General features: G+C 37.2%; 31 protein-coding genes, 1 long non-coding RNA gene, 1 other non-coding gene and 3 pseudogenes across 47 annotated transcripts in view; 18 read left to right on the forward strand and 18 right to left on the reverse strand.

Annotated features, from left to right (window-relative positions):
- Nucleotides 1–3,246, reverse strand: part of LOC147550367 (putative pre-mRNA-splicing factor ATP-dependent RNA helicase DEAH5) — a 7,077-nt gene extending 3,831 nt beyond the window's left edge. The window contains exon 1 of the mRNA XM_086666002.1: nt 1–3,246. This exon is cut by the window's left edge and continues 1,392 nt beyond it. Coding sequence (XP_086522128.1) covers nt 1–1,925 — 1,925 coding nt within the window. The 5' untranslated portion in view covers nt 1,926–3,246.
- Nucleotides 3,247–5,727: 2,481 nt separating this feature from the next.
- On the reverse strand, nt 5,728–9,599 carry LOC147550368 (uncharacterized). Its single transcript, XM_086666003.1, has 7 exons — nt 9,200–9,599; nt 8,348–8,524; nt 8,089–8,238; nt 7,189–7,290; nt 7,040–7,110; nt 6,866–6,933; nt 5,728–6,246 (listed from the first exon to the last, which is right to left on the reverse strand). Exons 1-7 carry the CDS (start codon nt 9,416–9,418, stop codon nt 6,002–6,004), a joined length of 1,032 nt encoding a protein of 343 aa, XP_086522129.1. The 5' UTR covers nt 9,419–9,599; the 3' UTR covers nt 5,728–6,001.
- A 19,890-nt stretch (nt 9,600–29,489) lies between these two features.
- On the forward strand, nt 29,490–30,731 carry LOC147550369 (uncharacterized). Its single transcript, XM_086668452.1, has one exon. The coding sequence runs from the start codon at nt 29,490–29,492 to the stop codon at nt 30,729–30,731; it is 1,242 nt and encodes a 413-aa protein (XP_086524578.1).
- A 6,098-nt stretch (nt 30,732–36,829) lies between these two features.
- On the forward strand, nt 36,830–37,744 carry LOC147550370 (pentatricopeptide repeat-containing protein At5g27110-like). Its single transcript, XM_086668453.1, has one exon. It carries the CDS (start codon nt 36,830–36,832, stop codon nt 37,742–37,744), a length of 915 nt encoding a protein of 304 aa, XP_086524579.1.
- Nucleotides 37,745–38,033: 289 nt separating this feature from the next.
- LOC147550371 (zinc finger BED domain-containing protein RICESLEEPER 2-like) lies at nt 38,034–39,289 on the forward strand. The gene has a single exon (XM_086664779.1). The coding sequence runs from the start codon at nt 38,108–38,110 to the stop codon at nt 39,101–39,103; it is 996 nt and encodes a 331-aa protein (XP_086520905.1). The 5' UTR covers nt 38,034–38,107; the 3' UTR covers nt 39,104–39,289.
- A 2,109-nt stretch (nt 39,290–41,398) lies between these two features.
- Nucleotides 41,399–43,059, forward strand: LOC147550372 (uncharacterized). Its single transcript, XR_015238205.1, has 3 exons — nt 41,399–41,438; nt 41,861–42,550; nt 42,704–43,059. It is a non-coding gene; the product is annotated as an uncharacterized LOC147550372 (long non-coding RNA).
- Nucleotides 43,060–45,044: 1,985 nt separating this feature from the next.
- Nucleotides 45,045–48,922, forward strand: LOC147550373 (monocopper oxidase-like protein SKU5). Its single transcript, XM_086667768.1, has 9 exons — nt 45,045–45,645; nt 46,203–46,312; nt 46,407–46,677; nt 46,791–46,929; nt 47,126–47,492; nt 47,601–47,963; nt 48,079–48,157; nt 48,314–48,513; nt 48,617–48,922. Exons 1-9 carry the CDS (start codon nt 45,505–45,507, stop codon nt 48,717–48,719), a joined length of 1,773 nt encoding a protein of 590 aa, XP_086523894.1. The 5' UTR covers nt 45,045–45,504; the 3' UTR covers nt 48,720–48,922.
- Nucleotides 48,923–55,979: 7,057 nt separating this feature from the next.
- On the reverse strand, nt 55,980–59,740 carry LOC147550374 (NAC domain-containing protein 7-like). 2 transcript variants are annotated; one of them, XM_086666005.1, is made up of 4 exons: nt 58,810–59,740; nt 57,626–57,837; nt 57,258–57,529; nt 55,980–56,933 (listed from the first exon to the last, which is right to left on the reverse strand). In XM_086666005.1, exons 2-4 carry the CDS (start codon nt 57,783–57,785, stop codon nt 56,307–56,309), a joined length of 1,059 nt encoding a protein of 352 aa, XP_086522131.1. In that variant the 5' UTR covers nt 57,786–57,837; nt 58,810–59,740; the 3' UTR covers nt 55,980–56,306. The 2 variants fall into 2 exon arrangements, with proteins under 2 accessions (XP_086522131.1, XP_086522130.1); XM_086666004.1 differs by having other exon boundaries at nt 55,980–56,936; nt 58,810–59,726.
- A 9,235-nt stretch (nt 59,741–68,975) lies between these two features.
- On the reverse strand, nt 68,976–73,694 carry LOC147550375 (RNA-binding KH domain-containing protein). The gene is made up of 7 exons (XM_086669670.1): nt 73,357–73,694; nt 72,053–72,147; nt 70,742–70,872; nt 70,433–70,567; nt 70,228–70,344; nt 69,546–69,689; nt 68,976–69,344 (listed from the first exon to the last, which is right to left on the reverse strand). Exons 1-7 carry the CDS (start codon nt 73,473–73,475, stop codon nt 69,195–69,197), a joined length of 891 nt encoding a protein of 296 aa, XP_086525796.1. The 5' UTR covers nt 73,476–73,694; the 3' UTR covers nt 68,976–69,194.
- A 4,734-nt stretch (nt 73,695–78,428) lies between these two features.
- On the forward strand, nt 78,429–82,646 carry LOC147550376 (P-loop containing nucleoside triphosphate hydrolases superfamily protein). 4 transcript variants are annotated; one of them, XM_086669388.1, is made up of 7 exons: nt 78,429–78,602; nt 79,136–79,214; nt 79,301–79,549; nt 80,443–80,720; nt 81,028–81,192; nt 81,685–81,828; nt 82,160–82,646. In XM_086669388.1, the coding sequence occupies exons 2-7, from the start codon at nt 79,190–79,192 to the stop codon at nt 82,370–82,372; spliced, it is 1,074 nt and encodes a 357-aa protein (XP_086525514.1). In that variant the 5' UTR covers nt 78,429–78,602; nt 79,136–79,189; the 3' UTR covers nt 82,373–82,646. The 4 variants fall into 4 exon arrangements, with proteins under 4 accessions (XP_086525514.1, XP_086525517.1, XP_086525515.1 ...); XM_086669391.1 differs by having other exon boundaries at nt 78,472–78,602; nt 79,143–79,214; XM_086669389.1 differs by having other exon boundaries at nt 78,540–78,746.
- Nucleotides 82,647–87,364: 4,718 nt separating this feature from the next.
- Nucleotides 87,365–87,907, forward strand: LOC147550377 (ethylene-responsive transcription factor ERF021 pseudogene; annotated as a pseudogene).
- Nucleotides 87,908–88,414: 507 nt separating this feature from the next.
- LOC147550378 (small ribosomal subunit protein uS2-like) lies at nt 88,415–91,568 on the forward strand. Of its 2 annotated transcripts, none has more exons than XM_086665474.1 (5): nt 88,415–88,922; nt 90,115–90,377; nt 90,543–90,737; nt 90,899–91,100; nt 91,249–91,568. In XM_086665474.1, the coding sequence occupies exons 1-5, from the start codon at nt 88,793–88,795 to the stop codon at nt 91,350–91,352; spliced, it is 894 nt and encodes a 297-aa protein (XP_086521600.1). In that variant the 5' UTR covers nt 88,415–88,792; the 3' UTR covers nt 91,353–91,568. The 2 variants fall into 2 exon arrangements, with proteins under 2 accessions (XP_086521600.1, XP_086521601.1); XM_086665475.1 differs by having other exon boundaries at nt 88,593–88,922; nt 91,255–91,568.
- A 757-nt stretch (nt 91,569–92,325) lies between these two features.
- On the reverse strand, nt 92,326–94,365 carry CYTC-2 (cytochrome c-2). The gene is made up of 3 exons (XM_086665476.1): nt 94,024–94,365; nt 93,218–93,351; nt 92,326–92,697 (listed from the first exon to the last, which is right to left on the reverse strand). Exons 1-3 carry the CDS (start codon nt 94,133–94,135, stop codon nt 92,605–92,607), a joined length of 339 nt encoding a protein of 112 aa, XP_086521602.1. The 5' UTR covers nt 94,136–94,365; the 3' UTR covers nt 92,326–92,604.
- A 794-nt stretch (nt 94,366–95,159) lies between these two features.
- Nucleotides 95,160–97,044, forward strand: LOC147550380 (NADH dehydrogenase [ubiquinone] 1 alpha subcomplex subunit 2-like). The gene is made up of 4 exons (XM_086671317.1): nt 95,160–95,307; nt 95,768–95,856; nt 95,966–96,072; nt 96,784–97,044. Exons 2-4 carry the CDS (start codon nt 95,771–95,773, stop codon nt 96,885–96,887), a joined length of 297 nt encoding a protein of 98 aa, XP_086527443.1. The 5' UTR covers nt 95,160–95,307; nt 95,768–95,770; the 3' UTR covers nt 96,888–97,044.
- Nucleotides 97,045–97,989: 945 nt separating this feature from the next.
- LOC147550381 (smr (Small MutS Related) domain-containing protein) lies at nt 97,990–101,763 on the reverse strand. Its single transcript, XM_086671324.1, has 5 exons — nt 101,354–101,763; nt 99,877–100,713; nt 99,158–99,555; nt 98,623–98,695; nt 97,990–98,314 (listed from the first exon to the last, which is right to left on the reverse strand). Exons 2-5 carry the CDS (start codon nt 100,650–100,652, stop codon nt 98,245–98,247), a joined length of 1,317 nt encoding a protein of 438 aa, XP_086527450.1. The 5' UTR covers nt 100,653–100,713; nt 101,354–101,763; the 3' UTR covers nt 97,990–98,244.
- Nucleotides 101,764–103,862: 2,099 nt separating this feature from the next.
- On the forward strand, nt 103,863–113,276 carry LOC147550382 (Zinc finger C-x8-C-x5-C-x3-H type family protein). The gene is made up of 11 exons (XM_086670546.1): nt 103,863–104,049; nt 104,714–105,079; nt 106,252–106,407; nt 106,522–106,659; nt 106,868–107,026; nt 109,029–109,121; nt 109,730–109,846; nt 110,739–110,813; nt 110,931–111,153; nt 112,012–112,893; nt 113,013–113,276. The coding sequence occupies exons 2-10, from the start codon at nt 104,717–104,719 to the stop codon at nt 112,779–112,781; spliced, it is 2,094 nt and encodes a 697-aa protein (XP_086526672.1). The 5' UTR covers nt 103,863–104,049; nt 104,714–104,716; the 3' UTR covers nt 112,782–112,893; nt 113,013–113,276.
- A 3,217-nt stretch (nt 113,277–116,493) lies between these two features.
- Nucleotides 116,494–124,598, forward strand: ATSPS4F (Sucrose-phosphate synthase family protein). Of its 2 annotated transcripts, none has more exons than XM_086665477.1 (14): nt 116,494–117,298; nt 119,090–119,179; nt 119,379–119,611; nt 119,692–119,755; nt 119,880–120,094; nt 120,181–120,661; nt 121,151–121,285; nt 121,646–121,777; nt 121,868–122,044; nt 122,159–122,212; nt 122,497–122,559; nt 122,667–123,515; nt 123,893–124,020; nt 124,103–124,598. In XM_086665477.1, the coding sequence occupies exons 1-14, from the start codon at nt 117,014–117,016 to the stop codon at nt 124,380–124,382; spliced, it is 3,186 nt and encodes a 1,061-aa protein (XP_086521603.1). In that variant the 5' UTR covers nt 116,494–117,013; the 3' UTR covers nt 124,383–124,598. The 2 variants fall into 2 exon arrangements, 1 of the variants encoding a protein (XP_086521603.1); XR_015236772.1 differs by having other exon boundaries at nt 116,644–117,298; nt 122,667–123,548; nt 123,616–124,020.
- Nucleotides 121,029–121,110, reverse strand: TRNAS-AGA (transfer RNA serine (anticodon AGA)). Its single transcript has one exon. It is a non-coding gene; the product is annotated as a tRNA-Ser (tRNA).
- Nucleotides 124,599–124,730: 132 nt separating the features above from the next.
- On the reverse strand, nt 124,731–128,790 carry LOC147550385 (tropomyosin). Of its 3 annotated transcripts, none has more exons than XM_086665480.1 (13): nt 128,666–128,790; nt 128,453–128,528; nt 128,279–128,365; nt 127,788–127,921; nt 127,452–127,510; nt 127,318–127,372; nt 127,194–127,226; nt 126,744–126,783; nt 126,386–126,423; nt 126,205–126,318; nt 126,078–126,125; nt 125,467–125,586; nt 124,731–125,018 (listed from the first exon to the last, which is right to left on the reverse strand). In XM_086665480.1, exons 2-13 carry the CDS (start codon nt 128,499–128,501, stop codon nt 124,938–124,940), a joined length of 858 nt encoding a protein of 285 aa, XP_086521606.1. In that variant the 5' UTR covers nt 128,502–128,528; nt 128,666–128,790; the 3' UTR covers nt 124,731–124,937. The 3 variants fall into 3 exon arrangements, with proteins under 3 accessions (XP_086521606.1, XP_086521604.1, XP_086521605.1); XM_086665478.1 differs by having other exon boundaries at nt 126,205–126,324; XM_086665479.1 differs by lacking the exon at nt 128,666–128,790 and having other exon boundaries at nt 128,453–128,637.
- A 5,366-nt stretch (nt 128,791–134,156) lies between these two features.
- LOC147550386 (uncharacterized) lies at nt 134,157–136,753 on the forward strand. The gene is made up of 5 exons (XM_086665482.1): nt 134,157–134,660; nt 134,782–134,852; nt 135,633–135,738; nt 136,175–136,307; nt 136,390–136,753. The coding sequence occupies exons 1-5, from the start codon at nt 134,581–134,583 to the stop codon at nt 136,552–136,554; spliced, it is 555 nt and encodes a 184-aa protein (XP_086521608.1). The 5' UTR covers nt 134,157–134,580; the 3' UTR covers nt 136,555–136,753.
- Nucleotides 136,754–136,859: 106 nt separating this feature from the next.
- Nucleotides 136,860–141,698, reverse strand: ATWHY2 (WHIRLY 2). The gene is made up of 8 exons (XM_086665481.1): nt 141,420–141,698; nt 139,564–139,682; nt 139,396–139,493; nt 139,169–139,261; nt 138,595–138,689; nt 138,064–138,137; nt 137,765–137,853; nt 136,860–137,237 (listed from the first exon to the last, which is right to left on the reverse strand). The coding sequence occupies exons 1-8, from the start codon at nt 141,452–141,454 to the stop codon at nt 137,118–137,120; spliced, it is 723 nt and encodes a 240-aa protein (XP_086521607.1). The 5' UTR covers nt 141,455–141,698; the 3' UTR covers nt 136,860–137,117.
- A 1,203-nt stretch (nt 141,699–142,901) lies between these two features.
- On the reverse strand, nt 142,902–145,761 carry LOC147550388 (putative beta-1,3-galactosyltransferase 8). The gene is made up of 8 exons (XM_086665483.1): nt 145,332–145,761; nt 145,027–145,091; nt 144,705–144,898; nt 144,101–144,358; nt 143,865–143,952; nt 143,641–143,766; nt 143,387–143,496; nt 142,902–143,203 (listed from the first exon to the last, which is right to left on the reverse strand). Exons 1-8 carry the CDS (start codon nt 145,623–145,625, stop codon nt 143,055–143,057), a joined length of 1,284 nt encoding a protein of 427 aa, XP_086521609.1. The 5' UTR covers nt 145,626–145,761; the 3' UTR covers nt 142,902–143,054.
- A 1,130-nt stretch (nt 145,762–146,891) lies between these two features.
- LOC147550389 (uncharacterized) lies at nt 146,892–149,133 on the forward strand. The gene is made up of 2 exons (XM_086665484.1): nt 146,892–147,305; nt 148,750–149,133. Exons 1-2 carry the CDS (start codon nt 147,076–147,078, stop codon nt 148,958–148,960), a joined length of 441 nt encoding a protein of 146 aa, XP_086521610.1. The 5' UTR covers nt 146,892–147,075; the 3' UTR covers nt 148,961–149,133.
- Nucleotides 149,134–157,410: 8,277 nt separating this feature from the next.
- On the reverse strand, nt 157,411–158,709 carry LOC147550390 (uncharacterized). The gene has a single exon (XM_086668454.1). The coding sequence runs from the start codon at nt 158,707–158,709 to the stop codon at nt 157,411–157,413; it is 1,299 nt and encodes a 432-aa protein (XP_086524580.1).
- Nucleotides 158,710–165,312: 6,603 nt separating this feature from the next.
- Nucleotides 165,313–166,526, reverse strand: LOC147550391 (zinc-finger homeodomain protein 2 pseudogene; annotated as a pseudogene). Its single transcript, XR_015236773.1, has one exon. The product of XR_015236773.1 is annotated as a zinc-finger homeodomain protein 2 pseudogene (transcript).
- A 3,000-nt stretch (nt 166,527–169,526) lies between these two features.
- On the reverse strand, nt 169,527–171,539 carry ATHSP22.0 (HSP20-like chaperones superfamily protein). The gene is made up of 2 exons (XM_086665488.1): nt 170,948–171,539; nt 169,527–170,071 (listed from the first exon to the last, which is right to left on the reverse strand). The coding sequence occupies exons 1-2, from the start codon at nt 171,216–171,218 to the stop codon at nt 169,758–169,760; spliced, it is 585 nt and encodes a 194-aa protein (XP_086521614.1). The 5' UTR covers nt 171,219–171,539; the 3' UTR covers nt 169,527–169,757.
- Nucleotides 171,540–172,127: 588 nt separating this feature from the next.
- On the reverse strand, nt 172,128–179,461 carry LOC147550393 (methionine S-methyltransferase-like). The gene is made up of 10 exons (XM_086665486.1): nt 178,413–179,461; nt 178,233–178,328; nt 177,005–177,193; nt 176,607–176,795; nt 176,293–176,529; nt 175,863–175,997; nt 175,346–175,666; nt 174,916–175,095; nt 173,457–174,425; nt 172,128–172,941 (listed from the first exon to the last, which is right to left on the reverse strand). Exons 1-10 carry the CDS (start codon nt 179,031–179,033, stop codon nt 172,627–172,629), a joined length of 3,252 nt encoding a protein of 1,083 aa, XP_086521612.1. The 5' UTR covers nt 179,034–179,461; the 3' UTR covers nt 172,128–172,626.
- A 3,144-nt stretch (nt 179,462–182,605) lies between these two features.
- Nucleotides 182,606–185,161, reverse strand: LOC147550394 (protein FEZ-like). Its single transcript, XM_086665487.1, has 3 exons — nt 184,451–185,161; nt 183,985–184,253; nt 182,606–183,698 (listed from the first exon to the last, which is right to left on the reverse strand). Exons 1-3 carry the CDS (start codon nt 184,650–184,652, stop codon nt 182,925–182,927), a joined length of 1,245 nt encoding a protein of 414 aa, XP_086521613.1. The 5' UTR covers nt 184,653–185,161; the 3' UTR covers nt 182,606–182,924.
- Nucleotides 185,162–193,182: 8,021 nt separating this feature from the next.
- Nucleotides 193,183–194,511, reverse strand: LOC147550395 (uncharacterized; annotated as a pseudogene).
- Nucleotides 194,512–194,744: 233 nt separating this feature from the next.
- LIP2 (lipoyltransferase 2) lies at nt 194,745–196,610 on the reverse strand. Its single transcript, XM_086665492.1, has 2 exons — nt 196,489–196,610; nt 194,745–195,625 (listed from the first exon to the last, which is right to left on the reverse strand). Exons 1-2 carry the CDS (start codon nt 196,489–196,491, stop codon nt 194,900–194,902), a joined length of 729 nt encoding a protein of 242 aa, XP_086521618.1. The 5' UTR covers nt 196,492–196,610; the 3' UTR covers nt 194,745–194,899.
- A 736-nt stretch (nt 196,611–197,346) lies between these two features.
- CLC-E (chloride channel E) lies at nt 197,347–202,467 on the forward strand. Of its 2 annotated transcripts, XM_086665490.1 has the most exons (8): nt 197,369–197,931; nt 198,336–198,741; nt 199,445–199,648; nt 199,771–200,237; nt 200,411–200,554; nt 200,864–200,971; nt 201,211–201,422; nt 201,910–202,467. In XM_086665490.1, the coding sequence occupies exons 1-8, from the start codon at nt 197,476–197,478 to the stop codon at nt 201,962–201,964; spliced, it is 2,052 nt and encodes a 683-aa protein (XP_086521616.1). In that variant the 5' UTR covers nt 197,369–197,475; the 3' UTR covers nt 201,965–202,467. The 2 variants fall into 2 exon arrangements, with proteins under 2 accessions (XP_086521615.1, XP_086521616.1); XM_086665489.1 differs by having other exon boundaries at nt 197,347–197,931; nt 200,411–200,971.
- A 3,314-nt stretch (nt 202,468–205,781) lies between these two features.
- LOC147550398 (uncharacterized) lies at nt 205,782–206,828 on the forward strand. Its single transcript, XM_086668455.1, has one exon. The coding sequence runs from the start codon at nt 205,782–205,784 to the stop codon at nt 206,826–206,828; it is 1,047 nt and encodes a 348-aa protein (XP_086524581.1).
- Nucleotides 206,829–213,960: 7,132 nt separating this feature from the next.
- LOC147550399 (uncharacterized) lies at nt 213,961–227,888 on the forward strand. Its single transcript, XM_086665493.1, has 5 exons — nt 213,961–214,147; nt 224,523–224,771; nt 225,106–225,238; nt 225,956–226,123; nt 226,721–227,888. The coding sequence occupies exons 2-5, from the start codon at nt 224,584–224,586 to the stop codon at nt 227,663–227,665; spliced, it is 1,434 nt and encodes a 477-aa protein (XP_086521619.1). The 5' UTR covers nt 213,961–214,147; nt 224,523–224,583; the 3' UTR covers nt 227,666–227,888.
- A 1,366-nt stretch (nt 227,889–229,254) lies between these two features.
- Nucleotides 229,255–235,074, forward strand: LOC147550400 (uncharacterized). Of its 5 annotated transcripts, none has more exons than XM_086665494.1 (12): nt 229,255–229,410; nt 230,204–230,450; nt 230,705–230,787; nt 230,859–230,994; nt 231,680–232,173; nt 232,263–232,310; nt 232,710–232,884; nt 232,973–233,085; nt 233,173–233,269; nt 233,437–233,656; nt 233,876–234,020; nt 234,287–235,074. In XM_086665494.1, exons 2-12 carry the CDS (start codon nt 230,243–230,245, stop codon nt 234,701–234,703), a joined length of 2,136 nt encoding a protein of 711 aa, XP_086521620.1. In that variant the 5' UTR covers nt 229,255–229,410; nt 230,204–230,242; the 3' UTR covers nt 234,704–235,074. The 5 variants fall into 5 exon arrangements, with proteins under 5 accessions (XP_086521620.1, XP_086521624.1, XP_086521621.1 ...); XM_086665495.1 differs by having other exon boundaries at nt 229,274–229,828; nt 229,954–230,450; XM_086665497.1 differs by having other exon boundaries at nt 229,274–229,410; nt 230,257–230,450.
- A 54-nt stretch (nt 235,075–235,128) lies between these two features.
- Nucleotides 235,129–238,506, reverse strand: LOC147550401 (uncharacterized). The gene is made up of 7 exons (XM_086665499.1): nt 238,387–238,506; nt 237,757–238,054; nt 237,071–237,130; nt 236,865–236,934; nt 236,038–236,107; nt 235,625–235,651; nt 235,129–235,467 (listed from the first exon to the last, which is right to left on the reverse strand). The coding sequence occupies exons 2-7, from the start codon at nt 238,041–238,043 to the stop codon at nt 235,418–235,420; spliced, it is 564 nt and encodes a 187-aa protein (XP_086521625.1). The 5' UTR covers nt 238,044–238,054; nt 238,387–238,506; the 3' UTR covers nt 235,129–235,417.
- A 2,688-nt stretch (nt 238,507–241,194) lies between these two features.
- Nucleotides 241,195–248,502, forward strand: LOC147550402 (Cation efflux family protein). The gene is made up of 13 exons (XM_086666674.1): nt 241,195–241,865; nt 241,959–242,010; nt 242,476–242,608; nt 242,762–242,817; nt 243,535–243,649; nt 243,766–243,823; nt 243,898–244,016; nt 244,590–244,709; nt 245,895–245,996; nt 246,084–246,156; nt 247,280–247,347; nt 247,873–247,933; nt 248,042–248,502. Exons 1-13 carry the CDS (start codon nt 241,502–241,504, stop codon nt 248,164–248,166), a joined length of 1,446 nt encoding a protein of 481 aa, XP_086522800.1. The 5' UTR covers nt 241,195–241,501; the 3' UTR covers nt 248,167–248,502.
- Nucleotides 248,503–252,331: the final 3,829 nt, after the last annotated feature.

Genomic DNA, 252,331 nt, shown 5'->3' on the forward strand with positions numbered 1-252,331 from the left:
ATAGCAGCAACCCTACGAGGCTGAGTGCACCCAATTTTACCTTGGGTTGTGTAACCAGCTTCAGCCAAATACTGAGTAACTTGAGTTGTCTTCCCTGAACCTGTCTCTCCAATGACAACCAGTACCTGGTTATCGTGCACAGCCTGAACTAATTCTTTCTTCAATTTGTATATTGGGAGGCTCTGCCTTTGCTCCTGGATGGAGAGTTTTGACCTTTGCCCAAAAGTTAGTGCTTTCCCATAAGCATCTTTCTTCCATTCAGGCATATCATAAGCTGATAATCCAACTCCCCTAAGCTCCTGTGCAAGATGCCTCTCACCAGTCTCTGGCATTGGGTCCTCCCAAGGACGATTGAGATCCTTTGGAATTGAATCGAGCATTGTTCTCTGCTGCTGCTCTCTCACTTCTCTACGCTCCTTGATCAGAGCAGATTGAAGTGCTGCTGCCCGACTTAAAGATCCTTCAGGGTTCTTAAATATCTTAACTGGTGACATATCTATAGAATATCGGGTCTGCCCTTGCAAGAATGCAGGTTCATCTTCATTGAGCTCAATCTCGAGTTCTTCTTCTGCACCTTCTTCCTGATAAATCATTCCATCCCCATCTTCATCATACATAGGGAAGTCCTTAGCATCCAGAACTCCTGATGCAATCAGTTGCTTCGCTTCCCATTTTTCTGGTGAACTCATTCGCTTCAACGGCCGGCGTGAAGGAACCGTTTCATCCTCTTCCACAATTCTAATCCCCGAAAGCCCCAATCTACTAGTAGAACCATGAGTAGAGCTCTGAGGATTTGTTCGAAAAGATTCATCCTCGGAAGTCTTCTTTATAGGAAGAAGATCTTTGCCAGTGTCCTGATCCACATCCCTCATTGACAAACTCATCTTCTGACCCAACACAGAGATCACCTTGACAAACACATTTTGATCCCTTTTCACAATGTCCTTCGCATTTGTAATCCTCCGAGTTGCAATCTGTGAGACATGAACTAAACCTTCTTTACCTTTGAAGTCACTCAGCTGCACAAAGCATCCTGTATCCATCACTCTTGAAACCCTACCAGCATAAACCTTGTAGAGCTCAGGTTCATCTGAATGATGCATATCTTTCTTCCTATCTCTAAGATCTCTTCGTTCCTCCCTGTCTTCTCCACCATCCCTGTACTCATCATTATCGTCCCTCCTTTCTCTACCATGACCGTCTCTATGTTTCCTCCTACTTCTAGTATCACTTCTACCGCCTTCTTCGACATCTCCTCTCCGTCTTTCATCGACGTCCCTATCTCTATCGTCTTCGTAATCCTCTCTGAACTGTTTTCTTCTATCACCCCTTTCATCTTCATACTTATCCCTACGTTTATCTCTTCTAACATCACCATCCCCATCTATATCTCTATTCCTGTCTCTGTTTCTATCTCCCTTCCTGTAGTCTTCATTATCCTCTCTATACCCTTTCCTTCTATCAACCCTTTCATCCACATACCTCTCCCTATCACGATCTCTATCTCTATCCCTAACTCTCTCTTTTTGCTGCTTAGCTTCTTCCTCTCTTCGGCGATCCATCGCCTCTCTCTCAATCTCCCTCTCTAATTCCTTTACTCTCTGCTTACCATCAGCAATGGCAAGAGATCGAAAAACAGGTTTATTTCCATCGGATTCAGGATCGGAATTTGATTTCAAAGGAAGAATTGCATGAATAATAGTAAAAAGCGTACGAACAAAGTAATCAGGCATTTCAGCACCATTTTCTTTCAATTTAGTATCGAATTCATCGACACTTCGTGAATCACGACCCATCTCCGTAATAAACTCAGCTAAAACTTTATCTCCAACCCCTAAATGAGATTCTAGTTCAGTACATACCTTGGAAACTAAGGAGAGGTACTCGAGTTTCTTTAGGCCGTCGTCTATGGAGTCTGTCGCCATTGATGGAGCGAAAAGCTTCAAAGAAAGGGGTTTTAGGGTTTGACGAATTAGTAGATGATTGTCGCAATAGAAACAAAACCCTAATTTCTCAATCCAAAAAAATCAAATCTCAAACCATATATCACCCTTACACCAGAACTTTTGATTCAAACCATCGTCTTCACTCTAAACCCTCAATCCAGAACTTGATTTTGAGAATCGGAGAAGGGAAAGAACTACGAAGGGGGAAGCAGACAATATCACGAAATTCTAAAAGCACCTCCTTCAAAGTAATTTATTTATTACATTACAAAAGCACCCCTTTAATGTAAAGCCAGCCCATCTTTTCTTACTCTGTATCGAACTCCAATTAACAACTTTTTTTTTTTTATGAAGGTAATTAACAACTTCTTGAAAAATAATAACTACCTAAAAATAGAAGGTGTTATAATATGGTGGGTGTCCACAACATATCTTATGGGTGCTTATGGGCCATTAAGTGGCTACCCATAGTAAAGATTATCAACAACATGAGGTGCCTACAAATAGCATACTCACCCATGCAAGTAGGAGGTGTTTTCTCAATTCTCTACATGAGTTGCCTCCAACATGGATAGTCTACCTTCCACCTCATCCGTGCAAGCTAGAGGTGTTGGTTATCATCTCAATTCTCTACACCTAATACCCATACGTGGTTAACTTGGATTACATGGAAATGCCTATATATACTACTCACTTCTCTTTAGTTTGGTACAAGAAATATATAGTTTTGATATAAGTTGAGAAAAGATAATACATATATTTTGGTATCCTAACTTTGTCATTCTTTATCTCATATATTCTATATATATATTTCACTAGAAAGGTTATTTTCAACAGGAAACTGGGCCGAAGGCCCAATTTTTTGTTTAAAAAGACAACCTATCTTTTTAACAAGCTAAGGCCCAAATAACTTTTTAAAATGTTCTTGAAGGACATTTTTACAAGCACTCACTTTTTAAGGGTCAAAATTACCCTTTAATTAATTGAAAATACCTAGAAACCCAATTTAAAAAACAGGAAGTTTTCTTAACGAATGAAATGGATGAGCTAGGGAACTTGGAGAAAACTGAGCTGAATCTCGAGGGTTTGAAATCGATTTTTTCTATAAGATAGGTTGATCTATTTTAGGTTTTGGTGATTTAATCTATTTGGTTGTTGTTTGAAGATGATTTGAAGGGTTTTGAGTTAGTTTTGGGTGAAGAATTCTAGAGAGAGAAAGTTACAATTTCATTCATAATTTGTTAGGGTTTCAAAAGTTTTATATACTTTCAATGGAAGGTGAATCTGGTAGAGTTTCAAGGTATAATCTAACTTCTTTATTGCTTTAGTTTGATTGAACAATATATTATCAGTTATGAAAGGTAATCATGAGTTTTGAATGACAAGTTGTGGAAGTATAGTTGATGCAAGGAATGTGTTTGATAAAATACTTGAAGGAGATGCTGTTTGGAATGCAATGTTAGTTGGTTATACAAGATTTGGGTTGGTTGAATAGCTATAAAGTTGTTTGATAAATGTTAGTTCTCATTATGTCTTCTCTTGCTATTGTCTTCCTTTTTTTTGATGAGTTATGTTTATGTAATTGATTGTGACAATAGATGAACTTGAGACCATTGTGGCATCAGCTGCAATTTAAGTGCAAGGCTCTGCAAGATGTTCGCAAGGTGTTTGCAAGGTGGTTGCAAAAGTCATGCAAGGTGTTCGCAAGGTGTTTGCAAGGCTATGCAAGGTGGTTGCAAAAGTCATGCAAGGTGTTCGCAAGGCTCTGCAAGGTGTTTGCAAGGCAGTGCAAAGTGTTTGCAAGGTTATGCAAAAACCATGCAAGGTGTTTGCAAGGCTCTGCAAGGTGTTCGCAAGGCTCTGCAAAGTGTTTGCAAGGCAGTGCAAGGTGTTTGCAAGGTATTTTCTTAGACAAGGGTTGGTTGGTCTTTCCACTGAAATAGAAAATTACATAATTGCCACCAGGGAGGTGGAGCCTAAAAAACTTTGATGAATCTTTTTTAACCAAAGTCATAATTTCTTAGGGAGTTTTGGCCAAATCCCCTAGTTTATGACCAGTTTCATGTCTATCCCTTTAGTTTATTAAAAATATTTATATGAGTTCCTTTTCGTCTTTTCCGTTACAGTATCGTTAAGGTAATTAACAACTTCTTTTGTGCGTGCGTCCTCCCATAGCTCATTTAATGAGGTAAATGAAAGACTCTTTCATGTTCTTCCTTGTCACTTTCTCTCTCTTAAAGTTATATGGTTCACAATAAACCCTTTCATTCTCTCTATCAATCTTTGGATTAGGTAAAAATTAGAATTAAAATTTTCATTGAAATTACTAAATCAAGGGGGATAAATTAAGGCCGATTTTGTCATGAGAATTACTAAATTAATAGCGATTTGGTTCTTCAAAATTTCACCTCAAATTCTGTTTTTTAGATTGAAAGAAATCAATCCACCATAATAGATCAATGAATTTAAAAACTATAGGGTTAGCATTCAAGATACTGCAAATTTCAAATCAAAGAATGATCCTTCGTCATCTTCATCTTACTCCTGGTTGGTACAAAATCTATTAACATTTCTCCAAAACTTACTATGATCCCTTGATATTCATTGTTATTTGATGCCATGAGTACTGCTCTAATAATGGTTTAATTGGTTTCACGGAGAGAAAGTGATTTGAGAGATGGGAATGTGAGAGAGCTTCAATTTTAAAATAGGAAATTGGTTTGAAGATCTAATTTTTTTAGAAAAAGTTAGTTAAAAAGACTATTATATTTTTTAAACCCAATATTTTTTACTAAGTTGTTGCAAAACACCAAAACAGTTGTAAAGTTGTCGCAAGACATTGCAAAGCTGTCGCAAGGCGTTGCAAAGCTGTCGCAAGACACTACAATGTTGTCGCAAAGTTTTGGAAATTAAAAAGTACTCGGGGAGTTGAAGACTAAAATACATTGATTGATCGTTTTTAACCAAAGTCCAAATATTTTAGGGAGTTTTGACGAAATTTTCCAATTCTCTACTGACAAATCTACCTGCATCAAACGAGGATGCTCTTATATGAAAGCACTATCAAGTTGCAGAGAAGATCGATTTGGTTGCGAAGTTTTTGGAACATACCTAAACTTACAAAGTTTTTAAGTTCAATATTTCGGGGATAGAGAATTATCATTCTTACTAGTAGTGTCCAAACCTGAACGAGACCGTTTTTTTTTAGAATTCGACTACAATCTACGTTAGTCGTTACAAGGCACTGCCTAATTTGAACCAAGAGTGAAAGAGGCCTAAAGCCGACAAATTATTACATTATTTATAGCCTATTTTTTTTTAGATAAACCAAAATTTCATCCATAGAAAGAATAAATTCCAAAATTACATGGTTATGATGATTTTGGCTTACATGGTTATGATGATTTTGACTTCACTCGTCACCGAAGACGTTCTTATGGTCTCCCATCTCTTATGGCTTTCAAAGACAATATCATCTTCAAGTCTATTTTAAGAAGTTGTATATTTCTATAATCTTATGTGGATACGAAGACTTTAAGAGGATTGATTTTCCACTTCAATTTGGGAATAAATTTCATAATATGTGTGAACAGACCCGCCTATCTTCATCTTCAAAAATCAGTCAATTTATTTTTAGGTCTTCAAAGGAAGTTTCTCCTGACAAAAATAAAATTCAAATGGGTCAAATTGGAGTGACCAGTTTTTCAAGAAATTCACCAACCCCCACCAGGCCACCACCAATTGAAGGTTAAAGACAACAGAACTAATAAAAGAACAGATATACAGAATGCCACTAGACACAGTGATCTTCAATCGAAAATATATTTTAGTCTCTTCTGATGTTGATTCTTTTGACCCTCTATCTATCTATCTATACATGGGTAACAATGGCCTCATGGCAGCAACAACAAAATTTACTACCATGACTAAGGGCGAATACGAAAACAAAATTGTTCTACTAAACTAATACATCTTTATCAAACTATATCAGTTCTGTTTCAGGCATGATGGGTAGAAAGGATTGAGAGGGAAGAACGACGTTGCTGAGTAACTAGTCAGTCATCAGAAGGAGAAGACTCCGATAGAAGCATCTTCATTTTTTCGTAAGTCATGAAGGCTATGCCTACGCCTGGAACAACTTTGCAGTATTCTGGCAAAATCCCTCTATATAGCCCACGGGCACCTTCAGCCTTAATTATGTGCGTGAATGTCCCCAAAAGGCCCGTATTATAAACACGGGCTCTACCACCTACTCCTTCTAACTGCATCCGTCTTCTCACCAGATCCAGAGGAAATGTTGCTGCAGATTTTGCTTAACCATCAGTGAAGGAAAACATACCCAAATTACATATCGAATTCATGGTTGCAGAAACTTAGCAAGTTTTAAATGAAGCTTTCAGTGCTCGTCTTGTTTAATTAATTGTAGTCTCGCCAATGAACAGAAAATACGACACAAAACATAGAAAAGCAGTATTGTTTGTTTCCGTTTCTGCAGTTAAACCCTATGAATGACCCAATAAAAAATATTGTTGAATCACAGTAGAAAGGTTATGTGATGCAAGTAAGGCATTACTTTTAAAAAAGAGCAAGCATGAAAGATGCAAGACCCTTATAGTGATTGCTCACTCAAAACGAGGGTGGAGAAGAAATCCAACCACAGACTTGGAGAAACTCAAACTTAGGTTATCAAGCAGAAATGAAGCATGTTAAAGGTGACAAATATCTGGTTCTTGTTTATTGGCAATTAACATAGAAGATGAGCAAAAAGTCTATCTTCAACCTCATGGAAACGTGTAAACACTGTAAAACATGTAAAAGTTAATTCAATCTCTACTCTCTAGACACTCGGACTATTCAGTGTCCTTAGACCGTCATGATGATTTTGTGCTGAAAGCTTATAGAGTTGTTAGACAACATACCTGTTGATGATGCGATGCCTGAAAGACTGCCACAAGCCAGGCTGACCAAGTCAGCAGAATCTGTTTGCCTGATGCCAAAAGAGATAAATTTTAAAGCTGAAAAAAACCATAACTGAGATGCTAATCATTTGGGCAAAACCCACAAGTAGTTAATTAGACTTTCAAAATCCATACCTTTTTGATTGCCAGAAAGCTCTGAGCGTCTCATAAACTGAAAAGCTTATTGCTAGACTAGGTCCAACACCCTAAGATAAAGTTACAAATTTTACAATCTAATCATATAAAAATGAAAGGAATTTCTTTAGGGTTGAAAACAAAATTACCAAAAGTGTCGCTCCCAGACCTTTGTACAATCCAAAAATACCCTCATCTCTGCAAATGGTACGAAGTGCGTGTCCAATACCTTTGTAGTAAACTACATTTTTCTGCAAGTTTTTTGGACAAGGTATAAGTCTAACTGTAACACATACCATGCCAAATTCAGTTAACAACACGTGAAATTACGATATCTCTTATTCTATCATCTCCGAGGTTTACCAGTCAGTCAGCAAGTTATCACTCACATGAACACAAAATCAGAGGGTAAATAGAGAAACCAATCTCAAAAATGTATTAGGAAGTAAACAATAACAAGTGAAAATATAGCATTTAGGAGCAATCCACCAGATGCACCAAGAGCGATGGATAAGAAGATGGTAACCGATTCCTCTTTGTAAAAGCTATTTTTTCGGGAATGTTCTTCCTTCCATGAAAATCGTCCTCCCAAAGATCTAATTTCATTCTAGACCTTATAAGTCCACACATCACTTAGTTGCAAATAATTAGTAAGGCATTTATTCATCATAGATTGCAAAACGTGGATGGTAAAATGAAGAAAACTAAATGATATTATTTTTTATGGGAATGATCGTCATAGTAAGAAGCGCATTGTGGAATCAGTCATTAACTCATTTATCTGTGAGCTCCACAAGGCAGTTTAGTAGCTTGTAACAACGAAACAGAGTAAACGGATCCCAACTCAAAGTATTATACATATAAACAACAAGTAAAATTAATTTGCAAAAAGGGAAAGCTGATAGCCTAATAATTTTTTTGAATCATAGATGTAAATGTTACTGAGGTAGGTCTATATTATACTGAAGATGCCAAGATTACATTTCTTCATGATGATGAAGAGACAATGGGACGTAAATAACACAGTTTGGAGGAAATTTTCTATTCACCTGTGCCGCAAGCCGCGTCCTCACAAGATCCAAGGGGTATGTAATGGATGCTGCCGTGATTCCCGCCAACCCACCACCAACAACTCGTACGAAAAGATCTGCACTTACATTTTCTCGTTGACTTTCAAGCCCAGGAATCGACTGTAATGCCTGCAACAAAATGAAATACAAATAGAACAATGATTAAAAGGTGGAGCAAGCTTCAAGATAACTATTGGTGTCAATGAATAGGACTCATAGAAAGGACTTCTATACCAACATTTTTGTAGCGTTCGTAGGCATAGAAGTTGATCGAAGAATAAGGAAGACGATGAACAATTGTAACCAAATTCCCTTTCCAGAATGCTCTAAAACCTTCTTCACATACAATACGTGAGGCCTCTCGCCATATGCTAACCTTGCTTAAAGTTGCTACATCTGCGTGCATACCTTGCACCTGAATAGAAATATATTTGACTATTTGTGACTATTCAAGAGAGATAAAATGACACAAAACCATATAGAGCGATGCTACACATACAGTCCTACATGGCCACATGAGATTCGTTAGATTAGATCATTTTTTTAAATCTCGACTCTCGAGGCAATGAAAATAAAATCCTAACAAACCCCCGACCGACCCACAAAATACCATTTAATGCTGAAATATGATGTAAAGACCTCTAGTTGTGTAAAATTAAGCTTTGTAACACATAACAAAGCAATAAACATAGAGGGTTTCTAATTTTAAAATGTTCTGGGTTGATTAGACACGACTGTTGGATGTCGGGTAACGTGTGAATGTACCAATCAATACTTAATACTTCCTTGTCTGTGCAAATGGGCATTTCGTCCATTGGTCCGCATTCCCCTGTTAAGTCCCTAAGGTCGTGCTTTCCAGTCCTGATAATATTAGTATTCACTAAACATAAGAGCCCATTTGCCAATTCAAAAATATTTTTTTTTTTCTTCTGTTGCTGAATCTTGATCAATTTTACTGAATTCTGATTGAACTATTCCTAATTACACAAACCCAGTGACGAAATGCCATCAAAATGATTCTAAGAAGATGATTAATTTCTAAAGTACTCAAATTTGGACTAAATATAAAATGAAATGATAGATAAGGAACCTGAAATAGAATGGTTAAGCGGCCAAGAGGGGCGGTGCAAGTTTTACTAACGGCGCCAGCGATGCCTCCGGCGAGTAACTGAGAGACCGTGCCGATTTGTGATTGTTTATGGTGCCTGTACTTTTTCCCACCGTCATTGAAATCATCTCCTCGACCAGAATTAAGAGTTCTTTGTCCTCCTCCGTCAACGACGACTCCTACTCGAGTATCAGTTTGCATTAATCGTATTCGCCCTTCACCTTTTCACAACAACAAAATAGTTCGACAACCCCTATGGAGAAGTATTTTCTTCTTCTCTCTCTCTCTAAGCAGAAGCAGAGTTTCTTCGTCTCTTTCTCTCTCTAGGTTTTAGACTCGTTTTTCACAGTTTTGGAGTTCAACCCTTTTTCATCCTTTCAACAAAAAAAAAAGGGTTAATTCCGTTTTGGCCCCCGATTTGTGACCAACTGGCCGTTTTAGCCCCCATAAGTGTCCGGCAGTTCGTTTTGGCCCCAAAAATTTCCTATTTGGCCCCAAATTTTATCCAACCTCCCAATTCTACCCCGGTGGCATTTCTGTAATTTTTATTTTTTCTTTTTGTTTTGTCCACCTCATCTAATCTCTCTCCTCCACCACACCACCTCCTCTCCACCTCACCCTTCTTCTCCGGCAGGATGTTGCCGGCCGGAATAAAAAATTCCGGCCGGCCACTTTTTTAAAAAAAAAAAAAAATTCTCTCTCTTCTTCTTCCTTTCTCTCTCTTCTTCCTCTCTCTTCTGCCTCTCTCTTCTTCCTCCTTTCTCTCTCTTCTTCCTCCTTTCTCTCTCTTCTTCCTCCTTTCTCTCTCTCCTCTCTTTATCTCTCTCTATTCCGGCGAAGGTAATCCTTCGCCGGAAAATTCTGGATCTGGGATTTCCCCAGATCCAGATCCCCTTCGTCTGGGAAATCCCAGACGAAGAGACTCCTCTTCGTCTGGGATTCCAGACGAAGAGAACCTTCTCTTCGTCTGGGATTCCAGACGAAGAGAACCTTCTCTTCGTCTGGAATCCCAGACGAAGAGAACCCTCTCTTCGTCTGGGAGATTCCAGACGAAGAGATCTGGATCTGGGGTTTGAAACCCCAGATCCAGAAATTTCCGGCGAAGGTTTACCTTCGCCGGAAATTGGGAGAGATAAAGAGAGGAGGGAGAGAGAAGAGGAGGGAGAGAGAAGAGGAGAGAGAGAAAGGAGGAAGAAGAGAGAGAGAGAGAGAAAGGAGGAAGAAGAGAGAGAAAGGAAGAAAAAGAGAGAGAAATTTTTTTTTTTTTTACTAAAGTGGCCGGCCGGAATTTTTTATTCCGGCCGGCAACACTCCGCCGGAGAAGAAGGGTGAGGTGGAGAGGAGGTGGTGTGGTGGAGGAGTGATAAGATGAGGTGGATGATAAAGAAAGGTGTGATGTGGTTTTTTTTTGTTTTTAACCTTTTTCACAAATAATTCTGTTTTGGCCCCCGAGGATAATTTCGTCAAAAATTTAGCCCTTGGGGCCAAAACGAACTGCCGGACACTTATGGGGGCTAAAACGGCCAGTTGGTCACAAATCGGGGGCCAAAACGGAATTAACCCAAAAAAAAAACCTTTTTCATCCGCGTGGTTCTAACGGAACACCAAATTTCATTATTAACATCTTTCATTAATCAACTTTAGGTCCCAAATCTACCATTTCTAACAAGTGGGAATGAAATTGATCACCAAGACTCATTTAGTCACATTTGAAAGATTTTTTTTTTTTTTAAAGCGGTATCATTGTATTATTTATCAAACGTGAAATGATACAACACTGAAACAGTGGGATACAGATATGAAGAAACAAAATTACATTTATAATTTAACTCATTTTCTTCATCCTGTGCCTTCGACAGTTGACATCCTTCTCCACAGTAGTAAGTGAAAAAGATAAGCACTCCAAAGACGATCATAAAGAACCATAACCAACAATACTGAACCACCTCCCAACAAAATGGCCAGATTGAGACCCGATCGGAAGAACGTAACTCCCATGTATGCAAGCAACCACTATCTAACAGTCCAACCCATGACCACCACTTCAAAATCAGATATAGTTCAAGCTTCACCGAAAGAACCAAATGGAAAAAGAAATTCATAGCTTCAAGAAAACCACGTAATTTCTTAAAGGTGGAATCAAAAGATTCCAGAGTTGCCCCCCAGTATTCTCTCGATAGAGAAATCATGTCCCGCCCCAATCCGAAAAGATCGCGGTCAAACACCTGGTAAATAGGGCCGCTTACTAAGTATGAATCGAAAGACTCAACGAAGCAAGCAAAATCATACAGACAAGCTGCAAAGGGTGATAAGTGAAGTAGAGTGCCATAACTGATAAGAACTATGGTCGAAAGAGAGGTCATCATTGTAGTGCTAACCAAGATAGGAGTAGTCCTGATCCATAACAAAAACGAAGATATGCATATATAGATTGAGGCGTCAAAGAAAAATGGAAGTCCAAATGGAGTTTTCGAACTAAACCTTGACCATTTACTTGGGTCAAAAGGCTTACCAAGCAGTTCAAGAACCCACCCCTTTCGTATAATTCTTGGATCAAAAGACTGGCCCAAATAATGATATATATAAGTCCAACTATATAAGATGATCTTGGGCCACCTAATAATCGCAAGGCCCACTAAACAGTGCAACCCATCAGCTAAACTAGAAATGACACCTGTGTCACACGTGTATTTCCCAAGGTGATCAATAGTATGGGGAGTGACACGTACACCATCTTCATCCACCAAGTTGTTGTTGATTCCGGCAACGGAGGAAAGCTCGGACATCATCAGGTCATGGTAGTGAAATTCAAACAGATAAAAGTAGTATGGTTATTCCATAGGTGTGAACTAAGCTTCCAACAAAAGAAAACAAAATAAAATAAACCTAAAAGACTACTCCCAGATCTCCCTTAAGGATACAAAATACCATAACAAGCAAACTAATCTAAAAGAAATAAAGAGTTTGGAGCAAAGACAGACTATTAAACAACAAAGAACCAGTCAAACTCAAACCCTAGTACATGAAAACTAAATTAAACTAAACCTAATTCATATGGTAATAGATTACTCCCTGCAAATTGGGTTCAGGGTACCCTTATCTCCGACTGTTTCCGCCCGAGATCCATTACTGAAGCTTGCAAGGATTTAGATGATGAAGATTTGAAGTTAAGAGAAGTAGTGAGAGAAGTTAAGGACCCTGGTACTGTCTCAACAAAACAACATGGAAATCCTTCCCTGTTTACTCAACTAGCTGTTAAATGGCAAAGCTTTGTTGAAGATGATGGTTACTCAACTAGATCTAGATGAGAGTGGAGAGAATGAAAAAACGCCCAAATTTTGGTGACGTCATCTCACAGCTTCTCTCTCTGAGAAGAAGGACCTTTAAAAAAAGCCCACACCAAAAAGCCTCTTTGAAAGAAAAATCTAGATGGACACAAAATTTTGCCCCGCCCTAATGAGGTTGTACTAGCTCATCGGGCCGTAGGAGCCTTTTGGACCCACGCCGGTTGGAACTCAAAGCTAGAGAGTATATGTGGAAGTAGGACACAACAATGAAAGTCAATTTCAAATTTATAGTGTAATTAGTATTACCATAGACTTCAGAAAAATCATAATCTTCTATCATTTCCAACTACACTTAGATCTTACACGATAATTAAAAGAACTAGTTAAATAGTTAGAGATATATAAAACTCGTGCAGAAAATTGAAAGTTTACTACAATATAATAGTGAGAAATTCAACATACACAAAGCTTACTAGGGAACCAAAAGAATCTGTATATGGAAATTCCCAAAGAAAATAAGGGTTAGATATTCAGAACATTATGTGCGAAAAAAATTGCAAAAACGTACAACGTTATACAATGCTCATATCCTATTTTCCATTTACTTTGGCCCATGAATAGGCTGAAATATTTATGATAATATTTTCATTGAATTCTCGTACAAAGGTGATGGGCCTAAAAATAGGTCTATTCCCGCAAGTATACGGGGTCAAGTTATAGTATTGAAAATAAGATCGAGTATCGTCCCAAGAGATAGGTAGGTAACTTCCGATATTGAATGCGGGTTTAACCCAATAATCAAAATGTCAATAGTTAACTTAGACTAACACACACACACACACCCCACTTCATAGATTTGATGATTGATATGTAAGAAATAAGAAAACGAATAAAACTAAATAAACTAACTAAGAGAGAGGTAAGAAGATATCTAAGTTTATAAAATCCACCACATAATTTCACTTTAGAAAACAAGCACTTAATTACTTAAATCTCTTTTGTATTTACTCGGGATCCAATATTATGAACTATTTGGATTCCGGATGATATTCTAGATAAAACAATTTTATAATTACTAATTCTAATTGTCTACCTTATAGAGATTCGGATTGCTAAACTATTATTCATCATCTAAAAAGCATACTCCATCTAACAACTTAACGAAAGTATGAAATATCTAATTATGAGGCATGAGTAATGGAAAGAAAATCCAATCCATATAGATAAACAATCAATAGACATTAAAGCACATCAAAGGATTTAATTAATCAAGAACAAGTATTATAAAGATCCAAAATGGGTTTCATTCACAACCTTAGATTGCTAAATTAACTATACATGGAATCTAGAGTGACATTCATTGACATTGTAAAATAAATGAAAATACTAAGAAATTAATGGAAAGAAATCACCAAGAATGTTCAAAATCCATATTCCCATGTATCTCCATTTTATCTAAGATTTGCTCCATTTGTGTTCAAGAATTGTACTCCAAGAAATCCAAGTAATAGCTATTTTATTGCCACCCAAATAAGAAAAAGAAAGAAAAAGAAGAAATTAGATCTAGAAAGAAGTTGGAAAGAAGAGATGAAGAGGGTAAAGATGATAGAAGAATATGGAAGAAAGAAGGAGAAGACTATTAATGGAAGAAAGAATAGTAGTAGAGAAGAAGATGGAAAAAGAATGGAAAAGAAATGGATTTAGTAGTAGAAAAGAAAGATTAGGTAAGAGGAAGTAAAGTAGAGAAGAGAAGGTAAGGGAATAGAGAAGAAGGATATTGAGAAGAGGGATTAAGAGGGTTTGCAAGTCTAGGTTCTAATGGAGGAGAAAGGGATTTATTTATAAGGTTAAGGGTTTTGGTTGGGTTAAATGGTAAAAAGATTTAAAAGATAGGGTCATTTTGGGAATTAATGGGTTAAATATGAAGAAAGGACAAGTCTGGGCGGCTAGGTTAGGGTTTGGAAATTCGTTTGATAAGGTGCTTCTCGGCCGAGCAATTAACGTGCGGCAGCAAACAGTAGCCGTCGGATCAAAGGACACGCGGATCTGGAGGGACGGTATATGGCCACGTGTCCGGGAGTACTTTAATTAGGCAGCTTCGGGTAACACGGGATTAGAACAACGAGCAGACCATCCGAAGCCGTCAGATCTTGAAAATGCTGAAGCGAGAGGCTGAGATTAAAACGTGGGATTGGGTGCACTGAGTTAAGTTGCAACGGGCTACACAGAAGCATTAGATTGAGAAGAACGCTCAGCAACCATCGATCTGGGACACGCGGATAAGAACGGTCAAGATTAAAACGTTGAAGTGGGACTACCGAAGAAAGTTACTGCGCGCTCCACCGGATCAGGCCTATAGGGTCTACTTCGATGCTTAGCGGAAACACGGGATTTAGATGCACCAGCCTCCATAGCGCGCCATGTTTCTTCCTCCATACCGCGTGCCCGAATGTCCACCGAAAGTCTCCCACCTAGTCAACAACATTTGACTAAACTTTGACTTTGATTTATTCCTTCGTCCGGACTCCGATTTGACTTCCGTTTTCTCCTACGAGCTCGTCTCGACCTCTACTTTTCAACCACGCACTGACCTTGACCAAATTACCAGAATGTCCTTGACTCAAAATGACCAAAATACCCTTCATGCATCTTTTCCTCGTTTTTAACCGTTTTTCACACCTAACTCTGCAAAAGACACCTAATCAAGAAAACCAACCATTTTATTATAATAAAGACTCGAAACCGACTAACTTGGCTAAATTAAACGACTCAGATGGGGCATTTTCATGACCCATCAAAAGGCACATGAAGGCCACCTAACATACTTAGAAAAAAAATCAAAACAAATAAATGTAGAAGAATGAACACCCACAAGTAAAAGGCACCAAGGTAACTTTTTTTTTTGTTATATCAAGATGAGAACTCCCCCGTTCATTAAAACCCAAACATTGCTTCAAACTTAGGGTAACTTTCATACTTGCATGTTATCAAAAACGGAATTGCCATAAGAGATCAATTTGTCCATCTTAATAACCTAGGTTCTAATGATCAACTCTGCTGATTGGATTAGGCTCATCGACACTTGCATCTCCACCTCGACCATGGTTGTTCTTATCAATGGTCGGTCTGGCCCCACTTTCAATGTTAGCATTATTTTTGGTCAAAACTCCCTGGTCAATATCTCCACCCTTCAGCACATTCTGGATATGTTCTGTGCGGCTTCTGGTCAAATGATAAATTTTGAGAAATCTACGATTTTCTTCTCCAAGAATACTCACCCAAAATTCAACGTATGATCATCAGGAACTTAAAAGTTCACCAATCCTCCGCTCTGGATAAATATTTGGGTACTCATCTCTTCATTTGAGCCAACAAGAAAAAAGTTTTTTCTTCCTTCACGGATCAAATTCAGAATATGTTATCTAAGTGGCGTGCCTCTCTGTTGTCTCAAGTTGGCCGCTCGATTGTGATCTCCACAATCGCAGCGGTCGTTCCCCGATACCAAATGCAATGTTTTGCCATTCCTAAAGGTATATGCACTCGCATTGAAGTTCTTCAAAGAGCTTTCTGGTGGGGAAAATCCAAATCCATCCACACCATTAACTGGTCTTCCATCTGCCTAACTAAGAAGTTGGGAGGTCTGGGATTCCGGTACCCCGATCTTGACAACCAGGCTTTTCTAAGTAAGTTTGTGATGGGTCATGAAAATGTCCCATCTGAGTCGTTTAATTTAGTCGAGTTAGTTCGTTTCGAGTCTTTTTTATAATAAAATGGTTGGTTTTCTTGATTAGGTGTCTTTTGGAGAGTTAGGTGTGAAAAACGGTTAAAAACGAGGAAAAGATGCACGAAGAGTATTTTGGTCATTTGGAGTCAAAGACATTCTGGTAATTTGGCCAAGGTCAATGTGTGGTTGAAAAGTAGAGGTCGAGACGAGTCCGTAGGAGAAAACGGAAGTCAAATCGGAGTCCGGATGGAGGAATAAATCAAGGTCAAAGTTGGGTCAAATACTGTTGACCAGGTGGGATATATTCGGTAGAAATTCGGGCACGCGGGATACAAGAAGACACGTGGCGCGCTCTAGGGACCGGTGTATCCAATTCCCGTATTCACGCTAAGCAGCGAAATGGCCCTTATAAGCCTGATCCGGTGGAACACGCCGCAACTTAACCCGGTAGCCCCACTTCAACGTCTTAATCTTGATCGTTCTTCTCCGCGTGTCCCAGATCGACGGTTGATGCTTCTGTGTAGCCCGTTGCAACTTAACTCCGTGCATCCCGAGCCCACGTTTTAATCTTGGTCGTCCGCTACCGCGTTCTTCAGATCGTGCGGCTGCTGAGCATCTCGTCCTTTGTTCTTGTTTTGTGTTGCCGGAAGTTGCTTAACTTCTATGATCCCGGACGCGTGTCACTCTCCTGTCCCTTTGGATCCGCGGACACCTTCCATCCGACGGCTGCTGAACCAAGCGCAAGTTATTAAGTTATACCCGACCACACCCTAGCATCCGAAACCCCAACCAAACCCTAGCCACCGACCAGATTGTCCTTTAAACCCCCATTTTTCCCAAAGTAACCCTTCCTTTTATCTTTTTTACCACTTTAACCCAACCACAACCCTAACCCTATAAATAAATCCCTTTCTCCTCCATTAGAACCTAGACTTGCAAACCCTCTCAATACCTCTTCTTACCTAATCCCTTCTTCTCTATTCCCATACTACCTCTTCTTACCTATCTCCCTCTCCTCTTTCAATCCCTCTTCTCACCTATTTCTTTCTCTCTTTTCTACTACTAAATCTATCTTCTCTATTATTTTTCCATCTTTCTCTACTACTACTTCTTCTCTACCACTATTATTCTTCCATTAATAGTCATCTCCTTCTTTCTTCCATATTGTTCTATCATCTTTATCCCCTTTCATCTCTTCTTTCTAACTTCTTTCTACATCTAATTTCTTCCTTCTCTTTCTTTTTCTTATTTGGGTGGCAATAAAATAGCTATTACTTGGATTTCTTGGAGTAAAATTCTTGAGCATAAATGGAGCAAATCTTGGATAAAATGGAGTTACATGGGGATATGGAATTGGACATTCTTGGTGATTTCTTTCCATTAATTTCTTAGTATTTTCATTTATTTTACAATGTCAATGAATGTTATTTCTAGATTCCATGTATAGTTAATTTAGCAATCTAAGGTTGTGAATGAAACCCATTTTGGATCTTTATAATACTTGTCTTGATTAATTAAATCCTTTGATGTGCTTTAATGTCTATTGATTGTTTACCTATATGGATTGGATTTTCTTTCCATTACTCATGCCTCATAATTAGATATTTCATACTTTCGTTAAGTTGTTAGATGGAGTATGCTTTTTAGATGATGAATAATAGTTTAGCAATCCGAATCTCTATAAGGTAGACAATTAGAATTAGTAATTATAAAATTGTTTTATCTAGAACATCATCCAGAATCCAAATAGTTCATTATATTTGATCCCGAGTAAATATAAAAGAGATTTAAGTAATTAAGTGCTTGTTTATAAAGTGAAATTATGCGGTGGATTTTATAACCTTAGGTATCCTCTTACCTCTCACTTAGATAGTTTAGTTAGTTCTTTTTGTTTTCTTATTTCTTGCAAATCAAATCAAATTTATGAGTGGGGTGTGTGTGTGTTTTAGTCTAAGTTAGATATTGACATTTTGATTATTGGGCTAAACTCGCCGTCAATATCCGAAATTGCCTACTTATCCCTTGGGACGATTTCCCGATTTCTAAAATACTATAACTTGACCCCGTATACTTGCGGGAATAGACCTATTTTTAGGCCTATCAGTTGGCTTGGCGAATCATAAAAAACCCTAACTCCTTGTGGGCCTCTATTCTCAAAGCTAAATACTACCCGAAAGAGCACCAACCTAAGGAGGTTAAAAGTCACCATTCCTGGTTCTGGAAATCCATATCCAAACATTTTGGTAAAGTGTCCAATCTTGTCTTTTGGGATATTAACAAAGGCACAAATATTAATATTTGGCATGATTATTGGATACCTAATCATCCTCCACCGCTGAGCAATATTAACAATAGTCAACTTTCCACAGTGGCTCAACTTATCAATAATAACCATTGGAATACGAATATTTTGACTCAATGCTTTAACGAAGATATATGCAATGCTAATTTAAGTATTAATTTACAGGAACACCAGGAGGACAGGGCACGATGGTCTTTAACCAAATCAGGTAAATTCACAATTAAATCTATGTACTATCATCTACGAACATCTAGATCTTCGTATGAAACTATGGAATGAAAATTTATTTGGGACGTGCCAACCATACCTAGAATCAAACTATTTTTATGGAAATGTTGTACGAACAGCTTAGAGCATCTCCAATGCAACACTCAATCTTAGAAACTCTGAGTGCCACTTAGGATTTTTAGAGTTTTTTCTTAAAAACCATCTCCAATGCAACACTCTATTTGGATCTCTAAGATGACGTGTCGAGGGTGGAATAGAGATATCTCAAGAGGACACTCTATTTCTAGAGTGTCCTCTTGAGATATCTCTAATTGTCCACCTCATCAATATTTGATTTTTAACCAATAGAAATCGAGTCTTTTATATTTTCTAAAATAACTAATTATTTATTTACAAAAATAACTATGACACATAAGTAAATAAGATAAGCTTCGAGTTTTGCATTGGAGACACAAAAAATTTGAGGATCTCTATTGACGCCACCTAGGAGTGAGAATCTCAATTGGAACTTGACACATAGGATGAATAGAGATTTTTTTGAGTTTTGCATTGGAGATGCTCTTACCGGTCAAAGACAAAATTGGAAAGTACGTTGGTAATAATTTTGTTTGTTCATTTTGTTGTGAAACCGAAACTATGAATCATGTATTGCTACATTGTAATTTTGCTAGAGCTATTTGGTTTCATTGTAATATTTTATCTGAGAAGATTATGAGTATACAGGAATGCATTACTAGCTGGAAAGAAATAGATGATTAAATTCAAAGCCTTTTTGCAACCACTCTATGGTTCATATGGAAAGCTAGATGTGAGAATTGTTTTTTTACCAATTTGCTTAATCCTATTCAAGTTATAGACAAAATACGTAATTCTATTACCAGTCCTACTAGAAAGCGGAACAAACAAGTAGTGGCTAAAAACACTTTGTGGACTCCGCCTATGGCACCTTTTGTGAAAGTTAATGTCGACGCTTCCTTCATCAATTTTACCGAGGTAACAGGATTAGGGTGTATTATGCATGATGATCAAGCTAAATTTAAAGCGGCAACGTCATTCAAGATCAGATGTCAGAACGCAGAAGAAGGTGAATGTTGGGCAGTTTTTAAAGCTTTCCAGTGGGCTAATCAAAATAACATCCGGCATCTTCAAATTGAAAGTGATAATCAAAATATTATTAGGTGGCTATGTCATGAAGCTTCATCAATCCAACGGCAATCCGAAAAACTAATGTTCCTTATCAACCGAATGGCGGGAAACTTTGACGAGGTTACTTACTCATACATCTGATGCACCCGAAAAGGTTGCACACCCAAGCGGAGGTATCAAGTAGTAATCCGGCAAAGCCGGGATCGATCCAAGGATAGGAATGTAGTTTGGATATCGAATGGTCTTATTCGTCGGTTCAGATATCAAAGTCTTACTTAGACAAAAGCGAAAGTAAATGAAGATAATGAAAGGTTTTTAAACGAATAAGCACTAAGAGAATAAAGGAAGTAAAACAAACTAAATTATCAATGTAAACGGGCGAGAGAGATTCGAGAGAAGAGTCGGAGGAACAAGAGTCGGGAGACGGTAAGACTCGATTCGGGCAACAAATAGGGGAGAGAGGTGTCGAAGTCCGGGAATCCATAATAATAAACCTACGACTACGTATGATCCAATCTAATGTGTCGAAGTATAATCGATGTTCGACTCCTAAAGTAGATGTTTCTAAGTACTACGTATATCCGGAGATCATACTTAGTCAAACAAACGTCTAATTCGGTTAATCCCGAGTCAACAAAAGTGTCATCTAGTCGCCTAACTATGTGAAGTGCTTGACAAGACACATGAAAGTACGATCAAACGATAATCGAATCAAATGAACATCAATTCATAATCAAAACATCAATTCATATCAAACATAATCACAAATTCATCACATTTCATCTCATATAATTGACACACTTGATTTAGCTAACATGGTGAATAAGTAATAAATGAAAAGAAGATGATGAGAAATCCCCCTTTTTCGATGTGGCTCGAGGCTAGGTTCGTCGAAAAGAATGAGTCTCTAAGTGTAGTCGATCTCCCCGTAGCAATTTTCTGGATTTCCCTTTAAGAGTGCACTTTGGGTGTCCCCGAGCAAAAATCAGATCTCCCCATAGCGACCACCATCATCTTCTCCATTTAGAACACAACCTCCATTAAAGCTTCATCAAGCTTTCTCTCTCTAAAGATTTTTCACCCAAAATCAAATCAAACTACATGGGAAGATAGATCAAGACATGGGGAGTAAAAGCCCTAAGGTTTCGGATCAAGAAAGTTGCCGGAACACCATGAAAAATCCGACAAAAGAAAGCTAGGGTTCCGGCCAAAAATCAAGAAATCCGGCCAAATAACTCAAATCCGAGCATATGCAGCCATCCCGTGTACTGTCCGAGCATCCCGTGCACATGCGCCAAGCTGCTGCCGTCCATGAAAGTGGCATCCCGAGCTGGTGAGCAACCGGAGCAGCTGCTGTGTGTTTGCTCCCGTTCCGGCCTGCTGCTCTAGCCCGAGCATGCTGCTGCCGGCTTCCCGAGCAGCGCTGCTCTTGCTGTTTCCCGAGCAGCCCCAGCTGCTCCATGCAGCCCGAGCTGCTGCCGGCCAAGCTTGGCCGGCACTCCTCCTTCTCCTTCCTCTCTTTTTCTCTCTCTCAAACTCCTCTTAACTCTCTAAACCCTTGAACTTCCCAAACTTGAAACCCTAGCCTCTCCTCTTTCTTCCTTTCTTCCTTAAGGGTGGAAGATGATTGAAGAAGAAGATGAATAGTAGATTTTTGACCCCCCTTTCTCTAACTTGAGTCAAACCCTAGACTTAGTCAAACTTGACTAAGTCTTTAGACCACAAATGGGTGCCCATAAAATATCCACACAATTCTTCTTCTCTTAATATTTCTTGGGCTTGGACTTGGTTTTGGGCTTTGATTTAGAAACCAAGAGAGTGCCTCTATCCTTGTCTCTACATCTTCAAATTCTCACAAAGGACTAGAATACCCTCGGACTTCTTTCTTTCAAATCTTCCCCGTCCGAACTCCGATTCGACTTCCGTTTTCACCGTCGAACTCGTCATTGACTCCTCTTGTCATTTGATTTGCTTGAAATCTTTTTCTCTCGTTTTGCGCACATGAAATGATAGTGACAATTCGCTCCCTTTATTCCGATTTACATGTTTATCTCCAAATATGATACCTAACACTAAAAACACACAAATAATTAGAAATAAAACTCGAAAAGAACTAACTCATCAAAGTTAAGTGACCTAAATGTGGCATTTTCATGCCACATCAACATCTCCACAGAAGGAAACAACAAAGCGGACAAGATAGCAAAATGGGGGCGTCGAAATGCTTGCAACCGGTTTTGGTCATCCAAAAAAGATTTGCAGGAGAATCTCAGTATTATTTTCGGCTAGTCTTGCTGTTTCTTGTATCTCAACAAAAAAAAACTCTGTTTAGTTTTAAAATTCATTGAGCACAGGTAAAGAAACAATCACATATTTCCCTCATCAGTCGCACAACCACAACCCACCATTTTGTCCTAAAGAACACAAGTAATAGAAAACTCAAGCAATAGATCTTTCCATATAAGGGACCTAATCATTGTGTTTTATCCTTAGACTTTTTATTGACCTGATTCAACTATCTCACAATTTATTTATAATCATTTTATAAAAAGATTGTGCTTTCATCCAAAAAAAAAAAATTGTGCTTCAATCTCTCTCCACGGTTTCTTCAATATTTCAAATGGATGTCAATAAGGGATTTGATCTACGTTTGTTGCTTTTGCAATATGTATTTGTCTTATGAAAGAGAGAAATTAAGGCACCAAAAAGTCTATTGTATAAAAATTTAAACAAATAACTGAAAGGGAAATACAAAGTTGTACATTATTCGCGAATTCGATCCACTGATTTGAAAAAGAAATACATAACTGATGTTCATTTATGTTACTGTATATTTAATGAGATTTGAACCCACGGGAAAAAAAAAATGAGGACAGAAAGAAGTGACTATTTGTGCGATGTAAACCACTATAAATTTGGAAAAGTAAACCATATTTAGGGTATTTATTTTTTTCCCACTCAGCAAAACATAGATTGAGAGAAGTGAACCGTTCATGCAAGAGAAATTTAATGACACAAAGTAAAAATCGAGGGAAAGTGAACCATTTATATATATAGAAATTTAATGAGAGAAGAAGATGAGATGGAAGACGTTTATTTTGTCCTAGCCAACATGCATTTATTTTGTCCTAGTCAAGAAAAAAAAAACTAGACTTGGCATACTCCATGCCTCCGGCGCGAACAATTTTGTAAAACACTTTATGCGTCACAAAGTTATGGTGGAAGAGAATAGCTCGCGATTTCGTAAAGTCATTAGGGCTATGTTAGATATTTTATTCTAAGGAGTTCCAAAAAATTGTTGTTCCTCGTGTTGCACGGTTAATGTTGAATCACCCCAGTACCTAGGGTGGTGCTAACATATGCACATCTTCGTTTTTCACTAAATAGAAAGGATTAAACAAAAATCAAAAACACATTCGGCCATATTTAAGCAACAAACGAATTTGAATCTTTTCTAAACTATGTCTTTTCCTTCACCCTCTTTATTATAAGCTCGAGTTCATAAAGAATATTTGTAACATTTCAAAATCCTCCAAATTAGAATCCCTAGTCCAAACGCGACATATATGTACAATGTACTCAAGGTTTTATTAATAACTTACCCAGCGACAAAATTTCAAATGCATAAAAAAAACTCTAGAAAAAATGAAGAATAAAACGAATTTAACCATCCAATGAACCTTTTCGATCCTTACAACATAACCTCTTGCCATATAATAAGAAATCCATCAACCGAAGAAGAAAATGGATATGCTTCAATCTTCTTCACTATTGACATTAATATTGACCAACAGAGTCATATAGACAAAGAAACAGAGACCACAAGAAGTTCGAAGGAAGAAATATTGATATTAATCAGGAGAAGATTGAAAATAGGATGATCAAACTAAACAACAATATAACATAGCAAGACCCAACCCAAGCAAGTTTTGATATAGATAAAATTTTAATGAGAGGGGAAGATGAGATAGGCGTTTATTTTGTCCTAGTCAGCATGCATTTATTTTGCCTCGATCAATAAAACAAGTTTTGTCTTATAAATATAGACTAGGCATGGATCGGCCTCTGACACGGACTATTTGTAAAACACTTTATGTATCACAAAGTCGTGAAGGAAGAGAATAGCTCACGATTTCGTAAAATCAATGGGGATATGTTAGATATATTTTTTCACTCTAAGGAGTTTTTTTAAGTAAACCTTGCATTCAAACATAGAAATACATAAACATCCCACTTAGTTTATATAGGGACTGAAAAGTAAAAGAAGTTAACAGAAGGCTATAAGTAGCAATACGTTAATTATAAGGACTAGATGAGGATGCCAAGACATGTGCCAACTCGTTGCATGATCTGTGACAATATTTGACCGACACGTGCCGCTGGGATATCTTATCACGTACGTCCAGGATTTCATCTAGAGTTCTCCAAGGGATGTGATCCAGTCCGTCCGTTAAGTATCGAACGATCATGATTGAATCCCCTTCCACTATATACCCGTCCAACCCCAAATCTTCGCTTAATTCAACGCCCAACCTACACGCCTCCAGTTCACTGTTGAGAGGAGAGAGAGGAGTGATAGTTTTGATTCTTTGAGCTACAATCTCTACTGTTATTAATCTTGTTACTGCACTTGCTGAAGCTTTATTTGTTGCGAATGCTTCATCGACATTAATTTTCGTCGTTCCTGTTGGAGGTGGTTCCCAGTTTCTTACCTGCACTAAATCGTTAGTGTAATGGGGGTTAGAAGTTTCAGAGAGGCAATACCTTAGAGAGATGGATGTTTGATGAAGAATTGTGGAGATCTCTATCCGTTTAGAATTAAAATGTCTCTCATTCCTTGCCTTCCGCTAGAACCAGAGGAGATATGTATATTCTGACCAAATTTCTTTAATATTATCTCCTAGATCTAGTAAAAGGTGAAGAGTAGCAATATGATCTGTAGTTACATGGGTTCTGATTTCATTGCTTACCTGTTGAATTAATAGTCTGAATTTATTGCATTCCCCAAATAGATGAATAATAGTGTCATCTTCATTCTGGCATAAAATACACGTCTGATTTATAGAATGGATTTGTATAGCTATATTATGAAGTACTGCCAATCCATCTTGTATGAGACGCCAAATGAAGAGTTGTATTTTCGGTTCCATATCCTTTTTGTTCCAAATTTTTTTCCATAGAAAATTGATATTGTTGTGATTGATAGTATGGTTGGAAAGCATAGTAGTGTAAAAGGATTTAGTCAAAAACTTACCTGTAGGAGTATTTTTCCAGACTAACTTGTCACTATTTCGATCAGAAGGTATATTTATCTCTGAAATTGCCTGTGAGGTTGGTTGATCAAAGTACTGATTGATTAATTCAGATTTCCAAGTCTTTGTGTCTTGGTTGATCAAGTCTGGAACCCTTTGAATATGTGAAGGAAGATTCATTATTAAATTTGGCATTTGATTGGTAATATTGGGGACCCATGGGTCTGATTTGATATTGATGCTTGTACCATCTCCTACCAACCATAAACTGTTATTATGAATAACATCCTTGACCTGTAATATAGAGTTCCAGAAAGGTGTATGAGGTTTAGTATTGTTGCTTGACCAAAAATCTTCTTTATTGTAGTACTTGCCCTTGATGATTTGGACCCATATAGCATTTGGGTTATTAATGAGTCTCCACACTGTTTTGGCTAGAAGAGAGTCGTTAACATATTCTAATTTCCTGATACCTATTCCACCTTGGTCTTTAGGACAACTGATTAAATCCCAATGTAAGAAATGGATTTTATGATCTTCTGAATAATGACCCCACCAGAAATCACGTTCTAATTTTTCGAGTTGATTTATGACATGTTTTGGAATCTTCTGAATGTGAAATGGATAAGAACAATAAGAATTAAGAATTGATTTGATAAGCACTGTTCGACCTGATTGTGATACCAATTTTTGCTTCCAGCCAGATAAAGTTTTATTAAGGCCAGCGCTTTGGGGAAAGCTAAATAGTTTCCGGGGTGTGAAGACTTGGTCAAAAATTGGTCAATTTTGTTTGACAATTTTATTTAGGGGGAAAGCAAAATAGCTTCTCCACCTCAGCTCTCTCTCTCCACCTCACTTCTCTCCCTCCACCTCATCTTCTCTCTCCACCTCTTCTTCTCTCTCCACCTCTTCTTCTCTCTCTCTTCTCCGATAGGTCGCCGGCCGGAAAATTTTCCGGCCGGCGACCATGAAAAAAAAAAAATTTCTCTCACATCTCTCTCTCTCTCTCTAAACTCCGGCGAAGGGAAACCCCCTTCGCCGGAGTTTAGAGAGAGAGAGATGTGAGAGAAAAAAAAAATTCCATGGTCGCCGGCCGGAAATTTTTTTCCGGCCGGCGACCTATCGGAGAAGAGAGAGAGAAGATGAGGCAGAGGGAGGTGAGGTGAGGTGAGGTGGAGGGAGGTGAGGGGGAGAGTTTTTTATTTTGAACCATATTCCCCATAAAATATGTTTCCCCGGAAACTTTTCAAAATTTTGCATATTCCCTTTATAATTTCACACCCCGGAAACTATTTAGCTTTCCCCAAAGCGCTGGCCTTTATTAAATTTGTCTATGATCCAATTATATGAATTGATTATGTTCCCTGATTTAAAGATTAATGCCCCTAAATAATTTGTCTGATCTTCCATTATAGGTGTTTGAAGTGTAGAAGTGAATAAGTTGATCATATCTTGAGGCACATGCTAACCAAAGTAAATAGATGACTTGTTGAAGTTGATCGCCTGACCCGAGAAGGAAGTATAAGTACCAAGGAGATCTTTGATAGAGTCAATAGAGGAGACCGTCGAATAGCCGAATAAGACCAGATCATCCGCAAATAACAGATGAGAAATCGAAGGACAATTTTTGTTAGCTTTGTAACCTTTATATTTTCCTTGTATCTCGTAACTATTGATCAAGAAGGAAAGAGACTGAGCCATAAGAATAAACAGATAGGGTGACAGAGAGCACCCTTGCCTGAGACCACAAGAAGACGTAAAGTCCCCAAAAAGACTCTCATTGACAGAGATGTTGAATCTTGGTTTGGTCACACATTGCATAATAAGGTGCAATATCAGACCATTAAAACCCGTGGCTTTGAGAACCTTCTCAAGAAAAGACCAGCTAACTCGGTCATATGCCTTGGCCATATCCATTTTCAGAACAAATCCTCCTTTTTTTGCATGCGAATTATTCATCGAATGGAGTAATTCTTGGGTAATAATAATATTATTCAAAATTTGCCTTTCTGGAACAGAAGCATTCTGGTTCCAAGAGATACACTCTTCTAGAAAAGGTCTAATTCTATTGGCTATGATCTTCGTGATGAATTTGTAATCGAAATTACACAGAGCGATCGGTTGAAAATCTGAGGTTGTACTCGGAGATCTGACTTTGGGAATGAGGGCTATGGTTGTGTGATTCAAACTAGTATCAAAAGAGCCAGTAGTAAAAATCTGTTGAATATAGCTTACCAATTTTGTCCCAATTGTGTTGGAAAAAATTGTAGTTCCCTGTTTGCACGGCTAATTTTGTACCACCCTCGTAGTTGGTGCCAAATATATGCATGTTCTTATTTTTCCATAAATAAAAAGGATTAAACAAAAAATAAAAAAAAGTATATTGGACCATATTTAAGCAACAAAGGGAAGTTGAATCCTTTTTAAACTGCGTCTTCACTTTTCACACTCCTTATAATAAGCTCAAGTTCATAAAAAGCCAAATACTTGAAAAATAATGATTTTTGAAATTATGGGCCCAAGTCCTCTACAACTGCAACATAGAGAAGCATGTTGGAAATGCGTAAAGTCGTTCTTGAAAAAGAAGTTTGTTGTACGATCGGTTGGCAATGTGAAAGGTATAAAGATCTGGGAGGACCCATCGATTCCTACTTTAAGAGGATTTAAACCGGGTAAAAAAGATGAAGATCAATCAGATCTAAATGTTCGACTAGTTAGTGATTTGATTGGAGAAACAGGTGACAGGAAAAAGGAAATCATATTGACGGTGTTCGATGAATTATCGGCTAGACGAAATCTCCAAATTCCTTTAAGTACAAAATGTAGCAAGGATAAACTCTTGTGGATCCACACAGAAAAGGGAAACTTCACCACTAAATCTCTATACAAGACGTTGGAAAATGATCTGCCTTCTACATCATTCTATTTGACGCTACCACATGGACTAACGTGGCATCAATTCTGGAAAAAAACTGAAGTTGCACATAGAGTAAAAAAATTCTTATGGCGTCTACTCCAAAATGCGCTTCCCACTAAAAAGAGAGCATTAAGGTTTAACCCGCATGTGTTGAAGGTTTGTTCGGTCTGTAACATGGAGGAAGAGGAAGATATTGACCATACATTTCGAAGATGTAAAGTGGCAAAAAAACATGGATTTTACGACCAATAGGAGTAAGATTCCAGGATGAGGAACCGTTTTCTAGTATATTGTGTCGATGGGTCTGTAGTGATGAAGATGAAAGTGTTAGACTTTTGCGGTTATATACCGCTTGATTCATATGGAAGGCGAGAAATAAAATGAGTTTTGAGAACATACCTCCAAATAATCGTAAGATTGTACAGGAAGCAATGAATATAATGCAGGACTTTGAGGGGATTAAAGCTACCATGACCGAGCAAGAGATAGTTGAGAACATTCTACACCCACCTGTATGGCTAGCCCCAAAGCGTGGAGGGATCAAAATTAATTTTGATGCGGCTTATAAAGACGGGAAAGCAGCTCTTGGGGTGATTTGTCGTAATAGTAATGGTGATTTCATATCTGCATATACGTGTTACTACACAACTGGGAATGTCTTAGAAGCTGAGGCTAAAGCGACGCTTCTTGTTGTTCGAATGGCAATGACATTAACCCAATCTCCTTGTGTTATTGAGGGTGATGCAATGACAATAGTAAATGCTTGTTATGGTTCTGAGGAGAATACCCCATGGAAAATTCGAACAATTACACGACATTACAGAGAGTGGAGATAATAATCGACAAATTGTGTTCATGTATTGTTCTCGTGCAGCTAATAAAGTGGCGCACTTACTAGCTAGGAATGCTTTTACTTCAGAATTTTCTTCATCAAAGGAGATGTTTCAACCTCCTAATTATATTGTAAGTCAGCTAGCGACAGATAAAGCTAATCTTTTTTATATTGAATAAATATTAGGCGGATGCTTACTTTCACAAAAAAAAATTCATAAAAAATATCCATAACGTTCCAAAATCCTCCAAATTAAAATCTTTAAACCAAACCCAACATATATGTACATTGTACTCAAGTTTTTATCTACAACTTACCCAATAACCAAACTTTAAATACATAGAAAAAAAAAAAGACTTTTGGAAAATGTTTTAATCTACAACTTACCCAATAACCAAACTTCAGATACATAAAAAAAGACTTTTGGAAAACTGAAGTGAATTTACCCATCCAATGAACCTCTTCGGTCACTACAACATAACCTCTTGCAATCTATATTATACAAAACAGATCCTTGTGACTAGGACATAATTAATGTAAATGAATGTGACTTGGCTCCGAGAGAAACAGATGAAGAGATCCCTATGGTATTCTGGGTAAAAGACCTCATAGACCCAATTACAAAGACTTGGAATAGGAGTGTGGTTTCACAAATTTTTGATCCGATTTCTACTACTGAAATCTTGAAATTGTCATATTCACCTAATGCGAAAGACTCTCTGATTTGGTGCTTGACGGAAAAGGGTGTTTTCTCGTCCAAGTCTTTATATAAAACCATTGAAGAGGAAAATCCTTCCTCTTCAAACAACAATGATGAGAGTATGGTTGAGTTCCCATGGTCTCTACTATGGAGGATGAATGATATAGCACCCAGAATTCAATGTTTTATATGGAGGTTATTGCATAATGCTCTGCCGGTTCGCGTCAATTCATTGAAATACAATCCTACTGAAATTAAGTTATGTCCCATTTGCCATGAAGAAGAAGAGGATATCGACCACTTATTCAAAGAATGCAAATTTGCTAAAGAGCTATGGTTTCGTTCTCCGCTTGGAATAAGAATGGAGGGAAACATGACTCTTCGAGAAACTGTTAAACATTGGTTTGAACAACAACACAACAATGAAGGGGTAAAAATCGGACTACATTTGATGTGGTTTCTATGGAAAGCAAGGAACAAGAAAGTCTTTGAAGGGGTCGAAGTGAGTTCTGCAAGAATCATTGAGGAATCTTTAACTATGATACATGAATTCGGCACCTATGGTACTCCTCAGGGTTATGAAAGTAATGAACAACAAACCCAACAGCATAGTGGTTTTTGGGAACCCCCTACTGAAGGTGTAGCAAAGATTAATGTGGACGGAGCTTGGTCAAATTCAAGAGGCGGGGCAGCAGCAGTGATTAGAAACCATGAGGGACAGTTTATTGCCGCTGCAACCAACATCTTTCCAGCAAATAGTCCAATTGAAGCTGAAGCTAAATCGATGCTTTTGGGCATTGAACTAGCGAGACGTTTGAACGCAAGAAAGTGTATCTTCGAGGGAGACGCACAAAATTTTATCAAGGCTTGCACCTCACCAATTGAAGAATCACCATGGAGAATTAGAAGTATCGTCGCAGAAATCTTTGACAGTCTACACAATTTCGAAGAATTCAGATTCAAATTTACGCAAAGAGAAACCAATTTTGTGGCTCATAATCTCGTTACATATGCAGTGGATAATCGAGTTGTAAACACTTGGATAGGCCAAGTACTACCTACATGTATCAGTGAATCTATCTTGTTTGATAGTCTTCACATTACTTCTTTGATTCTTAATGAATGATAGGTTGAAGCCTCTTTTCATCAAAAAAAAAAAAGAGAATGTGACTTGGCAATGTGACTAGGATAAAATCTACATACATGGACATGACACTAGGACATAATTAATATACGTTGATCCTACCCTCTAATCTAACGTGGATCCAACCCGTTGATGTAACGCCTCACATACTACTTCTGCCCGTCTCTCTCTGTGAAACTGAAACGCCAAAACCTCTCATCTCTCTGTAAATTCGTTCAACCCTTCCTGTCCGATGGTGTTCCTGACTGTTCTTCCGTGAATATGTTGCTTCATTATTCATTCCCTCTTTTATGTCTAAAGAGGGTGAAGATTTCAGTTACAAGTTCCTAAGTAAATTCCTCATTTACTCTTCTTCACCTAATAGTCTCCTATGAAACATCTTTTCACTCCATAGATGTTGCACGGGTGAGAGAAAATATGTCGATATCTTCATGACGAATTAAAAAAAAATCTGCATTTTAATCTTTATGAGGAACTCAGTGAACTAGAATCAACAAAGAAGATAGCGGTAAAAACCTCATCACAGAAGATATAAATTTTTGTCTTCTGATTTTCCATTTTAATATTATTTTTCTATTTGCATTTCGCCCATTTAATTGGATCTGAGCTTCACTAGATATTTTTAGATATTATATCTCGTAAATTAGAAATTGTGGTCAAGATGTTTGATAAAATGCCTCAACTAGAATGTTGGAAAGAAGAAGATGTTTGAAGGGAATAGAATTAATGGTACAGTAGTTGTTTGCTTCACTAGCAACTTGCTTATTTTGTTTTGTGATTCGTCCAATACTTTTTCCTACTTCCAAAAATTTATATTTTTTTATACGAACTTTTAATTGAAGAGATTTTAGTAAGATTTTGTTTTGTTCCAGAGTTACCTTCCCTGTAGTAACAACTCGATACAATTATAATACAACCACTTCATATAATCTTCATATTAGTTCAGATTTCAGGAGAGATACCATATTATTGTTCAAAATTGCTTGTGATAAATCTATTGGGTTCCTACTGTTTGCTCATTTATCAAATTTCTGTTTTAGTCGATAATATCTGATCTTGAAACAAACAAATGGTATTCCTCTTCTATTGTCATATTAGTACTCCATTGAAACCCTAATCATTTTCAAGTTCTCGTATTGGTTATCAGTCTGGCATTAGATAACATCATAAAGAAGAACTTTCCAAAGGAATATGGTGAAAGGAAATCGGAGCACGAAAGTTGGAAACACTCAAACAGCCATGTCTTGCCGCTTCTTATCATGGACGTTGTATACCCGTACAAAAAGATGTTAATCGATACAGATGAGCCCCATCACAAACTTAAGCTGTCTTTTTTTCATTATCTCTGTTTCCTTGTGGACGACCTTGTAGTAGTTTGATTCCGTTATTGTCATTAACCAGGTGAGGAGAATCAAGGAAGAGAATATAAATCATCTCAATTGTTACTAAGAGCAGTTTCTTTTCACTAATTTGCAGGGTTCTCGTTTTGGATCTATCTAAAATTTGTTAACTTCTTTTAGCTTCCACTTTTCTTTACTTGAGTGAGTAAATTGACTTTTCTAATGTTGTCGTGCATATCTTTTGGATTTTTAGTTGTTCAAGTAACCATAGTTTCAATACATTGTTTATTTTCTGTTTGTTTGTTTCATCCTAGCTTACATCTCTGCCATTTTTCCCTAATCTCTTCCCACTACCAGATAAAATATTATTTCTTAAGATGACACAATGACTGAGATTTTAGCAAAACTAAAACCATTTGATCCGAAGATCAACCATCTCTTTCAGGTACAATTTCTTTATAAGTTACACTGACTAATATATTTTTCAATTTGAATTTTATGATCTGGTGAAATTTAACTTATCCATCTTGATATTGTAGGAATTTTTTAGGTTTTTTTTGTCGTGATAGTTTTTTTATTCATCGATTAACTTCAAAGCTCATGTTTAATGTATCATTTTAGTTTATTATTATTTTTATTCATTGTCTAATTTGAAGTTCTTCACCTCTTTGACAGCAAGTACAAAGCTTTCTTATACAACTCCCATTCAAGTTTTCACATTGCTGAATGACTTGTGTTTCTTTTGATAGCACACAACTTCAACCTCTTTTCTTAGTTCCCAAAATGAATCACTTAATGTCACGTTCTCTATTATTTTCTATCAAAATTATGGGGTTATCATCCCATAATTATGGGGTTTTTTCTATCTATCTGTCTTTGACTGTCTGTCTAAGACTCCAACTGAAAACCAAACTACAATGAGTTCTGGACTTCTGGTAACATTGGTTTGTCCCAAGCATGACTTTAATTTTATCTGTAAGCAGAAGAGATTTGTACTTGGATAAACCTACACCATCTGATTTTTATTCGAGTTAAATCCAAGTGTTCACAAATAAGGAGTTAGAAACCAACTTTAATGCTTATCTGTCAAATCCTTAATAATTACGTTGGCCTTTTGAATTGTTCACCGATGTTCCTCCTCTTGATCAAGTAGTTACTTTGTTCTTCTTCGGTAATTATTTCCCTCTTTTGCTCCAAATTGTTTCCTCTTTTCCTATTATCAAAAATAGTAATTTCCAACTCCTTGCTTTGATACTCGTTATGAATTGTCGCTTTGTTTGGTGATGATAATTTTGCAAATTCTTAGTTTAGTCTTTAATTCTTATTTCTATTTCGCAATTCTTTTTGTGTTTCACTTTCTGGTTTGCTTCATATGTAAGTTTCATATTTTTCTTAATATGGAGTTCTAATTCTTTTCACCATTGTCTCTTTGTTGCAGAGTAGGTACTGGAATTATAAAAACTGCTAGACACTGCTAAAAAAATGTCAGACAAATGAACTTGGAGTGGCACTAAACAATTGTATTTGCTCATCAGGTAATTGTGTCCAACAAATACCATGTGTCGCAAGCACATGTTATATATCTAGGAAACTACTTGGACTTATAACAAGGAGTAGCCAAACACGAAGAAGATGTTGAGGTGTTCACAAGTCAGACCAAGTGAAAGGGCAGCTGAAGTAGAAGAACCGGAGAGTGCAATGGATGAGATAATAAGGTGGATAAAAAGAAGTTTGGTCGTACCTTAAAGAATAAGTCTTTTTCTGACATTAAAATTCTTGAGAGTTTCTTTATCGATATAGTAAATCACACTCTGCTCATGACTCTTTTAAATTTAAGCAAAAAACCATCAATATAAGTGTTTTATCAGAGTAAATTTATCTAGATTATATGTCCAATAAGTTTAATGCATATCACGTCGCGTTGCGCAAAGGGCATTCCCCCGCCCGTAGGACGGGGGTTATGCCTAGTATCATAATAAATCAGGATATGTTTTAATCCATCTCTTCACTATTGTCATTAATACTGATCAAAAAAACCATCTTCCAAATAAACAAAGAAAGAGAGATCACACTAAGTTTTTTTTTTTATGAGAGAAGATATCACACTAAGTTGGGAAAGAAAAATAGTGAAATTAATTAGAAGAGACAAGAGAGGACTCATTTCACTACTACCTCCTTTAATGATGATCAAATTGAACAACAATATAACACAACAAAACCAAAACCCAAACAAGTTTTAGCTTCACACTAATATTGAATTTAAGGTCATGCTATGAACGAAAATTAGTAGATGCTAATATTAAACGTGTTTCAGCCAAAGATTACTCTTCCTCAGACTTCAACCCACGTCAACGAGAAAACTATAAATGGCTTCATGTCCGTTAATCTTCACAACTTTAAGTTTGTGAGATGATTCACCACAGTGGATTATAATTTAAAGAATTAAATCTAAACCCAAACTCATATTTATAGATTGATTTTGTAATTTCGTGATATTTATAACTAAAGGTCTGCTTGAAACACGTGAAAATAGGATAGGAAAATCGATTTTCGTACGAAAATCGATTTTCCATTGTTTGATTCACCTAAAAGCGTTGGAAAATCGAATTTCCTAAGAAAATAAAGTTAGAAAATGAAGTCAAAATTTTTCCCATCTAAAACATGAGAAAGCCACTTTCTCACCCCCTAAATGTCGCGCTCTCTCTCTCCTCCCGTCTCAGACTCTCTCTATCTAACTCTAGTGGTGCTCAAAAGGCCGGGCCGGCCCGGGTTGGGCCCGGACCGTTCATAAAATGGGCCAGGCAGAACCGGGTTAGGATCCGGTCCTGGGCTGGGCCTGATATTTCAACCCGCCGGGCCAGGACCGGGTTTAAGCCCGGCCTGGCCCGTCAACGGTCAAATTTATTTGAATGCTTGACCATTCTGTTGGGGAAGTACCTCCTTTAGCTTATTGGTTGTTGCCAAACGGTACTTAGTACCACATTTAGGTCATTGGCTATTGCCAAAAGGTACTATGTACCTATTTTACTTTTTACCTTCTTTTATCTTTTTACCAAGAATACCCTCCAACTAGTTGTTGGGGGGGGGGGGAGGTATATTAGGTCATTTAATCAATCCTCTACTCCCCTCTTTTGAGTGTTATCTATAAATGATTCATCATATCTCTTCATTTTTACATTCCTCAAGCTTTTTACTCATTTGTCATTTCTACCACAACTAAGTCATTTCATCAATCTCCTATTCCTCTCTTTATCTATAAATAATCCATCATATCAATTCCATTTTCACATTCTTCAAGCTCTCTACTCATTTCTACTACAATTAATTCCTCTCTAAATTTCATATTCAAGCTCTCTAGTCTTTATCATTTAACTCTTATTCTTCACAATTATTCAAGAGCCAAGACTACTATTACAACTCTACAAGTGAACTATCTATTATTAGTATCAAGTGAAGCTCAATTATTAATATCAAGTAAGTAATTTATTTTCTTATCTAGCTATTTATATTTTCGAAATAATTCTCTTCTCTTACCCCCTCATTAGTTATGAGTATCTTTGATGATGTTAATATTAGTGTAAATGATTATGATTTTGGTAGTCCTTTGAGAGATGATAATATCCCTACGCCGGGTGAAAATCCAAGTGTAGCACAAACATCTAAGAACAAAAGGTTGAAATCGGATGTATGGAACTATTTTACGATAGAAGAAAGAACGATCAAAGGGAAAAAAGAAAAGAGGGTCGTTTGTAAATATTGCAAACGAGATTATGTCGGAGACCCTTCGAAAGGGTCATCTACTTTAAAACGACATTTAGAAACTTGTAGACCTAAGCACGAAGGAGGTGTTCCTACACAAACAACCATAAATCCAAGTACTACTACTACCCAACAACTATTTACATGTAATAGTCGTACAATGAAGGAAGAATTAGCTTTATATATAGCATGTCGTGAACAACCCTTACGATTTGCCGAAGATGAAAAGTTAGAACGTTGGATTAAAAAATCCATACAACCCCTATATCGTAAAACTAGTAGACACACAACTAGGAGAGACATCATGGAACTTTTTAAAAATCAAAAAATTCTTGTGACAAATGAACTACAAAATGTAAAAGGTGGAATTTCTTTTACTTCGGATATATGGAGTGCTATCAACAAATTCGGTTATCTAGTTGTAACCGCACATTATATTAATCCCGAGACTTGGATTTTATGTAAACGTATTATTGGTCTTCGATTACGTACTTACCCCCATGATGGTAGTCAAATATATCAAAGCATATATAACATATTTAGAGAATATGATATTATGAGCAAGTGTATTAGTATTACTTTTGATAATGCTAGTGCTAATACAAGTGCAATGTCTTTATTTCAAGCTCGACATGTTAATGACTTGGGTGCTTCTAAAGGCACCTGACCAAACAGCTGTTAGCATCCAAAAATATTGTTGACTCAAGTCAATGATTTTTGACTCGAGGTCTCTATAAGCACCAGTTTTCTCTCTCTAGTAATGACTTAAATAGCCTCTTTGATTTGGTTGTACCGAATCATCCTGAAATTGCTGAGTTTCTTATTAGTGAAGTGTTGGAAAAGAAAGAATTTGATGAGAGTTGTTTCAATCATGTTATTTCAGTTTACGCCAAACATGAGATGTGTAAAGAAGCGCTTTTGATATCAAACAAATCCAAAATGAGGCAGAAAAACCCTAGTTTAGGGTTTTATTCATCTCTTATGGATGTTTATAGAGTGAATGGAGATTCAAAACCGGCAATGAAGTTGTTTTTAGAGATGGAAGAGAAAGGGGTTCTTGCAGATGAAGAAATCTACAGGGTTTTATTGAGTATTTTGTATAAGGCTAGGCGGGTAAAGCTTTGCTGGGTGATTATGGAAGAGATGATTCGAGTTGGGTATAAGCCTAATGTATGTTTATGCAGGAATTTGATTACTCTATTCATGAAAGAAGACATGGTCTCAGAAGTGGAATCTCTGTTCAGAAAAGGATATGTAGATGATGAAGAGAGTTTGGGGATTTTCGTGGAGACATTGATCGAAAAGGGGAAGCTTTTGGTAGCTCTTGAACTTATAAAGAACATGCAGGTATCTGGTTTTAATGTTGATGGTTATGTTTTTGCATCTTTAATTCGTGGTTGTGGAAAAATTGATTTGATTGATGATGCTGAGAATATATTTGCTAAGATTAAAACTTCTGAGATTGTTAAAAAGAAAGAAATGGTTTACTCATCTATGCTTTATATATATTCAAAAGCAGAAATGAAAGAAATGGCTGAATTGATTTTTAATGAAATGCAAACCAGAGAAGATTTCAAGGTAAGTGGTAATGAGTTCTTGTACATGATGTCAATGTATGGAAACTTGGGTTTAGTCAATGATGTAGTTAAGATGTTTGATAGTTGGAAAACAAGTGGTTCGTTAAGTATTGATGCTTATGCTATTCTGGTAGATGCTTTAAGTAAGTCCGGCAAGCTAAACCAAGCTAGAGGGTTTCTTTTAGAGATGAGAAGTTTTGGAATCAATCCTTCCAACTCGATTTACTCTTCCATGATCGAAGGTTACATGCGAGTTGGTCTTCTTAATCATGCTATTGCATTGTTCGATGAAATCCCCAATTTTGGATGGAATATCTGAGAGATGGATGGAGGGGTTAGGGTCAACAGATAATGGACCGGTGCCTACATACTTGAGTGGTGCCAACAGAGAATAGAGCGGTTGGGCGTGGTGCCAACAGAGATGGATGCTAACAGCTGTTTGGTCAGGTGCCTTTAGAAGCACCCTAATGACTTTTTTGGTTCTAAAATTACTCATGTTAGATGCGTATGTCATATCATTAATTTAGTTGTTCAAGATGGTATTAAAACAATTGCACGTGATCCGGATCTTAATTTTATTGAAAAAATTTCCGATGCTATTGTGTACATTTCTACTTCAAATTCTAGATTGCAACAATACTCGAAATTGTGTGTAGAGAGGGGCCTAAAAGCCAAAAAATTTATGATGGACGAACCTACTCGTTGGAATGCAACATATTTAATGCTAAAATCATATAAAGGTTATGAAGAAGTAATTATTGACTCTATTGGATTTGAAAATCAATTTAATTTGAGTATGCGTGATTTTCAAAAATGTGATTCATTTTTGGATTTTCTAACGGTATTTTATAAAGCTACCAATTTATTATCCGGTATTTATTATCCTACTACAAATGAAGTTTTGAGTTCACTTTATGATATGACTCAAGCTTTTGTTAAGGGTAAAGATTATCAAATACATGATAATATAATTAGTATAATGGAGTCTAAGTTTAAAAAATATTGGCATGAAGTTCCTTCATTATTCATTTTAACTTCATGCTTGGATCCTAGATTAAAGCTAAAAAACACCACTTTCCTATTGCATAAAATTTATGATGACCTTCAAACTATGCCTAATTATGATATTGATCAACATGTATTCAATTTATTTAAAGATTTATATGATTCTTATCAACAAAAGTATGGTACTCAAAGTGTTGAAGATGATGAAAATGTTGCTTCATCTAGTACCTCTACTAGTGCATGGAGACACTTAGTAGTTGGTCGTAGCCAAAGAGAAACTCAATGTAATACAAGTAATGTTGGATATTATGAGTTGAACAGTTATTTACATGGTGGAGCTTTAGACAATAGCAAAACTATATTTGATGAAAACTTCAATGTTCTACAATGGTGGAGAACCAACGGGATTTGTTTCCCAATTTTACAAATAATGGCTCGTGATATACTTTCTTCCCCCGCATCAACCGTTGCATCGGAGTCGGCTTTTAGTGCATGTTCACGGGTTTTAAGTGATAGAAGAAGTCGGTTAAATTCCGATATTTTTGAAGCACTTATACGTGAGGAGGATTGGGATGATTTTGAGACTAGACAGACCACTTACATGGAGGAGCTTCAAAAAGAATTTGATGATTTAGAACAAGAAGAAGATCAAGTAATTGTTGAAGATGATTAGTTACTTATTTTACCAATATTGAATTTTTAAGTTTTTTTCTAATGTAAGGTAATTGGAAATGATTGATAGTTTAAGTGGGTGCCAACCTAGTTGGGATGTGCTTAATCTATAGTGATCCAATTATCAACCTTTTTTCATGTAATTTTCTATTTTATTTCAATCTAATTTCTACAATTTTGTTGTTCATTCTTAATTTCAATAAGTTAGGATAACTTGAAAAAAATTGACTAAAGAGCAAAGAAACTAAATTACACTTCTTATTTTTTTTTAAATAATTATCGATAAAACAAATTTAGACTAAATTTGGGAATCAATAAAATATTTTTTTCATAAAAACATGCTAAGACCTAGTTCAACAACAAAAAAAAACATGCAAGACCAAAGTTGCTAAAAGAGTAACAGTAAGTGATGTTGGGAGTAGTGGAACAAAAGAATGGTTAATGAAAATTGAAATTTGCATGTCACATTCTCCAACGGTTAGGTCACATGTTACATCTCATTTTTTGAAAAACCCAGCCTGCGGGCCGGACCGGCCCGGCCCGGGTTTGTCCCCAGTCCCGGGCTGGGCCTTGGTTAGCCAACCCGGGTTGGAGGCCCGACCCGGGACCATTTCAACCCGGCTGCCTAGACCCGACCTGGCCTTTTCCTAGACGGTCCGGCCCGGCCTTTTGAACACCACTATCTAACTCCATCAAATTCATCTCTTCCCAGCAAGATGGATCCCTACACTCGTATCCATTTCCATCTTCACCAGAAATTTATTCATCTTTTCATTCAATGTGTATGAGTTGCTCCTTGGTACTACTCATTGATAGATGATATCACGATGATGGTGGTTGTTTTTATTGGATGAGAACTTCCATGGAGGAACAGATGCAGCATCAGGAACCAAAGAAAGGATATGATTAAAACCAGAAAAATAAAAGTGGAAGGAGGAAGATGGGTTTCTGTATAATTATCTGGGAAGTAATCATCAAAGTAATAACTCCAACCACTCTCTTCATCTTCTTCTTGAATATTATGATGATTTTGTTGGTTCATCCGGGAATTAATGAAATAATCACCATCCATGAATTAAAAACAGAGCCCAAATTTTGACGAAGAAGAAAATGGGATGAAGAAGAAAATATGAGATTTTACCATTTTTGCTATATGATTAGGGATTTGTTTTGTCAGGATTTGTCATTTTCCAAACTCTTCAATATTAGAAAATCTTCATTGCTGCCCCCAAATACGAATTTCCCTCACTTGGTGGTCTTCTTCATCTTGACATTGATTTCCTTTTCTTCAGATTCAATAAAAAGTAAATACCTTTAACAAAAAAGTTCACCTCTTTCTCCTTCATATTCATCTCCTCAACCTTCCTAACATGAATTCACTCTCTATCTTGAAAAACCCTAATTTCTCTTTCTCAATTGTGGAGTGTGCTTCTCAATTGTGGATAAGATTTAGGAAGGGAAGAAGACAATTGGACGAAATTCTGAAGGCACCTCTTAAAAAATCCAACTTAAAGTCTAATCTACTTTGCTTTCTAAAAGCACCTCCACACTTTCTTACTACCCAACCAAACACCCAAAAGCTTGATTTCACATGGGAAAGAAAAAGATAAAAAATGACTTTCTTTCTTATCAATTTTCACATACCAAACGGACCCTAAGTTAGAAAAGTAAATCTATATAACAAAACAGAGTGGGGTTGTGCTGACTGGGACAAAATAAATGCTCCTTGATGGTGAGTTGGATTCTGATTTGGACAATCACTTGAACAAAATAAATACATGGTGATTGGGACAAAATTAGTGCACCCAATGCAAATTACAATATTTGAGTCCCAAGAGAATCTGAACCCTTGGATCCCTCTTGAATTGGCATCGAAACCCTTCCTCTGCCCTCTCTCTTCACGTGCACCGTTACACACCTCTCCCTCATTTACCTTCAATTGATTCTCAATCTCATCATCTTCTTCCATTATATGTTTCTCAACAACAAAATCTACTCCAACTTTACCGTCTCTCTCTTCTTAAAGAAGAAAAGAACTTGACAGGCTTTAGGTAATGAAATCATCTATCCTATTATCTGTTTCTCTCTCTCTAATGAGTTTTATTTTTTCAAGCACACATTGCACCAATATGTTCGATTTCATGACGTTGAGGATGTCATTGCAAATTCTCACTTTTATCCCTATCTTTCTCTCTAGGTTTTACGATAGTAAATTTGTTTTGGTGTACATATTTGTAATGATTCTATTATCTACATAGGTTTCGAGAGCAAAATATGAATCGTCTAAGGGTTTACTATCTAATTTATGCCCTAAGGAAAAAGACTTCGGAAATCAGGTATAGTTTTTCTAAACTTTCTATAATCATTCGTCTTAAACATTGATTTCTCTTCAAGAGCTATGAATCTAAGCAGACATGGTACTCTCTATTATCTTAATTTATGCCTTCTTCAATCTCTATTAACTAGCTTTTGATTGGAATCTGTAATTTAGTTTGTTTATACTATCGATACACAAAATGGAAATTGGGAAAAATATGAAGATGTTGATAAGCAAGAGAAATGAAAAATCATTGATATTGTCTCGAAGAATATAGTAACCTTTTGTTATCTCCCCTTTGATTTGCGTTGATGTCAATATTAGGCATTTTGAGAATTGAAGAACCTTTAGATTACCGTTCTAATATATATGGTTATTTCAGGTGTAACTTAATTTATAATTTTACCTTCAAATGGAATTTTATTTGCAATTTTATTTCAGCTTTAAGATATAATTCGAGGGAGTGAAACGAAACCAATCGATACTACTGAAAGCTCGGAAACCATGAGAATGTTACTCAACTCTGTGGTTACATTGTCATTAATTAAGAAGCACAAATAGTTCAACTGCCAATAGGTGTCATTGGCCAATACGACTTCAACTGCCAATATTTGTTTGCTTCAATCCATTTTCGACATTAAAGATGAGACATCGGTTCTTCATGAAGTCGATGAACTTCTTTAGCTCAGTGAGAAGACATGGTCTACTGTATGAATTTACAAGTTCATACATAATGTGTGTTTTATGTGGGTCCTCTTTCAACAATATGTTTTGGACAACACAAACCAAACAAGAAATTTTATGTGCTTCTCTAACTAGGTTAACTGAAGTTGCAAATCTTGTGAAGAAAGCAGATCTTTTAGATATTGAATATATTCAGATTTTGTCATCCATTGTTACTTCAATGCTTGGTTGGTTTAAAAAGAGATTGCTTGATTATCATGATAGCTTTCAAAAAGGGACTGCTGGTTTGATGGAAACTTATTCCCTTTTTCATTATGGGCTTCAAGGATTTTAAATAAAGATGTACCGAACCTTGGAATGGTATAAGAGAGAGGGGACTCAATGGTGGAAATGGGTAATAAGGTGAATAACTACATACGGTCATCGGTGAGGAACGGATTTGCTAAGGTTTGTACACTATTTCATTTTTCCCTTTATTTGACTCGAGACAGATTATTTGGCCGTAAGGTTTTTATCGAACACATACTTCTGACTCTGGCTAATTTTGAATCAATTTCAATCAGACATAACACTTGACTCAAACTCTGTCTTCTATGAAAGTCTTTATGCAGGTGATGTTGCAAATGCTTGTATCCGCCCTGCAGCCTTACGAATTCTCAAACAAAAATCTCGCTCTCCTCATTGCAATGCTAATGGATAAAGCTTAACCTTTAGTCTTAAAATAAGTCATCAAAGCCACATTTGATTCATTCCTTATGGTTCTACTTGCGGGAGGAGTATCAAAAACCTTCACTCTATCAGATCATGAGATGATCGAAGAAGATTTGAAAAGCCTTAAACTTGCCTTTTCCTCGTGTATGGACGGAATGATACTCCAAGAAGTTGCAGAGAGAGGCTGAAACGGTGGAGGTTTTTTTTTGGGACTAATGGGTCAGCTTCACCAGACACCCATGATCATTATCGTGTCATAGTTTCTTCTTCTTTCAATTTTTTGTATTTTTGAACGCGGGTTCTAAGAAAGGGGTTTCCTTAACTTCGGTTTGACGCCGGGAGGTAAGTTGTAAGGACTTTCATATGTATCTATATAATAAAACGCATAGATTTGTGACAAACATCATTTTTTAATTATAGATAAATTTATCATTTTTCACATTCAAATTTTCTTCTTTTTTACCGTTTTAAAATTTGAATTATAATGAAGTCGTCAGTGCCGAAGGCACGGGTTATGCCTAGTAATACATATGAAACAATATCAGAGATAATAACAAAATATCATAAATACAAAATAATATTTTTTAGATGTCCAATTATTATACTCTTTTTTTGTTGAAAATTATAGACTCTTTATTATTATCGGATCTTGTCTTCTCAATCTCGCCTTACTCACATATCTTGTCAAATAAAATAGATAGAGATTGATTATGCTAATAGATTATTTCATTTATTATTTTAAGAATTGGATAATATCTCCCTTAATAAATTTTAGTTAATCCAAAATGTGATTCCTTAATACCTACTCTAGCAAGTAGGACGAATCATTGTGATTATATTATAGTTGGTGTGAAGAATCAACGGTAATATTGTCATTGTTTATCTATCATAACAAAATGTAGTCATATTGTTTTACAGGTAAGCAAATACTGTAATCAACATGCCTCAACCTGTATAGTATTCAACCCAACGGCTAACTGGCTTTACGTGGGTCCCACAAAAAGAACCATTATACTAGCAGATAGGCCCCACCAATGTGATGAATACTCACATCTGGCATCTAAATGGTACACGTGTTAAGAGTGTAAATCTGACGGTTTTAAATTGACATTAAAAGTTTCAAACCTAGAGGTAGACAAAAGAGGGGGTAAGTTGCAAATATAGTAACAAAAATTGGAAAATAGGAAGTTTAATTCTTTATTTGTTAAAATCCAAAATAGAAAAAGGAAATTGGAACGTTAGGGAAGTGTGACGATTGGCTGTCCATTTCTTGGGACATTTTGGTCACCGACAAATTAAAGATGGAGAGTGATAGAGAGAGGCATGGTTGATTATTATTACATTAATTTTGTCAAAGACATAATGGTGTGTGTGTGTTGGGAATGTGAAAAATGAGTAATTATCTTGTTGGAATTGTTAACTAGGGTTAATTTGTGTTTAGTTCCTGAAATGTTACCCATGAGTTAGTTTGGCCCTTTAAGTTCCGCCACCTTGAACTTTACCCTTAATTTAACAAAATCGTTGGAAAAGTTTTACTACAGTCTCTTTTCTTGTTTACCAATCCTGGCCTTTATGTTATTTCTTCTCCATAGTTTTCAAACATTCTTTCTTTTCTCTATCTACAAGCATTTGTGTCACAATAGAGGGGTTTGCGTCACCAACAATTGTTTTGCAATTGAAAATCATATCTGAATTAATTCACATATGGTTTTCCCATATGTATCTCTCCCTCCGCATAGTGAGAAAGAAAAAAAATGTATCCCTCTTCTCTCCACCTATCCTTTATCGTCTTCTTTTTTTCTTCTTCTCTTTATGAAACTCGCGGAATCCAAATAAAGTAGACCCCTACTCGAGTTTGGTGCAACAAGTAAATGAATATTTAAACTTCATCACGAAGAAATTAGTTGAACCTCACCGAAATCTACGATATTTCGTATATAATAGAAAATAAAAGTAGGAAAAACCCGTAACAAGCATAATAAAAAGAAGATGAAGGATAAGGAAACAAATGCGAGAGGATATGAGTAAGAGAAATATATAAAATATAAACCAATTAGTCGACACATGGAAAATCATAGGTTGTTAGCAAAAACTGACCCCATTTATACCATCGCAGGTATTCATATGGGAAAACGATAGGGGGAAAAGGATAAAATAAACTTTTATGCAGAAAAATAATACAGAGTGGGATTGGAATAGAAATGGTAAGTTATCACTTCTTCAACACTTAAGCAGATCATTAATTTAAGGACCAAATGAGCAAATTAGTCACATTTGAGAGGGTAAACAGGAATAAGTCATATTAAGTAGACGCGGTTTTGGGTTTATTACTTTATCACATTGTAATAATTTAATTTTAGTATTTTTGTAACACCGAATCATTTTATATTTTGTTTAGGATAACGTGTGATCTTCTAAATCATATCTCTAAGAAGTTTCTCATCCAACGGTTGATATTGAAAGAGGATCTATTTTGTGAAGACTTTTAGGGCGACCAAATACAACCCTAGTGGACTAAAAGCAGCGTTAAACGGGCATTCAAACTTCTCTCTCTCTCTACCTTCTTTGTCTGAACTTTTCCTTGTTTCTTCATCTCTCTCTCTCTACCTTCAACAGATAATGTAAAACCCTCAAAAAACCTTCACTAATCAACTAAAACTCAGTGAATAACCTCATCCTTAACAAGATTCATGGCTTCATTTTCTCATTTTCTACTGTTTTTAATCAACATTTCGTTTCTTCTAAGTCTCTGTTTTGCTGGAGATCCTTTTATCTATGAGAACTGGGAAATGTCTTATATCACTGCTTCTCCTTTGGGTGTTGAACAACAGGTTTGATTTTGATTTTGTTTCACACAGATCTTAAGTTATGCATGTTAAGTGTTTGATTAACGATTTTTGGGGTGTTCTTTTTTTTTTTCCTCTTCTATGTGTGAATCCCATTAAATTTACTGGTTTTAGGGTTTTGTTTGTATGGGTTTCAATGGGGTTTGGGTTTATTGCTTATTTTGTAATCTGGGTTTTAAAGATCTTTGTTATACTTAGAATCATTTTTACCATCTCAGGAAAGTTTTAGTGAGTGTGTGTATGAGTGTTTTGCCCTAGTTTTACTTGAATCACTAACCTACTAGATTAGTAGTTCATAGGAACTCTATTCTTTTTTCAACTCTTTGGGTTTTCTTTGCTGTTTTTTCATTTCTTTTTGGGTCTTATTTGAATCATTTGTCCACTTGGTGTGGTAGTTTTTAGAAGGGTTTCTCGTCGACTTATTGGTTTTACTCTGATGTTTGATCCGGCTATTGGTATTTAATAGAGTTGAAACTGGTTCTGAGTTTATCTTCTCAGAAAATGATCAAGAGAAATTTGTTGCATGTTGCTTGATTTTACAGGTTATTGGTATCAACAAAAAATTTCCGGGTCCTGTACTTAATGTGACTACAAATAACCATGTGGTTGTTAACGTCGTAAACCACTTGGATGAAAAACTACTTATGACCTGGTAAGATTCAATTTCTTCCCAATAGTCTAAATGTTTTGTTTGTATTATTGATATTGGTGGATTGTGTTTGAAGATTCTGTGGTGTTTTAATCAGGAATGGTATCCAACACCGTCGTAATTCTTGGGAAGATGGTGTTCTTGGTACCAATTGTCCCATCCCTATAGATTGGAACTATACTTACCAGTTCCAGGTTAAGGATCAGATTGGAAGTTTTTTTTACTTCCCTTCGGTCAATTTTCAAAGAGCATCTGGTGGTTATGGTGGGATTATTATAAATAATCGGGCTGTTATTCCTATTCCATTTGGAGAACCAGATGGGGACCTCACCATTCTTATTGGCGACTGGTACATTAGAAACCATACAGTGAGTGTTTTCATTTGACAATCTAGTTTCTTTCCCTCAAAATAGAAAATATAACGTAAAATTCATTTTGGCTTCAGTTATAATGTCTAAAATATGTGCACTGTGCATTATAGGATCTGAGAAAGACCCTTGATGGTGGAAAAGACCTTGGCATGCCGGACGGTGTTCTAATTAATGGAAAAGGACCCTATCGATACAACGACACTCTTGTCCCTGACGGCATTAATTATGAAACTTTTGCAGTCAAGCCAGGTAACTTTGTGAGAAAAATTAGTTGTTTGACAGAAATATGTAGAGGCAAGGTTTCATTACCGAACCATAAAAGACTCTTCAAGTATTAGGATAAATCGCTAATTTTGTTCTGTTCTCAATATTTTTCATGTTATTCCGTCTTAATAAAAATTTCTTGTTACTGTGAATTTTGATGTTTACATTGTTGGTCAAACAGGCAAAACATATCGCCTGCGTGTGCACAATGTCGGAATCTCAACTAGTTTGAACTTCAGGATACAGAACCATAACCTTCTTCTCGTAGAAACTGAGGGAGGGTACACAGTACAGCAGAATTATACTAACCTAGATATTCATGTTGGGCAATCTTATTCTTTCTTGGTTACCATGGATCAGAATGCAAGCTCAGATTACTATGTTGTAGCAAGTGCTCGGTTTGTGAACGAGACAATTTGGAACAGAGTTACGGGTGTTGCTATCTTGCAATATTCAAATTCCAAGGGTAAGGCATCTGGTCCTCTCCCAGACCCACCGAACGATCAGTATGACAAGACATTTTCAATGAACCAGGCACGATCTATTAGGTGAGCAAAAAACATTTTACTTTTAAACTCTTCTTTGGGTTTTCGTTGTGTTATTCTGTAGATTTGGTTGATGTTTTATTTGACGAATTCTGTTTTCTATTTGATTAGGTGGAATGTGTCTGCGAGTGGTGCTCGACCTAACCCACAAGGGTCTTTCAAGTATGGCTCAATTAATGTGACTGATCTCTATATTTTGAAGAACGCACCACCAGTTATGATCGATGGCAAGCGACGAACTACACTCAGTGGAATCTCTTATGTTAACCCAGATACACCATTAAGGCTTGCCGACGAGTTCAAAGTGAAGGGAGTATATACTCTTGATTTTCCAAACAAGCCACTTACCGCGCCCAGGATGGGTTCATCTGTTATCAATGCTACATATAGGGGTTTCATGGAAGTCATACTTCAGAACAATGACACTCAAGTTCAAAGTTATCACTTGGATGGTTATGCATTCTTTGTTGTTGGGTAAATTTCTTCTGTTTGTTACTTCATTTATGTCGAAAGTGTTAGTTTCGTGTTTCACTTGAGTTAACTTTTTCCAAGAAAATTTTAACATGCTAATCTGGTTGACTAATTGCAGAATGGACTATGGAGATTGGACAGAGAACAGCAGAGGCACTTATAATAAGTGGGATGGGGTTGCTCGAAGCACAATACAGGTACACACCTATAATCCGTGAAAGCCTTATTCTTTTGACATTATCCATTTTGTCGTTTTATCGTTAATGTCAGACAATAGACTGTTAATACCTAAACTTTATGAAGCGAAAGAAGTACTCGTTTGTTAATTTCTTTTGCACCATTTCTCCATCTAGGTTTTCCCAGGAGCATGGACGGCAATCTTGATTTCTCTCGACAATGTTGGCTTTTGGAACCTGAGAACCCAAAATCTTGATACATGGTACCTAGGCCAGGAAGTTTATCTAAGGGTTGTGAATCCAGAGGGTTCCAACAAAACCGAAGAAGCAATTCCAGAGAACGTAATTTATTGCGGTGCACTAGAAGATAGGAAGCAGTACGTATAAAAATAATTGCTTTTATACCATTACCCGATTATGTTATTTTCTTTCTTATATTATACAACAGCTAAAGCATTTATATTTCATTTGCATCTTCAGACCAGAACATACCAACAAGTCTGCTGCACCATCAAACCGATCAAAGCTATTCTTCACTTTGGTGATGCTATTCTCTGCTTGCATTCCTTTCTTGACCGTGTGAGTTGATTAATGACTTTTGTCGGTCGATAAGTGTTTAGTTTTGTTAATATAATTTCCCATGTGATTTTTACATGTTTGTTTTCTCCGCCGAATTTCTTACTTCCGGTATTTGGGGATATCTGGCATTCTTTTACTATCTGTAATGTACTTGAATTCTCATCCCCCACCATTTTAATGAAATTTGACTCTTTATACACAAGAAAATTTTCATCTCTATCATGTGATATATATATATATATATTATATACCTCGAATAGCCTTGCACTTCAACATTTTAGGATCGAACATTATGATTTCTTCAAAGTTGTCATCTGTTATTATCTAAACACCTATCTTGTGTGATATATGGTTGTTATATTGGAGTACCCTTTTCTTCCATCTTTTTGTGGGATCACATACAAGTTGGATTAGACTGACAGCCATGGGGGTATGCAAGTTGCTTTGGATGTGAATGAAAAATGTGATGTTATGAGCTGTTTGTGGTGGTCCAGTATGCCCTAGTTTTGTAAGTGGTTTTAGTTGAAGCAGTAGCTGCAGCTTTTATAATTACATTTTTTTTTCCGATACTGACCACAAAAACAGTTTCTGCAGCAAGTTTAACATCCTTTTGAGCTGTTTTATCAATGGTTGGATTGAGAAAGTAGTTCTTGTTAGTTTTCTGTTTCAGTTTTTTATTCCTCAGTTATCAATATTGTTTCTGATTTTACACCCATACCTAAACCAAGAAGGGTTCACCCTCTCAAAAGGCCTCGACATTGGCGAAGGCACAATTTTCTACCTATTAGGGTGTACAATGACACCTCCGACCCCCCCCCCCCCCCTCCCTTATGCTTCGAATTTGACTTAACCCAACATGTACGTGATGGGCCTTGCCGTTTACAAAGTTTCTTCATGTACCTATAGCCTAGACTCTCTCGTAAGTCGTAGATAATTCATTTGCAAACTTAATTTTTATGGGCAGTAGTACCCTGTTTTTGACCAAGTCTTGGACCACTAGATTAACTTAAAACCGACGCTATTAACTGCCTCGAACTTGAAGCTTATGATACTACTCTCACCCTAAACCCCAATCCCATGAGTATGGTACTAAAAAGCTTGATTTGTATCCAAATTTACTACTTCAGACATGGATGGAGACAGAAAAACACCCATGTTTCCAATACCATGAACTTGTAAAGAAATTGGTGGAACCAAAATTCTCCAAATTTCTTTTCTCATTATTGTCTGGTATTTAAATGATCTTTATTTTGAGGGCCCAAAAGGGGTCTTGAATAGAAATATGGGAGATTTTAAAAGGCCTCCCCCTTTTTGTTAAAAGGCCTCCCATAGTTTCGTTGACTTAGTAAAAAGCCTTTGACTTAGCTTGGTTAAAGGGCCCCCCTCTTTGAATGGGTGAAAAAAAACCCCTTTAAAGGTGTATTTCACCCACATTTTCTCTCCATCATTGGACCACGCCACATCATCATCTTCTCCGGCTGGGTCGCCGGACGGCCAAACTTCCGGCCGGCGACCTTCAATTTTTTTTTTTTTTTATTCTCTCTCTCTCTAAAAAAAATTTTTTTTTTTTTTTAACCCTCTCTCTCTCTCTACAGATCTAGAGAGAGAGGGAGCAGATCCATTGAAGGTCTGCGAACAGACCTCCAAAGGGGTCTGTTCGCAGATCCTTTGAGGTCTGTGAACAGACCTTCAAAAGGTCTGTTCGCAGACCTCAAAGGATCTGCTCTCTCTCTCTCTCTCTAGATCTGTAGAGAGAGAGAGAGTTAAAAATAAAAAAAAAAATTTGTTTTTAGAAAGAGAGAGAATAAAAAAAAATAAAATTTGAAGGTCGCCGGCCGGAAGTTTGGCCGGCCGGCGACCTTGCCGGAGAAGATGATGATGTGGCGTGGTCAACATCACCGGTCTTGGGTTAAGTTTGACCTAACGGCGTTAACTTTGCCGTTAGGTCAAATATTGATGAAGGAGGTGCTCTTTTGTAGAGGGGGCCCTATAACCAAATGGGTTATAATGAGGGGCGCTTTTAGCGGGGAGGCCTTTTAACAAAAACGGGGGGCCTTTTAAAATTTCCCTAGAAATATATTCCTAGTCCTACATTACCCCACATCGTCTGGGGATTCCAATTTTTGAATCAGATACGTCGTGGTAATCTTTTCCTTCAAGCTGATTCTCAAGCAAACTTATGCCCAATTGGCTCTCATTGTTTTCCGAGCAAAACCATATGATAATGCGAACCTAAAACACAACATAGAAAAGATGAACATACTCGTAACTTGTTCAGGTGATGGCTCGATGCTAGATGTACAAACAACAACCAATCTGTACATATACACCCCTCACAAAGCGGGAGTGTTGGTAGGATTGGGTAGAATCCGGCCTCAAAGAACATGTGTGGAAATGTACAAATCAATCATAGATGCTTGACACTTGCATCTGGGGTATTTGTAACGTGTGAGAAGGATAATCAAGTAACCAAGAATATGACTTAGGTGCTGTTTGTTTTTTAATGTTTTCAGATCTGAAGTCTGAATTGGATCCCAATTCAGATTTCAGATGTTTGTTTTACAATTGAAGAAAATCTGAAAATCAATATGAATTCGGCCACGATCTGAATTCGGCTGAAAAATACCCCACAAATTTCAGACTTCAAAACAAGTCTGAAATGAGGGTTCAACTTCTGAAAAGTGTCAAATGACATTTATACCCCTTAGATTTAGAAAATCTTTCTTATTAAAATATTTCACACAACACCATCCAAAACAAGAACACCACCACAAAATCACCAGCAAACCACCACCATTATTACCGGAGAACCACCACCACCACCACCATTACTGGCGAACCACCACCACCACAAATGATAAAAAACAACAATCTTTTTAACTTCTTTGCCAAAAAAAATTCAACCTTGATTCATAAATAAACCCTAGATTCAAGAGAAAAGATCCAGAAATTAATGAATAAAGAAAAACTAAACCCTAAAATAAATGATTACAGGGAAACCCAATCACAGATCCGGCTAGGATTTAAACAAAAACTAAACCCTAAAAATCTTCAAGTAGATGTGCTTCGCATCTGTTGTAAACTCGAAATATTAATGGAAGTTTGAAGCTTATTAATCTCATCTAGCTTTGAACAAGTAAATCATTGTAAAAATGGAGAAGATACAGTAATCGGTGGAGGGTAAGAGAGGAAGCGAATCTGACGAGAACTTCCGCCGGATCTATGAACCCCAAAATCTTAAAGGTGTCAACCCTTGTCGGATCTTCGAGAGATAGCTTCTCCACTTCTTCTTTTTTGAGAGAGATACCATCTGATCTTCTTCTTCTTCTTCTTCTTCAAGAGACACCACTGATCTTTTAGAGATAGAGAGAGAATTCGTTGGGGATGGAGAGAGAAACGACAGCCATGAAAAGAGAAAGAGTAAAATAGTTATGGGTTATTTCCCTAATGGCCCCCTACTTTGTGACCAACTTCCTGCCTAGCCCCCTACTTTACGAGAAATACCCATATAGCCCCCTTCCGTTATAACACCGTCACTCTCTCTCCTCCATCATGTTTTCTCTCTCTGCCAAGTCATGCCACATCATCTGTTACGCCACCTCATCACCTTCTCCGGCGAGAGTCGTCGGCCGGCCAATTTCCGGCCGGCGACTTCAAACATAAAAAAAAAATAAAAAAAATTTCTCTCTTCCTCTCTCTCTCTAAAAAAAATTTCTTTTTTTTTTTCTTTCTTCTCTCTCTCTCTAGAACTGAGTTCTAAAGAGAGAGAGGGGACCTTCAACAGACTGTTGAAGGTTCGTTTGACCTTCAACAGAGTTGTTGAAGGTCCGGTCGACCTTCAACAGATCTGTTGAAGGTCGACCTGACCTTCAACAGATCTGTTGAAGGCCGACCTGACCTTCAACAGATCTGTTGAAGGCCGACCTGACCTTCAACAGATCAGTTGAAGGTCGACCGGACCTTCAACAGAGTTGTTGAAGGTTCGGTCGGGACCTTCAACAGTCTGTTGAAGGTCCCCTCTCTCTCTCTAGAACTGAGTTCTAGAGAGGGAAGAAAGAAAAAAAAAATTTAGAGAGAGAGAGAGGAAGAGAGAATTTTTTTTTTTTTTTTTTTATGTTTGAAGTCGCCGGCCGGCGACTCTCGCCGGAGAAGGTGATGAGGTGGCGTAACAGATGATGTGGCATGACTTGGCAGAGAGAGAAAACATGATGGAGGAGAGAGAGTGACGGTGTTATAACGGAAGGGGGCCATATGAGTATTTTTCGTAAAGTAGGGGGCTAGGCAGGAAGCTGGTCACAAAGTAGGGGGCCACTAGGGAAATAACCCAATAGTTATTAGGGTTTTCTTTGGTTAAAAAAGAATACTTAATAAGGATTGTTTGGTTAAAAAGTTTATTAAGGGGTATAATAGTCAAAATTGCAATTCAGATTCAATGATTCAGATATACAAAACAAACATCTGACTGGTAAACTAATTCAGCTAATTCAGATTCAACTAATTCAGTTCAGCCAGTTCAGATTCAACTAATTCAGATTCAGACCCTTATAAAAAAACAAACAACACCTTAGTCATATCCACTGATATATTTGTAACAGATGTGAGAGAATGGTCTCACATGTGAGAAGGATAATCTAGAAACCAAGAATATGATGAGGACATCTTCACTCATAGTCGATTGGTTTTGAGTTGAAGACCACAAAATTAACGTGGTATTAGAACTAGGCTCACATCTTATATGTTTAACACTACCTCTATGTAACGACCTAATTCCTAACCATTAACAATATTGCCCATTTCTTTTTACACAATCCAACTCTATATGGTTTTATTCCTGGCGAAAACTCCACCTAAAAGACTTGGTCATTTATTAGACTAAAATTTACAACGACTTATTAACAGCAGTTAAAAGCTAAAATTTCAATAAAGTAAAAAAAGAAATGGTATTACTTAGAAATAAGTACAATTAAGCCAAAATATAGTTTTGTTGAGCAATTGTCTTTATTTAAACATCAAATAATAGATTTGAAAGTTAGGGCAAATATAGGGAAGGACAAGTAATACAATCCACATGACCAACTCCCATTGCACGACCGTGTTACAAGTAATAAATTGATGTTAAATGGGCAGGAAAAATGGGTCGACCCCAGGTCGAAAGTCGAAGTGGCCCGCTCCCATTAACGAAATGATGTTAAATGGTCAGGAAAAATGAGTCGACCCCATACCAAAAGCTGACGTGGCTGAATCCCATTGGACGGGCCATTTTTATCTCCACACAAGCCCGCCCAATACAGACGGCCAAGTTAGCTTTTGGCCTGTGGTCAGCCCAACTTTTCACTCGGTTTCGCATCTATCTGAGTAATACTTTTTTTGAAAGGGTATCCGAGTAATATTAGGACCTATAGGGTGGAGTAGAAAATTAAAAATGAAAGGGACAGAGTGACATGAGTAGTGTTTCACCTGAGATGAATGATGTTATCTTCCACCACAAACAACACTTTTTTTTTTTGTTGAAAGCACCACAAACAACACTTAGCAAACCCTAATTATTCAACTCACTCCTATCAAAACACCTTAAATTATCCCACCCATGCGTAGTACCACAACTTCCCCACATTTCTTTGACTTTGCAGGGCACTAACCTTCTCTTGTCGGTTCATTCCCATCCATCCTGGTCCTAACACAAATATATAAATATATATATTTGCATGCTACCCACACACTCAATCATCAATTTACAAAACCTAATTCTCAATAAACTAAACAAACCCTAATGCATGAGATGAGAATCTCTCTGCTGCATGTCAAACCTTAGCCAGAAAGAAGGCAACTCACTTAATTCTTCACCTCTCTCTCTCTCTCTCTCTCTCTCTCTCTCTCTCTCTCTCTCTCTCTCTCTCTCTCTCTCTCTCTCTCTCACACACACACACACACATACACACACACACACAACTTGCTAAGAAGAGACTGTACAAAACCACAACAAATGACTAATTGAGCTTCCTTTTGGACTACTATATGCTTATTGACTTCAAACCAAGTAAGTAGATAATGTTCTATTTTCAAATTACAATAATAGTACATGTTTAGCTAGCTACTAATCTTGCTAATCTCAGTCCTGGTATATGTTTGTTATCCATCAACTATTCTACTAGAATGGAAAAATCGATCGGATGATCGGGTACGTTTTAATTGTCAAATTTATTTATCATGGTTTAATCATCTTTAATTTCTTATACCATTCTTGATTTGATTCAAAATCTTTGAGTAATCATATGAGTGAGTGACACATCAATTATGTAGTATTAGTCCTTGTTAGCTAGCTTCTTGAATTCAAGGTTCAAATGATCTATCAAGTTTTAAGAATGCATAAATGAATGGGAAATAGAAGTAGTTTTAGGGCGCATATAGGCGCTACCGCGCTAGTGATCATATTATAATTAACATATAGTGCTAGCTATTGTGTATTGAGAGATATTCAATATTGAAACCTTACCATCTCTTTTGCATCTTCTTCTGAATAATCTTGGGTAGTAATTGTCACATTGCTTATTATCATCTTGAACTATTTGCCTTGCTTAGATCTTCATTCAATATCGTTTTTTTTTGTTAGCGAACATTACTAACTCCTTTCTTTGTTGTTTATCAAAGCTCATTCTCGACAGAGCAAACGCGATAGATTGTAGATGCAAGTACACTCTTATTGTGTTTGAAAATTTAGACATCCTTACAGAGTTACAATATTGACAAGAGAGGACAAGTTCGCCATCTTGTATGCAACTTGTTGGGTAATCTTGTGCTATTCTCACCTCAAAAGCTAGCTCGAGAAGTTAAACTTCAATTTTGTCATATATATTTGTGACTGACCATCTGTTCTTTCCACAACCATTGTGGGATTATCCCAATAATATTATCGTGTTCAAATAGATATTGACTAGCTAGGTAGCACGAAAGCTGGAAAAACCATTTCGAAAAATACAAAATTGGGGCAATTATGTGTTTGCCAGCTCAAGCTGTTGATTAATTTCTACACATTGGTTTCCCAAAGCACATCTCTAGTACATGGAAATCAGTATCCATAATTAGTAATATTGCATATAATGAATTAAACCCACTACTCATTCTAATACAAATTGCACTATATATGTACTTCCCTTGTTAACCTAATCAAGTTTTTTAAATATCAAATTAAGGATTAACAATGGAACAAAAACTAAAACTTTTTCCTCTACTATATGGGGTAGAGACTAGAGAGTACAATGCCATAGAAAAACAGAGAAAAAAAAGTTGATTTTATCGACAAGGGTCATCCTTGTTCATGGACCAATACATATTATCAAGTATTCAAGTACATTAGACAGTTACCGAGTAAGCTATAGCATCACCCCAGATAAACGATACACCTAAAATATATATTATCGATCATATTACATGCATAAAATTTAGACCTAAAAGTTGGTTGATAGTAGTAATCAGCATCCAAAGGGCTATTATAGTTTTATTATGTACATGAATGACTTCTCCTTTTCTTTTCAATGATACTTATATTTCTATGATTAGTATATATTTTTTAATCATTCAAAGCGGACATTGATCATTTCAACGAATCAATCGGGCAACTAGAGGTGGAGATAGAGGCATAATCTGCTGCCATTTCTTGCTGCCGCTGCTTGTTTAGTTGTCGATTAATAATCATGTCCAGGTTATCTGATTCAGACATTTGAAAGACATTACTTGGTGTGTTGGAGTAATTGGATTCATGTAATTTGGAAGTATCTTCTTGGCTCATGAGTTGATTAGCCACAAATTTATCGAGAACCCGCCAATCAGTCACTTGATCCACTTCATGTTCATATGTGTTGTTGTTATTATTGTAGATCAATGAGTAGTTCATATTATTCTGGTTGACATGATCTATACCAAAAGCAGCCATAGAGTTGCAACTTAGATTAGTTGCTGATTGTGGAAGTTTAGGGCTCTCTAAATGAGGGAGTTGAAGGAAGGATTGATCATGAGGTATCGTGTGGTACTGCATATCTAGTTCTTGCTTGAGAGAATAATGAGGATAATGGTGACCAATATGATTAACTCTCTTCGGTGAATCAGTTTCGGGCATAAAAGGCACTTGTTCGTCATACCAATAAGGCGAATCGTGCTCATTTACTTTACGTACTGTCGTTATTCGCTTCTTGAATACTCTACAAACCACCCAACCTTCTTCCTGCTTCATCAATTACATGAATAGTACTATTTCATTAGTAGTTCTGATAAGTTGCTAGCTTTGCTTTCAAGAAAAGAAGGTAAAAATAAAAAAGAAAAAGATAGACAATGATTGAAATATATATATATATATATGCATGTGTGTGTGTGAAGCTAGAACGCGGAAAGTGATCAACAATACCAACCACAATGTGTTCTCGGCTTAATTGGACTATATGTTATAAGGTGTTATAAGGAATGTAACTTGAAACTAGGTTACTAGGGTATTGTAAGATTAAAAGTGAAAAGAATAAACTAAGTAACATTGAAAGTTACTAAAACTTACTTGGGGAGTTCCATTTTCGTTTGTTTCTAGGCGATATTCGTGCATAATCCAATCGGATTTTTGTCCATTGGGAGCTCGACCTTTGTAAAAAACTAGGGTTTTTCTCATTTCAATCAAGTTATGTTTCGAGTAAATGGCCTTATCTCTTCCGGTTGCTTTCCAAAATCCTGCTGTTGTTGCTCTATTAGTTCGAGTTCCTGTCGGGTACTTTTTATCTTTGTGGCTGAAGAAATACCACTCATTTTGTTCTTCTGTTCCTATCTTACATTTTTCTGTTCAATCAAATTTTATTGAATCAAATTGTAAAGTTAATGTGAATAACTAAACAAACTTTAACCGAAGAAGTTGTTGTTCTTCAATTTACTTACCCTGAAGATCCCATGGTTCAATTTTATAAAGATCAATATCCTTTATGACATCTAAGTCAATTCTTCTTGATGCAATTTTCTTCCTTAGATAGTAGTCAACGAGTTCTTCGTCTGTAGGATGGAAGCGAAAACCTGGGGGGACATGAGAAAAGGTATTCATATTCTCGGAGCGTAGTGTCCTTTCCCTTTTCGGAGAATTTCGAGCAACGATCCTGAAAAATCAGAGAATGTGCATATGCCATTAGAATTTGAAATGTTATAATTCATCTCAAGTTAACATTGATACTATAATATTTCTAACAATTTGACAAACAAAAAATACTAGCTAACAATCAAGTAACACAAACAATGCTAACACATAATATGTACAGATCGCTAACACTAAATCTGGTAAGGGTTACGAATTAAAAAAAAATGTATAAATCTTAACAACGAATATCAAATATCTTGTGTAGTAAGTCGTTATTTTATGTGAAAAAAAGTATGAAGTTAATCATGAACTTGTCCAATAACTGGCCACTTGAAAATTGAAATACACCACCTCTCTTTTACTCATTATATTTTTTTTCCTATTTCACTACTTGGCAGATGTGATTATAACTCATAATGTTAATAAATCAAATGAATCATATGGTAAATCTCTAAGTTTGATACTCAAAGATTATGAGTTACTACTCAAACTTGTTTTTCCAATATGTAATCTGGTATATCTATATGATCATTGTATCAAGAAAAAATAAAATTCTTCTTTCAATAAAAAAATTTCATATTTATATTCTTTCGTAAAAATGTAATTTTTGAGCTTATTTGAGATAAAGATTTACACGAAAAAAAAATGGAAGCATGAAGGTACAGATACACAAATGCAAACAAACACAGACATGGATGAATCTGGTTAGGTCTTATGTTTGACAATTCAATGACGCGAACAAAAAAACAAAACAACTCTTAGATAGATCTTGAGCAAAATTGTGTAGATCTCCAGGTCGATGAAGAATTTTGTAATTAAGGCATAGATATCTAGATGGTTAGTTTGGGTGGGATTTTCCCTATTGAAATTGTTATGCCTCGTGAGCGAGTTTCCATGATCATAATATTAAGATTCGAATCTTACTGATTAAAAAAAATCACGGAAAAATATGAATGAATGAAAAAATAAAGATCTTGAATAGAGAAACTCTTACCACTTGTTAGTCTAGTTGAATAGTTGTCTTCCAAATTCTTCACCTTAGGTCTTGTCAATTAGCTACCCAAGTCTCTTTGGATTTCTTCCTCAAAACAAGGAAAATGATAGAGAAACCCTAACTTTTATGTGATTCCAACTTTAGAGGAAGGAATAAAGCACTAAACAAAACAGACAAGAAAAAACAAGATAACAAGTGGTAAAACAAAAGAAAATTATCCTTGGGACTTGAACCCTCTCTCTCTCTCTCTGTAATAACAAAAATCTAGGTCTAGCTACTTTAAAAGAAGAATCAACAAGTACTACTACTGTCAATGTTTTATCAGATCCCAACAAGAGAGAAGAGAGAGAAATGTATACTAGAGTGAGAGAAAGAAGAATATGAATATGAGCAAAGGGGTAATGAAGGAATGGGAAAGAAGACAAAAGATAGGGTTAAATAAGAAAGCTCAAAATGGGTAGGAGAAAATCATGCTCAAATGAAACCCTAATATTTTTTTTATAAGTATAAATTTCTTTCAAGTGGAAGAAGCTAAATTGCTGGGAAAGATTTACGCGCGAAAAAGGGAAGAGTATAGAGAGAGAGAGAGAGAATTAAAGCTGGGGACATTAAAAAAAAAAAGAGAAAATCTGTGTTAGCCACCCGCAACTGAAAGAGACAAGAAGAAGATGATGAAACTGTTAAATATTAATCTTGAGAGAAGCTAGAGAGAGAAACAGACAGAGAGAAAGAGAGAGATTGTGATTTTGTTACAGGTTATCTCTTTGGACAGAAACGATGAGGTATTAGACGATCTAACACCAGTAGAAACCCTAAAAAAGCATTCTTAAAGGAAGCTAGCTAGCTAGCTTGTGGATGTTTTCTCTCTCTCTCTCTTCAGTCTTGTTGGTCACTCACTCTTTTTTGTTCATTCATTCATTTTCTCTCTCTCTCTCTCTCTCTCTCTCTCTCTCTTCAGTCTTGTTGGTCACTCACTCTTTTTTGTTCATTCATTCATTTTCTCTCTCTCTCTCTCTCTCTCTCTCTCTCTCTCTAAGAATATAAAATAAAAATAAAATAAAAGAAAGGGATCGAAGAAGTATTTGATTGAGATTTAGGTAATGACGTAGTTCAACAGCTTCCACCAAAAATTGCACCCCCCCCCCCCCCCCCCCCCCCTTTCTTCTCTCTCTTGGTCATTGGTGTGGCCCTTTTTTGCCTACGTCCCCTAGCTAGAAATATACCCATCTACTTCCTCTCTCTACCTTCCAATTTTTCTCCTAAAGATCATTATATCACGATTCTGTAAAGACATTCTGTAAATTACCATTATCAACATATTACATTATGATAGATTAATCTCTCTCTATAACCATAATTGAAATAAAATAATGTATTAACTTGACTATTTTTGGACAAATATCATGTTTTGTTGTGGGAATCTTGCCCAAATTTTAGAAATCGATTTGACATCTTTTCTAACCATGTAGAGGTGAAAGTGAACGGAGCAACTTCATCTGAGGCAAAGCAATGCTCCGGCTGACATATTCGTAACATCATCTTCGAGACCTTAGAAAGACAATCTGGTGGGATTCTTTAACACGTATTCAAAATATCAAGAAACTAAAACATTAATTCTACAACATCACATTCTCTCACATTCCAAGACAAAGCAATGCTCCAACTGTCATTCAAGAAAAATGAGGGCCGCGTCTTAATAATAGTACTTGAATTTTGAAAGATATTTCGCATATGCTATCACAATTGTATTGTAATTAATAATACAATTGTAGGAACTTGAGCCAAGACAGGACTTGAATTTGGGCATAGTAAGCTACTTGAACCCTAGCCTTCTAGATTTGGTAATCGGTCGGATTGTGGTGCCCGTTTGAGGGCACTCAAACCTGACAACGACAAATGGGCCCCCTTTTCAAACAACAATGAAATAAGAGAGGGAGAGTGAAGGGAGAGTGAAGGAAGAGCGATATCCGGTGAGATATGTGCAGTGAGATAGGTGTAGTGAGAGGTGAGATCCCTTGGATGCGTGGTTGGGGATGCACTCTATCTTAAGTGAGGTACTGGGATCGAATTTTTGTAGAAGCAGTTATCTCCAAGATTATCTCAACTTTAAGGATTCAAGATGTCGTAAATCAGGTTGATATAGTGCTTATATTAAGGCATAACCACATAGAAACCCCAAACGGTGGTGGTGCTCGTAAAATCTGCGACCATGTTGAATGAGTAGACCATCAGGTCCAACCCGATTTACATCACTAGAACTTTGGTTGGGTTGGGTTCGTAACTTGTATTCAAATATGATCTTCACGCTTAAAGTCTTGGGCGTTTTAAAATGACAAATTGATCGAAAGATCAAACCATTGAATTTGATTTCAGACATTTTTTGTAGGGGTGTCAACGGGTCGGTTCCGGTTCGGGTATTTAACTATCCAGAATCGGAACCTATAAATCGTAACGGTTTCGGTTCTTGACGGTTCCGGTACCGGTACCTCAATCAAAGGATCCAGAACCGGAACCTTTAAAATTCTCGGGTACCCATTGGGTATTCACAAAAGTATATCAAATATTTCTTAAAGTGGAAGAATTTGCATGAATCTAGTGAAAAGAAATATCATAAACGACATAGATCCTTAAATAAGCAAATATCTCGGGTACAATAGTTGATGAGTATAAGAGATTAGAGATTAGGGGAATCAAGAAAGAAGAAATGAACCTTTATGTTATATTAACTCGCTCACTTTTGTGTTTTATAAATTAGTTTTCAACCAAGGAAAAGAGGATTTGAGAAATTTCATAACTTGGTGAGTTGGTAACTTGGTGAGAAAAACCCTGACGTACAAGAATACTATATAATCTAGGGTATTTTTTCGTATTATCTCGGGTACCCATTACCCGTCGGGTACCCGGCGGATATACCCGATAAGGACCCGCCTCCTAGTCGGGTCCTTTCGGGTATACCCATTTAAGACCCGATTTCCTTAATGGATCTAAAACCTATACCCAGTACCTACCCATTAAGACTCGGGATCGGTTCGGTTCTCGGATAAACGGGTACCCATTGCCACCCCTAATTTTTTGCCTTACTTTAGGCCAATTTCCACGATTAGATTTCTCCTTTCATATATATTTTGGGAGAGAAATTAGATCAACAACTGAAATTTTCTCCCTGACTTCTCATAGGACAAAAAAAAGTAGACAAATAAACTATAGTGGTTGATTAGATATCTTTCCCAAAATGGGCACTGCTTTTCCAGAGCACGAGTCCAGGTCCCACAAACCGACCACTTATGAAGAGACTATTGTCCTAATGGCTCAATTAGCCAAGCCAAGGTCGAGTTACAGCTGCAAGCCGATGAAAAGCCGCCAAACATTAGGGTGAATAAAGCCTGGGTGGTATGTGGGTCCCGCATGAGTGATGTCAAGTTGGACTCTACGGTTGGCGGCCCATGGTCTGGCCTGACGCTAGCCAGTGATCATTACAGCTCGCAATTTCGGGAAGGTTTTTCACTGGTTACTGCCTCGTCCGGTCCTATATTATTTATATAGATTTAGATTGTCTTGTTTGGGTGGGTCCCAACATCATTCGTGGCACAAAGTGGGTCCCACCAGGAAACGCTTTTCGTATTGATTGATGGAAGACTGATGGCACGTGTGATTGTTTTTGAAGAGCGTGGCCGATAAGTTAATCTACTCCGTTAATTTTGCTATTCATAGGGCCGGATTGTCGCCGTTAGATAAGGTATAAAAAGTGTAAACAATTACACCAAGGTTGTAATTTGAAGCAAAAGCCTCATACGTGAGCTTGTAGTCATAAGTACTGTATTTCTTTTTTTAACAAAAACAAAATCTATTCATTCTTATTTTCTTTTAACACTTCTATAGCCTAAGAGGGGGGTCCCAATCTTAAGTGTTCTACATCTTGTACGTTGCAAATCATTTCCACATTTTTTGTTGGATAGGAGGAAAAAATGTGATCTTTCTTATCAAAAAGTGTCTAACGACATGTTTTAATACGTCGCGGTTCAAAAATACGAACAGAAGTTTAATTATTGGCAATCCGACGAGTGATTCGCATAATCGTTTAACATGTTATCAACACAAGTCTTTGAACTAACGTAGTCACTCCATAGTGTATTGCAAGTCAACCAAGTCATATTGAGGCCAACAATGGTGCCCTTCAAAAGAATAAGGTTCCTTGTGAAGTTGTGACATATTTAGTGCCAGGAGGTGTAAAAGTGCCAAAACAAACAACACATCTAGCATTCTACACGTTGACTTGCACAATTATACTAATATAATATTTTCCCCATTAATATTTTTATTAATTCTTTTTTATTTGACTTGAGAAAATAAATTAATATGAAAATTAGAGGTAATAGATATTATGATTAGTTTTTGGTTTATATGTCCCCTTCAAGCTAATAATGCCACTTCTAGCAATAATAATAAGAATAAGAAATATGAACAACTAAAAGGAGAAGAAAGTGGAATACTAAATTGTTAGAACTAAAAGTCGCGGAAGCTATCGAACCTACCTAGAAATTGATCCGACTATGAAGATCAATCGAAAAGCTAAGTCAAAATCTAAATATGCGAACAGAATTTAACGAGGTTCGGCTTTAAAGCCTACGTCCTCGGGCGAACAAGAAATCTTTATTGAAGGATAGATGAAGACGACTAACACAACCCGCAAGTTCGTCCCAAGATGGTACCGCATAGAAATTAACCTTCTACACTAGATCTTCGACGACCGAGAAATTTAACACCGCTCAAAAACTATGAAAAATTTCTCTCACTCTTGCTCTCTCTCTCTCTAGCTCTCTAAAGAAGAGTTGTTGTTGCTTGTGTTGGTTGATGATTAGAAGCACTCAAGACCCCCTTATTTATAACTATTATAAGCCGACCATCTCTAAATTGGATGCTCACCACCGACTTCAATTTTTGGAAACCAAAACCGCCTTGAGTTTATTGGAAACTGCCTACATGCATCCGAACTAAACCGCCTATAAGAATTTGCCAAACCGCCTATATCCATCATATTAGAAACTTTAGAAACTGCCTATTACAATTCTCCACCTCGTACACAATTTGATATACTTCAAATTTTGGACGAACACCAGGATACTCCTTGTAAGATATATCTGCTTCTTGTAGCTTCATCCGGCTGCGCCATATGACCATGGCTGCCTACGTACCCTTTTACAGGATCAAGCCTACCGTAGTTCTACCAACCCTTCACATAAATATTACCTTGTCGCCATTATGCCCTTTCGGGCAACTTAACACGAGCCGATTTGCAGCAATTCCAGACAATGCTGAAACTTGCTACACGTCACCACTTTAGTCAACATGTCCGCGGGATTCTCATCTGTGTGTACCTTCATGAGAGAAACATCACCTTCCTCTATGACATCTCGTACAAAGTGATACCTGACATCGATATGCTTAGTGCGAGCATGGTGAACCTGATTCTTCGCCAAGTGGATCGCACTTTGACTATCACACCATACATCCACGCACTCTTGCTTAATCCCTAGATCATCCAGAAGACCCCACAACCACAATGCTTCCTTCACACCCTCGGCCATAGCCATATACTCGGCCTCCGTAGTAGATAACGCAACTGTAGATTGTAACATCGATCGCCAACTAACTGGAGCACCATGTACCTTAAATACATAACCAGTAGTAGATCGTCTTTTATCTAGATCGCCAGCATAATCCGAGTCAACATAACCGCTTACCTGACATGTGTCTCCACCAAAGCACAAACCCGTATCAACGGTACCCTTCAAGTACCTCAAGACCCACTTCACAGCTTCCCAATGTGTCTTCCCCGGGTTTGCCATAAACCTACTAACCACACTGACCGCCTGTGAAATGTCCGGACGAGTACACACCATAGCGTACATCAAACTGCCAACTGCACTAGCATACGGTACACGATCCATATGATCCTTCTCCACCGTAGTAGTGGGAGATTGTTTTCCCGAGAGCCTGAAGTGTGGTGCCAAAGGTGTTGACACCGCCTTCGCATTCTGCATCCCGAATCGAGAAACTACTCGTTCGATGTAACCTTTCTGATTCAAGTAAAGTTTCTTACTTGACCGCTCTCTCTTAATCTCCATTCCCAGTATCTTCTTTGCAGCGCCCATGTCTTTCATCTCAAACTCTTGACTGAGTTGAGATTTCAACTTATCTATCTCCACCATGCTTCTAGAAGCAATAAGCATGTCATCCGCATACAAAAGGAGATAAATAAAGTCACCTTCGCGAAGCTTCTTGATGTATACACAACAATCATAGTCACTTCTGCGAAAACCATGCTTTAACATGAAAAAATCAAATCGTTTGTACCATTGGCGAGGGGATTGTTTCAATCCGTAAAGAGACTTCCTCAAACGACATACTTGATTTTCTTTACCCTCAACCTTGTATCCCTCAGGTTGAGCCATATAAATTTCTTCTTCCAAATCTCCGTGCAAGAAGGCGGTTTTAACATCGAGTTGTTCCAGCTCAAGATCCCTATGAGCAACAATACTCAATAGCACCCGAATAGAAGTATGTTTCACGACCGGTGAGAAAATCTCATTGTAGTCGACCCCTTCTTTCTGTGCATAACCCTTGGCCACTAGTCTTGCCTTATACCTTGTACCTTTGATCTCGGAAGAATCCTCTTTCTTCTTGTACACCCATTTACAACCAATAACAGACTTACCTTCGGGCAATGGGACAACCTCCCATGTCTTGTTCTTGTGAAGAGACTCCATCTCTTCTTGCATAGCAACCAACCAACTCTCTCTTTCCTCCGCGGTAATAGCTTGTTTGAAGGTGACCGGCTCGTCGTCTTCCACCGAGAGTGCATATTCAACCACATTTGCCTGCCCGTAATGCCTAAGAGGTTTGTCTGACCCTAACCTCTGTACCGGCTTATATAACCGTTTCGGCCTAGTGTGTACCGAAACATTCTGCTGTTGTTGTTGTAAAACTTGTGTACCTTCCCCTTGAACCTCCTCATGATCGGGTTCATCAATTTCCTCATCCTGAGTATTATCCTGATGCTCCACCTGATCATGATTCCTAGAAACCCGTTGGTCTTCGGCTTCTACTTCCACTACTTGAGCTTTAGTAGACCCAACATCACCACAACTAGGCACCGTAGCTTTCGCCATAGCTACAATAGATGACTCATCAAACACCACATCTCTGCTGATTACAAACTTATTGTCTTCCGTACACCATAGCCGATAACCCTTGACTCCTGTAGCATATCCTAAGAAAATTGCCTTCTTTGCTCTATTGTCAAGTTTGTTACCTTTAACATGGTAATAGGCCGTACAACCGAAAACCTTAAGTCTCCCGTAATCTGCATGTTCACCTGACCACACCTCGTAAGGTATGCCGCCATCTAAAGAAGAATGTGGAGACCTGTTCACAATATAACAAGCTGTAGCAACAGATTCTGCCCACCATTCTACGCCTAATCCCGAATTGGAGCGCATACATCTAGCCTTCTCAAGTAGTGTACGGTTCAATCTCTCTGCGACTCCATTCTGCTGAGGTGTGTTTACTACTGTCCAGTGCCTCACAATGCCTTCCTGATTACAAAACTCCTTGAATGCCCCATCCGTGTATTCGGTCCCATTATCCGACCTTAACGTCTTCAGCTTTCGACCAATTTTGTTCTCAACCATTGCTTTCCACACCAGGAATGTGTTGAATACCTCATTCTTATGCTTCAGAAAATAAAGCCAGACAAATCTCGAATGATCATCAACGAATGTAACAAAATACCTGGAACCACCCTTGGAAGGTAACTTTGCCGGTCCCCAGACATCGGTGTGTACGTAGTCTAACACCTCTTTGCTCCTATGCTTGCTTGTAGAGAACGTCACCCTGTGTGCCTTCCCGAACACACAATGCTCACAAAACTCCATGCAAGGCTTCTTCATGTCCTTCAACAAGCCTTTCCCGCACATCAGAGATAGACCCTTTTCTGACATATGCCCAAGGCGCATATGCCAAAGCCTCGTACTAGCCGTTGGATCCCTTCCACTGATTCCTACTGCTACATCTCCAGTAATTGTTGTCCCCAAAAGTTTGTATAAATTACCGTAACGAGTACCTCTCATTACCACCAAAGAACCCTTAACGACTTTTATGGAGCCATTCTCTATAATTATCTTACAGCCGTTCCGCTCCAACACACTAAGGGAAATTAGATTTTTCCGCAAATCGGGTATGTGTCTTACGTTCGTCAATGTTCTCACCACTCCATCGTGCATCTTGATCCGTATTGTTCCGAGTCCCACAGTTTTACATATACTATCATCACTCAGTATAACTGTACCACCATCTATACTCCTATAGGTAGTAAACCACTCCCTATTTGGGCACATATGGTGTGACGCCCCTGAATCAAGCATCCACTTATCGAAGATCTTCTCAGACACCTCTGTCACCGAGAAACATTCGTCCGCCTCTTCTGACACATATCCCGCCTCTTGCATCTCTTGTTTCTCCTTGTAGCCTTCGTTCTTTTGCTTCAACTTTCTCTTTGGACAAGCCGCTTTAAAGTGGTCAAGCTCACCACAACTAAAGCACGTTTTCTTGAAAGAGCCTCTAGATTTGGATCTAGATTTCCCGCCCTTTCCCTTTCCCCTTTCATTACTCCTCCCCCTCGTTACAAACAACCCTTGTGCTTGTTCTTTGTCTACTCCACCCGACGCCATACTGCTAGTAGCAACCTTACGAAGGTCATCCGCTAATAGCGAATTTCTCGTCTCTTCCATGCTTAGACTATCACCAACAAGCATCAAAGTTTGAACAAGGTTCTCATAGGATTTAGGTAATGAAAGTAACAATATGAGGGCTTGGTCCTCATCCTCAACCTTAACATCAATATCCTTCAAATCTGAGATAATCCTGTCAAACCTATTCACATATTCCTGAATAGAAGAACCTTCTTCCATTCTACATGTGATTAATTTGGATTTTAAGTAGACCCGATTCGTTAAAGTTTTCGTCATGAAACTGCTTTCTAGTTTTAACCACACACCCGCCGCCGTTGTTTCTTTGTCTACTAGGAACGCCACGTCCCTCTCAAGACACAACATAATGGTAGCCCGTGCTTCGAGATCTAACTCTTCCCAATCCTCATCTGACATATCTCCTGGTTTCTTTCCCGTCAACGTCTTGTGTAATTTCTGCGAGATTAACAGATTCTTCATCTGCATCCGCCAATAAGAAAAATCGTTTTTCCCATTGAACTTCTCTATCTCATATTTCCCTGCTTTGACCGTACCACTTCTCGATCCCATCTTCTCTTCGTTCAATCTCAACAAGGCTCTGATACCAATTGTTAGAACTAAAAGTCGCGGAAGCTATCGAACCTACCTAGAAATTGATCCGACTATGAAGATCAATCGAAAAGCTAAGTCAAAATCTAAATATGCGAACAGAATTTAACGAGGTTCGGCTTTAAAGCCTACGTCCTCGGGCGAACAAGAAATCTTTATTGAAGGATAGATGAAGACGACTAACACAACCCGCAAGTTCGTCCCAAGATGGTACCGCATAGAAATTAACCTTCTATACTAGATCTTCGACGACCGAGAAATTTAACACCGCTCAAAAACTATGAAAAATTTCTCTCACTCTTGCTCTCTCTCTCTAGCTCTCTAAAGAAGAGTTGTTGTTGCTTGTGTTGGTTGATGATTAGAAGCACTCAAGACCCCCTTATTTATAACTATTATAAGCCGACCATCTCTAAATTGGATGCTCACCACCGACTTCAATTTTTGGAAACCAAAACCGCCTTGAGTTTATTGGAAACTGCCTACATGCATCCGAACTAAACCGCCTATAAGAATTTGCCAAACCGCCTATATCCATCATATTAGAAACTTTAGAAACTGCCTATTACATAAATGATTATTATCATTTTCACTCATTTCGAGTATTATGTGATCTAAAATTTTGAGAAGACTTTTTCGATTGATAAAATATATAACTACTAGTTGGAACAAGGTGTTGAAAGTCCCTTTTACCAACAAAGCAACATTTTCCTTCTGCCATTTACATAAAGGGGCTACTTAACAAGAATAGCGATCGAAAACAGCAATTGTATTGGAAACGAATGAATTTGGACTTAAACGAGAAATAAAAAATGTATAATGCAATCTTGTATTAATTAAAATGTGTAAATAAAAGTTTATGATAATGGTCCAGGCAAGAATAGATGATTTTTATAAACTTCACACCTCAAACACAACCAAAAATATATCTAAATAATGATTTCTAAGAGCCCCCATATCTATCCGAGGCAAGCGAGAATATATAAGCTGATTCAGAATACTACCGACTGGTCGAAAATAATGAATTATGAATTAGAGTCCCGTTTTTGCTCGTTTCATTCCTGCAGTGCTGTTGAAAGGAGACATACTAGGGCTCATGCTTGGGCTCTCTTCCCTCAATGTACCATTTAGCAATGCTAGCTCCCTTAGCTGCTCCTTCTTGTAGAAATCCATGGACTCGTCCTGTATTAGGGTAAAAATAAGGTATCAACAAGAAAGAGGAATTTTTACAAGAGGTTTTCACATCCGTAGCGGTGTCAAGCGGGCCAAGCTGCGTAAACTCGGCATGTGGCCTTTTACAGGTCCCACGCAGTAGGCTTCGCCCAGTTGACACCACTAGACATTTATATTGTACTTGGCTTTCTAATAAAGAAGGGCACATACCATAGGCTTCAGAAGGTCTTCTAATATTGCCACGGCCTGGTTCAAATGGGAATCAATCACATCTATGGGGAATTCAGCCTCCACCAACACATGTAATGGATCGTTCAAGTGTTCATACCCCGGTTTATCTCGAAGTTTATCTTCCTAAAAACAACAACGAATTTGTCTTGAGAAATGGATAAAAAAATCATCATTGATTGACAAGATAAGGAAATAATTAGATGAGATTAAGATTTGGTCATTATATTGAAATTGTTCCTCTCTAGTTAAGTACAATTATCTGCCCTAAGATTTAGGCGAACCAAACCGTAAATGGAAAAGATATGGGAACTCTCCCTTCTACAGGGTTTATACTATTGGCAAAGTAGGAGCAAATATTCTATATTACACTAAGTGACTAAGTCTGTTCTTTTATTGTCCGAGTCCGAGTCCGGGTCGTCTGAGTCTGACTTATTTTCGTGGGAAAAAAGCCGTTTTAAAATTTACTTCAAACTATGGACTCTTTCAAACTTATCCAATGTCTGATTCAAATGGGTTCAGAATCAGTGCAAGTCAACCATTCATACGCATGAGTTAGACAACCCAGACATTCAAAATCTCACTTGAATTTTTCATATCTCAGTACTCATCAAAATTTGAAAGAAAAAGAAAACACTACCTAAGATAAGAAAGAAAATAGTACCTGAATGGTATCTTTAACTGAGCCTCGACCTCTTATGTAAACTCTGCATCCAGTTGTAGCCTCAACCCTTTTCAAGGAGTTACCACGAGGTCCAAGGAGACGACCGACAAAGTTGAACTATTACAACCACAAAAAATGACCGAAGGATAAATACTCTAAAATGATGGATATAAAAGAGAATAAAGTTAACTTGTTGGTCACTTACCATTGGGAACTTGTCAACAGGAATATCTAATCTAATCACTCTCTTCACAATGCGATTGCTCGTAACTCCAGGAGACCCATGCCAGCCTATTGGTGGTGACTGAAAAACACCATTTCTTTGAAGGAATCCATTTTCCTGAACCAAAGTTTACTTGACAAGATTATATCATGAAGAAAATATCGTCTCTCGGTCTAAGTAATTAATTGTCATTTCCTCGTTCGTAGTTTCATATACTTCTTTACATATGTAATATGAGTTCAAAATATTCAAATGTTGTCGGATAGAAATACTAAAGAATAGAAGCGTTACCTCTGGATGCATTATTGGCCATCCCTCAAGATCCATCAGTCCACTATTCATGTTTTGAACTGTTGACCGCAATGGACTCTCATAATCGAGAAAAGCTTGATTCAAGGACAAACCAGATGCTCGTACAATTTCTGAAATGAGATAGAAAAAAGAAATCGAAGCAACTTAATAATATCTTGTTACCAAAGCTAAGAGGATATTCAGTGTTTGCCCATATAACTTTTAACAAAACAATATTTCCAAATTCTACAGTATCTACAATCACAAGCAATAGAACAAACCACATAGTTCAATTCCAAAGTAACAATTCGACTAACTTTGGTTAAAAAAGCGATGACAATCTATATCAAGTTAGTAAGGTTAGATTAGTCCAGTTAACATTTGGTTCTCACTTTCCATAAACACATGTATATTATATGCATATATATTGACATAACTAGAGAAAGAGCCAAGTACTAAGATACAAAATAGCCGAGCAAAACCAATCCCATTACATTATTCACTCAGAATTTACATGGACACTTGTATGAAATAAAGTTCACACGAGATACGCCTGGACGCGTGGACTTTCTACCAATAAAGAAAAAAAATTGAAATAAGGAAAACTGGGACAAGCAGAACTTCGACTTGTCAAAAACAGTCTTCTCGATCTGATAAAATTGTCCCAACTCTACACGCTTTTGTAGAGTATTCTCTTCTTTAATGGAGTTTACTCCTCTGTCAAGTGATCTATTTTGCAACCCTTTCTCGGCCATCCTCCTGGTCTTAGGAGTTTTCAACCTGCAGCAAAGCACTTAAGTATCCCGTTCACTTGCTCTTTTAGACGATTAAAAGTACATATAAAAAAATGCACCCCTTTTTCACCTTACCAGAATCAAGGCATGCCCTTGCTTGTTAACATAAACAAAAAATCAGGCATTAGAAAGCAAGATTGGACTGCATCAGATACTCTTCAACCAAGCATACTCCTCAGTCTCGATTAAGAGATAAGGTTCACATTTATTAAGCATGTTTACGGGAATATACATGATACAATGATTACACACAAAAACATAAACATTCTTCTAAAAGAACTACTGCCCTAAGAAAGTAAACAAGGAAACTATGAAAGAGGAGAATTACAACATCAATGTTACTCATAAGATTGAAGGCTCTGTGGAAAAATCAAGTCATCATAAGAAGTTATGAAACACTAACAAATTAAAAGAAAGGAAAGTATGCTTAAGATGTGAAGAACTGCTTATTTATATTTGCAGAAGCTTCATCTTGCTGTTAACCCATGCTAGGTATTTCTATAAGAAAGTTACCAACCTTGATTTAGAAGCCTGCTACAAAGTGGCAGAACTTGAAGGAAAGGTCCCAATTTCTGCCTCTCCGCCAATAATTCAGCCAAATATCTTGAATTGCTGTATGAAAAGAATTCTCAAATTACAACCAGCAGACCCACAAAAAAGAATACCAAACTACACTGAAGGTAATCCAATTTACAAAGTTAATAGCATGATAGCATCCTTTTAAAATGTAAGCAGATGACATATGCATTGGTAAGAAAACTCAAACTCTTAGACTACTACACATAGATGTAATACTACACCCATATATGCAAAATGAACATACAAACCAAGATAGACACATTGCCGAATAGGAGGTAAGAGAAGCATAAACATATGATCATTGCAAACGCTGTGGAGTCAAGCTGCACCTATCCAGAAAACGAGTACGTCATTATGCATCCATACTCTATGATAGTTCTCCGATATGTGTCTCCAAAACTATTTTGAAGTGTTAATACCCCAAATTCAACTATATTTTTAAGATACAATATATTTTTTAGATGAAGGTAGTTCGACTTCACATTAGTTCTTGCTACGGCCCCAACAAAACAATTGTTAGGTTACACATGGTTCTAGTGGGCTATACGACTATCCATGATGCAGTACATGTTAGATTCATTTCAAATGATTTGTTATAATAGTAGAAGCGGAATTCTTTTATATGAAGGTTCTTACAAGTTCGGTATTGCGGCTAGATTCAAACTACTTCTATACTAATTATATAAGGGCTGTCAAAAGCAGCTTCCTATATCTGCAAAACTAATTGCTTCAACAATAAGCATTTGTATCCCCCTTGATATAGTGAATGTAAATTTTGTAATTAGGGAGGATATGATGAATATGGCTTCTAATGAAATAACATTGCCAAGTCGAAATCAGGATACCCAACAAGAAAAAGTATTAACATGAATTAGTCCAAAATAATGCTTCAACAGATACCCAATCGCAAATTTCATGGAGAAGACAACACTAATAGACACAATTGAGAAGAATTACACAACAAGAAAGAAAAACAGTGAAATTGATCAAAGAAAGCAGGACAAATAAACAATTGAATTGATAAAAACTTATGATTAAGACAGTATAAATTAATTACTGATAACCATCAACTCAAAATGGGTATCATGACAATTAAGAAGAAATTGTTCAAAGTGATGAACATAACCCAAATTGATTTTGATATATAAGAAATGAATGAATCGGTTAAAATGGAGAAATGAAGAGTGAAAAGAAGAGAAGCCCAAATAGATAAAAGTAGTGATAAAGTAGAGAGATTAGTACGTTTCACGATCCAAGGAAGGAGAAGAAGGGAGTCTGTGAGGAGAAGCATGGTGGTGTCCTCCTCCTCCTCCTGAAGGGGAATACTGGAAGTAACTTCCAGGTTGGATTCTGTCTGCCATCACTCTGCTACTAAACCTATTTGCAGGATTTCCAACTCCCACTACTCCTCTTTCCTCTCCTCTAGACTAGATTCTAGAGAGAGATTAGCGATTACTGTGATTACTCGAATCCAACTACCAAAGAAAAATATCAAAACCGAGATGTGGCGATGAATGCAAAGATGTGGGGACCACTGTAAATTGTCCACCGACTGACTACCCTTTTCACCCCCTCTCTCCTTCTCTTTTTTTTTTTTTTTTTTTTTTTCTTCTGGAAACCTTCTCTTTTTTGTTTCCCGCAATTTAGAGATACCCCTCCGGCCCTCACCACACTAACATCTGATTACCGATATTTTTTTTTTATTAGATATTGATGAAACCCTTTTTTTCTCTTTCTTGTCCATATTTTTTTTCTAATTTATAACATTTATCAAAAATTTAAAAATAATAAATCACAATAATTTAAAATAAAAATCGTAAATTCTAAGAAAAAAATTTAACTTCTCATTTGTTCTTTGTTTACGCTAAAATCAATGTTTTCAAGTGTAATGAATTTGAAAAAGACTTCTTGATATCTGTGTTTTTTCTGTTAATTATAACTCTTATACATTCAAAAAATATAAAGCCAAATTGAAATTACGAATTAAACAAAAAATTAAAATGTTAGAAGAGGCATTATTAATTGAACTTGAAAATTAGATAGAAAAATTCATGGAAATACCGAAGTTAGAGTTGTTATGTCGATCGTAAACTTACAAATTTGATAGAAAAATTTATGGAAAGACCGAAGTTAAAGAGTTATGTCGGTCGTAGTCGTATGAGAGGGAAAAAAATATATAATAAGTGTAAGGCTATTTTTGTATTTTTAAGTGTAAGAAGTGGGGTTTATGGGGGTTTCACTAATATCCGATTAAAAAAGGTATCGCTAATTGGACATTAGAGATGAGAGGGTATCGCGAAATTCCCCTTTTCTTTTTCTTCACCACACTATTTGATGTTTGGTGTGCACATGAAATGGTGGTTGGTATCTAGAGAGCATGAAATGCTCTTTACAAAGCTAAATTTTTTTTTTATCTATTCTTGTTTCTCTGTAATATAATTTTAGTATTTACAGATCGAACAAGGAACAAAATGAAATTTTTGTAAGCACCAGACTAGAAATAAAGTTTATTCTCTCTTTTCATCTCCAAACCCTACCATACCCCCATAACCACCAACAACCAATCCACGATCATCCACTACAAATCTTATTAATGGTGGAAATTAGTTTGATTTAGCTTCTTCGTCAATGGAAAAGTTTTAAGTTCAAGCATCCTCATGAGTGAAGGAGCTTAACTTTCATGAGCTATCAAGAATTATTGCATTTACAAAACTCCAATAATATTGAGTGAACACATGTTTTAGAGGTAAGTTCAAAAAATGTTGGTGGTGATTCTTGCAAAGAAAACTCTATTTTCAAGATATAAATCAAATTTTCTTTTTTTGTCACGGACTTAAGATTTCGGCTAATTTGTGCTTGGGAAGTTTTTATCCAAAATTTTCGACTCATCATGTCATTTTCCGCACAACAAACTCGGTGAAATCCATCGTTTGTTCTTTTTATAATTTTTTTTATAATTGAATTTGAAGTTCTAGAAAACAAAATAGAGTAATAAGATGAAGAATAAAAGAATGAAAACTTAATAATGGCTTAATTTTGTATGTAGATAAAAATAAAATAAAACGGTAAAAAATAACAACAAAAAAACAATATATGGCAACAAAAAAATGATTGATTTTTTATCGTATCTTTCGAAAAATTTCATCTTCTTCACTTCGGATCTACCGGAAAAAACCATCTTCCTCAAGTACTTTTTTCGTCGTTGTCCGAGCTTGAACTTCACACAATATAAAACATTCAAACCCTATAAAATGTTAGCTAAAATCCTACTTATAAGGAAATCCAAGTTCTATTTGTATTAGAATAATCAAAGATTTCTAAGGAGAGAAAATTCAACCTCATGTTGTAACCAAACCAACAACAATACCCACATTAGAAATTTTAAGGGCTATTCAACACAATAAAAAAAACCTTAAGAAATCGAAGGTTTAGATTCATTGAAATTTTAAACAAGAACTATTGATTTAGGATTTTATCATATGAGTTATTTTCAGGGTCTTATCTTTAACTTTAAGTCTTTACTTTTTTTTTTGTAACTATGAATACCATTACACAAACAGAGTACTATTACAATGTCTATTACAGTATTTACTAAATAGAAAGTAAGGGACATTCTTCCAAGTCTTTGATCGATCTTTCTTTCTAGCCCATTTAGCTAGCTTATCTACTAGATAGTTCGGATTTCTTATGTTGTTGAACTTCACACCTCCAAGCTTTTTACTGATGTCCTTAATTTTCTTGATGTGTATCCTTGATTGGCGCTGGATTATATGCCTCGGGTTGTTTAAGTGTTGAATGAGACTGATATTATCGCTCTCAATGATATTAATATTGTGATGGTGTTTTTCTACCCATTCGATACCCCGAAGGATCGCTAGTGCTTCACTTTCTTCACTGGTTCGAGCTCTCGAAGTAGTTGCCTTTGCTTCCAAAAAGTTTGACTCTGCGTTGTGTGCTATAAGACTTATACCAATGTTAGTACCATAGAAGTATAAGATGCATCTACATTAATTTTTATATACGGGGAATTCGGGGGGACCCATTTGTCTAATCCAGACTGTTTTTGTTGTTTAACTGGTTTGATGTTTTTCGGATAAGCCATAATCATGTTGATAATAGAGTCCATATTGTTGATTGTGTGCTGGAAACAGTGATCACGTACATCGAGTTTTCCATATATGTCATAATATTGTGACAAAATGTATATCATTCGCTGTAAAACTAGTTTGAGTGTGATCCTGCCAAGAAAGAATCCATTCAGATAACGATGTGATATTCGTCGATATTATGTTAAAGTGGAACCATATGTTCTTGGCTAAAGGACAATGCAATAGCGCATGCTCAATCGTTTCAACCTCTATAAAATTTGAACACCCAGGTTGTTATCTATGAATTTGCCAATTCTGCTCTTAACCGGCAGAGCCTTCGTATATATTTTCCAGATGAATTTTTGGATTATAATTTAAAATCTCTGTAAATACCAAAAAGAGGCTCTTTAAACAACCAACTCTGTAAGTAGTTCTGAACTGCTCTGCAAATATCACTGACCAAAAAAATTTGTGACTGTAGAGATAGACACAATTTAATAGCTTTTTTTGTTATTTGTAAAACATTGAGAAACATAATTACTTTTTATCATGTAAAAGAAAAAAAATTTAATTTAGGATTTTTAAAAATCAAGATTTTAACGTTCAAATTAGTAGATGTCTTTTAAAAAAAAAATTATCAGTAGATGTCAGGTAAAAAAGAGATAAAATAGAGGCAAGACATCTTCTCTCTTATTTGTAAAAGGTTTCCCCTTACACGAACAAGGGGAACTCCTTTGTGGCTAGGGGCACTCTTTGCCATTTAGTTCTCCGGTGTGTATATTTTCTTTAAGTGGTCAATATATGGACAACCAATTATCTTAGGTGGACAACAATTTTACGTGGGCAACTAGAAAAATGAGAAATTTTATATAGACAACAATTTTTAAGGGGACATCACTCTATTATTTTTCACTCGTGTCCTCTAAGAATTGGAGCTTTTATTTTAAGTTCCACTTCTTTTCTTCCAAACCCTAGATCTTATTCTACTTCTTCTTCATCATTGATGTCTCTTTTGAGCAACTTTACCCGGTTCTTCAATAAATAGTTTTTTCCTTTCCTACAACTCTCCCTCCCACATCATTTTGAAGCCCTAAAATTATTCCTTCAATCGGTTGTTTTTTAGTGGGAGATCTTCCATCCATAAATGAAGCCACAACAAAAACAGTAAGGGGTCCAACAACATTAGGAATTCTCACATCTTCAAGTTTTATTGTTGTTTTTTGATAGGAAATTCACCATCCATTGTTGAACCAACAGACTTCCAATATAACCAGTAACAGGTCCAACAACATTAGGAATTGAAATTCTCACATCTTCAACTTATATTGCTCCATGCCACGTCAAACTTCATCGGTAATCTCATTAGACAACGAACTTCCTCCTCCAAGTAATTTTGGTCCTCCTTTACTTGTCCGTATAAGATAATTGGTTGTCCATATATTGACCGCCTTTCTTTATCTAAGTATAGTCCCCCATTATGTATATTTTTTATTCGTACATCACGTCGGTTTCTGATTGGATTTTATCTTTTTTTTAATGGTTCAGCGTGCTTCGGATCCTTGATCTCTAAGGTGGAATACTATACCTCTTACCACTCCAACCAAGAGTTGTTGGCAATTAGTTATTAATCAAATTGGATTTTAACTTGGTATGATTTAGACAATACCCCATGTACTTCGAATGACATTCATTTTTCTATTATCTTATGGTACATTTGGAAAACACAATGTGATCAATGTTTTGAGAATATCATTAGTAAGCCTTCACAAGTTATTATACCATCATTCCCTCGCGCTCCTGGTATAGTTAAAACCACTCAATGATTATGTTCTCACAGTTGGACTTCGTCAGTTTACCCATACTGTAAAAATTAACATGGATGTCTCGTTTACTGACATTAAAAATTGTTTGGAATTAACTTTATTGTGTTAGGATAATCCCACATTGGTTGTAAAAGGGACAAGAGGTGTGTTAATAAGTGCGATAGAAGTCTTACCTGTTGAGCTAGCTTTTGGGGTGAGAGAAGCCCAAGAACACCCAACACTAGTATCAGAGCCATGTATAACAAGTATCGGCCCAATAACTATTGAAGTTTAAGAGTCAATGTGTGAGACAGAGATTGTTGGGAAAGTGAGGAAACAAAACACCCAAAAACTTTGTAACCGATAAAATTTCTTTATTTTTTTATAACATGGATATTTTTTTTTGTAGTGTGACCAAATTTAAGACGACTACTACAATAGGTTACTAGGTACTTTAGTGGTAGTTCAGGACTCTAATTTAGACTGGACATCCAGGAACCTAAACCGCCATAAATTTTCCCTTGGTGGGGAAGTCAACAAGTTAAAAAGAGTTATTTACGACTCTTTTACTCCCAAACCCATTCAATTTCTGCCTTAAGTAAGTGATCTCTCTCAATCACCTTCTCTTTATTTTTTCTAGGGTTTCGTTTTATTCGTTGAGTTCTTCTGAAAATTCTCAATTGTTTGTGAAATTCGCTTCAGTTGATTAGTCGATTGTTTGTTTTCGCTAGCATAAAGGAAGGTAATGGATCAAATAAAATTATTCAATTGTTCTTCGTTTTCTAATATTTATCTGTTCGTTTTGTGATTGTTGATTGGAAAGACTTATCTTAAGTTTTACTGATAAAACTGATTATCTGTAATCGCTTAATGGAGTCTCGATTGTTGTTCAAGTTATGTCAATATTGTGAAAGTTTGAGAGAAGGCCAAATTTAATGAATCTTTACTAGTTATTAGATTTCGTTAACTTTATATGAATATATGTTAGTAATTGATTTGGATTTGCTTGTTTTATGTTGTTAGTCTAAGCTTATATTTCTTGATCATCAAATTCTTACTATTTCATTGTGATATTCCCCCGAATTTTTGTACTATAATCGATATGGGTACTGATTTTGAATTGTTGGGAAGATTTCAGCGTCGGTATATGCGTAAGAGTTGGACCAAATTGGAGTTGTCTGGCTGATGTCAATGAAATATTCTACAGAGGGTAACTTTACTTACTCAATATTGCTTTTTCTTTGTGGGGTTTAGAGTTCCTAAGTTCTTCGTTTTATATTTGTATTATATGTGTAGAGAAAATAAACCGAGTGATGGGTGGAATGTCGATTGATGATGATTGGGAATTGACTTCCTCGACCAGTGAGTCTCGGACTGTTGTTTTGGTTGGACGTACTGGCAATGGAAAAAGTGCCACTGGTAATAGCATTCTTGGAAGGAAAGCATTCAAATCGAAGGCCAGTTCTTCTGGTGTTACTAGTACTTGTGAATTGCAGAGAACTACTTTAAGAGATGGCCAGGTTGTTGATGTCATTGACACGCCAGGTACATTTTCATGTTAACCCTTTTTCTGAGTTTCAGTTGGCGTATACCTCGAGCCATCGATAGTGTACGTAGTCGCTGGCTAGTGGTATTGGTTGAAAAAAAAGAACAGTTAGAAATAAATCGTCGTTATGACCATCCCGCTTTCTTATTGTATTATTTCAAATTATTCGGTTATTTAATGCGCCAAAAATGTTCGTGACGGACAAAATCGACTTGTAGCAGTTGTCTCGCGACGAGAACATTGCAATCTTCGGATAACAAAATAGGAAAAAAATTGTTTCCACTCCCGATAAAGTCCGTGACGACTTCGTTCTAAAACTGGTTTTACTGCGAGCAACCATAACTGCTTTTCCGTATACATCTTTTTTCGTATATATGGTTATCTCTTTTTATGTCTGCATAGATACATTATTACATGTATCCAAGCTTAGATCACTGAAAAAATATTTCATCAACAGTTGAATACTCATTTAGTATAAACACATGCTTTAATCCTAGCATTACTTAGTTAGCATCAATAGCTGGGATTAGCAGAAATATAAATATTTTAGCTGTAGCTAACTCTAAAATCACTGAGCCGAAGTCTTCTAATTGGCTCGGTGGATTAATGACTAGCAAGGGAGTTGCATAATATATGTTGCTAAGGCCTGGGCATACCACTCCTATACTACATATTTCACAAAAGTACTTTTAGTGAACTCTAGATTCAGATTAGTTCTCTATTGAGATGAGTTATTTTTCTATATGAAGTATGAATAGCACTTACTAATGTTGCTTAAAAAATGTTGCTTCAAAGTTTTAATAAGAAAATGAACGGCACTGACTACTGAAGTCTTTTTCTTTCTTAGGTGTCATAGTTCAGATTGAAATAATAATGAGATATTTCTTTTCAGGACTATTTGACTTCTCCGTGGGATCTGACTTTATTGGCAAGGAGATCATTAAATGTATTAATCTGGCCAAGGATGGCATCCATGCCGTTCTTGTAGTTTTCTCAGTCAGGACTCGATTTTCGAAAGAAGAAGAAGCTGCACTCCAGAGTTTGCAAACATTGTTTGGAGATAAAATCTCTGATTACATGATTGTGGTTTTCACGGGTGGGGATGAGCTCGAAGATAATGAAGAGACCTTAGCAGATTATTTGAGTCACGAATGCCCTGAACCTCTAAAGGTTATATCTCCTTTTTAGCTTTTAGTTAAACTAGTGGTATATAACTAAACTGCATGATGTATTTTAAAAAAGATTCATTATATTATTGTGGGGCAGTTGTTGCCAGATGTGATTTTTCAAATTAGTAGCAGAATTAAGCTACTAGGATCTATATATATATATCATAGCAGTGGATGCTAGTAGTTCGGTTTTGGATTTCATATATAGACGCATTCGCTTGTAAACAACGAAAAAACGACTTCGTTTGTGATATTGTTGCTATATACTTCTGATCGTACATAGTTTGAATTTGGGAATGTAAATGCAGAATGTTCTTAAGTTGTGCAAAAACCGGATGGTGCTCTTTGATAACAAGACAAAAGATGAAAGAAAACGTGTTCAACAGGTCCAACAATTGCTCAGTCTTGTGAACATGGTCATAATGGAGAATGGTGGGCAGCCTTACTCGGATGAGTTCTTTGTTGAACTGAAGGTAAAGATTTTTTTTCGTTTATTTGTATTTAGTATTAGAAGGAATCATTGAATGAGGGCGAATACATATGCATGATCGTATGCTATTTTGATGTACGAGGACAACTTGAAATCTTCGAGGAATCATTTAGATATGCTACTTGTCTACGGTCAAAAAGTTTAAGTGTCGTTATAAGATAGGTAATCTGTTAATCGGCTGAGGGAATATGCTTGGCTAGGTCCAGTTGAGCTATCCAGTTAAATCCCTCAAGTGGGAAGGGAGTATGTTCTGAAATTACTTCTCCTTCTGGATGTTTGTGATTCAAGCACCACCCAAAGATCTCTTTTTTGAAACCCATAATAGTCGAATTAGGCTTACAAGAAACATCTTTATGATTTCTTACAAGCAAATGATACAGGTTCGTGGCGGGTTCGTATACTACGTGGCATAGAAATTCATCTCACTTTGTTGTGCGTATTGTCTTTTCACCGACTTTTGTTTATTATCTGACAGGAGGGAGCAGTGAAACTAGACAAACTACATGATCAAAAAGAACAGTTCAAGTCTTTGAAAGGATATCCTGAAGTGGAGATTGAGGAGTTGAAGAAGCAGATGTACATGCCATATGAGGAGCAACTCAAACGCATCACCGATATGGTAATTTTCATATTTCTGCATATATTCTCTTTCCTTTTTTACCACATTCCGTGTATCACTAAATTCCACGTCAATTAACCAAATGAGCAAGTTACTTACCGATCATAGGAGCTAACCAAGGTGAAATTAGATTGGTTTAACCTCATTTACCTTGATGTTAGCCTCTAGGATCGTGACCGGGTAATTCATATATTTATCAACACTTGGAAGTATGTTGAACTAGTCGGTTTTTCATGCCATAACATTTGGCACGTTTATGTTTGTTTATTTTGAGGGTTTCGTTTAATAGGCTGAATGTAATATAGTCGCTCCAATTTGACCTAATTTATAGGTTGAGATGAAACTGAGAGAAGCCACCCAGAGGCTTGAACACCAATTAGCAGAAGAGCACGCTGCGAGACTAAAGGCAGAACAATTTGCGCAAGATGCCCAAAAGCAATCAAACGACGAAATCCGCAAGCTAAGAGAAAGTCTGGAGAAAGCCCAAAGGGAAACTGAAGAGCTTCGTGAGCTAGCCAAAAGTGGGCGCTGTGCTATTCTCTGAACTCTGAAGTAAATTCTGTTCATATTGGTCCTTATCGAAACCAAACTCGTTTTCTTAATTATATAATTTCCATGAGTGTCTTTTTTTTGTTGAAAGTCCATGAGTGTCTTTTGATTGTGGTGGAACGTTACTTCCTCGATTGAATACCCTCTATCAACTAGTAGGCCTAATTTATTTTTCTCCGTTCGTCGTCTTCTCGTGAGTTGAACTTGATACATAACACTCAAGAACTTGAATATAATGTGTAAATGTCTAGGTTATGTTTTGATTTTCATACTTCTTGTTAAGTGTGACACAACTGCAGCATATGTCGGTATTGTCTCTACTTTTCCCATTCATCTCAACTTTAGTGCGAAGTTCTTCTTTAGGAGGACTTCTGGAGTCCACTTTAAAGACATAAAAAATCTCCACTTCTTCCACTCATCCTAAGTTAAACAAGTGTGAAGAAAGACTTCTCAGAGCCCACTTAAAAGATCTCAACAGTAATTACTTACTCGAAATTTCACTTACCATATTGTATTGTGGAAGAACTGTCAATTTTTTCTAAGGAACTGGTGATGGGCCTAAAAGGTTACCCTTAATAGGTCTACATCCGCAAGTGCACGGGTGTCAAGTTGTAATTTCTCAGTAAGACCGGTTCGTTCCTCAGAGACTAAGTCAAACTCAATTTAATCTTAAAACTATTGTGATTTTCAAAAGTGGTTTGATTGGTAATATGATTCAAATAAAAAAAATAGCAAATATAACTCAAAAGAAAACAAATAAGTTGATATTCAGAAAAGGGGAACCTAGGGTTTTCGAATCCATCCACATGATAATCCTAAAGACGATTTATTTGCCTTAGTCAACTAAGTACTTTGTTCTATTCAGATTTTATAACATGAACGCTCTAAAATCCGGAAAGTGTTATTGTTAAAAGCAATAAAGTTTTTAAAAGATACTAAGATTTTAATCTAAACATTAATTGACTTGCCGATAAATCAAAACGATAACATTCTCATTATGGACTTCATCTAAAACCCTAGATAGATAAGATTTAGCTACTCATGATAAAGGATGGAAGTTTAACTATATAGAATGCGGGAGAAAAGTAGAAAAATTGAGTTTCTTACTGATTTTGCAGCCAAACAGAGCCTTAAGGAAGTGATTTTCTTCTGTTTTTCCAAGAATTCTGCCAAACGCACCCTCTGGGAAAATTATTTTCTCGTCTTCTTGAATTTCTGTTTCTTTTTCACTCTTTCTGTAATCTCTCTCTCTCTTTCTCTGTAATCTCCCTCTCTCTCACTAAGAAGTAGAAAACAACAAGAAAAATCAAAAGCAAGAAAATGATTATGATTTATTAAAACCGAGTTTCTGTTTCTCTCTCTCTCTACAATAACTCTCTTCTTAATCTCTCTGTCTCTCTCTCTAATTCTCTCTCTTCCTCTGTAATCTCTCTCTCTCTCTCACTGAGAAGCAGAGGTTACAAAAGAAAGATCAAAAATCAAGAAAAATCAAAACTCTTAAGCTCCGGTTCAGTCTTTCTCCCTCCTGTTCTTTCTCTAAAATCCTCCAAAACCGTGATGATCCTCCCTCAGCCGAGAAGATCTCCTTCTTTTCCAATCCTTTCTGTTTCCACCAATCCCTCGATCGAGTCTGTTTTGATTACATCTCTCTCTCTAAATTGTTTTTGAACAGTTCCTAAAGAAGCCGGGAGAGAAGGAAAATTTAAATTCAGTTGGTGGTACATGGACCGTCCGATCTAGTCTTCCTTTCTCCCTGTCCGTTAGATGTCCCGGTCCCATAGTAATAAGATGAAACCCATGCACTGGATCCTCACAACGTGAAACCCCTGAGCGCCTTCCACCGGTGCCAGAAAGTATCCCGATAATAACTTGGACCGTCAGATTACACCATATGCTCTACAAAGATCTTCTCCACGTGTTCTATTTGATCTGGTCAACTGTCTTTGACCCAAACTTTGACCTTGAATATTTTGCACAACCGGACTCCTATTCGACTTCCATCTTCACCCACGGACTCGTCATGGACCCCTCTTCTCATCCGAGCATCAACATTATCCAAACTTACCATGCTACCCTTGTCACCAAATGATCAAAATGCTCCTAACATCAATTTCTCCTGATTTCGCCTGTTTTTCACACTAAACTCCGTAAAAGACACCTGAGAAAGAAAATCAAGCAGTTCATCAGAGTAACGGCTCGATATGGACTAACTAGCTCCAATTAAGAGATTGAAATGAGGCATTTTCATGACTCATCAACTGGCCATGGCCCTTGATGTATCTAATGCATTGCATAATATCATGAAAAATGAATATTAGCAAAGTTAAGCATACACCACTTTTGCCCAAGTTCAACCACTGGAGTTTTATTCATGACAAGAGCACTCAAGTCCACCTAAAAGACAGAGACTTGTCAAGTACACCTAAAGGACCTAAACACTTAGTAAGGTTCTGCATGCACTTTTAGTCTAGGCTCCAAACATTGTACCTAAAGGACCTAAAACACTTAGTTGTCTATGCACTTTTAGTCTAGGCTGCAAAGATTGTTTTACAATGACTACTCTAAGGGGTGATTATTTTTAGTTTCGATGTAACCCCCGTATACCGATCTGGAGGGTTGTCTATATAGATGGGAGAGTTAGAAGGGGAACAATCCATTATATCTCTTCTATTGGCGATCACTTGGCCCTTCTATCTTCCTTACAAGAGTAATTCTAGTGGTTTTACCATCTTTTTTGTTTAACTGTGACACAACAATGAAAGTTGTCCATATTATCTCTACTTTACCTCTCATCCCAAGTTTTAACAGTGAAGTTTCGTTTTTTTTATGACGATATAGCGAGTCTACTTAAAAGACCCCGACAATAAATACTTGCTCAAAATCTTAGTTACCAGAGTCACTCAATTTTTTTTCTGAGAAATTAACCATGATGTATCTGATCCATGTATATTACTATAAATGGGTATTAACGAAGTTTTTTTTATTAAATAGGTATTAATGAAGTTGCGCACCCACTTATTACGTTTGCCACTTACACATGGTATTTTAGGAATATAAAATTTTGTCCCAAACGTTCTTTTTAAGTGTTGGTACAAGGTTCCAATTTTAGGCATATGTCTAGTCAGCAAGGAAGCCACTTAGACAAGACCAGGAAACAAGAAATAAGTGGGAAGAGAGAATATGAAATGAAAACAAATGTTAAAGTGAGACCTATAAATTCAAACTAAGAATGCTATGACTAAACAAAGTTATGGAGTCCAGATACAAGATGATATCACCATTCAATATACACGTCACCAGACAGTTGTTAAGCCGCGTGTCACGTAATATCATCAACTGCAAAACATTTCATTAAAATTTTATTATATTATTTATACATTCATGCACCAAAATCTTATAACAAAAATTATGGGTCTATCCGTGCTTTTCATTGAAAGATACATTTTATATTTTATCTTACACTAATCTTATGGCCTTTTTGGGTTCAGAGAACCTATAACTTCTATTGGCCCACCTCAGCAAAAAAAAAATGTTTCTATTGATTGATCCCATATCTTTTCACAGGGGGTTTGACTTGAAAAAAGTTATACTAAAACAGAACTGATATCACCTGGTGCCTCAAAGGAAACTGGTTTAGTTCTTTATCTTCGTGAATGTGAGAATAGTCCCAAATGAAAGAATGAGTATCTAACTACCAACAAAATGTTTAGGTCTTCTCCACCCATAGTTAATTGGGTTTCAGTTTTTTTTTTTGTGAGTAGAAACACATCTATTAAAAGCAAAGTTACAAAGTTCGAATCCTATATCGATGGACAAGAGTATATAGGACCAAAACAAATAATTAAAATTAACATCAGAGGATTAGAAGGTGGCTCGGCCCATTCAAGGGACCAAACACGAAGCCGCTAGGTTGTGTGCGACCTGATTATGAAGTCTTGGCAATGAGATATCTTCACCTGTCGCCTCTAGATTGAAGCACGTAGCTCCATGGTGTCCGTATAAATGTGCCACGACACCACGGGATCTACGGATGTGATCAAATAAACCAGAATCCTAGAGTCTGATTCGATCATAAAATGCCCTAAACCCATCTCATCGGCCGACTCCAACCCAAGGCAAAACCCTCACATTTCACTCTTAAGAGCTGAGACCGGCGGTTCTCTTAGTGATTTTTGGGCGATGATGGTGCCAGAGAAAACTCTGGCTGACCACAAACTTAACAATTGTTAATAGAGATTTTTCTATTTTGATATAGTAAGCTCGAAGTCTGATCGTAACTTTCTGCTAGTAATTGGTGGTTCAAAGAGATACTATGCAATCTTTAATTTGTCGTAAATTAAATAATTGAGGGTAAACAATTTTGAACAAAAAAAAAACTGTCTGCAAGTCTACCTCCTTGTTCCAAAGGTATACATAATCTTGGGTTACTAGCCTAAGGAAGTTATGATGAACCTAACATGGATTATGGTATTTCACATGATTTATTTGTAAACTCTTCGTGTTATGATTTTACAATACAATTGTCCTTAAAAAATGTAAAATGGTAGGAAGTATAGACCTATGTTGACCAACATCGAACTTGAAAAATAGTACAATATTGTTCAAATTAGCATTATATTAACACCAAATTCAGAGATTCATTCAAAGGTAACATTCTTATAGTATCTAGTTCTATGTCATGATAAACTTTTTTTTATTGTTGAAGTAGGAACACTTATAAGAGTATAAACAAATGAAGTAAATAATATTAACAAGGCACCCAGCTGTATATATAAACCTTATTATAGTTTACAAGATTGTCGACGATCCCCTGAAAAAAGAAATGATTAATGAGTCCTTTAGATTACAAAAACCATTCGAATGATCCCAAGCAAGTACTAGGAAGCTGCGAAGAAGTTCGCAATGTTCCCAACCTATATATACTCAAATTCTCTACCAACTTGATAACACATTCAATTGACGCATTTAATTCATTAACTCTATCGATATGGAGAGTGGGAAATACACTGTGAACGATTCTGAAGTATCACGTGGAAATTATAGAGGAATTCGAAAGAGAAAATGGGGAAAATGGGTATCGGAAATACGTGAACCGGGTAAAAAGGCTAGAATTTGGTTAGGTAGTTTTGAAACAGCGGAAATGGCAGCAACTGCACACGACGTAGCAGCATTTCACCTCAAAGGAAATAGGGCGAAGCTTAATTTCCCCGAATTAATTGATAAATTACCACGTATTGTTACTAAGAATCCCGATGATATTATATTGGCAGCTAAGATAACAGCTATACGCTTACGTGGAGGACCAACGACTAAATGTGAAGTAATTGGTAATCCAAGACCAAGTTCCATACCAACTATTATTGGACTCACACCGGCTCAGATTCAAGCTATCAACGATTCACCACTTGACTCACCAAAATTGTGGAACATCGAGTCCATGCTATTTGAACCATCTTCTCTGATTCCAAACAATTTTGAAATGGATCATGAGTGGGAAGACTCCCAACAATATTATGATCTATGGGACTAATTATTTGGATGGGGATTTACTATAGTAAATTAATAATCATACTTCTCCTAGCTGCCAATATTTGTATTTTAGAAAATATTGTGCGAAAAAAGTACCAGACGAAGATTTTTAGACCGGATTCTGGAGTGTTTTCTAGTCGAGATGCTAGTGGTGAAAATGTTGAACACTTTACTTATATTATCTAATTGTGTTTTGATTATCATTGTCCAAAGAAACAAAAAAAGTAGTATATCAATAAATGACAAATTTTCTTTAATCCACTTTTCATAATTGAGATTTATCTTATAATTAAAAAATATGACAACTAACTTTTCTGATAATTTAAGGTGTCATATGTTAAGGAAACGCATGTTAATTATAACGGTTAATTGAAGCTTCCAACCTATATTGTTGTAAGTACAATCGAATATAAATTCGTATTTCAGGAACGATTTTGAATACTAAAACCTGCATCGCCTTTTCAGACGACCTATCAAACGGGCGTAAGGAACGTAAAAAGTGGACGGAAGAGTTTAATTTCGTGGAAGTGTAGAACAAACAACTTAAAACCGTGAAAAAAATGTGTTTTTTAGCATTTTTTAGATAAAGTTTTCGCTTCCTCAAGAGAATCATTTCCACACTTTTTGTGGAGAGAGAGAAAATATTTTCTCCCTATCAAACACAACCTAAAGGAGTTGTTCTGGTTGCCTATAGAATATTCGAACATCAAAGGCTTAAGCCCCATTGCATTGACCCGATCCATTAGCAACCCTAGTTGGTTAGGGTTTCTCTCATGACCTCATAAATTCCTCATTTCTGCAAAACGGTGAGGGTAAAGAACTAGGGTTTTGTTCGCCATACAGTAACAGGGAGTTAGAGCTTAGAAACCCTAGCTAACAATCAATCATGGAGACTACGAAGGAGTTGTCTCAGAAAGAGGCTGATATTCAGATGATGCTTGCCGCTGATGTTCATCTTGGTACCAAAAATTGCGATTTTCAGATGGAACGTTACGTCTTCAAACGAAGAACTGACGGTAAAATCTCTCTCTCTCTCTCTCTCTCTCTGTTTTTTTGTTGATTGTGGATCTGAAAGTAAACTATGTGAAAAATTAGCTTGATTTTTTGTGTTTCATATTGAATTAGTTGTTCTGTTCAGATCTTTAAATCCCTAGTTATTAGTTTTTGTGAGAGAAATATATTATAGGTCAATTGTTAGTGATTAAATGCTAATCAGGTAAATTCTGGGTTACCATTTTCTTTTGTTGAATGTCTAATAATTGCTCTAATTAGATGCAAAAGATGTTCATCAAGATTTCATCACACTTTGATTAATAGGTTTTGGTGTTAGTTAGCTGCAAAAATGATGATTCCAGTGTTTCTTTTTCTGCCCATCAATTATAATGTTTGTTACAATAAGCTAGAATTATTTAAAGATTTATGTTTGTCAAAGGTGATGCCCTAACTTTAGTTATAATGTTACCTCTCCGATTTAGCTCCTTTTGAGATAGCATTGTAAAATTTGGTTTCAGCTTTCAGAATTTCAAATATTCTTTTTCTTTGTGTACAAATTGGTGTAGCCATGTAGGCGCCATTGATACCTACTAGCATAGTTCCACATGTACTAGGGTTTCTCCTGGGCTTGTCCTATATCATCACCCCAGGTTTCTTCATCCGATCAGTGTCATATGTGCCAACCAGCAAACCCACACAAAAACACGTAGACTATAAGTGACACTGATGTTATATATAACAAGGTGGAATTAAGTGCCTTTAAACTTCTATTTGACATCACCAATACATCATTTATTTGTTGAGTTAATTAAGTTAATTATTATATTACATAACTGAAAAACTGAAGTCTATATAAATAAAATGTACTATAACCAAATCAACTATTTGATGTGGGCAGGAACCACAGCTTATGCATAACAGAGTTGCTTATTATTTTACTCTTTGGTATATTTGCTAACATATTCCTGTTAATTGCCATTTGATGTGCATGTGCTTCATAGGATATGAAGCCTGAACTGATAAGAACGATTTTGTTTAGTACAGCTATAAGAATTTAAAATTGAGCTGAACTAGCATGGGTTGTTATGATTGTACTCTGTCAGACTCAGATGTGCAACGGCGAACGCTGAATTTTACATTTACTTGGGTTTGACGAAGTTAATTGCTATCTTATTCGTATTGGGGTTAACTGGATTTGTGAATCACTATTGGCAGGAATCTACATCATAAACCTAGGTAAAACATGGGAGAAGCTTCAAATGGCTGCAAGAGTTATTGTTGCTATTGAGAACCCACAAGATATTATTGTTCAGTCTGCAAGGCCATATGGTCAGAGAGCTGTTCTGAAGTTTGCTCAGTATATTGGAGCTCATCCAATTGCTGGACGACACACTCCTGGAACATTTACCAATCAGCTCCAGACTTCATTTAGCGAGCCACGTCTTCTAATCCTTACTGATCCCAGAACCGATCATCAGGTACTCCATTTGTTTTTGTCTGAAAAGCGTACATATGGTCGAGGCTTATATCCGCTGTCAATTGGTGAGCAGCACATAGTAGGGTTATGTGGTACTCTGCTTTTTCGTTTGAATGAATCCTACAGTCCTGATTCTCAGTAATGACTAGTCTTGAATTTTCTGCAGCCAATTAAGGAAGCTGCCCTCGGTAACATTCCAACAATTGCGTTCTGTGATACAGACTCACCCATGAGATATGTAGATATTGGGATTCCCGCAAACAACAAGGGAAAACACAGCATTGGTTGTCTGTTCTGGTTGTTGGCAAGGATGGTTCTTCAGATGCGAGGCACCATTCCTGGGAAGAAATGGGATGTTATGGTAAAAAAAACTCATAAACTTTTTATCTCATTATCTGTGAAGTTCTAGTCTTTGTTTTTTTTTTTGGATCAAAAGAAAGGTGTTGTATAAGATTGTAACTGTCAAGTAGCTGAGTGCTTGGATTTAGCTCAATGGTCTAAATCAACCTTGAAACTGTGCAGGTGGACTTGTTCTTCTACAGGGAACCTGAGGAAGCTAAGGATCAGGAAGAGGACGCCATTGCTGCTCCTGAGTTTGTAGCAGATTACTCAGCAGGTGCAATTGGTCTTGGAGACCAATGGGGTGGTGATGCCCAGTGGGCTCCAGAAGTGGCTGACGCACCCATTCCTGCTGTTACAGGTGTTGAGTGGACTGCTTCTCCAGGTTTGACTAACATAATTGCTTGTTTTTCCATCTTGTTCTTTGTTATAGATCCCATGCAGTTTGTGTTTAGACGAATTAGGCGTTTATTAGAACGCTTAATGAAATAGAATTAAGTTTTATTGATCTGACTCATTCTTTGTCTCTGCAGTTTCAGTTCCATCAGGTGGAGACGGATGGGAGACAGCAGCTGCACCTCCAGTTGGTGTTGCACCGATAGGCGATGTTGTTCCACCCCCTGCTTCAGGATGGTAATGAAGGGAAAAAAACTTCTAATTCACCACCACCCCTTAAAGTCTCTAGATATCTAAACGGCTTTTTGTTTTGATTTGTTGAATTTATGAAAGTGAGAACATGGATAGTTTAGTTGCAGTTGAGTTGTTTATTTTACTTGAATATCACTTTTCTGTGGTGTGGATAATTGTCATTTTGATGGTTAATGCTATGAATACCTAGTTTTTTTGTTTTTAAGTATTTATTATTAGTACTTCTGAAACCACATATGGCTTTATGGGGTTACTCTACAATTTAAGTTTGAACAATAAATTCCAATTTCAGAACAAATAAAGATTAGATCAATTCCCTTCTCTACTTCTCAATTGACCGACTATTTTTTAATTTTAGTTATCTCCTGAGGTTTTTAAGATTGAAATTTCAATCTTAATTTTGTTGAGATGGGTGAGTGCAAGAGGTCGAGTGGTGTGACCAACTTACATTTAGCCATTATTCCATTTTGTACATCCTTTTTACATTAAATGTCATCTTAATTCTTATCTTCCCTGTTTTTATATTCTCTTCCTTTCTCCGTTTTTTGTTGTGTTTCTCCTCTAGCTATTTCTCCCTCCCCTTTCCATCTTCTGCCTGTTATAATCTCCCTCCCCTTTTCATCTTCTCAGTGTAGTTCTCCTATAAAGTGAGACCCCAAAAGTATGCAACTTGCCCAATTCCAGTTTTTATAGAAAAACTTTATTGGCAGGTCCTCCTAGAATAGCTCAGGTCATCTAGAAAGTTGTTTTTTTCTCTCCTTTCATTCATCAGGGAGTGAAGATTAAGAGGGGGAAAAAAGAACACAAGCGCAAAGTAGATGCATGAACTTGTGGAACAACTACCCTTGTCGGATGGGTCTAAGAAATGTAAAATGAATAGTTTTTAGTTACCTTAACAGCCACCGGACGAAATTAGGGCACAGTGAACTAACAGGATATATAATTGACAAAAGTGAAAAATATAAACCAACAAACCAAATTTAATGAAATGTATCTCATCAAATGTTGATGAAAAAAAGCCCTAAAACAAAATTTTGTTCATAAAAGCATACCCAACTATTTCAGGGGTGATGCCTTTCTTTATAAAAGAGAGTCACCCAAAGTGTCTTCTACTCCCTATACTTTTCAGACTGGAAATGAAAAAAAGAGTACGGATAGCCTTAACAAGATCAAGGTTTTATTCCCAAAAAATTATATTTTTCCTATTTCAGAGCAATACTCCTTCATTCTCAAATTGAAAATTAGCACGTGGATTCCTTGAGGTAAGCAATCAGATCAGCTCGGTCCTGTGGCTTCTTCAATCCTGGGAACACCATCTTTGTTCCTGGGATATACTGCAATTCAAATAAAATTTTCAATCTTTAATACAATTAATTCAGACATCAATTTGTGTCGGGTTAGGTTAGTTAAAGCTAGGGAAATATTGCAGTTCTTTTAATACATGAAATTTAAATGTAGTGATTGGAGAGTACCAACATCATCAGATGGGCCATAATAAGAAAAAGAAAGAACATTAAAGGGTATATGTTTTTCTTGTTGTCCTTATCAGTAACCCGTCGATTGAGACGGAATAAAATCAGCCACATATATGATACATCAAATTGGGGGGGTCAGACAAAACAAACAATATGAAACCTCACATTGGGAGTCAGACATTAGAGAAAAGACAAGAAGTTTAAACAATGTGTTGTTCCGTCTAGTTTCGTCTAATGAGAGTGTATATACATACATGAAGCATGTGAGTAATAAACTTCTTCTTAGGAGTGGAACAAAGAATCACACGTTAGAATGAAAATGTACAAACTTCATTCCGATGTTATATAATCTATGAAAAATTCTGCTATAGAATCTTACCTTCTTGGGGTTAAGCAAGTAATCGTACAATGTCTTCTCCTCCCAGTTGACAGCCATGTTCTTGTTGGCAGCAGAGTAGGAATAACCAGCAGTTGTGCCGGATTGTCTTCCGAAAAGACCATTTAGATTAGGTCCTGCAAATTTTAAAGGTGCGTTAAACTAAGTGTATTGTGTATAAGCAGTCTCATTCCATATTGTTCTTGATAAAGAGAACTACTCCAAAATGTCTAAAAATGTGGTTCGTAAAAGAACTGAGGATTTAAGTGAATATCAGTCAACCCTAGACTAGAATGCTTACAGAATTCAGACACAGCCTGTCTGACCTTAACTTTTCAAGAACTCATACGTAATTAGCATCTGGTTTTCAAGGTGCTGATTCAGACTCGGAAGTCAATCAATCTACTACGATCTTATGATACATGATTATCAGATCAACTGCAAATATATATATGAATATGTATATTTAAATGAAAGGAAATCAATTCCACAATTTTCCAGCATCAAAGTCAAAACTCAGATTATAAGGAAACAGATAGAATCTGAACTGATTCACAGTCAAGGTAAAAATAGATCTAAAAACAATTCATTCATAACAGATCGATGCAAAACTTAAATTCCTTCTATAACTGAAACGGATACAAATTTATGAATCATTAGAGAACAGAATCAGCTTTCAACAACAGATCAAAGAAACAAATCATAACCTAGCAAATCATCAATATTATATATTATATAATCGATTATAACAGATCGAAACATATTTTCTTGAAATACAAACAGTCTGATTTAAGAAATGTAAGTCAAACCTTGTTTGTGACCAGCTCCTTTCTCGACAGTATGACACTGAGCGCACTTCGTCTTAAAGATCTTCTCTCCGGCCTTAGGGTTTCCTGGTGGAGCTTCATCGAATGATGCCATTTTCAGATCTGTAGAGACAGAGAGAAACTAGATCTAGCGAACGAGTTTGTGTTACTTCTTCCAAGCTTTTTTAGGGTTTGTTTCTAACAAGCCGACGGTGAGGGACAAGTCTTGTTTTATAAGCAAGTATTTTCGTGGTTGACTAAAATAGCCTTTTATCTTCTATTAAATGACATATGAAAAGTTTTCGTCCTCCAAATTTTGTGGCTCTCCTTTGACGAGCCGTGGATAGCACGAGACTCTGCCACGCCGCGGGTTAATGAAACTATAACGTGGTCCGTTGTCATTTTTTACTCGTTAGTCTGGCGGTTTGGCTCTGCCCTAGCTTGTCAATATAAAATTGTTATTATGTCGGACCCAAGGTCGATTAAATCAAGGTGGACGGGCGGTGTTTAGAGAAAAAAAGAATTAAATTTTTTCAAAATCTTTCCAAGTCCACTTAAAGGGTCTTGATTGTGCCAGTCTAGAAATTAGAAAACATTACCGTTATATATTTGTCCCCCACTTTTGGCAAGCGAAAAAAGTGCGTATGAGTACCTAAAGGGGCTTCAATTGTCACATAAAAAGGAGGCATCATATGGTATGCGGGTCAACGGATGTGATAAGACGGGCTAAATAAAGCGGATACTTGAGAATGCACCGTGCGAGCACGATTCGTGCCTCCTCGTGAGGAAAGGCCTACCATGATCTTTTACTTGAATCTGTCTCATTAATTATACTGGGTTTTACAGGAACTTCTATCTTCGGATTCTTGACTTTCTCGAACTCCTCAAGTTGGGTAAACTCGTTTAGGTTGAGCTACAACCTTTTTGTTTTTTGGCTTTTTTTGGTTGAAGAACGCCTTTTTGTTTGGAGTCCTGTGTAGTTAAGGGGTAGTCGGGTCGGGTATGGGGTTTCTATGTTTTTTCACAATCCTAGCTCCAACGTGATTTTGTCATTTTGATTGATTTTTTTTTTTTTTTTTTTTTTTTTTGTGGAAACCATTTTGATCTCTATGTATGGAAAAGAGCTCTCCATACACGATATGCCATTTTTCTTCACGAAGGGCTCTTTTGTAATTCTAACTCAATCTAGACCTGCAAAATTCAAGATCATCCAAGCTCCGTCCTTGTATTCGATCTTTAACCCTAATTTCCCCTATAGACCTTCAAACCGAGCAAATCGAAATTAAGGTGAGTCTCTTTATCTCTCTCTATCTCTATTTGTTTAATTTTATTCCGACTCAACTAAACACCGAAATCAAACTGGTTTTCAACAAAAATCTGATTCCATCCAAAATCTAGTTTGTACTAAGTCACATTAGAATGGCGGAACTAGATTTAGATCTTAGGCATTACGAAGAAACCCTAACATTTTCTCTTAAATTTCGTATTTTTTCAGTCTTATCGATATTGTGTTTGGTTTAGAAGTTTCTGAACATTTTGTTGAATTTTAGTAACATTTTAGTTCTGAGTAGATTGGTTGTAGTTATACCCTATGTGATAATTGTATCTTGAAAGGGTTTCTTCTATTCCCTTATGCTTAAATGATTAATCTAGGAAGTTAGGAAGTCTTTTGAATCACCATTATTTTTTGAGAGAGAAACTTTAAGTAAAATTTGATAATGAAAGCTTCCCATTTTAATGTTGAAAGAAAATGGCTTGGAGGGGACATCTATCAAGAAATTTGAAAGAGGTCAGACTATTGTTCTGTCAATCTTCACCTGAGAGCTCCCAAACTAGGTAAATATTGTTCGTTCTTCCGATGTTGTCAAATTGAATCCGAATGTATATGTGGGTATGGGTCTGATATGATGTTTGTTGTTTAACTTGAAAACTTTGATGAACACAGAGAGTTTGTTCAGAGGAATTACAAAGATCTGAAGACATTGAACCCAAAGCTCCCAATTTTGATCCGTGAAAGCAGTGGAGTCAAGCCTCAATTGTGGGCCAGATTCGGTACTTCCATGATTTCTCTTCAATTCTTTGTTTTGCTTGTCTAACATCACTCTATATTGGGTATCATGATAGAGCTATACAAAACATTTCGAAGACTTCGTTTGCAGCTATCTTTCTTTCTTCGAAGTAGTATTATGGTTTGTTTGGTGGATGGAGGAATTCAGAATAGGAAAAACGGCCAAAAGTAGGGTTTGGCAGGACTTTAGTTCCGTTGGTCTACTTTGGCAAATTAAAATCTTAGGGTTCAAGTTTGTAAAGGAAACACAAATCTTACCAAATCCCTTGTTTTGATTCCCACCTCCCCCTTTAGTGTCTTCTTCCTTGGAATCGATATTGACCAAGAGTTTAGGTTCTCAAACCTCAATACTCAATGTTGTAGTATGCCATGTTATAAGTAGTCTTGTTGAAGAGAGATTTGGTTCCTAATTCCTAAATCACAGGCGGAGATATCCTCATTAGGTTTTCACTACTCATAAACTTTTAACCTGTAAGACTCGGCTGAAAATAGTGGTAATGAAGGAGAAGCACTTTGTACTTAGTAGTGAACACATAAAACGCCTCCATAATGGCCCACGCAACAAGTTTTCGATTTTAATGTTGTGATTATTGTGGATTAATAATAATGTTCAAAATTGTCTTCATGGTATGTTTGTTTATAAATTTTAACAATCTACCATCTATCTGATTTGTAACAACGATTTGTTAACACAGACATGGGTGTCGAGAGAGGCGTTTATCTGGAAGGATTAACAGAAACACAGATCTCGAAAGTACTTGAGGAGCTTGTTAAAGCAGGAGGGGCCCTTAAAGCCTGATTGACTATGATGATATTATTTGATCTTTTTGATTAAATAAACAAAAATTCTAAGCGAATTTCTTCAGTGGCTGTCATTGCCTTTCTGACAATTGCTTGTTGTAAAAGATCAGTTTTCTTATAATTTCAGTTATTGAATTCTTGTTTTGGACCTTGAATTTCTGCTACATGTTTAGAACTTTTTTTCTAGTTCGACTTGAATGCCCATCTTCAGATCCGTGTTCCAAACGGCAAGATTTCTCCTTTGGCACCCATGGTTGCCCAACCAGTACCATAGGCACAGTTGAGTCGTTGGCGCTGTTTCAGATGCAATGCGTCTCATGTATTTGGAGAAAGCATGTCTATCACCTGACAATATCTAAAGCAAAGAACAAAAAGTGAATTCCTTCCCCAAGGGTTTGTGATGCCAATGGAAGAAGAGTGAGTAGCACCATGGCTAGCCCCAAGGTCATGTTTTGCGAGGAGAAGGAATGTGATTATCAAGAATAATAATTTCGCGATGTGGAGGAGTGTGATTATCACGAATAATAATTTCGCAATGTGGAGAAGGAATGTGATTATCAAGAATAATAATTTCGCAATGTGGTTCCCAGTAATTGTAATACGTTACTCAATCGTCTGGTTTGATCAGTAATATAATAGGTAGAGAATGATTGGACTATTTGCTGGATGGTTCAAGAGAATCACAACCCCACTTAACCCCTAGGTTTGGGATTTCACCTTCAAGAGGAATCACATTCCGTTCAAAGAGAATCGCAAACCCACTCATCCCCTAGGTTTGGGATTTCACCTATATAATGCAATTTTTGATCCATTCCCATGTACCAAGTCAATACCCTTTTCAATTGTCATTCTTAGCAATCACACTCTTTTCCCGCCCTCTAAACATGAACGATTCAATAGGCTCTAACAACATGAACGATCTGATAGCCTCTAACAACAGAGTTATATCATTCTGTCAATTCCTTCTTGTAGTGGAATGTGAAATTATTAACAAAATCGTATGCCGCAAAAATCAGGCTGATCAAAGTGAAGAATGAGATGGTTAAGATCATTAGTTGAGCATACAAGATTCATGAGATACAATCACAATTCATCTAATCTAAAACAAGAAAAAAACAGCATTTTATAAAGAAGATGAGACTCCCAATTGAGTACTGTTAAATTACAACCAGGAGTTAACATATGAATTAAATTACTGATGGTAAACCAATACTTCCACACTAATCAGAACCCAAACTCCTATCTCCTTATTATCGATGAATGAACTTTTCAGAGAAATTAACTAATTTAGAAAAAAAAAAGTCTGGGCTGATGGACGAAACATAATTTATTTGGTTTTACAGAAGTTCGGGCATTTAGCTATGACACACACGGAACTTGGGACGAACTGCAATAACCCCAGGCCTAGCCTCATCGAAGCGGTATCTGCAACAAGATTGAATTAATACAAGTTAGAAACATATCTTTTCCAAAAAATTCAAAGATCAAACTTAGTCTTTCAGGTGGAACTTGGGTTTACGTGTAGGTGCTAGCCAAACAGTCAAAACCTACTAAGTTGGTTGGTTTTCTCAGATTTGAGTTTTTTAATAGTTATTCCATGAACAAGGGGGAGCAGATAGTGGAAAATAGAAGACAAAAAGAGAGCGAGAATAAGGACTCTTGATCAGCAGATGGTAAAATAGCGATACTGGTTCTGCTGTTTGTGAGCTGAATGAAAAAGATAGCAATTTTACCCGTTCTCAATGAGGAAAGTTCTCACTGCCACAGGGAGTGAAGCCTGTCCACCTCGGCTATGGTTACCTGTCCCTGTTAAAGAGGCAATTCACATTCAGTTAGTCAGTTTCTCCTCAAAAGAAGTAGCTAGGGGGCTAAAACAGCTCAATAAGTGAAAATTCTTCTTAGGAGAGATATCCCTAAAGAACAAAAAGAACAAGATATATATTTTTATCCTGGCTAACATTTGGCTATCGGATGGTCCTTGGAAGAATGTGATGAACATTCTACTGCAAGGAACAACCGAAGTCCACATAGTTAATCGCCACCAAGAACCGATATGGAATACGAGGATATTCTGATACCACAAGCACAGTAGGAAGCGTACAAACGTTGGCGTACTAGAGGGTGGGAATAGGATTCTCTCTTCTAAGACATCCCACGTCATATAGAAAATCTTTACGCATGTATATATATAAACATAAACATATATGTACATAAATATATGTATTTTAACTTACGCATTGTATATCTTATAGCCAAGTCGAACAATACCTGTTATAACTTGTAATACCCCCGGTCTTTGTGAACATATACCGTGCTCTTTGTCTGTCTTTATGTCAATATTTAAGCAACTACCTGAATCGTGAGGAGAATCTGCTTTGGGTTGGATTGTTCGAGGTACCGAACGGTTTAATGGGGTCTGAGTCTCAATCTTCTGAAGATGCTCCATTAAGGCATGCACAGCTTCATTTGTATGGAGACCATGAAGGTCCAGCTTCCATTCATCGTTAGCGTCATTCCTTATTTTTAGAATCTCCTGGGCAGCCTTAGAGTTCAGCTCTTCAGCAGCCACCCACTCTTCCTGAGCCTTCTGTGAGAGTTTTTGGGCGGAGTAGTGATCACCACGTAGGAAGGCATTGCTGGCTGCTCGAGAATGCTGAGCTGCCGACCTACATATACCAACACAAAAGAACAGTTCAAAAGGTCAATATTCGGGGAGGTGAGATCATATCAATGTCAATATGCAAAAAAAGAACAGAACCCTTTTCTAAGCTGAAAGTTTAAAGAAAAGGTTGAACAGTTTCAGGAACGGCGGGGATGGAACACCCAAATCCAATGGTTCCCGCTAACATATGGAACTCACAGATTCTAAAGATCCTTATCAGTTGCAGATCCTGATATGTGACCCAATTTAGTCGTAACGTATGTTATTAAAGCTAATCAATGACCACAAACAGACGAGATATAATGTATAGTATCAGCAGACATACCTAACTGTTCTTATGGCATCTTTCCGGTGGCTCAAATAAACATCATCTTCTTCCCACTCAGGTTCAAGAGGTGCATATATCAACTGGTGTGCCATTACATTTACAGGTACGCTAATGTCAGATGGCTTATTTTCAGTAGAGAAGTCAACATAAGAACGTTCCTCAAGTGCTGACTTCATCACAGCCAGGTCGGTTGTATTTTCTGCAGTAATAACTTTACCAGTCGTGTCTCTGATATTGTCAAGGACTGTATCCTTAACAGAAGATTTACCTTCACTTTCATTAGAGCTGCCAGAAGAAACCATATCCTGCAATATAGTAGAGGCCTGTGAAAGATTATTATTTACGGCTGTCAGAATATCCTCAATCAAACAATCATCAGCCCAATTATGCAGCTCTTTCAGCTTCTCAAGATCTGCAACAACTTTATTTCCACTGGAGCTACCAACTAGCATTTGTCCTTTAAGATCATTAGCATAACCCATGAGATTTGAAGACTCTTTTGAAGGTTTAATAGCGGATAAGAAGGACTTCGCGGATGAACTGTGGCCATTCATGAATCCATTTACGGGGAGCGAAGAAATACGGGTTTCTGTTACAGGTGGAAAAGGTTTGGCGACAAATTCAGGTCCAAAACCTGGTTGACCATGTTGCTTCAGGTCAAGTGCAGCCCACCCAGGGCCTTGGGGTCTACCTCTTCCCCGTGGCATCTTAGGCTGTGAGGTACCGGTAGAGATGGCCATTTTGGGCAATCGTTCACGCACACCTTCTTTCATACTTCTCTTCTGAGAAGACACTCAACTTCTGATTCAGGGATTATTCAGTCAGTATTGTTTCCTGTATAATTCAGAAGTAAAAGAAAAGGGTCAATTTCTAGCGTTAGCTTATCTAAACATTTACATCTAACAGTCGTAAAAATTTGAGTAGAGCCATATATCAAACTGAATACACTCGATATAAACCCGATTTTAACGTCTGCAAGCGCAGAATTCATCAATATTCGGAGTGGTACAAGGGAACCCATGATCACCACAAACATATCAATTATCATATCCACTCCTACCATATTATCAATTATCAAGCATACCCATGGAACCATATTGAAACTACGCCCGGAAAACAAATAAACATCATACGATTCTTGGTCAAATTTTATGATATATAGAAAGGAAACTAAGAATTACTAACTTTAAGCTCATCTTTTACACAAAAAATCTGGCAATTGTTAAAAAAATCACACCTTTTTCACAGAACACTCTAACATTCACTTAAGTTAATGCGTAGTTAACTGATCATATTTTTTGCCAAAAAGGGGTTTTCACCTTGTCATAGAACAAGCTAAAGAGTTCATCTAAGAACCTATAGTAACATAAAATTGCTAGGGATTCAAAACAATAAATTAACAAACTTTCAGGTTCTTAATAACATCAAACTGAAAGAGAACATAGGAGACTTCAGATTAGGTTAAAAGATATACCTTTTTATCGAATTTGCTTAGTATGTTTGAATAGAGAAATTTGTATTTTTGATTGCTATTTGAGATGGGTAAACCAGATATCTAGAATCCAAGGTGTTAATCGATTGAAAGAGGATAAATCAGATAATTGAAAAATATTGAGAAATAACGAGGAGTAGTTGAAGCTTGTGGAGGAGATCAATGAGGAAGAGCATCTGTTGTTACTGGTATTGGTTTTGGAATCCATCAAACGTCACGAATTTCCTCTCTGTTTCTCTCTCTAACGGAGATGCGGCGGAGGAAGAAGATATCAATCAATCACCCACCCTAGAAGAAGAAGAAGCACGGAGGAGGTAGAAGAAGAAAGGGATTTTCCCGGTTGACGGAGGAGGAGAAGAAAATTATTGAACAAATCAACGACTCTTATTCGAGAAAATCAAGTTAAGAGAAGAAGACTATTATACCCTTGACTCTTATGCTTACTTGAAGGGTATTTATGTAAAAGCAAACGTCGTGGTAGTTGGGGGTACATAAATTTTGGGGCAAACGCCGCTGAAGCAGAACCAGTAGTTGTTGTTGTTTTTTTTTTTATCCAAAGGAAACATATCTATTCATAAGTGATAAAATCACGATTTACATGGACGATAATTGTTATTTCTCTCATCTGAAAACTTCATGAGAGTATCAGTAGTTGTTGTTAGCTATGTGAAATCAGTCTTATGTTATTGCCGTATTAGGTACAAGGATGGCAAAACATATCAAGTTATTACTTCATTTAAGTTTATAATTGTATGGGATAATATCATAAGTAAACTTTGTTCTCTAATCTCTAATAGATGGATTGGTATATTTCTGACCGCATGTACGACCCATTAGTTTCAGGAGGCACATAAACTACCCCTTTTATGTCTGGCTCCCTCGAGGCCTCAACTATAAGTATAACTTGGACAATGTCCGTCATGGTTTTAGCCAAAAGTCATAGTCCCAAACATCTCATGAAACTAAAACATTTTTTAGATTATTAATCTCCACCTCTTACAATAGCCTTGTGGTAAATTGAGTTGTTGCACGAATGTTTATGTGAAAAAATTAAACATTCTTCGGTTTTTAAGATCCATTGGCAAACCTTCTTCTCTTAGAAGAAGTTACAAGAATCAACTTTGTTAAATGAAAAAAATCCTAAATAAGATCGGGAAAGTAGGATATATAATACAGTATGAATTTGGATTCTTCTATTTGTCAAAAAAAAAAATACAAGAAATCATAACCATCCTAAATCTTATGGAATTAATGTTACTTTCTGGGAAGTTTCAAGAGGTCCCGTGGTATTGTTTTTTTTCTTTTGACATAAACCAGAACTTTCATTATATAAGTAGGATTTAAATCCAATTTACATGGTTTAGAGACTTTGACTCCTTTGAGTACAACATAGATTTACCATCGTAACTTACAAGAGTAAAGACAACATGAAGGTAAAGGAGTACAATATTGCAAAAACAAAATAAAAAGACCCTAAAGGTCACAGAATAAAAAGATCCTAAAGATCACAAATGAGAGGACCCTAAAGGTCGTGAATTTTATTATACTAATTATATGTAACCATGATGAACAAGTAGAGACGGATTACAGTTTCATCAAGAACACCAACAAGTTTCTCGAAGAAGAATATATGAAAGTCGTCGGAGACATTGACATTTGATTTCAAAGATGAGAATTGAGTGATTCCATAACTTTATCTTGTTTATGTAAAGTCTTTCTTCTTCCAATCAGAGAAACTTCTTGTCATCTCTCATTGTGTTATTTTCTTCTATTTCTTCCTTGATGTCTTTCATTGTGTTATTTTCTTCTATTTCTTCCTTTATGTTTGTCCATTCCCGTTGGAGAGATGGGATCTCATTATAGAGATAAGAAGACGAAAAGATGATGAAAACCGAACAATAGAAAAATGAATTGCTCTCTGACTTCCAAAATGATTAATATAGATTCAAACAAAGATATATACATAATAAGAGGAAATCCGGGAGAAGGAAACCCTCCTCCAGGATATATGAAGATCCAGGAAACTCAGAGGAATCGGTTTTCATATTCTACAAAAAGGGTAACGCCACTCCTTTTGAAAAATACACTCTTTTTCTTTTTTCGATTAAAAAGTTGGTGGACTTGAGATTTAGTTGGTTTAAGTCAATTGACTTTTAACTCCAGAATATTGGAATTGAGTTTGGTGGACCTTGAGTTGAATTATATAACAAAATTTGACCCAACTCTATCGATTCCAGCTTTAGAACAGTGCAGCTGAATTTGATGGATCTTGACTCGACTTTTGTTATACAATTCGGTCCGAATTCCTGGATTTTGAGACACCTAACCAAATGCAGTCAAACGGGATTTACCAAGTCAACGGAAAAGTGGGAGTGCCAATAACTTTACATTGTGTTTTTGTTTTTCTTTTCGGATCCGAAATCCGAATTGGTAATTCAGTCACCAGATCTAGCCAAACAAACACAACCTAATAAATCCCAATCCACCCCCGACCAGTTAGGATTTTGGTTTATTACACCCCAATCCCAACAAAAAATAAAACAAAATATCGACCCAATTCTCAAACCAGTTATAGGTCTTCTTCTTCAACCTTCAGTCATCTTCTCCGGCAAACTTTGGAGCTGAGGCGTCTTCTCTGGTGAAATCTACAGTCGAATTCGTCAGTGAAAACATCACAGGTTCCTTTCTCTGTTTTTCCATCTATCTTCATCGAAATTCAGATTCGTCTGATTGTCTTTGACGATTTTCTGTGTTTTTTTTAATAACAGAAAAATTCTCTCTCTCTCTCTCTCTCTCTCTCTCTCTATATATATATATATATATTGATCATTCTCTAGGTTGATCTCTATTTCCATATTGATTTCTCTTTATTCAGATTAATTCAGACTTTAGGGTACATATTTATCATGTTATATTCCGTTTCTCTCACTAAAACTTTTGACTCTTGGCACATTTCTCAGGTTTTGTACTTTGAACACATAATAACCAATACATAAGAAATTTCATGAACCTAGGCCAATTCTTGTTCAATTAGATTTATTTAGTTTTACGTTTTAGGGTTTTAAGCATTTTTTTTGTCCTTTTGGGTGATGCTTTGAATCTTGTTCTATTTGATTTTGTATTAATCTTGTACACCAGTATTGCTGTTAATTCTAGTACTAATTTCAATTGAATTAGAATATCTTGATGAATTCCTTCCAATAATTAGAGAAGTAGTAGTATTTCTCATGTGATGATTTCTCTCACTATAGTCGATTCTAATGATTCTCGGAACCTTTTCTCATGTAGATATTCCATTTCATTACTAGGATCTCATCAACCTTTTTCACTTGCATTCCACAGATAATGACTACAGAGCCCATCGATCAAACTGCAGTTGCAGAAGAAGAGCAAAACGAAGAAGATCATTCAAAAGTAATGGAGACCCTAAAAGACTCAGTTGTATGTAGAAAAGAAAAGAGGAAATTGGCGAAGAAGTTGAAAAGGAAGCAGATACGAAAAGAGATAGCGGAGAAGGAACGAGCAGAAGAAGAAGCCCGATTGAACGATTTGGAGGAGCAGCGTAAACTGAGATTGCAGGAGCAGGAAGAGGCTGAGACGATGGAGAGGCAGAGGAAGGAGTTTGAAGAACGGGAGAAGCTGTGGCTGGAAAAAGCTGCAAAACAAGCCGCAGAGGAAGCACAGAGGAAGCTTCAAGAAGAAGAAGAAGTACTCCTCTCTCTCTCTCTCTCTATATATATATATATATATATTATAGCTACATCTTTCGCTCTTCAGTAGCTTTTCATTTAGTTCAACACAATTTCAGTTAATTTTGATTGATTCGGCATAGTACATTCATGTTAACTGGACCAACAAAACCCGAAGAGTCAGCTGCCCAATATTCGAGAGCTTAGTCGATGGCATGGTTTCACTAGGAGTCTAGGACAATTGAATTTTGTTAATTGCTTCATCCCCAGAGTTTGTTAAGGAGCGATTCTGTTTATCGGCTCCTAAGAAGTTTCTATGCAACTGAAGAATGGAATCGGGTTATAACCTTGATATTCCTCGAAGTCCTACGAATTATAAGTTGATATACAATTTTCAGATCAAGAGAGACTATCATAGTAGTTGGATAAACCTTATGGGTTGATTAAATAAGGATCTTATCACCATGGTGAACTTCCTAGATGATGTATTTGTGCATGAGAGAAAGGGGCTTAATGATGCAATTCCAAGTCCAGGAAGTCCTCAATTTTCTATTGCAAATAAGATTTATGAAATTATCTAGGTCAAGCGCTATTTATCCCGATAGTGCGTGTCATTGAAAGGCCTTCTGCACGTATGCATGGACCCGAAGTACTAACCCAGCTCGAAAAGGTATATCGCAGGTAGTACCATTTTAGGTAGAAGACCCAAACCCTCTTTTCCCATCTGGGGTCCTTTTGATAAACTGCATTTTGCTCAACTCCGTAATGCACCCACGTGGCAAATATTTCATTGTCGTAAGTGTATTGTTGGGCAGTCAGTCCCTGACAAGCTCAGGGAACCTATTCAAGCCCTAGATTTCTGCCCTTATGGTCCACCATTCATTGAGCACTCACTTCGACACCTGTCTTGCAAAGATAGAGTTGGAAGGACTAAATGTGTGAGATTGGGTAAGAGTTATGTTGCACGGCTTTGGCCTTTGGTCATGTTTTGGCAATTTGTGGGAGAATTGTGATGAATTGGATTATTCCAGCACACTAACTTTTAAATTACTTTTTCCTATTCTATCATGTTATTGAAATTTTGATTTTTCCCTTCTAGGCACTAATGCATAGTTAATCAGTTCCGTTGATATTGTTTCATAATCATTTGATTTAATATGGTCGGTAAAACTTACTTTCGATGCTTTTTAGCATGTTGAAAATGGGAATGAGTTGAGTGAAGATGATGATTGGGAATATGTAGAAGATGGGCCTGCGGAAATCATCTGGCAAGGAAATGAGATCATTGTTAAGAAGAAAAGGGTCAGGGTCCCTAAGCAAAGTGCTCATCAACTAGTAATTTGTGAGGTACCTTAGTACTTTTTATCAGCGACTTTCACATGGTTTATTTGTGAACATAATATATGGGGGACTTTGTGATTACATCTTTCTTGACTCAAAAGATTCGTTATCTGAAACCAGGGTACTGACAGACCTACATCGAACCCACTTCCTCCACAATCTGAAGTTTTTGCCTCTTACAATAATTCTACAGCTGTTTCTTCAGAAGGGGTTTATGAGAGTGTTGCTTCTCAAATACCAAACTTCGGAACTGAACAGGTATGATACAGTCCATCCTTGTACTTCATTGTGTCTAGAAATCTCTGTTTATCTATTTGTAGGCGATGGTTTATGTTGTTTTCAAGGTAGACACCTCTTGTACCATATTTCTGGTACATCTTTATATTTTCAGAGTCATAGAGCACTTTCTGGATCATGATTACCTGAATTGGTTTTTCCTGAGAGCGCTTCGTGATACATTTCATAGGATAAAGCTAACTGCCCATTCCATATCAAAACTGGAGCATGTCGCTTTGGATCCCGGTGCAGCAGAGTTCATTTTTACCCTGATAAATCGTGCACATTGCTTGTCAAGAACATGTATAATGGACCTGGGCTTGCTTGGGAGCAGGATGAGGGGCTTGAGGTATGTACCATGTTTGCATGTTGGTTTGGCTTCACATTTATCCCTCTTGAATTTGAGTTAGTTTTAGCATTTACTATTGACTAAATTCAATTACTACAGAACTTACCTAGTTACCTTTATTCTTGTTGTTGATCCACGTTTAGGCTGTTCGCGGTGTCATTTTTGTGTTGCTTCAGTTTTGATCAAATTAATTAATAACTTCGGTTGTGTCGGAGAATTGAGCTTTTAATATGTCCAACTGCTTAAAAAGTAAGAGGGAAAAGATGGATTGTTGTTGCTTGTTTGTTGTATCTGTGAAGAGGGAAAAAACCGAAATCAGTTAATAATCAAAATCTTACAAACAGTGATGTTAGTAATCTACTAATATTGGTCCCGAATTCCGAAAAAGGAAATCGGAGAGATTTGATTCTGAAGAGTAAAATACATCAAATATGTGTGTTTGGTTATGAGTCTGTGAAGTAAGATATTGGTAGGGACATTTTGTAGAGAAAAGAATACAAGGAGTACCTTTCTGCAGTCGAGGCTCATCATTTGAATAACCTTGAAGCAGAACTAGTATCCTTGAAACTTTTGTCTTGAATGTCTCGAGCTGGACATTTTGGAAACCTGGATATTTATTTGAAACAAACCCAGCTATGTAACATGGATACAGGTAAGGGCATAGGCGTTTGACATATGTACGAGGTAGCTTATACATTGAGTGGGAAATGCAAATAAGGGAATACGAGTATACACATATATTTTGTTTACTTAGGTATCATATCCTTTATTACTTACACAAATTGATGCAAAATGGACACACTAAATTTATTTTAATAGTCATAATACCCAGTAACATGATCAAAGCATTCGAGTTTCCGATCAGAGTATTTGACACGGCATTAAATATTAATAAGGAATATCCATGTTATATAGAATCTCTACCATATGGTTAGTAATAGATATTTACTTCTACTAGTAAGCCAGTAGTGAGGAAGGACACACGTTTAACATGTCATCTATGAACTGTGTTACACCATAATCATGTGATGTTTTTCTATATTTGTTTTAAAACTAATTTGAAATTAGGTTTGTTCTGTGGCAACTGTTTTTTTGTCGTTGACTCATTCTACATCAGAAACTTGTCTCAAGGTTCACTTCCATGAAGAACCAAGGTTTTGGTCTTATTTGCTGATGGAGATTAAAGTTCTCTAGAAGTTCTGTATCCTATGTTACCTCTCTCTATTGCCTGTGATATATAAATTATCATTTACGCATTCTTTATCTTGCCAGATGCTGTTTTCAATAAAGAATCTCTTCAAAACATTCTTTTTCTTATGGACTGAATTACTGAAATACATACGTTATCTCTTGTGAGTTTCGGTTCTCCACTTAGTGCTAACACTACTTGATGTTCCGTTGGTGGGGAATGTTTCTTTGTTTCTTATCTTTTAATGAATTATGTATACTTTAGCTCCTTAACCCATGTTATAGTTTGTTGGAAATCTCTGTAGCCTGGGTGCTGGAGGTGTGCTTCTGTTTGCGAGCTATTACTCTGCACAGGTCTGGACTTGCGTGCGACGGCATCTTGTTTGCATATGTGGGAGTTGATCACTGTGTTGAATATATATACGTGTCAACTTTTATTAATATGGGCTCAGAATATTGTCTTTATACAAAGAACATAACAGAGATCCAATTAGCTTACTGCATATTAGGTCACGTACTTGAGAATTGGATGGTTTCATTAACTGTCAATTTGGATGCGTTTGATATTTGTATTATTGTATATGCTTCTGAATGAGTAATTATTGCCAATTCTAACTGTGATAGTGCACTTGACAATTGACATAAACAAGACTTTGGGTTGTCATTGTTGCTAACTTTAGATCTTGGTAATTTTTTCATCATTGGTGATCTGTCTATTGCCTAGCAGCTATTTTACGTTTAGACATGTTTCTTGGCTTCATTTTATAAACTTGCGGATATTTTTTATCTCTAAACTAATTTATTTATTTCTCAGCATACTGATGAAGAGGTTGAGCGTTCTTACGAAGAGTTCTATGAGGATGTTCATACAGAGTTCATGAAGTTCGGGGAACTAGTGAATTTCAAGGTTGCTTTATTACTTATGTTGGAAACGTAACCAATAGAGCAGATTGCTTATTGACACATATGAACTTTGAAAATGATGGAAATATTTTGTGCGGAATTTTGAACAAATCATCAATAATTTACAACATTGAAAGGAAACAAGAAAAGAAAAATTTATTTAGAGCTACGGCTATTCTTAATTTTTCCTATGGTTATGTAGCTCAATACAAGGAAGAATTAGTGAAGACCTTTTATGTATCTCCCTAGAATATGAGTTCCTTGGTGTCAAACACGTTGGACACTGTTAGGATGTTTATTCTTCCCTTAATAGCTTGGCACATGTGGGATGCAGAGACTGCTTGGCAGCATAGGTCATTAAGTAAATCGAGCATGATCGTCTGGTCAAACATAGAAAATTGCAGTAAAACAAAAGTGAATTTTTAGTATTCCCGTCATAGTGAGTACACCCGATGAGCCGAATACATCCTGTTGATGCTTAAATTTTAAAGTCTGTCCTCTCTCAGCTTTTCTATTCGGCGGAAAAAAACAAAGGTTTTGATGGAACTTTTAAACTTGCTGTTGTGTGTGATATTTAATGTCAGAGTTTATGAATGGTATTCTTCTTTTCAGGTGTGCCGTAATGGTTCATTCCATTTGCGTGGAAATGTTTATGTGCACTTCAAGTCCTTAGAATCGGCAATTCTTGCTTACAATTCTATAAACGCTCGCTATTTTGCTGGGAAACAGGTACTTTTCCCTTGAATTAGAGCTTCTTATTACAGGATCTATAAGTGATTAACATATGAGCAAAATTGTTCTCCAAACTACTATTCATATGGGACAAATAATTTGAATCAGAATCCGTGACATCAAGTAGAGGCTTCCTTTTCACCGAGGATGAAAGGTTATATATATGGAAGATTTTATGTTTTAGCAGATTCATGAACGAGAAGAGCACACAATCCTTCTAACAATAACTCTCTCTCTCTCAACCAAGTAGTCATCTTCAATACATCTCATACGCCGTGCCGTACAACACTTCCTCAAATTAGAAAATTTGGTCATTGACATCATCCAAGAACTATTATGCTCTGATGACAAAGTATATCATCCAGAGTTCTATTTAGCTTGATAGTAAAGTTTATCTACCAAATTGGTGTTCTCTTAAAAGTTAAAAATGTAAATTAGTGGAAGATCTTGGTTCATAACTTGTCTGGTTGCGTCTTAATTGTCAATTAGTGTATTGCCCCTTTATATTGGATATGGCTTTTCATTGTGCACTATTTTGGACAGTGTCATTGTAGTAACCATGTTTCCCATCTTCTGTGCATCCTATACAAAGAAAACCAGCCACAGAGCAAATTTAGGAAACCAATGATTTGCATGTTACCCTTATGGAGAATGCAAAACGAGTTTCAGCTTGTATCATTGGATTATTTGCTGTTTATTCCATTTTCTATTCCACCCATCTCCCATCTCATAAACTGTATGCATGAATTAGTTATTGAAAATGTCACTTTTTTTTTTATATTGTTTCTCTATAATCAATTGGCTCCGGTATTCGTTCAGTTTTTTTGTTCGACCACTCTACTACCAAGCTTTTATCCCCGGTGGTGATGTTTGCACTGCCCCCTAACAGATAACTTGCGAGTTTGTTGGCGTTACCAGATGGAAGGTTGCTATTTGTGGGGAATACATGAAATCGAGACTGAAGGTACAAAGTCTTCTTGACCATTGCTTCCAGAACCCTGTGTCTTAATCTGGCTCCCTTGGTATCATGATTCATATTTATATGGCAACACTAGAATTTTTTGTTGCATCTTATCTGCAGAATTGCTCTCGTGGAACAGCATGCAACTTCATCCATTGCTTCCGCAATCCGGGTGGGGACTATGAATGGGCTGATTGGGATAAACCGCCTCCTAGATACTGGGTGAAAAAGATGGCTTCTTTATTTGGTCCTTCTGATGAATCTAAATATGACAAATATGTGGTGCCCCAAACTGTGGACAGGCAGAATAGTTCTGCTAAGAATTTAACACCACTTTCTGACAGGTATGTTTGTTAGAGACTTTTTCCTACATTTTGTGGTTGAGTCAGCAAAATGTACTTCACGCGCTAAAAGAACCCGTCTTTCATGGTTCAATGGTAAAAAGTTTGTTGTCTATTTGTTGTATTTTTCCATATCTGTACCACACTATGTACCATGAAAACTGGATGGTATCATTGTCTGAAACCGGAACCAAATATCACATAATATGATTGGAGAAAGGCGAAAACAAGGACACAACAATAAACATATATTTACTGGTCACAGTAGTTATTAGATCCTTCATATATGCTTACAGTTTTTTGCATTTGTGATCAACCATTTTAACATCATCACAGAAAAAGAGCTAAGTTTTAGGCCAGGGCATAATGTGGGTGCATGCATGTCTTTGATTTCGTTTTCTGATTCAAGTCTACCTCTCATGCATAAACCTCTCCCCACTATGTTTCCACATTTTCTTTTCCACAATTAACTCCATTACTATTTACTACAAAGAATAACTAACATCAGTTTCTAATTGTTGACACAACAAGGAGCAATTACACATATGATGTATGTACAAACTCTCACATGGAACCCGAACCACGGAAGTGACTAAAAGTTTTTGTCAAGAATATTTACGGGTCAAACACAACAAATAAAAATACTAAAATCACTATTTGTTTTGTAGTCCAATTTTTTTAGGCTATCAGGTAAGAGGTATGATCACAATTTGATCCCTTACTCCGTTATATCTACTCGCTTCCCTAGTATGCATTCTAATGATAAACTCATTTATACTCTTTATTATTAGATAATAATTTTTTCATGCATAGTCACGTTGAGATTCTTTCTCCTCACTTTTTCTGGATTTTATGTTGTCGGTATCCTTCAAGAAGATCTAGGTCCAGAACTGTTAACTGCTCAAGTAGTGCTTCAAGTGAAGAGCACTCAGATGATAACAGAAACCGTGAAAATAGCCATTCAAGAAGGCCTAGGAACTCTTATAGGACTAAATGGGAGAGAAGCTCTTCCGTGAACAAAAGAAATGAAGAAAATTCCAACCTTGAAGATGATCGATATCACGATTCTGAAAATTTTGTGGATAGGCATGGAGACCAAAAGAGAAGTCGTTCAAGGGAATATCTGATTCACTCGAGCAACAATGAGGATTTTGTCGATGATCGGAACAGAAATCGTTCAAAGGAACATAGGCACTCATCTCGTAAGCGTCACTCAAGTAGGAGTGATCGTCACTCAAGTAGGAGTGATCGTCACTCAAGTTTGAAGAAAGAGGTTCCAGACTACGAAAATATGAAGCAAGGCGAGAGTCCAGGCCGATATGATCCCAATTTTAGACAGATCACTGAAAACAATCCTCAATCTGATCACTGTGAACCTACAAGTGTTTCTGAGAAACATGAAAAACCTCGAAGCTCTTCTAGTTCTCATGATCACAAAAGCATCAGTGAACCCCACGACAGGAAAAGGTCAAGACACCATTCTCGATCTAGCAGTAAGAAGCACTCAAACAGCCGGGAAGTAGAGACAGACTCTTCTGATGAGGAACACCATTTCGAAAATAATCAAGAAACATATAATGAGAAAAGCAGAGGTAGTAATTGTCACAGACAAAGAAAGAGGAAAATATAAACAGCAAACAGGGATATTTCCTCCAGATAGTAGAAAGAGAGATCAAATTCTGAACACGAGTAAGCTTGTGGATTATATTCCGGAATGCTTAGTCACTCAACTAGTGTTTCAGGTTAGAAGTTCTAACCATCTGGTGAATATTGTTAATTGGTTCATTATGATTTCTAGGAATGTCTGGCATTTACTCTTCTTTAGTTGCTCCTAATTCATATAAATGTGTTTTTCCGACAGGCAACTGTGCGTGGCTGCCCTCAAACTGCTTAACCCTCCGACCCAGGTTTCCGTTTTGCTGCAACCCCATGACATGGCTTGCCTGCGGGGGCGCCTCACGGTCGTCAATCGTTATGAATAAAAGTTTTATGGAAGTACAACTACAAAAATAACAATTTGGATGGAACTCATAGAAACACAGTAAGAAAGTAGTTGATGGTGTTTGACCTTAGTAAAATAGAACCCATCCATAAATTAACTTTGGGGTGTTTCGTTTTTTGTCTATGGTCTTGAATCTGAGTGGTCTGACTCTAATGAACCTAAAAATCAGCTAAAACTAGTCGGTCATCTGAATAGCAAACGCAACGGACCCCCTTCCTAAAATAGTCTTGAATTTTGAATCTAGAAAGAAGTATCTGCGATGTTATCTAATCACTCTGCAAATAGTTAGACGAAAAGAAATTGTCTAGAGCCATAAGCAAATTCTAATATTGAACAAGGAGTCAAAAATCGTTCATCACATATCAACCTTTAAGAGTCTTGTCATTGCATGCATGGAATTGCAGTGTAAAGTTCACATAACAAAACGAGTGGTTCACAAAAGTTGCTGCCCTAAATATTTCTTTCTTAAGGGGGGTATGATGGGGTCCATCTCATGAAAGAAAGAAACTTAAAATACCATTAAATGGTTATAGTTACCTTATATGCCAAAAAAGCTAGTGGCATATATTCTTAGATATATAGATAGAAAGTAAGAGGCATTAGAAATGAGAGAGTCCCAAATTCCAAAAAGAGAAAGAAAATTTAGAGAGTGAGAGAGAGGGAATTGGTCTTTCCCACAACAATAGGATATTCTTTGAGATATATTTGTCAGCCCATGCTGCCCATTTGATGCCTTTGATAGCTACCTCCTCATCCTTCATACCGACCTTACATCTCTATTTTTCCTTCTTTCTTGGACTTATGCCCTCTCATCATCATCTATTATTTTTTATCATCTCTTTTTCTTTATCTTTTTTGGTCTTTGTTCCTAGTCGGCTAGCATCTCTAATGAGAGGCTAAATCAAAAAGATCGTATCTAAGGGGGCACTCTAGTTGAAACTCCACAATGACATAGATGTAATTATTTTAGAAATCTTTAATATGATACTTTAAATTTGGAGTATTTACTGGAGCGTATCTAAGTGTTCTAGTTATCAAACTTTGAATTTAAACCCGTAAGTTGTCAAACATGTATGGAGTTCCAAAGATTGAACATTGAGGACCCAAAAGGTTTATAAGACCGTTATCTTACCACTTAAGGAAGAATTTCATTTAAGACTTAGACATATCCGACCAATAGAGTAGTTTTGAGTTTCACACTGGAGATGCTCTAGGGGCTCTTCCATTTTCTTGAGATTTTCATTCACAAGTGGCAATATAGAGAATTTCAGAAAACAAAAAAAATTTGACTGTAACACTAATCTATAAAGTGTCTTGATTTGGAAGACTCCATCTCTAGAATTTCGAGTATCTCGTATGGCTAGGGGTGGCCAACGTGTCGTGCTGTGGTAGGACGACACTCTATCCAGACGCGGCGTGTTAGAAAAATTATCCCGTTAAAAGCGAAGTAAAAAGAGGCTAAAAGATTTGGAGAGAAGGAAAACTATGCTTTTTCTCATAAGCTAGTAACTAACGTTTCTTTTGGTGTATTCCATTACATAATCTTATAGTAACTCTTTTATTTTCTGTCAAAAAAAAAGTAACTCTTTTATTTTAAAGCATTTTTTATAGCAGTGACGGGTGAGTTTTTAATATATAATGGTCGCGGCTTTGGGGAATAAAGAAAATAATTTGAAACATAAAGAATTAGTCAATAAATATTGATTTAGATGACATATTCCTTTTTAGGTCAAAAAATTGACTGGATCAAACATTACCCCCTAATCTTCATCTTCTCTCTTTCTCTCTTTTGCTCTTTCTCTCTCATTATCTCTTTCGCTCTCATTGACTATATGTTGTTCTCACTCTAGATCTCTTTCTCATTGTAGATCACTCTTATCTTTTGCTATAGACACATCTCTCTGTAGATTAGTTTATCTTTATCTTTTTTTTTCTCTCTCGCAGTCTGTATCTCTATTTCTCGCAGTCGTTATGTCTCGCTCTCTCTCTTGTGGTCTGTATAGATTTCTCCATGCTCTCTATTTCTCGCAGTCCTCTATCTCTTGTGGTCTGTATAGATCTCTCTGTGCACATCACAGAGTTCGTGGCCACGAAATCCTCGGAGGGTTTTGCCAGAAATCCTCGGAAGGTTTTGCCAGAATCCCTCCTCGAGGTCTGGTTCCGGCGAAGGGAACACTTCCCTTCGCCGGAGCATTGTCTGTGAGAGAGAGAGATAGACCGTTCAAGAAACAACGAAAGATCGAGAGACATAGATAGTGAGAGCAATAGAGAGAGATAGTGGGTGTGTGTGTGTGTGTGTGTGTGAGAGAGAGAGAGAGAGAGAGAGAGAGAGAGAGAGAGAGAGAGAGACGGAGAGAGAGAGAGAGAGAGAGAGAGAGAGAGACGGAGAAAGAGGGTAACCGTGAGTGGGAAGGTTTTGCCAGAAATCCTCGGAAGGTTTTGCCAGAATCCCTCCTCGAGGTCTGGTTCCGGCGAAGGGAACACTTCCCTTCGCCGGAGCATTGTCTGAGAGAGAGAGAGATAGACCGTTCAAGAAACAACGAAAGATCGAGAGACATAGATAGTGAGAGCAATAGAGAGAGATAGTGGGTGGGTGTGTGTGTGTGTGTGTGTGAGAGAGAGAGAGAGAGAGAGACAGAGAGAGAGAGAGAGAGAGAGAGAGAGAGACAGAGAGAGAGAGACAGAGAGAGAGAGAGAGAGAGAGAGACGGAGAGAGAGGGTAACCGTGAGTGGGAGAGGCGAGGGAAGAGGTGACAATGGTGGTAGTGGGAAATTGTGGTGGTGAAGATGATAGAGAAAATGAAAATTACGGACAATATTTGATCAAGTTAATTTTTGAGTTAAAAAAATAATATGCCTCCAATAATCGACAAAATAAACATGGATTTGTTAGAGAATTCGTTCCCGAGATATTCCTCTTTAAGAAAAATTGGGACATGAGTAGAATAAATGCTCAAATCTAATTTGGCCTTCTCATATTTATTCCATTTTAGAGCTTCTTGTTGTTAAGGAGCATAAGAATAAGGCATAAGGATACCTCTTTACAAAAGTAGGGTGCAAGATAAGGTGGGATGTGTGAATTTCCCTAAGCATATTTGGGTGATATGCTCTATTTTTCTTTTATTTTTCCAAATTTTTCATGACCCGAACTTTCCAGCGAGACCAAATATTCTTTTGTCAAACCATCAACTTTTTTAATTTTCAACTTTGTGGGTGAATGCTTTCAACAACAAAAAAAATCCTGGGTGAACTTCCACAATTTTGAATAAATTTAGTTTCTACACGTTTCAACATAGGCTGACATATCATTAAAATAAGACCACTTACAAAAATAAGTCTTGGGATCAATTTCTTGTTACCATTACATAAAGATGCCTATTATATGCCACATGGAGCTATGGGTCTGGTTTATTTTGGGGTTGGAAGAAAAGAAATAACTTATAATTTAAAGAAAATTAAAAGAGGATGGTAAAAAACAAAAAATTCCGTTAGAGGCATTTGGTGTGATGGGGAAAGTTGAGGTGGGGATGAGGATGGAGATGGTGGTGGTGGTGATGCCCCTGGTGGAGATGATGGGGTGGTGGTGGTGGAGGAAATTGCTTTCCCACCCACATATATCCTCCTACCCTTCTCTCCTTTTTCTCTAATATTTCAGAGGAAATAAAATTGAATACCTCTCTCTCTCTCTCCCTCTCCCTCTCACTTTCAAAAACTCCTATTTAACTCACTCTTTATCATCCTCCCCTGAAACCAATCCCTCTCTCTCTCTCTCTCTCCATTTATCATTTATCTTTTTCTTCTTGTGGGTATTGAATTGGAAGAATTTGGATTGGGAATAGTAGTATAGAGAAGTCAGAGAAATGGCAAGGAATGAATGGATAAATGGGTATTTGGAAGCCATTCTTGATGCAGGAAGCACACTAAAAAGAAACAATGGTTCCATTAGCAAAGGAAAAGAAGAGAAAAACAGAACAAGAGCTCTGTTTTCTTCATCTACTGATTTATTGCTAAATTCACCAATTTCTCCACCTTCTGATATTACCATTAAAGAAAAGGCTCAAGCTATATTCAGTCCTACCAAATACTTTGTTGAAGAAGTTGTTAATAGCTTTGATGAATCTGATCTTTATAGAACTTGGATTAAGGTACTCTCTCTCTCTCCCTCTCTCTAACCAACTAACTAACTAACCGACTAATTATGTTATAATTCAGAGTTCTTTCCACCAATAGGCGTAGACTGCGTAGTCAACATTTGGTTGCCCAAGTGGTTCAAAGTGTCGACATAAACTCCAAAAACCTGAAAGTCCTAGGTTCGATTCCCACGGGAGGTGGAATCCATGGTTATTGAACATGAGTATAAATAATGTAATAGGCGTAGTAATATTTTCAATTCGATCAGATAATACCCCTCAGATACTAAATTCTTGGCTTGCATTTTATAAGAACTATTAACTAACTACAACTTATTTTTTTTTTTTTGTACATGTAGACTTTTATTTTCAATTTTAAAGGCCTTCATATACTTAATGTGAATGGGTGAAAATTCAATTAGTGTCACAAGTATCATACTAGTAAAGAAGATGAACTGTGGAAGGTCCACAAAAAAGTTTATTGTGGAGTTTGTTTACAAACCCATACATAGATTCTTACCTTTCATATTATTGCCAAGAAGTGTATTGAAGTTACCTTCCAACAATAAATGGTAGACTTTTTTAAAATGAAAGGCTAGCACCTAAGGGATAGATAACTAAGGTAACCTCCACTCAAGTGGAATATGGTGGTGAAACATAAGTCGTTTTCAACTGAGGGGACTTTATATACTATTCAACTTGAATTAGGATTACTTTCCGACTAAAAATTGTTTGCAACCGTATACATCATTATCAACTATTGACGAAAATAAGTTTTAAATGAAGATTTTGTTGCATACCTTTAATATGGGTGAGCATCTTCACCCTTTATTTTCTAAGACCAATGGAACTTTTTGTGAAAGATATTCCGAAAAAAGTAACTAATTGTAGAGATGAAACAATTTTTATGACATTGTATCAGTCGGAGTGTTTTTTCGGAGTGGGCAACTGTGACGTGGTTGGTCGACCACTATCCGAAGGCTAATGTGGTCTTCTCATATTTCCGAACATCTTTTTTCTATCATTCTTGAAATTTTTGGAGACTTTATTAGCCTATGAGCCATGATGGACCTAGTTTTTCAAGTCAAACATCACTTTTAGTAAAAGAAAGAAAAGAAAAATCACAATCTTGTCTTTCATTTGAGACTTAACACAAAGCTCCAAATAAACTGACGAAATTCCTTATCCCATCACAACCCTAACATTGGGAGTTGAACCCAATCTTGATTTCAATCTTATAACCCACATTCTTCTAAGGGTGCATCTACAAGGGATCGCCTTTTTGTTCTTTCTTGGTCAGTCTCTCTCTTGGCACTCTCCATGGGTTCCGGACGGTTCAGTCCGGGCCCACAATCAAGGTAGTCCGAAAACACTCAGATTGGTCTAGGACTGTGTTATTCAAATCCAGCACGGATTAGGCCCAATCCAGGTGTCCTCGGACTATCCAATCAATGGGGACTCTGAGATTGAGGGTGGGCCAAGAGATTGAGGGTAGTGCCACACCTTGCTCTCCTTTTGAAACTTTATTCAGTTTTTACGACACATTCAAATAAATTAGGCTAAAACTAAAAATTGATGGCAGTCAGGAGTCTTTTTTTTGGAAATTGACTACGAACAAGGAGTTGAACCCATAATCCCATAACAGTGAATTAATCACCTCAAAGATTAGTCAATTTGGGAAAGAATATGTTCTATGTGCACCCTAGGCCCCCAGGGCCCAGAGTCTGAGAAGGAAATAAGTTCGTAAACGGAAAAGTAGAAATAAAAATGGTGACACACTGATCGAAGAATAATGAATAAAAACAGGTGATTGCAACAAGGAATACGCGTGAGCGCAATAACAGACTTGAAAACATGTGTTGGAGAATATGGCATCTTGCTCGCATTAAGAAACAGGTACCCTACTTTTCTTCATTTTCTTTTCTTTTGTTTTTATCCGTTTTTACCAATTACTATTTGATTTTTTCATTCCAGTTCTCATTTATAAGCTCAAAATATATGTGTTTTTAGTCGATTGACCAAGTCAAAAGAAACATAATCCAGTCGAACTTAAGGCGACTTTTGGAGTGTAATTGCGGGGTATTTATTGATGTAGATTGCATGGGAAGCTGCACAAAGTCTTGCAAAGCGACGTCTTGAGCGTGAACAAGTTCGTATTGATGCTTCAGAGGATTTATCAGAGCTTTCAGAAGGAGAGACAAAAGAGAAAGGAGAGAGTAATCGATTAGAAGAAATAGGGTCTAAAGAGAAACTTTTCAGAATCAATTCGGATCTTCAAATTTGGAATGAGGACGATAAATCTAAGCGCCTATACATAATACTGATAAGGTAAAAAACATACCAAAACTATCCTAAACCATATCTTGTTTTATTAATATTTATCTTTGTTTTATTTTCGATTTTTTTAGTTTGCATGGATTGGTGCGGGGAGAAAATATGGAATTAGGAAGAGACTCAGATACCGGTGGACAAGTAACAACAATCGCAGTTTTCTTTCGTTTTAGTCTCAGCCTTTCAAACTCAATGGCTGAAATACTATAAAGTTGTAAAGTGTTCTTTAAACCTAATATCTTTCTTTTTTTACCACGATGATCAGGTGAAATATGTCGTAGAATTGGCTAGAGCTCTAGCCAATACTGAAGGAGTATATAGGGTTGACTTATTGACTCGCCAAATTGCATCGTCAGAGGTTGACTACAGCTATGGCGAACCCATTGAGATGTTATCCTGTCCGTCCGATGCAGATGGCCAGATTGAAGGTGATAGTTGTGGTGCTTACATTATCCGCCTTCCATGTGGACCACGAGAAAGGTTTGTATAAGCCTGTCAATGAATAGCTGAAAAAAAAATGCCACATGTTTTTGTAACATAACTTGATAAAAGCTAATTTGTTATAGGTACATAGCAAAGGAGTCATTGTGGCCTCACATACCAGAATTTGTAGATGGTGCATTAGCCCACATTGTGAACATGGCAAGAGCATTAGGAGATGAAGTTGAAGGCGGGAAACCGATGTGGCCATACGTGATACACGGTCACTATGCAGATGCTGGAGAGGTCGCTGCACGACTGTCGGGTGCCCTAAATGTTCCAATGGTATTAACAGGACATTCATTAGGTAGGAACAAATATGAACAACTATTGAAACAAGGAAGGTTGAGTAAAGAAGATATAAACTCAACATATAAGATAATGAGAAGGATTGAAGGAGAAGAATTAGGGTTAGATGCTGCTGAAATGGTGGTAACAAGTACAAGACAAGAGATTGAAGAACAATGGGGTTTGTATGATGGTTTTGATCCTAAACTTGAGAGAAAGCTTAGAGTTCGAAGAAGAAGAGGAGTTAGTTGTCTTGGTCGTTACATGCCTAGAATGGTCGTACGTATTCCTACTTCCCTTTTAAAGTATTTTATTTGTAACTCACTTCCTGTTCACACGAAAATAGGTTTAACGACTGAATTATTCTAACGAAAAATGACCGTATGCCCAACCGCTCTCTCGACAAAATCCCGCACAGAGTATGTTGCTGAGTAGGATTTTGAGACTCTAAATCTTGTCTAGACACTTACCTCAACTAGGGTTTGGGACGGGCATATTATCAAGACTGTCATACTAAAGAGTCATGACAACAAAATGCATTAGTTTTGAATAATAGGTGAGTAGCATTGTGGGTTGTTGATTTTAGGTTTTTTCTTTGGACTAATTCTTCTATATCTGCCAAAAAAAGATAGGCCACCACAAAAACCGTGGACGGCAGGATTCGAACCTGCGCGGGCGAAGCCCACATGATTTCTAGTCATGCCCGATAACCACTCCGGCACGTCCACTTGATGGAAGTGATTTATTTGTTATTCTATATGTATCTAGGTTATACCACCAGGGATGGATTTCAGCTATGTCACAAATCAAGACTCAGCAGATGGAAATGATGGAGATATAACTTCCTTGATTGGCCCTGACAGAACTCTATCCAAAAGACATCTCCCTCCTATTTGGGCTGAGGTACTTATTTATTTCCTTTATACATACGACAATGATACTTAGCCTGAAAAACGAGTCGACCCAGTTGGAATGACTCATGTGGTTAGCCGCGAAGTGTCCAACTATCTTCTCTTTATGTTACTTGGCCCATGCTGTCCGACCATGTTATGCTTAGAACTAGCGTCAACTATTCTTTTTGGCCAAGTATCACGGTTCATGTATATACATGGGGATTGCACTTCTTCGCAATGGTCACTTAGAGCCCGTGTCGTGAATTTGAAATCAACTTCATATATATTTGAAACTCTAGTACATAATTTAGTTTTGCTAATGTGCTTTGGGATTCTTTGTTGATTTTTTTTTTGTTTCATATCGTTGTAGGTGATGCGATTTTTCACGAATCCTCATAAGCCCATGATACTTGCATTATCGCGTCCAGACCCTAAGAAAAACGTTACTACTTTACTCAAGGCTTTCGGCGAGTGTAAACCTCTAAGGGAGCTCGCAAATTTGGTACGATCTGATACATATTCAAAGACCTTGCTTTCACATATTAGAAATTATATTAGATAGACGTAATTGAATAATGTCCAATTGTTGCAGACTTTGATATTGGGGAATAGAGATGATATAGAAGAGATGTCAAATAGCAGCTCCGTTGTTCTTACGACAGTTCTCAAACTAATTGACAAGTATGACCTATACGGTCAAGTTGCATACCCTAAGCATCACAAGCAAACCGATGTACCTGAAATATATCGTTTGGCTGCCAAAACTAAGGTATTCTTTACAAATCCATCATGTTTGAATGGCGGAAAAAAGATCCCCGAATGTTCTGTAAGACCACATTATAGTTTTCGAGTGTTTGATTACGATTTTCGATCTCTTTTATAGGGAGTTTTCATAAATCCTGCTCTGGTAGAGCCCTTTGGTCTCACTCTCATAGAGGTATTCATTTTCCCTAATTTTATCTACTAACCATTGACATTGCAAAATCAAATAATGCAAGGTCTAGTAGTGTTTCTCTTTTTTTCAAATTTAAATATGAAATCTGACTTGAAACCTGAATTGACTCGAGTCATATTTCCGAAGTTTGAATTAAAAGCATGTTACGCCCCTAGCCATAACAAGTCAGATTCAGACGAGTCAGACATAGACAATCAAGAAATAGAAACACCATTTTAGCTAGTTTCGGAAAGCTTGGTTTAACTCTTTAGTTTAATATGGTGCAGGCAGCTGCTTATGGTTTACCAGTTGTTGCAACTAAAAATGGAGGGCCAGTTGATATTCACAAGGTAAGTTAATTTTAGGGTTTTAATGGTTCACTTTCAACCCCTGGGCAAGAACCAGCATCATTTTGTATCTTGTGATAATAATGAAGGTTTGATATTTTTTCTCTCAGGCACTTAACAATGGTCTCTTGGTTGATCCACATGATCAGAATGCCATAGCAGATGCCTTACTAAAACTTGTTGCAGACAAAACCCGTTGGATGGACTGTCGTAAAAATGGTCTGAAAAACATTCACCGCTTCTCCTGGCCGGAACATTGTCGTAACTATCTATCTCATGTCGAACACTGTCGTAACCGACACCCAACTACCCGTCTTGAAATTGTTCCTAGTGTTGAAGAACCCATGAGTGACTCTTTAAGAGACGTTGAAGATCTCTCACTACGTTTCTCCATCGACGGTGATCTCAAGATCAATGGCGAACTTGATTCCGCTTCTCGTCAGAAAGAGCTCATCGAAATGTTGACCAGGCGTCGGAATCAAAGACTAGTTGATCATCCAAATATTGGTATAAATTATGCACCGGGAAGACGGCAAAGGCTATATGTAATTGCTACAGACTGTTATGATGAAAATGGAACAGTATCTGAAAACTTATTAAAGACGATAAAGATTGTAACTGCAACGACATCTCGAATAGGACTAAGTACTGGTATCATATTATCGACCAGTATGACATTGGCAGAGGCACTCGAAGCATTGAAATCTTGGCAAATAGAACCTAGTGCATTCGATGCACTAATTTGTAGTAGTGGGAGTGAGATGTATCATCCATGGAGAGATTTGGTGGCTGATTTGGACTATGCAGCTCATGTCGAATACAGATGGCCCGCAGACCATGTCCGGTCCACCATTCTCAGGCTCGCAACAGACGATGTAGGCGCAGCGGATGACGTAGCAGAGTATGCTGCAGCGGGGAACTCTCGATGTCATGCTTATTTGGTTAAACCAGGAGCTAAGGTAAGTCTCAATTTCTGGTTTCTTTTCTAAGCAGTTCGGAGCGGGGATATCAGGCCCAATCCCTGATCCGCACCAATTCATGCCGAGTAACTTGGCTGAGTTTTAACTAACCTATTATGCATATAATATATATATATACATATATACCACGCAAGTGATATTCTTTCTACACATATGACACAAAATCTACTCAAACAATTCAAATTTTCATTCATAACACACAATTCAGTAGTTCAGGATGCGATTAGCTCAGGCAATACCCGATCCCAATCCGATCCGCGAGTTACTTGGGGTGGATCGAAGATCCGAAGTACCAGACTTGTTATAGTATTTACCTATCACTGACATAGTCCTAAGAGGAATTTTATGCCATGCAGACGAGGAAGGTGGACGACCTAAGGCATAAGTTAAGAATGAGAGGTTTCAGATGCAATCCTATTTATACACATAGCGGTACTCGCTTGAACATCATTCCGATGTTTGCATCAAGAGCTCAAGCACTCAGGTTAGAGATAATTCTAAATCACTCAATTCGTTCACGTAGTTACATAGAGAATGACTTTTTCTTACAAGTTTTTGTTTTACAGGTACTTATCGGTTCGGTGGGGAATTGAGCTCTCCAAAATGGTAGTATTTGTGGGGGAGAAAGGAGACACTGACTATGAAGACCTACTTGTTGGCCTCCACAAAACAGTAATTCTTGGTGGAACTGTTGAGGTTGGAAGTGAGATTTTCATGCGAAGCAAAGAAAGCTATAAAAATGAAGACGTTGTCCCACAAGAGAGCCCTAACATTTTCTCTCTAAAGGAAGGCTATGCTGCCGATGATATCTCTCTTGTTCTTGATGGTCTTCTCGAGACAAAGTAGAACGATAGTTTTCCTACTCTCTCTCTATCCCTAAGTTATTTGTCATACAAATATTACTACTTGTTGGCTGCCTATACAGAGATACAGCAAGAATATTATGTACAATAATTCATACCTAAAGCTTCAATGAACTATGGTCTAGAAGTGGATGCCTAGAGTTTATCATTTGGAACATATGATAAATGAAACTGGATACTTAGTATCTGCATTTATAAACTATCATTCTCAATTTTAAATCAATATTGATTGAAGAAGTTTGGGTTCTTCCATTTCTATGACTACATTTTTCGTTTTACTTCGGAAAAGATAGCCACATAACGAACGGATGAAAGAAACGAAAGATGCATGTTTGTACTGAAAAAGTTTCTATTTATCATCACGAAAATATTTAAACATGGAGTTCAGAATACTTGTCAGAACAGAGACACGATAACGGAACTTAAAATTCCTGCTTTACTCTGTTGTTCTCTTATCCACAATCACAAAAAGTATAGACGTACCAACCGTGGCATAGAATGGTCTTCTCGAGTTTTGGAGTGCTTGAAGTATCTTGTCCTAATTTGATAAACCAAAGCTCTCCTTTATCTCCACCTTGTATGCCTCTCCACATTCACATTTAATAATGTGAGAGATACACTGTCCAAAAGCAGAGGAATAGAGTAAGATAACAAAGAGTTTAAGTTTGAGTAGCAGAAAAGGACAGCCAACCCCGACTTGGGAAGTCACTCGTTCTCTATAATACTAGAATAACCATCATTTCCCGAGATATAGGAAATATATGGCCTAGATCATGTGTGACGGTGGAGGTTCGGTTTTGATCCTAGACGAAGATTGCTTGGAAGAATGAATCAAATGAATAATCCCTCATCGGAGAAGTTGACCCTACTCCAAGTTCCAACGTGAAATTAAGGGAAACCACATTATTAGCACTTTGCCATTTCGATTAGGCCCTAGACCCCGGCCAGAGGCCCAGAACAGCAGTCAATTCGTTCATTTTTGTAATTCATCATTTGACTATTAACTCTAAAGCTTCTTTTGAAGAATCAGTTCAGTTATTTCGAAGAATCAGTTCAGTTATATTAACCTTTAATTGTTGAATCTGATGCTGCAGAGACTGCAAGAACTCCGTTTCCGCAGCCTTATCAGATAACAGAGCTTGCTGTTCCTCTTTCAAGGTCTTCATATCCATAGCACGTAGCTCTGGCTGTTAACACCAATCAAAGGATAGTAAGAATGGAACAGAAAGGAGGAGAAACAGCAGAGTGTAAACTTCAGTCAGAGACTTTTAGAAGGTACAAATACAAAAATAAAATACCAGATCGACAGGTTAAAGTACATGTAATGAATCAGGATACCTAGAGTTGCAATATGAATATCGATAAAGTCGTTATCCAATGGATCCTAGATAAGGGTTTTTCCTAAATGTTAAGTTAAATCCAACCATCATACATCTGAATCATCGAGAGAAAAAATAGAAAACTGTACATAAACAAATCAACAATTTGATAACTTCACTTATCCATTCACCCATGAGGACCTTCCGGTTTTGGTATTATTTGAGACCTAAGAACAATCTCGGCTAAACCATTAATCTTACTGATTGTTTTTGTATTGTGTTTATAACGATACGGCTAATTTCTAGTGTTTAAGAACCTAACTGCAGACTTTCAGATACACAAAGAACAGTTAACAAACCGGAAAGTTGTCAGCCCTAGACTTGCATTCCTGAATCGACTTCTCCACCTGATACGACAAAAAAATTTTAAGAAAGAAGACTTTGCTGAACTGGGATAATGCTGGCAGTTTCAAATAAGAACCATACCTTTCTATTGTCTGAAACAAGACTTGATTTGTTCAATTTTATATCCTCGTACTTAGCTTTCATTGAGTCCAGCTTGTTTGTTAGATCCTTGTACTCCTTGTTTGTTTCATATTCCTGATACTAAGGCACTCAACTGTTTGAAATTTGAGAATCCAAACTGTCCAGGTTTAAATGTCGATACCTGATTGTCGCTAACAGCATAGCTACCCTCCCTTGCACCTGAAAGATATGAGAGCAAAATCCTTTTGTAAGCCAAAACACCAAAAGGATATTGTCCTTCAAATATTGGTACAAAGTAGGTTTTTCGACAAAGAAGACGAAACACAACATAAACATATTATAGATTTGCCTAGTTTCCCCTGGAAAAGAAAAATAAAACCAGAAATAGCCGACGGTAAGTGAAATCTCATGCTGAAAATCAACCAAATATTGAAAAGTTTCACATGGTAATATGTTGTGCAACCAAATCAAGAGACTAGTTGTCGAAAAATATTCAAAACTATAACATCAATAGAGTAGCAAAATCATCAAGATAGTACCTTCAATTTCACATGTTTGTTCACCAAAATCTCCCTGGACCTGTACTAATCAGTACGGGAGGAAAGAACATGAGCTCAGAATGTAAGAAATATCAAACCTATCACATGAAGTTAGATAAGCTAAGACTGAAAAAGATTTAGCAACGTAAGCAAAATGATTGTAAAGAAACCGCGACAAAAAGGTCAACAGAAGTTACATCTTTTGTTTCCTTAAACTTAAGTTTCATATCAAATTCAACCTCACGATTGTCTACAACATTAGATCTCGTAAACCTTTCATGCATTAAATATAATTTACGTTATAAGTTGAGGACATTAAAACTAATTTAGCGAACAGTAGTTAAACCAGAAGCAGCAAAGAACTAGGCTTCAGCACTTCTTTTATTATTCAGAACCACTCTTACATGCTCAAATGTATCGAACAAGGAAACTACATCGCAAACGACCAACCTGTATCCCAAGCTTGTGAGAATTGATCCAGTCCTATACAAACACAAGCCAGAGATTCTAATTTACAGCTTGAGAGAGAAACGTATTATACAAACTTTTCTAATGATGAAACATTTCTGTTAACCTGTTGCTCTTGAAACTTGGCGTTCAAATCCTCAATGACCATCATGTAGTTTTCTCTGTTCGATAAATAAATAAAACTTAAAATCTATAATACACTTCCTAGTATAGTCTGGAGTGTAAGGAGTTTGATATTACCGTCTCGCTTTTAGTTTAGCAGATACACTGACGCTTTCTTGTTGAATTAGCTCTAACGTCTGAAAGATGAAATAAGTCGTGCAAAAAAACCGTTACATATTCCTTTATCAACTTTACTTGGATTTTTTCAGTACAAATTCTCCAATTAAGTTTCCTCCAACATTTTTGTAACAGGAGGAGCTTCATAAAGACCTCAGTCTTGAAATCAAAATCGATGAAGATTTCAATTGTTACCTCCCTATTCCAAAAAAATGTTAGAGGAAAACCATATGGAGAATTCTTATCAATGAAGTTCATGAATCTTGAAATTTCAAATACTTATAACCAATAAGATACCTGAAAAAGGTTGGATGAATCAGCTTCAACAGATGCGATCTTCTTCTGCTTCATGAGAATTTGAGAGCACAATTGACCTTTTGCCTTCAACATCACTTCTGTCTCCTCTTTAAGACGCTTAATTTCAGATTTTGCTGCAAAAAACGATATGATACTTCATCAGTACTAAGAGAACGATTAAAATCAAAACAGACTAAAATCTAGAAAAGTTTTTGGCGGTTAATGAGAACAAATTTGGCGCCAAACTACAAATTAATTACACACGTCGAAGGATCGTTGATTTATTCAAATAGAGTATTCCGAGTAGGAAGATTTTTGCAAGTATGGATATATCTCATCAGAAGAAGAAAGTAGAAAAACCTTACGAACTAAAAAATAATAGAAATGAGGTTCAAATTTCATCTTAAAACTAGAAATGTTTATCCTACCGGAAATAAATAGATAGAAATACGAAGTTAGAGAGAGAGAGAGAGAGAGAGCGAGAGAGAAACCGAAATTGAGGTCGATTTCCATAGTTTGGATAGAAGTGATGAGTGTTTGTTCTTCGACTGAAATTTTCGCTGCTTGATCTTCAACATCTGCTTCCGCAATACACGAAAAGAATGTTAAAGAGAAAATCAAACTGTAAGATAAACATGAACGATTAGAGAGAGAGAGAGAGAGACCGTTCATTTGAGAGCGTAAGGTCTTCATATTGTGCAGATATTCCTCCATTTTTGTCACTGTAAAACTTCGAATTGCCTAATAAGAGATTTAAAACCAGATCAGAGAGAGATTAAGTGTCGATCGATCTTGGAGCTAGGGTTTTTTTGGAAATGGAAACGAATTACTCACTAAAAAGACGAAGAGAGTAATAAGAACAGCGAGATTACTCTTACCCCACTGGTTATTAGCTTACTTATAGAGAGAGAGGGAGACCGAGTCGATTTCAGGGCTCGCGATGAAGATTTGAATGACCGGGCTTTTATCGAGATTGGGAAATTTTAAAAGGCAGCCCCTGGTGGACCTATGACCACGGTTTTGATAAGAAGGTAATGTGGTTACTAGGCTAGTATTCGTGACACTTTTGGTCCGGAGTATCACTAATAAGGAATGCGATTAGTATGCTAGCATTTGTAACACTATTTCGTAAGGAATATGTAACGCCTCAAATTCAGATTTCCACGTCGGCCGACATGAAAACCTGAACTTAAAGTATTTCTCCGCAGAACAGTGAACATATACGATATATTCATCAAAGAAACAGATAGCATCGAACATGAAACTCAATAATAACAATAAATCAACTAACGAAACTTTACCAAGTTTTCAAAACTCAAATGAAAGCAAAAAACAAGTATTTAGGATATGCAACTCCAAATAACTACCTAAAGAGAGAAAGAAGACTACTAAGACAACTCTTCCAAGGCTAACTACGCCTCAAGTAGGTGACATTTACCAATTTCCTTGTCCTAAAAAATAATATGTTGGGTCAGACCCCAACAAGTAGGTTTCAAAACCTTTAAAGCCTTAAAGACAGTTTCAAGAGCTACCAAAACAAATAGACAATCCATAACATATAAAGATGTTCATAATAAGTATTCAAGTTGTGACCATTATAATAAGGTAAACTACATTTATAACAAACAATCAAAAGCGATATGATAAGTTGTTGTCCACCGGAGAAAACAGATCCTTCATCTGAACCCTCCCCATAACCCTCGTTGTATAAGAGGGTGGTCCATAAGGTTACCCTTGTGTTAGCGCCGACCCCGTACGCTCCATACCTAGGTCGTACGCCATACGTCTTTACCATGCAAATTCGTCGGTCATCGCAATAAACATCCGATAGAGATGGTCGACCTAACCACAAAACTCCCACAATCCTCCACCAACTCCATCACATCCCACACACATAATAGTATCACAACATACATAACTCAAAATCATATTCGTCAATATATTATGACCTACTAATTTCATATCGATAACGTTTTGCAAGTAGTGAACTATGTAGGATAATAGCGTACAATTCTCATATCATATTGAATTCAAACACATGCACATGTTCATGTATCTACATAAAGGATATTGTCTGTTAGTACAAGAATGTAGCATGGGAATGTTAATAAAGATTGTATGGTTCACCAAATATATCATTAGCAGGCCTGGCCCTGGCCCAAAGCGAGCAATGCCTCGCTTTGGGCCACCAAATTTTGGGGATTTTTGGGGCCACATTTTTTTGGAGTGTCTTAAGAATTTCTAACCTTTAAATGTTCTCAATCTGGCCCAGCAGTAATTAGATAAGAGCGGCCCACATTTAAGACTCGTTGGACAAACTCTTGTTTTTTTTTTTTTGATGAAAAGAGGACAAACTCTTGTTGTTTTTCAACAAATGGGTCCCACCAAAATATATATACCTCTTTCCTTTAACAAATAACTCTATTTTTATAGCTATGAGACCTATATATACCTCTTTCCTTTAGTACAAGAATGTAGCATGGGAATGTTAATAAAGATTGTATGGTTCACCAACTATTATATCATTAGCAGGCCTGGCCCTGGCCCAAAGCGAGCAATGCCTCGCTTTGGGCCACCAAATTGCTCGCTTTGGACCACCAAATTTTGGAGATTTTTGGGGCCACATTTTTTTGGAGTGTCTTAAGAATTTCTAACCTTTAAATGTTCTCAATCTGGCCCAGCAGTAATTAGATAAGAGCGGCCCACATTTAAGACTCGTTGGACAAACTCTTGTTTTTTTTTTTTTTTGATGAAGAGAGGACAATCTATTGTTGTTTTTCAACAAATGGGTCCCACCAATATATATACCTCTTTCCTTTAACAAATATATTTTTTTTTTATATTTTTTTCTCATAAAAAAAAAAAACTCTATTTTTAAGTTTTATACACGTGTTTTTAAAGTAATCCATTACATATCCCCTTCTTATCTCTCACTTCTCTAATTCTCTTTAGGTCATTATTCCACATCTCATCTTGATATCACTACATCTTTATTTCTATGTGCTTACTAGTTGTGTAGTTCAACAAAAAAAAAAAAATACTAGTTGTGTTAATATTTATTATAATATTAGTTGTTATTTTTCGAAAAGAAAATAAAAATTTTCATAATATGTGTGTGGTTCTATTTTTTTTTTTGACGAAGTGTTGGGAGACATCCCCTTTCTAATATATAATTTAAGTTAGATAAATTTTATTTTATAGTAGATGAATCTAAATGACCATTTTGTTGGGAGAAATCTCCTCCCAATACATTGTAAGATCTCAAATTCAATATTTTAAGTCACTTCAGGAGTTAACAAATACATTACTCTCTCCAAAAAAAAAGAAAACATTACTAAAATCTTGTTACAACTCACAACTTCCAAATATGTTGTATAGTTCTATGTACTAATTGTAGTCTGAGAACTAGAATTCCTCATGCTTAAGTCATTTAATGAAGTCCTAAAACTTTGACCTGTAAAACAAATGGTCTCGAAAACCAAATACAGAATCACCCAAATGTTCGTTTGTCCCATTTCAATATCACAATAAAGTGTTCCCATGTATGTTAACTAACTATTGCGATGAATCTAGCCAGGAATAAAGTGATAAGATATACATTATGTATGCATTTTTGAATGATGGGAAAATATTTAATTTCATGCATAGATTTTATAGGATCGGGTTCGACCTAGGTTCATGAGGGCCTAAGGTGAACTTAAAATTTACAGATAATACACGGGGCCTCATTTCTAGACTTCGCTTCGGGCCACCAAATAGTCAGGACCGGCCCTGATCGTTAGGGTAAATTTCCTTCAAAATCTAACACATAGATGGGATTCAAAGTGTACTAAAAAGTGGTTTGTAGAAGTGATAAATCTACTACTTCTAATATATATATATTTGTTTCAAGAACCGTAATCTATGTTCAAAGTGACCTAAAAATTGGATTACGTTATGAGGTCCAACCATTATTACACCAAGTAATAGTGGATCCATTATTTTCATTTGTGGCGATTATTACATATGGAATTCTAGAGAAATTGTACGCTCATATTCGTAAGTGTATTAGTCTCGATTTATAATTTCAGTTAGTACTTAATAACTTAATTGTTATGATGTATAATCCAATTTCATTCTGATTATAACTGATAAATGTAAGATTTGCTGAGATGAACAATCGTTTGGTGGAATTTTTAGAGTCTCATCTTCTAAATTAATTACTCTATGATACTCAAAATTCGGTGAATATACGTTTTGTTAAATTTTCAAAATAAACCATTAGGAGTGCTCTTTGTGTTGTCAAATTGAAAAGCAAGGAAAACTTCGTATATTTCGATGGTGTCTATCTTTCACACACATATTTTTCTTTATGTAACTATGTAGCATTGGTAGTTCGATGGTGTCTATCTTTCACACACATATTTTTCTTTATGTAACTATGTACCTCTGTTTTTTCTTCTTGTCTTCTCGACAAAAAAAAAAGTGTAGCATTGGTAGTGTGTACATAAAAAGATTAAAATGATTTAGTAAGGGTTATTTCCCAAATGACCCCCAACTTTGTGACCAGCTTCCTGCTTGGCCCCCTACTTTAGCAATAATTCCCGTATGACCCTCTTTTTCCGTTACCTTTGACCTTCCGTTACTCTCTCTCCTCCATCTCATTTTCTCTCTCTGCCACATTATTTGAGCACGCCACATTATCGTCTTCACCGGCAGGTGGGCCCGGCCAAATTTCCGGTCGGCGACCTTCAAACTTTTTTTTCTCTCTCTCTCTTCTCTCTCTCTCAATTTTTTTTAACATTCTCTCCTCTCTCTAAACACTTCGGTCTGTTCTTGAAACAGATCGAACTCCGGCGATGGGTTTCCCTTCGCCGGAGTGTTTAGAGAGAGAGAGAGGAGAGAATTTTAAAATAAATTTTTTTTTAGAGGGAGAGAAGAGAGAAAAAAAAAGTTTGAAGGTCGCCGACCGGAAATTTGGCCGGTCGGCGACCTGCCGGTGAAGACGACGATGTGGCGTGCGCAAATGATGTGGCAAAGAGAGAAAATGAGATGGAGGAGAGAGAGTAACGGAATGTTAAAGATAACGGAAATAATGGGGTCATACGGGAATTATTGCTAAAATAAGGGGTCAGGCAGGAAGTTGGTCACAAAGTTGGGGGTCATTTGAGAAATAACCCATTTAGTAAATATACATAAAAAAAAATCCTCTATTAAAACAGATTGTGTGGGTCAGCACCACGTCAAATGTGGTCTAGGGTAGGTCTCTAATCTCCGCAATCTCCAGCATTTCTCAAAATAAAAATTTGTGTTGGAGATACAAATTTCCACCATATCTCTCCTAAGAGTATCTCCAATGTGACACTCAATCTTACAAACTCTGAGTGTCAAATATGATTTTTAGAGTTTTTCTTTAAAAACTCTCTCCAATGCAATACTTTATTTGGATCTCTAAGATGACATGTCGATGGCGGAATAAAGATATCTTGTAATAGTCCCACATTGCTCACAAGAGTGTCCAGAGACTGGGCTATATGTGTAAGCTCAAGCTTAGTAAGTACCGAGGCCTTTTGGGGTAGGCTTGTGGTGCCTTCGCCAAGGACAAAACCCCGTACCCGTGTGGGCTTGGGCCTGGGTGGTTAAAGCGGGGACAATATCGGCAACTGCTAAGGCTTGGGGCGTTACAAAGTGGTATCAGAGCCGAGGACGGCTCTTCGATGAGGGTGGGGGATTGTAATAGTCCCACATTGCTCACAAGAGTGTCCAGAGACTGGGCTATATGTGTAAGCTCAAGCTTAGTAAGTACCGAGGCCTTTTGGGTAGGCTTGTGGTGCCTTCGCCAAGGACAAAACCCCGTACCCGTGTGGGCTTAGGCCTGGGTGGTTAAAGCGGGGACAATATCGGCAACTGCTAAGGCTTGGGGCGTTACATATCTCTCTTATAAGTTTAGAGTTTTGCATTGGAGACAAAAAAAATTGAGGATCTCTGTTTTTGCCACTTACGAGTGAGAATCTCAATTGGAACTTGACACACAAGATGAATAGAGATTTTTTTTTTTAATTTTGCGTTGCAGATGCTCTAAGATCGTGGAGCAAAACTAGATTGTCAACATTTCTTTTACTGGTAGAAAATCAAGGTTTTTTTTTTTGATGAGATATAAAAAAAAAAATCAAGGTTGATCACACAACATAATTCATACAAAATTCAACAAAAAAAAACATAATGTATACATATACTACCTTCTTTTAAAGAAAATAATTAAGTTGGACTGTTTGAGATGGTAAAATTTGTTAGTAAATCTCCCTCCTTAGCTAGTTAAGATGAAGAAGTAAAATTTGGTTTGACCTGCCAGAGTGATTGAGTTGAACCGCCGTTGACAGTGAGATATTTGTTTTCTTGTGAGAAAAGGAAAATGACAGAAGGGAGAAAATTGAATCCAACTCCAACACGGTTATTTCCGTTGCTTCTTAATTCTCAAATCATTCATGCCTGTGTGTTTGTGTGTTGCTAATTCATTCATACCCTACCTCTTTTTCTATCTCTCTAAAATGAATGAATGAATGAAAATAGACTCTGAAAAACCCTCTCTCTTTTTCTCTCTCTAATTTTTCTGACAATTTTGTCTGTAACGTGGGTGAGAAACCCTAAAACTGATCATAATCATTTAATTACCCTATTAATTATTACTTGTTCCAAATGGCATCTTTTTTGGTTTCCTTTCTTTTTGGTTTTTCTTCTTTCTTCTTATATTTGTGATTTCAATCTAAAAATCAAGGTCTATCTCTTCTCTCTCTCTCTACTTGGAAATAAAAACATGGCAGTTTCTTGGTTGGGGATGATAATTCCATGGCTGAACAATAAGGTTGTTGATCCTTTTCTTCAAATACTTCAAAGGTATTAATTAATTATTACAATTACAATCAAACCCTCTCTCTCTCTCTAATTTCTCTCTCTCTCTCTAGACTTGATTTTTGATCTGTTGTAAGCAATTTTATTGAGGGGGGTTGGTTTTCAGGGGAGCAGAACCGAGTCAACTCGCATTTTCAGCAGCTCTTGGCATAACCTTGGGAGTTTTCCCAATATGTGGTAAGTTTGCTTCTTGTCACTACCATAAGAAGATGTATTTTCCTTAGATATTTGTGTTTATTAATCATGGGGTTTAACGAGGTAAATCTTAGCAGTGACCGAAGTTGTCTGACACTTTGGACTCAGGCTTTACGGGTATGAGATTTTGTTCTTTCTGAAAGTCCCATGAGCCTATCCAAAAGGTCTCAACGCTTACTAAGTTTGAGCAGATACCTATAGTCTAGGCTTTGGACGATCCCGCAAGGGATGTAGGACTATTATATGGGGATAGACGAAATTCTATTCATTTGCCCATTGAGACTTAAGAGGGATGATTTGGTTAAGTGCAATGAAAATAGAATGGGTGGTGGTGTTTTTTTGAAATGAACAGTGTTGGGTTCTGTTTTCATGAATATCTTTATGCATTTAACTTGAAAACTCGAATTTTTAGGTTTGCAGTAAAGGCTTGTATTGGTTAAGTAAGTTCACTAAATTAAACACTCAAATGCTTTAAAATGATGAAATGAAATTTAATACTGTAAGTTTATTTGAAATGCTTATCATTTTCTTTACAAAAAGTATACTTAACCCGCCTTCTGAGACTCCCACTGGAACCGCCTGTGAGAGAAGCAAGGGTTTCTCTCTCCTCTCACATGTTCAGTCACGTGGAGAGAGAAATCCTTGTTTCTCTCACAGGTGGTTCAAGTGGGAGTCCGAAGAGGCGGGTCAGGTAGATTTGTCGAATTCACTATAGGTTCCTTTTCAAAAAATTTAATGCTAACCAAATTATTTTATTGACAGGGGTCACAGTGTTTCTATGTGGAATTGCCATTGCATTGCTTGGATCTCTATGCAACTCGCCATGTTTGATGCTTGCTAACTTCATTGCTACTCCATTAGAATTAAGGTAAATATAATGATGTCCAATAAGTTCATCATCTTCTAACGACTTTCAATTCGAATCTATTACTTATCTTAGTTTCAAGCTTTTCATTGATAGTTGGTGAAATTTGGAGTAATTGATCTACGTCTATTACGCCCGTTGTTCCTCCAACTATGCTATAAATTTGTGTTAAATGTGAAAACAGAAAACTGAAGTAGTTGGGTTGAGAACTCGAGATCAAAACTTGGCCTGGCTCTTGCCCACTCCCCGAGGCAGGCGAGTGACTCAAGAGTCAACTTTCCAGTGTTTTTTTTACCATAGTTCACCAAAGAAATAAACCTGGACAAATTAAAATCGATTACTTGTTTCTCTTCTACTAGGCCGATTGAGAGCAACTCATACTTCCTTTTATGTGGATTCATCGTGTCTTCTAATTTTGGGTTGTGCTTTTGATTCTTAGTCTAGTGATTCCCTTCCTGCGATTTGGTGAAGTCATCTCCGGAGGTGATCATTTCCCATTAACACCCGATGCATTGAAGAAAGTTTTGTATGGGGAAGCTTCAAAAGAGGTTCTGGTCAGCATCGCCCACGCGGTATGTACTCCATCGGAATATAACTATAGTTTTTTCAAGGTTAAGTCTTGGTATTGCTATACTAACTTTAAGATTTCCTCAGTTGCTAGGGTGGATTATCGCAGCACCTTTTATCATGGCTTCACTCTATGTGGCATTTCTTCTACTGTTTAAGACATTGGTTAACAAATTTAGCAGTTCTCCTCCAAGCCCGAAGATCCCGCTCCTTTCTCTTACAGATGTCAAACTTAAGGTCAGGGATATCTGAACTTCTGAAAGTTCATGTCTCTATCTTCTTTTTCCACTTCTACCAATGATCATGGATCGTGGAAATCTTAACAGAAAATTGTATCTGTATATATATCTTTCTTTCAGTTTTGGTGGATCAGTGGATTTGTAATCGACTAATCGTGTATATATTAAGATCTGAACATGGCTATCTATTGTTATGTGTTTAGTGCTCGTAAGTCACCGATATTGAGTTAAGAACCAATTTATCTATTTTGAAAAGGAAGAGATATGAAAGAAGATATGATATGTAGCCAAAACTGTGCAAGTTGACAAGTAGAAAAATGATCAGAAAGTGCCTCCAAATTCATTTGTTGAAGAAAGACCCTAAGAGATGGAAACAAGTACTTTTGTCTTGACATGAGTTTTAATACTAGTATTCTATTTCTTTTACAAAAAAACACACATTAATATCAACTACTATGAATCCACATTCGTCGAGTACTAACCATGGTATCTTCTGATAACTGCAGAAAAACTAGATACCCCTGATCAAATCATGCTTAAAAACCATGTCTGAAAATCTGCAATGAGAGAGATGAATCATCTGTCCCACTCAAGATTAGGACTAAGTGTCATCTCCTGCTGCCTCGGAACTGCATTGGTAGTTGTTGGCATCGGGTTGACAAGCCGATCCCACCCCATGATGTGTGGCAAGATAAACTGTAACAACAATCCGTAAACAAGTTTGTGAAAATCTCTACGAACCTTACATGGCCCACCACACACGGGTCACAATTCACAAACAATGGAGGCAATGCAGAGTAAACGGATTCTCCGGTTATTGTGTACACATTTAAGTGACTGCAATTATCCTACAAGTATCATATTGGGTACAAGTACCGTTACCCGACTTAACGAAAAAAATATCAAAAAGGAGCATAATGCTCTATAGGTATTTGTTTAGTGCACCTAGCATCACCCAATCAAGCATGTATATCACACCTTGGGTGGGATGCACTCGAGTGCCTATTGCACTCCTATCAACAAGCTTTTTTTTTTTTTCTTTTGCTTCTTTTCCATCATATTATGGTTTGCATTCATGTTGTATATTTGGGTCTACGTCTTGGCTCCAGAAGGTTCTGATTTCAAGTCCATATCTTAACAACACCATGTTCACTTGAGATGTTTGATTTCTGGTTTTATTATCAAGTATATAGTTCTAACAGAAGCAAGATAACATCTCTTACGCTGAAAGTTGTACGCATCACTGCAAACTCAGCCTTCGATACGGGTACATAAAACCGTTCATTTGTTTTCAGCGAGGAATTGACAACACCTACACAAATATAATGAACAGATAAAGGTTAACATATATTCCAGTCACAACTCACAAAGAACTCCTGATCTATGAAATTCTCTCAATCCACAAACCGAAGACAAATTATTTCATAATTGTAGAAGTACATAGATATCAGGCATCTGGCCTAAGGTTAGAGAAGGAAACATCTAAGTAATATCTGAGTTGTTGCAGTTATCAATCACTTACTCAAAGAGAAAAAGTAGCCACCTTCATCTGATAGTGGCTTAACTACTAAACTTTTTCGAATCAGACCTGCATCACTGCATATCCGAACACATAAAGGCACCAAATAGAGATTAAAGGAGAGATGGGAAGTTCTTTTTATTAAAAAGAAATAGAAGAACTTCTGTTGAAGAGAAAAAAAAAAGCAACAAAATAGTGATATGATTTGCTTACTACTTCGTTAACACAAAATTAACCGACACTCCAACAAAATATTCACCTGATGAATAAAAGATCAACACCATTCTGTAGACAAGTTGTTGTACTAACGCAACTTTGTATCGTCCTTGCGTACAACTTGAATTTTAATCATTTAACTCACAGATAGTAACCTTATTTGGTTTCCTTATGTGCATAACCAGTTAGCCATTTTACATATGCCCTGCGACCTCTAAGGACTTTCCTTCTTGATTAGACTAGACACTCTCGACCAAGTTGGTCAACAAACGTCCAAAAGCTAGAACATTACAATGCTAGAGAGATTGAATAAGAAACCTTGTTTTCATTGAAGGGTCATGAAAAAATTCAGCAGAATCAGTAGGTCCAAGGCTTATCAAGGATCCAAGCTCCGTTGCTGACAAAGCAAAAACCTATGCAAAAGTAACATAAATCAAGTTGGTTAAACTAAGATTTGTATTTATCTCAAAATTAGCTGAAATTATAACTACATAAGGGAGCTTCCTAACATAATCTGTGAAATGTATCAATCATGTCAAATGTGAGTCTCTATACAAAATCTAATGAAGAAAAGCATGGAGGCTGATATGACAACCCTCGGAGAAGGAAACATAACAAAGATCATAACACTTGCAAGGTTCGGTCTTTAATGTAAGATTTACAGGGAAAAGACGGTAGTGGGAAACTTAGCTATGGAAATGAGAGAATAAGTTGTTTCACCCCACTACCCTAGACGAGAACTTTCTTTGTTTCGTCGAACATCAGATAAGTCTATACCGTTGTATGTGCGGGGTACACTGAGCAGGTAATGTTACTGTGAAATTAATTACAACATTCTAGTACGAAAATATGAGTCCAAAACAGAACATCAACAGAAAATAAAAATTAGTACCTGCTTCTTTTGCCAATCATACTTCCGTTCACCAATAGCAGGAAAGAAGGTCAATATCATGCAGCCCTTCTTCTCAATTCTCATATTTCCAGACTACACAAGAAAAGAATGAATGGAGAAGCTTCATTTCCACTCGGCGTAAAAGTTAAAACAGAACATAACTAAGTACACTACATATGTAAATTATATACATAATATGTTAAATATCTACAGGATACAATACAAACATTTATCTTAGTGAACTTCGGCAAAATAGGAGCCATGGAGAGAGCAGCTTTGCCTTTGAAAAGTGTATAATCAACATATATTCTGCTGGAGGGGTTCCCTGCAGAAGGAGCTGAATTAAAATTATTGAACATAGATAACTTAACACGTACAAGCATAATAGCACATACCATCAGATGCAAAATGTGGTCTAGGAGTTGAAGATCCAGCCTGAGATAAGAAGCTTCGTGGCCTTAAAGCATCTTCGGCATTACTAACTTTTCTTGAGAGTATCTCCGACAATGGTCCCCTATTTAACCGAGAAATGTGTAAGCAGAGAATATACTACTCTAAATTGCTCAGCAGAAGTTTATTCTTTCTCTAATTGAAATAGCAAGCACATACTAGACTTTTATTAATACACCCACTTTATATGGAGGTGACAATTTAAGCTTAAGCAAGCAAGGAGGAAAAGCTACAAATGGGTCCAGTCTCTCCATTTTTCCCTAGTTCGGTTGCTGGTCGAGTATATCATATATATGTTCATGCTCAACCAGGGAATCGAGTACTCTGTCATAGTTAAGACTCTAAATAAAGAAACAGCGATTTTGTTTCGGGGGAATGATATTTTCTGGTGGTTCACTCATTCTACAAATAAAGAATCTAAATAAAGTCGTCCTGCAAGAAAACTAAAGCAAGTAGCTGACAACCCTTGGTTGGAGCGGTAAGAGGTTTAGTCTTCCATCCTAGAGGTCAAGGGTTCGAGGCACGTTGACAATTAAAAAAAAAAAACTAAAGCAAGGGACTCAATATCCTCGAATGATCCAACTGCTTAGTGTTATGCAATCAAATGGTGTACACCTGTAGTTGATAAGATGATCATATAACAACTTGCAGCTAGACGACTAGAGGGGTTGACTTCCCACAGTCCCACTTATAAAGTCCCATTCCATATACTAAGTTACCAACCCTCAAAATTTGATACCTACAATTTGATACCTACAATTGGTAACAAAATGTAACCTATCCTGTAAGAAAATTAGGTTGGATATGTGATCTATCAAAAATTAGGAGGTTGAATCCAGTGCATTTTTCCACCTCAGGCAATCAGCTTAGAATGTTCATATTAAACCTCAAGGAAGAAAAATTCCACCACAACTGTGAAAAAGCTTAATAGTTAGTGTTACTCCATAATATTATTATTGCCTTAAAATAGAACAGCGGATAGGAAGCTCTATGGTTTCATATGAGACCAATGTAACCTAAAAAAGGAGATCCGTCGATACATAGTACGAGTACCTTTATGTGGTATGCAATGGGTATACATCTCGTGTCATGTTATTTATACGATGCATATGCAATCTCTCATCTCCATAAAACTTCAATATTCACCGCTTTAGCTAGTTACTAGTTAACAACCCAACTAGTTGTTCTTGTATGTTTTCATAAGAAAATAGGGTAATTAAAGTTGAATATGTTGGTAAGCCAATTTAGTATTGGATTTCCGAAGAACCTACTGAAATCCAGTACGAAGTACACAAGGGGATAGGAGTTCCCAATAACATTGACTGAGACAGCAAGACAGTAAAAATCATTCCATCTCGAATCCAAGACCTAGATTTTCGACATACATTTGAGAAATTCATTGGCAACACAAAACGTCAAATAATAAAATTCCAAGTTACTTTTTTTTTCTTCATTTTGACATTTCAATATCTATCATAAACTAAACTAGGGTTCCCATTGAGGTTTTTAAAGTATGAACTTCAAGGAAACCCTTATTCAGATGAAGCTAGCTTGAACTTCAAAGATTAACACTAAAACCTAGCATTTAAGTATTTAAGAGATCAACTAACTACCGGAGTTCGTGACAGAAATAGATTCTCAAGTTTTAGACTCAATCTCATAATAATCGGATACAATCGAAACAGGAGATTATGGGGTTTAAGCTAAAATGGAGATAGTTAAAGTAGAGTAAAAAGAAGAGAAACAACTGCAGTTGTTACGAATAAAAGGAATTAGGGTTAGGGTTTAGAATAATTGATACCTGTAAGTTAAGAAGTGAGAGAACTTCTTCATCATCTTCTATCAGACAAGTTTTCTGTTTCCCGGAGTTGAGTGCGTTTGCCGGTGTCACGAAGAAAGGGTTTCTTTTTTCTTTGGCTGAAATAAGAAAGGGGTTTTAAGCGGGAATTTATTTCGTTTCCCTTTTATTCTAGGTGAAATCGTGTGCACAATGCATGTTGGAATATCACAAGAGATATTGTATGTTTTGGCACAATACGTTTTTAGATTTTTTTTTTGTTGTTGAAATATTACACTTTTTAGTTTTTTTTTTTTTTTTTTTTTTTTTGTTGAAGTATTACACTTTTTAGTTAGGAAATAATGTTTACTCTTTTATAGAAAAGGGTTATTTCCCTAACGGCCCCCTACTTTGTGACCAGCTTCCCGCCTGGCCCCCTACTTTACGAGAAATACCCATATGGCCCCCTATTACCGTTAACTTTAACTTTCCGTCACTCTCTCTCCTCCATCTCTTTTTCTCTCTCTGCCATGTCACGCCACCTCATCTCTTAGGCCACCTCATCACCTTCTCCGGCAGAGGTCGCCGGCAGGCCAAATTTCCGGCCGGCGACCTTCAAACTAAAAAAAACAAATTTTTTTATCTCTCTCTCTCTCTCTAAGAACTCCGGCGAAACCCTTCGCCGGAGTTCTTAGAGAGAGAGAGAGGAGAGAGATAAAAAAAAAAAAAAAATTTTTTTTTTTTAGTTTGAAGGTCGCCGGCCTGAAATTTGGCCGGCCGGCGACCTCTGCCGGAGAAGGTGATGAGGTGGCCTAACAGATGAGGTGGCGTGACATGGCAGAGAGAGAAAAAGAGATGGAGGAGAGAGAGTGACGGAAAGTTAAAGTTAACGGTAATAGGGGGCCATATGGGTATTTCTCGTAAAGTAGGGGGCCAGGCGGGAAGTTGGTCACAAAGTAGGGGGCCATTAGGGAAATAACCCTATAGAAAACACACACTTTGTATTCCAAAAATGTAAGATTGACTTATGAGAAAATTTCTTTTGTCACCGATAGAGATACACTTGAAACATTTGACAAAAGTTAGAAGTCAAAACGAATTGTTAGACACAATTTGGGTCAAAACGGATTGTTTGACATAATTTTCAGTCAAAATGAACCACCAAACACAATTACCACCAATACTGTCAATTGATCACGTAAAAAGAGGTATATACAAGGGTTTAAACCGAGTATACCAATTGCGCCACTTCAAGTTAGATGCTAAATACTAGCAATTAACGCTTACATTTTGGAAGTGTGAAAAAGATGGTCCTCTTGTGGTGAGGGGCGTAGTATGTGTCTATTGCCCGCACCCCCACCGCAACTACCTGAGTTTCAGTTTCACTTTATTGTGTTTGTACAATATAACTTTTTCTTCGATTAATGTTAAGAAGGACATGGCTTTGAACAGATATATAACTCTGTTTAGATCAAAATCTTTGTAAAAACTTCGATTGACAAATTGAAAAAATTTGGAGATCAAATAAATTAACTAAACTCAATCAAATTACAAATGGTGAGATAAAAATTAAAGAAAAATAATAGGAAAGGAAACCTATAATGAGCTTAAGTTTAAAAGGTGGTTACTATTTATTAACTTTTCCTTTTGGTTCTCTTATTATATAGTGACATTCCAGACAGCTTCATCTCCTTCACCACACGAATTGTGTACTTGTTGCATTCTATACACGGACCTACATATCCCGCTGCATGACCAATCAAATGATGCTATACACATATTCCCATTTTGCGCCTTCCATTCGCATTCTTAAAAGAAAAACCACATAAAAATGGTGACATACTAATCAATTATGGAATACTAATACTGTCAAGTGGAAGTCGTGGAAATCCCTTATGTTCTTTAAGTGAGATTGTGAAATGTGAGAGACTGAAGTCGTGGAAATTCACTATTTAAAAAAATGTTAAATAAAAGATATCTTTTTGGAATACCTGATGTGGTAGGGCAACACATAGAGCGTTCATCTACATGTTCAACCTCCAACCCTAAAAGCCAAGAGCCAAGAGAAACATCTTCATTGGCATATCCATGTAATATGGGTCTGAAAAATAATTAACAAAAACATGTGATTATTTAGAGTTATCTATAAAATAATTATGGACTACTTAATGAACCTACTAATACATCTTTGTATTTGAGAATTAATAGTTGAAAAAGTATATTAAGATAAGAGTGAGAAACATACGAGTTGATGGAGATGTAAGCTGCCAGATCTTTAGATATGACATACAATTGACCAGGAGCATGTCTGAAGTACTTATTTCCTACCTCTCCAAATTTCCAAAACTCGGGTTCATGATATTTTAGGCCTCTGAAAATTATTTGTTTTATTTTTCATAAATTCAAGAATTAAAATATTTTGCTTGAAAAGTGAAATAGCAACTCAATGATATAACATATAAGACTTACTTCTGAGAGAGAACTGGTCCAGATTTCATACAACCCATATATACTCTTGGTTTTGATTGATATTTAGCCAATTTACTCACAAGAGCACCTACAAATCAAAAGTTTTGTAAATGGGAGCTCAAGTCAGTTTAGAACTCGAGTCAGATTTCAGATCTGACTTAGAAAAAACAAACACCACCAAGTCGACGAAGGACTAAAGCAATTAAAGAGAAGGAAATGAGAGAAAACAAACTTACCCAAGTTGACATGAACATCATCATCTACCTTAACATAAAAATCAGCATCCCAAATGGAAGCTGCAGTGGAGAAGTATATCTTGGTCTTGGCAGAGAGCTGATGATATCCCTCGACATGATTCAATCGAAGGAAATCATGGTGCTCTGAGTCTTCTCTTTCTATTAGTTGATCAAGAATACCTCCTGGTGTCGAACTATTCCCAATGACAAATCTAACAACAATTCCTTTCTCTTTCTCCAATTGCTTCAACTTATCACCTAATGAATTACCACTTTTATGTTTTAGAGAAAAACAATAGAAACTTAATGACAAAGTTATCTAACCAGAGAGATGTTGTATGTAGAGACGGATTGACCCCCTCACACGAGGAGGTGTTGGGTCGGTTGACTGGGCCCTTTCGTATGAGGGGGTTATGTGCAGCTCATCAACCTTTGGCGTGCGGGATGCACTCTCATTTGAGAGGTCTATCTGTACAAACAAATCTTTCCTTCTAGCAAAATATTTGTTTTAAAACATTCTATTTTTTCTTCCTTTGTTAAAAAATTATTATATTGTTTTGTGTTTAAAGTTGATAACATAAGTAATCAAAGATACAAACAGTACCTGTTGGCATCCATGTCTCGCGAATAGAGTTTCGTCGTCTTTTACTACTAAATGCAGTATTTATTCCAATCACTACGAACGCCTTCTTTAAACTATGCTTTGTAGTGTTTCCGAACAGAGGTAAATCAGTTTTAGGGTTAGTACGGGCTACTGTTAATTCCATCTCTAATGCTGATACCGTCTTATCAAGGGATCTGCCACACACAAATGTGTTAAAAGTTGATCTAGTAGTGGGTGTAATATTCATGAAACACCAATATCTTATAATATAGTCCAAATAGTAATAATTTAAAGGATGATTTTCCATAATATTAAAGCATACCGAATGGCTTGATGAGTCCTTGCAACTTCTCCGATAATATCTCCCGAATTTCCTTCACCCAAATTCTAATAAAGAAATGAAATTCAATGAGCAAATTGGAAGGTATCTACTTCAAATAATATCTACAAATTTACGAGTCTCTCAAGTGGTGTTTTTTTTTTCTTATTGTTTGAATCTGACTCTGTCTAACTTGTCTAAAACGTCTAACTTAAATGTACCTATAATCAACCTAAATCAGTCATTTAGACGAAATCAATAAAAAACAATCACATTCTGAGAAAACATCAAAGTTTGAAATAACTTACACGCTTGTGATCACAATCAGGTTTGATTTCTACGTGTTCCTTGACATGATTGGTCACGAAAGGAACATGACTATCATTAGAGACCGGATGATTCCAATTTGTAAAAAACAAGCCAGCAAGAAAGCTTGCAAGACAAAGAACAACAACGAATTTTCCTTGAAAATTCTTTCCTCGCATTTTCTTAGGGTCGTTTTCGGAATGCCATGGTCGATTTATTGTGAATATAGGCAGACGTATGCCGTAAAACGACTTCTTCTCTACATGGAGTAGCTTTTCACTACTCACATCCTTCATGGATGAAGATAGAACCTCACTTGGTTTGTGATTTATTCCAAGGGAAATTACTTGGGCTCTGTAGAATAGATGGCTTTATAGAGAAAGAGAACTTTTGCTTCTTTAGTAGGAAATAAATGAGAGGAGGTTAAGACTTGCTTTCAAACCATAACTGAAATTCACTTTTAAAACCTAATTAAGTTTAAAAACATAACACATGAAAGTGAAACAATTCAATTAATATGGAAGTTATTGTTCAAAGAAAAATGAGTTAGGGGGTATCCATGTGCATTGCTCGAGTCTGATTCGTCTGAGAGACCGAGTCTAACTTGTTTTCGTTAGAGGTTTATTAGTCATCAAGGTATTTCATATAATGAACTGTCGATCTAAACTTATTTTATGTCCGACTTGAATGGATAAATAATCAATATGGGCTTGTCATTTAGACGAGTCAGACAGATATGTCAGACACACTAGTTAGACAAACGAATCAGTTTTTCGACAAAGCCACAAAGGGATTATACAAGAAATGCTTTTAGGGGTCGGGACTCGGGGTTAGACACACATATCAGATAAATAACAAACATTCTCAAATCATTTTGAGTTAGACGGGGCAAATAAGATAAATAATTAAGGGTGGCCAACAATCTTTCTTTCTCTGTGTTCATGAAAATGGGAGATTCCTTTCACCGCAATAGATTGACTAGTTTGGTTCCATATTTTGATAAACTTATTTTTACTTTTGTTAATAGAAAGTTCAACTGCAAAGCTCATAATCTTGCGGTGAACTCTAGGAAAACTAAGACTTGTATTTCTGCTTGTGTTTCCTTCTTGTGGGATATCACAATGTAACATCTCGGACTTGTCCATAACTTATTATTAATAGATGTTATTTTGTTAAAAAAAAAAAAGGGTTGAGTTTTCTCCCAAAGCACAAGACAGATTGGCGTGGCTTTTTTTTAGAGATACAGGAGGAAAGAGAAATAGAGAAAGAAACCGTGGGTGTGATGAGCGGAGAAAGAAGTTTTCGAAGATTTGTCCGCAATAACAATTTGTCGATTACCTTTGCCGACATAAAAAAAAAAGTGGGGACATCTAAGATTTTGGTGGAAAAATCATAACGCCCTCGAGATTTTTTAAGATGTCTCAAAACCACAACTATTATCAAAAACTCAAGCCAAACCAAATATTCGATTGATCAATTTCCTAATCGAACCGAACAAAATTAACCACAGTGGTTCACTCGACCTCAAAATTAATCGGTTTGGTACTTCGGTTGGATTCCGTCTAGTCCATTTGGCTTCTTTTCTTCACCCCTAATTTAAATCCTTACAATAAATGTGGATAATGAACAAGGGGAAGAGATAATTTTCTATTTTATAACCCACGCTTGTATTGTATCCAATTATGTCCTATCTCTAAAATTTCACTATAGTACATTTGTGTGTGTGGCATATTTATTGGGTTGAAAATGGCGAGTTTGGGATTTCTTATTAGAAATCATCAATCACCCATAACCTCAATTTTCCCTCAATATAATAACATCTGCAAGACCAAACCTAAACCCAGAATCCCGTTGAGATTAAGGGCATCATCTGAAGTTGGAGGAGCACCAATGGCAACTGAAAAGTTGGGAATAAAGATCGAGAAAAACCCTAACGAGTCCAAACTCACTGAGCTTGGTGTTCGAACATGGCCCAAGTACGCCTCTTTCTCTCTCTCTCTCTCTCTCTCTCTCTCTCTCTCTCTATCTCTTTCTAAATGTTTATGATGTTTGCCTATTAGAGATAAAAATAGTTGACAGGCTAAATTTGTATGAAACCACATAAAGTTTGAGATGAAATATCAGCTTGTTAAAACCCTAAAAGAAATAAACACTCAATTGAAGAAAACTATCAATTATTATTGAATGAATGAATGAATGTAGTTTAGTAGGAGAGGTTTTCTAATCCTAAACCACTTCTAAATATTTTCAACAAAATAGCAAGCTGTCAAAGACTACTTGGCAAGTTGGTTGTGCATCGACTCAAAAAACGAAGTTGGTTGTGCATCAAATTCAAAAACGCGAAGGTCACGTGTTCGATACTCGGTCAATAGATGGTCTGGGTCTTTATATGACCTTTAGTGTCCAAGATGTCTTGGATTGTCTTTGTTTGGCATTTTTACGTTTTTCTTGTCTGCATCAATTAGTTATGTATAATTCTCAGCCAATGCCCTTCATATTGTGTCCTCATTAGTCAATATAAGAACGCCCCGATAGGCTTTTGCTTCTTTCAATCTTCAATTGTAGGTTTCCAAAGGAAATTCTCTTTCTTCTCTTACTGGGGCAATTCCTCTTGAGTTTCATTTTTCTATGAAGTGCTTGTATAGATAGTGTGTTCATTATACTTGATTTGGTTTCGTATCTAATGACATTCTTTAATGAAGTGGCAAAATGCCAAGATGAGGTTTATTGTCACTGTTTTGTTACAACATTTACTTCTGTTTTATATAAGCAAGTGTTATATTATAAACAAAACTATGTTCGCCTAAAGGGGTATTTATAGTTTTTACACAATTGTTTACAAATTATACACAAGATTAGTACACAAGATGTAATTGAAAAATCTCGTATTATAACCACTGAAATGACTGGAGTATTCATGAGCATCGAACAAAAGTATTTGATTATCCGAGTGCTCGTCATGGAAAAGGAATCCTCCCAAAAAGGTATCCATTATACATAGGAAGATGCACATTTGCCTTTCTGAAAGGGAAAGAAAATTTTTAGATGTGTAAGAGCAAGGCCAAAAAATTTCCACCGATCTATGTGAAGGTAGTGACTTTTTTTTTCTAAGTCAAGATCTTAAATCTGACTCGAGGTCTCAATTGACTTGAGCCAGATTTTAGGTTGTTTGCTTTTGTCTGACTTGTCTGGATGGATTCAAACGAGTCATCGGACGAGTCAAACTCAGACAATGAAAAAAAACCACTACCGAAGCTTTTTTTCCTATCGAAGTTCTCTTTTGGATCTGCAAAGATAGTACCGAATCAACCACTTACTAGTGTGGGATCTGATTCTGATGTCTTTTTGTTGATATTCTCTTTGAAAATGTAGTCTCTTAGTATGTATGAGATTGAACTGATTGAGTAATGTGATGATTAGGTGGGGATGTCCTCCTAGCAAATTCCCATGGACATATACTTCAAAGGAGACATGTTACTTGTTGAAAGGGAAGGTGAAGGTTTATCCTGATGGACATAAAGATGAATTTGTGGAGTTTGGTGCAGGTGATTTGGTTGAGTTTCCTAAAGGAATGAAGTGCACTTGGGATGTTGCAGAAACTGTCGACAAGCACTACAACTTTGAAGATTGAAACTTGTCTATCTTATAAATGAATGTAAGCAGAATCTTTTCATCCTCTTAGTTAGTTATATTTCGTAGTTATCACACCATGGAAGAGCTTATGGTCTTACTTGGTTGGTGAATGTTGTGTGTAAACTTTAAGAAAATCTATCGTTATGATATGGAAGAAGAATCTTAAACTCACCATGTTTTGCAGTATCTTCTGTTCGTAAATGTAATGTCGTGTTTCCCTTTCCTTTTTTGCCTCGGGTTACAGCATGGAAGTCAACCACCTAGCGGAGAGGGTGGTGCGATGGGGGTGGTTAGATGGAAAGAAGAAATGGTTTTCCTTTTTTTGGTAATGGAGTCGCCCCAAGGAAGAGATAGAAGGACATGGAGGAAATTATTTTTTGGAAAAGGGTAGAAGAGGAAAAATGTTAACTCTAAAAGTTGACTAACAAAAATAGTATAAAAAGGGACCATGTTGAAAGTTGGTCATGTTTAGAGAGCTATTCGGGTGAGTTTGAAACATTTTAATATCTTTCAACAAAAAAGAGTCATATTTTTAATATATTTTGATTATCGTAATATATTTAGATATTCGTCGAATATATTTAGTAGTTAGTGCAATCTTATCTATTTCGATCCGTAATACCCGTCCCCCACTTCAATTCCAAGTATACAAGAGTAGTACCCATTGAGACCTACCTACCCTTGGGTGTATTGGTTATTTATGGTGTCACATATTTCTCACCCCACAGAATTTGAAGTAATAAAATCTTTCTATATTTGTTTGGATGAAAATGCGGGTCAAGTAGAGTGTCATATTAGAAACGTGTGATGTGAGTTATCTCATTTAATAGAGGGAGAGAGAGTGTGTGTTTGGTCATTAAATTTGGATTCACAGATCATCTTCACTTCGAGTTGAGTGCCCCCACATTTAATTTAATAAAATATACTAGTAGTAGTAGTACTAGCTAGTAGTATTTGGAAAACAGTTTGTTTCAATTTTCAAGAGGAAAAAAAAAATGAAACAGTTTTCATTTCCCAGTACGTTTGCTATTACTTTTTTTGTTAAGAACTTTCATTGATAAACACTTAAACGAGTACACTATTACAATACAAATTAATAAAAAAGGAAGGAACAACTGTCCAAGACTTCGACTTTTGATGCTTTCTCGTCCATTTTGCCAGTTTGTCGGCTTTGTCATTCAGAAGTCTATTAGTGTAGCTGAATTTCACGTTGCCCACTCTACTCATTGCTTCTCTGATCTTCGTGATATGAAAGCTGGAGAACCAGTGAATGGCCTTCCTACGATCTTTTAGATGGTTGATGAGATTAATATTGTCGCTCTCTATGATGATGTTATTGTGTTTATTCTCTTCAGCCCAGATGAGTCCCTTTAAAATGGCTATAGCTTCTCCTTCTTCGCTATTCCTCGCTCTTTCCATGGACGCGAGAGCTCCCATGAATTTTGAGTCCGCGTTATGAACTATAACACCGATGCCCGCAATGTCTGCCACAGAGGTGAAGGAGGCATCAACATTGATCTTGATGAATGATGCGTCTGGCGGTTTCCATTCGGTAGCTTTTGGAGAGTTAATTTTGATCTTATGCATGGGTTTTTCCGGGAAGCTTTTGATGTTCTTTATGACAATTTCGGGGTCCGATATCGTAAGTTGGAAGCAGTTGTCGCATCTCATTTTCCATATATTCCAGAGAATCGTGGCGAAATGGTTGTGAGAAGCCGTGTAGCTGTTCTGAAACGAGTCTTGCCAAGTGAAGATCCAATCTATGATTGAGCTAATATTCTCCGAGATTACATTAAAATAGAACCAGATATTTTTTGCCATCGGGCAGTGTAAAAGGGCGTGCTCCATCGTTTCAGGGACTGCACATTTTGGGCACAGCAGATCATTTCCGATAAATTTTCCTATTCTGTTTTTAACCGGTAACGCTTTTGTGCAAATTTTCCATATGAAAAGTTGAATTCGTGGAATAGACGGTATCTCCCATATGAACTTCCAGTTATGATTATTTGTGGGATTATTGGAATTATGATTCCTAAGATGGTAGTACATGGACTTAATTGAGTTGATCTCTCCCGTTACTGTCAATTGGGATCGTTTTGATCATGTTTCTAGTACTTTCATCAAAATTTTCTATTAAAATTTGTTCATTCCAAGTTTCATTTGTAATGAGTTGAGAGACCTTATAAAGGTTTAAGTTAAAGCTATTTTGAGGCGGGGAGCTGAAGGTTGGAATCCATTTATCCGTCCAGACATTGATATCATTCCCCGAATGAGTTTCCCAGCATGACAGGTCATTCACTTGATCATTATATTTGTTTATATTTTTCCAAATCCAGGAGTTGTGAGATTTTGCTCGTCCTGGCCTGTCAGAATTTGGATAATATTTTGCTTTCATAAGCTGGACCCATGCGACATTAGGTTCTGTTCGTAATCTCCACGCTAATTTGCTAAGGAAAGCTTTATTATCTAGTTCTGGGAGATGCAGTCCCAGACCTCCCTCTTTTTTAGGCAAACATATCGAGTTCCACGCTTTAGTACAAATACCTTTAGACTTACCCCACCAGAACGACTTTTGAATAGTCATTATGCGTTTACTTACACTCTTTGGGAGTGCAAAGCATTGCATCTGATATCGGGGTAGGGCTGCCGCTACAGCAGAGATCACCACCGTACGGCCTGCCTGAGAAAGAAAAGAGTGATTCCATGTGTTTAATTTCTTGTTCACTTGGTCTATAAGATCATTGAAGACTTTTGTTTTGGTGGCCCCTATAAAGAGCTGAGCGCCAAGATATTTCTCTGAAGTCGATGCATATTTTACTTTAAGAGCTTTGGTAATCATCCTTTTAAATTTTGGGTGAGAGTTCTTGGAGAAGAAAATATTAGATTTATTATAATTGATCATTTGCCCCGTCGATTCACAAAAAATTCGAAGAAGATTCTTAAGATTTGCGATGTTATCCAGGGAGTTTCTGCCGAAGATTAGGCAGTCGTCCGCGAATAAAAGATGAGTCAGAACTAACTCAGGATTATTTGTTGGGAAACCCAGGAAAGAAGAGGTACCTGTGTTTGTAGTGATGAGCCTGCTAAGACCTTCCATCGCCAAAGTGAATAGAAAAGGAGAAAGAGGATCTCCTTGTCTGATACCTCTGGAAGGGTAAAATCTGAGTCCTGGTCTGCCATTAATAAGAACCGCCATGGAGGAAGTTGAAATGCAGGATTTGATCATCTGGATCCAATGTTCTGCATAACCCAATTTCCTCATGGTTTCTACCAGGAAATTCCATTCGATCCGGTCGAAGGCTTTGGACATATCCAGTTTGAGGCCAAAGTATCCTTTGCTACCTTTCAACTTTCTAAATGAGTGAATGATTTCTTGCGCCATGATGATATTGTCTGATATTTGCCTGCCAGGGACAAACGCAGATTGAAAAGGAGAAATAATATTAGTAAGGGTGGTTTTGAATCTATCAGCCATGATTTTGGTGATAACCTTATAGGTGGTATTAAGGAGGCTGATTGGACGATAGTCTGCCGGGGTTTGAGGGGCCGAGGTTTTGGGAATCAGACAAATGTTAGTATGATTAGTGTCCTCTGGGAGGATGGTGATGGGCCTAGAAAGGTTACCCTAAATAGGTCTACACCCGCAAGTGCACGGGTGTCAAGTTGTAATAATTTCCGGTAAGACCGGTTCGTTCCTCAGGGACTAAGTGAATCTATTCTAAAACTTGGAAGTAACTTGGTTTTGAAATTGATTTGGTTTTGGTTTTGAAATGAATAAAATATAAAAAAATAAATTTACGAAAAGAAAATAATTACAAATGATACAAGGAACTCAAATGGGGGAGAGCCTAGGGTCTTTGAATCCGTTTTCCTAACACTTCTAAGGACAAATTAATTTTGGTCTGATTCGATTGTTCTTTATATAACTCAGATTTTCAGTCCATGGATGGTCTAAAAACCCGGAAGATATTATCGTTAAAGTAATAAAAACTGGAATTAATTTATCATTAAAATAATCATAAAAAAACTTCATCTAAACCCTAGATATGAAATTAGTTTTTCATGATAAAGGATTAAAGCTTAAATATATGGAAAAAGAAAAGAACATTAGAAAAGTTAGATTTCTCACAAAATTTTCCAGCCAAAAAGAGCCTTAGGGAAGCAATTTCCTTCTGATTTTCTGAGATTCTGCCAAACAGACCCTCCGGGAAAACGATTTTCTCGTCTTCCCGGAAATATTTTCCTTGAGAGAAAATAGTTTTCTCACCTTCTCCAATTCTGTTTCTCTCACTATTGTTTCTGTTTCTTCTTCCTTTCTTACTCTAATCTCTCTCTCTATGTTCTTTCTTTCTCTCTTACTAGAAACAGTAGCTAAACTCGATGAATCAAGAACAAGAAAATCGAAATTGATAAGAAAAACTCCATTAACAAGCTCTCGGGTTTCTCTCTCTCTCTACAATTTCCTTCTCTGTAAACTCTCTATCTCTCTGTAATCTTCCTATCTCTCACAAATAGAAAACCTAAACCAAAGAAATAAAAAGAAAACAAGGAAATCAGAAACCAAAACCTCTCGGTTTCCCTCTCTCTCTCTCTACCTCTCTTCTCTGTTTTTCTTTGTTTCTCTCTCCTGTTCTATCTTCTCTAAAACCCGATTCTTCTTAGCTGTTGGAGAGATGATATTAATGGTTCTTTCCTTCTTCTCTCTCTCTCTCTCTCTGGTTTTTTTTCTATTGATTGAGCTTGAGAGGATGATTCTAATGGTCCCAGCCGAGCTCCCCCCTTATCTCTCTGTTATCTGTCATCCTTTATCATTTCATGGCCGAATCGAATCTCTCTCTCTTCTTTCCTTTCTTTTCTTTTCTTTCCTTTCTTCTCTCTTCTTTCCTTTTCTCTCTCTTCTTTCCTTTTCTCTCTCGGTTATAAGAGAAACTTTCTCTGTTTTGAAAAATCTCGATTTGAAGAAGAACAACTCTCGGTTCTAATAATAGGAAGAAGATGACGATGACGTCAGCTGACGTCATCGAGTCGGGTTGGGCTGTCCGGGTCACGAGTATAGCTTGGTGTACCTCTGGACGTGACAGAAAGTAGCCCACTTTGTTTCTTGTCCCTCTGATTACTTTGCTCGATGCGCACCACGTGTCCTTCTCGATTCTTGGTCCACCAAATTTGACCCGAACTTTGACTAGCTCTATCTTACTCATCCGGACTCCGATTTGACTTCCGTTTTCGCCTACGGGTTCGTCTTGGACTCTACTTTCCATCCGAGCACTAATACTGATCATGAAATCAGAATCACAAAATGACCAAAATACCCCTAATCTGCATTTCTCCGACTTTTATCCGTTTTGCACACATAACTCTGAAAAAAGTACCTGAGTAAGGAAACACAAGCAAAACATCAGAGTAACAGCTCGAATTAGACTAACTAGTCTAAATTAAGATATTCAGATGAGGCATTTTCATGACTCATCAAACATCCCCAAACTTAGATTTTGCTAGTCCTCGAGCAAAAATAGAAAAATAAAACTAAACCCACCTTCACCACTTTCGTAGGGAATCACGATTGCACTTAGCACGTGCAACAAGCCGTTAAACCTCTAGGTTACCCAAGAGGACGAGTTTTGTCTCGTGAGGGTTTGCAGTGAATATACCCACAAAATTCAAAAATTTCAAAAATGCAGAAGGGTCTAAATATGGTATGGACTAAAAATGTTTATCCGGTAAGTTTTCGAAAGTTAATAGAAATGAAATCAAAGTTGACCAAACCATACAAATGCTAAAAATCCCTTCACTAGTAATCAAGACCTAAAGTGCACATGACCAGCCAACATGAGTATCATTTCGGTTCCAAACAAACAAGACCTCGATTACCTTCTCAATACATTTCGCCTCGACTGCTGCCTCACGGTCATACACTCAAAAATTAAAGTCACTCAGAAATGTTTCACTCAATGTGCGAGTATGAGCATGAAGAAAAACTCAACACATTACAAAAGACGGACTAAAATTTTGTGGACGACTGATCTCAAAGAAGGAAACAACCACTAATACGGGATGGGGAAGCTAACCAACTCTTCTCACCTGATCTACTTTCTAACAATGCTTCCTAGAGGTCGATAGACTAAGGATGAACTAGAACTCCTGAGAACTCGACGTCTTCAAATCTTCAAGAACTAATTCAAGGGATAAACACTTAAACTAAACAAACACACTTTTTCTTTGATTTTTTTCTAGATCTTTTCTTTTCTTTTCTTATATATATATATTTTTTTTTTTTTTTTTTTTTTTTTTTTTTTTTTCAATACGCTTCCGGTAATAAAACTCAAAATACACTACGTACTTTATTCACATTATTCTTTCCTTGGGTAAAATTCTCTTCATTTTGCTTCATGCCTTATTCTCAGGGTTCTAACATATGGATTTCTGTCTTCCTCTAGTTGACACTGTTTTCAAGTTTCTCAGACTACAAGAGAAGGGTTTACTTCCTGATGACATCCCTAGTGGTTGTAAAATTTGAACTCAGGAGATCAAATGAGTTCTTCTTTCAATATTGCGAGGTTGAGTAGCTCTTCACTCTACTCGGAATTAGCTCAGAAGAGATCACTCAAAACAACAAGAAAGGCTCAGAATCTCACATAGGTTAAGTCTCCACTAATGATTAATCAGGTTCTCTCAGAAAAATCCACTCTTCACCTATCTAACACTCACATAGCTAGTGCACAGACAACTTCAAGACTCGAAATTCATGGAAAAACCTTTAGCAAACGGATAGTCTGACGAACTAGACTCTATAACTATTAACAAGCAAAAACAACTAGACTCACATTTACAATCCAAAAATTTTGAAATTTTGAACCCTTTTGAGTTTTTGAAATAAGGACTTAGCAAAAATTCATTCCCCTATCCCCAAACTTAAACCGAACATTGTCCTCAATGTTCTGAAGACTATGCAAAAATAACAGGATGAAGGGAGAGATATTACCTGATTCGGAAGTCCTAAGCGTGGGTTGCCTCCCAGAAAGCGCTAAGTTTAACGTCTTCAGCCAGACGAAACAGATGATTCGAAAAAATAAAAAGAATTAACCTACTGGATTACAGATATGTGATTAACTGTAAACCAATATTCGATACATCTGTGGGTCCACCCAAAACACAAAGTTTTCAGTGAACGAAAGTCTCACATTTTTGTGAATTGCAGAGAGTGCATGTGAGACTATCAAATAAGAAGGGCAATCCCCAAACTTAGTGGATGCACATTCCACTAAGTAACTATAAATACTGGGACCAATGACTAGAAAGTCATCGAAAGGATCGACATAATAATGAAGGGCCAGAATATCCGTCGAAGGCAAAAAATCATCTGCAAGTTTAGTGGATAGAATATCCACTATTTCCATAGACGTTCTCGAGGAGACATCTGAAGTGTCCCAAAAGGGATCAACAACCGAGTCTGAGACCATGTGAAAGGTCAAACTAGACTCTAAGGGTAAGGCAATATGCTCGGGGACCAAGTCAAGGTCCATGGTTTCCTTAGGTAAATGGTTTGACAGACTATCCAACATGTCTCTAGCGTCATCAATGTCCTCAAAGACATTTGCGGTCTCGCATTCATTTATAGTGTCATGCCTTCCTAAGATTTCATCTAAAACTGACTCCTTACAAGTGTCAAATGTCGGAAAGTTCAGAATAGTGTCATTCCCAAACTTGCTCATAGAGCCATCATCCTGGATATCAACGTCTAATACAGTCCTATCATGGTGAGATGACATAGATGGAGGAAGCAAGACAACAAGGTCATCAGTCCTTTCAGGCTCTAGGATATTATCAGTAAATTCATCGACATTTAACTTAGTACTAGGGTTAGACGTATTAACCTCGTCATCGTACCTAGTACCTTCTTGAGTTTGGAGTTGTGAAACCCCTTCCTCGTCGGCGAACAACTGTGACTTAAACATTTTTGCCTGTTGAGCAAAGGACTCAGCGTCCTGCTGTATTTGGGTCGCAAATCGTGACATAATATCTTCAAGAGTCTCCTCATAATAAGGCTCACTAGTGTAATTAACTGAAGACTCTTGATAATAACTTCCTCCGTACATATTAGGATCATACCTGTCTCTAAAGTCATTAGTCTCAGAATAGTGTGGACAATAAGGTCTCTCATATATATTTGGCGTCGGACCATATCCATCGCTAATCGGACCATCTCTACACATTTGTTGATAATCTCCTAATGTCATATGAGATTGATCAGGCTCATATGGTCTACTCCACTCACAAAATGACCAAAATACCCCTAATCTGCATTTCTCCGACTTTTATCCGTTTTGCACACATAACTCTGAAAAAAGTACCTGAGTAAGGAAACACAAGCAAAACATCAGAGTAACAGCTCGAATTAGACTAACTAGTCTAAATTAAGATATTCAGATGAGGCATTTTCATGACTCATCAGATGGCAGTCTCAAAAAAATTGGTGACCATCAAAAATATATCCTGGTTAATCGTATCCCAGTTGGACTGAAAGAAGAAAGGTGGGAAACCATCAGGCCCCGGAGCAGCGTCTTTCTTTAAGTGCTTGATGGCTTCCTCAATTTCCTCTTTGTCCGGAATTCTCGTCAAATCAATGTTCTGGGAATCCGAGATAGAATTAGTGAAAAGGTCACTAATTTGCCGATCAATGGTAGTATTATCCGTGGTACTAATATTTAAAAGGTGAGCCGAGACGGTGGATTGGATATCATTGATATTTTCCTGCCAGTTTCCAAGATTGTCTTTAATGGCAAGGATGCGGTTGTTTCGGTTTCTATGAATCGCTTGAGAATGGAAGAATTTCGTGTTTTTGTCTCCAAGCGAGACGAAGTTGTTTCGAGATTTTTCCTTCCACATGCTCTCTTGCAGTTTGTACAATTCCTCCAGCCTTTTACTAAGACCGATATACTCGTTATGGTCGTTGCAAAGCTGCAAAGAGGTCACAATGTGGTTTATTTGGTTGTCAATGTTGCCAAAGACCTTCTTATTCCACTGAGAGAGGTGTTTGCTCAGGTGGGTCAGATTAGCTTGGATATCTGTCTGAGGGAAGATTTTGGAGTACCATTTGTCTGCAATGAAGTCCTGACAATCCGGGTGGGACATCCAGGTTCGGATGAACTTAAAAGGTTTCGGTAGCTGATTATTTGGCTCAAAACTAGAAAGTAGGATCGGGAGATGGTCCGACCCTATCCCTTCTAGGTGAGTGATGACTGAGTTGTTGTATTTTTGTAGCCAGGGCTGGTTGGCCAGCGCTCTGTCTAATCGTTCCTGTATCAGATTATGACCAAATTGCTTATTCGACCACGTGTATGGGTTTCCCTGAAAGCCCATATCCGTTATTTCCAGGTTCGAAATAATGTTGTTTACTTTAGGGGTGAAAGAGTTGGAATTGACATTACCCCTGCTTTTGTCCTGAGGGTCCAGAATAATGTTGAGGTCCCCAATAATCAACCACGGCATGTCTGGGCCCGGGTTAATGTTGATGAGGTGTTTCCAAGGTTTCATTTTGTTTTTGTTATACGGACTACCGTAGAAACCCGTAATAAAGTTACGGCTATTATCCTGGTTATCTATCATCTCCAAGTGAATCATATTCTGGTCCGAGAAAATAATAGAGACTTTGATGCTGTGTTTCCGGAACATAGCTAGGCCTCCAGCCTTATTTTCTGGATCAATGAAGTGACTATCATACTCTTTGCCAATTCGAATATGCTTCATGATGCTAAAAGATTTGTTTTTAGTTTCCATGAGGAAAATAATATCCGGGTTTTTACGAGAAATAATGTTGAGTAAGTGCTTCTTCGTTATAAACGACGAGATGCCCCTAACATTCCAGCTCAAAACGGTTGGGCTACTTTTAGGGGTTGCCTGGCTGCCCATGGGAATTATAACGGCACTCATTCCCTCTTCTCTGGGCCGAGTCTGTCACCTTCTTCCCCGAGTGGGAGGAACAGCAACCCTTGGTAACAGATAACAGGCACAAGAAACACAAGTACGCAGATGCAAGGAAGATAACAACTCTAATCGAAAGATATTAAGACGAAGAAATATAGATAATAAGACAGTAACATTCCATAGATAGTTCATACAAAAGCAAAATCTTAACAGTCCCTGGAAGTAACAGAAAGATATAGACAAGAACTAAACAAGCACCTATGCCTGAAACCCTAATGGAGCCAGACCTAGAACAGAGAACACCAGCCCCAAACACGAACACACTATCAACCAGACAAGAACAAAATAAAAGGATCACAGGCAAACTAAGCAAGACAAAAGAAACCAGGGATAAACGACAATACAACAAACTAAACAACTAAACTAGGCTGTTCATCTGTACCCCCATCTCTAGCATCCGAGACATCCTCAGGAGTCTCCAATAAGGAGTCTGCAAACAGATGTCTCCTCTTCTCTTCCTGGCTATCCACTGGCTCAGGTGGAGGGAAATACCAATTTGGGAGATGGGAGTGAGCAAGATCATAATCAACCAAAGCTTGAAACCTGTTACCACCTCCACTGCTTCCCTCACCCATCAAACCAACACCTCTGTCTCTGACTTTCTTAGCTCCAGATCTGCGGATCTCCCCTTCCTCTATCTTAACTTCCATCAGATGGTCAGTCCCCTTCCTCTTACTGCTCTTTGAGTCATGTTCCAATGAAGGAACTGTATCTTTGTTTCGAGAGTTGGGTGGCACTATAGATAGAGCCCAATTCTGAGCAGAAGGGAGAGGAGAGGGGGTGATGTCCATCTTGGAACTGGAAGCTCTAACATTTGGTTTTATACATGGGATAGGGGAGTGCTCCACTATACGACAGCGATGGCAAATGGCTTTGGGAAAGCGTAAATAGCTGAAATTAACCGGCTTACCTCCATCGGTAAAGATAGAGTTCAAAGTAGCTAACAGGGGAGTCCTCACGTCGTACATGAACTGGATACGGATCACTGTGTTGGTCACCATGCTAAAATTCTTTGGCTGGACTTGCATAATATAACCCATGCACGAAAAGATGATATCAAGGTCTTGACGATTCTGAATAGCTGAGGGGAGATTTGCAAAGCTGCACCACATGGGTTCGCACATCAGTTCGGGTGCTTCTTTGCCCAAGGGGAAATCTACTTCTTGCATTACCACCAAAAGCCCTCTGATTATCCAGGGTCTTCCTTGGTTAATTTCATTCATGACCACTGAACTTCTTGGTTTGATAATAAAGTGATTAGGGCCGTAGGTTGATTTCGAAATCTCACACTCTCTGAAGAACCTTGATTGAGCCGAGAGATTTCTCCTAATGAAACCAATGCCGTAATCATAAGAGCAGCACAATCGAGCCACAAATCCAGCATCAATCTCTTGGAGATCTTTGTTAACCGATGGCTTTTGGTAAGCTATAGTTAGGTTACCATATTCTGAAATATTCATCTGCAGAGCCATCCTTTCCGAGAGTTCGTCGATGTTGAGTTTAGAGAAAGTGTTCGACATTAACAGGTAAGGAGGAAGGTGAAAGGGGTGGTGTTCGGTTGAAACTACCAGAAGAAGAAATAGGACGACCCAACTGAGTCACTCTCTCAAGGTATAAGAGCAATAAACTCTCAATGCATGCATGATCTTGAAGAAATACAAACTTATCACAGAAATCCAGCCTGATTATTCGTCAAAATATCCTCGGGAGGGAGCGAGACAATACTAGCCAGTAGCCACTTGTAATGCAAAACCCAACTGACCAATCTCCCACAACCAGACGTAAGAGAAGACGAAGAGTCCGGCGCATGCGTGATGGGGGTAATGAACAGCCTAGTTTAGACTAGATTACTCTTGACACATGTACGTAATGCACAAATAGAAGTAATTAAGATACTTACCTCTGTATCCGCGTCGAATCCTTAGTGATTATGCTCCTTGATTGTCATCAGTTCCCTAGGACGATTGTTGGTGATTCTTCTTTATGCTTCTAATTCCCTTCTTTGTTCTTTTATTCAGCTTTTTATTGTTTTTTGTTGATTGGTGATGATCCAAGGCCTTGATGTTTGTGATAATTTGATCTGGACAGTTCCTGTGTACGATCGATGTGATTCTCTACTTGCATGTGGATTTGGTCTCTACTTGCATGTGGATTTGGAGACTTTGTTGAGGAGGAGGTATACCCTAGTTAATGGAGTTTTTAGGGTTTGCAGAGGAGAAAGGAGAGGGAAGGGAAAAAAACGCCTGCTGACGTCAGGTGGGATCTTCTCTCTCCTAAAAAACCTCCGGAGCCACAGTCAAACCCTAACTGTGTCTGTCGTTGAAACTTGAAGTTGTTCAGTATGTTTGCTAGTACTTGATTTTCAGGGCAGGTGATGAAATAACATCCATTGGAATTGTTGCTTGTGAAATTCAACTTTAGTTACTACTTATATAATCTATCTATTTCTATCCAAGAATATAGACTCTTATTCTTATTTCAAATAATACATTGGTAACATTTGTTTCTTGTTAGTAGACATAATTGAATTTAGTGGTAGATTTTGGAAGTTACAATTTTTCTTTTTAGCCTTTTAGTTTATGACCATCTTTCCCGCGATGTAGGTCGTTAAACTCTCTTTTTGTAAATCGGAGTACTTAAAAAGTCGAAGTTATTTTATCTCTTCTGGTTCTACTCTTATACTAATTTGTTTTTCTGTACTTTATTTTTTATTTTTTTACCTCGTCTTCACCCTAACCTAGTATCTATAATGGATGGAGGTCCAAGTACTTCCATAAATAATTTATCTATCTACTTCCCGTCTTTTTCCTTAAACTTAAAAATGTACTATATTTCCTTTCAATCGATCTGTTCAAAAAGCCAATTCAACCAAAATTATGTCATACTAAAACGGAAATGCTAGTGATTCGATAAACAATCTAACACTGCCCAAATGTTGACCTGTTGTCATGCTATTGATCAAGCCATTTCTCCCTTGGCTTGATCAATGGCAGGACGACATGTCTACACTCAGTCTGTGTCGCTCGGATGGGTAGATTAAATAGTCATTTCTAAACAAGTGTTGAAATATAAACATTGTCTTTATGTCATTTTGCACTTATAGTTTGACGTTTGGAGAAGAACCTTCCTGTATTATTTTAAGGCTCATGCAGTTAATATATACATTTTTTTTTGTTGAACTCAGTTAATATATACATTGATACCAAAAAGGAATTATCCAATCCTCAAATTTTCTTATGTTAATGTATAGAATGACATTCAATTATATTAACCATAAAAATATTTCAACGAAATAAAAAACATAAAAATGTTCACATAATCACATTCCCTAGACAAGTATTTATAAAACTTTATTCCTCAAGAAAGAGTTCGTCATCATTGTCCTTTTTCAAGGCATGCCCTTTTGCAGCTGAAATAAACATTTGGTTCGTCTAACTCGATCCAATTGACTTGATTAGCTAAAAGAATAGCTAAACCGTAGCCCGTAGGTGTTCTTTGGTAACCAAAGTATAATTACTTCTACTGGCCAGCGCTTTGGGGAAAGCTAAATAGTTTCCGGGGTGTGAAGACTTGGTCAATATTGTTTGACATTTTATTTAGGGGGAAAGTAAAATACTTCTCCACCTCACCTCTCTCCACCTCACCTCTCTCCACCTCACCTCACCTCTATCTTCTCCGACTAGGTCGCCGGTCGGAAAAATTTTCCGGCGACCATAAAAAAAAAAAATTATATTTTCACTCTCTCTCTCTCTAGAAACTCCGGCGAAGGGGTTTCCCTTCGCCGGAGTTCCGGTCTGTTGAAGAACAGACCGGAAATGCCCTGTTCTTCAACAGACCGGAACTCCGGCGAAGGGAAATCCCTTCGCCGGAGTTTCTAGAGAGAGAGAGAGTGAAATTTTTTTTTTTTTTTTTTTAATGGTCGCCGGCCGAAATTTTTTTCCGGTCGGCGACCTAATCGGAGAAGATAAAGAGGTGAGGTGGAGAGAGAGAGTGAGGTGAGGTGGAGAGAGAGAGTGAGGTGAGGTGGAGTGTTTTTTTTATTTCCCCTTAAAATTTATTTCCCCGGAAAATTTCTAAATTTCTACATATTCCCTTTAAAATTTCACACCCCGGAAACTATTTAGCTTTACCCAAAGCGCTGGCCTAGAATTAATTTTGCTTCAAAAAAGTAAAAACTTATTACAAACATATTTAACAAAAAATATATTGTAGGTAAAAAAAATGTTAGTTTGAGAATGTAATTTACTTTTTTGTTGTAATGAAATGTGGTGGAGGTACAATAAAATTTAGTTCTGGTTGTGGAGTGGAGGTAGTCAAACAAAAAAAGTTGGTAAAGTAAAATTCATGCATACATTGATCATAAGTTACTTAACTTTATAGCTAAAAGTTAAAGACCTGAACTTTAAAACAAAGTCAAATATTATCTCAAGTGAAGTCAAGAAATTTCGCGTCACTAAACTGACTTTTTTTACTTAAATAAATGAAACAATAACTTATTTTAGTGTTGTCAAACGACACTTTATAGGACTATAAAATACAAATTATTTATTTTTACCTCTTTATCTTCAACACTTCCCACCACTACATCCATCACAGATTACCACGACGTACATCACCACTGTCCCAATTGCCACCACCATTCTTATGTGTTCATGTTATCTCTTTAGCGTTCTCCTCTCTACCTAGGAAAGAGAGAAAAGGACAATGCCATTTTAGTGATGGCCAACGACTATCTAGGTAGTCATGGTGATTGTTCAACAAAAAAAAAAAGTAGTCATCAGGTAATCATCGTGAAGAAAGAGATATGAGGTCAAAGAAATAAATATTTGTTATAGGATGATGAAAATCAGCCTTTTGGGGCACCAGTAATACTGCCCACTTTAACATTTTCAGATCTCATAGTTTTAAAAAGTCTCATTAGAAAAAAGTGTTTGACTTCTAAAAAAGAGCACCGCATTTTGTCTCTCACGCAATGAGAGATTGTTTTATCCCACCTTATACGACTTTAAAATGCAAACAATTTATTTTTACCTTTATCTTCAACACGTCTCACCACTACAACCATCACAGTTTACCACCGCGTACATCACCACTGTCGCCGATTACCACCACCATGTTCTGTTTGTTCATGTTATCTCTTTCGTTTTCTCCTCTTTACCTACAAAAGAGATAAAAGGACAATGACATGTTAGTGGTGGAATACGACTATCTAGGTGGTCATCGTGAAGCGAGAGATATAAAGTAAAAAATGTTATAGGATGACGAAGACCAGTCTTCTGGGATACTAGTTATACTGTTCACTTTAGCACTTCCGTCTCCCACCATACGTGACTACGGGGGATAGTTTTCTTCTACAATATCATATATTTTTGGGCCAGCGCTTTGGGGAAAGCAAAGTAGTTTCCGGGGGTGTGAAGACTTGGTCAAAAATTGGTCAATTTTGTTTGACAATTTTATTTTATAAGTTGTTAGAGGGAAATAAAAATAAAAAACCCTCCACCTCACCTCATCTCTCTCCACCTCATCTTCTCTTTCGCCACCACTCTCTTCTCCGACTAGGTTGCCGGTCGGAAAATTTTCCGGCTGGCGACCAGGAAAATAAATAAATAAATTTACTCACTCTATCTCTCTCTAAAAACTCCGACGAAGGGGTTTCCCTTTGCCGGAGTTCCGGTCTGTTGAAGAACAGACCGATCTGGTATGTTCTTCAACAGACCGGAACTCCGGCGAAGGAAAACCCCTTCGCCGGAATTTCTAGAGAGAGAGAGATAGTGAAATATATTTTTTTTTTCCATGGTAGTTTTCTGGCCTGCAACCTAGTCGGAGAAGAGAGAGAGAGAGAGAGAGAGGTGAGGTGGAGAGAGAGTGAGGTGAGGTGGAGGGTTTTTTATTTTTATTTTGAAACATATTCTCCATAAAATATGTTTCCGCAAAAACTTTTGAAAATTTTGCATATTCACTTTAAAAAACCCTAACCTATTTTTGGGCCCTTAAAATTACTTTGCCCTCTGACTAATTAAATTAGATTCAACAACAAAAAAAACTAATCAAGGGGAAATTAGATTTATCCAAAGTCTTCATGCCCCTAAAAGGAGATGCATGCCCCAAAGCAACAGCCTTTTCAATTGAAGCTTTGGAGCTTAAACCCCAGTTCTTGGAGGTTTATTAAATTAAAAGAAAAATTATAATCTTAGATTAGACTAACTCCAACCAACATACTCATAAATAAGGATACAGATCTCAACAACTTCATTGGTTAAAGAGATCAATAAACAAGTCATGAGATTTTCATTCTCCAATCTGATTATCTATCTATCTTATGATGAACTTAAATGGTAGAACAAAATCAAACTAGAAAAACCCATGTTAGTTAAAGATCATAGAAAATAAAATTCACTACTTAGATTCAAAGTCACATAGAAGAAGATTAGATTTATAAATAGAGATCCTAATCTACTTAGACTACATACCACATTACTAATACAAATAACTAAAATGAAACAAAGAAGATAAAGTAGTAGTAGTAGTAGATCCATAGATAACTAAAACAACAACACAATTACAAAGAGAGAGAGAGAGAGAGAGAGAGAGAGAGAAAGTTCAATTAGTAGTAGTTGATGAAGTAGTAAAATTCTTCCTACCCAAGATGTGTTTGTTATTGTGCATCCAAACTTTAAGAACTCTCTTCTTAATTCCAATCTCTTGACAGATCTGATGAACAACTGATTCTTCAACCTTTTGTATCTTCCACCCAACTTTTTCAGCAAAACTTAATAATTTTTCCTTTTGTTCTTGAGTAAACTTAGTCCTAAATCTTTTTTTCAAACCTAAGGGTGGTGGTACAATATTGTTTGTTCCAACAAGACTCTTATGATCATCATCTGGTTCTATTTCATGATCAGATTGATGATCTAATAATGGAAGAGAAGAAGAACCCAAGTTTTGAGACATTGTTGTTGTTGTTATCTTCTTGTGAGGTGATGTTATTGCTGATGATGGAGTAGATGAGTACCTAATGACTTTTGAATCCAAAACTTGGGTTTGGGTAAGAATGGGTTTTGTTGTTTTTGTGATATTTTTCTTAAGATCATCATAATTAGGAGGAGGAGGATTGTGATGATCAGAAGATTCACCTTCTTGATGATCTATATCTTTCCTATGGAAATTTCTATGACAGTTACAAGCTGAACATTTGAAGGATTCAAGGGTTCCTTCTTTTCCACTAGGCATGAACTCACAACACCCATCAAAAGCAGATCCACCCAAGGAAGCTGCATGATTTTTGAGACACTCTTTGTATTTGATGACTACTTTGGTGTAAGGTTTATGATCTTTTAGGTTTTGGGTAGTTCTTGAAGAAGGAGTAGGAGGAGGAAGAAGGATGTGGTTTTTGGGACTAGGGTTAAGATGAATAATGTGACCATGGCTATGTATGCTGGTTATTGGGATTGGGTTTGAGATTGGGATCTCACCTTCTTCACTAGAAAGATTCATTTTTTTTATTTCTCTCTCTCTCTCTCTCTCTCTCTCTCTCTCTCTCTCTCTATTTTTTGAACCTTTTTCTCTTGTTTTTTTGTTTGGAGACCAAAAAGAGAAGGAAAGAAGAAAGTGGAGAGAAGAATAGAGAATTAGAGAGATCTAAATGATACTTTAACTAGTCTTTTTTTTTTGGTCTGGGTCTTGGAGACATGTCTTGAGTCTTGAGTTATCAGGCAAGAGAGAACCCCCTCTTTAACCACCTCTCTCTCTCTCTCTCTCTCTCTCTTTCTCTCTCTCTCTCTCTCACTCTATTAATCTTCTCTCACTATATTAATCTTCTCTCTCTCCTCTTTGCTTAGCTATCTTGTCAGAGGATTACACAAATAATTAATAAGGGTGGAGCCTGTAGGCTGTAGCCTGTAGCTTGTAGGGACAAAGATAGTCAAGTTGTATTAACTAATTGAGTCATGGCATTAATCCCTTTTCTTGACTTTGTAAGTTGATTCTTATAGGTTTTGGGCACCAAAAGTTTGTGAATATTTTTAACCAAAATATTTTTTTTTTTTTTTTAAAGAACCAAAATATTATTTACTTTGTCATGGAACAACATAGTTGAGTTAAATTGTGTGGGACAATTTATCTACTTGTTTGCATAAGGTAGAGTATGTGTGACAGTAAGATTTATCATGTATCTTTTAACCTAAATTTGTACAATCCTCACTAAAACATCTCCAATAGAATGGTTCATTAAACGACATTGGTCTATTGGTGTATTTTAGTCCTACATAGTTTTAGGAGAAATGAATTACAACTCGTATCTTAACACACAACAACCAAGGATACAATTTTAGTTCTACATAGTTTTGTGAAAAGTTTTACTTTTGCATTTTAAAAGTAAGAAATTCCAACTTTTAGAATAAGTTGTAAGTACATTACATTTTTAGAGGAGATCACTGAGACAAACGTAAGAATTTTCAACACGTAGAATAAGTTGGATGTACAGAGAGACAACGTCAAGCTTGAAATAAATTATATCACACACTCATAGTCATATCTTTAACAAACAACCAACTAGTAATGAGGGGAAGTGATTAATAAAAACCCCAATAAATTTGTAGTGGCCTGACTTAAAATTAAATAGATGAGTTCACCATGGTATCCTCCATAAAAACAAAGACTCCTCTCATTTTGTCTTCATGGTTGGTTTGTGGTGAGGTTGGTGAATGAAAATTTGACAAGACAAAGACTGAAATACTTAGCTATTTTGGGCTATATTGTTAGACACTAGAGAGATTCCATAGCTTTTCATCAATATAAGAAAGCAACAAAGGGACCTTCAGAACAAGGAGCAACAACTAGAAAACAAAAAACCAAAGTCAGTAGTACTTCAAATATCATCTTCATTGTCTCAATTTCCTATATGATTTTCACCATTTTCAACCTATCAAAAGTGGAAGAGCATTTCATGCTTAGTAGTTTACCTAAGGGGGTAGTGGAGCGGGACTTTCACAGACTTTGATAGACAAAATGTCCCGTAGACATTTCAAGACATTTCAGATGAGTTATTATAGACAACATGTGTTCATAGACATTTTCAAGACATTGAGAGTTTGTAGACAAAATGTCTTTATAGACATTTCAAGACATTTGATCCATAGACAAAATGTCCTGGGGACATTTTAAGATCTCGAGTCCATTGACAAAATGTGTAATGCATATTATATTTGTGCTAATCAAAAATATATTTTTCGACTTTTGTAGACATCTGTGAATATTTGTGGACATTGATGGACATTTGGTAGACATTTATTATTTTAATATTATTATTATTATTTAATCACATGAAATAATATATTAATACTAACATTTCAAAAATATATTTTTCGACTTTCGTAAACATCTGTGAATATTTGTGGACATTGATGGACATTTGGTAGATATTTATTATTTTAATATTATTATTATTTTTTAATTACATGAAATAATATATTTATACTAACATTTCAAAAATATATTTTTCGACTTTCGTAGACATCTGTAAATATTGTGGACATTGATGGACATTTGGTAGACATTTAATATTTTAATATTATTATTGTTGTTTAATCACATGAAATAATATGTTTATACTAACATTTCAAAAATATATTTTTCGACTTTCGTAGACATCTGTGAATATTTGTGGACATTGATGGACATTTGGTAGACATTTATTATTTTAATATTACTATTATTGTTTAATCACATGAAATAATATATTTATACTAACATTTCAAAAATATATTTTTCGACTTTCGTAAACATCTGTGAATATTTGTGGACATTGATGGACATTTATTATTTTAATATTATTATTGTTGTTTGATCACATGATGGACTTCAAATGTCTCTTGTTTTTTGAAAGACATTTTGGCTTCCAAATTTGTCCCAAATCCTTCACAAATTCATCAAACTATGAAGTCCACCAAAGTCTGGGACATATTTTGTCTACAATCGAATGCCTCAGACTTTCGTGGACTCTCAAATGTCTGGATTTGAATGCCTCAGACTTTCGTGGACTCTCAAATGTCTGGATTTGAATGCCTCAGACTTTCGCGAACTCTCAAGACTCCGCGAAAGTCTTGCTCCACTACCCCCCCCCCCCTCCCCCCCCCCTAAAGTAATTTGTAGGGTTTCACTATAATCTTATGATTATGAAACATGATTGGAACAAAGTGTTAGGTTTTAAGAAGGGATGCAATCCAAATTAAGAATTGTGATTTACTATTAACAAAAGTCCATTTCTTTCTTGTTTAGTCTAGTGCTTGCTTCGGAAATTAATAGAAAGATAATAGCTTTCCGACCAACTGTACACGAAATAACATATGGTGACATTATTTATGTGACACATATCTTATACTAACCCATCATCAATTCATTTCTAATACTAACACATATCATCAATTCATTATTTCATTCATGTGGTGAATGACGCGTTCGTGCACGGCTTCCGTAGTGAGTCTTTCAATTGGATTATTATCACAATATTTGAGGAGTCAAAAACCCAAAACTAAGTTTCGATACGAGATGAAAAAGTTTCGATACGAGAAAACTTGTACGAATAAGAAAGAAAGGTTATTTCGAATTATATTACTCACTCTCTAGTACAAACGTCCCATTCCAAATCAACGCCACTCACTACACAATAAACATATATATTTATACGACTACGCGTTTTTATTTACCTACTGTGTCTCAAACTCTTGACCTAGATCACCCAGATGGTAGAAACTAACTTGGTAACCATTTGAAAACATATATCCAGCGAAAGGTTCTTGACAAACATTGAAAATTTAGAGTTCTTGTTTGCTTCCATCACTACTAAGTTTTTCATGTTCTTGATCAATTGATACTGTTCTTGGACCTTTGATTTGATCAGGTGAAAGCTTTGCTAATGAAATAGTCAGTACTCCATTCTCCATCTTTGCCTTCACTGAATCTAAATTCACATTTTCGGGGAGACGAAATTGTCGCCAGAATTTCCCATACCCACGTTCAATTCTATGCCATTGATCTCCTTTCTTCTCTTCTTCTTTCCTTCCTTCTCCACTTACTCTTAACACTCTATTCTCTTCCACTTCTATCTTCACTTCTTCTTTCTTTAATCCTGAAAAATTAATAGTCCCACATTGATAAGAAAACAATATACTGTGTTTTTTTCTAACTCAGATCTCATCTGAGACTCAGAGATGTCTAAATCGTGTGAAAAAAAGAACTTCACCGATTATGATATCAGACTATTCAGTTCAGATGATAGGGCCAAACAATCAGTCCGCACGGGCGGGAAATGGACACTAACTCAACTGACCCGGGCTGAGCGCGCACAAGTCCCAAGTGTCCACTCGAACATCCGGATAAAACGGACGAACATTTCGGATTTTTCTCCAACAAAGTGCCCGTTCGTGACCATTTTGATAGTCGGGCAAACCAACTCGTGACTCCCTGTCCGGGTCAGACCTGGTCGAGTCAGACTAATTATGATATCAGACTATTCAGTTCAGATGAAAGGGCCAAACCATCAAAAAGGCCAAACACCACCTAACTTAGGAAGTGATCCACTCAGGTACAGATAATCCAGACTCAGTCGAGTCAGACTTTTTGGAGTCAGATAGGGGGGAAAATCAATCCGGACGGGCGTGAAACAGACACTAACTCAACCGGCTTGGGTAGAACAAACACAAGTCCTAAGTGCCCCTCGAACATCCAGACCAAAAGGGCGGACATTTTGGATTTTTCTCCAACAAAGTGCCCATTCGTGACCGTTTTGATAGTTGGTAAACCGACTCGGGACTCCCTGGTCGAGTCAGACCTGTCCGGGTCAGACCTGGTCGAATCAGACCTGGTCGGGTCAGACCTGGTCGAGTCAGACTTAATGGAGTCAGATTGAGACAATTAGACTCAAGCAAGGCAAACAAAGAATCTAAAAAAACAAATATCACCTTAACAGAATTGATGACCAAGAAATTTAACACTAGTTACTTACCAGGGAGATCAATCATGATGAAGTGAGCAGAGGGAGTTTCTTTCCAATCAACCCTAGCTGGAGAAAGATCCAATTCATCTCTATCAAACCCAAATGGCATCTCTTCTAGAATACGAAATGGGTCTGGAAACCTTTCAGGTGATAATAAATCCGATAAAAGACTTCCTCCTTGAAATGGTAACACTGATGAACCTTCTATACCTCTAATGGCATTTGATACTAGAAATACCATTAAAAAGAAAACAACACAATTAACTGAAGAAAACTTCATTTTTTGTGAACAAAAACCAGTTTTAGTTAGTGGGTTTAATTAGTGATTGAGGAATTTGTAGTTTTTGAAATTTGAAGTGATTTTTGATGAATTTGAATGGATATGGAAGTGGGTTTATATAGATATAGAGAAGAGAGCTGGTGGGTTTCTTGAAAGTTCTTAAATCTAGAGAGAGAGAGAGAGAGAGTGAATGTCCAGATGGAAGTAGAAGGAAGGTGAAAGAGGATTCCAGACATTTCAAGCAACTCTTATTTACTTGTTCTTGTCTGCGTCTGTATGTGGGATTATTATGGGCTCAAAGCTGAAAGAATCAGTTAGCCCAATTGATTGAGTTCAATTGAGAAATTATATGGACACCATGAAATTTATAAACCCTAAAGCTCCCTCTTTGACTTGGTCTATTGAACGAGTATTCGTAAAAACCAAGTGGGTAATAGGTGCAGTGCGTATTGACACGTGAAGTGAGGTGTTGTAGTAGTATGAGGTAATGTGGAGCACGAGCCGCACAAGCGATGGGGGGTATGTGGTTTATTTCGATGTAGAGCGAAGATCTTATTAGGGCTTGTTAATCTATTTGAGAGAACGGGTGCCTCTGGGAATATGGATTACAGGTGGCACATGATTATCGTCAGCTCGTGTAAGGTGTTAGACTGTTAGGTTAAGTCCTGCAATGAGCGCAACTCTCATGTTTAGTTGCCACCATTGAGTTGGACCTAAACAGATGGTCGATGATAAGTCATCATGCTCAATATGCCTAGGTGAAGCACATGCTACAATGGCAGGCACGGACAACGGGTCATGATCCTGTGAGAGTGAGCTAACCCCAAATATCCGTCCTCGGTTCAGATTGTAGATGCATTACTTGCTCAGCGCAATCTCATTATTATCGTGAAAGAGAAAAAAATGTAATTGCTGAAACTGTAAAAGATAGTTTTTATTGAATGACAGAGGCTAGTATACAGAACCAGTGAAAACACCAACATATGAAGTACAGAAGACAAACTAAAACAGTGGAAATCTTGTTTGAAGAAGAGAAACGTCTACTTAATGACATTCAACAAATCTGCTAAAGAAATTCTCTACTATTTCGGAACACCAGAGACCCCATTAACTTGCTTATTCTAAGATTCCTAATTTCCTACTATCAACTACAAGAAACTCAACATGAAATTTGAATTGACTAGAGTTAGATTCCGAGTGATTGTTTTTGTCTCTGTTGTGATGCATGACTCATCTGAGTGGCTGACTAGGGCTGATTCTGGGTGCATTAGAGTCAGATATAAAATGAGTTTGAATTAAGAGCCTATTGTCTGAATATCATGAAAGGACTATCTCCTGACTAAGACAAGTGAAATTTCAGACAATCAAACAAGTCAGACTCAGACAAATGCAAAAAAACACTACATTACTAGACAACCATCTCATTGAATCTGACAATGCATTCCAAAGCCTTCTCGAATTCAGAATCCTCCAAGGCGATTGTGAACCGACAGTAGCCAGGAATTCCAGTCCAAGATTCACTGTTGATACATAAACCAGTAGCCTTGAGTATAGCCTCTCTGATATTAGAGCCACTTAGTTTGGCTTCGTAAGTTTTAATGGGTCCGTTTTCTTTGGACGAATTACTAAGCATCAAGGTTTTTCCAAGACAAGTAGAAGGCTTCGCAACCATAGATACACCGCCATTGCATTCAAGCACGTCCCATCCGCAACTTTGAAGTGTCTGTTGCAAGTATTATATAGTCAGGTACGTGCAATAACGTTTGTTTTTCATAACTTGTAAATGCCAGACATTTGAAGTGCTATAGATGAATAACAGTGAGTTTAAATTCTTTATATTTCATTAGTCTTATATTATTCTTGTTTATAGTTTTGTTACGAAGGCAGAAATTCTTGTTTATAGTCTTGGAATATCCTTCTTTATAGTTCTATACTTCACAATGAAATTGTATATATAATTTTTCAATACATCCTAACTGTTCCGCAACGGGCCATGGCAGGTCAGAGAGCTAGCCCCGTCTGCCCATTATGGCCCAACCCATTTGGGCACAAGGAACGGCATGCCACAGGCTAAAGCATGTTTTGCCAACACTGCACAGACTGTTTGAAGACACTACCTAAACGTGTCGTACCTAAGTAAAAGCAGATATGCAAATGTTGGATTAGTTTTTTTTTACCAAAAAAGAACGACAGTAAAGGATTCGGTAAATAATATTTTCTCGTGAACATAAAACTGACCTCTTGTAAGCGGATAGATCTGCTCCTTAGAATCCCCTTGTGCTCGTTGAGAGCCTGCACTAAATTCTCTTCTTTCTGATTTCGAAGACTCAACAACTTCTTTATGGCGTATCTAGCCGTGCTGTGAGGCTTGCTTAACCCAGCAAACGTGTAAAATGATTGAATCAACAATGGGTGATTTAAAACCAGATATCCAAATGCAATCCCTCCTGTCAATATTTCACAAGAAAGTCCTCCTAGCAGAGACACACAAAACGTAGTATTCCCCGAGCAACTCAATTCTGGCAGAATTTTTTCAATGTTCCATCCTTTCCAACTCCCAGTATTGAACTCAAGGCCTGAAAAAGAAGTATCAATGACAACTCTAGCCCCAAACTTCGCACACACAGATAATATATCACAGATATCATCGTTGCTATATAACAAGCCAGTTGGGTTGATTGTTGGACCCGAAAGATACACCCACGGTTTATTTATAGTTGAGAGCGAGTCCTGAAGAATCTTTTGTGTAAGCTTAAATCCTTTTCCAGAGTGGGTAGGGATATTTGCTATGTTTGCTTTCAAAAACTTTGCAGCAGATACATAATTTCCGTTTGAACCTGAAGGGAAACAAAAGGTACCTCCTTCTTGGACACAACAGAGGACAAGGTTGTTAAAAAGAGCCAATGAGGAGTCCCCATATATTATCTCCGAGGAGCTATTAGTTGGGAACCCGTAATTGGACTTGATAAATTGTCGAATACCAGTCTTCACATCTGATTCTGATTCTGTCATGTTTTGCCTTGCGAAACTTTCAAAGATGGTAGCCTTGACAGTAGAAGGTAATGGCAAGAAGCTTTGATCAACATCCATATGAACCAGTGAGAAATTCTCCAACTCATGAACAGACAATTCGGCATCATTAAGGGCCTCAGTAGCCGAACTTGAAAATCCAATCATCTCAACAGGCGCTGCCTTTGCAGAGTCTCTCTACGTGAATAACTAGAAATTAGTTTAAATAGAAGAACATAATTCATTTGTCACTCTGAAAGTTTAGCTCTCAATTGAGTCTGAATAGGAAAGGCTTATATGTCAAAGACGGGCATGGAAGCTAACGTATACAATGTGAAACTAGATGTGTTTGGGCTTTGAAATGTTTTTCTCCTGCTTTACCCAAACCAAAACCCTGATATAAATCTAACTGAGCAGATAAAGTATCGTTTCATGGATATGGAAAATTGGAAACGGGTACCAGAATCTGACACTAGTAGATAAACATCTGTAATAGGTAGTCGGCAAATATGCATATATTTTTTCTTCAATCATCTCGTCGTGGTTATTCGATCTTGCTTATGATCTTTTTCCTTCTGGACCAACCATTGTTACATCATACACATAAAGACGATAACCTAGAGCCGCATGCTTTGCCCTAATCACAAAAGATATACATACTAAAGAAAAGAAAACTGTAAAGCCAAACCTGTTCAGGGGGATGGCGGTCAGCAAGATGAAAAGCTAGAAGCTCATGGAAAAGACACCCATAGTAGTATTGGCTAAACAAAGCTGTATGGCCCTCAAGCAACTCAACCGTCTTTGACAATGCCTTAAATATGGTTTTCTCTTCTGAAATGACAAATGCAACTTCTAGATCTGAATAAACCTGGAACAAATGGTTAACCTCAATTGACTATTACTTATTACCAGAATAAATCAAAGGACAAAAAAACTAACTACACATTCCACTACGCCTAAGCCCGAAATGAAGTTTTTTTACTTTTGAAGTTTAAACTTTCACCGCAAGTAACACAGAGCTGGCACAGATCTAAGAGCAAACACCATCAACCCTAGTGAATCACTCAGTTCAGGGTTTTTACTGAAGTTGTCAAACAGTCTGAAAGAATCTGTAGTACCTGATTTTTCACAAGACCACATAAAATTGCTGCATGTGGAGGAAGAGTATTTCCTGCTAAATATTTCAGGACACCATTTGAGCTAGGCAGACTGGAGAGCTCAAAATGGTCAGATATATCGATGAAAAGGCGGGAACCAATATCCCTTGTAGTGTCTAGAAGGTGTCCAAAAGCTGAACTTGTAACTGCCTCAAAATGAGCCATCCCTGTAATTACAACCTGTGGTTTCAGCTTCCTTATCAACTCTATCATGAGGTCTGATTGTCGAGGAGCTTCAATGACTGTAATGACATCATCTGGAGACTTATCATTTGTTCTTCCCTGTATGTACATAATTTCTTCTTTCAGCTAATAACACAAGTGTTGACAATAAATTCAATCTATCGGCAGGATTTTCTTGTTGTTCAGAAAAAAAACAATCAGAATGTAAATTTCTTGCTTTTAGGAGAAAGTAATAAGTGTAAAGTAATGAAAGTGAATCATGTAGTGAAACAGCAAACAACCAAGTAAATCATACCTCAATTGCCAGAGATGTCAACCACTGCTTGGGCAGGTGTCTGGTCAGATGTTCGTCAACAATGGCAAGGCGTGGAGAGAAAAGTTGCAGTGTATTTTCAATAGCAACTGCCCTTGAAGGGAATACGACAACATTCTAGAGTATCAATAACAAAAACACAGTCAGAGAATAATTTATTTTGCACAATAAAAAATTGAAACACCACAAAAACAAAGATTAGTTCCTCTTGCGAAAAAATTGAGCTTTATCTATGAATAAGATGGGCTGACTGGGCTGCTAATTTGTACTCATAAAAGTGTTCTCAAAGAAATTAGAGTACAATAAATAGTCCTATAATCTTACAGGTATGTAACTCATCTAGACTTGTCAGTTAGGTTTAGCAAATTCTTCAACATCGTAAATGATAAATAGGAGAAGAAGATTTTCTTACATCAGTCTTAAGTGGAATATGATGGTATACTTTAAAAAATCCTGCAATGAGATTACGAAACTGAGTGCTTCCAGCTGGAGGCTCATACTGGAAAAACGAATTTTCTTTGAGAGCATTAGCAAGATATGCTAGGAAAGGAATCTTTTCATCAGCAACAGCATCATCATCGAAGGATAAATCCAACGAACTGCTAATCTCTTGGAAGCCATTTTTAAGAAAATCAAATATGACCTTCACCTGAAAATGATATGCTCTATGTCATGCACTTGATCTTCTTCATCGTTTCTAATGGAAACCAAAAGTTTAGGGAATACCTGATTCGGCTGACGAAGTTGACAGCTATAGACGGATAAAGCATGTGAGATACGTCCCCCAGCTTTCCCGTATGCCCAGGCTGTTCGTGCACAAATAGGCTGATCTCCGACAAGACCCATAAAAAACTCAAAGCGGTGGGGACTGTTCTTTTCAATTTCAACTAACGCCGAAATGTCAGTATCAGCGGCCTGCAGCAATACATATCAAGAAGTAAGCACTACCAAGTCTTTCAATGAGGTGTCGGTTCCCAGAGAAACATGGAGAAACAAAATAGTTTGGACATAATTTGAGAGGGATTGTGTCAATAATTATGAAACTAGATCACACAGAATTACTGTGGTTACTAGAGATGGACCAATAAAAACATAAAAGAAAACTTTACATAGAGAAATATTACTTGAGTAACTTTAGTCTGCCAAAGCTTTGTAACTTGGAAACCACGACGCTCAAACAAGCGCTTACAGACACCTTGTCCTGGTCGGCCTCCGATATTAAATATCATCAATCCCATAGGTTTGATAACAGAAATTCCTTCCTCTACAGCTCTAGCAATTAGGCCTAAGCCAAATTGATCCTCAACAAAGCCCTGGATAAGAAGAAAAATTATATGCTAGGTACTGATTCCTTGTATTGAACAAGCGGAGATGATAACTCACTCGACAATTCTATATCAAATACATCACTTCATTAGAATGCATAACGAATCAAACAGCAAAGTAATGACAGAAATAGGAATAGAAACACTTGATTAGGGATAAAGGGTGAATCAATGTGGCAAAATTTGCATAAACTAATTTCATGTCAAATGCATATTAACTCAGTTTTGCACAGTATACTAGAAGTTCCTGTGATGCAAGGTACAAATATTTTCTTTTAGCTTCACCTTCTACTTGGTGCAAGTTCAGAAACAAAGATGTACAGATGTTTATCATCTGAGCAAATTATTTCCAATTGAAGGGAAGAAGTTTATTTGTTCGGTACATTTCAAACTCAAAACCAATTCCAGATGAGTGGGTGGCCCAAGGATCTTACTTACTAAGCTCTCAGACTAACCTGGGTCCATGTGGGACTATTCTCAACACATCTCACCACTTCAGGCTTTCTATTGAGCCTAAAACATGGTTTTACTTGTACGAGCTAACGTCTAGCACATTACAAGGAGTCTAGTATGTATAGCCGTACTCGTGTACCATATTAAGGTTGTGGCTACCAATTGAAGAACAATTTGTAATGACTGGGGTGGTCCTACTATCATACTTGGTCCCATGCTAATTTTGGTCCATGTAAGACTATTCTCAACTCTCTATTCCGCTTGATGAATCAAACCTTTGGATGTGAATTACAAGTTATTAACTTAAGATATTGCAGCTTTTTTTTAGTAGTATCTAAACTTGCAACTTGGGTGGTGTTTTTTTTTCTATTGTTAGAATATGTCTCGTCTGACTCGATTAGACCCAAAATCATTCTAAACCAGCCATTCAAACTAATACTCTAAGACATCACGAGTCAAACAAAAACAGACCTCGAGTCAGATCTTACTTATAGAGTTAAACACATACCTTAGATGAGGCAATGATTCAAGTCATCATAAAGAAAATTTAGATAGGGAAAAATGTTTTCTTTACCTGAAGTGCACAATAGTTGCTTAATGAATGCAAGAATTCCTCACTTGCATTTTCAGTAATCATCTTTGACATAGCTTCTGGATTAGGGTTTAGAATCTATTGACAAACAACAAAAAAGGGGTTATCACTTATCAATCAAAGGAAAATATAATGAAAATCTCTTAAAACATAAAAATGTACCTGAGGTATACATCCAACAATTCTCTCAAGTTGTAAATTATGATTTTGACAATAAGATAAAAGATCAGATTCATGAAATTCAACTCTATCAAGCAAACATTTCTTCTCTTCATCATAAATAGGTTCACCATTTCCATCTAATGCATTTAAGTATAAATTTATTCTAGCAACTTTAATTGCTCTAGGGTTTATATCAAGACCATAAACTTTCAATGGTGACCATTTCATAGCAAGAGCAATAGAAATCCAACCATTACCACATCCAAGTTCAGCAACAGTTTTATCTTTGAAGATAGATTCAGGATGTCTATTTAATCCTTCATAGAAAGTGAAAGACCAATCTTCTGGTACAAAAATACTTGGAATTTCCATCATCTTTAATGTGTTGTTTTGTTTCTGATTAGTTTGATTATCTGAAAGAGGGATATCGTGAAGGCGGAAATGGTAAGATTGGAAGCAGTGATTGAGGGATTCATTGGAATTGAAATGTTTTTGAAGATCGGATAAGAAAACTCGAGCTTTTGTTCTGGTTTTGGGGTTTTCGAGCTTTTCTAGTAGAGATTTGAAGGCATTGTAAGCTGAATCTCCTGATTGCTCACACTGTTTCAAGAATTCTTCCATTTACTAGAGAGAGAAAGTAGAGAGAGAGAGAGTGAGGAAAGTGGAAAGATGCAAAAACAACAGTTGCCTGAGCAAGAAGATTGGCGGGAGCTTTTAAAAGAGGAAGAAAGAATAAAATAGATCAACTTTTGTTGTGGGGTAATTTGTTTAGGGGCTCCAATTTGTGACTAAATGGCCATTTTGGTCCTCAATTAGTCTGACAGTTTGTTTTGGGTCTCAATTGTGGTCGATTTTGTTCTTTCTCTTTCATTTTGTTTTCTCTCATCCTCATCTTCCCCCCTTCACTTGAGCGAGAAAAAGTCGTTGGCAATTTGCCATCAACTTTCACTCTCTCTAATTCATTTCCATGTTTTTCTCTCTCAACTCTCATCGTCAGCTCGGTTTCTCATTATCTATCTCTAAGCAAAAGAATCGTAAAGGATGAAATCGCTTTGTACAGTGAAGGGTGTTTGCCTCTCTGTTCATGAAGGGAGAAATCGTCCCCTTCATCGGAGAAGGGAGAAAAAGCCCCCTTCACTGGAGAAGGGATTCCGATGGAAGGATGTCCTCCCTTCACTGGATTATTGAGAGAGAGAGAATAGAGAAAAAAGTAGGAAAAGACTGAAAATTGTCGACAAAGAGACGCCAACCAACGATCCTTTTTTGTCAACCTCTCAAATGAAGGGTGAGAGATGAGGACATGAGTCATTAGGTGGAGGAGTGAGAACAAAATAAAACTAAAAAATCAACCAAATTAAGATAGTACACAAAGGGTGCAAATAGAAAATGGGACAAAAATTGAAGGCCAAAACAGTTAGTTGGTCACAAATCGGAGACCAAAAAAGAATTAAGCTAAAATAAATTTGTTTATTTATTTATTTCCTCATTTTCTGATGAGGAAATTGATCTGAAGACTCAATTTCAAAAGTTAAAAAGACAAGTTATATTTTGTTTGATTAAAAACTCAAATTTTGTAATTTGTTTGGTTAAAATCTTAATATTTATATTTTTTTTTTGTTAAAACTCAAGATAATCTGGAACATTCTTGCAAATTGTTGCAAAGCTCTTGCAACCTGTTGCAAATTACAAAATTTCCGAGGGAGTTGAAGACTAAAAAAAATTGAGTGATCCATTTCACCAAAATAAAAATTTATAGGGAGTTTTGACCAAATTTTCCTTTTCGGATAAATCTTATAAACAGTGAATAGCATGAATATGAAAAATCAAAATTAAATTTCCCAAATATTAGCTGGAATTAGCCATTTAAACAATTCAAAAGACACCATAAATTAAAGAAATGTTAATCTTCTAAAATGTTACTCAAGACAACTCAAAAGGCGAGTCAGATTTCACATCCGACTTAAAGAAAAAAAAACAATACCAAGTGTTTGCATGTCTGCTTGGAATCTAACATGTGAGCCGCGTGTATGAGAGACCATACTTATTCTCCCATCGTTTATTTGAATGTAGAAACCCTAACAGATGTTGATACCTGGGGATGTCGAGGCCTTTTAAGTGGACTTGTTAGAATTCATCCCAGGAACAAAAGCTCTAGCCACATGGTGCCGCCTAATCGTAAAAATGTAGATAGATGGTGGTGGGCTTGGATGTCATATATAGACTTCAAAACGAGCACAGATCGTGAACATCCATGGTACGCACCTATTGCTATTTATATGTTGTTATTATTCTTATTTCGAAATTTCCTTCAATATCTTAGGCATATTTTCTTTGGCATTTTCTGTAATTGCTTTAGAAAATACCCCATCCCCACTACAATTTTAAACAGAATTTTCAAATTCCGTTCGCGCCCCCAACAAATTTCTAGGTGAACCAAATACTCAATTATATCAAATCGAAGGCAAATTGAGAAGAACAAAATTCCTTACTTTCTAAGTCATTATCTATATATCTGAATTCTCATCCTTTCCTAATAATAGTATTTTCAACCAAAAATAATAATTGAAGTTGTGATTTTATCTGTTTTCTGACTTTTCTGGCAAAGAGATGTATTACTTTTTGTGGGTATCGTCTAGGGAGGCCCAATTTGGATGTTCTTTTCTAGTGAGGGGGTATATATGGACTAAAAAGCAGAAGCTTTAGGAGGTTGTGGAGATTTGTCAGTAAGAGAGACAGAGAGAGCTTTGGTTGGAGTGCCCAACAACTCCTACCCTTCTCTTGTTTCAGAATCTACTCAAACCCCCCACTTGCAACACAAGTTTGGGGTGATGAATTATTATCCCACAATCTACATCCTTTGGCTATAGAATTTGTCAAGGAATAAGTCTTGATCAATCTTTTTCATGCACATTTGTTTATAGGAAACAGTTTACGTAACGTAATAGCACATAGTATTAGAACTATGGTTCAAAGATGGATGAATGGATCACGACTTCGTAATCTTAGTTCTGTTTGGAAGGGAAGTGTCGAATTAATTCAGGCATATGATAATGTGATGAGGTATTAGAATTATCCACCATAGACATAGAGTTACAATTTCTAGGTTAGATAAGTCTGGGGCGATTCTTGCTTTGCAGTGTCTATAAGTTAGTTTTACCCCTCCACATTGTCCAAAACCAAATTTCAGCGGGTTCACGTGGAAAGGGGGCGTCTATAAACTTCCCATTTAAGTCCCCCATTAGAACTAGCCTCTGAAGTAGAAGCCCAAGACTATTTGAGGGTATATGAGGCCCAAGACCAAACATATACAGGTTAAGGCCCATGATTTCCTTAGGTCACAAATTACTCGACTACTGAATTTTGCTAGTCCTCTTGTTGAAGCATATGCTTTTGTTCGTGATAAAGTAGTACTCAATCATGGTTTCTCAGCAAACAATTGCTCGGTCAGTTGGTTGTAACTCTGAAAATTCGGAGGCCACAGATTCAATTCATGCTGAAAGTTGAAATCCATCATTTATATATTAACTTGTGTTGATAGGAGATCAATAAATCAAGTAAAGTATAAATAAATGGACTTTAGGTATCCTAAAATGACCTAAAAAGTCTTTGTATTAACATTTAGTGTCCAAAATATCATTAACGATGATACTTATAGAACTTATTAATTCATGATGTATCTTCGTGATATATCCATATGACTATATTACATTGCGAATGAGGAAGAAATGTAGTGACTCTTTGAGTCCCATATCAAAAAATAAAAATTGTGGTTTCTTCAATGAAGAACATGTAAACACCCAACCAAAGTGCCTTGGGGGTCTTCTATATATAGGCAACTATTATACTTCCCTGATTTACTTAGGATCTTCCTAGCTACCATCAAAGACCTGTGGATGGTACCCACTACCCACAAAGGCTGATCCTAGGAGCATGCACATTCATTCTCACTCTCCCATTCGAGAGTTATTTCTTCAATTCCAAGAACAATATACAAAGGCTTGCTTGTCACACAGGCACTACTTGTTATTAGGTCTGCTTGAGAAAAGAAGCAACTAACCCTAGTTTTGATATTCATCTTTAAATGGGAAATGCATATAGAAATCAATAAATATTGTAAATACATACTAGTATAATATTGAATGTTTAATATGACAAACTTGAAAGACTTGCAGAACTGAAAATAAAAGAAGACAAGAAGTAAATGCAAAATTTAATACTTATCACGGACTTGACATGAAATATACTACTATGTCTTAAATATTTATGATCATTACTACACTAGTATTGCAGTTGTGCATGAAACTACTCCATTAATAAACCCTAACTTTGAGGACCATTCATCCCATTCATTACTACATTAACTAACTAACTTTGGAAGATAAAAATCTGAAAAGAAGAACTAATGGATCAACTCAAGTACAGTAAATAACATGATCATTGAAAAATACAAAACTATATACTAGTACTAGTTATGATCACCATTATTGTATGTGTAGTTTCATTGAAGAGTGATCATTTAAAATGATAAGTAGTAGTAGTAGTACTATTATAGTTTCTATTTGCTTCTGGGATGAGATTCCATTCCCAAAGCTTTTCTTGGAATGTCAATGGGGTGAGTGAATTCGGACTATTTACCGTGTCGATTGGTGCTACTAATTGATGTTCTTGATGAGAAGGAGGTAACTGCAAGAATTGTGAGGCATTTTGATGATGATTCTGTTGTTGTTGTTGTTGTTGATGGGTGTAAGCTTGTTGGTAGTTTACTATTTTATGAAGATCGTCGGCTACAGGGACTAGAATCGAAGAAGAGGAAGAGGAAGGAGAATTGAAGAGGGTGGTACTTGAATTTTGTAGGAGAAGAGAGCACTCAACTTGTTTAGGCCGGTGGCGAAGATCAGGTTGATCATCCTTCTTTTGGATACAATAAGATTCGAACTCTGGTCTCTTCAGTGGACTGACACACATCAGTCGACTATCAGTAACAGCTTGATCGCCTTCTTCGCACAAAACCCTTGGTGGTGGAAGGGTGGAGTTTAATGGATGATTTTCTAGACCAACAGTTGTCCAGGTATTAGTAGTACTAGTACTAGAAGTAGCAACTTCATGTGGCTTTTCTAACTCGGACGATGATGATAGAAGTTGGAGGCTAATTGTCGAAGGATGAACAATATTTTGTTGTCTTTTATCACTGAATTGGACTGATCCCCTCGAAGAGGAAGTACCCGAAGAAATGGAATTATCATCTACTCCGGCTCTTTTGTGTACTCGACAAAGCGAAATTTCTGCCTGCAATCATCAGCATACATATTTTATTGATTACAACAACATAGAAAATCATTAGTACTTGTAACCCTAATTTTTATTTCAAGATGGCAATGAACATCTTTGCCACAAGGGGAGTTGAGAGCATACTTACAATATCAAGACAACCTTAACCAATGCCCATCTATAATAGTGTACATATTGTTTTTTACAAGATTATATGAACGCTTCAATTAAGTTTCAAAATATGAAGAGAAGAGGGAAATTGACCTAAATTCTTCTTCCATTTTTTGTGGAATTAATCAAGTACCTTTTGGTATCGATCTGTCTCGTGTTGTGGTAGGCGATATTCGTTCATAATCCAACTAGTTCTTATACCTTTTGGAGCCTTACCAGAGTAGAAAACCAAGGTCTTCTTAAGGCCAATTGACCTACCACTCTCAGTTCGAATCATTCGGTCGGCACCAGTAGCTTTCCAGTAGCCGGAAGTAGTTACACGGTTTGGACGATCACCATTTCGATATTTTCGATCTCTAGGAACATAGAAAAACCATTCCTTTTCTCCTATTGCTGCCAGTGCTAAGAAGTAAACAAGAAAGAGAATATATCTCAGAGAAGAGCATTGAAGTAGTATAAACTAGCTAGACAAGACTCAAAACTAGGTCAAATCCCACAAAATTTTCACACTTGAAACCAAACCCATATCAAAATATTGAAGAGAAGACAAGGAAGACAAAATCGAAGAATAACAAATTAAGGATAAGTTCATAATATACCAGGAAGCTCCCATGGGTCATAACGATATAGATCGAGAAACGTTATGAGCTCTACATTGAAGCGTTTTCCTTCGACTTTTCTACGAAGATAGAATTCGATGAGTTCTTCTTCGGTTGGGTGGAACCGGAATCCGGGCATGACCATATCGTGATCGTGGGCGTCTTTTTCATCGTTGTGGTTCATGGTTACTGCAATTGCCATAAACTACTTACAATCCAATTGTAGTATCTCTTTTCTTGTAGCTACTACTAGGTAGTAGAAGAATTAGTAAGTTATCATGAATAAAAACCCTAATTAGGCTTATGTATAGTTCTCCCATTTATATATAAGAGAGTTTTGTAAGTTTTTATGGTACGAAGGAAACAGTTAAACTGTTATAAAACCATGTAAAAAATGAATATATATATATATATATATATATATAGATAGAGTTGAACTCTTTTTGTATGTGTGCTAGTTTATGCATATGTGGCTATGTGCAGAAGAAAATTATAAGAAAGAAGAGTAATGGAAAATGAGAGAGAGAGAGAGAGAGAGAGAGAGAGAGAGAGAGAGAGAGAGAGAGAGAGAGAGAGGAGAAGGTAATGTTGGAGAAAGATCAACATAGCTTTCAGGCCCTACATGGGAGTGAGGGTAAGGGGGGGTTACATTAAGAGATAGAAAGAGACATTTCAAGAAGATGACAAGTTGGGTTGTAGCCTGTTAGTCTTGGCCTCTCTCTCACTGGTCTAAACTGTTAAGTGATAGTGTTTAGTATAGTGTGGGAGTGTACACTTATGTAGTTTATCTTTTGTGTGAGGTTATTCATGTAATTCTTCATAAGTACATTTCTCCTATAAATACAAATGGCTACCCTACTGTTGAGGGTGTCTTGACTCAAACTTCTACATGGTATCAAGAGCCTCTAAACCTTAGTTTTTTTTAGTGCCAATCTTCTTCTTCTTCTTCTTCTTCTTCTTCACCTTGCTTTCAGTGCTTTCTTTCTTCTCGAAATGGATCCTCCAACAGCTCAACAACCAATGGAACCCACTCTTATCTCCTCTCCTTCTTCTTCTACCATCACTACCCTCCCCACTCTCACAAACATAGCTAATCTCATCTCAATCCGTCTGGATAACACTAACTATCTACTCTGGAAAAGCCAACTACTCCCCATTCTTCACTCACAAGACCTTTACAAATTTGTTGATGGCTCTCTTCCTCCTCCTCCTCCAACTATTTCTACCTCCTCCTCTGATTCTTCTTCTTCTTCCATACCAAACCCTGAATATGTCTATTGGTATAGAGTAGATCAAATGCTACTCTCATGGCTAAATGCAACTTTAACAGAGCCTATTTTAACTCAAGTTCTGGGTCTCACATCATCAAGAGCAGTATGGGAATCTCTTGAAAGAACCTTCTCCTCTCTCAACTCAGCTAGGCTAATGAACTTAAAGCTTCAGCTTCAAACATCAAAGAAAGGCTCTCTCTCTATCTCTGAATACTTTCTAAAACTCAAAACCTTGTCTGACTCCCTAGCTGCCATTGGACATCCAGTTGCAGATGATGAACTGGTCCTTATTGTGCTTGCTGGTCTTGGTAATGAATATGAAGGATTTGTCACCTCCATTACTACTCGAACCTTACCTCCCACCTCATCTGAACTTCATTCTCTCTTGTTAACTCATGAATTCAGACTTCAGTTTGTAGCAAGCTCTGTTCCCACTCCCTCTGCTCTTATCACTCAATCACCTTCACCCCCTATCTCTCGATCTTACAATCCAAATCAAAACTTCAATAGAGGCACAAGGGGAAGATCCTACAATAGAGGTAGTGGTCGAGGTCGAAATTTCAGTAGAGGTGGCTACCAAAGACAATCAGTTCTTGGGCCACCACCATCTCGACCACCACTCATATGTCAATACTGTGGGAAATATGGACACACTGCTCGTCAATGCTATTATCTCAATCGAACCACTGATCTTAATCAGTCCTTTGCTGCTCTTGGTATTGATTCAATAGCCTCTGATCCAAATTGGTATATGGACTCAGGTGCGACATCACACATAGCTTCAGATGCTTCTTCTATCATATCTCGAGCAGATACTTCTGTACCTGAAAGTGTCATGGTTGGAAATGGAAATGTTGCATCTGTGTCTGGAGCTGGTAATCTTCTTCTACCCTTCTCAAATATCATTCTTAAAAATACATTAATAGTTCCTTCTTTTAAGAAAAACCTCATCTCTCTATCTCGACTTCTTCATGATCTAAATTGTATTGCTATATTTCATCGAAATGGTTTTATGGTTCAGGATCTTCCCACAGGGAAGACACTACTCGTAGGAACGATGTCTGATGGTTTGTTTCGTCTATCATCTTCTCCAATCTGCCACAAAGCTCAGCCTCTCACCTTGTTTGCTCAATCTCTGCCTCCTGGTTCTCGAACCTCTTCAGAAGTCTGGCATCGCCGTCTTGCTCATGTTAATCTTTCTAATTTCAAGTTATTAGTTAATCAAAAGTTGTTACCATTGTCCAATGCTGTAATGACAAAACTTAAATGTGATAGTTGTGTTTTGGGTAAACATCATCAATTTCCATTTCATTCTGTTAATCATCAAACAAAATTTCCAAATGAGCTCATTCATTCTGACTTATGGGGTCCTTCCCCTGAGTTATCTAACTTAGGCTTTCGATTTGTGCTTTTATTTGTTGATGATTATAGCCGATTTACCTGGCTTTACTTTTTAAAACACAAATCAGAAGTCTTTCATCATTTCAAACTGTTCAAAACCATGGTTGAAAACCAATTTTCAAAACCCATTAAAACTCTGCAAACAGATGGGGGTGGAGAGTACATCAGCAATGAATTCTCTGCTTTTCTTACTCAAAATGGCATTCTCCATCGCAGAACCTGTCCCCACACGCCACAGCAAAACGGCGTGGCCGAGCGTAAAATACGCCATTTAGTTGAGTCTGCACTTTGTCTTCTTCATCAATCTTCTGCACCAATGAAATATTGGCCAGATGCTTTTCAGACAGCTATCTTTACCATTAATCAACTTCCATCGTCTGTTCATAAAGGAATCTCTCCCTTTGAAAAATTGTTTCACAAGAAACCAGATTACAATCTTCTTCGTACCTTCGGTTGCCTCTGTTTTCCATTACTAACACCATATAGATCTTCTAAGCTCGATTTCAAATCAAAACCATGTATCTTCATTGGTTATAGTAACAATCACAAGGGTTATAGATGTCTGGATATAAATTCATCTCGAATTTACATTTCCAGAAGCGTAATTTTTGATGAAGATAAATTCCCTTTCTCATCTTCTTCTTCAACGCCCTCTTTGAAAAATCCCCAAATTAAAAACCCTAATTTCCCACCTCTCTCGCTGACATGGACAGTACCACAACAAGCTGCTCCACCTGTCCCTATCCACGCCGGTCGTTGTCCAGCTATACTAAATCCTTCTTCTAATCTCAATAGCTCGCCTAACAATCCAACGGCTCAAAACCATGGTCAGCGTCACTCACCATTTCGCACGTCACCTTCACATGATTTGTCTCCACCCTACCATTCTGCTCCACTTCAACAGACTGATGTCCATTTGGACACTCCACCTCTTGTGGTCCCACCTTCACAAACTACCAATAACGACCGTCTTCTTCCTTCTTCACCTGCACCACCTTTTCAGACTGCAACTCAACCAACAATTTCAGAACAGAGCATCATACCTGCTGCCCCCTCCATTCTTCCTCCTTCTTCTTCCAACACCTCCACTCATCCTATGATAACGAGAAGTAAAGTTGGCACTAGGAAACCTAAAATATTTCTCACCTCTGTTTCCCCCAAATCACCTACACCTGCCACTGATTTTGAGCTTGAAGAACCATCATCATTTCTTCAAGCTTCAAAACACAAACAGTGGTTACAAGCAATGGATGCAGAAATGAATGCTATCCACAAAAACAAAACTTGGTCTCTTGTTCCAAGAGATTCAACAATGAATGTGGTGGACTGTAAGTGGATTTTTCGAATTAAGATACAAAGCTAGATTAGTTGCAAGAGGCTACTCCCAACAACAAGGCATTGACTATGAGGAAACATTTAGTCCTGTGGTAAGACCTGCTACCATTAGAACTGTTTTATCATTAGCTATGGCTGGAAATTAGAATGTTAGACAATTAGATGTTAAGAATGCATTTTTAAATGGGGATTTATCTGAGTGTGTATTCATGAATCAGCCCAAAGGTTTCATTGATCCCAAGTTTCCTAATCATGTTTGCAAGTTACATAAAGCTCTATATGGCCTCAAACAGGCTCCTAGAGCATGGTATTCAAAGTTCACCTCTTTCCTAACCACCATGGGATTCAAACAATCAATATCTGATCCTTCTATGTTTTATCACAATTCTCATTTGGGCTCCATCATTCTTCTCCTATATGTTGATGACATTATAGTCACTGGTGCTTCTTCCTCTGGGTTACAAAAGTTAATTCATAACTTAAAAGTCAAATTTGATATGTCTGATTTGGGGGATCTCAAATATTTCCTAGGAATGGAAGCCTTTCGTGATACCACATCAATTCTCTTAACTCAACAGAAATACATCAAGGACCTATTAAACAAATTTGGTATGACACACTCAAAACCAGTTACAACACCTGTTTTATCAGGAAAGAAGTTATCAAAACATGATGGAATCCCACTATCTGATCCACATATTTTCAGGAGTCTTGTTGGTGCACTTCAATACTTAACCATGACAAGACCTGATATCTGTTATGCTGTCAACCAAGTTTCCAAATTCATGAACTCTCCCACTTCGATTCATCTTATAGCTGCAAAGAGAATCTTGAGATACTTAAAAGGATCACTCACTGAAGGAATTTGCATCAGAAAGTCTCTATCACTTCCCATCTTAGGCTTCTCTGATGCAGATTGGGCAGGATCTCCTGATGACAGAAGATCAACATCAGGATCTTGTGTTTTTCTTGGTCCAAATCTGATCTTATGGTCTTCAAAGACTCAACAAACTGTGGCAAGATCATCAGCTGAAGCAGAATACAGAGCAGTTTCCCATACAAGTGCAGATGTCATTTGGTTAAAGAATCTACTTCAAGAATTAGGAATTCCAATCCCATCAACTCCAATTGTGCACTGTGACAACATTAGTGCCGCATACCTTGCTGTCAATCCAATTTTACACTCAAAGACAAGACATGCTTCTATTGATTTTCATTTTGTAAGGGAACAAGTAGCTACAAGGAAGTTGGTGGTCAAATATCTACCTGGAAGTGAACAAGTTGCTGACATTTTAACAAAGGGACTCTCGACCTCAAGGTTCAATGAACTAAAATTCAAGCTCTCACTTCTAAAGAGATGCTCGGCTTGAGGGGGGATGTTAAGTGATAGTGTTTAGTATAGTGTGGGAGTGTACACTTATGTAGTTTATCTTTTGTGTGAGGTTATTCATGTAATTCTTCATAAGTACATTTCTCCTATAAATACAAATGGCTACCCTACTGTTGAGGGTGTCTTGACTCAAACTTCTACATAAACTCCCATTATCATTACTTTTTCTTGCCCTTTTGTTTCTTTCTTTAACATTTATCTGTCACCCAAGTTGTGGGCCGGGCTGGCCGATCGGGTTGTCCGAGATCCGTGATCCGTCAACTAAGTTGTGGCGCTCACCATAGTTGATTTCACGTCATCAGAGTTCATTCCACTGAGCATGAGTAGACTCCGAACCCATCAATTTGACAAATTGTGGCAGATCACCATAGTTTATATCTATCTGGTAATCACACCATCGTGAAATTCAATACTAAAGTAGTACTAATAATATATGGCCAGCGCTTTGGGGAAAGCTAAATAGTTTCCGGGTGTGAAGACTTGGTCAAAAATTGGTAGTTTTGTTTGACAATTTTATTTAGGGGGAAAGCAAAATAGCTTCTCCACTTCAGCTCTCTCTCTCCACCTCACTTCTCTCTCTCCACCTCATCTTCTCTCTCCCTACCATTCTCTCTCTCTCTCTTCTCCGATTAGGTCGTCGGCCAGAAAATTTTCCGGCGGCGACCATGAAAAAAAAATTCCCTCTCTCTCTAGAAACTCCGGCAAAGGGGTTTCCCTTTGCTGGAGTTCTAGTCTGTTCTTCAACAGAGGTCTGTTGAAGAACAAACCGGAACTCCGACGTAGGGAAACCCCTTCGCCGGAGTTTCTAGAGAGAGAGAGAGTGATTTTTTTCTTTTCATGGTCGTCGGCCGGAAAATTTTCCGGCCGGCGACCTGTCGGAGAAGACAGAGAGGTGAGGTGGAGAGAGAGTGAGGTGAGGTGGAGTGTTTTTTTTTATTTCCCTTTAAAATTTATTTCCCCGGAAAAATTTTAAAATTCTACATATTCCCTTTAAAATTTCACACCCCGAAAACCATTTTCGCTTTCCCCAAAGCGCTGGCCTAATATATTCAGCAAATTGTGGCGCTCACCATAATTTATACCTATCTGGTTATCACACAATCGTGAAATTCAATAAACATGTTTCCACTCATTCGTCCTCTTTCAATTCACCACACCACACCTCATCATGCACTAAATACGAAGTATAAGTCATTGTTATGTATAAACCAATTATGAAAGGAAATGAAGGAATTTCCAACCGATTATAGTTCAGCCCCTCGTCTCTCTTAGAAGGTTCTTTTTTATGTCGTTTCGTTTTTCTATTTGTGGTTGTTTTCATTACCATTATGTGTTAACATTACTCTATCAGCCAACAACCCTTGGCTCAAGTGGTAAGAGGTAAGTCTTCCAACTTAGAGGTCAAGGGTTCGAGGCACACGCTTATCAATTAAAAAAAAAAACATTACTCTATCATGCATTAATTAGCTACAAAAAGCCAAGTCTAGTCTGTTTATCCAACCAAATACTCAAATATGTTTTTCCATCTTGTTTCCAACCTAACAGTTCCCCACCGTTAAATATTTTGTATATAATGGGCATTTTTTTGTCGAAGAAAATGGGTTTCTTCCAGTAAATCTTAAAAGATAATATCTTACTAGGGCAATAAATGAGATTGGCTATGTGGGATGCACATAGATCATTTACTTTTCTATGAATATAAAACAAGTGGATGAAAGTGGTTAGACACAAGTGGTCGATTTTTTTTTTTGTAAGGAATACACAAAAAGTAGAATTTTGGATCATATAGCCATATAGATTATAAGACATCAAAATCAAGTATACAATTATTAGTAGGAGCGTACAAGTTTAGTAGTAATACATGTGATATCTCACACTAAAATCCATCAACACCCATAGACAAATTAGGTAAGATGTAATTGTAACTCTCTCACTAGGATCTATGTGTGGTCTGGACCATTCTGGCGGTCGTCAACCGACCTCTGCCACCCGGTCCACCTCACTCTCTATGGTCCACTTCCACTTTTTTCTGTTTTTGATGTCTCATAAAGATCTTCTTTGTAGAGGCCAGTTGCTATTTGGGAGTCCATAGACTGACCTAGTACCCTTCATCAAAAAAAATAGACTGACCTAGTCAAAATGTTTGGTTGATAAACCTTTACAACCAAATCAAATTGGTTATGGTTGGTTACTTGGTTTGGTCCCGTTGTCGAACTAGAATTGAGCATATTTTAGCGGTTGGTTTGTAAACACCTCTTTTCTAATAAATTGAAGATTTGGAACTAGAAAAGAAGGTAACTAGGTCAAACTAACATAATCACGGTGAGGGTCGTTGTGAGGAACATATACGTTTGTTTTTGTAGAATAGGTGATCATGATGGTGACGATGGTAGGTTTTTTTTGTTGCAAACGTCACAAAACAAAACCCGGGAGGATAGAAGCGAAAAAAACATTAGGACAAAAATATAGAAAATGATAAATAACCCTCCTCGTGTACTCCCTGCTGTACTCTGTTGCTTAGCTGGGTAATAAGACAAAGGATATATTAGTCTTTTCACATTATGAAAAAGACTAAAGTACCTCTTGTCCCATTAGGGTAGTACACAGAGAGTGTACTAGGGAATCCCTGTATCATCTTCGCAAAAGTATTAGTAGTCATTGTGAGGTGCACGAAAATAACACCCCCGTATAGAGATAGCAACACAACCCATTTATTAAGGCCCAAACGGCACACATAACCAAACGAGTCGTGGAATGCCAAGGTTTGGCCACACTGATCCATCCATCTAGCTACGCCCCATTAGAAACCGTGACATGGCCCACAGATGTGAACCGCCACGAGCCATGTTCACTTCAAAAACATCCCAGAGTATACGTGAGTTTTGACGTGTAGAGATGAGATAGCTCATCTTGATGTGCTAATTCAACTCATCTAATGTGCTGGATTTCAACACGTCAACTGTATTAACATGGTGAAATCTAAGCACTTCAAATGTGTTGCATTTCAGGACTTAAATGTGTGAAAATGACATTTCTACATTTAAATTTTTTCAAATAGCACATCCACAATTGAAATTTAACTTCAGAATTAAAAAAATTCCAACATCATGAGCTCTCCTAAAAATACTATGTCGTTGTTATGGGGCGAGGAGGGCAGACTTTTGTCGTCTGGCCACACCATGCCATGATCCATTGCATGATTGTGCCTAATGATTAGCCGATTAGGTACCCTGTTAAACTCGCCACGACCTTGATGGTATCATTTCGAAATGAGACAAACCTAGTGAACCACAAAGGAAATTATATAATGTAAATGTTAGTTGGGGAAAAAGTTAGGATGTTAACCAAATTTGTAGATCAAAGAAATGACTTGGTAACAATATGGAGGGGAAAATTGGAACCGACCCTTATTTGGGATTGTCCCAAAGCTTTTAAACCTCTTCTTGGATTGCATTGTCGTGATAGGAAGCTAAATCTCCATATGGACAGCACATTCAGTTGAAGCAGTCCATCTTCACATCTGTAACATCAAGCTGCAGTATCTCTGCTCTACAACCTAATATCGAACCCAGATTTGGATAGGTTCGTCCAAGATCGCCATGAACAAAATTACTTTATATATGTTCCTGCCTGAGTACATAAATGCAAGATAAAATACTGTGTGCTACCCGCTATAGGCTCAATTTTCATCCAATGTATAATCTTATCACGATCTAATGGAGATCGCCCTGAACCTAACATGCGAACATCAATATCTTCTCTACCCGCAGCATGAAACTTATAGTTGTCGCCTTTACATATAGGAAGAATTTGACTCCCTATGATCTCCTCAACAGAAGCTTCTCCTATTCTTCCATCATCAATAACCCAACGAGTTTGCCTGACATTTCTAGAATACTTTAAGTATCTACCCCCAATATAAATTGGGGTTCTGCAGCAAAGCAACTGCAAGCGGCAAGGTTCGCTCACCTTCTCTGGTGGTGATTTGAAGCGCTCACAGAATACATGATCTTGCAAACGATCTAGAGAGTTGCTAACTGCAGCATCCGATTCACCATTTTCTGTTCCTGTCTTCCTTCTCTTGTAACTATTTTCCTTCTCTAGACAATTCTCTAGCTTTATCGATGCTTTATCATGAGTATATGTTAAACGAATACAGAAAGTGCCAACACCAGATTTAGCAGGCAACAAGGTTTCAAGTGAATTTGTTATCGAACATTTCAAGGCATTCTTAACAGAAATTTGTCCAGGGAGGAACTTTTCTTTGAACCAAATCTCAGATTCATACTTCTTTTTCACATACAACCGAATAAAGCGATCGTTCGCCAAGATGATTGGCGGGATAGATACTTCAAGAGAAAATCCATCAATCTCATGACCCTCTTGCTTAAGTGACTTCACAATTGTTTCTACAACATCATTGCTATACTCCTCTTTTTTCACCAAATTTTCCTTTTCTCCAGTAAACCTGAATTGCAGTACTCCTAAACAAATGCGGCAAACTTCTGAACCTTCGCATACTTTAAAAAGTCCATCTTTCTCTATCATATGATTATCAGAACTATTAGGGGTTTCAAGGACTGAAGAGCAGATCGATGGTGATAGTAATGAGCAAGAATTAGATTGTTTGTGAATCCCAAACAATCAATAAATGCATCGAGTACAAACCCTGATGGATAACAAGTTAGAAGTGATCTTCTTTCCTTCCAACTAGCACTGTTTGGCTAAGAGACAAAGACACCATTAGAGGAATTCCAATTCCATTTGTCCTCTTGAGTACAGAGGAAAATACCTCCTGTTTGTTTAACTTGACTTCATTTCAAATTTCTCTTGATAGTCAGATCTTAAAAGTAGGCATTCAGAAAAAGCTGGAATTCAGCTACAGAATTTACAGGAATTTGTATAAACAAATTCAGATATTAGCTCATTCAAATGAAGCATAAATAATAACAATGTCAAATATCATAACAATTACAAGAATAAACAATAACAAGGCCAAGGCCAAACGTTCGTACATGCCAACATATGTGGATTGGTTTCTCGGACTAATTATCAATTTTCTTTTAATTCCTTCTGCTTGTTCGATTCCAACAAAGTCGATATGTTCTCTTTCTGAACCAGATTGGTGAACCCAAACGATTTTGCGAAACAAGAGACTAGTTGTTCTTGAATAACTTCTTCATTAGGAAGTTCGATATTTGTTTCTCTTCTCAATGATGTAACTCCTTTATTAGCAATCCCACAAGGCACAATGTGTTTGAAGTAATTCAAATCAGGATCGATATTAAATGCCAAGCCATGAGAAGTAATCCCTGATGAAATCCGAACACCAATTGCACCGATCTTTCTATCTCCCACCCAAACTCCAGTTTCACATTTATTTCCAACATTTGCTCTCACACCATAAAGAGATGCAAGTTCAATCATTGTCAATTCAAGATTTTCTACATACTTTCGAGCGCCAAATCTAATATCCCTGAGAGAAATAATTGGATATAAGATAGCTTGATGTGGTCCGTGAAAAGTTATATCTCCCCCTCTTTGTGTGTAGTGAAGCTCGGCTCCCATACTTTCAAGTTCGGACTCCGAAACTAGTAAATTATGATCAGTTTTCCGTTTCCCAAGTGTATATGTAGGTGGATGTTGTAACGACAAGAGGGTATCGGAAATTTTACCGAGTTTTCTATCAGACACGAGTTTCTCCTGAAGCTTAAGTGCATCCAAGTAGTTCATAGTGCCCATTTTCCAGATTTCGAGGCTCCTTTGTAGTCTCATACCCTGTCAATCGTGAAACTGTTAGTTTCTGGTTTTTGGTTGACCAAATAATAGTTTTGAAAGAAAGGAGCACTAAATGATATGTTATTAATCCAGCCCACAGCTCTAGAAACAAAACATATAATCAAAATGAAGCTCTCGTCAAGAAACAAACTTGGGTGAAGTCGTGCGCCTTCCTTGCCCTAAGTGGTCTTGGGTCTCTTTCACCCCAAAAACCAGCTCAAGTGGTGAGGCTTTCACACAGTTATAAAGTGACTACCACCCCCTCCCATAACCAATTTAGGCGTAACTCAGAACACAGTGTAGAAGATGCTAGATTTTGGTAATCTTCCAATTTTGGACAAAGAAGGTTATACTTGGTCTATCATTGTGGATATGAGATAATGGACGGAAACATGGATAAATTTCACCAAAAGAATACACTCTAAATCAAGAAACCTACTCCAAATCCGAAAAAAAAAAAAAATTATCCCACCATGGAGAGCAAAATCTAACAATTCAAGTCAAGAAGAGCCAATATGTTCTCTACTTGGACAAACATAGTGCATTATGTAGTTCTACCCACTACTAACTTCAATTTCACAAATGACCTAAGTTCTGCTTGGGGAGCAATGGTTCAGAACTTTTTACTAGAAGAGATTAGGCTATCTATTTAATTTTCTCCAATCATACAAAAGGCTGAAATCCTAAAATAAAACTCATTCAGACAAATCAACAAACAAGTAGTAGGTGTTCTATACATATAAGATGATTAATTTAAGTAAAATTGAAGTCAAGATTGATCAACCAATATAGGCTATAACAAAATTCCCAGAGCCAAACCCTAGTTAATTAAAGAGAGAGAGATATTGGGGAAAAAAAGTTACCATCAAATCTGAGTTTTGGATTGAAAATTGTGCTATTAGTTCTTCTTCTTCTTCTCTGGTGATGGTTTACTGGATGAGGTGAGGGTCCTTTTGAGGCTGGTAAGAGAGAGGTGATTCTGATCAGTGATCCCATATTCTCATTTCACCTGCTCGCCACCCTATTAGACCATGTTTGGGTCGTGGTCCATGCTTTCCTAATACAAAGATTTTAGGTAGAAAAATCAGACACCCACTTTATCTTCTTTCGCCTCTCCTTCAGCCTTCTGAGTTCTGACCACCACCTCTCAATTCTTTTGTAAGGATAGCTAATAATGATAGTTTATCGACGGTTCTTATCGGGGTGGAAATGAAGTGGTAGAGGGGTAGGAGAAACGCAATTTTTTCCACTCAATTTTTTGGAATTTTTACAAAGTAGAACTGTGTTTAGTACACGAGAGTAACAGCGGAATACAATTTCATCGGAGAGGAGAATTCCAAGTCCATGAGTGAAGAAGTTTACGATTTTTCTTTTAGAATTGTAAATCAAATCAACTACGAACAAGATCAATTTCTGTCAGTTTGTAATGATAACGAAATGTGCTTACCAGAACCACCAGTAGTATCTCAAAGTTTGGTAGAGCGATATGGATTAAAAGAAATCACAAACTTGGTCATGGTTCCTCTTGGATTTGAGGCGCCCCTTTAGGAGGAATGAAACTCCTTCCAATATGATTTTCTAATCCATTGCAATATGATGGAATTTCCTATTCCCACTAAAACTTTGTATGACTCCTATCTGTTTTATATTGTGGGGGAAATGGGTATCCTATTTTCCATGGAAATCTTTTATTTCCATGGATACCCATTTTCCTATTAGTGGGGGAAATGGGTGGAAACAACCAGCTTTCAAAGTAGAAGAAAATAAAAACTTTGTATGACTCTTATCTGTTTTATATTGTGTTCACAAATTCATTTGGTTGGTTGAAACTATCAATGTAGAGAGCTCTAATGGGTTCAGCTCTGGTTTTCTCTTCTTCCTGTTCAATCTGCTGTAAATTGTGTAACTACCCAAATCTGTTCTTGGGTTCTTCAAAGTTGGGTTCTTTTTGCTATAAAAAGCACAATAACTACTATCCCATTTCTCCACCATGTCTGAAATTTAATGATGTTATCAGAACTAGCAAACTTTTTATGAATGGGTTCCCAAAAAATAAAAGAAAAGTGGTATTGTGTTCGAGTGATTCCCAAGTAAGAGATGCTGATTCTAGTGAAGTTGGTAATGATAAAGAGGAAGAAGAACAACAATCAGGAGAAAATTTGAATAGAGAACTTATAGAAGAAAATGAAGAAGATGAAACTTATATTCCTTTCAAGGTGGAGAAAGAGAATGAGAAACTAGGGATAATAGCTGCTTGTTTTGTTGGTCTTCTCACTGGAGTTGCTGTTGTTCTCTTCAATAACACAGTCAGTCTGCTTCTTCATCTGAATTTGTACATTTTTGTTCTCTTTGCTGATTTATTTGATTATGAAAATTGGGAACTTTTTTTCTTACTGTATTGTTTTTGAGAACCCATTTTGTTTTTACACTTTACTTACACCTCATCTATGGGTCTCTTATACTCATTTAGATCCTAATGGCGGATTCTAATAATACTGCTCTCTTTAGTAGATAATCCTACTTTGAAGTTTGAATTTCATCAAATTAACTCTTGTTGAGGTTTTTATATGAAATGGGGTCTTATATGTGCCTATGTACCATCAACAATAAGATGTTGATTTGGCCAGGGGTTCATGTTCTGAATGACGTGGTAGCCGTAACCTCGTATATATAAAGCAAGCATTTATCAAAACAAATTGTTTAAATGTAGGTACATGAGTTGCGGGATTTCTTCTGGGACGACATCCCTTCTCGAGGTGCCTCGTGGTTGAGGGAGAGACCTATCGAAGAAACCTGGATACGAGTCATTTCAGTGCCCACTTGTGGTGGTATTATCGTTGCCATGTTGAATGGTATTCGTGGTGCTCTTGACGATACCCCTTCCCAATCCAAAGGATTTTTGGTACCATCTGATAATGTCAAAGCCGCATTTAGACCTGTTCTCAAGGCACTTGCAGCTTCAATCACCCTTGGCTCTGGAAACTCTTTAGGGCCCGAAGGTCCGAGTGTGGAAATAGGTGCATCTGTGGCCAAGGGTATTAGCACTGTTTTCGGTTTCAGTAATCAAAGCAGGACCTCTATTGTGGCGGCTGGGTCAGCAGCTGGTATCGCATCAGGTTCCACATTTTCACACTAAAACTTATTCTTGTTACTTGCTCTAAAAGTTAGGGATCACAATTTGTGTCAAATATATGTGCAGGTCTTAATGGGTGGTATGTCATATTCATCAGGTTTAGAAAAAGTTCATCATATTAGAAATAACAGCCGTTTTGGGGTAATTGTCTCTCTTCGTATCATTCTTTTTTCAGTTTTGGGGAAAAGGGATTTCTGCTATGTGGTTATTATAACAGTGTTGTTTTCCGTTATAACAGTTCTTTGACCATTAAATAACATAATTATTTTTGGGTTCTCCCACTGATTGTACCACACCTTTTCTTTCCACTTTTAACAAGTCAATGTTAAACTCTCCTCACTGATTGTACCGATCCAATGTTTCTTAGTTAAAAGTATAAACTATTAATATCCATTATACCAACCGTTATTTATTTAACCAAAATAAAAAAGAGAAACCATTCTACTGACCCTTTTTACCTTTTTTAGAAGTACCACGTTTAGATGAAAATAGTTGTCATGATTCACGGCCGTATTTCCATTACAACGATGACTGTCACGCATCACTGCACCACCATTTTACCATGTTCAGAACTTCCTATTCATATGGCACAATCAATGAAAAATGAATCTATATATTTAGCTTCTTGTCATTGTTTTCCATTTCGTATTTCCTATGTTTATACTTACACTCTCCCTCTTTGATAGGCTTCAATGCTGCTGTCGCTGGATGTTTTTTTGCTGTGGAATCTGTCTTATGGCCATCGCCAGCAGCAGATTCAGCCCCAACACTAACTAATACAACTTCAATGGTGATTCTTAGTGCTGTAATAGCTTCTATTATTTCCGAAGTGGGTCTGGGATCACAACCAGCATTCAAGGTCCCAGAATATGATTTTCGTTCTCCGAGTGGTACTACCTTATGTCTTTGTTTTACGATTGTAGTTATCATTCTCTACTTACTCTTGACCTGCATTGTTTTATTGTAAAGAGATGAAACCCAACATCCTTACTCTTACTCGTCCGTCTTTCAGAGCTACCTTTGTATCTCGTGTTGGGGATCCTCTGTGGGCTGGTATCTTTGACCTTGTCTAGGTGCACGTCGTATGCAATTACAGTTGTTGACAAATCTCACAAGGTAATTGGGATTCCGAAGACTGTCTTTCCTATACTCGGTGGCTTATCTGTGGGGTTGATAGCTTTAGCATACCCTGAGATTCTTTATTGGGGTTTTGAGAATGTTAATCTTTTGTTGGAATCTAAGCCTTTTGTGAAAGGCCTCTCAGCCGAATTATTACTTCAATTAGTTGGGGTCAAGATAATAACGACTTCCTTATGTCGGGCTTCTGGATTAGTAGGAGGTTACTATGCACCATCTCTCTTCATTGGTGCATCAACCGGCATGGCGTACGGGAAATTTGCTAGCTATGCGATTTCCAACTCTGATCCCTTTTTTCATCTGTCTATTCTCGAAGTAGCATCACCTCAAGCCTATGGCCTGGTACATGTCCATGACTTCATCTTCTCTATCACGTTAGACTCTAAATTGCTTTACATGACTTTGCAGAATTCGTTCTTTTTTACTTTTCTTATCTTTTACCTTTTGCCAATTGGTCTATCTCAGTAATTTTTATCGGAAGAGAAGTTTTGCTCATAAACGAATATTCTTTTAAGGTGGGCATGGCTGCTACTCTGGCAGGGGTATGCCAGGTACCTCTTACTGCAGTTTTGCTTCTCTTCGAATTAACACAAGATTATCGAATAGTTCTTCCTCTACTCGGAGCTGTTGGGTTGTCGTCATGGATTGCTTCTGGTCAGGTAATAAAGAGAGACTCCGGAAGTAAAGACGCTAATCTAGAATCAAAAACCAAATCCAATCCACAAATTAGTCGATCTTCCTTCAACTCGAGTGGACTATCTTCTAATTCTGCTCTTGCCAAGACAACATCAAACTCAGAAGAACTTTGTGAACTTGAGAGTTCTCTCTGCTTAGATGATAGTGTTACAGAGTTCAGTGCCTTGGAAGAGAGAATTTTTGTATCACAAGCCATGCGAATAAGATTTATTACTGTCGTAATGAGCACATTCTTAACGGAAGCCGTTACTCTCATGTTTGCCGAAAAACAGTCATGTGCAATGATAGTCGACAACGAAAATGCCCTGATTGGATTTTTTACACTCGACGACATTCAGGAGTTCAGCAAACTAGCTAAAGCAAGATACGGGCAAGATGAGGTATCAACATTATAACTTGTTTCCACTATTGTCAAGAAAACCAGCTTTAACACCTTTTTTCGATACTTCTAAACCCAATTCGGTATGTGTTCACTGATTTTTTCCCGGTGAATAACAAACAAATGGGGAAGTAAGCGAAAACTGTAACCCTGGTTAATATTTTTCAGGAGGACCGTGAATGGACGAAATCTATTGTAATACTTACCAGGTGTGCTGTTAACTAAATGTTTTTTTATCAGGTAGAGAAGCTTACTGTGTTTGAGATGTGTAACTCGAGTGAAGGAAAATGTCGAGTATTATGGACAGCGACACCAGACATGAATCTCTGTTCCGCGCAAAATATTATGAAGGCAATTGGGGTTAGTCAGATTCCAGTTGTTTCTGATCATGAAGACCACAAACGAAACCTAGTTGGCCTCTTAGACAAAGAGTGTATCGATCTTACGTGCAGGTAATCCACCCAACTCATCAATACGTATTATCTTCTGAATCCAAAAGCAATACCCGAGACATGGTTCAAGTTCTTGAAAATTTTCAGGAAAGGTGTCTTGGCTCCTAGTGGTATGGGTCATTATGATCAAGTGCCGTTTTGGAGTTCTTGGTTTATTTACTAGTCTAAACAATTAACGGTATTTCACCTAGAGTTTCTGAACGGGCCATGTTGGCTCGAAAAAGGTCCGATACGGCCCATTTTTTTGTTGGTTGCCAACACGACCTGTTTATAAATAGGTCCTGGGGACCGACACTGCCCGTTTATAAACGGGACGTGGCAGGGTAGAGGGCTTGCCTGTTATGCCTTATTCTTTTTGGGCACGGGACACGACATGGGCTGTGTACTGCCATGTGGCATGGGCTCTGCCCGTTTAGACACGTGACGCCTAATTTTGTTCATTTTATCACTGCATCTTTATTACTACTTGTTTTCGCGCTTTATGCAGAGTGGTAGCAACCCAAGAAGCACTTAGCCTATCTTCTAAGCTGGAAAAGAAGTAAACATGACGAAAAGTAGTTTGATGTGTTGGGTTGACCCAGGATAAGATTTTGTGATTGTTATTGTGATGAAATCTTGAAGATGCCGCATAGAATTCCAACATCCAATCGGTTTCTGCAAAGTTGGTTGAGCGACTCGTGTATCACAGAAGTTTTAGTATCCATTCGGAGAAACAATACCAAAGAAAGCAAGTCTTCAGATGTTGAAATCACTGTGAAACAAGGTTAACTTTTTCTATAATGAAATTGTACAGAAAGCTGGCACGATATTCACTCTTCAAGAAGAAAAGTTCAAAAATAAATCAAGTTTGAGAATTCTTCATCTTCTAGAACTTATCAGTTGGGAAACTTCCAACTAATCTATTCTTTCATTTTCTTTATCAATTATTTGTTTCAGACCTAAAGCTTTATGCGTACAAGTTCGAAGGAGTTCGCTAACATACTCTTGTATAGGCGTATGTAAAATATATTCTTGTATACGCGTATGTTGATAACATACTCTTTTATATTGTAGTGGAGTCTCAGCCATGGTAGACTAACTCAATGTGCCAAGACACATTACATATGGACTTGGAGTCACCCTACTAGAAAGAGAAAGATCTGGTAGACAATAGAAAATTTATAAAGAATTTGATGGAAGTCCACTAGAAATAAAGGTAAAGATGAAGTTGAGAACAACAAAATACTATAGGGAGATTTTAAATCCCCCCCCCCCCCCCCCCGTTTTTGTTAAAAGGCCTCCCCATGGTTTCGCTGACTTAGTAAAAGACCTTTGACTTAGCTTGGTTAAAGGGCCCCCCTCTTTGAATGAGTGAAAAAAAACCCCTTTAAAGGTGTATTTCACCCACATTAGGATTTTAGTTGTTACAATTATAAAACTTCCTAAAACCCAAATCCCTAGAAACCCAAATCCCTAGAAATTCCTCTATTATATTCTTCTTCCCTCTTCTTCCACAGGAATTGTCAACATCACCGGCGACCATCATCAACGGGGAAAGTTCATCGGAGTTGTGCAACAATCTCACATTGTTGTTGCACTCCTAAACCACTTCTCTATCCCTTTCTAAACTCTTAAACCACCATGGATGAACCAAGTTTCAAAAGTTTTGGAGAAATATCAAAGGATCCTAAATCATCAATTTCTGGACAAGATTCAGTCTCCCAAGAGGTAGATGAACATATCCTAACACTTTTTTTCAAGTTATATGATATATTCGTTGGTTGTATGAAAATTTTTTGGTTGTTGAACACAGAGGGTATTTTCGGTCTGGTACAACCGAATTTCTGCCATTTCACGGCTCGAGACCGCCGAAACTATGCACAGTAGCTACTGTGCAAAAAATCGGTGGGCTCGAGCCGTAAAATGGCAGAAATTCGGTTCGAGCCCACCGATTTTTTGCACAGTAGCTTCTGTGCATATTTTCGGTGGCCTCAGGCCGAAAATAGTACATAAAATGGTGGTCTCGGGCCGTTTTGACTAAAATTCTCTTTTTTTCCTATAGGGCTTTGCTGCTGTGGCTTCTTCTCAACTTCCATCTCAAATTACTACAGACACTTGGGATTTTGGAGGTCCTAATACACAAGAAAGGTGGCATGATGCAGCCGAAGAAAACGAAGCATCATCGGAATTTGGATGTCTTAAAATTGGAAATCGTGAATGTGGAGAAGAAGAACCCAACCTTGAAATTCCAGATAAGAAAGAAGAAAATCAAGAAGAAAATAGACCATATGAAGGTTTTGTCAGCATTGATGTTAGTGAGTATTTTCGAACTGAACAAGTGTTTGAAACGAGAGACGAGTTAGTTAAATGGGCAAAAGAAATTGGTATAAAAAACAAGATGGTTGTTATGATTGGTAAGTCTGCTGCGCGGAAAGGTGGTAAAAAACCGAAGATGGATTTACGATGTGAAAGAAGTGGAGAGTATCGTTCTCATCTTAAGCCAGAAATAATTCCTAAAACAAAAGAACCGTCCACCAAAAAGAGAAAAACGAGTACTAAGAAATGCAATTGCCCCTTCAAGTTAAAAGGAATACCGATAGACGGAGACAAGTGGAAGGTGGAAGTTGTGTGTGGGATCCATAATCATCAACTTGCAGTGACCTTAATTGGGCATGCATATGCCAATAGATTGAATAATGAAGAAAAGGCTTTTGTTGAATAACTATATCAGATTGGTACAAAACCACGACAAATTCTTTCTCAAATAAAGAAAAAATTCAACGATAATACCTCGACAATGCGTACCATATACAACGAAAGGATACGAATCCGGCATAGTCAACAAGAAGGTAGAACTCCTATGCAACAATTGATGAAGTTGTTAGTGCAACACAATTATGTTTATTGGCATTCAATGAAGAATGAAACAGGGGAGATTACTAACTTATTTTGGACACACCTGGAATCTATCCAATTGCTGAAGTGCTTTCACACGGTGTCAATGCTTGATTGTACATACAAAACAAACCGATACGGGAAACCATTGCTTGAGATTGTTGGGATTGAAGGATATATTGCCTCGGTCTGAAGGAATGGTATCCTTCCGAAGGAGTGTCCTTCGACCAAGGTTGCAATGCGTACAATTTGGCGAATAGGATCTTAATGACCTTACTCGGAAGATCATTAGTCCGGTCCAATTAGGGGTCGTAATGCTTAGCTAGAAGCCAACTACGATCGTCGAATCAAGGAGTTGATTCGCGGCTAACATAGACCGGATCCTACAAGGGTTACACATCAGAGTAATGATTTGAACGGAGAGAATTGACTAGAAGGAGAATGGCAAATAAGTGGATTGGATCCATTATTGGTAAGTCCAGATTGATTCGGAGAAGTCCGAAGAGATACAAACATGTCCGGGCCCAAAAGGGAGGCCCGGAAAGGCTTTAGGAAGGCCGGCCATGTGATGGCCGACCTAGGCAATAGGGCTGGCCATGTGATGGCCAGTTAGGCCCTAAGTGGGCCGACCAAGGAAGCCCATAAAGGACTATGTTGGCCGACCACTTCAAGTGACCCAAAGGAGGGTATTTTGGGTGTTGCCTTATAATTAGGTTTTAGGAATCCTAGTTTGAGTCTAATACCTCTTCTAGGGATTTCTATATATACCTAATTATACAACCTAAAGTAAGAGAGCCAAGTTTGAGAGCTTTTTGAGAGCCTGAAAGAGTTTCAGTATATACAGCTCAGAGAGAGAGAGAGAAAAGGAGTTTTCTCAAGTATCTAGTCAAGAAAAAGGAGTTCTTCATTTCAACCTTCAAGAAGGTCTTAGCTAACTGAAAGGAGGGAGTTCAAGTCATTACTCGGTTTCTCAAGTAGAGGAGCTACACTTGGAGCTCTTATCTTCCGAATACTGGTCGGGATTTAGTTCGTGGGAAAGCGATTAAGAGGTAATCATCTTTCCAAATCTAGTTCATTGGTATGTTCATGTATAGATCCTGGAAACTAGTGTTAAACATAGAGATGTTTGAGATTCCGCTACCAACACTAGATAATTAGGTGTATGAGATACCCTAGTAATCCCCTACAGGGATGACTTCTACTATGAAATCATTCACCGCGGCCATAGTTTTTATGGATGGAGAGGCAGAACATTTATACACTTGGGCTTTGAATCGTTTGAGGACATTATTTCCTCCTAACTCTATGCCGAAGGTATTTTTGACTGATCGGGAGCAAGCATTAATCAATGCAATAGGTGAAGTCTTCCCACATGCAGATCGTTTATTATGTACTTTCCATATAGATAAGTGTGTGGTTGGAAAGGTTAAACCACACTTGAAAAACAAATCATTCTGAAAGTTCATGTCAATGTTTCGACTAATCATGTTTGCGGAAACCGAGGCGGATTATAATCGCGCTGTTGAAGATTTCGTCACAACGTGGTCGAAGAGTAATGCCATTGATGTTATTTATGTTCAGAAGACTTGGTTGCCACTTAGGGAACATTTTGTAACGGCATGGACCGATAATGTGATGCATTTGGGTAATACTACAACGAATAGGGTTAAAGGTGCACGTGCGAAGCTGAAAAGAAACTTGGATACATCCGAGGGTAACTTCGTCACATGTTGGGAATCTATACATTCAATGACTGAGACAGAGATTGTTGCGATTAAAGCTACATTCGAGAAAAGTCGTACATCTGTGAAGATGTCTCATCAAATCAATGCCTTTAGGGAACTCAGGGGTTATGTCTCACACAATGCACTTGACCTGTTGGTAGATGAGGTGGAGCGGGCAAAAACTATAGGAATTGATTTAAATTTGTGTGGATGTGTGTATAGGTCTGTGTATGGTCTCCCTTGTGCTCACGAGGTGGAAATCATTATGAGACGCGGTGAGGTGATATCTTTGTCACTCATTGACACACAATGGACTAAACTCTCAATTATTCCTACTCCTGAGGTATATAACGAACTTCAGAGTTCTTACGAATTAGGATTGTTGTACTCCATATGGGATATGTCGACCGGTCCTGAGAGAAAAGACATATTAGAAAGGTTGAGGAGTATTGTTTGTCCTTCAATGACATCCATGACAGAACCTTTGGCAAAATTGAAAACCCGGGGAGCCCCAAAGAAACCAAGGAACAGAAAAGAGAAGGAAGCAGCCATATCTACTAAGAGAAATCCTTCTCGTTGGGAGTATGCACAATGTATTCCGGAAACATCGGTTCCATTGGTTAAAAGTGCACGGAAAGCCAATAGGAGATCTCGTGGTAGTGGTGATTCATTTTTACGTCTAATGCCTGAGGTGATTTATCCGTTTATCAGTACTATTACAAACGTTCCAGGAGACGGTCATTGTGGTTTTAGAGCCGTCGCTCTTGGTCTCGGGTATCCTTCGGAGGTAGGTTGGATTGAGATCTGAAAAGGTGTTCTTAATGAACTCGAAACACGTCCAGAGTTATACAAAGCCATATTTGGGTCTTTTTATGACCGATTGTTGGTTTCAACCAACAATTTTGATATACCAGCTGAAGATGAGTTTTGGTATACTCACGGAGAGACGAGTTATTTAATTGCCACTCATTTTAATATAATGTTGATTCATTTGGCGAAATATGGTTCAACGACATTTTTACCTTTAATCACCGGTCCACCACCACCATCTTCCGAAGGTTTGTCTCAACCACATACAATGGTATGCATTGGTTATGTAAACAACTGTCATTTCCTTAATGTTAAGCTACAAAACGAAACTATACTTCCTCCGATTGCTAGGCAATGGTCTCGATACGCTACTTCAGATGCAAGAAGGTGGTTGACTATTTGCGAACATAAAATTGACAGTGGCGATAATTTCAATCCGCAATTGGAAGAAACTCCATCAAGTATAAAGAAGGAAGGGGACACATCATCGAATGCAATAGCAATAGATATGGAATGAAAACTTAGTTGAAGTTGTTTTTTTTTTAGTAGTAACTGTTAGTTGAAGTTGTTTTTCTTTTAAACGTAAAACTTTTTTTTAAACGTAAAGTTTTTTTTTAAATAGGAAGTACTGTGCAAATATTCGGTGGGCCCGAGCCGTTTATGGTGCTAAAAACAGCTCGAGCCCACCGAATAATTACACAGTACCTACTGTGCAAATATTCAGTGGTCCCGAGCCGTTCTTGGTGCTATCGGAGTTTTGTATCTCTCTCTCTTTTTTAACACAACACATCAAAAATTACGTTTCCACCATATAAACCAACTTTTTGCACATATCAAAATATAACATTTCAACCATATAAAAAACCAACAGTTTTAACATATCAAAAGATAAAGTATCTAAAGCCGTTCAAAATATAAAAGTATCCGACATCATTCAAAAGTTTCCGACATCATTCAAAATATAAAAGTATATAAAGACGTTCTAGGTCTTCCTCCTGCCCAATGCCTTTGTTTTTGTCCTCTTCCTTGTATTTCCTTCCTGAGCCCTCTGGGGTGCCTCTGGAAGTTGCTCCTCCCTCAATACTTGCTGAAGAATTTCCTTTCCTGCATCCACCCCAGACAAATCTAGTGCAGCAAGGGCATGCCGAATACCCTCTCTCTGAAAAAAAAAATCAAGTCTGTTAACATGTATTTCCATCAATACTAAATAAAGTAGATTACATGCTTTATGTGTACTTACGTAGTAAGCAATCGAACCGAGTGAGCTTTGTGCTTGGTTCGTCTTCCGATGGATTGGGTTTTGGACCTTCGGGTGTGAAATTCGACTAAACCACTCAGCATATTTATCATCGACCTCCCAAGCCGAACTAACCCGTTGCGACCTGTCTTTCTCGTTGAGGACATGATGTTTCCAGTTATCCCAATACCATGTATGTTCTCCATAATCCTTTGCTTCACTCCTTCTCTTCTTTGTTGCTCTCATGGGCGCAGACGGAATATGTTGAACCACACCAAATTGCCTCAACACCCTTTCGGGTTGATACGGCTCGGCAATATCATCAAATACGATACAACCGCTGTAGAAGACGTATAGTGGGGGAGATGACTCACCAATGCCCATGAGTCTATATGGTCCCAAATAACCTAAATAACACAATTATTATACTAGATGCTCATTCAATGTCAAATTAACATGCAAAATACCATAGTATATAGAATTTTACCTCTCGCTCCTCCAAATCGTCGATCATCTCTCGAAGGTTAACCAGTCTGTCATCTAGATTTCCATGTGCATCATGCTCCGTCCATCTACCCATCAGAGGCAAATCCGAGCTAATGTCGAAATCATTTTTCAAATCCGACAGACCAAGCTTAAAATGCTCGTCAATCCATACCTAAACAAGAAAACAATTATTACTACCAAGAAGATAGACTCCTAAATTAATCAACTTATAATAATGTGAGAAATACCTGAAGGAGGGGCAGATAACCCGCCATTTGTCCACCCTTACTGGAAACATGACCGAGCTGCTTATAAAGGTAAGAAAGTACAGCCGTGCCCCACGAATATTTAGGGACCTTCGTCAAGTCCATCAAATATGTAAGGTAGCAAACAGGCACCTTCGAACCACTCTTGTCACAGAAAAGAGTCGAGCCCATAAGATGGAGAAGGTACCCTCTGACGCAAAAGTCTTTCTTCCGTGCGTCATCTTTGTCTAAGCTACCCGAACAGATTTCCCTCAACCACAACATTCAGACACTCTTGCACTTAGTCACCTTCAATTCTGCTTCCGCAACCTCAGGTGTCACCCCTAAACCTTTCACCAGAAGTGCACATTCATTTACATGATCATTATCAAGATGAACCGAGTGACCTGTAATCTGAAGTCCTGTAGTACGATGCACATCCTCTAGTGTGATCGTCATTTCTCCAAATGGCATGTGAAAGGTGTTAGTATCTTTATGCCACCTCTCCGTGAAAGCCGTGATAAGAACCCGGTCAAGTTTCTGGTAAGAGTACTTAGCGATTTACAGAAGTCCTGATGCTTGCACCTTCTCACGAACTACTTTACACTCGAGTCCTAGGTCCCAAACATGTTCCTTCTTTGAATCTCGTATAATTTTACTTTCAAGGGCCCCCACTAGCACACCACTTGCGTGATTATGTAGTTTCAAAACAGAACGATCCTACGTAAACAAACATAAAAGTTACGTCTATTGAAAGTTAACAATATATCATTATATTAAACATTGATAAGTGCGAAAAACAGAAAAACATACACGTACCTTGCCATTCCAAATCTGGTATGCGATATGGTTCTCATAGTTCTTGAGAACGCTTCGGTCCGTCGGCCTTCCTGGAAAAGGATCCGCACCTGCTTCACTCATCGAACCGTCGACAATCTGCTTCCTAGCATCCTCCTTCCTCTTTCTCGCACTTACAGTTTGTGCGACACGTTCAGACATGACTAAAGGTAAAATAGGATATATAAATAAAGTCAAACAACATGGAAAAATCGGATTAGGAAGCTATTGATGTAAACAGTACTTACTGTGCAATTTTACGGTGGGTTCGAGCCGTAAAGTTGCAAATAACCGGTTCGAGCCCACCGATTTTTTGCACAGTAGCTACTGTGCATATGTTCGGTGGGCTCGAACCGAATTTCTGCCATTTAACGGTTCGAGCTTCTGTGCAAAAAATCGGTGGGCTCGAGCCGTAAAATGGCAGAAATTCGGTTCGAGCCCACCGGATTTTTGCACAGTAGCTTCTGTGATATTTTCGGTTGGCTCGAATCGGTTCTTTCCAATTTTACGGCTCTAACCCACCGTATCTTACAATTAGGTACTTGAAGCATCAATTACAAACTAAATTGACAAGTCAATGAACACCACACTAACAAAAGTGAATTAAAATCAAACAGTTCACTGTTCTAAGAACAGAACCAACAAATTAAAACACACTTATACAAATGAAACCAATGAAACACAAATAACAATTTCATTTTAAAGAAACCATATTGTGCTTCCAAGATCTTAACTTTAATTTACTTTAATCATGTTCTGTTTATTATTTCAGCATCAAATGCTGCACTCAAATGAATTGGTCCCTAATTAGTATATGAAACTAGAAGAACATTAATTGATCTTCACATATTTCCTCTCAGACAATCCAAATTCAGAACCCATAAATACAACCTTGTGGGGTTTAAGGAGGAGATATCTTGTTCTGCAAAATTTCAAATTTTTTATTCATAGTTTGAGTTTTGATGTTTAAGCTGAAAGATCATTTTTTTTATGCTCCTAAACTTACTTATAAAGAAGAAAAATGGAAAATTTCAAGATTTTATTTGCAAAGGCTTCATCTTTCTTTAAGAATTCTTTAAAGAAGTACCCTATTAGTGAAGTCTTTTTATCTCATTTTCGGCACATGAAATGATAGTGATGAGTTTTTATCTCATTTTCGGCAAAGCCGGATTACTACTTGATACCTCCGCTTGGGTGTGTAACCTTTTCGGGTGCATCAAGTTTTTGGCGCCGCTGCCGGGGATCGATCCAAGGATAGGAAGGTAGTTTGGATATCAATGGTCTTATCCCTCGGTCTAGATATTAAAAGCTAACTTAGACTAAAAAGAAAAGAACAAGGATAAATGGAGGGTTTTAGTATGAATAAGTAATAAGAGAAGAAAACAAGTAAATCCAACTAGATAGTCAATGTAAACGGGCGAGAGAGATTCGAGAGAAGAGTCGAAGGAACAAGAGTCAGGAGACAGTAAGACTCGATTCGGGGAACAAATAAGTGAGAGAGGTGTCGAAGTCCGGGAATCCATAATGAGAAACCTACGACTATGTGTAGTCCGATTTAATGTGTCGAGGTACAATCGATATTCGACTCGTAAAGTAGATGTCTCTAAGTACTACGTATATCCGGAGATCATACTTAGTCAAACAAATGTCTAAATCGGTTAATCCCGAGTCATCGAAAGTGTCGTCTAGTCGCCTAACTATGTGAAGTGCATGACAAGACACATGAAATTATGACTTAGACTACGATCGATATCGAATACTTCGTTTCGTCTATTAACTATTCGAAGTGCTTGACAAGACACATGAAAATACGATCAAAATGATAATCGAAATAAATGAACATCAATTTATAATCAAAACATCAAATCATATTAAACATAATCACGAATTCATCACATTTCATCTCATATAATCGACATACTAAAGTTAGCTAAACATGGTGATTGAATAAGAAATGAAAAGAAAATGATGAGAGAGTCCCCCTTTTTCGATGTGGTTCGAGGCTAAGATCATCGGAAAATATGAGTTTTTAAGGTTCAGCCGATCTCCCCTTAGCAAATTCTGGGTTCCCCATAGTGACCACCATCATCTTCTCCATTTAGAACATAACCTCCATTAAAGCTAACCCTAGCTTTCTCTCTCTAGAAATTTGTAACCCAAAATCAAATCAAACCATATGGGAAGCTAGCCAAGGATGAGGGGAGTAGAAACCCTAAGTTTTCCGGCCAAGAAAGTGGCCGGAAACCCAAAAAACTCCGGCCAAAGAAGGTGACTAAATCCGGCCAAAACCCTAGATCCGGCCAAGAGATGTACTGTTCCGAGCCGAGTGCAGCCGTCCCGTGCTTGGAGCTTCGTCCCGAGCAAGATAGCTTCCGGCCGAGCTCTCCAATGCCCGTCCCGAGCTGGTACACTTCATCCCGAGCTCATGAAGAAACCCGAGCTGCTGTCCCTCCACACGAGCAACTGTCCCGAGCCTTGGAATGTGCACAACCGAGCTCAGACGCGTCCCGTGGAAGCTGCTGCTGCTGAGGACGCGTCTTTCCCGTGCCGGAACAGCTGCTGTTCGTGCTTAGCTGCTGTGCGCGTCCCCAGCCGAAGCTCTCTTGTTGCTACCCGAGCTGGTGATGAAGCTTTCATGGATGTCCGTCCCAAGCTGTTGTGGTACCGGCCTTGCTTGGCCGGCCTAGTGCTGGTCAGCCAAGCTAAGGCCGGCTACTCCTCCTTCCTCTCTTTCTTTTACTCTCTCTCAAGCTTTCAAGGACAATCCTAAGTTGTAGCCTCCTTTTCTCTCTTTCTCTCTCCTCCTTCTTGTCCAAGCTAGAAGATGATGAATAGTGTCTTTGACCCCTCTCTCTAACTTCATTCAAACCCTAGACTTAGTCAACTTAACTAAGTCTTTAGACTAATTTGACCTGGGCCCTAAAGAGGTGCCTCTAAAATCTCTAATCCTTTTCTTTGTGGGCTTTTGGTTTTTCTTTGGGTTTGACTTTGATTCCCAACTAGAAACAAAGGAGAGTGCCTTCAAGAAAAGACTTTGGCTTCTTTCTTTCATATCTTCCCCGTCCGAACTCCGAATTGAATTCCATTTTCACCGTCGGACTCGTCATTGACTCCACTTGTCATATGATTTGCTTGAAATCTTTTTCTCTCGTTTTCGGCACATGAAATGATAGTGACAATTCGTTCCTTTTATTCCGGTTTACATGTTTATCTCCAAAAATGATACCTAACAAGAAAAACACATAAAATATTATTGATAACACTCGATAAGGACTAACTAGTCTAAGTTAGGCTCTCCAAATGTGACATTTTCGTGTCACATCAATGTTTAAGCTGAAAGATCATTTTTTTTATGCTCTTAAACTTACTTATAAAGAAAAAAAATGGAAAATTTCAAGATTTTATTTGCAAAGGCTTCATCTTTCTTTAAGAATTCTTTAAAGAAGTACCCTATTAGTGAAGTGGTAAAGAACCCTATTGGGCTACTAGTGAAGTGGTAAAGAACCCTATTGGGCTATTAGTGAAGTGGTAAATAACCTAATTCAACATCATTATAACCCTAGACAACTTCAACTAACAACACAAACAAGAATCACATAACTAGAATTGAAAAAGATAATTTCTCGATTTAATTTACTAACCGAGACAGCATTTGAGTGCAACATTTGATGCATTAACCAATTCATATTGGTTAATGCATCAAATCTTGGTTTAAGCCATCAAGTTTCAGCCCAAAAATTAGACATAAAAATGAAAAAATCTAGGGCTTTTTTGGGTTTCATTTACTAAGAGATACAGGGATAGAGAGAGATACAAGGAGAGAGCGAGAGATACAAGGAGAGAGAGAGAGAGATACTAACCGACACAGAAGAAACCGAGAGAGAAAAGCTGCTCTTGTTAGGTGATTTGAGAGAGAGGGCAGGGAGAAGCTGCTCGTTTTCTCTTGTTTCAGAATGAAAGGGCAATGAAATGGAAGGGAAGGAGAAGGTCAATAGTTTTAGGGTGGTCTTGGGTTAAGTTTGACCTAACGGCGTTAACTTTGCCGTTAGGTCAAATATGAGATGAAGGAGGTGCTCTTTTGTAGAGGGGGCCCTATAACCAAATGGGTTATAATGAGGGGCGCTTTTAGCGGGGAGGCCTTTTAACAAAAATGGGGGGGCCTTTTAAAATTTCCCAATACTATATCAAGGTATATTTGGAAAGTTAGAAATAAAAAGGGACCAACTTAGGGAGTACAAAGAGACAAGCAGAAGCTCGTCATAAAGCAAGGCCACTACTTTGAGGCGTACAAGTTTGGTTGGGGCTATATATCACTGCTTTGGGGGCATACGAGTTCTCACCTCTTCTTCTTCTCCTTCATCTTCACCGCCACCACTCTACCCCCACATCGTCACCACTATGTTTATCTCTTGTCCTTCTCTCTCTCCATCTTTCTCTCTCTATATATACCCCTCATAGTTCTGGTGAAGGAGATATTTCTTTGTCAGAAACTCTTAGCCAGAAAGAGAGATAAGGATGAAGAGGCGGTGGTGTGGTAGTCAGAGTGGTGGTGGTAAGGACGGGAGAAGATGGGATAAAAACAAACTTCTTATTTTTTGACATTATTAATTAAGTTTGCCCTTTACACTGAATTTTCCTTCCAAATTCTTGTATGCCCCATTAATCAAACTTGCATGCCCCAAAACGGCCTAAAGTAAGAGGCACCCCCAAATTAATCCATATATATATATATTCATACCGTAAGATATCTATTACAATAAAACAGGTTACTCGGTTACATGAGATAAGTCTGACAATCCATTTTTATTGGGGGATTGATAAAGATCACATCCAAAGGCTGGTATGAGTCTATCATTATGTAAATCAATTCAAAATAGAAGGATATTATGCAAGAACTTACGGAACGAGACTTTGTTTTTGGAGGAGACGAAACTCAGATCGTTCTTTCTCTTCATGGATCTGTTTATAAATTCACGTTGAGTCGAGCTCACACAAAGAAGTGCATACACAATTTTGTTCATTTTCACATCATGTGGAGTCACGCGAGTACCTGTCGAATGAAATCACGTATTGATTTCGAATGAAATCACTTATTGATTTCGAATAACAGGTAACCACATGTCGCCAAAAGGTGTGAAAATGACACCACTGTGTATGCACTTCTTTCTGTGAGCTCGACCCAACATGATGTTGGACAACGTCAAACTTATTACTATATAAATGCAGAAGTACAAGAACCAGACACTAAAGATGATGATGATGATGATGATGATGATGAAGGAAAAAAATAAGTAGCGAAGGAGGAGGGGATTATGTGAGAAGATTATCTCACTGAGGCCCCAGTCGTGGGGAGGAAATTGGGTCGGGCTTACGCTGCTCTTGGTCGACAAATTTTGTAGTGAAAATACGGTGGATTCAGGCATTCGTTTGGGGTGCATGTAACGCGATGGTGACGACGACGACGACGACGACGACGACGACGACGATGATGATGATGATGAAGGAAAATGACAAGTAGCCGAAGAAGGGGGTTGAGGAGAAGGAAGAGAAGAAGAAAATGACGATGAAGAAGAACAAGAAGAAGAAGAACAAGTACAAGGTCATTCACGGGAGGCTAGAAATGAAGGAAGTGGGAAAACGAAAAAAGTAGTTAAGGAATTCAAATCTACACATCCTTTTTTTTTGTAGTATATACGCGAGAAGCCTATTCTGGATATCTGGTAACGATTCATAACAAAAAAGTCTCCCTACTTAGTTTGTTAAATTTAATAGGCAGTTAACATTATTTTTAGTTTCCTAAAATGCAAAGTACTTCTTTATCATATTCGTACCAAATCTGCAAGGAAATATCTAAGGAATTAGGGTAAGGTGGTTAAACGTCATAGACCCGAGGAAAACTACAAAGTTGGTTCTCAAGAAAGAGATTCTTCATTTTGACTCTACGACGGAAGGGGGAGATTTAGAAAAGAAATTGGTGCGGTAAAAGGCAATGTCTTTGTTTTCGAGTTAATTCATAATAAAATAATGAAGGTTCACATCTTTCATGCAAAAAAATTATTGTGTGAGTGTTAAATCTGTAGACGGCTACTGTTTAAATTATTCATTTTAGACATTCATTGATGAATGAGGTAACTTTTGATACATGATATTACTATTATTTATGGATTCGTATTTCTTATGCTTATGCACATAGGTCCATCGACTAAAATATTTACTAGTGTTTTGTTTTTTATATGAAATTAGACTTGGAGTTTACATAAATTAAGTTTCAAAGGTTTGGTTTAGGTTTAATATTCCTGCATAATTATTTGGGATGAAGTTCCTATGCAACGTAGACTATTGCGTCGAGACAGTTAACCGTATACTAAAAGATGTTCGTGATGACACTAGACCCTTCGGTGGTATAACAGTTGTCTTGGGGGTGACTTTCGACAAATTTTACATGTGATACCAAAAGGAGTCAACAAGCAAATCGTAAGGGCATCACTTAGGCGGTCATTTAACGTCCCCACTCTTGATCAAAACATGCGGTTACGCTCTAAAGAACTCGCAAACCTTCACTTTTTGAATTTCCTACTCGAGGTAAATTTTATTTTCTTTAGGTAACATAAAACACTATACTCCCTCCTTCCCAATTTGTTTGACCTTTTAGGAGATCCAACTTATTAATGATTTTCATTTATTGTTTGCTAACTAATTGTATTTGTCTAAATTACTCATATTTACTTTAGAATATTACAATAAATACTATATTGGAAGTAGTGTAGAACTAAGGGTGGGAAAACAGTTCGGGAACCCGAGACCCGACCCAATCCGCCCGAACCGTTAGTACCCGAAGTCCGCTAGGTACCCGAGCCGGACATACCCGGCTCGATACCCGTCCGTGAGGATCCACCCGCGACCCGATGAAATAAGTCCGCCCGCTACTCGAAACCCGAGATCCACCCGTCCCAAACCCGCGTATTTCTTAAGATCCAACAGCTGAGGTAAGGAGAACCTTCAAAATTGACCTCAGCCATTGGATTATAAGGGGCGTCCCTTGGAGCCTATAAATAGGCAGCCTCCACTCCAACAGAAACCCTAACCCTAATCCCCCTCTCTCCGCATCTCTATCTCTCTCTCTGACTCTCTCTCTCTCTCTATTCTCTATTGTCTCTCGGTCCCTCTCTCCCTTCTCATGTAATAACATTAGAACCCTAAACCAAAACACCATTAGAGATCACTTAACCGAAGCTTTCTTCCCTTCATCTCGTTGACCTTTTTGCCACGAATCTTCGTTATCTTTGTCTGATCTACATATGCTTAAGAAAATAAGATTATGTTCGGTATACGCGGATGATCTATGATCACATGACGTGGTTAAGCCTTTGAACATCATCTTAGACATTAGTATCTACTTTTTTTATGTGATATTTTGATGTAAGTATCTCTGAAATTGATGAAATTTTTTTTATGTGTTTTTTTTAGTTTTGAGATGTTCTTGATGTAAAATATCTCTCCGAATTGATGAAATGGGGTTATAGAACTTTTTATTACTTTGGTTAGTAATGTTGTAATTTTGTTAAGGATATAATTATAAAGGAAATCAAGTTTATCATAGATTCTTATTTTAATAATGTTGGGATGTTCTTGTTTAGTAATATTGTAATTTTGTTTAGTAATGTTCTTATTTGATCAAACAAATCTTTTTTTAGATGGTCTTGTTTAATATGGTTGTAATTTTGTTTAGTAATGTTATTTAGATGCTAAGATAATCTAGGGTTTCATAAATCTGAAATGTAATTTTGTACTTTAATTAAAAGCATAATTATAAATGAAATGGTTGTTTAATTATTAAAAAAAATTCTTAAAACAACCAGAGTCCGTCCGCCCCGTGACCGTCGAAGCCCGCTCGGGCTGGCGGGATACGGGCAGTACATAAGGGACATTTGTCCGGCTCGATCCACCCGACTATATGTAGTGGGCTCGAAATTTCGGTGCCTGATCCGCCCGAGTCCGTCTTCGTTAAGCTCGAGCTCGACCAAACCCGACTGAATCCCACCCCTATGTAGAACCAATTATTAAAAGTAAGGGTAGATTGAGAAATGTCAATAAAATTAGTAATAAATGAGTTTTATTTAAAGTACGTGGACAAACATTTTGGGACTTCCTTTAAATGAATAAGACCCAAACAAAATGGGATGAAGTATTTGATTTTTCTTCTCTTTTTTAACTTTATATCCATTAGTCATCATCTTTTATCTTTTTCGAAAGTTGGATCAAGTAGAGACGAAAAAGTTAACTTGCCGTCTTCTATAAACAAATGCAATAATTTACATTCATTGATTTCTTCAACTTATCTTGGATTACATGTGGCGGGAACAAGTTTTTCTAAATACTTGATAGAAAGAACTATTCTCTCTATATTAAAGTTTTATTATTGTGATGATTTAACATTAATACACTAGTCAAGGTTTTTATATTTAGCTTTTTTAATTTAAGTTTCACTTGAAATTAGTGAAAGTCTATCTATTATGTTATGGTTGGTAAATAAAAATGTAGTTTCTCCTTTCAATTCCATTATAATTTATTTTAAATGATGAAACTCTTGAGAACTAGGTTTCGACCACGAAATACATGAAAACTAGGTTTCCTGTCTTATGGGAGTGGTGGAACCCTCTTCCTTATCGTTGTTGTGGTAGATCACATCTCGATTCTACGACCAAAGTGTGTTCGAGCATTCTCCGAGTGTGTGTGTACCAGGGTGTCTATGATCACATCGCTCGACATCACGTTGAGTCGAGCTCACAGAAAGAAGTGCGTATACAATGGTTCATTTTCACATCATGTGGGGTACGCAATTTCAGGATGAAATCGCGTACGCAGTTTCGGGATGACAAGTAACCACATATCGCTAGAAAGTGTGAAAATGAGCACCACTGTGTATGCACTTCTTTGTGTGAGCTCGACCCAACGTGATGCAGACGACATAAAACCTAGTACCATATAAATGCAGAAGTACAAGAACCTAGTACTAAAGATGATGAAAGAAAAGAACAAGTATACGAAGGAGGAAGAGATTATGTTGGAAGATTATCTCATTAAGACGTGAGTCGTAATCAAGTCGGGCTTACGCCAGTCATGGTCGAAAACTTTTGTAGTGAAAGCACAGTGGATCCGGATATTTACTCTGGGTGCATGTAACACGACGATGATGATGATGATGATGATGATGATGATGATGATGATGATGATGATGATGATGATGATGATGACGATGACGATGATGACGATGATGATGATGATGATGACGACGACGATGATGATGATGATGATGATGATGACGATGACGACTATGATGACGATGATGATGATGGAGGAAAAGAACAAGTAAACGAAAGATGAGGAGAAGAAGACGATGATGATGAAGAAGAAGAACAAGGACAAGGTTCGTCATTCACGGGAGTCTAGAAGTAAAGGAAATGGAAAAGCAAAACAAAATAGTTAAGGAATTCAAGTCTAAACATCTTTTTTTCGCAGTACATATACGAGAAGCCTATTCTGGATATATGGTGATGATTCTTAATAAAAAAATCTCCCTAATTACTTAAATACATTTTTCTTAAAACAATATTTGTTCCCTTTCCAACTTGAGATTATTTACTGTATAGGTTATGAGCAAATTGTCTCCCAAGATATGACAAGCCTAATGTAAATCTACACAAAGTAATATGTGAAGATTTACTCAAGGAACACAATAACAATCAAAATTCGGCTAAGGGTTTATTGTAGAATAAACTAAAAAAGAATTTGTATTCTGTATTTTTCTAAGTGATTTTTTGTTTTATTACTTCTCTTATTTATAGAAGGAAACAACATTTATAAAGTTTGCAACCTTTCATAAAAGTAGTTAAAAGTTGTAGAGACACATCTTTTAAGTTTGAAATAAAACTTGCAATTAATCTTTCAAATTCAAAAGTTAATTAGTAGTCATAAATTTAAAATTCAATAAGCGGGAATTTCAGTTTCTTATCTTCAATATATTTTCTTGTATAGGCTTATGTTGATAAGATACTCTTTTGTATTGTAGCTAAATAATGGAGTCTCGCCCATGACACGCTAACTCAATGTGTCAAGACACATTACATATGGACTTGGAGTTACCCCACTAGAAAGAGAAAGATCCGGTGGAAGATAGAAAATTGAAAGAATTTGATGGAAGCCCAATAGAGATAAAAGTGAAGATAAAGTTGAGAACAACAAAACACTATATAAGTCTATTTCGGAAAGTTAGATACTCCCTCCGTCTCAAATTAAGAGACTCACTTTCCTTTTTGGTTTGTCTCAGAATAAAAGACTCATGTCCTTTTTATCATATAAAATTCATTAAATTCCAATATTACCCTTTATCTCTATATTACACATTTTTACTCAAACATTTATTGGTCCAACGATAAAAAAAGTAATTAAATCAAAGTTGCTTAACTAAGAATATTTACTACAAATATTTTGGTCTTTAATTTTATTCAATTAACACATACACCAAATGAATTCATCATTATTTGCACCAAGTAGTGACCATATATTGTTATAAATTTGAATAACAACAAAGCTAGTATCTGGTTACAATAATGTAGGACTTTCTTTGCTTAGCAACATCAGTAATCAAATGCAAAAATTACGGTAATTGTTGCACTTATACATATGTTTGAGGTAGGTATATAATGACAATTAAGAGAATAATCGTAAGATAACGAACTAAAAAGAAACAAACTAAAAAGAAACAAACAAATCAAATTAAAAGATAATCACATTAACTGTTTAAAAGTTGATCAACAAATACATGGAAGTAAGAATTTTGTCACACCATTATTTCAAACTTGATTCTGCAGAATTTTTTAACACATTATCTAATAAAACACGATCACGTTCAAGTTGAGAAGGAAGATTTCCATTGTTCTCTAATTGTCCTTTACACATGTATAGGATCTTATAGTTATTTCCCCCATGCACTTTCATTTTCTCAATCATACATTGTTGCATAGTTAGAAAATTATGATTAAGGATCTTTGACGGTAAGTTGTTGAATGACTTCTCTACTGCATAAATCAACTCATCAATGTTCATTGGTACTTCTTGATGTTTTAATGACTGAATAACTCGAAAAAAGCAAAGATCTAAGACGTTCAAATCCGGACTATTTGGTGGTTGGCTACACAATTGAACATCAAGTCCAATGTTTGAGATGGCTTGGCGAAACTCAACATTATTTGGGCTAATTGAGGTTTTGCATTATCTTGTTGAATATAAATGGTATCTAAGAGACTATCAAGCGGCCATTTTTCTTTTATTGTCGGCTAAACTTTTTCGATCAAGAAAGATCGAATAACATCTTTATTTATAGATGTTATTGGCTTCGTCTCTAAAGTACCGCAGCACGATTTTTACTGTTTTCCTTTGCAACCACTTTACATACCAATGAAATTTTTTTAATTTTTCCTGAAATAGTTCATCACCTTCGAAATTAGTTTTTGGTCTATCGACAGCTGCAATAAACATAACTTTACTAATAAACCATTTACTTTGACAAGTACGATGCAGGTTCTTCTCCGAGGAGGAGGTTCTATTGTTGAGTTTCTTTAGTCATGTAAAATAATTTTCATCAATATGGATATAGTTGTACATATTGCGAAAAACTGGATTGGTAGTAGGAGTAATCGGATCAAGCGTCGACAAACAAAACTGAAGTCTTGTTTTCTTGTTTTCATTTGTCAAATACGGTTTTATAGCATTTGAATGTGGTATAAGCATACCTCCTTTTATTTGTCTATGAAGTGTATCTTCATAGACCGAATATTTGTGCGTCGTTGTGGACGAAGCTCTTTAATTGTAGCGGGATCAATTTGGATTCTTTTTCGACTAACACGTCTAGAAAATCGGTGAGATACGTCAACAATTTCTCCTTTGGTGATGCATTCTTGAGCACGATTCCAAATTCGATGTATGGTTTTCCTATCGTGCGAAGATAAAGTTGTCGTTTCACTAATTGTACCTTTCCGTAGTTTGCCATTATCGCTTCTTATCCAGGGGTAATCTAGAATATTTTGACGTTCTTGATTTGAAACTTTTTCTTAGAACCAAAGTTAGAGGGATTCAAATGGAGTTCTGACATCGAGAACTAAAGAGTTTAGAAAGTACTGACTTGAATTCCTAATTTGGTAAACAAAAAACTACTCTAGCTAAAGAGGTGCTCTGCTTATGAAGATAAGCCATGACATATATAGAGCTCAAATTTTTGTATTCCATGTCTAAATCAAGTTTCGTCGGCATATTTTTTGATTGATTAAATCAAAGAGAAGCAGGCAACAAGGATTGGTTTACCTTTACATATTTGATGTGGGAATGGTGGAAGATCAGATGCGAAAAACACTTTGTACAAAAGCAACCAGACCTTGATAGATGTTGGTGGAACACCAAAGAGTCACTCAGGTTAGTATCTAACTTAATCTTAATTTCTAACCTCAATACTGTTTTACAGGAAGGTAGATGGTTCCCTCCACCGACTGGAATCATCAAAATAAATTTTGACGGAGCTTTTAAAGAAACCAAAGCTTCATGCGCAGCCATGGCAAGGGATTCGGAGGGACAAATCTTAAAAACGAAGGTGAAAGAGATAATACCTAGATCGGCGATTTACAACGAATTGGAGGGGTTCGAATGTGCCCTAGAAATAGCAGAAGATTTAGGGTTAGTTGGATTTATAATCGAGGGAGATGCGCAGGTGTTGATTCACTGGATAACAGCCGTAGATTGCGAGATACCTTGGAGATTATCAAGAGAAATCGACGGTCTGAGATCGAGGGTTAATGTACTCCAAGCAAAAGTGGAGTATTGTAACCGAATCTATAAAAAGGATGCGCATGCACTGGCCGCGTCAGCGACACCCCCAGACATTAATTAAATTGTGTTTTTATCCTCATTGTTAAATATGTTATTATTTAGTCCGGGTCTGTTAGTTTTTTTTTATTTTTGGACTATATTGTAACTTTCTTGAGTAATAGACTTGTTTCTGTCAAAAAAAAAGATTAAATCTAATTTTACCCTCAAAAATAAAATTTAAGTTTGAACCAAATTTTACCTCAAAAAAATTAAATTTAAGTTCGAATGAATCTAAATTTAAGTTTGATTAGATCTAAATTTACCTCCAAAAAAATTTCAAGTTTCAACAATTTTTTTGTGAAAAAATTTGTGCTAATAGAGGAATTCTAAAGAAGTCTGTTTGTATTTGCTTGATTATAAGAAAAATTACCATCCAATTTGGGAGAAAAATACCGTATAATAACAGGAACAATTTGGATTGTTACCCAAAATAATTTGAGCATTAAATTGAAATCCAATTTTCTTCCACTTATTTTCCGTACAGAAATTACAAAGAAGGAAGCTATAAATCCAGCCACGTTCTTCTCTCTAAATAACCGTTTTTTTAGAGAGAGAAAACTGTAAAGTTCACCGTTCTCTCTGGTGAAGGGTTGTCCCTTCGTTTGGAATCTCTATTCCTTTCCTTCTACGAGTGTGTTGTTTTCGTTTCTTGCCCTAATTTAACATCTATGATCGTCCCAGTAGAGTTTTGGAGTATAAAGAGTGGTATAATTGTAGAAATGAGACGAAAATGTTGGTATGGGAAGAAAATCAGATTCACCAAAATCGACATATCATCATCCGACTAAACACTTTCAATTGTCATTGAGGGGGGAGGAAGTGGGTAAAGGTGGTGGTTTCTTAAGGTGATCCGTCCATTGATGAAGATTGATGTTTCGTCCATTGATGAAGATCAACGATTTGGTAGTTCTTCATGAATAGTATGACACCATCATTCGTCCATTGATGAAGATCGACGATTCCTTGTTTAAACAACTATGGAAAATAACGATTAGGCATCTAATCTAACTATCAATCCATAGTCCACGATCCAACCGATTGCAAGTGCAAGAAAGAAAAGTTCGTGATTGTTTTTACAAAATTCAGTCTGACAGACTCGCACGATCTCCATTTCTCTACTTGGTTTATAATTTCTACATATGTTTTAGTACAATAAAATTTTATGACCTTTAGGGTCTTTTCATTTGCGATCTTGATGATCTTTTCATTTTATGATCTTTAGTGTCTTTTCATTTAGTTTTTGTTTTGTTACTCCTTTCCCTTCACGAGGTACTTTACATTTGGAAGTTTTGTATTGTACTTTACTTATGTAACTCTCGTGTTGTACTCAGAGGAGTTAAAATTTTCAACCATGTAATGTTCTGGATTGATTTCCAACTAATGAATGAAATTCTGATTTAACTCAAAAAAAATTACAAAAAGACAAGCAGAAGTTGTTTATAAAGTAAGGTCAGTACTTTGAGGCATACAAGTTTGGTTGGGCCCATATATCACTGCTTCGGGGCATACAAGTTCTCACCTCTTCTTCTTCTTCATCTTCACCGCCACCATCTTCTGCCCACCATGCCCCAGCACTATGTTTATCTCTTTTCCTCCTCTCCCTCCATCTCTGTCTCTCTCTCTTTACACCTCGTAGTTCTTGTGCAGAAGATGTTTCTTTGTCAGAAACTCTTTGTATGAAGAGAGATAAAGAGAAAGAGGTGGTGGTGGTGTGGTAGTCGGAGTGGTGGTGGTAAAGATGAGATAAAAACAAACCTCAATGTTTTGGCATTGAATAAAAGTTTGCCCGAATTTTCCACCCAAATTCTTGTGTGCCCCTCAGTCAAACTTGGATGCCCAAAACCGCCTAAAGTAAGAGGCACCCCGAATTGAATTTATGGTGATACTACCAGAAGATATAAATTAGGGCAAAACGATATAAATTAGGGCAAGACAATATACTTCTAAAATCCAGTTCCGGAAAGGGAAGAGGGAAATTCAGAGAAATATAAATTAGGGCAAAACGATCTTCACCTTGTTGAAATAATTTGATGGCTTTGAAATTCTTGAACAAGAAGGGATGGCACACAGGTAGCCTTCGAAACATCGAAAACGTATGGAAGGCGGAACAGAAAAAAGACGCAGAGGATAAGAAATTAGATGAACTTCGTAAACAGATCCATGAAGAGAGAGAACGATCTGAGTTTCGCCTCCTTCAAGAAAAAGCTGGTCTCGTTCCGTAAGTTCTTTTCTAGGGTTAGGGTTAACCTTAAGTAGATAAATTGTGAACATATTATCTTCTAAATTTTGGATTTTCCGTTCAAATTTTTTTAATTTTTTTCATGATTAAGAGTTTCAAATTTATTTTTGAACCCTAATTTGATTGAAAGATCTTAAATTTAGTTGATTATTCAATTTGTGAGTATTGTTGGTAAAATTTGGAACTTGGGTATCTGCTCAGGTTAGTGTAATTAGGGTTTTGTTAGGTTAGATGGTCTGATGAAGTTCAATTTGTTCCTTAACGTACACAATCAAGCTTAATCTCTTCTAACACATTTTGTTGGTTTTACCAGGAGGCAGGAGCGGTTAGATTTTTTGTACGACTCAGGATTGGCTGTTGGGAAGACCTCTGATGGGTTCAAGGCGCTTGAAGCTTTGCCGAAGACTGATCCTGATCCAATTCCATCTACCGCCTCTTCATCCAAGGTAGTTACTGAAATTATGTTTAACTAATCATATCTTTATTTTGTTCTTCTGATGATTGTTCCCCGTATTCTTCAAGTTTCGATTATGTTAAATTTAGGGATGAGGGTGGTGTTCATTATTAGCATGTGAATCTTACTCTATTGAGTTTTCCGTTTAAATACTTTTTATCAATCAAGTTGAACTAATATGAGGTTAACTTCGACTTGAGATTTATTGAGATGATACTTGTAAAGTTCATACAGGTTAGACTTGGATGCTTAAGTAGGGATACTTTCTAAGATGGATATCTAGGTATTGAGATAATGCTTTAACTCATCTGTTGACGTAAATGATCATGTGAACTCCCTAGATGGATGACGTTATGAAAATTAGGTGAAAAACTGACATACTGGTTATGAAAAGGTTCTGAAGGAAGAACGATTAGTATGTTAACAAATGTGAAGAATATCATTGGTATTGTTTTCAATTTAGGGATTTCTGAAATTCCATTTGACCCTTTTCAATCCCGCGATGTGCATCTTCTGTTAACTGTGGTTTTGTACTATGTTCATATATCTAAAACATTGTCTCTCTGTTTTGTAGTTTGTGATTTACTACGTTATAAGATTCTAATTTGTAGCCTCGTGATATCTTATTTGTTATACTTGATAGTGAATTAGTGATTGGGTACTTCGCTAATATTTACACTTATACCCCTTTTTGTTGGTGATTCTATAGGAGCAACCTTCTGCTCCGGGAGCTTTGTTTGAGGAGAAGCCTCAATCTGCCAACGATGCATGGAGGAAGCTCCATTCTGATCCTCTGCTCCTGATCCGTCAGCGTGAGCAGGACGCCCTTGCACGGATCAAGAATAATCCTGTCAAGATGGCAATGATTAAAGAATCTGTAAGTACACTTCTCAGCCCTTGATTTTGTCACTGAAGTCATTTCACTAAACTGTTCAATATCATCCATGTCTAGAAATTTAGAACAATTCCTGGAAAGATAGAATTGAACCAGAAACAGTCAAGCAGGTACTTCAGTCAAAAGGAACTGGCAGTATCAAGGCTCAAGTTCTGTTTATTTTCATTTGGTTACTTTAAGCGACTTGCACCATTACTGGATAGATGCCGTGTTCAGTAACTTACTAAGACATGTATAGAGTAATCAGTTCATGTCTCTATCTTGTTAGTATAGTGTTTGAGATTGGCGTATTTTGTTCTCGTTCTGTAAATACCTATGGGTAATCATGCATATTTTAAGTCCATCGTAATGTATAATGGGGTCAGTTTTTCCGGTTGCTTGCGTTCATCCAAGCATAACATGCTCTACAAACTTGTCAAGAGCTGTGTAAGTTACTCCTAGATGAACAGATGACTGAATATTTGTGTAGGTTGTGTTTCCTAAATTGGTAACAAGAAAAAAATATCTAAGTGGCCCAAACTCTGATTTCTTACCATTATCACTTTGTATTGATCAGGGATGGTTGTTTTACTTTTTTAGGTGAAAGGAAAGAAGCACAAAAAGCATGACGAAAAGGAACACAAGAAGAAGAAAAAATCAAGACATTCATCTTCGAAACGCGATGATCAGACGAGTGAGGGAGAAGAGAGAAAAGGAAGGAGCCATGGGAGTAACTCGGGGAATCGTCAAGAGCGACCATTAAGAGATGGATCAGACTCCGAAACAGGTTCAATTGAAAGAAGGGACAGAAATAGGAGTGATCGTAAATCGAGACACCGTAGATCAGATTCAGAAGCTGATTCAACCGAAAGAAGAGACAGGAAAAGGTTCGATCGTAAACCAAGATACGACAGATCAGACTCAAAAGCGGAGTCAAGTGAAAGAAGGGACATAAAAGTGAGTGATCATAAACCAAGACACTACAGATCAGACTCAGAAGCTGATTCAAGTGAAAGAAAGTTGAGGACAAAGTCGAGCAATCACAAATCCAAACACTACAAATCAGACTCAGAAACTGAGTCAAGTCAAAGATACGATAGACGAAAGAGGACAAGTTATGATCAGAAGTCTCCGATACATGATAATGATCAAAAGAAGTCTTCAAATGACATCAATCGTGTCATAAACGAAACAACAAAACCCGATGAACAAGATTGGCGAAGGTTACGCCATAAGCAGCGACAGGCAGCACCAAAACTAACTGAAGAAGAAAGAGCTGCTAAGTTGAGGGAAATGCAAATGGATGCTGAGATTCACGAAGAACAGAGATGGAAGCGACTGAAGAAAGCCTCGGAAGACGACGCATTAGAGGAAAAACGCTCATCAGGTGGCAGCAAACAACACAATTTCTTGGATGCAGCACAGAAGAGCATTTATGGAGCTGAGAAAGGGGGTAGTTCTACAATAGAAGAGAGTGTTCGTAGACGATCACATTTTCTGCAAGGACAGTCTGATGCTACTGAAACCAATGCATTCCGGCGCTAAATATACTGGTAACCTAGCTCAAGCCACTATAGTGCCATGGAGAAACAAAATGGATGAAGAATCTTCTTTTTTTCTACATTATCTTTGAAATGATTTCCTCTCATGGAACTTGTAATGCTCTACTAGAACTCAAAACTTGTATACTTTCTTTTTCTTATTTGAGTTTGATTTGAAGACATCAGTACAATAGATTTTCAATGAAATTGTTAACAATTTCCGGCTATCTATGGCAAGTCCTGGATTGTAGTATGTATGGTTATTCACTGATGAAGACTAGGCTGAGAATATTAAATAAATGTACTATTTTCTTCAACAGGAAAAAAAAATATATAAATTAACTATTTCATTTCTCATTTATGTCAACTTTAGTGTATGAAGCAACCTCCAATTACAAATTGACCCAATTAGGTTACAGGGCAACTTCATCTGGACACCTGATAATTAACATGTTCTCTTTTATACCCTCGTTCACTGCTACCTCGACCACTACCATTTTCTTTCTCTCTTACCAATCTCTCCCATCTCATTGTTCTGGTAAAGGGTTTCTCCCTCGTCTGAAGAACATTAATTGACCTCTTTCTTCAAATGAAGGGTTCCCAACTAAGAGAATTCTGTCTCTCGTCGGAACAGTGAGAAGGAGTTTTTGTATTGGAGAATGACTGAGGGGAAAAGGATAAAAAATAGTAGCAGGCGAGGCAGTGTTGGTGGTGATAAAGACGAAGATAGAAGATTAAAAACACAACCATGTTAGTTTTTGGGTCTCAAGATTGGCCTCTCAAGTTATTTGGACCCTCCATCAGCCTTTGGTGCAGCGGTTGGACACCCCTCTTAAGTCCATGAGGTCGTGTTGTGAAAGCGGTTTGCATAATCAAGATTATGTAATTTAGGCTATAAATAATGTAATAATTTGTCGGACTTTAGGCCTCTTTGTTGTTGGGCTTTAAGCCTCTTTCATTCTTGATTTAAATTAGGCGGTTATCGTGCTTATTACATCTTCGTGATGCATCATGTCTTGTTGTAACGACTAACGTAGTCTACGTAGAAATTTGGTAGGAAAAAAATTTAGGCTAGTCCTGTATAGATTCGAATCCTGACTCCGCCCTTGATCGTAGCCGGATTCTCAAAAAAAAAAGAAAATTATTCAGATCAAATTAAATTGATCCGTCCTCAACAAAAAAAAAAAAAAAAAAAGTTAAATTGATCCAAAATCTTCATGTCCCCCCAACCAGAAGTGGATGCCCCATAAGCACAAGCCAAATGAAACCCGACATTAAATTGTCGGGCCGGAGAACGAAATGATGATGAGAACAGTTCCGGGTATATACATAACAAAGGCTAATGATCGACTGAGAGAATCCCAAACCAGTTCTTATTCTTTTGCTTTGCCGGAACCATTTCGCCGGAAAACAAACCCTACTCAATTAAACGGGAAGAATTACTGAAACTCCCGCTTTTTTATAATGCTCTTTACTGAAACTCCCACCTTTTATTAGTAATTACTAATACCCCCGACTACCGTTAGATTTGACGGTATTATGCCGTTAGAGGAAGAGAAATTACTAAAAAACCCATATACTAAAACCGGATCTGTTGAGGGATCAGAAAAATGGGGCGCCTTCGACACAAAGTCGGGGCGCCTAAAAATACAACCTTCTTCTCTCCCTTACCCGCGCGATTACCAGCAGGGAAACAAAACTCGGGTGTTCTCACTCTCTCTCTCTAACGAAACTCCATAAGCGAACCAGGTATTCTCCCTCTCTCTCTCTCTCTCCATTCGAACTACCCATCGTTTTGCTGGTAATCTCCATGTAGTTAACTCCCGATAGAACTAGGTCTAAATAACTAGAACTAGGGTTTTAGTATATGGTTTCCCTCTCTCTCTCCATTCGAAATAGGGTGTTGTCTCCCTTTACTGATTATAACAGTAATCATTTAGAACAAAGTAGTTCTTAATCATTCGAAATAGGGTTTATGAAATTGACAGTAATCATTCGAAATAGGGTTTCTCGAAATTGGCTTGATTTGTATGATGAAATTGGCGTGATTTTTATGAAATTGACATGATTTTTATGAAATTGGCTCGATTTGTATGAAATTGGCTTGATTTGTATGATGAAATTGGCTTGATTTGTATGAAATTGTCTTGATTTGTACGATGAAAAGGTGGGGGTTTTAGTAATCAGATTATTAAAAAGTGGGGTAAAACGTAAGAGGGCAAGAAAGTAATATTGAAAATATCAAAGTTAAATCTAATGGAAGTCGGGGGTATTAGTAATTACTAATAAAAGGTGGGGGTTTTAGTAATCAGATTATTAAAAAGTGGGGTAAAACGTAAGAGGGCAAGAAAGTAATATTGAAAATATCAAAGTTAAATCTAATGGAAGTCGGGGGTATTAGTAATTACTAATAAAAGGTGGGGGTTTCAGTAAAGAGCATTATGAAAAGGCGGGTGTTTCAGTAATTCTCCCAACGTTAATACCTGCATACGTTCTCTAATTTAATGACCCATTGAAAAGTATTTGTTGAATTCACTTGTAGATCCTCAATTCCTTTCATGTTCATATCGTTAGAGCTTTAATGGCGGTTTCCAGATATCTTAGTAGAGTTAATTGGCTCTCTAACGCTGGAATCGAGTTCAAAACCTACTACCCATTGCAGTTCGTGTCAAGGAGAAGCTTCTTTTCTGATTCCAAACTTTCCGGTGGTGAAGATGAAATCTTGCCGGTTTTAATAGTTGGTGCAGGTCCTGTTGGTCTTGTCCTCTCCATTCTTCTCACCAAATTAGGTATTCATTCTGAAACCACAAAGATCATCAGCTAAATCATCATACTAATTTCAAATTCCATTCCTTTGAACAAGTTTATAAATTTGAGTTATTAGTCTTGTTGATGATATATTAGCTATTCTTACTTTAGTACAAAATGCATATCCCAATTCTTGTTTTAGTTTTAATCCTCTTGAAAATGTCATAATTAACTTAATTTGTTTTCTTTGATGTCATAAAGTTCGAGAATTGAAGTTAAGTACATGTTAATGTAGGGATCAAATGTGCAGTTTTGGAGAAAAGCAAGAAATTTTCTCAGCATCCACAAGCACACTTCATTAATAATCGATCTATGGAGGTTACTATTCGTAAAACTTTATAGTAGTAAACAAATATAACTTTAGTTAATTAATCGAAACTTTCTTTTAGGTGTTTCGCAAATTAGATGGTCTTGCCGAGGAGATTCAAGTGTTGCAACCACCTATGGATCTATGGAGGAAGTTTATATATTGTACTTCTCTCTTTGGTCCTATTCTTGGGTCTGTGGATCATATGCAACCCCAAGGTATAACTAATATTTTTTCCTGCTAATCTATACTCAGAACCTATATTTTTTAGTGATGAGTTTTGCTACAACTATTAAACGCTATAACCTTTGATAACTTTGATAAGGGGTTGCCCACAATTTATTGTAATCCCAGAGTGTAAAGTCTTCTTTAGACTTCTAAGGCTGATGGGTACTACACAAACATTGTGATGGGACCCCATATTTCATTCCCATGCTCTGCATTGCGTTCTACTCTTTGAATAGATACTCGTCTACAAAATCGGTTATGGGGTTTCAATATATTTTCCCTGGGTGAAAATTAACTAGTTCAGAAGAGAGTTTTTGTATCCAAGCATCCGACTTGGTGAGTTTTGGCGCCAGAGATCCATTCTTTTCTTAATAACTTGTCCGCGAGTAAGTTAATGAAAAGAGTCTCCACACTCTTATGGACAACATTTGATTCTGTATTTATTGTTTGTACTTTATAAGAAATATGTTTATAGGGTCTAGAGGACAATGATAGACCATATTGTCCATGTAATGTGCATGTTGGGCTCTTATCCTTGGTTGGTGGTTTTATTTAAAGCAATTTACTTTCAGATTGTAAGGTGAACTTACTTTTAAGATAACTCTATTGCCAATCAGACCTGTATTGTGAATCAAAACCATCAACAGGTTCATACTAACAATTTCGTATTTCCAGATTTTGAACGTGTAGTCAGCCCTGTTTCTGTTGCACACTTCTCACAATACAAACTAACAAGGTTATTGCTCAAGCAATTAAAGAAACTCGATTTTCCTATCTGTAAATCCGATATACTTGGAGGTCCTGAAGGTGAGTTGATTGGTGAAAGAAAGATACTGCTTGGGTATGAGTGTTCATCCATTACTTCTACTGATAATAGTGTTGAGGTGGGTGTCACTTTTCTCGAGGGTGGACAAAAGGCAGAAAGAAGTATCCGCTGTAGTATTCTTGTTGGTTGTGATGGTGCTCGAAGTACTGTGAGAAAGCTTGGCGGAGTAACCATGACAGGTGAAAGGGACTTGCAAAAGCTTATTAGTGTCCATTTTTTGAGCCAGGAACTTGGGCAATACCTACTTAAGGAGAGACCTGGAATGTTATTCTTTATCTTCAATACGGAAGCTATAGGGGTTCTTGTTGCACATGATCTAAACGAAGGAGAATTTGTGTTGCAGGTATTACACGTCTTGAATATGTATCAAATTGCCTTTAGCTGAGCATTGGTTTCTTACTTAAGTGTTGCTTGATTTGGATATTTTCGCAGTTACCTTTCTATCCTCCTCAGCAGAATCTTGAGGACTTCAATGACAAGGTATTTCCATTATATTGGAAGAGGCACGTCAAATACCATATTTTATAGGAATTTTTCCAGAACTCCCTTGTCCAAATCTTTTTTCTCAAAAAGGGTCCTTCATTCTTTTAGGCTTCAGCTACTTATTTAAGATTTGCACATGCACTGGTTTGCATGGGATTTCCCAGTTTACATGGTTTGCCAGGCCTAGAAAATGGCATGTATTGTTTAACCAAGGCCAACAACAAATTGAGTCTTCAGCCTAATTTCCTGATATTATATTTCATAAATTTTGATTTCTTTTGCATGATAACATATTAACATATGCTTGCAGTAGGATTAGGAGACTATCATCTTCGTGTCGTGGGAGGCTCTTTTACTCTACTTTTGCAGTTGTTGACATTATTGGCACTTTTGCAGGTGTGCGAAGAGTTAACATTCAAGCTTGTTGGGCGGAAACTTGTGGATATTAACGTCGTCGGTATAAAGCCATGGGTTATGCATGCTGAAGTTGCTGAGAAGTTTGTTTCTTCTAATAACCGAGTGATTCTTGCTGGAGATGCTGCTCATCGTTTCCCGCCAGCTGGTGGTTTTGGTAAGTCACCTTTATTCGGCTTTTTCTTATAAAAAAAATTCTCTTCCATTTTTTCGTCTTGTGTCAGAAACTGCGAATAATTTTGTAGGAATGAATACTGGTATCCAGGATGCTCATAACTTAGCATGGAAAATTGCTGCTTTGGTTAATGGTATTGCTCCACTCTCAATTCTGCGAACTTATGAAACAGAACGTAAGCCGGTATAGCTTTTCCACTGTGTTACAATTAAATCATTGACGACTTCTTTATTGAAAAAGGATCCTGAACTAATCTTGAAAATTTCACAGATTGCTGTCTCTAATACTGCACTTAGCATTAAAAATTTCAAAGCTGCTATGAGAGTTCCTGCTGCTCTTGGTATTGACCCAACTGTTGCAAATTCAGGTAAAAACATCACTTCGATTAACTTCCAGCTGGTTTACTAGTTTAAATAAATTTTCAAATCTCTTATGCTCTTCTGTGATGATTTAAGACGCCCTTTTTCTTTTACTTGCTTTGAGGAAATATCTCATACACCATCTCACTCTTGCTTTCGTATACTGTTTTTGCAGTACAAAAAATAATTAACAGTGGGTTCGGTTCTATTCTACCTACTGGGTTACAGAAAGCAATCTTGGATGGAATTTTCACGGTAGGACGTGCTCAACTTTCAGAGTCTGTTTTAAACGAAAACAACCCACTTGGATCTTTGAGGCTTGCTAAATTAAGGCGTATATTCGACGAGGGAGAGAGTCTTCAACTCCAGTTTCCAGCCGAGGATCTTGGCTTCAGGTTTGTGGATGGTGTTAATTTTGTTAGTTCAATTCCCCTAGAAGAATTTTCTGACATTATGGCTGAGAAATTCAACGCATTAGCCTGTTAGGTCAGTCGGTAAAGTTTATGTATGTGAGGTTTCACGTTTCATGACCGATTCAGGTGAAAACAGAAGGAACGAGATGTATTTGGATTTTGAAGATCTTGAAACTATTTAACCTCACTGACTGATTGTAGGTACCTTGAAGGAGCTCTCGTTCCTGATGGTGATAAAGAGGTGGAAGCTCCTACTGGTCGTAGGAGGGAATATGTTCCATGTGCAAAACCTGGTTCACGGTTGCCACATATGAGTGTTAGAGGACTGAGGAAGGAATCCACTGAGGTGCGTCAATTTCTAATTAATTATATAGAACCCTTTGTACAAGTATATTTAACATGTGGTACATGTCGGTTTGGTCCAAATCCATTTTTTTTTTGTTTCGGACAACCATAAGAAAAGGAAGAAAATAGTACAACACTTAATCAGAGAGATCAGACCCTATCATCTTTGAAGTTTTGTAGGTTTCATACATATTCTGAATCACATAACCTTGGGTTACTACAAGAAAATAGCAATTTCCTTTTTTTACTTCAATCTTATTGTTGTAGGAGACGTTTTCGACATTGGATCTCAGATGTGGAGATAAACTCGAGTTCCTCCTAATCATAGCACCGGAAAAGGAATCGTATGATCTTGCTCGAGCTGCATTGAAGGTAGCTGAAGCATTCAAAGTTTTTCTCAAGGTATGTGTCATTTGGCCTCACGGTTCTTTTGATGATGGTGTCAATGGAAGTGTAGGGCAATTAGGGTATTATCGAAACTACATAGATGTTGAGGAAGTGAAAACATTGTCTTCATTGCCGTCATGGTGGGAAATCTGTAAGATGACGAACAAAGGTGCCATTCTTGTTCGACCAGATGAACACATTGCTTGGCGTGAGAAGTCGAAAGTTGTCACTGATCCTGTTTCAGAAATGAACAGGGTATTTTCTCTGGTACTTGGAATTAAGAAAAAACACTTCTAGTAATATATTACAAATGGGATTTCGAAATCTCAAACCAGAAGACCAAGTGTGGAGGTTGTGTTCTTACATAATTCTTTGAGTACATAAAATCATGATCATTTAGTTAAAGCAGCAGTGAGAGCTTCTGAAGTTGAATGCTGTAAAACTCAATTACCCAGTCCAGATGCAGAGGCAATTGTTAATTTTTCGAGGTAGTTTTTACGATCAAAATTGCTGTAATAATTTTACATCAATATGATGTATTATAAGTTCTTGGTACATTAATGTGGTGATAATTTATGTAACTATAGAAGCTTAAGAAATTTGAGAGATTTTTAATTTCAACAAGAAAAACTGAGAGATTTTTCTCAGAATAAAATGCATTCCTTCCTTTTTTGTGGTGTTGTGTCCTTTTCGTGTTTAATCCATCTGACTTTGTAATGTTCTTGTAATTAGTGGGATTGAAATTAATAATACCAATGGTACACAGTTATCAAGTTATTTTATGAGATTCTGTCTCTTCAACTCTTGAACAAGAAAAGTGCTGCAATGGGGAAGAAAAGGAAAGAAGAACAAGCTGAGCCTCGAGCGGAACCAAGACCACAGCGTGGAACCTGGAGCCGAAACAAGACCACCCATCTTTCTCAATTGCTACCTTCTAGGTGTCTCTTGCACTCCTCGTCCTTAGTCCTCTTAAACACCACGATGTAGCAGCAGAAAATATAGGGTTTAAGCTTACAGCAGCTTCAGTCCACCGGTAACATCATCCACCAAATCAGCAGGTCCTGCTCAAGCATAAGAATAAGATGCAGAAACACATCAATTGTGAAACATTTGAAGCCCACCCACGTCCGACTAACATCCCACACGTAATAACTCAACTGAAAAAAGAAAACAACCATATACTTATCATCTAAAGCATGTAAAAAGGCTAGAACTCACCGAGAATAGCCATCACTGTTCGTGAATCTGAAAAAGAAAAAATGTAATAAACTCTGAATTAGGACAAGATTCAAGAATTAATCTAAGATGGTTGGTTACGAGCACAATTTTCGGATTATCTAGAATATTTCACGGAACAAGATTTACCAAAAAAGTGTTTTAGATCTATTGCCTTTCTTATTGTTTTCTCTTTTCCATATCTGAAAGCCATGTCAATATGTTTGAAGAGCAAGGTAAGTGGATCCACTAATTTCATTAAATTTGGAATGTTTTCCATGAAGAAAAGATAAATAAAGTCAGCCCTGGGCGGTGGTGGAGAAAAGAATTTTAACTGTGTGTAGAAATCAAAAGAGTGGAGCCTAAAACTAAACAGTTAACCTAATGAACAAACCAGGGTTCATTAAGAAACTCACTCGGTGCAATTTGTGTTCGGCCAGCATCAATTGTAATATGGGTGGGTAACTTTAGTGACTTGGCCCGTTCCTGCATTGATCATCACAGATTCGATTAAAAAACACGAAAGAAGAATATTTTGACCATGAGACCATCAAACAAATATAGAAGTAAAGCTATGATCTTCGGGAATTAGCCAATTACCATGAAATAGGTCTTAATACTACTATTTCACCCAATAACTTAACTAAAGAAATACGACAAAACATGTTTAAATCCTTGCGACACATTGTTTCAATGTACTAACCTAATATTTGATACTTACAAAGAGTTTAGTCGACCAACTAAGGAATGAAATTTTGTGGAGTACACAATGGAAGTGGATTAGTGGGGCTGAATGATTAGTTGCTTCTACAAACATAACAAGTTAGTTCATTGCGAAAGATATCACGAGCCTTCCTACTTATGAATGAAACGCTTACAACCTTTGTTACTTTACAATATTCTTTCGATTTGCTAACATCACAAATCTGCATTTGCCTGAGCCTCTATTTTAACTATCAAGTAGCAAGTCAGCAACCCTTGGTTGGAGTGGTTATCAAGTTGGTTTCCACCCTCTAGGTCTCGCGTTCGAAACACGGACACTATATTACCTTTCTAAGAAAAACTAAGTAGCAATTTAGCATCATCTTGTATTATCACTTGGCACTCCAATTCTCCTTTCCTTTTTATTCCATTATAACCATATGCCTAGTAGAACTCGACGCAGACAAGAAGATTAAAAAGAAAATAAATATTTGATATTTCTATTGTACCCTAACCGTGATCAACTTTTCGATGCACTTACTTGTAAAGTTAGCAAGTCTTCCTCACTCTCACTTTTAAGAACTACCTTAACTTGTCCACACATCTCCCACCTTCAAAGAACAGACACTCAAATGTTAGAGGTAAGGACACCACAAAACAAATAAAAACAAGAATTAAGCCGTAACAAAATCAGGCATACTTCGACATGACAAACACTTGGATAAGATTTTCGGAGTAAGAAGATACCTGTTTAAAGCTTTCGGTGCTCTTTGGACAAGCTTTTTATAGAGGCCCAAAGTTGCATGACTGAAACAGACAGTTACAAAGTAGAGAAATGAATATACATCACATAAAACACGAATAAAATTAACACGAAGAAACGTCCTCAATAAGCTCAATACAATGAAGATAACATAGCCAACTTAATCGCCAATTATTTACCAAGTGAAAAAAAATTAACTTCATGAGATGAAACAATTATTTCAATTCCAGAAAATAGTCGTTCACAATGGGCCGTATCAGCCGAGAACGGCGTAGCACTCCAATTTGGGATCCTGCTAATAACAATCTCGTAGAAGGGAACGGATCTAGGATCATAGTCGTAGAGATCTAGGATCATATTCTTGGCATACTAAACCAAACAAAAATCTATCATGTTAACTAACCATTGGCAAAAAAACGAGAAATCACCAAGTCCTGGACCAGACCTTCCTCGTCATCAATTCTTCCTTACCGCCAAAATAAAAAGGTATCACATTACTCATCGGCAAAACACCGCAACTTCGGGATAACAATTTTGTCATTTGGTCATAAACCCAAGATGTTAACGAGCACCGACACAACATTCATGGTAAATAACGAGGTAAAATATTAATCATCGGCAAACCACACCATTCATGATAAACGCAAACAGTGTTATAAGGGTAACCTACCTACATTGAGCTGCAATTTTTCCTTTACCCATCTTCAAGTCATTCCTTACAACCAACACCATTTTGAAGTCTTCAAGAATTTCTGCAAGCTTTTCAATCTCTAATGGTGTTTTGGCCGGTTGTCGCTTTTTTTGTTTCCCATCTTCTTTTCGATGATCAGTAACTAAAGTTTCTTTAGCACTAGTAAAAAACGTAAACCAGTGTTTGTCAACTCCAGTTCTAAGGAGATACCCTAAAACCAGACAACCCGTCCCAACTAAGAAAGCGCTCAACCACGATTGATCCATTTATTCATTCACTGAAGTTTCAAAAACAAAACCCTTTTAATATCTTATATAACTCAATGATTTCAGAAGCTTAAAGTTAATAACTTCTAAAAAAGGGGGAAATGGGGAAAGTTTAGTAATGGTTAAATCAATTTGGCTTAATCTAAGGGTTAAAAGAGATGTTTTTTTTATGTAAATTCGGTGAATCAAGAAATAATCATAGGGGTTTTGCACAAGAAAGAAACTTTTCTCTTGATTAATCTGTTCTAAGCAAATTTGTAATCTAGCTTAGGAACCCATGAAGTTTGGTATATTATGAATGGAAAGAGGAAGTGAGTGAGAAATAACTAGAGAGAAAGAAGACCTGTTGGGGTGCTGCTGTTGCTGTTGCTGGAGAGAATCTCGCGGAGAAAGACGATCGATGGGCAGGCAGCCAATGCAAGAGGCGGAAGGGGGAAGCAATTTGGGGTTGAAGCCTTTCTTATGGGCCGTCCCAAGTTAAATTTTAGTAATTTTTACACTTCGTTTACACCTATATGTTGGGTTGATTAGAGCTTGTCCAAGAGTTCCCTTTGATGAGTTTAGAGGTGTGAATCCTTGCGCGCTAGCGTGGATTGTAGCTTGCCTCGAGCAGAGCCAGCTTGGGCGTGTGGCTTGCGTAGGGCAACCCTAGGTTGGGTTGTGGCTTGTCATGGGCACGATCATCATGCGGTCGTAGCTTGTCTAGTGGCAGACCCTCCAGAGGTTGTGGTTTGCCTTGGGCACGACCGTCTTGGGATTGTGGCCTTTGCATTTGAGAGATGTAAGTGTAGGAGGTCGTGACTTTTTTGAGGCAAAGGGAACACAAGGTAGTGGTTTACTTAGGGCAATGTAGGGAAGGAATCCATAGTTAGGTTGGGACATCGTGCATACAAGCGAGAGTAATGCGATCTGGAAGCACACAAAACACATTCAGACTTAAGCTCAAGGCACCTCATGTCTTGTGTAATTGTAACCACCCAAGCCAAACACAATCACCAATTTGTATTTGTTTACACCACTCAAGTCCTCCAACCATTATATGGTTTTGTTTTTGGCGAAAACTCAACGAACTCAATCAAAAGATATCGCACTTGTTAAGCCTGAGGTTGCACCTATATCCCAAACTTTAAACGCTCGCCTAAGGTACTACCGCACGAGTCCTCCCCTGTTCTCTAGTACCACTGCTAACGACCTAAGCCCCAAGAGTTTCCAATACAACCTTTACCTTTTGCTACTTAGTTTAGATCCCACTCGAGTCTAGCCTTTGTCATTAATATGTCTATAATATCTAGACACCATCGTTATAGTGATCTCTTTTGCCTCAATCATTTCCTTTGTTTTACATTTATGTAGAGTAGTTAACTTGATTGTTGGTGTTTCTTCGGCTTGCCATGTTCTTAGTGTCCATAGGATTCACGATATACTTTTGTTATTATCTTGCTTGCAAATTAGATCGTCACGTTATTGGTACTTGCTAACAGAGCTTATAATTGTCGGGTGATTAACCTTCAAAAATCTCGAACTTTAGAACTTCTTATCATCAAATGGGTGTAGTTGTCAAATATTTGAGGTTGTTTGGAAATTATAACTCAAAAGGGGGTTGTGTTAATTTCATCGGTTTATTCTGTTTTTGTTTCAATTTGTGACCGACTGGATATTGTGGCCCCCTAAGACCGACATGTCGTTTCAGCCTCTAATTGTGTTGGGGCATCCAATTTGTTCGGAACTACTGTCAAAATTTCCAACCCGTATTGCATTTTTTATTTGTAATTATTTTATTTATCCACCTAATTTATCGTGTTTTTTCTCTACTTCATTCTCTCACTCCTCCACCTCGTCTTTTCCTTCATCAATCAAGGTTGTCTTTTGGTCAGCGTGATTGAAATAAAAATTTTTTATCTTTACTCTGGTCAGCTCATTGAAATAAAAAATTATATCTTTACTCTCTCCTTCTTCCTCCACCACCAACACCACCACCAACACCACCACCTTAGTTCTATCTCCTGGTCTATCTCTCTTTTGGCTCCTTTATTTTGAAGCCTCTGTTTGAAAGAAGGAATCCAGATTGGAGAAGACGAAGGTTCCCCTTCGTCGGAGTTCTTATAAGCGAAGAGAATCTACAGAAATAGGTCAAAAGAGAGATAAAGAGCGAAAGACTGATAAAAAGAGATAAGGTGTTGGTAGTGGTCGAGGGTATATAAAGAAGGAAAGAGGAGAGTTGAATTTTTTATTTCAAGGTCGTTAGCAGCGGGGCAACTGAATACCTTTTACTGGCGACCTTGATAAGAGAAGGTGAAGTGGAGGAATGAGATAATGAAGTGGAGGTGAGAAAAAGAAATGAGGGTTAGACAATCAGTTGGTCACAAAATGGGCCCCAAAACGGAATTAACTATAATTTTATCGAGTAAAATGGTCGGTGTTACGGGGAAATAAAAAAATTTTCCAGAGTTCAAAGTTTTGGGTGGAAACAAAAGTAATTTTGAACTTTTTTGTTTCCTCCAAACACCCAAACCCTTGTAATTTTCAGCTTCTTCCCTCTTCTTCCTTTCCCACTACCACCCATCAACTCCGCCGACTTCCATCGCAAATTCTGGTAACCGTCGACACCTCCACCATCTTTGATCTTTCATTCATTCTTTCTCTTCTGTCTCTTTCTTTCTCTCTCCTGTCTCTATCTCCAACGAAGGGGAGGAGCCCCTTCTTCGGAGTCGAGATCTGATCTCGTCTGGTGAGTCTGGTTTCAATACCAGACGAGCACCGGCGAAGGGGTTCCTCCCCTTCGCGTGAGATAGAGAAGACAAAGGGTATAGAGAGAGAGAAAGAAAGAGATAGATGAGATCCCGAGTACTTTTGCCGGCCGGCCTATACCGACGACATAAAATATAGGGTACGTCTGGGAAAAGATTTTCAATTTTCCACTCTTTGATATTTTATTCTCCTGAAATGTTCTTATTTTCCAAAACATCCACAAGTAAAAAAACACTTCCATGTAAGGGGAGTGTAAGAATAAGGAACGATAGTTTGCTTATTCACTTTCAATGATTATAGGGGGACTCCCGGGCATACTCTCAGGTGTACTGCCCCTCACAATGACCTTGTATTTTCATAGTTTTGTCAGATTGAAAACATACTCTCAGGTGTACTGCCCCTCACAATGACCTTGTATTTTCATAGTTTTGTCAGATTGAAAAGATGAAAATGGCCTTGACATGTGAGGGGAGTACACTTGGGAGTAACCCGGGGAGTCCCCGATTCATTTTCCATTCACTTTAGTGTCTGACCAAAGGAAGCACAAAGTTTCGCAGAGAGAGAGAGAGAGTAATCTCCTCCTCCCTCTTCCTCTCTCAGCAGTAGAACTGAAACCCTATTCTCTCACCTGAAAACCTTCTTCTTCATCATCTGAAATGGAACTATTACTCCGCCATGAGAAGTAGTAAGATTAACACTTACCGTCATAGATGCGAACTTCTCGGTTTCTCAAACCCTTTCGGGACTCCATTATCTCTTCTATACGATCACAACAATCACAGAGCAGTATTAATAGGATCTTATCTTCATTTATTCATCCTTCTCTATACCACAATCTTCCTCAAGAAGATGAAGACCCACAAACCAATCTAACTAGATATTTCAGCTCATCTATCTCTTCTTCTTCTTCTTCTCCAATAGGAGACGGAAGAAGAAGAAGAGGAGTTGAAACTTCTTCTACTACACCTTTGAATGATTTTGTATCATTTAGTTGTTCAAGAAGAATCAATTCCAAATTTGGGTTTCCCTCAATTAGTAGTGGTTCTTACCACCAAAGATTATTGCTTCGTCGTGGTAATTTTGTCAGAAGTTTTGATGTCTTGTTTCTTTCAAAAAAAAATTCTCTTTTTCTTTCATCCTAACTTTGATAAATTTCAAAATGTGCAGATTTTTGCTCAAACGTTGCAGAGGTCAAAAAGAAGGAAATTGATGATCCCAGGTAACAACATTTGCAGAAAAGTTACAAGTCATTACTCATTTTGACTCCATTAGAACATATACACATTTTTAAAATTCCCCTTTCTTTCATTTTGATATGATTTTGCCAACTTCTACTTCTTTAGGATATAGTGGGTATGTGTAGTTTAGGGAGAACTAAATGATAAAAGTAAGACATTTATAAAGATTGTTAGAGAGAATCTATTCAATATATTGCTTGGATGACTGTATTTTGTATGACATTCTTCACCTTTATATATTTCGTATTTACTTTCATTAGTGGAAGTGGCTCCTTACAGAGGAAAAGGGGAAAAAGGGAATCTTTGGGCAGCTTGGGATCGATAAGCTGTTGAAATTTGTTATGTAGTGCCAATGAGAGTGTGAATGAACTTTTCATAGTTCTACTGTGAATGAAGTTTTTGTTATTAACTGACGATGCCTAACTGTTTGTAAATTCTTATTCCAGCCAGCGAGCAGTTACTACTGCACTATGTGCCAACTTCCTTGTATTCTCTCTTAAATTTAGTGTCTGGTTGACAACTTCCAGCCATGTTATGCTTGCTGAAGTTATTCACTCAGTTGCAGATTTTGCAAATCAGGTATGTGGTTGTTACAATCTTTTATAGGATAGCATGTGGTACTTTTCAATATGGTTGAGGCAATTTTCTCTAAGCTCTGGAATCGACCAACAAGATATAGTGTGCTGTTTTTTCTTCCACTCAGCTTATATTTTTATTTCATACTTTCTGTAGGCCCTTCTTGCTTATGGTCTGAGTAGCTCAAGACGTGGGCCAGATGCTTTGCACCCGTGAGTTTTTATATCCTCATAAATAGTACAATCTTTTGTTTCATTTTTCGTTTCATCTACTTCACTACGATGAGTTTGAGAACCAGAAGTGATGAACAAAAAGTTATATCATCTAAATATAAATAACAGATTTATCTTAGATCTATGGAAGCACTGCATATACAAAAATGGCCTCTGATGAGATCATATACTCTCAAAATGAAAAATGCATGTAAAATTTCTTTCTTCTCGGACAATAAGCAGCAAATAATTTTTTTTATCTCTACTACCTCTGCTAAAATGTGAAAACTTGATCTGTTTGAGGTAGATGTGGTGATTGATGGGTTTGTGTCAACCTCTATTTAGGTCATTTTTCTATGAGATTTTTGAGAAATTTGATGAACCTAAAGACATTTTGCCCCAAACTCGTTGGCGAAGTGAGGAATGAATTGATATCCGGGTCTCAGGCATGTGCAATCACAAATAACTAAATAAGTAACCCTGTCATTAATTGGCTGATAGTGATCTAGAGTATGGAAGATGGGCGCGATGTGTTAGAGAATCAGATGTAACTCTATCTTAATATATATATATATATATATATATATATATATATATATTTTCTTACTGTTTCTGGTATGTTAGTTATCACTTGAACCTGATATTTTTCTTCTTTTAGTTGATATAGTAATGTCATCAAGAATGTACTTAGTTCTTTTTCACATTTGATTTATCCAGATACGGTTACTCCAAAGAAAGATTTGTCTGGTCATTGATATCTGCTGTCGGTATTTTCTGCCTTGGTTCCGGTGCAACAATTGTCCATGGATTTCAAAACTTGTGGACGGCGCAGGTAACTGCATAACTACATTCTGCCTTCTGCTTTAGTCGATAGTAGGGATTGATATTTTTTCTGATTCATAATGCATGCAAGTGACTAGCATTAATCTCTAAGCATCTGCTGTTCAGCCCCCTGACAATATCCAGTATGCAGCTCTAGTAATTGGTGGTTCGTTCATCATTGAAGGTAAACACATTTGAGCTGTGATGAGCTTGGGAATTGTTTCAAGGATTGTTTCCTTACTTTGAATTGTTCAATAGGTGCTTCGCTTGTTGTTGCTGTCCATGCTGTCAGGAAAGGTGCTGCTGCTGAGGGAATGAAAGTGTGGGATTATGTTTGGCGTGGGCATGATCCGACCTCTGTTGCTGTTATGACAGAGGTAATTTTGCCTTGAGGCCGGGGACACATCAACGTTCCAGTCATAGTTGGACACTTTGCCTTCTCTGGATTATTCAACAAAAATAGCTGCCATTTTCGTATCTAATGCATCAAACTGCTAATGCATATGGTCCTTCAGGGTGGAGTATGCGACTTTAAGGTTCAGGGCTATTCCCCAGTGCAGAAAAGTTGATCAAATGGATGTGATTATTGTTGGATAAGTCACTTTCGTTTGGTAACATTGTCACAGAAAGTCTGATACTTAAGCTTGTCTAATCGACCCCAAGAATAATTTCTTTTTGTCAATACTAATTTCATCCTGTCAGCAATATTAGCGAGCTGTTACTCATGTAAATCTGCTGAATTATGTAATTTGCTATCTTAAGATAGTCGTTGCAACTTCAGTAATTGTTTGGTGACAATAATGACAAGAAAATTGATAATAGAAACCGAAAGTGAGCTTTAGCATTGGGGATTAAGTTTCAAAACCTTCTAAACATTATGACCATCAAATGGTTCTTTAGTGAAGAGTAAACACTATCTATAACTCTCTAATACATCCTACTTGTTTCAGGATGGAGCTGCAGTTGCTGGTCTTCTTATTGCGGCAGCATCATTAGTGGCTGTCAATAGAACAGGAAATGCAATTTACGACCCTATTGGCTCAATTGTGGTCGGAAACTTACTTGGAATGGTGAGCATGCATCTTCAGCCTTGAGGTTTTTTGTTTATAGCGTTTGAACATAATTTTGATGAGCTATGCACATAACTCCTTTGTTCTTACTGGATACTCATGGTGTACCATTTTGGATGATGTTGAGTGCTCGAGGTCTTTCCCAAATGAAGCTTGATGTGCCTAATAAAATCTCTCGAACAAAAGATACAAAAACGAGTCTCACAACTTTTTCTAACTTCAAAAAATCATATCTTCAGTTTTAAGTGCCGTATCATATTCATGGCCTTACACCATATTCAATAATATTCACTCACCCAAAAAGAACAATACGAAATGACCTGTGTGCATGATGTATGTACCTGTTTCAACTTCATGTGCTTTTGTTGGTTTACTAGAATAGCATGCATATGTTTTGTAGGCAAGGAAGGTTGAAAGGAAAATCAAGTCAAGATACTTGTATTTATGTCCCCAATACGGAATGACCTGTGGGCATGATAATATGTACCCGTTTCAACTTCATGTGCATTTGCTGGGTTCCTAGTGTAGCATGCATATGTTTTGTAGCGCAAGGAAGGGTGAAAGGCAAATAAAGTCAAGATACTTGTATGTATGTCCCTACAACGGTTGAACGTTAACATCACTTAGTAGAGAGGAGTTGAAGTGTTGAACTTACAGTTAACAGTTTCAAAATATTACGATATGCATTGTGATTTATTTACAGTTCGTTACATCATTAGCGATGGCGCTGATTAAGGCTTTGAAGTTTACGAAAAGATTAATGAATATTCCTTAAGGCGGGTGACAGTCTTCTTGAACTAGTTTGAGGCAACTTGAGAGTTAATAGCTTGACTTTTCTGGACCATTCTTGTGGACATTTTGTTTTCCGTTGTTTCTTGCAATGTTCTTTTAGTTAGTCTAAAGTATTATCTGGTTATTATAGGCAGCTATTTGCATCATAACAATTACAAGTGTTTTTGCATATTTTAGCAGAGATATAAATTTTGCGTATTACAAAAAGAAAAGAAACATTTCATCTAAAATTCTGGAAGTTTACGTTTTTATCTTGTTCTCTTGCTCGAATATCAATTCTGCTAACATTAAGTTACATCACCAATTCACCGTCCAGCACCGCCCTTGAGTCGTATGACTTCATTTGTTGCCATTTTGTTGAGGAATAGTGAATTAACAGAGATCTTCTTGCAGGTTGCTATTTTTCTCATCCAGAGAAATCGCCATGCTTTAATTGGTAGAGCAATTGACGATCATGATATGGAGAGGGTTCTTCATTTTCTTAAAAATGATCCGGTAAAAATATGTTCCTACAGGGAATAAGTTGTACATTCCGTGCTTAATTAGTTTGACAGAGCTGTAAGGTTTCTTCTTTTGGTTCAGGTAGTCGATGCTCTATATGATTGCAAGAGCGAGGTGATTGGACCAGGATTCTTTAGGTTTAAAGCTGAAATAGGTGATCTTCAAATTTCACCTTCTACTTCATTTTTCGCTGGAACCAAAAGAATGCACAGTAGAAATGGTGTTTCCTATAATTTCTGATGCGTTTTTCCATCTGTAATGTTGGTTGTCATCTATTGCCTGATTTGGCAATGGTAACTGGTGATCATATTTGCATACAAGAACCTACTGATTTATCAAGTACTAGTTCACTGTAAATAGCCAGACATACATTGTACACTCAAATAAAAATTTTATACGTGTAGTTTTAGTTATTCTGCATGCTACCCTTCTAATGGAGTTAGATCTTAAAACAAGTCTTTGTATGCATATGTTTTCAGCTAAAAAAAGATGTCTGAATTTGAGAATAGCACTTGTTTTAGGATCTGATTTTGCTAGAGAAATAAATGCATACAGAAACTCAAATCATGCAAGTGAATCACACATAAATAAAACTCACATTCGGATTCAGATCTTAAAAAAGCATAATACACCACCTAAATAGGCTAACCCATTCAGGAAGTTAGAGAAGACAAGTACGGATAATCCTTATGTTGAGTTGATGCATGAGGGAGTGTCGTGATAAATAACACACAATTCTCCAAACACTTGAAGTAAATATGTCAATGATGCTAGATAAAATGTAACGAATATCTTGAAATAGATCTACTCTGAGTTTCCATACCAAAACAAAGCTACTACCCAGAAGTTAGTGAAGAAAGCTTCAAGCTCATATTGGTCATATGCTGCATATATTGAATGGAGCTGCAGGGGCTATGGAGCAAGGGAACATTGACGATCACACTTTTAACTAAATCTAGAAGAGATCTTAATATTCCTGAAAGGGTTGTAAAGTTTGTCATGTCAGAATAAAATAAATTCGTGTCTTTGTTCCATATCATGTGTCTGGAATACTCTTGCCATGCATTTAAAGACTTGCAATATCTTCAGTTATGCTAATGTGATATTTTTGTATACATCTTGAGTGTATTGCACAAAATTATGTTAGGCTTTAGAAGCATAAAACATCAGTCTAGAGTAAAGTCTGGTATATCCTCCTATTGTCTTTTGCTACTCAATGTTATCAATTGTACCATCGGTTTACATAGAAATTGACCTTGACAAGTTGAATGGTGCAGATTTCAACGGTGTGGTGGTGGTACAAAATTATTTGCAAAGAACTGGACGTGAAGAGTGGGCTAAACAGGTTGTTCATTCATGAACTTACTTAATCTTATATATTTAATATATCATCAAGTAGCTAAGTTGCTGATAGAAAAATGTTGAACTGCTCCTAAGCATTTGGGATTGGCCAATTGACCCAAGTAACACGCGGATCAGATCGCAGTCAGAGGTAGCCCAAGCGGAGCCTAACTCATGCGGAACCCTCCTAGTTAGTTGTTAAACTTCAAACTGGAGTTTATTTGAATCATTTGAGAAGATTTTGTAGTTATGTGTAAAAAGAGTTATCATTTCACGAACACACGTTTACACGTATAATGATAGTTAGTGAAAAGTCAGCCAAGTTACTTGGCTTGGATCGTCGCCCCTTCCCACTACCACCACCACCAAGGCTTACCACTGCTTAAAGACAATATCTTTGTTTAATGAGTTGTGTTTTATCAAAGGGCAGTTTCCCAGCCCCGCCAAACTCTGGCGGGCTACCGCAGAAGTACGTGATTGACGGATTTCTTATTTCAGTAATTAACAATGATTAATGAATTATACGCAGTTTCGAGAAGCTAGAGAAGACAAAGATGATTGTGCACTACTAAATATAATGTCAAACTATGGTGAGTAAAATAAAATTTAAGTTTTCATTACGGTGACTAACCATGTTCATGTCAGGAATCGGTGTTTAATCGAAGTTTTCATGAAAATTATGTGTTGAAATGGCGTAGGTGAGGAAGTGGTCACAGCTCTCGGCAGCGAAGTTGACAGACTAGAAAAGGAGATCCAGAAGCTTGTACCTGGTATCAAACATGTTGACATAGAAGCTCACAATCCCAAAGGCCCGACCCCTTGAGCAACCGTTCTTCTCTGGGTAATATTAGCTTGTGCAGTTTTTAGTTTTGCTCTGATGAATTGAAAGGTCATACAAACAATTCGACGATGCTTCTTATATATTACTTGAAGCCAATTCAAAATGATATAATACTCGAAAAATCATCGTATATGTTAAGATTCAGTTTCAACTTTCAATTAGATTTTGCCAAAATTGTGCCAACTATTCCTCTGTGATCTTAATGAGATGTGAAATCGATATTTTATAATTGTTACTGATCAGGACTGCTGTATAGATCTATCATGAAGACATTTGGAACTCACATTTATATGCAATTTGACTAGTTTTTGTTAGCAATTATACGTTCTTTTAGCACTCTGAGTCAACTCTTGGCTTGATATCTTGGTTAAAACTACAGATCTATCATGTCGAGAGGTTTGCCTCCATTAAGTATCTCCGATGTGACACCAAGGCGATGCCTGTGTGATGTCTCGCCTGACTAAGGTTTCCTGACTAAGGGTCAAAACTCCTATTGTTAGCTTGTTAGGGCAAGTCCAACGTGGGCTCGGGCTCTCAATTTTGGGAGCCCCTGAATTTTGGGAGCCTCGGGGCTTTTCTTAATTCCAACGTTGGGCTTCCAAATTCAAATTATGTACATAGGTAGTGTAGGTGTGTGGGACTTGTGTTTCAATTTTTAACCATTAAATTATTGGCTCTAATTGAAATTTTAAATTTCAAATTTTACCAATATTTTGGAAGGAATTAGAATTTCAAATTTTACGAAAATTTTGGGGGAGTTTGAAATTCGATTTTTTTTTTACTTTTTTTTCACCTATGAATACAACCACTCATCCATTAAGTTTTCTACATCTTGTTTATATTTTCTCTACCTCTTCTTTTTACATTTTTTACATCTTTTCTCTCACTTCAATGGATCATACTTATGAGTTAGTAAATATGGTCATTCAATAAGAGCTACTGGATAGGGAAAATGATGAAATTTTATATGAAATGTATCTGGCAGAGATTCAAGATCGACGACCGCGTTCCTGTTGTGTTGGTTCTGTTTCGGGTCATCGAACGATAGATCGTAATAGACAAGATGGTCATGAATGACTGAAGCGTGACTATTTTATTGAGAATCCACTTTATGATGCTACTACATTCCGAAAGCGATATCGCATGAGCCTTGATTTATTTCTTCATATCCTCGATACGTTGCTTGCTCATAATCCCTATTTTGTACAATCGAAAGACGCCTTCAGCAAAATAGGTTTATCGTCGCATCAAAAGATAACTGCAGCTATGAGAATGCTTGCTTATGGGACACTAGCAGATGCAATTGACGAATACCTCCGACTTGGAAAGACGACTACAATCGATTAACGGTAATCATTATCCATAATGGGGTTGTTTTGTTAAAAGCATACAAAATCCGTTTACTTTGCAAGAACAATATTGCAAGCTCATTTTGCTATTATCCGAGAACCGACACGTCTTTGGGATGTAGAAACACTAGGTAATATCATGAAGACATGCATTATATTGCATAACATGATAATCTAAAATGAAGGACCTATGCAACTAATGATTTTGATGGAAGTATTGTAGAAGAAGTGCTTGTTGGGGAAAATGTTGTCCAAGAAATGTTTGATCGTCTTGGCCGAGTTAGAAGCAAAGATTTTCATACACAATTAAGGGCAGATCTTGTAGAGCACTTGCGGAATACTAAAGATCGCAACAACTAACGAAACTATTATCGTTATTTTACTTGTTTTTCTGTATTTCGATTATATGTTTGTGGGGGAGTTATTATGTATTTGGTTTTCAATCAATGAAGTTCTATTTTTTTAAAAATTACATTTAAAAAGTTACAATGAAAAAAAGTAATTTCATAAGTTAATTGTTTTCATATTTTAAAAGATAAAAAAAAAACATCCCAACAGATTTAGTGGCGGCTGGGAGCCCGGGAGCATGGGGCTCCCAGCCCCACCGGGAGCCCAGCCCCAGGGCTCCCGGGTTGGAGGGGTTAGGGCTCCCAAATTTGAATTGGGACCCCCAGTCCCCTCACGTTGGTTATGCTCTTTCTGGGAAAAGGAAATGAGAGTAGTTATTTTTTGTGGATATTTTTGTGCACGAAGAAAAATCTCAAGAGAATAAAAGACTTGGTAAATCAAAGTTGGGAAGATTTCTAATTTTGATCCAAAAATAAACTTGATTGCATTTCAGCCCCTCTCTTTCTATTTTCTCTTAAGAAAAACTAATCTTCAACTTAGATTTGATGGTCATCCCCACCTCGACCACTACCACCTTTTTATTAATTTCAGTAGAGAAAGCGAGTGAAAATGTGCAACAACATGTGAGCTTTGTGCCTCTTCACAATCCATCTAAATCACAAAAAATATTATCCGTGACCCATCACATTGATCTCTTTTGAAATAGATGAATGACAATGTTGAGGAAAAAAAAAAAAGAAAATGGAACAGATTAAAGTTGAGGAAGAAGAATTATTCTAAAAATCAGTAATTCATATATATTGAAGTAACTTCAAGTATCTTGGAATAGTCTTGACCGTCAGAACTTGTCATCTCGATCCGTCATGTATATCACGTATCTCAACAACTAAAATCCTAAAAACGAAAACGAGAAATATAAACCACATGACTTTTGTTGATGTATTTTTTATTGATGAGGAAAATATTTAGTGAAGGTGGTTGTCGGAGATGTATTGCCCGTGTTGATTTTAGTTGTTTGATCTCTCTTATAAAGCTCATAAGTTTTTGCCAGGGTTCATGCTGCCCAAGAAGCGAAACTGGAAAAACTTCAAATAGTACAAAAAAGTACTTTCTTCTTCATTTGATCCACAAGGAAATGATCTAATAACCAGTTTCATAGTTGTGGAGGCTCCCTCCCTAACCAATGTCATAATTGGGAGGTAGTGGAGCCACCAAATTCAGGTTATCCCGTCAACAACTCATCAGGTGAAGACCGCTAAGACTGAAGAGGAGTGAGTCGAAGAAAGAACAACGATATCTTTTTTATATTTCTTTCATTTAATAATTTGAAATTTAATATCCATAATATTTCTCTTTTTGTTCTTCCTTCTCCATCACATCTCTTACTTATCGTCCCAAAATCTCCCACCCCTATTCATCTTATTTCTCTGAAATCGGAAACAAAGTTAAAGAGATAAAGAGAAAAAAACATCAAACAAAATCTCTTGAAGCTCGTAATACATCTTCCATGAGACGTCCATAACAAGTTAAATTGTTCATCCGTTAATCTTCCCGAAGAGAAGTAAACACATCCAAAACCCTAAAAATCAATTAATTTTGATCCCTAAAATATATTTTTCATCACTTCTAAACATATTAGGTTTGTTCTCCATGTGTTTTAGGGTTTAGTGATTTGAAGAAAACAAAGCTCTAGAGAAGAAGATGAAGAAACGAAGAAACACTTGGAAGGAGTTTAGGGTTTTGATCATAAAGAGATTTTGTTTAAGTTTATAAAATTCCTTCTAAATTCTTTTATAAGATCTTCTAAAAATTTAAAATTTTTTAACTCCAAAATTGGAAGCCCTATAACAACAAATAGAAATAAAAAATGAGGGGTTGAGCAAAAGCCAAAATCATGTGGGTAATGAGAACCTCATCCTGTCTAGTACACAAACTCGTTGCAGGTCCAAACATCTGTGTTTTATCAGTTAGAAAATGGAAATTACAAAATTGGATGTACGTTACACGATATTTACACATTTGTCATAAAATAAAATCCCGTGCAAATCTCAGAACTGACGTACATGACATCTTTTTTTGGTAAACTACATATGTGTCATCCACTAAGATAATGACACATATTTTTTTTCTTTCCTTTTCTTCCTCCAAACTGAAATATCTCTCTTTAAAATGATTTTTCTCTTTTTTTTCTTTCGAATTCCTATTTTCTGTATAATTTTTAACCAATTTCGAATTTCTCTCTGAATTTTAAGTTTTTTTCCTTATTCTTTTTCCATATTTTTCTCTCTCTATATGTTTATTTATTTTTAAACATATTTATTCTCTCCAATCTTAACTACTTTTCTGCTCTCAATCTTTCTCTCCTTGCACACTTGCAAATTTTTTTCAAAGATCCTATACTATAAAAATAATTATGTCCTAGACACTTCTCTGTGTATAGTACAAAATAA

The sequence above is a fragment of the Eschscholzia californica genome, unplaced genomic scaffold (assembly GCF_041429995.1).
Source record: "Eschscholzia californica isolate CP2 unplaced genomic scaffold, dmEscCali1.0.p SCAF_3, whole genome shotgun sequence".
NCBI classification, from domain to species: domain Eukaryota; kingdom Viridiplantae; phylum Streptophyta; class Magnoliopsida; order Ranunculales; family Papaveraceae; genus Eschscholzia; species Eschscholzia californica.

Bases quoted from the DNA above. Each gene is read 5' to 3' on its own strand.
- CLC-E (XM_086665489.1), top strand. From the start codon at position 197,476: ATGGGTTCAGCTCTGGTTTTCTCTTCTTCCTGTTCAATCTGCTGTAAA. The intron at 197,932-198,335 runs GTCAGTCTGCTT...GTTTAAATGTAG, and splicing joins TTGTTCTCTTCAATAACACA to GTACATGAGTTGCGGGATTT. The intron at 200,238-200,410 runs GTACATGTCCAT...TATTCTTTTAAG, and splicing joins CACCTCAAGCCTATGGCCTG to GTGGGCATGGCTGCTACTCT.
- LOC147550390 (XM_086668454.1), bottom strand. From the start codon at position 158,709: ATGAAGCATATTCGAATTGGCAAAGAGTATGATAGTCACTTCATTGAT.
- LOC147550394 (XM_086665487.1), bottom strand. From the start codon at position 184,652: ATGGCAATTGCAGTAACCATGAACCACAACGATGAAAAAGACGCCCAC. The intron at 184,254-184,450 runs GTATATTATGAA...TTTACTTCTTAG, and splicing joins TGACCCATGGGAGCTTCCTG to CACTGGCAGCAATAGGAGAA. The intron at 183,699-183,984 runs GTACTTGATTAA...TGATGATTGCAG, and splicing joins AGACAGATCGATACCAAAAG to GCAGAAATTTCGCTTTGTCG.
- ATWHY2 (XM_086665481.1), bottom strand. From the start codon at position 141,454: ATGATGAAGAAGTTCTCTCACTTCTTAACTTACAG. The intron at 139,262-139,395 runs GTTTGTATTGTA...TTTCTTGTGTAG, and splicing joins CGAAGTTCACTAAGATAAAT to TCTGGAAATATGAGAATTGA. The intron at 138,690-139,168 runs GTACTAATTTTT...ACTTTTGCATAG, and splicing joins ATGATTGGCAAAAGAAGCAG to GTTTTTGCTTTGTCAGCAAC.
- LOC147550368 (XM_086666003.1), bottom strand. From the start codon at position 9,418: ATGCAAACTGATACTCGAGTAGGAGTCGTCGTTGACGGAGGAGGACAA. The intron at 7,291-8,088 runs GTGAATAGAAAA...AAAAACTTGCAG, and splicing joins GGACGCGGCTTGCGGCACAG to AAAAATGTAGTTTACTACAA. The intron at 6,934-7,039 runs GTATGGATTTTG...TTTTGGCATCAG, and splicing joins GCTTTCTGGCAATCAAAAAG to GCAAACAGATTCTGCTGACT.
- LOC147550388 (XM_086665483.1), bottom strand. From the start codon at position 145,625: ATGAAGGATGTGAGTAGTGAAAAGCTACTCCATGTAGAGAAGAAGTCG. The intron at 143,497-143,640 runs GTATGTTTCTCA...ATTATTTTTCAG, and splicing joins GCTTACATCTCCATCAACTC to ACCCATATTACATGGATATG. The intron at 143,204-143,386 runs GTATTCCAAAAA...TTTTCTTTTAAG, and splicing joins GTGTTGCCCTACCACATCAG to AATGCGAATGGAAGGCGCAA.
- LOC147550373 (XM_086667768.1), top strand. From the start codon at position 45,505: ATGGCTTCATTTTCTCATTTTCTACTGTTTTTAATCAACATTTCGTTT. The intron at 46,678-46,790 runs GTGAGTGTTTTC...TGTGCATTATAG, and splicing joins GGTACATTAGAAACCATACA to GATCTGAGAAAGACCCTTGA. The intron at 47,964-48,078 runs GTAAATTTCTTC...GACTAATTGCAG, and splicing joins TATGCATTCTTTGTTGTTGG to AATGGACTATGGAGATTGGA.
- LOC147550399 (XM_086665493.1), top strand. From the start codon at position 224,584: ATGGCTTTGAAATTCTTGAACAAGAAGGGATGGCACACAGGTAGCCTT. The intron at 224,772-225,105 runs GTAAGTTCTTTT...TGGTTTTACCAG, and splicing joins GAAAAAGCTGGTCTCGTTCC to GAGGCAGGAGCGGTTAGATT. The intron at 226,124-226,720 runs GTAAGTACACTT...TTACTTTTTTAG, and splicing joins TGGCAATGATTAAAGAATCT to GTGAAAGGAAAGAAGCACAA.
- LOC147550369 (XM_086668452.1), top strand. From the start codon at position 29,490: ATGGTATTCTGGGTAAAAGACCTCATAGACCCAATTACAAAGACTTGG.
- LOC147550380 (XM_086671317.1), top strand. From the start codon at position 95,771: ATGGCTTGGAGGGGACATCTATCAAGAAATTTGAAAGAGGTCAGACTA. The intron at 95,857-95,965 runs GTAAATATTGTT...TGATGAACACAG, and splicing joins CCTGAGAGCTCCCAAACTAG to AGAGTTTGTTCAGAGGAATT. The intron at 96,073-96,783 runs GTACTTCCATGA...TTGTTAACACAG, and splicing joins TCAATTGTGGGCCAGATTCG to ACATGGGTGTCGAGAGAGGC.
- LOC147550374 (XM_086666004.1), bottom strand. From the start codon at position 57,785: ATGAATACCTTTTCTCATGTCCCCCCAGGTTTTCGCTTCCATCCTACA. The intron at 57,530-57,625 runs GTAAGTAAATTG...TTGATTGAACAG, and splicing joins TGAACCATGGGATCTTCAGG to AAAAATGTAAGATAGGAACA. The intron at 56,937-57,257 runs GTAAGTTTTAGT...TAATTGATGAAG, and splicing joins ACGAAAATGGAACTCCCCAA to CAGGAAGAAGGTTGGGTGGT.
- LOC147550371 (XM_086664779.1), top strand. From the start codon at position 38,108: ATGATGGACGAACCTACTCGTTGGAATGCAACATATTTAATGCTAAAA.
- LOC147550382 (XM_086670546.1), top strand. From the start codon at position 104,717: ATGACTACAGAGCCCATCGATCAAACTGCAGTTGCAGAAGAAGAGCAA. The intron at 106,408-106,521 runs GTACCTTAGTAC...ATCTGAAACCAG, and splicing joins ATCAACTAGTAATTTGTGAG to GGTACTGACAGACCTACATC. The intron at 111,154-112,011 runs GGTATGTTTGTT...TTTTATGTTGTC, and splicing joins TTTAACACCACTTTCTGACA to GGTATCCTTCAAGAAGATCT.
- LOC147550398 (XM_086668455.1), top strand. From the start codon at position 205,782: ATGTTTGCGGAAACCGAGGCGGATTATAATCGCGCTGTTGAAGATTTC.
- LOC147550386 (XM_086665482.1), top strand. From the start codon at position 134,581: ATGGCAGTTTCTTGGTTGGGGATGATAATTCCATGGCTGAACAATAAG. The intron at 134,661-134,781 runs GTATTAATTAAT...GTTGGTTTTCAG, and splicing joins TTTCTTCAAATACTTCAAAG to GGGAGCAGAACCGAGTCAAC. The intron at 135,739-136,174 runs GTAAATATAATG...TTTGATTCTTAG, and splicing joins GCTACTCCATTAGAATTAAG to TCTAGTGATTCCCTTCCTGC.
- LOC147550381 (XM_086671324.1), bottom strand. From the start codon at position 100,652: ATGAAAGAAGGTGTGCGTGAACGATTGCCCAAAATGGCCATCTCTACC. The intron at 98,696-99,157 runs GTATTGTTCGAC...CCTCTTTAACAG, and splicing joins GGTATTACAAGTTATAACAG to GGACAGGTAACCATAGCCGA. The intron at 98,315-98,622 runs GTAAAATTGCTA...ATCTTGTTGCAG, and splicing joins ACTTTCCTCATTGAGAACGG to ATACCGCTTCGATGAGGCTA.
- LOC147550370 (XM_086668453.1), top strand. From the start codon at position 36,830: ATGGATGTTTATAGAGTGAATGGAGATTCAAAACCGGCAATGAAGTTG.
- CYTC-2 (XM_086665476.1), bottom strand. From the start codon at position 94,135: ATGGCATCATTCGATGAAGCTCCACCAGGAAACCCTAAGGCCGGAGAG. The intron at 93,352-94,023 runs GTTTGACTTACA...TAAAATTTGCAG, and splicing joins AGGAGCTGGTCACAAACAAG to GACCTAATCTAAATGGTCTT. The intron at 92,698-93,217 runs GTAAGATTCTAT...TTTGAATTGCAG, and splicing joins ACTTGCTTAACCCCAAGAAG to TATATCCCAGGAACAAAGAT.
- LOC147550385 (XM_086665478.1), bottom strand. From the start codon at position 128,501: ATGGAGGAATATCTGCACAATATGAAGACCTTACGCTCTCAAATGAAC. The intron at 128,366-128,452 runs GTCTCTCTCTCT...TTGCGGAAGCAG, and splicing joins CTTACGCTCTCAAATGAACG to ATGTTGAAGATCAAGCAGCG. The intron at 126,126-126,204 runs GTATGGTTCTTA...TTGTCGTATCAG, and splicing joins TTGTTTCAGACAATAGAAAG to GTGGAGAAGTCGATTCAGGA.
- LOC147550389 (XM_086665484.1), top strand. From the start codon at position 147,076: ATGGCGAGTTTGGGATTTCTTATTAGAAATCATCAATCACCCATAACC. The intron at 147,306-148,749 runs GTACGCCTCTTT...TGTGATGATTAG, and splicing joins GGTGTTCGAACATGGCCCAA to GTGGGGATGTCCTCCTAGCA.
- LOC147550400 (XM_086665494.1), top strand. From the start codon at position 230,243: ATGGCGGTTTCCAGATATCTTAGTAGAGTTAATTGGCTCTCTAACGCT. The intron at 230,451-230,704 runs GTATTCATTCTG...ATGTTAATGTAG, and splicing joins CATTCTTCTCACCAAATTAG to GGATCAAATGTGCAGTTTTG. The intron at 233,657-233,875 runs GTTTGTGGATGG...GACTGATTGTAG, and splicing joins GCCGAGGATCTTGGCTTCAG to GTACCTTGAAGGAGCTCTCG.
- LOC147550401 (XM_086665499.1), bottom strand. From the start codon at position 238,043: ATGGATCAATCGTGGTTGAGCGCTTTCTTAGTTGGGACGGGTTGTCTG. The intron at 237,131-237,756 runs GTAGGTTACCCT...TGTCTGTTTCAG, and splicing joins AAAATTGCAGCTCAATGTAG to TCATGCAACTTTGGGCCTCT. The intron at 235,468-235,624 runs GTGAGTTCTAGC...ATGCTTGAGCAG, and splicing joins AACAGTGATGGCTATTCTCG to GACCTGCTGATTTGGTGGAT.
- LOC147550393 (XM_086665486.1), bottom strand. From the start codon at position 179,033: ATGGAAGAATTCTTGAAACAGTGTGAGCAATCAGGAGATTCAGCTTAC. The intron at 176,796-177,004 runs GTAATATTTCTC...GTATTGCTGCAG, and splicing joins GGCAGACTAAAGTTACTCAA to GCCGCTGATACTGACATTTC. The intron at 176,530-176,606 runs GTATTCCCTAAA...TATCATTTTCAG, and splicing joins AACTTCGTCAGCCGAATCAG to GTGAAGGTCATATTTGATTT.
- ATHSP22.0 (XM_086665488.1), bottom strand. From the start codon at position 171,218: ATGAAGTTTTCTTCAGTTAATTGTGTTGTTTTCTTTTTAATGGTATTT. The intron at 170,072-170,947 runs GTAAGTAACTAG...TTAATTTTTCAG, and splicing joins CATCATGATTGATCTCCCTG to GATTAAAGAAAGAAGAAGTG.
- LOC147550402 (XM_086666674.1), top strand. From the start codon at position 241,502: ATGCGAACTTCTCGGTTTCTCAAACCCTTTCGGGACTCCATTATCTCT. The intron at 242,011-242,475 runs GTAACAACATTT...TTCTTATTCCAG, and splicing joins AAGGAAATTGATGATCCCAG to CCAGCGAGCAGTTACTACTG. The intron at 244,017-244,589 runs GTAATTTTGCCT...TACTTGTTTCAG, and splicing joins CTGTTGCTGTTATGACAGAG to GATGGAGCTGCAGTTGCTGG.
- ATSPS4F (XM_086665477.1), top strand. From the start codon at position 117,014: ATGGCAAGGAATGAATGGATAAATGGGTATTTGGAAGCCATTCTTGAT. The intron at 119,180-119,378 runs GTACCCTACTTT...TTATTGATGTAG, and splicing joins TTGCTCGCATTAAGAAACAG to ATTGCATGGGAAGCTGCACA. The intron at 122,213-122,496 runs GTATTCATTTTC...AATATGGTGCAG, and splicing joins TTGGTCTCACTCTCATAGAG to GCAGCTGCTTATGGTTTACC.
- LOC147550378 (XM_086665474.1), top strand. From the start codon at position 88,793: ATGGAGACTACGAAGGAGTTGTCTCAGAAAGAGGCTGATATTCAGATG. The intron at 88,923-90,114 runs GTAAAATCTCTC...CACTATTGGCAG, and splicing joins CTTCAAACGAAGAACTGACG to GAATCTACATCATAAACCTA. The intron at 91,101-91,248 runs GTTTGACTAACA...TTGTCTCTGCAG, and splicing joins TGAGTGGACTGCTTCTCCAG to TTTCAGTTCCATCAGGTGGA.
- LOC147550375 (XM_086669670.1), bottom strand. From the start codon at position 73,475: ATGGCAGACAGAATCCAACCTGGAAGTTACTTCCAGTATTCCCCTTCA. The intron at 69,690-70,227 runs GTACTATTTTCT...TGTTGTTTTTAG, and splicing joins CAGTTAAAGATACCATTCAG to GAAGATAAACTTCGAGATAA. The intron at 69,345-69,545 runs GTATGTGCCCTT...ACCCTAATACAG, and splicing joins AAGACCTTCTGAAGCCTATG to GACGAGTCCATGGATTTCTA.
- LOC147550376 (XM_086669388.1), top strand. From the start codon at position 79,190: ATGTCAATGAAATATTCTACAGAGG. The intron at 80,721-81,027 runs GTTATATCTCCT...ATGTAAATGCAG, and splicing joins AATGCCCTGAACCTCTAAAG to AATGTTCTTAAGTTGTGCAA. The intron at 81,193-81,684 runs GTAAAGATTTTT...ATTATCTGACAG, and splicing joins AGTTCTTTGTTGAACTGAAG to GAGGGAGCAGTGAAACTAGA.